This window comes from Mus caroli, unplaced genomic scaffold (genome assembly GCF_978045245.1).
Source record: "Mus caroli unplaced genomic scaffold, Mus_caroli_1 scaffold_5, whole genome shotgun sequence".
NCBI lineage: Eukaryota > Metazoa > Chordata > Mammalia > Rodentia > Muridae > Mus > Mus caroli.
In genome coordinates this window covers 130,193,087-130,481,444 of record NW_028227260.1, presented here as the reverse complement: position 1 = coordinate 130,481,444, position 288,358 = coordinate 130,193,087, and the positions used below count along the sequence as shown (strand labels likewise).

Below are 288,358 nucleotides of genomic sequence, written 5' to 3'. Positions count from 1 at the left end.
TTTCATCTCTCTTTATAGTGGTCAAACGATTCTGTTTCTCTTTCTCTCTCATCTCTCCATCATGTATTGCTCATCATAGTGGGTCCTGCTGTGGGCAGGCCACATGGTGGGCAGGCCTCTGGATGCCAATGCCATGTGGTGGTGGGCAGGCCTCTCCTGCTGTGAGTTTAAATTCATTTTCCATCACCATTTATATTTATGAGAGTGTCTTTTGATAGTGTGTTCTTGGCACCTTTGTGAAAAATTAATTGACTATAAATGTGTGATTAGATTCTAGGCTCCGTTTTTCTCTTCTATTAAACTATGTGTCTATATTTGTGTATGTACCATGCTACCATGTCTTCTATAATTTTGAAGTATATATGGATTCAGGTATATGGTGACTTCAGTTTTGTTCTTTTTGCTCAGAACTGGTTTGGGTATTCAAGGTCTTTTATAGCTTCTTTCAAATTTTAGGCATTCCTTTTAAATTTCTGTCAAAATTATAGTTGGAATTTTGATAGGATTTGCATTGCATATGTAGATCACTGTGGGCAATATGGGCATTGAAACACTATAACTGTAGTCCATGAACATGGAATATTCCCATTTATTTGTCTTAGATTTTTTTCAACAGTGATTATACTTTTTATGTACGGTGACTGTTCATGAGAATTCTTCTATTCACTCCAGAAAGAGAAGGTGATGACACACCAAAGACAATACTTAACCTGCTTGGTGAGCCAATGAGAATAATTTAGATTACACACAGAAGAATAAGTGAGGAGTTACTTCCAGAAGCATGGGCAACCACACCACCATAGAAGATTCTCAATACCCCCAGGAAGTGTTAACTGTTTACAATATCCAAAAGCAGCTTAAAGGGAAAGGGATGTATTCTACCTAACAGTTTGTAGCCCATCATCCAGGGAAGTCAAGACAGTAACATAGGGCAAAGCCTGGAGGCAGGAACTGTTGCAGCATCCATGAAAGAGTGCCGATTGCTGCCTTGCTCCTCATGCGTTGCTCAGCTTGCTTTCTTATAGGACTCAAGATTACCTGCCTAGGGGTGGCCCAACTAACAAGTGAGCTGGACTCTCCCAAATCAAACATCAGTCAAGACCCTGTACCAAAGACTTACCGACTGGCCAGTGTGGTGGGGAAATTTTCTCAGTTGAGGTCCCCTATTCTAAAATGACTCTAGCTTGTGTCAGGTTGACACAAAACTAGCTAGCATAATTGATCCCTTGACATCTTGATGCACTGTTCAAGCACAACATTTCCTTTTTGTTATCCCCAACACGTCACATTAATATCAATATCACAATATAAAACATTATAAACCTTAGAAGTCCAGTGATCTTTAAAAATTCAAAAACTTTAAAAGTTCCATCTCTTAAACATCCAATGTCCAGTCAGGGGCAGAGCAGATGGCAGTCCTCTGTTCATCCTAGTGTGATTCCTGGCTTGGTGGCCAAAGTTGTCTTATGCCTAGAATGCATAAAAATAAAATCCAGGCAGTGGAGCATGAAGAAAGGAAGACAGAGACCTGTGGCTGCAACACTCAGGAGAGCGTGCCCTGTACCGCATCTGAACAGCAGAGTAAAGCTAGCCCTGTTAGAGGGGATACAGGTTAGCTGGTTCTGAGGACCAGAGCACAAGAGAGCTGGCCCTGCCACTAGTCTGTCATGAGGCAGTGGAGGTGGGGTTGGCAGAGGTGTGGGGGTGATGCCACTTCACCCCACCACCACCCTATAGCAATCAGGAGAACTGGTCCTAGGGTCATGAGAGTGGAAGAGCTACCCCTGCCTGCTCCCTGGCACTAAGGAGAGGGGGCCATGTACTTCACCTGGGCATGACAGTGGAGCGGGCCCTGATAGCAAAGACATGTGTGAGCCAGCCCTGAGGGTGTGAGAGTGGGAAAGCTGACCCAGCCCCTTAAAGCCCCTTAAAGTACTTGGGAGAGTGGGCCTCAAACCTTGACTGGGCAGCCCAGTAGAATCAGCTCCGGAGGTGTGGGTGCGCATGAGCTGCCTTAAGGGCAGGAAAGAATGAGAACTGACCTTGCCTCCTGCTGATGGCAGTGTTGGATGGTCTAGCTGGAGCAGTACTAGAGAGCTTGCCCTGGTGGTGTGGATAAAGGAGAGCTGCTTGGCTGGACAACTCAACTACCACCCAAGCTCAGACCTAGGTCTCTGAATTGGCCCATCCCAGAATCTATTTTGTCTGCGAACGGTTAGGATGCATGAAAGCCAGTCCTACTGTTCCAAAGCTGCAGGATCTCCACAACACAGAGCAACAACCAGATAACCTGGGGTGTGGGGGGGAGTAGTCCTGTTGAGGATCCATTATTGATGGTGTCACAGAAGCCAAAGATCTCAAACCAGACCAATGACTCATTGCAGTGAATATATACAGGTGAAGATGTGTGGAAGAGGGACTGTGGGACACACTGACATACTACAGCTTCCATGATGTTTTCTATGCTTTGTTTCCCTTTATGTTGTTGTTGGTGGTGGTGGTGGTGGTAGTGGTGGTGGTGGTGGAGTGTGTGTGTGTGTGTTATTTGGTTGGGGGAGGTTTCAAGGATGAAGTGGGGATATGAGTGGGAAGGGTAATCAGCAGAACTGGGGCACGTGATATAAAACTAACAACGAATTAATAAAAAGTTATAGAAAAACTTTCCTATGTCTCTTTCACAGTTCAAAGTTTCTCAGTTGTGGGCTGCTGTAAAATCAAAGGTACATTAAATACTTAACTAAACACTTACTTAAATACTTGATCTTCAACAAGGAAGAGCCAGGTCAATGTCACAATCTGAACAAAGATCCAACTAGGACTATAAATAAGTCAGGAGCTAATATCAAGAATTCACTCATGATCTTATGGACACCTCCGAAGGGCCTGCACCACTTCTTCAGCACTTTGTAGCACACAGCTTCTTGCATAGCCTCATGCTAGCTCCATTGATACTGCTGTCCTCAGCTGTTATCCCATGGTATTGGTATTTACAAACTGCTGACGTCTTCTGCTGCAATTGGGCTGCATTTTTTACTATTAGTCTTTCCTGAGCTTTGTGTAAGGACTCTGACTCTGACACATGGTGCCATGCCTCAAATTTTAACCATAACCCTTTCAATCCTGGGGATTCAATTGTAACAGATCCTGAACCCTCACCAACAGAATCTGCCAGCCTCTCTTTAGGGAATGCAGTCCTGCCATACTGTGCCAAGCCTCAGCTGTTCTCCATGACATCTTTGTGCCTTCAAACCCTGTACCATGTGGGAAACTCTTACATATTAGCAAGCTCTTCTGCTAGCTTGAGGTACAAACTTGGGCTCCTGTGGACCAGAGCTACTGTATAATGAATTCCAAGAAAAACCTCCCAGAAGATTTCACCTCAATGATGCTGGTCTCTTCTTAATCACCACTGATTTTTCAGCTCAAGCTAAGCAGCAACAACTGTTTCAGAAAAACCAAAGGTTTTGCCTTATTAGTTCTTAATTCAAAACATCAAATGATCCTGATAGTCTGTAAGGGGCTCAGACTTTCCATGAGACCTCACAAGCCAGGCCTCCATTATCTGCACTGATCTCAGCGTTATCATCTAAGTTCTCACAAAACCAGATCATTTATCTTGGAGCACTCCATGGCTTTTCCAGTCCAAATTTCCAAAATCCTTCCACAATCCTCCCCTAAACACATGTTCTTGTCTGCTTCAGCAATATCCCATGAACCTGGTACCAATTTCTGTCTTATTCCTGTGATAAAGACCATTACTGAAACCACTTAGGGAGGGAAGGATTTAATGTATTTTCCACTTTCGGGTCCATGACTAAAGAAAGTCAAGGCAGAAACTCAAGGCGGGAGGGAACCTGAAGGCCCCTGCCTGAAGCAGAGGCCATGGAAGAGTGTTGCTTACTGGCTTGCACCTCATGGTTTGTTCAGCCTGCTTTCTTATAGCACCCAGGACCACCTGGTCAGGGATGGCTCCACCCACAGTGATCAGGACCCTCTTACACCAATCATAAAATGCACCACAGGTTTACCCATAGTCCAATGAGACAATCAGCACAGTGTGAATATTCTTTCCCTTCTTTTCATGAGCCTTTCCTTAATTGTGTATCTACTAGTATATGAACAACTATCTTCTGAGTTCCTTAGCTCTTTTGAAAGAGCTCACATTTATAGATCTTATTCGATGTTCTTTGAGGAAATTATCAGTGGAAATGTCTGTCCTATCTTAGGATGATGTTAAGTCTTCTACTGTTCACTAACTTAGGTATTTCAAAAGATCTAGATGGCAGGTTTAATATGTGGTCTTAACCTTGCTGCAACATTTTGCATGCTTCCACCAAACTCATCTTAAATAGAATAATCATTGACAGGTATTAAGAGGTAGTACCAAGTGGAGAAGATAAATACTTGGATGATATTCCTCCCAACCGTTGTGCTCTCTTATACTCTTGAATCTCCCATAAGCCCCTTCCTTTTCCAAGTAAGACTTTTCAGAGGTACTAGGTAGGTCATGAATGTCCTGTCCTCATCAAATGGACTACTCTATTAATGACTTAAGGGCTTAATAAGTTGTCTTCAGAGTGCACCTATCATTAAACCAAATTTAGCTCTGCATCTTCTGTCTACTGTGCCTTGCCATCTGATGCCCTGTGCTACCTTGAGACTCTTAGATATATATATGAGTAAGCAGACATTCACCAAATGCAGCCCCTACATCTTGGAGTTTGCAGCCTCCAGAGCTATAATTCATAGATTTTATTTTATTTGTAATTTACTCAGAATCAGGTGTTCCATTATGTCAACAGAAAATAGACTAAAAGACACATGAGTTTTAAAATCTTTGGGATACTTAATCTATTGTCCTTAGTTGGCCACCAAGGTGTTTTCTGTGCTCTTATCATGAGTTCACTAGAAGATTATCTGCCCTTTTTAATATGAACTGCTTTAGGCTCTGTATTTGGAAATTCATTTTTAATCCATACTTCTAGAATTTTTGCAAGTTGAATTGCATAGTAAATCTGTTTTGTTTCTGTTCTATCTGTACCAGATTCAAGTTTAGCGTTGATTACATGTAGGAAAGTAAAGTATGGGATGTTTTTTGTAAGAAGACAGGCAACTCTCAGACACAGTCTGTTAAAATCTCCAGGGGATAAGATCAGGGGAAATGGCTAGCAGCTATCAGAAGAGCTGGATGATGTCACAAAGTCTCTACTCTGAATAACAAGGAAAATAGAGAACTTTGCAAAGCAGAACAGGAGAGAAAGTCCAGAGTCCATCCTGGGGGGATTGACGTCTTTGAGGAGTGAAACAGCAGATGTTCAGACAGGACTCACAGTTTAAGACAAGCGTCTCAGGGACTTTTCACAGTACTTTCAATAACAGACATTTTAAGGAGCAGAAAAGGAGAAAGAAGGTAGTAGTAGGGAAAAACCTCTTTTTCAGGTTTGTCTGGAGTTGGGTTGAGAACTGTTTTTTTTTTCTTTAAGACCCTTGTTGAGTAGGCACATGGCCAGCCTAGATCCTCCCTAGATCACATATTGTAGGACCAGTGAGAAAGTTTAACAGAACTGTTACATTGAGACCTAGCCAGCAAAGTATGTCTAGACAGTGGGGAAGAAACTTTGAGTCAGTACCAGGCAATAGTCAGGGAGGTGGAAACCGGGTCAGAGCCAGAGTCTGCAATGGAACACAGGCATGGATTCCAAGGAGGCCGGACACGAGAGGGGACTATGCAGGCGCCTGACCAGCATGTGCAAACACAAACTGTGAAGGATCTCCCACTGAGAGGACAAACATCTGGGATTCCAATTTGGACACAACCTCCCAGAAGCATGGCCAGCATTCTCAGCCTTATAGGTATGAACAGTATCTGCCCACAACCTGCAGAAAGCTGGGCCTGAGACCGAGCAGGAATCCTTTGTGCATTCAGACCCTGCATTCCCACACAGAACTCTCCCTTCGCCTTAATTCCCCCTTGACTTAACCATGGTCAAGTTAGCAGGACTCCCATGTCCTACTCTGTTACTCCCTCCCTTCATTTCCCTATTTGTTCCTCTCCCTATCCCTGCCTTTAAATTTCCTTCCTGATCTGCTTTCCCAAGAAACATAGACGTGCATGGTTTGTGGCGTCCCTGCTTCAACTCTTGGGAGCTGCTACTGATTCCTGTAATCTGACCACTTTTATTCTACCTTTAGAAAGAACTGCCTTGTTTTTCTCCCTAAGCCCCCATGGTTCCCTCTTCTGTTTGGTTTTGCTCCCTCTATGTCTTTTTTTCCTTATTTTTGAGCTTTATTATTGATATGTGAATGTATGTGTAGTATGTGCCTGTGCGTGCAAGTGTGATATGTTGGCTATGTGGAAGTCAGAAGACAACTTGGTCAAGTCAGCTCTCTCCTTCCACCTTTACATGAGTTCCAGGAATCAAAGTCAGGTCAATGGACTTTGGGGCAAGTGCTCTTACCCACTCTTTGCCCAGCTATCTTGTTGGCTGCTTCTCCATTTTTGTCCTATCACCCAAATGCTAATCATATCTTACTCTGCTATTTTCTCTTCCTGGCATGTTCTCCAGTAACAAATATCATGGTGCCCTTTATTCTTTTTACTTCCTAAATGTAATGGGATTGAAGGTCAGTTGTTTTTCATTAGCTTTTATTGTATTTTCATAGTGAGCCTACACATTAGTAGTGATTGTGTTTTATATTCAACTCTTAAAGTCATAGGACATGGTGTCCCAAGCATGTGGTCTACTGAGATAGACCATAGTCCAGCAGACAAAAAACATGGCACCTCAGCAATATAACAAGCCAGTCCCGTTTTAACACTGCAAACATACCCACTGAAGAAATAAGGATGAACCCAAATGCATGAATCTCAATGCAAAACCACAAGGAACCTGAAAAACAAAGGCAACTTGGCTCTCATAGACCTTAACATCAAACCTGTAACTCCAGGAACTGTTAGAGGAAAACCTAGAGAAAACATTTCAACTAATAGCCAGAGGCACAGGCTTTCAGGAAAGTTCCACAGTCATTCAAAAAAATAACCTTAATCACTGAACAGTGAGGTCACAGAAAATTAAAAAGCATCTACACAACAAATGGGAGAATTTATTAGATGAAGAAGGGATCTACGGACTGGTAGAACAATACTTGATAGCTACTAATTCAACAAAAGAATAGTATCAGTATACTACTCAAAAATAAATAAGAAATCAAAGGACCAGTCAATAAATTAGCTAATGAAATGTGTAGGTGACTACAAATATCCATTAAATATATGGAATAAAAAAGTTCATTAAATCTCATTAGACATCAGAGAAATGTAACTTAAAAATTCTGGTGAAATTCCATCTGCTACCAGTCAACACAACAGTCGTTCAAAATAATAATAGTAATAACAACACATGTAAAAAAGATGTCAATAGATAAATGCAAATAGTCCTTCTGGTCAGCGCCAGCACCGACGTACCTTGGGGGCAGAGACTGCTGACACTCCCAAGGTCCCCACAGGTCTCTCCACGGGATCTTAGGACCTCTGGTGAGTGGAACACAACTTCTGCCAGGAGGCAGATTCGAACACAAGATATCTGGCACCTTTCCTGCAAGAGGAGAGCTTGCCTGCAGAGAGTACTCTGACCACTGAAACTCAGGAGAGAGCTAGTCTCCCATGTCTGCTGATAGAGGCTAACAGAGTCATGAGAGGAACAAGCTCTAACCAGAGACAACTATAACAACTAACTCCAGAGATTAACTCGAGGACACAGATATAGCTGTCTCTCGTGAGAATAGGCCGAGACCTAGCAAACACAGAAGTGGATGCTCAAAGTCAGCTATTGGATGGATCACAGGGCCCCCAATGGAGGAGCTAGAGAAGTACCCAAGGAGCTAAAGGGATCTGCAGCTCTATAGGTGGGACAACATTATGAACTAACCAGTACCCCGGAGCTCTTGACTCTAGCTGCATATGTATCAAAAGATGGCCTAGTTGGCCATCACTGGAAAGAGAGGCCCATTGGACTTGCAAACTTTATATGCCCCAGTACAGGGGAATGCCAGGGTCAAAAAGTGGGGGTGAGTGGGTGGGAGGGTATGGGGGACTTTTGGGCTAGCATTGGAAATGTAAATGAGGAAAATACCTAATTAAGAAAAATCTTAAAAAAAAAAATTCAAATACCATGGCTCTGTGGTAGCATATGAAAATGTTTTATAATAAGACACTCCAGGAAGAAAGAATGCATGGTTTTACCAACAATATGATTACTAATTATGTAAAAAAATTAAGTATAATTATGAATTAGAATTGAACAAAAACCTAGAAAATAAAAGCAATAGATGTGCATGAAGTCAACAACAACAACAACAAAAAAAAAAGAATGAATTTATGAAATTCCTAGGCAAATGGTTGGACCTGGAGGGCATTATCTTGAGTGAGGTAACCCAATCACAAAAGAACTCAAATGATATGTATTCACTGATAAGTGGATATTAGCCCAGAAACTTAGAATACCCAAGATATAAGATACAATTTGCAAAACACATGAAACTCAAGAAGATCAAAGACCAAAGTGTGGACACTTTGCCCCTTCTTAGAATTGGGAACAAAACACCCATGGAAGGAGTTACAGAGACAAAGTTTGGAGCTGAGACAAAAGGATGGACCATCTAGAGACTGCCATATCCAGGGATCCATCCCATAATCAGCCTCCAAACGATGACACCATTGCATACACTAGCAAGATTTTGCTGAAAGGACCCTGATATAGCTGTCTCTCGTGAGACTATGCCAGGGCCTAGCAAACACAGAAGTGAATGCTCACAGTCACCTATTGGATGGATCACAGGGCCCCCAATGGAGGAGCTAGAGAAAGTACCCAAGGAGCTAAAGGGATCTGCAACCCTATAGGTGGGACAACATTATGAACTAACCAGTACCCGGGAGCTCTTAACTCTAGCTGCATAGGTATCAAAAGATGGCCTAGTCGGCCATCTCTGGAAAGAGAGGCCCATTGGAATTGCAAACTTTATATGCCCCAGTACAGGGGAATGCCAGGGCCAAAAAGTGGGAGTGGGTGGGTAAGGGGGGGAGGGTATGGAGGACTTTTGCGATAGCATTGGAAATGTAAATGAGGAAAATACCTAAAAATATTAAAAAGAAAAAAATGAAGATTGACTATCCAGTACCCTTGTCATTTCTCAACCATGTCTTGGGTTATGAGTCTTATATAAAAAAAATTAAAAAAAAAAGATAAATGCAAATCTACAAAAACTCTGCTAGCAAGAATGTAAATGGCCCAGTCCTCAGGTGATCTTTTCCCTTTCCTTCAGTTCAATTGGGTGTATTTTTGGGGTTATTTCTGGATTATGCAGTTCTGTCCTCTCCTGTCCTTTCCTGTTCTGTTCAGTTCAGTTCAGTTCAGTTTGATTTGGTTCTGCTGATCTCTGTGTCTTTCATTTAACCTCTATTCAACAATCTTATTTATTGTAGTTACAAGATAAATCTTGAAACAGCCAAACTTCTGTTTTCCCTTCTTTTAAAATGGATTAAACTAGCTACCTTCATATGCATTTCCATTTATTTTATAGTAATCTTTATTACATCTAGAAAAAAAATGTCTTACTGGGAATTTTTATAGTAATTGTGTTAAACCAGTGTATAAATTTCAGAAAATGTGACATCTTTTCCATGTTGATTATTTCAATCTATAAATACATGTATCTTGCCATTTATTTATTACTTTGGATTATATCAGGAACATTCTACAAAGTCCTTCCTGTATTTTGTTACATTTATGTCTAACTATATATTTTGGTTAATTTTTATATTTATTTATAGAATGTACTCAGTTGAGGACAAAGAGCAAATTATGAGTGTCCCTTTTATCCTTTTACCTAATAGGTCCTGTAATCAAACTGAGATACTTAAGTTTGACAACAGGCCCATTTCCATGCAAAGCCATATCACTGGATTATGTTAGACTTGGGGCTTAGTTTGTTTGAGCGACTGAAACAGCCTGTGTTTTATTTTGACACCCATGTTTTGATTGTTGAACTCGTTTATTACGGCTAAAAATTGCTGGTTTATTATTTTAATTCTATTTATTTTTATTTTTGTGTATGAGTGCTTGGCTTGTATGTATGTAAGTTTAGCATCTGGACAAAAAAGGGCATCAGAATCCCTGGAACCAGAGTTAGAGGCAGTTGTGACCCACTATATGGGTATTGGAAAACAAACCCAGGTCCTGTGTAAAAGCATCAAGTGTACTAACCACTGATTATTATATTCTATCCACTATTATTTTATTCATTTCTTGTGATTGCCTACATAATTAACTCAGTTATCTTCAAGAACAGTTTCCTTTCATTCTGTCTAATCTATGTGCCTTATATCACACTGGCTAAAGTATTTCCAGAACTGTGCTGAATAAGAATAATGAGGGTGGGTGTTGTTAACTTCTTCTCAATATTAGAAAAAGTACTTAACCTTAAGCATATTAGCTATTCTTTACTTAATTAAGGAAGTTGTCTTCTACTCCTACCTTCTGAGAGATTTCATAATGAATGGATGTTTAATTTTGTCGAATATTTTCTACATTGATTAATTCAATGTTATCATTTTTTTCTTTATCTGTTTAATGTGTTAGGTTATAGGGATTGATTCTCAAATATAAACCAGCTTTGCACCTCTAAAACAAACTATGTTTGGTTGCTGTATATATATTGTACTGTATTCTGTTTGTTAATATTTTGCTAAGGAATTTTATATACATTTATATATATTTAATTGGGTCTTGATCTATTTGATTTGTCATTGGTAATATAAAAATGGAGAGTGTTCCCTCCTCTTTTGTTTTCTGGGGAAGAACTTGAAAATGAAATATAAATATTTTGTTAAGTACTTGTCAGATTTCTTCATTGAAGCCATCAGGCCTATGAAAATTATCTGGGAAGGCTAAATAATAAATTTGACCACGTTAACAATTATAGGGCTATTTAAGTTTGCCTCCAGGGCTAGCGAGATGGCTCAGTGGTTAAGAGCACTAACTGCTCTTCCAGAGGTCCTGGGTTCAATTTCCAGCAGACACATGGTGGCTCATAACCATCTATAATGGGATCTGATACCCTCTTCTGGTGTGTCTGAAGAGAGCAATGGTGTACTTATACACATAAAATAAATAAATAAATCTTTAAAAAGCCAGGCAGTGGTGGTGCACAACTTTAATCTCAGCCCTTGAGAGGTAGAGGCAGGCAGATTTCTGAGTTCAAGGTCAGCCTGGTCTACAGAATGAGTTCCAGGCCAGCCAGCGCTACACCGAGAAACCCTGTCTTGAAAAACCAAAAAGTAAATACAGTCTTGAAAAACCAAAAAGTTATGACAGCTTGCATTTTTACCTAACTTATTAAATGTATGAGAATAGAGCCACTCATTATGTTTCCTATGTTCATTTTGCATATGTGTGTGCAAGAATACATCTATGTGTGTTTTTTCATGTATGTGGGCACACTTGTATGCACATATATGTGGAGGTTTCATGTTGTATCAAGTTTTACATTGAGTCATCTATCACCCTAGCCCTTATCACTTAGATTGATGTTTGAGGATTTATTGAGATAGCAACTGTTTCTTCTTGATATTAGCAATACATCATGTCTCCTTCTGTTTGTCGTCAATGGTAAAAGTCTGTCAATATTTTTGATGCTTTCAAAGAACCTGCTTTTTATCAAATTGATTTTTCTATTGTTTTCAGATTCCAAATCCATTGATCTCTAGTCTCCCTGCTGCTACCACAGGGTTCATTTAGCTTTTGTCTCTTTATACTTCCTTGTTAGAAAAATGCAGAGAACATGTTGTACACTGTTTGTATTCAAAGGTGTGAATTTAGTTCTATTAATTTCCCTATCAATGGTGCTTTTATTTCCTTCACAGATTTTGACCTACTATATTTAGATAGCTATTCAGAAAATTATTTTTAATTTCCTCCTAATATTTCTCTTTGTGTCGAGGATTATTTAGCACTATTTTGGTTAATTTCAAAATATGTGATGGTTGTTCTCTTGTAGTTCTATGATTACATACTAATTTGATTCCAATTTGCCAGAGGAATACTGAATATGATCTCAAATTGTAGAAGTTGTATATGCTTATTCTTTAACTTTAGATGTGGTCACTCTTGGTATAGATTCTGCAGGCACCTGTAAAAATATATATTCACTTGGAATTTGATAGTGACTCTACCAATTTTTATAAAAATGTACTTTATATGTATGAGTGTTTTACCTGCATTTAAGTATGAGTACCACATGCATGAGTGCTTTTCAAGACATGAACTCCTCTGGAAGTAGTTTCACCCTGTGGGTACTGGGAATCTAACCTGGGTCCTCTACAAAAGCAGCAAGTGAGGATAAAAAGTTTCTTAAGAGTTAGTGGTGTTACCCAGGAACTCCACCCAACCAGTGGCACTGGTTCCTTCCTGTCTGTTCCAGTGCCCTGAGCAGAATTTGGACACGAACTCTTACAGAACTCCCACTACAGTCAAAGGCAGCTCCACTCCTAGTTGCTCTAACATGCCCAGGATCATAGGATCAGAGGTGAGGAGGACATAACATCTGTCACAACACCGTAAGTAACTGGGACCAGTGGGACATAGACACCCAGGAACTCTGCCTGACAAGTAGCATGAGTTCCTTCCTGTCTGGTCCTGCGCTGTGAGCAGACCTTGGGCACAAACTCCACAGCCAGTTCCACAATACCAAGAGGAATCTCAGTTCCAAACAGCTCTAACACACCCAAGATCACAGGATCAGAGGTGCCGTGAGCAGACCTTGGGCACTAACTCTGCACCCTGTTCCACAACACCCAGAAAAAGCTCCATTCCCAGGTGCTCTAACATGCCCAGGATCACAGGATCACAGGATCCCCAGGAGCTTGGTCAAACCAGGAACTCAGGGTCTCAGAGGCAGCTTCCCTCCCAGGAGCTTTGACACATCCAGGATCTCAGGATCACAGGATTCCAGAATCACAGGATCATAGAGACAGCTGAACTCTGAGGAGTTCTGACACAACCAGGATCACAGAAAGGACAGACTCCAGTCATACATAGCAAGGTCAGGTAGCACCAGATGTTGAGGTGAAGCATAAGAACATAAACTACAGAAACCAAGGTTACTTGGCATCATCAGAACCCAATTGTCCCACCATAGCAAGTCCTGGATACACCATCACACTAGAAAAACAAGATTCAGGTCTGAAATCACTTCTCATGATGATGATAAAGGACTTTAAGAAGGACATTTAAAAATCTGCCATAAAGAAACACAGGAGAACACAGGTAAACAGCTAGAAGCCCTTAAAGAAGAAACACAAAAATCCCTTAAAGAATTACGGGAAAACAAATCACATGGGTGAAGAAAATGAACAAAATCATCCAGGATCTAAAAATGGAAATAGAAACAATAAAAAAATCACAAAGGGAGACAACTCTAGAGTTAGAAAACCTAGGAAAGAGATCAGGAATCATGGATGCAAGCATCACCAACAAAATAAAAAAGATAGAAGAGAGAATCTCAGGGGCAGAAGATACCATAGAAAATATTGACACAGTGGTCAAAGAAAGTGCAAAATGCAAAACCCCCTAACCCAAAACATCCAGGAAATCCAGGACACAATAAAAAGACAAAACCTAAAGATAATAGGTATAGAAGAGAGAGAAAATTCCTGACTTAAAGGGCCAGTAAGTATCTTCACAAAATTATAGAAGGAAACTTCCCTAACCTAAAGAAATAGATGCCCATGAACATACAAGAAGCCTACAGAACTCAAAATGGACTGGACCAGAAAAGAAATTCTTCCTGTCACATAACAATCAAAACCCCAAATGCACTAAACAAAGAAAGAATTTTAAAAGCAGTAAGGGAAAAGGGTCAAGTAACATATAAAGGCAGACCTATCAGAATTATACCAGACTTCTCAAAAGAGACTATGAAAGCTATAAGATCCTGGGCAGATGGCATACAGACCCTAAGAGAACACAAACGCCAGCCCAGGCTACTATTCCCAGCAAAACTCTCAATTACCATAGACATAAAAACCAAGATACTCCATGACAAAACCAAATTTACACAAATTCTTTCCATAGATCCAGCCCTACAAAGGATAATAGATGGAAAACACCAACACAAGGAAAGAAACTACACCCTAGAAAAAGCAAGAAGTAATCTTACAACAAACCCAAAAGAAGACAGCCACATAAACATAATTATGCCTCTAACCACAAAAATAACAGGAAGTAACAATCACTTTTCCTTAATATCTCTTAACATCAATGGGCTCAATTCCCCCAAAGAGACATAGACTAACTGACTGGCTATGTAAAAAGTACCCAGCATTTTGCTGCATACAGGGAATGCATCTCAGTGATGAAGCCAGACATTACCTCACAGTAAAATGTTGGAGAATATTGCAAGCAAATGATCCTAAGAAACAAGCTGGAGTAGCCATTCTAATACCAGATAAAATTGACTTTCAATCAAAAAAAATAAGGAATGACACTTCATAATCATCAAAAGTAAAATTTATCAAGATGCACTCTCAATTCTTCACATCTATGCTCCAAATGCAAGGGCAGCCACATTCATAAAAGAAACTTTACTAAAGTTCAAAGCACACATTAAACCTCACATAGTAATAGTGGGAGACTTCAACACCCTACTCTCAGCAATTGACACATTATGGAAACCAAAACTAAAAAAAGACACATTGAAACTAACAGAAGTTATGAACTAAATGGATCTAACAGATATTTATAGAACATTTCATCCCAAAGCAAAAGAATATACCTTCTTCTCAGCACCTCAAGGTACCTTCTCCAAAGCTTACCATATAATTGGTCACAAAACAGGCCTCAACAGATAAAAAAATATTGAAATAATCTCATGCATCCTATCAGATCACCAAGGACTAAGGCTGATCTTTTAAAACAACATAAATAATAGAAAGCCCACATACACGTGGAAGCTGAACAACACTCTTTTCAACGATAAATTGATCAAGGAAGAAATGAAGAAAGAAATTAAAGACATTAAAGACTTTTAGGGTTTAATGAAAACGAAGCCACAACATACCCAAACTTATGGTACACAATGAAAGTAATCCTAAAAGGAAAACTCATACCTCTAAGTGCCTCCAAAAAGAAACTGAAGAGAGCATACACTAGCAGCTTGACAGCACACCTGAAAGCTCTAGAGCAAAAAGAAGCAAAGAGGAGTAGACTGCAGGAAAGAATCAAACCAAATAGAAAAATAAAAAAACTATACAAAGAATCCACCAAACCAGGAGCTGTTTCTTTGAGAAAATCAAGATAGATAAACCCTTAGCCAGACTAACCAGACGTCACAGAGATAGTATCTTAATTAATAAAATCAGAAATGAAAATGGGGACATAACAATGAAATATATCTTAAATAATTATTATTATTGTTTTTTGAATATTAACAGTTGAAAATTTAAAATCATGTTCTACAAACATCACGCAAACATTATTGATAATTTTTCTCACTTTGCTTGAAACTAGCATTTTCTTGATGTTTAACTTCACAGAGTTTTTGCTATTTTGAAAAAAATTAAAATATAGTTACTGATAAAAGAAAAAAGAAATAAAAGTGTTAGTGGTGTGTGTGTGTGTGTGTGTGTGTGTGTGTCTGTGTATGTGTGTGTCTATGTATGTGTATGTATATGTGTGCGTGTATATGTGTGTATGAGTGTATTTGTGTATGTGTGTGTATATGTGTGTGTTTTTGTATGTGTGTGTGTGTTTGGGTGTGTGTGTTTGGGTGTGTGTGTTTGTGTATGTGTGTATATGTGAGAGAGCTGGCATGCTCTCCACTGAGACAATCAAGGTCTCACCCTCTGAAACTGTCCCCAATTAAATGTTTTCTTTTATTAGTTACCTTGATCATAGTGTCTCTTCACAGCAATAGAAAAGTAACTAAGACATTAACTAAGAGCAATACCAAGCAGAGAATGCATCCTAGGATTTGAAATAAAAATATCTGGACAGGCATCGAAGAAGCAGACAAATATATTCCAACCGCCTGGTATACAGTGATTATTGTCAGACAGAAAATAACTTCACTTGGAGAAGCAGCCTCACAAAGAAATGGCTGTATTCTTAGTCCTCCTCACTAATTCTAGAGTCATATTCAAAATTAGATCTCTGTAAACCACAAGGAAATGCACACTTAATGTCTTCAAGGAGAAGACAGTGTATATATTAGAAGGAGTTGTAAGGTTCACCAATAAAAATCAGCAAGAATTTTTTCCATATTTTTTATTGGGTATTTATTTCAATTACATTTCCAATGCTATCCCAAAAGTCGCCCACACGCTCCCCCACCCACTCCCCTACCAACCAATCCCACTTCTTGGCCCTAGCCTTCCCCTGTACTAAGGCATATAAAGTTTGCAAGACCAACGGGCCTCTCTTTCCACTGATGGCCGACTGGGCCATCTTCTGATTCATATGCAGCTAGACACACGAGCTCCGGGGGCAGGGGAGTATTGGTTAGTTCATATTGTTGTTCCACCTATAGGACTGCAGATCCCTTCAGCTCCTTGAGTACTTTCCCAAGCTCCTCCATTGGGGGCCCTGTGATCCATCCAATAGGTGACTGTGAGCATCCACTTCTGTGTTTGCCAGGCCCCTGCATAGTCTCATAAGAGACAGCCATATCTGGGTCCTTTTAGCAAAATCTTGCTAGTGTATGCAATGGTGTCAGCGTTTAGAAGATGATTATGGGATGGATCCCTGGATATGGCAGTCTCTAGATGGTCCATCCTTTCGTCACAGCTCCAAACTTTGTCTCTGTAACTCCTTCCATGGGTGTTTTGTTCCCAATTTTAAGAAGGGGCAAAGTGTCCACACTTTGGTCTTCGTTCTTCTTTAGTTTCATGAGTTTCACAAACTGTATCTTATATCTTGGGTATTCTAAGTTTCTGGGCTAATATCCACTTATCAGTGAGTATACATCATGTGAGTTCCTTTGTGATTGGGTTACCTCACTCAGGATGATGCCCTCCAGGTCCAACCATTTGCCTAGGAATTTCATAAATTCATTCTTTTTAATAGCTGAGTAGTACTCCATTGTGTAAATGTACCACATTTTCTGTATACATTCCTCTGTTGAGGGCATCTGGGTTCTTTCCAGCTTCTGACTATTATAAATAAGGCTGCTATAAACATAGTGGAGCATGTGTCCTTCTTACCGGTTGGAACATCTTCTGGATATATGCCCAGGAGAGGTATTGCGGGATCCTCCGGTAGTACTGTGTCCAGTTTTAAGAACAGGAATGTGTATTCAAAGAATATTATATCAAGAAGGAAGACAATAAATTTATATTTGGGATGAAGATCCTGACTAGGATAAATTGAGAACTGAGACTGATCTTTGATGTCAGGATTATCTCACTGCACTAGCAAGAGAGAAAGAGACATTGCTCCATAGTTATGGTGATTAATCTAACTACTAAGTAAGAGAGTGGGGTAGATAGTCACTAATAATTAGAGCCAAAAATATTATGTCTCACCCTTTCAGAATTTATCAATATGCCTCTTCCTCTTCCAATTTCCTGAATATATGTTTGCTGAGTAACTACAACAGGTCAGTAAAGATGTGAACACTAAGTTCTAAGATCCAGGAAGAATTAAAATTGAGATATTTCTGAAACATAAAGGTAGAAATCAATGAATCAAGGTTTTGGCAGACTATAAAAGGAACATCAGATGGGACATGAAAGAGGAAAATTAAAACAAATGGATACATTTTGGCCATCAACAAATTCTGTGATTATTGTAGGTATGCATTCTACTAAATTGCTTTTCCTTTAAGTAGCATGTTTATTGAGACAGAATTGTATGTATTTAAAATGGACAAGTGAATAATATATATACATGCATAATCATGAAATTATATCCACAACTGAAAAAATGTATCTTTAATATCTCTAAAATTTCTGTGGGTCCTCTAGGAATTTTTCCTTCTAACTTATTTTTATTAGAATGTGAAATGTCAGTCAGAAGCTCCTATGTTTAGACAGTGTGGACTCAGCTGGTTGTGTTGTAGCCCTTTAAAGTGGAGGTATCTACCTGCAAGAAGTGGGCTCCTGTAAAGAATTGACAAATGGGAGCTCATGAAACTGCAAAGCTTCTGCAAGGCAAAAGACACCGTCAATAAGACAAAAAGGCCACCAACAGATTGGGGAAGGATCTTTACTTATCTTAAATCAGATAGGGGACTAATATCCAATATATATAAAGAACTCAAGAGGGTGGACTCCAGAAAATCAAATAACTCCATTAAAAAATGGGGCTCAGAACTGAACAAAGAATTCTCACCTGAGGAATACCGAATGGCTGAGAAGCACCTGAAAAAATGTTCAACATCCTTAATCATCAGAGAAATGCAAATCAAAACAACCCTGAGATTCCATCTCACACCAGTCAGAATGGCTAAGATCAAAATTTCAGGTGACAGCAGATGCTGGTGAGGATGTGGAGAAAGAGGAACACTCCTCCATTGTTGGTGGGATTGCAAGCTTGTACAACCACTCTGGAAATCAGTCTGGTGGTTCCTTAGAAAATTGGACATAGTACTACTGGAGGATCCTGCAATACCTCTCCTAGGCATATATCCAGAAGATGTCCCAACCCGTAAGAAGGACACATGCTCCACTATGTTCATAGCAGCCTTATTTATAATAGCCAGAAGCTGGAAATAACCCAGATGCCCCTCAACAGAGGAATGGATACCAAAAATGTGGTACATTTACACAATGGAGTACTACTTACCTATTAAAAAGAATGAATTTATGAAATTCCTAGGCAAATGGTTGGACCTGGAGGGCATCATCCCGAGTGAGGTAACACAATCACAAAAGAACTCAAACGATATGTACTCTCTGATAAGTGGATATTAGCCCAGAAACTTAGTATACCAAGATATAAGATACAATTTGCAAAACACATGAAACTGAAGAAGAACGAAGACCAAAGTGTGGACACTTTGCCCCTTCTTAGAATTGGAAACAATCACCCATGCAAGGAGTTACAGACACTAAATTTGGAGCTGAGACAAAAGGATGGACCATCTAGAGACTGCCATATCCAGGGATCCATTCCATAATTAGCCTCCAAATGCTGACACCATTGCATACACTAGCAAGATTTTGCTGAAAGGACCCTGATATAGCTGTCTCTTGTGAGACTAGGCCAGGGCCTAGCAAACACAGAAGTGGATGCTCACAGTCACCTATTGGATGGATCACAGGTTCCCCCAATGGAAGAGCTAGAGAAAGTATCCAAGGAGGTAAAGAGATCTGCAACCCTGTAGGTACAACACCATTATGAACTAATCAGTACCCGGGAGATCTTGACTCTAGCTGCATATGTATCAAAAGATGGCCTAGTCGGCCATTACTGGAAAGAGAGGCCCATTCGACAAGCAAACTGTACATGCCCCAGTACAGGGGAACGCCAGGGCCAAAAAAAAAAAAATGGGAATGGGTGGGTAGGGAAGTGGGGGGGAGGGTATGGGGACTTTTGGGATAGCATTGGAAATGTAATTGAGGAAAATACGTAAAAAAAAAAAAAAAAGAAGTGGGCTCCTGAGAGAGTGGGCATTGAGGTTTAGAGCTTAGCCTTCTTCTTTCTCTCAGCTTTTTGGCTTAGTAAGATCTGAATGAACCAAATCACTTTCATGCCCTCCTCACCATGATGGGCACTATATTCTCAAACCTGACACAAAATACAGTTCTGTGCTTTTAAGTTGCAGAGGAAGGGGGAAGTAGAGTTCACAGAGATGAGAGAATTAACCAATACACCATTCTTTCCCCCATTCTTCATCAACTTAAGAAACCTCTGGTCTTCATCTATTGAGATATATATATCCCGGATCTTACATAAATGGAATGGCAGACGATTATTTCTTCCTGACTTCTTAAAGTTAGGAGTATATAAACATTTGGGAGTTCATTTATGTTTCAGCAGACATTGATACTTTATTCCTTTTGCATAGTATTCCACTGTATTGAATAAACCATTTATCTGCTAACATTATGATAAGCATTTGAATTATTTACAGATTTGGGCTATTGCAAGGAAAGTTGCTCGAAGGTAGCAAAAGCAGTTCCTCTCACTGTGCACTATCTTTGAGATCAACGGACTGCTCCATTCCCTGCCTTACCTGATAGCCTGAGAAGACTCTGGGTGCAAAGGCCTCACCACCCCAGCTCTAGTGCCGTCAATAAGAACAGGATCTGTGAGCTATGCAGTTTGTAGCCCTGCCAGACCTTATTGCTGTAGGGGGAGCACCTATTCCACTTCATTGCTTGTGGCACTAGAATAGTTTTATTTCTTGCAGTAAGACCAAGGACAGTAAGTTGGTACAGAGCAGTGCCAACCTGTGCACAGAAAGATGTTTTTCCCCTATGAAGCAATAGCATCATACTTGCCTTGCTTACAGCTTCCCTTAACCCATTAAATGTGTTAAGATTTAGGTTCAGAGGTTGGAGTTTCCTGTGCAGAGTGATGAGAATCTTTTTCACTGTATAGTCTAGTGCATGATTTAATAAGATGTCATACAAGTCTCAAAAGTGTTCCTATCGGGCTTAGCCATTAGCGTCTCCAGTTCAAAGCTGTCCCGACTTTCAAGAGACAGTTATCAATTCACAAATAACAACCAAGAAACTTTGCTGTAGGCTTTTCTGACCTTGTAGATTCTGCTGAGAGACTCCATAATGAGTTCTATTACCTGAATATGAAGATAGTTTCAAGAAGGGTGGAGTTCTCTGCTGCTACGGTGTATGCTAGTGACTGTACCTGAATGATAAGGGGGTGCAATTTGCCAGTTGCATCATCCAGAGCCCATAGAGTTACATGTGCTGCAGCAACAACCAATGCAATGGGCACTGTTGTTCTTACAGCAGCTTACAGACAAAGACATTCACCAAATCCACTACAACTCAACTCAGCAATACATCCCTCATGTTTGTGCTGTCCAGTTTTACCTGCAAGACCCCAAATGGTGTGAGCTGTGCCCAGATGCACGGCAAATACAATCAAGGACCTTACACCATGAAAACTCTAGGGCTTGAGAGACAACTAAATGTCTAAATAAGGTCCATCTCAAGTTCTCGTTCACCAAATAAGTGGGAAATGCTCCTGCTGGTCACTCTCTTTTGTTTACTACTCTCTGTGTGAGGTGTTCTGCTTCCAAGCCTATGTAGATTGTGTACAATGTCATCTTTGAGCCTTCTGTTGTGCACTAGCATGCAGATGCATTTATAACATAACAAGGGACAGAAAGAATCAGGTCCTGGGGCCTAGCGAGTGGAGAGACTGAAGTAGATGGATTCACTTGAGTTCAGGAGCTCAAAACTAGCCTGAGAAAATGTAATGAAGAGGGGCAAAAAAGGGAGGAGATTGAAAGTGGGGGAAAGACAGACGGGGAAGCTGATACAAATATTTATGTACAAATCATTGCAAGAATATACACTTTTGCTTTTCTTGGAAGAAAATAAAAGTATAAAATGTCTGGATTATATGGCAAACAGATACTTAAATTTTAAGAAACTCCTGGTGTTCCAAAGCTTTGACATTTCACATTTCCACAGACACTACATGAGGATTCCAGTTGAACCATATTCTTGCCAACCTTTGACATAGTTAGTTTTGTCAGTTTTAGCAGATGGAACGGGTGTGTGATGGAACACATATTCAATGTTTGTAATTTTCATTTCCCCAATAGAGAATGATTCTGAGCATATTTTTATGTGTACTGCCTGCAGTCCAATGCTTTCATGGGTGACATACCTATGCAAATATTTTATCCAATTTGAAAAATCAGAGTAATTAAATCCAATTTATATATTCTGGATATTCATATATCTGTGTATGAAAGCCTTATATAAAACTTGTAATATCAAAATATCTTTCTTCCAGTCTCTTGGTTGCATGTCCTGAAAACAACAGTTTATAGCTTTGACGTAATCCAGTTCTTCAGTTTATTTTTATGGATTATGATTTTTGTTACACCTAAAAATGTTTTACTCGAACTAAGATCACAGAGGTTTGTCCAATATTGTCTTCTAGAATATTAAGAATGATAGGTAATAATTTTAGTCTACAACAGTAATTAATTTTACACAAGGCAAGAGGTAAACTGAAGCTCTTTTTTACTGCATATGATTATGAATTTTTGACACAATTAGTCACTAAAGGTATTCTTGTACTACTGAATGGAATTTGACCTTTTCAAAAATCGGAGGTCACTATAAATACATAAGAATAATTCCAGAGTCATTTATATTTCACTAATTTCTCTGGTTTATGTGATATTAACATTATCTTTTTTAAAATAATTACCTAAAAATTACCTCTTCTTTTGTCAAGGATCATTTGTGTACTTCAAATTTCCATTTGAGCATTATAATCAATTAGTCATTTCTTTCTCTCTGGGTTATTTTCTTTCAAAATTTATTTTTCATAATTTCACAAATGTTTATTTACACAATATACTTTAGTTGTACATCCTCCATAACACTGTTTGTTAGCACTCAGTAAATCCCTCCTCCTCCTCCTCCTCCTTCTCCTCCTCCTCTTTCGTCATTTTTTCCTGAACTTTGATGCTTGATGTGCATTTTATTTACTCATTAAGTTTAATTAGGATGATTTATCTGAGCCTGGATAGTAGTTTTTGTCTACTAGAGCAAAGAAAACTTGACAGTGGCTACACCACTGAGTTGTATGGCTCCTCCCTCTCCCCCAAACCAAAATCTCCTTATAGGTCCTCAGAGACATGTGGGGCCTTTATGAGCCCCTCCCCAGTCAGTGATGGAATGTTGATAGGCCTGACCTTGTTCAGGTAGACAATGTTTCTGTGAGTTAATGGGTTCATTGTGTTTATTGTGTGCGGAAAACAGCATCCCAACAGCACTCTTCCACATCTTTGGTCTCTTAACATTTTTTTCCATCCCTTATGTCATGATGTTCCATGAGCTTTGATGTTCTATTTAAGGGTGAGCACACAAAAGTCCCTTATTCTAGGCACTTTGACCTGTAACTGTCGGCTTTTCCACCAATGTCCCAGTTCCCAAAATAAATGACTCTGAGACGGAATTGTTTATAAATAATTAACTAGGCCAAAAGATTTGACTTGTTACTGCTAGATTTTAACTCAATTACCTCGTTTATTCTATTCTAAGTCCTGCCACATGGTTACTTACATCTCCTCAGGTTCATGCTACCACCTTCCTCAGAGTTTCAGTGAATCTTCTCCCTTGCCTGACTCTATCCCAGAATCCTTTCTTCCTGCTGGAACTCCCACCTCCTATTTCCTGCCTACACTAATAGGCCAACAGCTTTTGATTGACAGGTGATGTTTCCACACAGTGCATAAGAGATTCTCTCTGCATTAAACTGTTTTTGAGTCTTTGCATTAACATTACCACAGCAAGTAGAAACTTCATTGACAAAGGCTGAGAGAAGCACTAATCTAGAGGTATAAACATAAGTATTTTGGAAACAGTTTCACATCATTTCCATACAGCAAAATAATAGTATCAGGTTTCTCCCTGGCAACTATGGCTTCCCAGTCATAATTTGACCAGGTTTAAATTACACAGCATGTATTTCTTCAGTTAAGCTGGTTTCAGAATTCAATCATAGTTGTCAGCTACTCCAATGGAAGTCATGCCACTATGGCATCAGAGGACATATCTTGCTGTATGTGTGTTATTGTAGCTCACAGAGTTCCTCAGAACATTAGCTTACAGCGGAGTAAGGTTGTTTTCTTCTCCTGCTGCCTGCATAGAACTTTTTGACATTAGGAATGTTGGCTATTAAGAAGATGTTTTCAATTTAGTTTTAGATTAATTTTTCCATGTCCCGCAACCAAGATGTGGGGTTCATCAGCAACAGAGATGTATCTAGTTATAGTTCAACTTTAACTTATGTTTCAGTTTTAACAATTTATTTTTAGTTGGCATACAAAGTCAGAAGATTCATTTTGTTTTTATACACATAAATAACTACATTTTGTTCTTATTTATACCACTGCTTTCCCCATCCTCCATCACTTTTTTGTCCCTCCAAATAGTGCATTCTTCTGCTTTTGTGTCATTAAGTATGTCACTATTATGTGGCCCCTGCCACTCTCCTTTTAGATAACATCCTCCCATCTTGCAGTACCTATTATAATTTTATATCCTATACACAGAGAAAGAGAGACAGATAGAGATAGAGAGATTCTAAATGTGATATTTTACTGTAGTTTATTTCATATAGCATAATGACCTGCAGTTTTGTCCACTTTACTATAGATGTCATAACTTTATTTTTCTTTATATCTGAAAGTTATGTTTTTTATCTTAGTTGGGGTATTCATTGCTATGATAAAACACTGTGACCAAAAGTAATATGAAGAGTAAAGGATTTATTTTCTCTCATTAGTATATAGCCCATCATTGAGGGAAATGAAGGCAACTCAGGGAAGCAACCTAGAGTCAGGAGCTGATGCAGAGGTCATAGAGGAGTGTGGATGATTGCTCAGCCTGCTTTCTTATAGAAGACATTCCCTCCTTCATCAATCACTAATAAAGAAACTGCTCCACAGGCCATCTTTTGTTATTTTAAAAAAAATTTTTTTATGTTTTTACTTGTCCACTTTCCATCCCACTCACTGCCCACCTTCTGGTCACTCCCTTCCATAATCCTTCTCCCATCCTCTTCCCCTTTTCCTCTAATCAGATGGGTCTCCCCTGGTATTGCTCCACCCTGGCACTTCAAGTCTCTGTGAGGTTAGGTGCATCCTCTCCCACTGAGACCAGTCAAGGCAGCCCAGCTAGAAGAAGTTATTCCAGGTATAGGCAACAGCTTTTGGGATAGGGTCTGCTAAATGTCATGGACCCACATGAAGACCAAGCGGCACATCTTCTACATATGTGCAGAGAGGCCTAGGTCTATCACTATATGTTTTTGGTTGGTGTTTCATTCTCTGTGAGCCCTAAGCATCCAGGTTAGTTGACTCTGTTGGTCTTCCCCACAGGCCACTCTTACAGAAAGAATTTTCTCATTTGAGAATCCCCATTCACAAATGACACTAGTTTGTGTTGAGTTGATTTAAACTAGCTAGTACACTGCATGTATAGCACATTTTCTTTATCCTCTAGGCTAGAGCTACATGTTGACTATTGTGAATCATACAGCAAAAATTAAAATTTCTTAAAAGCGGATGGACACGTTTCTTTGGTATGCTGGCTTAAAATCCTCTTTGTGTTATACTAGTAATTTCTATTAATTGTACAATAAAGTAACTTACAGAGAACAACTTAAAGGGAAAAGGGTTCATTTCAGCCCATAGTTTTGGGAGCACAGTCTAGTCTGGTTGGGAAGAAGTGGCAGCAGGAGCATGAAGTATTTGGTTGCATTTTGTTCACAACCAGGATGCAAAAAAATCATGAAAGGTGATATTCAGCTCATTTCTTTGGCTATTTTATTCAGTCTGAAACACCAAAAAATGGGAAGATTTTACCGACACCCAGGGCAAATCCTCACATCTCAATTAAATCTCTCTAAACTTCCCATCAAAGACATCGAGGTTATTCGAATTCCTGCCAAGCAGACAATACCAACCATCTGTAGTATAAATTCATGTTTTATGTAACTGAATAATGTGGCAGTCTTATTTTTAGGGTTTTGAGGTTTGTTTACTTATTTTTATCTTATTTTATAAGTAGAAGTGTTTTGTCTCTGTGTATGTATGCAGAGCACATGTGCTCAGTGACCATAGAAACCATAAGAAGGTGTCAGATACCCTAGAACTGTATTTAAAGGTGATTATGGGCAACGTGTATGTGGGTTCTGGAGATCAAACTTAGTTCCTCTGCAAGGTAGTAAGTGTTATGAACCATTGAGCCACCTCTCCAAACCTGGTTTTCAATTTTTGAGGAGCTTCCCTAATGATTTCCACAGCAGATATCCTCAAGAGCAGCTCCACATCCTCACCAAGCCATCCATAGGTATGTAGATTTATGTCTAGGTCTTCAGTTCTATGCCATTGATGAACATGTCTGTGTTTATGCCAATAATATGCAATTTCACATGGAAAAAATCAAGGATAACTTAAACAATCCAGTACAATAAAAGAACATCTGGGCATTAGTTAGGGAAGCAGAAAACCCGGCCTGAGTAGAGGCACAAGCCCCTTCCAGTCCGACCAGCATCTGGGTAGCTAGGGTGCAGAGTCGGCTGACACCCGCCAGCTACCCACAACACCCGCCACGGGATCTTAAGACTTCTGGTGAGTGGAACACAGCGTCTGCTCCAATCCAATCGTGCGGGACCTGAGACTGCATTAGTTAGGGAAGCAGAAAACCTGGCCTGATCATTGCAGCTTTATTCATAATATGCTAGAAACTGGAAACAATCTAGATGTCCCTCAAGTGAAGAATGGATAAAGAAAATGTGGTCCATCTACACAACGGAATAGTACTCAGTGGTTGAAAACAATGACATCATTAAATTTGCAGGAAAATGAATGAAAGTAGAAAAGTTTGTACTGATTGACGTAACCCAGACCCAGAAAGACAAGCATGGCATCTACTTGCTTATAAGTGTATATTAGCTGATAAATAAAGGATGTTCATATTACAGTTCACAGACCCAAATTGTCTAAATAACAAGCAGGGAGCAAGAGGGGACTCATGAATCTCCGTAGAAAGGGAAATAGATTAGATTTTGTGGATCAGGATGGGATCAGGAGGGATCAGAAGGAGGTAGAAGAGACAGAGGGTGAGAGTACTGGAAGGGATGACTGGAATTGAGGGGCACTTTGGGGATGATATAGAACCCTAGTGTAGTAGAAACTTCCTTTAATATATGAGAGTGACCCTAGTGAAGTCTCATAGTAATGGAGGATATGGAACCTGAACAGGCTATCTTCTGCAACTAGACAAGGCTCCTAGCTGTGCCACAAAACCTTGGACATACAATCTGTCTGGCCTACCTGCAAGAATTGCTAGGGCAATTGTGGCCCAGAACTTGTGGGAGAAGCCAACTCATGACTGGTCCAAGATGTGGTCCATGCCACGAGAGCAATCCCATGACTGACACTGTCTGGGTGAGCAGGAACCAGAGGCAAGACAACCACAGAGACCCAGCATATAACCAAACAAGTCTGGCAAAAAGATTCCTAATGATATTCTGCTATAGTTAGATTGGTACCAAGCTCGGTTTTCATAGGGGTCTATGAATTGTAACATGATTGTCCTTTATTTAACACCTAGCCCAGGTGTCATCTGGCAACCAATGCAGATGCAGAGACCCACAAAAGAACAATAGGCAGAATCAGGGGAACCCCAATGAAGAGGAGAAGAAAAGATTGTAGGAGCCAGAGGGATTGAGGGCACCATGAGAACATGGCCACAGAATCAACTAAACAGAACTCATGGGGGATCAGAGAGACTACAATGACAAACACGGACCCTCTATGGGTCTGAGCTAGGTGCTCTGCATATACTTTATGCTTTTGTAGGCAGGTGTTCTTGTGGCACTCCTAACAGTGAGTGGGAGTGTGGAGTGCAATGTGTCTGACTCTTGCCTGCTTCATGGACAGTTTTCCTCTTACTGGGTTGCCACATCCATCCTGGGTATATCCTAATATCTAACAAAATAGACTTCAAACTAAAACTAATCAGGTAAAGAGGGACACTTCATTCCAACCAAGGGAATAGTTAACCAAGGAGACATTATTATCCTAAAAAAAAACCATGCGCCAAACTCTGAGGCACCCAATTTCATAAATAAAAAATTCTACTACCAAATTATGAGACACAGATTAACATCAATCCATCAACAGTAGGTGATTTCCGCACTCCACATTCTCCAACAGACAAGTCATCTGGACAAAAGATAAACAGCAAAACATCAGAAGTAATTCACATAATATATCAAGTAGACATAACAGGTATCTACAGACTGTTCTATCCAAACACCAAAGATTCACATTCTACTCAGCAACACATGGAAGCTTTTCCAAAATACACTGCATCTAGGGACACAAAAAAATCAATACAAACTCAAAAAGATTGAGATTACTCTGTTTCCAATCTGACCTCAATGCAATAAAACTTAAAGTCTCTAGGAAATACAAAAATTCCTGGACAGTAAACAACTCATCACTGAATGATGAATGGGTCAAAGAAGAAATCAAGAATGAAATGAAAAAGTTTTAATTGAAGTAGATTAACATCACTTTTCCCTCTACCCTTTCCTCCCTTCAGAATGCTCTATGCTACCCTTCCTGGAATTCCTCTCATATCCCACCCCACCACTCAAAAGTTGATAACCTCCTTTTCTTTATTATTGCTACATATATGTATATATGTGTGTATATATATATGTATTATTGTTATATATATGTACTACTGTCTTGTCGTTTGTGTGTATATGTTTTCGAGGATGCCCACTCTGCACTGAACCACCAATAAGGGAGAGGCTAATTCTTCTTCTCCTAGCTGCCATTAGTTGCCTGCATTCCGTTGTCTAGGGGTGTAACCTTATAAAAATTTCCCCCTTCCATGTTAACATGTCCACTGATGCCACCATTGTCCCAGTCTTATTTATATAGTCATTTTTAGCAGACCCTACTTCACAGCAGACTTCCTGGTATTCTGCCTCTGACAATCTTCCTGGCCCCTGTTCATTAAGAAATTCCCTGAATCATATATGCAGAAGCTGTAGTATAGATGTATCCGTTGAGGCTGGGCTACCCACAATCTGTTGATGTCTATGTTGTGTTTAATTGTGGGTTTCTATGACACTCCAGTTACTATAAAGAGAGCCTTCTTTGATAAGTGGTGATAGCTAATGCCTACCTCACTAGTCCTCAGAAGCTGGCTCCATTTCCAGCAGTTGAAATGATTTGCCTCCTATTGCGTGAGCCTTAAGCCCAATTAGACAGATGTTGTATGCCACCAACACATGAGTGCCATGCATATCTTATGTTAGTAATTGTTGTGGTTCATGGGTGCTACATCTGGCTAGAACTGTTTAATTCCTTTCCTTCCTTGGCATCTTTCATAGTATTTTCGGGAACCATGGACACTAAACTACAAGAGAGCAGCTTTCAGGTCAGATGCAGCGAGAGTCATCTGAGTCCTGGGTCCTAAGGTTGCACTGTCTTCAGCAGTAGAGATTTGCTCTCAACCCATGAGAGGCAACATAGACAATCTGTATTATTTTTGAGAGTCACTTGGACTGCCCCGAGCATCCAATAGAAAGGGGTTTTCTAACTACAGCCATATTTTAAAGATAGAAGAACTGTGATGGGTAAGGGAGAAGGGTCATCTGTGTAGAAGGACCCAGCTTCTAAGAACTGGCCAGTTCAAGTGGCCATTTCGAGGCTCAGTCCTGCATCAACACTTGCTATAAAGAGACCCTCCACCCAGCTCACGCCAAACTTCCCCCAAGGAAACACAGTCCTGCAAAACACACACTGCAATTTTCCTGGTGAAATGAATGAAAGAAGCTTTGGGGGAATACAGTGCTTTCTTGTTAGCTCCCCTTGTTTACTTTTCCATAAACTCCCAAGATGGCTTACATGTTAGCTGTTAATCACACCATCTGTTCAAACAGTGCTTCAGTAAATGACTCGATTCATACTTTTCCTCTAAAAGAATCTTTCTAAGGACAATGTTTACGTCTCTGTTATCCTTCATTTGGCAATGTAGTGTGAGATGAGCTATTTTAACTTTGCTGTCATTGTAAACACGTATTGAATTTCCCATTTCTTCACTGCGCAGAAAACAGGACAACTTCTCTGCATTCATTCCACTTGATTCTTGGCTTGGGTGGGGGTGGGGTCGCAGTGTAACCAGGCAGAGATTCTATTTTTAAAATGAATTTTAAAAAAAATGAAGGTGAGGAGTTCCAGACAATATTTCCTCTGAAATCTTTAATTTTGTGATGAGTAGCTTCCAGCTGCTTGGGACTGCTCAGGTCAGGCAAAGAGAACAGTGTGTCCTCAGTATTTGGAAAGGGGAAGCTATATTGAGGGGCCTGGCTACCCTAATCCATCTTGTTACTTTGGATACAATGTTGCCGCTGTAAAACCATATGTGGGAATGAAAGCCTAGGTCTCTCAGCGAATTACGTCCAGGGCTTGGATCATTACATGCCTAGGCTGGAAGCAAAGGGGGCTTTTAGGATACTGGGAATAGAAAGGTATGGCTAAACGTATGGTGACAAGCTGCTCTGAAGATGTGTGAAGGGCCTGCCTTCATGGAAGAATCTAGGTAAGTTCAGCCTGTAGGCCAGGTATATCCAAACATTGGTCCACACTGATGGCCATTGCCCCTCACCTGCTTGCCAAGTCTTCTAGCTTTTGTATGGATCACAGGGCCCCCAATGGAGGAGCTAGAGAAAGTATCCAAGGAGTTAAAGGGATCTGCAACCCTGTAGGTGCAACAACATTATGAACTAACCAGTACCCCGGAGCTCTTGACTCTAGCTGCATATGTATCAAAAGATGGCATAGTCGGCCATCACTGGAAAGAGAGACCCATTGGACATGCAAACTTTATATGCCCCAGTACAGGGGAACCCCAGGGCCAAAAAGTGGGAGTGGGTGGGTAGGGGAGTGGGGGGGAGTGTATTGGGGACTTTTTGGATAGCATTGGAAATGTAAATGAGGAAAATACCTAATAAAAATATAAAAAAAAAAACAGAAAAAGAAAACAGATTGTACAAACCTCAGCATCCTTCAATGGCCAAAGCTCCTCAAGTAGGGGTGGGGCTCAGTGAGCTCCTCCCCATCTGTACTGGAATTTTAACCATGCCAGAGCTTCTGTGCGTTCCTGAGGGCGATGGCCCTGACATGACCAGAAGACACTGTCTTGTAGCCATGGTCTACAACTTCTGCCCCTTAGGATCTTTCTGCCCCTTCTTCCATGATGGTTCCTGAGCCATATGTGAAGGGGTGTGTAATATAGATGCTCATTTTACGGCTGAACATTTCCAAATTGCCCATTCTCTGGACTCTGACCAGCTGTGATTCTCTATATATCTTCTTGCAGTAGATGACAATTAACATAGAGTACCACAATATATCAGTGTGTCTCATTATAAGAGACTATGGAATGCCCATTCATAAATGGGCATGTATATCACACCCTCCTACCAAGATTCATGGAGCATCATGGAATGGGGGAGAATGATCCCTGTAAGAGCCAAAAGAAGTAGGTGGCTACAACAAAACAGTGTTTTCCAGACACAACAGGGAAGTTGTACGTATGAAATCAAGGCAGACAAAATCTCAGCATGTGGATGGGGCATGAAGTCCTACCCCTAACCAGGAAGGTATGGGCAATAGTTTCTAGGAGAGAGTTAGCTTCCATTAAGGAAATGACTCCTAGTAGTTCAGCCATACTTTAGTTGGAAGGCCACACACCTAAGAACACTTGGCCAACACAAATTGGACTCTAGGAGCTTTAAAAGAAAGGACAAGAAGTTGGGTGGATTGATTAGGAGGTCCAGTGAATCTGGGAGGAGTTGTGAGAGGGGTTTGTGAACATAATCAAAATAAATTGTACTAAACTCTCAAAGTATAAATATTAATATTTAAAACTAGAGCTCCTCTGATGGAGAGCTACAGTAGTCTGGGTTTAGAAGGCAATTTGATACCATGTCCATTTAGCAAATTAATAGCAGTAGATTCTTTCTTGGGCTTATGACCTCCCCTCTGCATGATTATTTTAATTTTTTCTGGTTTTATTTTTATTGGTATATATGTTTTGCCCATATGTATGTCTGTGCACTATAAGTATGCTTAGTGTCTGAAAAAAAAAATCATAAGAGGGCAATGGATCCCCTGGAACAGAACTTATGGATAGTTGTGGGGCACCATGTTAGTGCTTGGAACTAAACCCAGGACTTCTGCAATAGCAGCCAGTACTTTTACCCTCTGTGCCACCTCTCCATCATTCCCATATGGTGTTGGGGGGAGGACAAGGTCTCACTATGACACTACATAGCTCAGGCTGACCTAAAACTTGGATTATCAGCCAGGGTGGTCTCCAGCTTAAAACCTTTATGCTTCCTCCCCATGAGCAGGATCTTGAGTATGCAACCATCATGCCTGACTTCTTCATACATCTCAAGATATGGACTCAACCTATGTGCCTACCCTAATTCTTACTGGTCCATCCATACAAGGTCAGTGTTTTCCCCCAACATCTTATTCTTATCAACTCTGTGTGTAGGATTAATACCTTGCATGTATGTTGCCATTGACTAGCAGTGGATCTCCAATGCTGAAAACCTAGGAAGAATGAACTTCATGTAAGTATGAGCCGCCTTCTTCCTTTCTTTACCTCTAATCCTAGAGACAGGGTTTCCTTTCATCAGTGTGTAGACACTGACTTCACAAATGCACTTCCTCCCTCTTCACCAACTCTTTCCATTGCTGAAAAACCTACAGAAGTGCCTCACATTTTTCTCATTTTATATCAGGGGAAACTCTGCTCTCTCTGTTACAAAATAACCTACAAGTGTCCCAGACACTCTAGAGGGGCCATAATCTTGCTGATAACAAAGATCATTGTACAGTAGCCTTACTGTGGTGATGACAAATGGAAATCATGAGCAGAAAATAGAGGGTACTTTGGTCATCATCTTAAGCAAAAGCATGCATTTCATAGCACAAGAAATGAACCCCAGCAAGTCACGTGACCTGCCTCATTTGTGTACTTTCCAGTGCTTCCGAATCGCCAAGTTGCACCTAAGTTCACAATTTAAAAAAATCACATGGCATTTGGTAGGCTCCTTTAGATTTTAGAAGGAGCAAAACCCACCTTCCAGTATTTTTTTTTTTTTGAGACAGGGTTTCTCTGTATAGCCCGGGCTGTCCTGGAACTCACTTTGTAGACCAGGCTGGCCTCAAACTCAGAAATCCGCCTGTCTCTGCCTCCCAAGTGCTGGGATTAAAGGTGTGCGCCACCACACCCGGCTACCTTCCAGTATCTTTGAAACCCATTTACCAAGTAATGAATATATACTACTTCCTTTTGAGTAGGGACAAGCATGAAAACTGTTTTCTAATGGTGATATATGTGTGTATATAGCCATATTAGAAAATAGCATTTTCTTTCTTCTACTATTACCTTATTGTATAAATAAGTTATTTTGACTTTGTATCCATTTTTAAGTATCATGGATTTTTTAAAAGATCATAACAGTCAACTTAGGTAACACTAGAAGGAAAATAAACATCACTTGTGTCTTTGTCTTCTCTTCTAGGGAAGGGCCTAGTGCATTTTCTTTTATTCCTGGGATAGTGGTACCTTTTAGGTCAAGTCATATGTAACTTCAATTTTTTTCAAAACCTATTTTTAATGATGGTTCTTAAAAAAAACTTTAACCTTCCTTCTAGACCATCACTCACCAGAGAGTGGAAAAAAAAAAAGAAATGGGGGAAGTGGATCTGCTTAGAAATTGTTCTTTGGAACCAGTCCCATGTACGTTGTCAGGATATAGTTCACAGATCAGCAGTGGCAGCTAGATCCATTCATAACACTTCATGGATGTACCAGCAATCCAGTCCACTAGTGTTGGGATAGCAGTATCAGTGGTATGAGCTAGCAGGAACAGCCAGGCCTTAGCACGAGTTAGCAGGAGGGACCAGAGCAAACAGGAATGCCAGCAGATGTTCTCAGCTGTGCCTCTCTCAGGGAAGCAAAGATCAGCGAAGACCTGAGGCCAATAAGGGTTGCATAGCCAGCTCTACCAGTGAGCAAGCCCCCGTCACAGTCTGATGAATCCCGTTTATATTTCCTCCAAACATCACATGTCCTTCACGGGCCTTGCCTCACCACTTGTCTCGTCTTAGCATGTGAGTCTGTCTTGACAAAATTCCATGTCTCAGCTGATATCACTCTGCTAATCAGCCCGAGTCCTTGGAATTGACAAGAAACTGCAGCACACAACCAGAAGTTCTTTGGTGTGTTTCTCTCTGTGGAATTCCTACAATGGAGCTCAACTATGCATGTGTGTCATTAGCAAAAAAAAAAAAAAAAAAAAAAAAAAAAAAAAAAAAAAAAAAAAAAATCCTTCATCCTGTGTTTATTTTAGCAGAACATCCTTTTACCTGTGTCTGCTTCAGCAAAATGTTACTTCCCATGTGTTTGCCCCAGCAAAACTATCTGACACAACTGACTTTGCAAAGAACCCAGAAGTTTCCATTTCAATCATGTGTGGCCTTGCCTTTATTTGGATATTTTAAGTTCAGTAAGACTTTTGCTTTGTTTGGGATAAAATACCTGACAGAAAACACTTAAGGAGGGTATAGGGGACTTTTGGGATAGCATTTGAAATGTAAATGAAGAAAATATCTAATAAAAAATTAAAAAACTAATAGTGATATATTATTTTAGAATATACTCCATACCTATTCAACATTGTACTTGAAGTCCTAGCCAGAGGAATTCGACAACAAAAGGAGATCAAAGGGATACAAATTGGAAAAGATGAAGTCAAAATATCACTCTTTGCAGATGATATGATAGTATATATAAGTGACCCTAAAAATTCCACCAGAGAACTCCTAAGCCTGATAAACAGCTTCGGTGAAGTAGCTAGATATAAAATTAACTCAAACAAATCAATGGCCTTTCTCTACACAAAGAATAAACAGGCTGAGAAAGAAATTAGGGAAACAACAGCCTTCTCAATAGCCACAAATAATATAAAATACCTAGGCGTGACTCTAACTAAGGAAGTGAAAGATCTGTATAATAAAAACTTCAAGTCTCTGAAGAAAGAAATTATAGAAGATCTCAGAAGATGGAAAGATCTCCCATGCTCATGGATTGCCAGGATCAACATTGTAAAAATGGCTATCTTGCCAAAAGCAATCTACAGATTCAATGCAATCCCCATCAAAAATCCAACTCAATTCTTCAACGAATTAGAAAGTGCAATCTGCAAATTCATCTGGAATAACAAAAAACCTAGGATAGCAAAAACTCTTCTCAAGGATAAAAGAACCTCTGGTGGAATCACCATGCCGGACCTAAAGCTCTACTACAGAGCAATTGTGATAAAAACTGCATGGTACTGGTATAGTGACAGACCAATAGACCAATGGAATAGAATTGAAGACCCAGAAATGAACCCACACACCTACGGTCACTTGATCTTCGACAAGGGAGCTAAAAACATCCAGTGGAAGAAAGACAGCATTTTCAACAAATGGTGCTGGCACAACTGGTTGTTAACATGTAGAAGAATGCGAATCGATCCATTCCTATCTCCTTGTACTAAGGTCAAGTCTAAGTGGATCAAGGAACTTCACATAAAACCAGAGACACTGAAACTTATAGAGGAGAAAGTGGGGAAAAGCCTTGAAGATATGGGCACAGGGGAAAAATTCCTGAATAGAACAGTAATGGCTTGTGCTGTAAGATCGAGAATTGACAAGTGGGACCTCATGAAACTACAAAGCTTCTGCACGGCTAAAGACACCATCAATAAGACAAAAAAAACACCAACAGATTGGGAAAGGATCTTCACCTATCTTAAATCAGATAAGGGACGAATATCCAATATATATAAAGAACTCAAGAAGGTGGACTCCAGAAAGTCAAATAACCCCATTAAAAAATGGGGCTCAGAACTGAACAAAGAATTCTCACCTGAGGAATACCGAATGGCAGAGAAGCACCTGAAAAAATGTTCAACATCCTTAATCATCAGGGAAATGCAAATCAAAACAACCCTGAGATTCCACCTCACACCAGTCAGAATGGCTAAGATCAAAAATTCAGGTGACAGCAGATGCTGGCGAGGATGTGGAGAAAGACGAACACTCCTCCATTGTTGGTGGGATTGCAAGCTTGTACAACCACTCTGGAAATCAGTCTGGCGGTTCCTCAGAAAATTGGACATAGTACTACCGGAGGATCCAGCAATACCTCTCCTGGGCATATATCCAGAAGATGTCCCAACCGGTAAAAAGGACACATGCTCCACTATGTTCATAGCAGCCCTATTTATAATAGCCAGAAGCTGGAAAGAACCCAGATGTCCCTCAACAGAGGAATGGATACAGAAATTATGGTACATTTACACAATGGAGTACTACTCAGCTATTAAAAAGAATGAATTTATGAAATTCCTAGCCAAATGGATCGACCTGGAGGGCATCATCTTGAGTGAAGTAACACAATCACAAAAGAACTCACACAATATGTATTCATTGATAAGTGGATATTAGCCCAAAACTTAGGATACCCAAGATATAAGATACAATTTGCTAAACGCATGAAACTCAAGAAGAATGAAGACCAAAGTGTGGACACTGTGCACCTTCTTAGAATTGGGAACAAAACACCCAGGGAAGGAGTTACAGAGACAAAGTTCGTAGCTGTGATGAAAGGATGGACCATTTAGAGACTGCTGTATCCAGGGATCTGTCCCATAATCAGCTTCTAAACGCTGACAACCATTGCATACACTAGCAAGATTTTGCTGAAAGGACCCAAATATAGCTGTCTCTTGTGAGACGATGCCGGGGCCTAGCAAACACAGGAGTGGATGTTCACAGTCACCTATTGGATGTATCACAGGGCTCCCAATGGAGAAGCTAGAGAAAGTACCCAAGGAGCTAAAGGGATCTGCAACCCTATTGTTGGAACAACATGATGTACTAACCAGAACCCCGGAGCTCTTGTCTCTAGCTGCATATGTATCGAAAGATGGTCTAGTCGGCCATCAATGGAAAGAGAGGCCCATTGGACTTGCAAACTTTATATGCCCCAATATAGGGGAATGCCAGGGCCAAAAGAATGGGAATGGGTGGGTAGGGAAGTGGAGGGCGCTATGGGGGACTTTTGGGATAGCATTGGAAATGTAATTGAGGAAAATATGTAATAAAAATATTAAAAATTAAAAAAAATGGCTAACTCTTAAAAAAAATAAAAAAAAGAATATAATACAGTTAATATATTTGGAGATATTTGAAATTTATATTGAGAAAAACATATGTATTTTCGGTATTGCTGTAGACAAACATCTACCTAAGACTGTTCAATTGATTGTTGTTTTATATCAAACAGCTTTTATAATAGTCATTTTTATTGTTACAATATTTTATAAATTTTAAAGAATATGATAAAAACAAAAGGTATTGCAGGTTTTGAAAGGGGGAGGGCTGTCTGGGAGGAGTTGGGGTACAAAAGGGAAAGAAGAATGTGATGTAAGTCTATTTACTCAAAATATGTTTTTAAATGTTAACAAATTCAGATAAATTGAAATTATGTATCTTTTCTCATCATGATGCAATAAAACTTAAATTAAAAAATTATTGAAAACAAACACTTAAGGGGATAATCCTTGTTCTGTTTTGTGGCATCTGATGTTTTGATGCATCACAGGCTGGCCCTGTGTTTCTGAGCCTGTGAGGCAGTACAGCATGGCAGAACCTGGTGACTAGGAAGCACAGAGGAACACTAACAAGAAGGAACCTAAACATCTAAACAATGGAGACTTCAAAAGCATATCCCTAGTGACATACTTTCTCTAATTTGACCATGCTGCTTAATTTTAATACCCTCTCAATAATGCCATCATATCATAAATCCATTTATTAGGATGCAGCCCTCATGCTACGATTATATCTGGAGACAGCATCACAGACACCACTACTTAAGGACTCATAGGATGTCCCTATGTCCCATGAGGTTGTTGATTAAGATTAACCATCACATGAAGTACGATTTAAGGGGCTATCTATGCTTTCTTGACTGACATGAGATGCCTTTATGGTTGTCAATTGTTTGTGTCATCTCTACTGAAGGAAGTCTACTCATCATTTGGGGACATGTCTGTGAGGGTGTTTCCAGGTTAAGTCTGCTAACATAGGCAGGTATGGTCAAATCATCTCAGGTTCTAAAGGATTAAAAAAATACAAAGAAAGTGTCATTTTTCTCTTGCTCTTGACCTATGACATCCACTTCCCTCTTCCTGCAAACACTGAAACTCCTGGATCTTGGGCCTTGTACTCTCAAACCTTGGACTAGGAGTTAGTTACACCATAGGTTGTCCTAGACATCAAGCTTTTGAACTTGGACTGAAATGAAGCACCATCTCATGCTTGTTAACTTGCAAATACCACATCATGGGATTTATCAGCCATAATCACATAATCCATTGCTTCGGACATATCTATAAATATAGGTGTGTGTATATAAATATATAAGTACATCTCTACCTCAGTCTTCCCATATAAACCTGCATGTTCTCTATTAGTTCTGCCTCTCTGAAGAGCCCTAAGAACAGCCAGAAAGAATAAAAGCCCTCCAGTTGCTCTGAGATGTAATGAGTCCTTTATGCCTTCTGACTCTTACAAAGCAGGAAACTCAGGTGTTAGATGAGTCAGAGTGCTTACAGAGAACCAAAATGCTCTGTGTGGTGGCTGGAAAACCCTAAGACCAATTACTGCACAAACTACAAGAGTTTTTAATTAAGGCATGCCCTTCTTCATCAATAACTGTCAATTAGCAAAGGAACTTCTCCTGTACTCTATTCAAGACTGAATATAAGAATGTAAAACTACTGAGATGGACATGGTGGTACTCCTCTGTAATCCCAACACTTGGGCACATAAAAAAAAATCATTATTTCAAAGTCATCCCCAACTCTATAGCAAGTTCAAGGCCAGTCTGGGCTACATAAAATCCCGTCTCAGGAAACAAAAGAAATACTAACTAGCTAACTAACTAACTAACTAATTATCCCAAATTTCTCATCGAGAAATGGTTAATCCAAAAGTCCTCCAATTGGATCCATGTAGCAGCATTCTATCACAAAATGAAAACTGTACACAAAAACAGAACTGGATACGTATAGAAGATATTAATAAATTATATAAGATGACTCAAAGTTCCACTATGCAAAACCTTTATCAGATATTATTCTTATAATAGCTTGAGTTTTTATTAGCATATATCATATTTATATAGAAATATGTTTTATTACATTCTCATACATGTATATAATGTATTTTGACAAAACACGCACACATTACCCTCTCTTGTCCCTCTATAGGAAGTTTCCCCCTTTAGATACTGTGTAAGACACTTTATCACAGAGTCAGGTGACAGAAAAGACTCGTCACAGAGGAACACTCTAACTAGGGGCACTTCCACTCCCTTTGGCTTCAGACTATGGAAACAATAGATGCTCAAAATTACTTTTTTTCAGAAGTCTCATGCTGGGCAAAGGGAAAGGCTAAAGCACTGGTGTCAGACAGAGAAGGAACTTCCCTTCCAAAAAGACAATACAAATAGTTTCAATAACTTAAATTAACATAATCATAGTTTCTGGTCTTTGTTTCTTCTTTACTTTATATTTTATGTGTAGAAGTGTTTTACCTGTAAGTACATCTATATACCACATGTACACAGTACCCACAGAGACCAGAAGAGAGTATCAGATTCTCTGGGACAGTTGTGAACTGCCATGTATATTCTGGGAACCAAACACAAGTCTTCTGGAAGAGCAACAAGTGTTCTTCTTAATCACTGAGCCATGTCTTAAGCCCTGTTTCATCCTTTCTATAACATTGTGGCACTGCCACAGAAAAGCCAGGGTGAAGGTAGGAGTCTTTCTCTCCCAAGTTTGATCAAACTGTACATGAAATCCACATTCTTTTACCAATTTGTCTTTCTTTTAGGGAATAGTCGATTTATGAGTTTAAGTACTCTCAGCCACAATAGAACTTATCCTACTGCTTCGCCCTTGATCCTCAAGAAGAGTTTCTTATATGGCTAGTTAGCAAAGTAATCAAAGAACAGAACTGGTTTACACTTAAATATTACAACATGCTAGTTTAGACAGATGTGAAATGATGATGCATTGTATCCTTACTTAGCAGAATTATTCCAGAGAGTAAGTAACCATCTCCTATGTGGCCAGCATTCCAAGTATCTCTTTGATGGAGGATAGATGTAAAATATCTGCTACCTTTAAAATCCATCAGTTCCTGGACATTAGCTAGTAATTTGGTGAACTGGTTAGGAAATCAAAACTGCCAGTCATTGGGAAAGTCATGGTTAGTATGGATAAGAACTGTAGATATACCTCTAATATAAACACAGATTCTATTTCATTGGCCATGTTAGTGTCTTAAACTAATAGTGCCTGAAGAAACACAGTTCACTTCAAATATTTCGGCACTGCTTATTTCCTTTCTTGCTGTGTTTGAAATCCTGAGACCATTTTCATGTGGTGACATTGAAATAGCCTCTAGAGAGAGGCCATCCAGAAGAGAGATGAATGTTTCCCTACCAGGCCCGCCTGATGGGCATTAGAGTCCAAACATAGCAGAATCACTCAGACAGTCAAGAACTTTTTGAAAAAAGTAATAAATATGTATTTGTATTAAGACAAAACAGGAAACTATTTTGTACAACTCTATGCACAGAAGTGGTGAAATTTTAAAATTAATTTCAGGCCAATTAAACTTGCCCTGTGCACCATTTAGAGACAGAATTTGAGTAGGTCAACTGCAAAGGACACTTTGAAAATTCAGATAAAGATATCCCTCTATGAAAAGGCACCAAGGTGAGTCTGGTGGAGCTTGCCTATAAACCGAGCTATATGGATAGCTGAGGCAGGAGGATTTTTGTTTTTAGTTTTTAAATACTGATTTTTCTTCTTTTTTTATTAGCTATTTTCTTCATTTACATTTCAAATGTTATCCCCTTTCCTAGTTTCTTCTCCGAAAATCCCCTATACCCTCCCCCCTGCCCCTACCCGTGCTTCCCAACCCACCCACTCCCACTTCCTGGCCCTGGCATTCCCCTATACTGGGTCCTAGAATCTTCTCAAGACCAAGGGCCTCTGCAGGATTTCTTATATCCTGGAATTTGATACCACTCTGGGCAGCCTGATAAGACCAGACTTGTAAAAAGAAAGCAAATGACGCCTGACTAAGAATATTGCACCAACACCTCAACACTACTGTTTCAATGCAACTTAAACAACTGCATAGCATGAGAAAGACGGGAAGCTTGCAAATTCGCATTTTAAATGAATCCAAAGATTGTTTTGGAGGAATTGAAGAAGAGCTCACCCATTTCATTTAGTTCTGAGGTCTTTCGCTTTCATCTTGTTTAATTTGAAACACTTCCTCGGTCTTCATTTTTCAAGGCCCTCCGTTACTGCTAGGATGGCCTCTCTCCAGTGGACTTCATATATTCTTACCTCATGATTGCATCTATCTCCCCCCCCCTTTGGACATTTTTGTCTCTTTCTCATTGCACAATATTAGGAAATACATGGCTCGATTTTGCCCCAGTAATAGCAATGTCAATACTGAACATTTGATTAAGGTAGCATGGGCCCAGCTAGCCTCCATTACTTTCTCCCTGATAAAATTTTTCCTTTGTGTGCTATGTATTAATATTTTATTAAGAGGCATGTTGGGACTACATACATATTTTATATTTTATTTCTTTGAGAAATCTCTACCAAATAATCCAAGCATAATAATTTCACTTTACTAAGCATGATGAATGGACTTGTAAGGCCCTTTCTGAACCTAAGTTCAAGCCTACAGGAAAAAAAAAAAACCCTACGTTCACAGAAACAGGATTTTCCAGAGCCAGCAGGACTGATGGACATGTGACCTCACAGACTATGACAACAGGCACAGGAACCACACAAGCTCAAGCCAGACAAAAATTCAAGCATGAAGGAGGAGGGGTGGACACTAAGTCCCACCACTAGCCAAGTAGCTATTTGTGATTGATAGCTACAGGGAGAGGGAAGTCAGTTTTTTTCAATCGAGTGACACTGGGTATATCAGCGACTTCAGGGAAGGAGAAATGAACCAACATGAACTAGATTCCTTTTTGTTTTTAATCTTTTTTTTACAGTCCAGGCTTTATCCCCCTCCAGGTCCACCCTCCAACTGTATCGTATCCCTTACCTCCTGCCATATCTCCACAAGGATGTCCCTACCCCCTACCTCCACCCCACCAGTCCTCCCCACTCCCTGGGGACTCAAGTCTCTTGAGGGTTAGGTGCATCTTCTCTGACTGAACACAGACACAGCAGTTCTCTGCTGTATGTGTGTTGGGGGGGGGGGCTCATATCAGCTGATGTATGCTGTCTGTTTGGTGGTATAGTATCTGAGAGATCTCTGGGGTCCAGGTTAATTGAGAATGCTGGTCCTCCTACAGGATCGCCTTCTTCCTCAGCTTCTTCCAGCTTTTCCCTAATTAAACTACAGGGGTTAGCAGCTTCTGTCTATTGGTTGGGTGCAAATATCTGCATCTGACACTTTCAGCTGCTTATTGGGTCTTTCGGAGGGCAGTCATGCTAGGTCCTGTTTTGTGAGCAATCCATAGACTCAGTAATAGTGTCAGCCCTTGGGACCACCCCTTGAGCTGGATCCCAATTTGGGCCTGTCACTGGACTTTCTTTTCCTCAGGCCCCTCTCCATTTCCATCCCTGTAATTCTTTCAGACAGGAACAATTATGGGTCAGAGATGTGACTGTGTGATGGCAACCCCATCCCTCACCTGATGTACTGTCTTTCTACTAAATATGGGCTTTACAAGTTCCCTCTCCTTACTGTAGGGCATTACATCCAAGGTCCCCCTCCCTTTGAGTCCTGAGAGCCTCTCACCTCCCAGGTCTCTTGTACATTCTGGAGGGTTCCCCAACCTCCTACCTCCCAAGGTTACCTGTTTCCATTCTTTCTGCTGACCCTCAGGGCTTCAGTCCTGCCCACCCCCAATACCTGATCATGTTTCCCTCTTCCTCTCCCTGTCCCCTTTCCCATCTAGGTCCCTCCCCACCACTTGTGATTGCTTTCTTCTCCCTCCCAAGTGTGATTGAGGTGTTCTCACTTGGGCCCCTCAGATTGTTAACCTTTATGAGTTCTGTGGACTGTATCCTGGGTATTCTGTACTTTTTTGGCTAATATGCACTTATTAGTGAGTACATACCATGCATGTTCTTTTGAGTCTGAGTTACCTCACTCAGGATGATATTTTCTAGTTCCATCCATTTGCCTGCAAAACTCAGGATGTTCTTGTTCTTAATAGCTGAGTAGTATTCCATTGTGTAAATGAACCACATTTTCTCTATCCATTCTTCCGTCGTAGGACATCTGGGTTGTTTCCAGCTTCTGACTATTTTAAATAAGGCCACTATGAACACAGTGGAACATGTGCCCCTGTGGCATGGTGAGGCATCTTTTGGGTATATTCCCAAGAGTGGTATTGCTGCGTCTTCAAGTAGATCTATTTCCAATTTTCTGAGGAACCTCCAGATTGATTTCCAGAGTGGTTGCACCAGTTTGCACTCTCACCAGCAATGGTTGCTTGTAGATTCCTTTTTAAAATTTGTTTGTTTCTTTATTGTTCTGCTTTGTTGTTCTTGGTGAGTGTGTGTGTGTGTGTGTGTGTGTGTGTGTGTGTGTGTGTACATGGAAGTGTATGTACAAACATGCAAACATCTCTTTTTGTTTCAGATTCTGTTTTTCTTTTTTAAAAGATACAGAAAACAAGTAGTTGGGTGGATAGAGAAGTGAGGGGGCATCTGGGGAGAGTTAGAGAAAGGAAAAGAATATGATTAAAATATATTGCATTAAATTTAAAAATAATAATAATAACAGTGTTTTTAAAAAGAAGACAAAAACTGAAAGTGTAGTACAAAGGTTTTTTTTTTCACCCTTTCCAAAGACTACTGAAGGGTTGTTTTATTATATTTGTGTTACTATTCTTTTGTATGTACTTATATATCAATATGCATGTGTATATTTTTGTTATACCTTTCTGACTCATTGACAGTAAGTTGCAGACACAATACTTCAGTTTCTATTTTGAAAAGTTAAATTAATTCCCTCTCATAACCAAAACATACTTATAAAATCCAACAAAAGAACATTAACACAGCATAGCTTATATACAGAGCTTATTCAAATAGTAAAATTATCTCAACACTGTCTGTTACTGAAAATTTGAGAATCTGGACTGTATTTGTCATACTGCTTTCATTTGGTCTCCTTTAATTCAGAGCAGCTCATTAATTTCTCCTTAATCCATGATTTCCTTTGGTTGGTTGGTTGGTTGGTTGGTTGGTTGGTTGGTTGGTTGGTTGGTTGCTTGCTTGCTTGCTTGCTTGCTTGCTTGCTTGCTTGCTTGCTTGCTTGGTTTTTCAAAAAAATAGGTTTGCATTGGTTGATCTTGAAGTCATTATGTAGACCAGGCTAGCTCATGAGTACTGGGATTAAGATGGTTCTTTTATGATGTTGATAATTCTGAGTGCATAGCAGCTATTTTGCAGAATGTTCCAAAGTTTGGATTTTTCTGACATTTCTTCATGATTTTCAGCTATTGCTTTCTTTTTCAGGAATATCACCAAAATGAGTAGTTCCCAGGGCATTGTATCAAGAGGCAAAACGTGACACTTTGCTATTAATTTTGTGATTATTTTTGTTATGACTGGACTACTTGTTGTTTCTACTTTAAAGCAAATGTTTTCTGTTTTGTATAGAGAGGGTATCCTATGGTAGATAACTCTGAAAGTGTGTAATTAATTGCCTAATTTTGAAAGTTATTCTGAGTGTTAGCATCCAGGGTTCATTTTCATTTTTGCTTAATTTGGTTGTTGCTGTGATGCTTATCAAATAGTTGTTGTTGCCTCCATTACTCTTTCTACATCCTCTGTTCATAAGCCATGGAAAGGGACAGGGTTTTCTCCTGTATAATAATTTATTTCAACATAATGGACCCTTGCTTTTGAATGTGCTATGGTCTGTTATTACCATAATTTATACTAATACTCCAAATGTACCTGATTTGGACAACTGTACATACTCCAAGCTGCACCCTCTGTCCTTTACCTTGGTCCTTGCCCAGTTCATATTTTCCACAGAACATGATGTTCAAAGTTCATCATGTACTTTCCCAGCCATTTCTCTGAAGAATTAATCCTTTTTTCATGGAAAATGGCCTTTTCAAGCTAAGAGCTGAATGTTGAATGTATTCACCATGACAGCACTGAAAATGTTTCCAGTTGCTCTGAAGGATCAGCAAATGGGACTAGGAAATACATGTTTGTGCAGCAGTGCATACATTGTAATGTACACACACAGACACACACACCTGAATCTCTTTCCACATCTATATGTCTATCATTCAGTCTGTCCATCTGTGATCATGCTTATTACTCGTTCTTAGTAATACTTCTAATTCTAGTGTGCCAAACACAGTTCCGTACAGTAACTTACCCTTTCTACATTTGATTACCCTTTCAAGACTTAGAAGAGGAGAGCATGGTGCTTTTAACTGCTACAATAAGAAAACAAGTAAAGAGTAGATTTTTAACTAATGCCTCCAAAAGTGATCATCTCTTTGACTTTCCCCATTTCAGACTGTTCACCTCTATAACTCTTTCATAACCCATTTGTGTTATTCTCTTTGTATGTACTTTATATCAACATGCATGGATATATTTGTGTGATGCTTTTCCGTCTCTCATTTATGTTGCTGGGAAATGGTAGCTCATGTCTGTCACTCCAGAACTTGAAATGCAGAGGCAAGAGTATTGCTGGGAGTTCAAGTCCACTGTGAGTGCTACATAATAACTTTGAGACCAACTTGGGCTATAGAGTGAGTCTCTATCTTGAAAACACAAAATCAGACTGGCAAGATGGCTCAGCGGTTAAGAGCACTGACTGTTCTTCGAAAGGTCCTGAGTTCAAATCCTAGCAACCACATGGTGGCTCACAACCATCTGTAGTGAGATCTGTTGCCCTCTTCTGCTATGTCTGAAGACAGCTACAGTGTGCTTATGTATAAATAAATTTATAAATAAATCTTTGGACAGGAACGAGCAGGGACTGAGCGAGTGGGGCCGACCGGAACGAGCAGTGCCAACCGGAGCAAGCAGGGGTCCTAAATTCAATACCCAACAACTACATGATGGGTCACAACCATCTGTACAGCTACAGTGTACTCAAACACACACACACACACACACACATATATCATGTGTTCTTGCTATGTTAGACAGGGTGTTCTATAAATGTCTGTTATATATATATATATATATATATATATATATATATATATATATATAATCTTTTTTTAAAAAAAAGGAAAACACAAAATCACTTTGTGTTGTTTCCAGCAAGTTGGCCGTTGGCCGGTGGTCCTTTGTTACCACAACAAAAGCAAACATACACAGGAATGTTCTTTTGTTACTTGACTGTCATAGCTTTTTCTTCAGGGGCAAGAATTTCATCAACAAAAGAGCTTACTTTCTTTTTCCATCATCCAATGGACTTGAGCTCATTTGGGGCATCTGCAGATCAAGGGCGCCCTCTTCTGTTTATTTAGTAGCATAATTCTACTTAACTGAAATTTTATTGGGGGGCAGTGGTCGTAATACAGTTTATATATCTTTTCTGCTTTATTTTGCTTTGCTTTGCTCTTCTTTTTTTTTTTAAAGATTTATTTATTTTTATTATATGTAAGTACACTGTAGCTGTCTTCAGACACCCCAGAAGAGGGCGTCAGATCTCATTACAGATGGTTGTGAGCCACCATGTGGTTGCTGGGATTTGAACTCTGGACCTTCGGAAGAGCAGTTGGGTGCTCTTACCTACTGAGCCATCTCACCAGCCCTGCTTTGCTCTTCTAATCCCTGAATTTTTCTCTTTTACCATATATCTTCTTGACTACCCAGTCTTTAAGAGAAAATGATTATCTTTTTTTTTCTTTACCAGAAGTCATGACCTTTGAAGTGTTACCCCAAATCAGGGGTTTCATTACAGTTTCTTCCTTATAGTAACTGTTTGCTATTCTAGGATATTTCAGTATTTTTTCACTTCATATGGTGTAGTATTTCTGTTTTGTTCATAATTTCTCAAGCATTTATTTTTTAATTACATACTCAGAATATATTGTTATTTTATTCATTACATTCTCTTATTCCTCTCCCATTTCTGTGTGATCCTTTTTTACCAAAAATTATCCCTCTCACCTTCATGTCGTGTATATGTGTGCAGTCCTATGCAGTCCTGCGCAAGTCCTGTGCAGGTCTTCTTACTCTGCCCAACAATTGCGTCTGGCTGAAAATATTTCAAATTCATTTTAAGTCATCTGCTAAGCCTCCTCTTTCCATTGTTTTCTCAGACTGCCCTTGTTTTCTGTGAAGAGGTTAGAGTCCTAGAGATAGCTCATTGGGATTTTACCAATTTTTTTACCTCCAGGTAAGTTAGGTAATATGATGTTTGGACATTGACTAACCTTCCAGATCAGCTATGGCTGTGGATTTTTATCATTTTGGTTCCTCAAGCCAGTTCCTGGTAGCAAAAGCTGCACCAACTGGGACTTTTCTACTCTATATGCACCCAAGATGAGATGTTCTAGCTGCTGGGGTTTTAAGCTCAACTTTCTTCTGCTTGCTACTCCAGTCTCTCTTCCAACCAGTCTCTTGGTGTTCTATAGTGAAGAAATATTCTTGTCTCAAAGTACATGTTTGCTTGTCTGCTTGTTTGTTTCGTTTTCCTATTGCTGGATGCTGAAGATGTCTCACTAATGGAATTTTATTGTGTTCAACGAATACTATTTGTATAACAAGGATACTCAAACTACTTGAGAGCTATCTGGAGTCCCCAGATATGGACTATCTTACTTGCTGTCTGGGCACTTGAGAAGAATAAGTGTTCTTGCTATGTTAGACAGGGTGTTCTATAAATGTCTTTTACTTCAAGTGCACTGTGCTGTACAAGTCTCAAAAGTTTTTAGTAATTTAAAGCCTTCTTGAGACAGCATGGTACTGAGAGTGCTAACAATAGTTATAGATTTTTTTTCTCTTTGTGGGCTTTAAAAAACTTTTTAGTAAATGAAGTTTGAAAATCTACTGAAAAAGCATTTTGGTTTCTATGTTCTTAACAGATTATTTAAATACCACAAACTGATTTTGAAGCCAAGATAAATCTAATTTGAGATTAATAAAACTTCTCAAATTTTCTTTTGATTAGCATTTAAATGGTATGTCATTTTTAAATCCTTTTATTCTTAAGCAGTTTTTGCTTTTAATACTTGAAATTGAATTTGCTCCAACCTGACAATCCTATATTTTCTATAGGGTATCTATGCCTTTAATTTTGAATAATACATTTTATTTTATTTTTTATTTTTTTTGGTTTTTTTCGAGACAGGGTTTCTCTGTGTAGCCCTGGCTGTCCTGGCACTCACTTTGTAGACCAGGCTGGCCTCGAACTCAGAAATCCGCCTGCCTCTGCCTCCAGAGTGCTGGGATTAAAGGCGTGCGCCACCACGCCCGGCTCTTATTTTTTTTAATGTATACAGTTGTGCCTGGTTTTATACAATCGTGCCCAGAATATACACTGGAAATCCCAGATGTCCCAGATGTGCATAAAAGTTGGGTCCCTACCTCTTACCTTGCACAAAATTCAACTCTAAGTGAATCATTAGCTCTCCAACTACTAAAGAATTAAGAATTAAGTATGGGATGTGCTTCAACTTATAGGCATGGGTGGGGGCTTTCCCTATATAGGGAAGGGAACTGTCAATGGAGTGAAGGGGCAGCCCACAAGAATGAGAGAAAAATCTTTGCTAGCTAACCTCTCTGATTGAGTGATAATGTCTAGAATATGCACACACACACACACACACACATACACACACACACACACAGAGAGAGAGAGAGAGAGAGAGAGAGAGAGAGAGAGAGAGAGAGAGAGAGAGAGAGAGACCTTATAAAACTAGCAAGTGAGCTAATAACCCAATCAAAAATGGGCTCTTGAACTGAACAAAAAGTTCTCAAAAAGTGTTCAACATCCTTAGCGGTGAGGCAATCTGAGATTTAAAGCTTTAAAATTCTATGTAAGGGTTGTACAGATGGCTCAGTGGTTAAGAGTACTGGCTGATCTTTCAGAGGGCCTGGGTTCTATTCCCAGCAAACAGGAGGTGACTCACAATCATCTTTAACTCTACCTGCAGAGGATTAGACACCCACCACAGGAATGAATGTAGCACATAAATATACAGGCAAAACCATTTATATCCATTTTAAAAATCATAAAATTTTAATTAATTTTTTATTTATTTACAATATGTTGTCTCCCACTGGGATCAAACAAGGCAGTCAGTCCTCTGTGCTGGCGACCAGCCTGTATATGTTCTTTGGTTGGTGGCTTTGTCTCTAGGAGCTCCCAGGGGTCCAGGTTAGTTGGCAATGTTGATTTTCCTATGGAGTTGCCATCCCCTTTAGTTCTTTCAATCCTTCCTCTAACTCTTCCATAAGGTTCCCCAATCTCAATCCAATGCTTGGCTGTATCTACATCTGTCACAGTCAGCTACTGGTAGAGCCTCTCAGGGGACATCCATGCTATGCTCCTGTCATAGCATAGCATCAGTAATAGTGTCAGGAATTGCTGTCTGTCCATGAGATGGATCCCAAGCTGGGCCTGGTCACTGGTCGGCAGTTCCTTCAGTTGCTGCTCCATTTTTGTCCCTGCATTTCTTTAGACAGGAACAATTCTGAGTCAAAAATATTGAAGATGGGTTAGTGTCTCCATTCCTGGGGGCCCTGTCTAACTAACTACTGGAGGTAGCTGTTTAGGTTCTGTCTCCCCACTGTTGGGCATTTTGGTTAGGGTCACCCAGTGAGTCCTGAGTACCTCTCACATCCCAGGTCTCTTTTTCTACCCTGTAAAAACCAGGTTCACACACACACACACACACACACACACACACACACACAGCTGGGAGCTGCATGTTGCCATTCATTCTCTTGGTCCTCTGAGCTTCTCTCCTGTCTCTTCCATATATGATCCTGTCCCAAGGTGCAGACCAGAAGAATGATGGGATCATAATCATAAATTTTTAGAAAATTTCTATCTCATTCCAGTCAAGAATGTCATCATTAAGAATGCTAAAAGGCTGGCATGGCAGAGAGGATGATTCCTTTACACTGTGGGTGTGAGTATAAATTAAAACAGCCATTCTACGAATCTGTCTGGACAGTGCTCCAAAAACTAGAACTAGATCTACCATAGGGCCCATATTTGATGCTACCATCTTTCGGGTTAGGTCTAAGCCACTGACTTTCCTTTTAGTCTCTATGCATCTCATCGCTTTTTCTTATTTTTTTTTCAAATTAGGTATTTTCTTCATTTACATTTCTAATGCTATCCCAAAAGTCCCCCATGCCCTCCACTCCACTCCCCTACCCACACATGGCCACGTCTTAGCCCTGGCGTTCCCCTGTACTGAGGTATATAAAGTTTGCAAGACCAATGGACCTCTCTTTCCACTGATGGCTAACTAGGCCATCTTCTGATACATATGCAGATAGAGACATGAGCTCCTGGGAGTAGTGGTTAGTTCATATTGTTGTACCACCTATAGGATGAGATCACTTTCAGCTCCTTGGATACTTCCTCTAGCTCCTCCATTGGGGGCCCTGTGATCCATCCACTAGCTGACTGTGACCATCCACTTCTATGTTTGCCAGGCTCTGGCATATCCTCACAAGAGAGAGCTATATCAGGGTCCTTTCAGCAAAATCTTGCTAATGTATGCAATGGTGTCAGCGATTGGAGGCTGATTATGGGATGGATACCCCGGTATGGCAGTGCCTACATGGTCCATCCTTTCCTCTCAGCTCCAAACTTCCTCTCTGTAACTCCTTCCATGGGTGTTTTGTTCCCATTTCTAAGAAGGGGCAAAGTGTCCACATTTTGTTCTTCGTTCTTCTTGACTTTCAAGTGTTTCACAAATTGTATCTTATATCTTGGGTATCCTAAGTTTCTGAGCTAATATCCACTTATCAGTGAGTACATATTGTGTGAGTTCTTTCGTGATTGGGTTACCTCATTCGGGATGATGCCCTCCAGGTCCATTCATTTGCCTAGGAATTTCATAAATTCATTCTTTTTAATAGCTGAGTAGTACTCCATTTGTAAATGTACCATATTTTCTGTATCCATTCCTCTGTTGAGGGGCATCTGGGTTCTTTCCAGCTTCTGGCTATTATGAATAAGGCTGCTATGAACATAGTGGAGCATGTGTCCTTCTTGCCGGTTGGGACATCTTCTGGATATATGCCCAGGAGAGGTATTACTGGATCCTCCGGTAGTACTATGTCCAATTTTCTGAGGAACCGCCAGACTGATTTCCAGAGTGGTTGTACAAGCTTGCAATCCCACCAGCAATGTAGGAGTGTTCCTCTTTCTCCACATCCTCGCCAGCATCTGTTGTCACCTGAGTTTTTGATCTTAGCCATTCTGACTGGTGTGAGGTGTAATCTCAGGGTTGTTTTGATTTGCATTTCCCTGATGATTAAGGATGTTGAACATTTTTTCAGGTGTTTCTCTGCCATTCGGTATTCCTCAGGTGAGAATTCTTTGTTCAGTTCTGAGCCCCATTTTTAATGGGGTTATTTGATTTTCTGGAGTCCACCTTCTTGAGTTCTTTATATATATTGGATATTAGTCCTCTATCTGATTTAGGATAGGTAAAGATCCTTTCCCAATCTGTTGGTGGCCTTTTTGTCTTATTGACTTTGTCTTTTGCCTTGCAGAAGCTTTGCAACTTTATGAGGTCCCATTTATCAATTCTCCATCTTACAGCACAAGCCATTGCTGTTCTATTCAGGAATTTTTCCCCTGTACCCATATCTTCGAGGTCTTTCCCTACTTTCTCCTCTATAATTTTCAGTGTCTCTGGATTTATGTGGAGTTCCTTAATCCACTTAGATTTGACCTTAGTACAAGGAGATAGGAATGGATCAATTCCCATTCTTCTACATGATAACCGCCAGTTGTGCCAGCACCATTTGTTAAAAATGCTGTCTTTTTTCCACTGGATGGTTTTAGCTCCCTTGTCAAAGATCAAGTGACCATAGGTGTGTGGGTTCATCTCTGGGTCTTCAATTCTGATCCAATGATCTACTTGTCTGTCGCTATACCAGTACCATGCAGTTCTTATCACAATTGCTCTGTAGTACAGCTTTAGGTCAGGCATGGTGATTCCACAAGAAGTTCATTTATCCTTGAGGAGAGTTTTTGCTATCCTAGGTTTTTTGTTAGTCCATATGAATCTGCAGATTGCCCTTTCTAATTCATTGAAGAATTGAATTGGAATTTTGATGGGGATTGCATTGAATCTGTAGATTGCTTTTGGCAAGATAGCCATTTTTACTATATTGATCCTGCCCATCCATGAGCATGGGGAATCTTTCTATTTTCTGAGATATTCTTTAATTTCTTTCTTCAGAGACGTGAAGTTTTTATCATACAGATCTTTCCCTTCCTTAGTTAGAATCATGACAAGGTATTTTATATTATTTGTGACTATTGAGAAAGGTATTATTTCCCTAATTTCTTTCCAAACCTGTTTATCCTTTGTGTAGAGAAAGGCCATTGACTTGTTTGAATTAATTTTATGTCCAGCTACTTTATTGAAGCTGTTTATCAGGTTTAGGAGTTCTCTGGTGGAATTTTTAGGGTCACTTATATATACTATCATACCATCTGCAAAGAGTGATATTTTGACTTCTTCCTTTCCAATTTGTATCCCCTTGATCTTTTTTTGTTGTCGAATTGCTCTAGATAGGACTTCAAGTACTATGTTGAATAGGTAGGGAGAAAGTGGACAGCCTTGTCTAGTCCCTGATTTTAGTGTGATTGCTTTCAGCTTCTCAACATTTACTTTGATGTTGGCTACTGGTTTGCTATAGATTGCTTTTGTCATGTTTAGGTATGGGCCTTGAATTGCTGATCTTTCCAAGACTTTTATCATGAATGGGTATTGGATCTTGTCAAATGCTTTCTCTGAATCTAATGAGATGATCATGTCTTTGAGTTTGTTTCTATAATGGATTAAATTGATGGATTTCCATATATTAAACCATCCCTGCATCCCTGAAATGACACCTACTTGGTCAGGATGCATGATTGTTTTGATGTGTTCTGGGATTCGGTTAGCAAGACTTTTATTGAGAATTTTTACATCAATATTCATAAGGAAAATTGGTCTAAAGTTCTTTATTTTTGTTGGGTCTTTCTGTGGTTAAGGTATCAGAGTAATTGAGGCTTCACAGAATGAATTGGGTAGGGTACCATCTGCTTCTATTTTGTGGAATAGTTTGTGAAGAACTGGAATAAGATCTTCTTTGAAGGTCTGATAGAACTCTGCACTAAACCCACCTGGTCCTGGGTTTTTTTTGGTTGAGGGGATATAGGACTGTTTATATAATTAACCTGATCCTGATTTAACTTTGGTACTGGGTATCTGTCTAGAAATTTGTCCATTTCATCCAGGATTTCCAGTTTTGTTGGGTATAACCTTTTGTAGAAGGATCTGATGGTGTTTTGGATGTCTTCAGGATCTGTTGTTTTGTCTCCCTTTTCATTTCTGATTTAGTTAATTAGGATGCTGTCCCTGTGCCCTCTAGGGAGTCTGGCTAAGTGTTTATCTATCTTGTTGGTTTGCTCAAAGAACCAGCTCCACATTTGATTGATTCCTTGAATAGTTCTTCTTGTTTCTACTTGGTTGATTTCGCCCCTGAGTTTGATTATTTCCTGCCATCGACTCCTCTTGGGTGAATTTGCTTCCTTTTGTTCCAGAGCTTTTAGGTGTGTTGTCAAGCTGCTAGTGTGTGCTCTCTCTAGTTTCTTTTTGGAGGAACTCAGAGCTATGAGTTTTCCTCTTAGAACTTCTTTCATTGTGTCCCATAAGTTTGGGTATGTTGTGGCTTCATTTTCATTAAACTCTAAAACGTCTTTAATTTCTTTCTTTATAACTTCCTTAACCAAGGTATCATTGAGAAGAGTGTTGTTCAGTTTCCACGTGAAGGTTGGCTTTCTATTATTTATGTTGTTATTGAATATCAGCCTTAGTCCATGGTGATCTGATAGGATGCATGGGACAATTTCAGTATTTTTGTATCTGTTGAGGCCTGTTTTGTGACCAATTATATGGTCAATTTTGGAGAAGGTACCATGAGGTGCTGAGAAGAAGGTATATCCTTTTGTTTTAGGAAAAGATGTTCTGTAGATATCTGTTAAGTCCATTTGTTTCATAACTTCTTTTAGTTTCACTGTGTCCCTGTTTAGTTTCTGTTTCCATGATTTGTCCATTGATGAAAGTGGTGTGTTGAAGTCTCCCACTATTATTGTGTGAGGGGCAATGTGTGCTTTGAGATTTACTAAAGTTTCTTTAATGAATGTGTCTGCCCTTGCATTTGAAGCCTGGATATTCAGAATGGAGAGTTCCTCTTGCAAGATTTTACCTTCGATGAGTATGAAGTGCCCCTCCTTGTCTCTTTAGATAACTTTGGGTTGGAAGTCGATTTTATTCGATATTAGAATGGCTACTCCAACTTGTTTCTTCAGACCATTTGCTTGGAAAATTGTTTTGCAGCCTTTCATTCTGCGGTAGTGTCTGTCTTTTTCCCTGAGGTAGATTTCTGTAAGCAGCAAAATGTTGGGTCCTGTTTGTGTAGCCAGTCTGTTAGTCTATGTCTTTTTATTGGGGAATTGAGTTCATTGATATTAAGAGATATTAAGGGAAAGTAATTGTTGCTTCCTTTTATTTTTGTTGTTAGAGTTGGCATTCTGTTCTTGTGGCTGTCTTCTTTTTGGTTTGTTGAGGGATTACTTTCTTGCTTTTTCTATGGCGTGATTTCCGTCCTTGTATTGCTTTTTTTCTGTTATTATCCTTTGAGGGGCTGGATTCGTGGAAAGATAATGTGTGAATTTGGTTTTGTCATGGAATACTTTGGTTCTCCATCTATTTTAATTGAAAGATTGGCTGGGTATAGTAGCCTGGGCTGGCATTTGTGTTCTCTTTGTGTCTGTATAACATCTGTCCAGGATATTCTGGCTTTCATAGTCTCTGGTGAAAAGTCTGGTGTAATTCTGATAGGTCTGCCTTTATATGTTACTTGACCTTTTTCCCTTACTGCTTTTACTATTCTATCTTTATTTAGTGCATTTGTTGTTCTGATTATTGTGTGTTGGGAGGAATTTCTTTTCTGCTCCAGTCTATTTGGGGTTCTGTAGGCTTCTTGTATGTTCATGGTCATCTCTTTCTTTAGGTTTGGGAAGTTTTCTTCTATAATTTTGTTGAAGATATTTGCTGGCCCTTTGAGTTGAAAATCTTCATTCTCATCGACTCCTATTATCCATAGGTTTGGTCTTCTCATTGTTTCCTGGATTTCTTGGATGTTTTGAGTTAGGATCTTTTTGCGTTTTCCATTTTCTTTGATTGTTGTTCCAATGTTCTCTATGGAATCTTCTGCACCTGAGATTCTCTCTTCCATGTCTTGTATTCTTTTGCTGATGCTTTCATCTATGGTTCTAGATTTCTTTCCTAGTGTTTCTATCTCCAGCGTTGCCTCACTTTGGGTTTTCTTTATTGTGTATACTTCCCTTTTTAGGCCTTGTATGGTTTTGTTCATTTCCATCACCTATTTGGATGTGTTTTCCTGTTTTTCTTTAAGGACATCTACCTGTTTGGTTGTGTTTTCCTGTTTTTCTTTAAGGACTTGTAATTCTTTAGCGGTGTTCTTCTATATTTCTTTAAGTGAGTTATCAAAGTCCTTCTTGATGTCCTCTACCATCATCATGAGATATGCTTTTAAATCTGGGTCTAGCTTTTCGGGTGTGTTGGGGTGCCCAGGACTGGCTGAGGTGGGAGTGCTGGGTTCTGATGATGGTGAGTGGTCTTGGTTTCTGTTAGTAAGGTTCTTACGTTTGCCTTTAGTCATCTGGTAATCTCTGGAGTTAGTTGTTATTGTTGTCTCTGGTTAGAGCTTGTTCCTTAGGTGATTATGTTAGTCTCTATCAGGAGACCTGGGAGACTAGCTCTCTCCTGAGTTTCAGTGGTTAGAGCACTCTCTGCAGTCAAGCTCTCCTCTTGCTGGGAAGGTGTACAGATATCTGGCATTCGAACCTGCCTCCTGGCAGAAGATTAAGGCCTGAAACAGGGCCTGTCCCAGAAGCTGTTAGCTTCTCTTTTTAAAATATTTTTATTAGGTATTTTCCTCATTTACATTTCCAATGCTATCCCAAAACTCCACACTCTCACCTGCACAGACTAGTCTCGGCAGGATCCGGGAACCAAGATGTCTCCCCCAGGTGCTCTGGCAAAGCCCTCCTGGGCAGGCAGACACCTCTCCTCTGGCAGGGAAGGTGCCCAGATGTCTGGAGCCCGAAACGGGGTCTGCCTCAGAAGCTCTGTGGCTTCTGCCTGTCCCTGAAGTTGTTAGCTTCTGTAGTCCACACTCTCACCTGCACAGAATAGTCTTGGCAGGGTCCGGGAACCAAGATGGCTCACCCAGGTGCTCCAGCCACTTTTTCTTTTTCTACTTTCTTATGCTGCTTTCTCTTGGGTTGTGGAATCTATTATTGATTGTGTTGTAACTTTTTGTCGACTAATTAATTCTTAGCTATTTTATGCCATTTTGTTACTTTTCAATTGCTTTAAGGATAATCACACATAACTTAATTATAACCGAAGCTACTTTTGAAATTGAACATGTCTGAGCATGGTGGTGCACACCTTTAATCCCAACACTCAGAAGGCAGAGGCATAAGGATCTCTGTAAATTCAAGACCACCCTGGTCTTCACAGGTAATTCTATAATAGCCAGTACTACATAGAGAGAACATGTCTTAAAAAAAAAATGAACACGTGAAAATTCTGGAGTTAAGAGCCTTCCACATTTGTACATCTTGTCCCAGCTTTTGTAATGTTATTGCCAGATATATTATTGTTTCTTTTCTCAGCTCCTCCTTCCCCTTCCCCAGATCCACTTCCCCTACATTCCTCTTCAGAAAATAGCAGTTCTCCAAATGATAGCCAAGCAGGAGAAAACAAGATACAATAAGACAAGATGAAAGCCCTCATATAGAGGCTGGACAAGGCAGCCCAATAGTCTCAACAGCATCCAAAAGAGTCAGAGATATGTTAGGAATCCCACAAGCTATCAAGCTAAACAGCCATAACGTATATGCAGAGGGCCTGGAGTAGACCCATGCAGTCTTCGTGCTGGCTGCTTTAGTCTTGGTGAGCACATATGAGCCCAGTTAGTTGATTGGGGGGGGGGGGGCATGTTCTCCTGGTTCCTCTGACTCTTACTATCTTTCCTCCTCTTCCATAGGGTTCTCCAGTGTCTGAGGCAAGGGACCCTATAGAGACCTCTGATTTAGAGACCCTCCTCATAGTCTGGCTGTGGGCCTCTGCCCCTGCTCCCATCCGCCGCCACAGGAAACCTCTCCAATATGGTCTGTACAAGGCTCCGATCTATGAGTATAGAAGTATGTTATTGGGAATCATTTCATTGATTCTGTTCCTTTATTTAGACCAGTTTTGTTTGGTTCTACCTCTGTCTCCGGGCTAGTCAGTCTCAAGTTCCTGGCCATCCAGGCAGTGTAGGGCATGGTGTCCCTCTTGTGGCATAGGCCTCAGGTTAAAGCAAACGTTGGTTGGCTACTCCCACTAGTTTTGTGCCAACCGTATAGGCTGCACATCTTGCAGGCAGGACAGACTGTAGGTGGAGGGTTTCTGCCTGGATTGGTGTTCAGGTTTCTCTTTGCATAGCCTGCAGAGTACCTTCTCATTTGAAAGAGACTAAGAACATCAAGGTGAAGGATTCATGCAGGCACCAGCTCAACCTCTCTGTGTTCAGTGACCTGGGTGGATGTTGTCCTCAGAAGTAGGGTTCTACCTGTCAGCTTTCAGAGGTGGACCTTCTGTTCTAGCATCAACCTGTATTGTTTAGGGACAATCTCCATGAGGCCCCTTTGGCCAGTAACTCAAGGGACTATAACCCAGTTCCATCACTGGAAGCCTTGCCTGACTACAAAGGATGGCCAATTCAGACTCCATATCCTCCATTACTAGGAGTCCTCATTAGATCATACTTAGAGGCTTCAGGAAGTTTCCACTGCACTAGATTTTCTGAGTATGCTCACCCATTCCAGCTGTCTTTCTCACCACTACTGTTTCCTCCTGCCTGCACCCATCCCCACACATCCCCAGTCCACCTATAGAATTTATTCTATTTTCCCTTCTCAGGGATGTCTATGCCCCCCAGCCCTCCTCTTTACTTAACCTCTCTGCATCTGTGGATTGCACCTTGATTATCACTCACTAAACAGCTAATATCCACTTGTAAGTGAATACACAGTGCCTTATTTGTATTTCTGAGTCTGGGTTACCTCACTCAGGATGATTTTTCTAGTTGCATCCATTTGCCTGCCAATTTCGTGTAATTTATTTTTAACAGCTCAGTGATACTCCATCGTGTAAATGTAAATTGTTAATCCATTCTTCAGTTGAGGGGCATCTGGATTGCTTCCAGTTTCTGGCTATTACGAGTAAAGCTGCAGTGAACATGGTTGAACAAATAGCTTTGTGGTAGGATGGAGCATCCTTTGGGTATATGACCAAGAGTGGCATCCATAGGTCTTGAGGTTGACTGATTCTCAACATTCTGAGGAACTGTCATAATGATTTCCATAGTGGTTGTACAAGTTTTCCTTCCCATCAGTGTTCCCCTTGCTCCACATCCTCACTAGTATGGGCTGTCACTTGTGTCACTAATCTTAACCTTTCTGATTGATGTAAGATGGAACCTCAAAGTAGTTTTGATTTGCATCTCCCTGATTGCTAAGGATATTGTACATTTCTTTTTTATTTTTATTTTATTTTATTTTTATTTTCATTTTCTGTACAGACATTACATACAAACTGCAGTTTCCCCTATCTCCACTCCTTCTAGTCTCTCCTCCATTTCTTCTTTCCCTAGATCCTTTCCTTCTCTGTTTGTTGAATATTTCATTGTCTCTCAGCCATTTCCAGTTCTACAATTGAGCATACTCTGATTAGATCTGTACACCATTTTTAATTGGATTATTTGGGGGTTTGATATCTAATTTCATTAAATATATATATATATATATATATATATGTGTGTGTGTATATATATATATATATATATATATATATATATATATATATATGATATCAGACATCTATCAGAGGTGGAGTTTGTGCAAATCTTTTGCCATTTTGTCCTATTGATATGCCCTTTTCCTTACAGAGGCTTTGAGGTTTCATGAGATCCCACTTATTGATTGTTGTTCTTAGTGCCTGTGTTATCGATGTTGTGTTCAGAAAGTTGTCTCCTATTATAATGTTTTCAAGGCTATCTCCCATTTTTCTTTCTATTAAGTTCAATGTATCCAGCTTTATGGAGAGGTCTTTGATCCACTTGGACCTGAGTTTTGTGCAGGGTGATAGATATGGATCAATTTGCATTCTTCTACATTCTGTCATCTAGTTAAACCAACACAATTTGCTTAAGATGCTTTCTTTTTTCTATTGTGCATTTATGGCTTCTTTATCAAAAATTAGGTGTCCGTGGGTCTGTGGATTCGTATCTGGGTCTTCAATTCAATTTCATTGAGCAACTTGTTTTTATGCTAATACTATGAAATTTTTATTACTATAGCTGTGTAGTACAACTTGAAATCAGGAACCCCAGAAGGGTTTGTTTTTTTTTTCAGATGTCTTTCAGCTATCCTGGTTTTCTGTTGTTGTTGTTGTTGTTGTTGTTGTTGTTTTCCATATAAAGTTTTAGAATTGCCCTCTCAAGATCAACAAAGAAAGAGAATTACAGATCACCTTCCTTTATGAACATTGATTCAAAATCTCAATAAAATACATGCAAACCAAATGCAAGAGCATGTCAAAAAGATCATCCACCATGATCAAATGGGGTTCACATTGTTTGCAGTGGTGTGGGGGTAGTTTAACATACAAAAATCAGTCAGCATAGTCCTCCATATGAATAAGCTGAGAGAACAATCCACACGATCAAATCATTAGATGCCAAAAAGAAGCCTTCAACAAAATCTAATACCACTTCACGTTAAAAGTCTTAGCAATTCCCTGACCCTCTATACATCTCTTCTGTCCCCTCCAGTACCTGATACTGACTCCCTTACTTCCTCTCCCTCCTCTCTCCCTCCCAGATGAGGCCACACAGCCATCTCAGTTTTTAACCCAGAAATGTTCCTGTCTGAAGAAAAGACAAAAGACTGAAGGAAGGACCTTCCGGGGACTGCCCCACCTGGGGATTCATCCTATCTGCAGACACCAAACCCAACACTGGTGCTATTGTCAAGAAGCACTTGCTGACAGGAACCTGGTATGACTGCTCCTTGGGAGGTCCGGCCAGCAACTGACCAATGCAGATGTGGATGCTAGCAGTCAATCATCAAACTGAGCTCAGGGACCCTGGTCGGGGAGCTGGCAGAAGGACTGGAGGATTGGAGACGGATTGCAACCCCATAGGAAGAACAATATCAGCTGGCTGGACCACCAAGTTCTCCCAGGGAGTAGACCACCAACCAAGGAGTGTACAGGGAGGGATGGCTCCAGATACATAGGTAGCAGAGGATGACCTTGTCTGACATCAATGGGAGGGGAGGCCCTTGGTCCTGTGGAGGTTTGATGCTCCAGTGTAGGGGGATGATGGAGGGGGAGAAATGGGGTGAGAGAGGGTGGGTGGGTGGAGGAGCACCCTCATAGAGACAAAGGGAAAGTAGGAGAGGGAGGTTGTGGGATGGGGGCTTGTGGAGAGGTAACCAGGAAGTGGGATGATTAAATAAATACATAAATAAATAAATAATAAAATAAAAGTCTTAGAGAGATCAGAGATACAGGGCACATACCTAAACATAATCAAAGCAATATACAGCAAGCCAATAGCCAACATCAAAATAAATGGAGAGAAACTCAAAACAATTCCACTAAAATCAGTAACAAGACAAGGCTGTCTGCCTCTCCATATCCAATATAGTACTTGAAGTCTTAGCTAGAGCAGTAAGACAAATGAAGGAAACCAAGGGGATACACATTGGAAAGGAAGAAATCAAAGCATTATTATGTGCAGATGATATTGTGTGCATGTGTGTGTGTCCCTAAAAATTCTACCAGAGAACTCCTACAGCTGATAAACACCTACAGCAAAGTGGCTGGATACAAGATTAGCTTACAATAATCAGTAGACCTTCCTTATACAAATGACAAAGAGACTGAGAAAGAAATCAGGGAAACAACACCCCTCACGATGGCCTCAAATAATATAAAGTATCTTGGGGTAACTCTAACCAAGCAAGTAAAAGACTTATAGGACACAAACTTCAAGTCTCCAAAGAAATAAATTGAAGAAGATACCAGAAGTTGGAAAGATCTCCCATATTGATGAATCGGTATGATTAACATAGTAAAAAAAAAAAAACCATCTTACCAAAAGCAATCTACAGATTCAATGCAATTCCCATCAAAGTTTATAGACATTGAAAGAGCAATTCTTAGCTTCACACAGACATGTTTCTGCATATGATATACACTCAATAATATATACATTTCTTTAAGCAACTATCCTAAAGAGTAAATAAGCATTGTGGAAAGCTTAAACCACCAGTGAGCTGTGAGACATGGGCGATTAGCATCCCTTTTGAGGGGAAATACTAAACATTAAAACAGTTCTGAGAGATAAAGACAACTTACGGTTTATTTTTACATCTGGTTACTATGTGCTTCAGTCAGGCTTCCTTCATGCTCCTTCTGCTTTACAGTTCAGGGAACGTCAATCTGCAGGTCAGTCATTGTCACCAAATATGGATTTTAAAAGACATTTTTGTTCAAGTATTTCCCCTTGAAAGGGGTGCTAATCGCCCAGGTCTCGCAGCACGCTGGTATTTATATTGTTGTTCCCTGTATGTCTCATTTCTATAGTTTCTACTGCTGGGTCTTCAGGTTCATGATTCTTTCGTTAGGTCCAAGCGTACACAATATCTTTTTTTTTTTTTTGGACACACAATTTTCATCACTCCACTAAGAAGTTTATTTGGGCTGGATTTATCTCTTCCATGTCTCGACCCCTTTGAAAATGCACTTATAGTTAGTATTTTTAATCTCCCTGCTCTTCTAAAATGCCCATTTCTGCTTTCTTTCTTTCTTTATATATATATATATATATATATATATATATATATATATTATTACGTATTTTCCTCAATTACATTTCCAATGCTATCCCAAGAGTACCCCATACCCCCCCCCACTTCCCTATCCACCCATTCCCATTCTTTTGGCCCTGGCATTCCCCTGTATTGGGGCATATAAAGTTTGCAAGTCCAATGGGCCTCTCTTTCCAGTAATGGCAGACTAAGCCATCTTTCGATACATATGCAGCTAGAGTCAAGAGTTCAGGGGTACTGGTTAGTTCATCATGTTGTTCCCCCTATAGGGTTGCAGATCCCTTTAACTCCTTGGGTACTTTCTCTAGCTTCTCCATTGGGAGCCCTGTGATCCATCCAATAGCTGACTGTGAGCATCCACTTCTGTGTTTGCTAGGCCCCGGCATAGTCTCACAAGAGACAGCTATATCTGGATCCTTTCAGCAAAATCTTGCTAGTGTATGCAATGGTGTCAGCGTTTGGAAGCTGATTATGGGATGGATCCCTGGATATGGCAGTCTCTAGATGGTCCATCCTTTCATCACAGCTCCAAACTTTGTCTCTGTAACTCCTTCCATGGGTGTTTTGTTCCCAATTCTAAGAAGGGGCACAGTGTCCACACTTTGGTCTTCATTCTTCTTGAGTTTCATGCGTTTAGCAAATTGTATCTTATATCTTGGGTATCCTAAGTTTTGGGCTAATATCCACTTATCAGTGAATACATATTGTGTGAGTTACTTTGTGATTGTGTTACCTCACTCAAGATGATGCCCTCCAGGTCCATCCATTTGGCTAGGAATTTCATAAATTCATTCTTTTTAATAGCTGAGTAGTACTCCATTGTGTAAATGTACCATATTTTCTGTATCCATTCCTCTGTTGAGGGGCATCTGGGTTCTTTCCAGCTTCTGGCTATTATGAATAAGGCTGCTATGAACATAGTGGAGCATGTGTCCTTCTTGCCGGTTGGGACATCTTCTGGATATATGCCCAGGAGAGGTATTACTGGATCCTCCGGTAGTACTATGTCCAATTTTCTGAGGAACCGCCAGACTGATTTCCAGAGTGGTTGTACAAGCTTGCAATCCCACCAACAATGGAGGAGTGTTCCTCTTTCTCCACATCCTCGCCAGCATCTGCTGTCACCTGAGTTTTTGATCTTAGCCATTCTGACTGGTGTGAGGTGGAATCTCAGGGTTGTTTTGATTTGCATTTCCCTGATGATTCTAAAGCCACTGTGCTAGATTCACATGAGTGTCCTCCTTTAATGTTGCATCTTTGTGTGTCTCTCCACAGACTCTTATGTTTGCCAGCAGGCGGCACTATTGTGGGAGGCTGTGGAGCAGGCAGGCAGATCACAAGAACATAGGCCTTTGAAGATTATACTTAACCTCTAATTCAGATCTGTATGCTTTGCATCCTGTCCATTGCCACATGAAGAGTCTCTATCATATGCTGTGGCCACCATTAACAGCACTGTGCCTTTCCATCGATGTGGTATTGTGTGACACTTTTCCCGGGGAGACACAATGGACCAAAGTGTGGGTATGAGTTGTTTACACATACAGGGATGATTCAAACGCAGCTGCATCACTGAAAAGCCCACTCCATCGTGGTGATGACCTGTGAAACCTGGGTCTCTGAAGGTGGTGGATGATGCTAAAGAAACATCGTTTTCCAGACCCAAAAAGGCTGATGCACATATAAACTCAGAGAACAAGACAGCAGGCACAAGATCTGCATAAGCTCAAGCCAGATAAAATCTCAGTGAGAAGGAGAGGTTGACACAAAGTCTAACATCTAGCCAAGTAGCTATTTGTGATTGTTGAGTTCCTTGGAGAGGGGAAGCTAGTTTTCTCAATGGAGTGACACTGGGCATATTAAACACACCCCAGAACAGGCCCCATACCCAGTAGTTGGACAACTTACATAGGACTCCATGACTTTGTTTTTTACTTGTAAATGTACTACTTGTTTGAAAGAAGAGAAGGGTTGTGGAGTTGAGTTTAGGGAGGATCTGAGAGTAGTTGGGGGAGGAGAAAAATATGATCAAAATGTAGGAAAATATTAAAAATAAAAATAAAAAGTAAAATATACATGTTGAGGCCGGCTGGAGTGATAGCTCTTGCAGAGTACCTCAGTTCAGTATCCAGAAACAAGATGGTAGCTCACAACGGCCTGTTCTTCCAGTTCTAAGGGATCCAACACCTTCTTATGACCTCCATGGACATGTGCTCAGACATACATGCAGCTAAAATACCCATACATGTTAAATTAAAATAATATCCATCTGTGGTGCTGGATAGAGTCAGCCATTCCCAGTGTGTGATGCTCTTGCAGATGACCTAAACTCAAGTGACAATGCCCACTAACAGCCATCTGTAAGACTAAGCCAGCCTGGGCTATTTAGCATTTGTTACATAGAAACACACACATACATTCTTCATATAGATAGTCTGTACATTTACTTACTTCCTTCACTATTTCAGTGACTCCATGGCGTAAGTATTGATGCCGTCCACACTGTATGCAAGAAGAGACCAAGGCCCAGAGAGGCTGAGTAAGTAGCTCCCAAGTCACACAGTGACTAAGATGTTTCATGACTTCAGACATACCTCTAGTAATCCCGGTCATTGTGAGGTTAAGAGCCAACCTGGACCCCCCCCGCCCCGCCCCCCGCCGTCTGTTACTATATGGAGGAAGGGGTAGATACAGGAAACTGGCACATTCGTAGCTCTTTTCCTAGGGGATAGCAACTATTCCCTCCACTCTGATTTGGAAGAGGAGCAGAAAGTCAAGGCAAGAGACCCCAGGGTCCGGACCCCAGGCAGATACTGGTTTCCAGACTTTATTAACTGAAAGGAGTGTACGAAAGAGAGGTGAGGGGAAAGTATGGGGCACAGTTTGTCTGCAACCCTAATTTCATGCAGTGGGCGGAGACAAAGGAAAGGTTGAGCACAGCTTGGAAAGAACAGAGAGACGTCCTGCCAGGATCTCTGTCGTCATCTAGCGGTCGAAAGTGTGTATGACACCCAACAAGGAATGTGTACATGTGGCCCAGCAGTGGGGACAAAGAGAGCCCTAGATTCTTCTTATCTGCAAGTTTATCTGTGGCCAGAAAGAGAGGAGGACCAGATCTGTGATAACAAGACCCTGAGTAGCAGCAATGAGATGCTTTGATGTGTTTCTTGGCAACTATTTTCAGGTTATCCATCATGGGTTCTGTGATGCATACAATGTGATATCACAAAACTCCTGAAAATCAGAGCTGGAGAATCATAATTTTTTTTTGTCCCAAGTATACACTGATCATCCACCGGTACCTTCACCAGCCATGGCCATGTGGAGATAGAAACCACAGACAGGGCCTTAGCCCTGTACTCTCTCCTACTGTGGACAACTTTCTGATACTGGATGGACACCCCTAGGAGTCAGAGGACCTGACAGAACCTATATTGGGACCATCTCCTTTCCTTGGCCAGAAGGGACTTGCTGCACACCACGATGGTCTTTCCCGTGTTCAGCAGCCCCTAGGCTCCTTGTCAGGCCCAACTGGAGCCTCATTCTCACCTTTCAGGTTTAAGGTCTGAGGACTCTGTCTCCTCCCCTACTGCAGTCCCTCCATTCAGTGTCCTTCCCCGCCAGCCCCAATGTATAGACATGGCTACAGAGTGTGCCATAGCCAGACCAAGTCATTCTGTCTCAGCCACCCAGGGAAACTGTGCTGACCCTTCCTGCTTTAAGGGCTTCACTGTATGTTAGGCCTGAAAACACTAAGGGCACATACAACACACGCTAGGGACATGTCTTAGTTAGAGTTTTGCTGCTGTGAACAGATACCATAACCAAGGAAAGTCTTTAAAAGGACATTTAATTGGAGCTGGCTTACAGGTTCAGAGGTTCAGTCCATAATCATCAAGGCAGGAGCATGGCAGCATCCAGGCAGGCATGGCACAGGCAAAGCTGAGAGTTCAACATCTTCATCTGAAGGCTGCTAGCAGAATACTGGCTTCCAGGCAGCTAGGATGAGGGTCTCAAAGCCCACACCCACAGTGACACACCTAGTCAAACAGGATCACACCTTCTGTTAGTGCCACTCCCTGGGCCAAGCATATACAAACCATCACAGGACATGAACAGGAGAAAAAAAAACTTGCCAATGCCTAGAGCCACAGTGGCTAATATGTCATTGTATCATCTTCTCTTTGGAGTCAGCCTGATGCCAAGAAGTCTTGTGTAGTGTTTCTGTGTGCTTTCTTCTCTGAGCATTGATTCACTATCCCCAGAGGAACTGAGGGATAACCATGATCTGAAACAGATATTGAGATGCAATATGAACTAGACATCACCCCATCTCCATTGTGCTATAGTTTGGAAGGACAAAACCTCAATAAGACCTAGCATTTGGAATGTGTTGGTAACTGCCAGCAAAACTGTTACGCATAAGGTGAGCTCTGGGAGAGAACAACAGACCCCAAAGATAGGCCATAAAATAATTGGTAGGCAGTTTAAGGTCCTTTCATGGCAAAAAAATAATGATGGTCAAGATATAAAGATAATGGCAGTGGTAGACTCTAGATTAGCCAGCTTGGGACCTTCAGAACAGGAAGTGACTTGAGGTTGTCCATATTAACCAGATTAGATTAAATCAATCTCAAGTTAAGACTTCTTCTGTAGAGTAGCATCCCCAGACTGTTCTTTCCCTTTCCCTAGTAAGATTTTAACTTCAGCTTTGTCTTGTCTTGTCTTGTCTTGTCTACCAGGTTTCTCTGTGTAGCCCTGGCTGTCCCGGAATTCTTTCTATATCCAAGGCTGGTCTCAAATTCAGAAAGCCATGTGCCTATTCCTCCAGAGTGCTGCTATCAAAGGCATGCACCCCCATGCCTGGCATACTTCAGCTTTTTCTTAAACCCCCATACATATTCTTTAATCTTATACATCTACTTATGGCAGACTAAATTCTGGGTAAGCTGGACTTCTGAGAAAAGTACACTCCTTTCTTAGAAGTGCCCATCCTGGGGGAAGCTCAAGGAAGGGGTGGCCAAAGAAAAGAAATTTGGGCCCCATATCTGCCAGAATCTAAGCAGTTGCTTCTTGGCTTGGCCAGATTTCTTCTTTGCTTCCTCTCTTGCTATGATAATACCTTCGACTAGTTCATCTACTATTGTGTCCTTTCTGAATTTTTCCCATTTGAGAGCAAAAGCAAAAGAAAGGAAGGAAAGAAAAGAAGGAAGAAGGAAGAAGGAAGGAAGGAAGGAAGGAAGGAAGGAAGGAAGGAAAGAAAGAAAGAAAGAAAGAAAGAAAGAAAGAAAGAAAGAAAGAAAGAAAGAAAGAAAGAAAGAGCTGCTAATATCAAGATCAGGGAGAGAGATCCTCTCCTCTGCATAACAAAATCAGTGGGGTAACTGGAAGTAGGAGTCAGAAAGCAGGAATTTGATTCTGAGGTCTCACCTGATTTCTTAACACTGATACCTGGACCTCCTCCCAGGCTAATAAAATTAACTTTTGGATATAAGGACCAGGAGAGAGAGAGAGAGAGAGAGAGAGAGAGAGAGAGAGAGAGAGAGAGAGAGAGAATGTGTGTGTATTTGAATGTGTGCATGTACATGTGTGTGCGCATGTGCTGTACGTGCGTGTGTGTGTGTGTGTGTGTGTGTGTGTGTGTGTGTGTGTGTGTGTGTGTAATTTCCTCATATAATTTCAAGGGGTATCCAGGGATGAGAAACCGGACACCAGGTGATCAGATGCATGTAGCATACATGTGTCCAAGGACAATTTTGGGTGTATTTTCTCAAGTGCTATCCAATTTTCTTCCTGAGGAAGAGTCTCTCACTGGCCTGAAACCCAAAATATTACAGTAAGCTGTCTAGCCAGTGAACCCATGTTTCCATCTCCTTTGTGCTGGGATTCCAAGAGCAGGGTTCACAAATAGCCTTTTTTTAAAAATGTAGGTTCTGGGGCTTGAATTCAGGTAATCATGCTAGTCAGCACCCTGCTGACTGAGCCAGTTGCTCAGATGAACTTTATTTTTTTCTTCTTTTTATTTTTTATTAGATATTTTCTTCATTTACATTTCAAATGCTATCCCAAAAGTCTCCTATACCCTCCCCCTGCCCTGCTCACCAACCAACCCACTCCCGCTGCCTGGCCCTGGCATTCACCTGTATATGATCTTTGCAAGAACAAGGGCCTCTCCTCCCATTGATGGCCGACTAGGCCATCCTCTGCTATATATGCAGCTAGAGACACGAGCTCTGGGGGTACTGGTTAGTTCATATTGTTGTTCCTCCTACATTGCTGCAGACCCCTTTAGCTCCTTGGGTACTTTCTCTAGCTTCTTCACTGGGGGCCCTGTGTTCCATCCTATAGATAAGAATCCACTTGTGTATTTGCCAGGTACTGACAAAACCTCACAAGAGATAGTTATATCACGGTTCTGTCAGCAAAATCTTGCTGGCATATGCAATACTGTCTGGGTTTGGTGGTTGTATAAGGGATGGGTCCCCAGGTGGGAAAGTCTCTGGATGGTCCTTTCTTCCATCTCAGCTCCGAACTTTGTCTCTGTAACTCCTTCCATGGGTAGTTTGTTCCACATTCTAAGAAGAATCAAAGTATCCACTCCTTGGTCTTCCTTATTCTTGGGTTTCATGTGTTTTGCAAATTGTATTTTGAGTAGTCTCAAGTTTCTGAGCTAATATGCACTTATCAGTGAGTGCATATCATTTGAGTTTTTTCGTGATTGGGTTACCTCATTCAGGATGATATACTCCAGATCCATCCATTTGCCTACGAATTAAATAAATTCATTGTTTTTAATTGCGAGTAGTACTCCGTTGTGTAAATGGACCACATTTTCTGTATCCATTCCTCTCTTGAGGGACATATGGGTTCTTTCCAGTTTCTGGCAATTATAAATAGGGCTGCTATGAACATAGTGGAGCACGTGTCCTTATTACAAGTTATGACAACTTCTGGGTATATGCCCAGGAGAGGTATTGCTGGATCTTCAGGTAGTACTGTGTCCAATTTTCTGAGGAACCGCCAGACTGATTTCCAGAGTGGTTGTACCAGTTTGCAATCCCACCAACAATGGAGGGGTGTTCATCTTTCTCCACATCCTCACCCACATCTACTGTCACCTCAATTTTTGATCTTAGTCATTCTAACTGGTGTGAGGTGGAATCTCAGGGTTGTTTTGATTTGCATTTTCCTGATGATTAGGGATGTTGAACATTTTTTCAAGTACTTCTTAGCCATATGGAATTCCTCAGTTGAAAATTCTTGTTTGACTCATGTACCCCATTTTTAATAGGGTTATTTGATTTTCTAGAGTCCATCTTCTTGAGTTCTTTATATATATTGGATATTAGTCCCCTATCTGATTTAGGATTGGTAAAGATCCTTTCCCAATCTGTTGGTGGCCTTTTTGTCTTATTGAGAGTGTCTTTTGCCTTACAGAAGCTTTGCAATTTTATGAGGTCCCATTTGTCGATTCTCAATTTTACAGCAAAAGCCATTGCTGATCTGCACAGGAATTTTTCCCCTATGCCCATATCTTCGGTGCTTTTCCCCACTTTCTCCTCTATAAATTTCAGGAGTTCCTTGATCTACTTAAGCTTGAGCATTGTACAAAGAGATAAGAATGGATCAATTCGGGGGTAGCTGGAGCACAGGGTTGCCTGACACCCGCCAGCTACCCACGACCCCCGCTGCAGGATTTTGGGACTGCTGGTGAGTGGAACACAGCTTCTGCTCCAGTCCAATCACGCGGGACCTGAGACTGCTCTGGTTGGGGAGAGAGAAATCCGGCCTCCATAGGGCCACAAGCCTCATCCGGTCAGAAAAGCACCAGGGCAGCTGGGGCGCAGGGTCGGCTGACACTCGCCAGCTACCCACAACACCCACCACAGGATCTTAAGACTTCTGGTGAGTGGAACACAGCTTCTGCTCCAATCCAATTGCGCGCGGGACCTGAGACTGCTTTAGTTAGGGAAGCAGAAACCGGCCTGAGTAGGGCCACAGGCCTCATCCGGCCGGATCAGCGCTGGGGTAGCTGGAGCGCAGAGTTGCCTGACACCCGCCAGCTACCCACGACCCCCGCTGCAGGATTTTGGGACTGCTGGTGAGTGGAACACAGCTTCTGCTCCAGTCCAATCACGCAGGACCTGAGACTGCTCTGGTTGGGGAGAGAGAAATCCGGCCTCCATAGGGCCACAAGCCTCTTCTGGTCAGAAAAGCACCAGGGCAGCTGGGGCGCAGGGTCAGCTGACACTCGCCAGCTACCCACAACACCCGCCACAGGATCTTAAGACTTCTGGTGAGTGGAACACAGCTTCTGCTCCAATCCAATTGCACGCGGGACCAGAGACTGCATTAGTTAGGGAAGCAGAAAACCGGCCTGAGTAGGACCACAGGCCTCTTCCGGCTGGACCAGCACCGGGGTACTGCCAGCTACCCACGACCCCCGCCACAGGATTTTGAGACTGCTGATGAGTGGAACACAGCTTCTGCTCCAATCTTTAAACAGTGACAACGACAACAACTAACCCCAGAGATTACCAGATGGCGAAAGGTAAACGTAATAATCTTACTAACAGAAACCAAGACCACTCACCTTCATCAGAACCCAGCACTCCCACTTCGCCCAGTACAGGGCACCCCAACACACCGGAAAAGCTAGACACGGATATAAAAGCATATCTCCTGATGATGGTAGAGGACTTCAAGAAGGACTTTAAAAACACACTTAAAGAAATACAAAGGAACACTGGTAAACAGGTAGAAGACAATAAAGAGGAAGCACAAAAATCCCTTAAAGAATTGCAGGAGAACACTGCTAAAGAGTTACAAATCCTTAAAGAAAAACAGGATAACCTAATCAAACAGGTAGAAGTCCTTAATGAAAAACAGGAAAACACATCCAAACAGATGATGGAAATGAACAAAACCATACTAGACCTAAAAAGGGAAGTAGACACAATAAAGAAAACCCAAAATGAGGCAACACTGGAGATAGAAACCCTAGGAAAGAAATCTGGAACCATAGATACCAGCATCAGCAACAGAATACAAGAGATGGAAGAGAGAATCTCAGGTGCAGAAGATTCCATAGAGAACATCGGCACAACAATCAAGGAAAATGTAAAATGCAAAAAGATCCTAACTCAAAACATCCAAGAAATACAGGACACAATGAGAAGACCAAACCTACGGATGATAGGAGTGGATGAGAATGAAGATTTTCAACTCAAAGGACCAGCAAACATCTTCAACAAAATTATAGAAGAAAACTTCCCAAATCTAAAGAAAGAGATGCCCATGAACATACAAGAAGCCTACAGAACTCCAAATAGACTGGACCAGAAAAGAAATACCTCCCGACACATAATAATCAGAACAACAAATGCTCTAAATAAAGATAGAATACTAAAAGCAGTAAGAGAAAAAGGCCAAGTAACATATAAAGGCAAGCCTATCAGAATTACACCAGATTTTTCACCAGAGACTATGAAAGCCAGAAGATCCTGGACGGATGTTATACAGACACTAAAAGAACACAAATTGCAGCCCAGGCTACTATACCCAGCCAAACTCTCAATTAACATAGATGGAGAAACCAAAGTATTCCACGACAAAACCAAATTCACACATTATCTCTCCACGAATCCAGCCCTTCAAAGGATAATAACAGAAAAAAACCAATACAAGGACAGGAACCACGCCCTAGAAACAACAAGAAGGTAATCCCTCAACAAACCTAAAAGAAGACAGCCACAAGAACACAATGCCAACTTTTACAACAAAAATAACAGGAAACAACAATTACTTTTCCTTAATATCTCTTAATATCAATGGACTCAACTCCCCGATAAAAAGACATAGACTAACAAACTGGCTACACAAACAAGACCCAACATTTTGCTGCTTACAGGAAACTCATCTCAGAGAAAAGGATAGACACTACCTCAGAATGAAAGGCTGGAAAACAATTTTCCAAGCAAATGGCATGAAGAAACAAGCTGGAGTAGCCATTCTAATATCTGATAAGATTGACTTCCAACCCAAAGTCATTAAAAAAGACAGGGAGGGACACTTCATACTCATCAAAGGTATAATCCTCCAAGAGGAACTATCAATCCTGAATATCTATGCTCCAAATACAAAGGCAGCCACATTCATTAAAGAAACTTTAGTAAATCTCAAAGCACACATTGCACCTCATACAATAATAGTGGGAGACTTCAACACACCACTTTCACCAATGGACAGATCATGGAAACAGAAACTAAACAGGGACACAGAGAAACTAAGAGAAATTATGAATCAAATGGATCTGGCAGATATCTACAGAACATTCTATCCTAAAACAAAAGGATATACCTTCTTCTCAGCACCTCATGGTACCTTCTCCAAAATTGACCACATAATTGGTCAAAAAAAGGCCTCAACAGATACAAAAATATTGAAATTGTCCCATGCATCCTATCAGATCACCATGGACTAAGGCTGATCTTCAATAACAAAATAGATAATAGAAAGCCAACCTTCACGTGGAAACTGAACAACACTCTTCTCAATGATACCTTGGTCAAGGAAGGAATAAAGAAAGAAATTAAGGACTTTTTAGAGTTCAATGAAAATGAAGCCACAACATACCCAAACTTATGGGACGCAATGAAAGCATTTCTAAGAGGAAAACTCATAGCTCTGAGTGCCTCCAAAAGGAAACTAGAGAAAGCACACATTAGCAGCTTGACAACACACCTAAAAGCACTAGAACAAAAGGAAGCAAATTCACCCAAGAGGAGTAGACGGCAGGAAATAATCAAACTCAGGGGGTGAAATCAACCAAGTGGAAACAAGAAAAACTATTCAAAGAATCAACCAATCAAGGAGCTGGTTCTTTGAGAAAATCAGCAAGATAGATAAACCCTTAGCCAGACTCACTAGAGGGCACAGGGAAAGCATCCTAATTAACAAAATCAGAAATGAAAAAGGAGACATAACAACAGATCCTGAAGACATCCAAAACACCATCAGATCCTTCTACCAAAGGCTATACTCGACAAAACTGGAGAACCTGGAGGAAATGGAGAAGTTCCTAGACAGATACCAGGTACCAAAGTTGAATCAAGATCAGGTTAATGATCTAAACAGCCCTATATCCCCCAAAGAAATAGAAGCAGTCATTAATAGTCTCCCAACTAAAAAAAGCCCAGGACCAGATGGGTTTAGTGCAGAGTTCTATCAGACCTTCAAAGAAGATCTAATCCCAGTTCTTCACAAACTATTCCACAAAATAGAAACAGAAGGTACTCTACCCAACTCATTCTATGAAGCCACAATTACTCTGATACCTAAACCACAAAAAGACCCAACAAAGATAGAAAACTTCAGACCAATATCCCTTATGAATATTGATGCAAAAATCCTCAATAAAGTTCTTCTAACCGAATCCAAGAACACATCAAAACAATCATCCATCCTAACCAAGTAGGTTTCATCCCAGGGATGCAGGGATGGTTCAATATACGGAAATCCATCAACGTAATCCAGTATATAAACAAACTCAAAGACAAAAACCACATGGTCATCTCCTTAGATGCGGAAAAAGCATTTGACAAGATCCAACACCCATTCAAGATAAAAGTCTTGGAAAGATCAGGAATTCAAGACCCATACCTAAACATGATAAAAGCAATCTACAGCAAACCAGTAGCCAACATCAAAGTAAATGGTGAGAAGCTTGAAGCAATCCCTCTAAAATCAGGGACTAGACAAGGCTGTCCACTTTCTCCATACCTATTCAACATTGTACTTGAAGTCCTAGCCAGAGCAATTCGACAACAAAAGGAGATCAAAGGGATACAAATTGGAAAAGATGAAGTCAAAATATCACTTTTTGCAGATGATATGATAGTATATATAAGTGACCCTAAAAATTCCACCAGAGAACTCCTAAGCCTGATAAACAGCTTCGGTGAAGTAGCTGGATATAAAATTAACTCAAACAAATCAATGGCCTTTCTCTACACAAAGAATAAACAGGCTGAGAAAGAAATTAGGGAAACAACACCCTTCTCAATAGTCACAAATAATATAAAATATCTTGGCATGACTCTAACTAAGGAAGTGAAAGATCTGTATAATAAAAACTTCAAGTCTCTGAAGAAAGAAATTATAGAAGATCTCAGAAAATGGAAAGATCTCCCATGCTCATGGATTGGCAGGATCAACATTGTAAAAATGGCTATCTTGCCAAAAGCAATCTACAGATTCAATGCAATCCCCATCAAAATTCCAAATCAATTCTTCAATGAATTAGAAAGTGCAATCTGCAAATTCATCTGGAATAACAAAAAACCTAGGATAGCAAAAACTCTTCTCAAGGATAAAAGAACCTCTGGTGGAATCACCATGCCGGACCTAAAGCTCTACTACAGAGCAATTGTGATAAAAACTGCATGGTACTGGTATAGTGACAGACAAATAGACCAATGGAATAGAATTGAAGACCCAGAAATGAACCCACACACCTATGGTCACTTGATCTTCGACAAGGGAGCTAAAAACATCCAGTGGAAGAAAGACAGCATTTTCAACAAATGGTGCTGGCACAACTGGTTGTTAACATGTAGAAGAATGCGAATCGATCCATTCCTATCTCCTTGTACTAAGGTCAAGTCTAAGTGGATCAAGGAACTTCACATAAAACCAGAGACACTGAAACTTATAGAGGAGAAAGTGGGGAAAAGCCTTGAAGATATGGGCACAGGGGAAAAATTCCTGAATAGAACAGTAATGGCTTGTGCTGTAAGATCGAGAATTGACAAGTGGGACCTCATGAAACTACAAAGCTTCTGCAAGGCTAAAGACACCATCAATAAGACAAAAAAACCACCAACAAATTGGGAAAGAATCTTCACGTACCCTAAATCAGATAAGGGACTAATATCCAATATATATCAAGAACTCAAGAAGGTGGACTCCAGAAAGTCAAATAACCCCATTAAAAAATGGGGCTCAGAACTGAACAAAGAATTCTCACCTGAGGAATACCGAATGGCAGAGAAACACCTGAAAAAATGTTCAACATCCTTAATCATCAGGGAAATGCAAATCAAAACAACCCTGAGATTCCACCTCACACCAGTCAGAATGACTAAGATCAAAAATTCAGGTGACAGCAGATGCTGGCGAGGATGTGGAGAAAGAGGAACACTCCTCCATTGTTGGTGGGATTGCAAGCTTGTACAACCACTCTGGAAATCAGTCTGGCGGTTCCTCAGAAAATTGGACATAGTACTACCGGAGGATCCAGCAATACCTCTCCTGGGCATATATCCAGAAGATGTCCCAACCGGTAAAAAGGACACATGCTCCACTATGTTCATAGCAGCCCTATTTATAATAGCTAGAAGCTGGAAAGAACCCAGATGTCCCTCAACAGAGGAATGGATACAGAAATTATGGTACATTTACACAATGGAGTACTACTCAGCTATTAAAAAGAATGAATTTATGAAATTCCTAGCCAAATGGATGGACCTGGAGGGCATCATCTTGAGTGAAGTAACACAATCACAAAAGAACTCACACAATATGTATTCACTGATAAGTGGATATTAGCCCAAAACTTAGGATACCCAAGATATAAGATACAATTTGCTAAACGCATGAAACTCAAGAAGAATGAAGACCAAAGTGTGGACACTGTGCCCCTTCTTAGAATTGGGAACAAAACACCCAGGGAAGGAGTTACAGAGACAAAGTTCGTAGCTGTGATGAAAGGATGGACCATTTAGAGACTGCCGTATCCAGGGATCCATCCCATAAGCAGCTTCTAAACGCTGACACCATTGCATACACTAGCAAGATTTTGCTGAAAGGACCCAAATATAGCTGTCTCTTGTGAGATGATGCCGGGGCCTAGCAAACACAGGAGTGGATGTTCACAGTCAGCTATTGGATGTATCACAGGGCTCCCAATGGAGAAGCTAGAGAAAGTACCCAAGGAGCTAAAGGGATCTGCAACCCTATTGTTGGAACAACATGATGTACTAACCAGAACCCCGGAGCTCTTGTCTCTAGCTGCATATGTATCGAAAGATGGCCTAGTCGGCCATCAATGGAAAGAGAGGCCCATTGGACTTGCAAACTTTACATGCCCCAATATAGGGGAATGCCAGGGCCAAAAGAATGGGAATGGGTGGGTAGGGAAGTGGGGGGCGCTATGGGGGACTTTTGGGATAGCAATGGAAATGTAATTGAGGAAAATATATAATAAAAATATTAAAAATAAAAAAAATAATAGCCAGAAGCTGGAAAGAACCCAGATGCCCCTCAACAGAGGAATGGATACAGAAAATGTGGTACATTTACACAATGGAGTACTACTCAGCTATTAAAAGGAATGAATTTATGAAATTCCTAGGCAAATGGATAGACCTGGAGGGCATCATCCTGAGTGAGGTAACACTCACAAAGGAACTCACACAAGGATGGACCATCTAACGTCAGCCATATCCAGGGATCCTTCCCATAATCAGCTTCCAAACGCTGACAACATTGCATACACTAGCAAGATTTTGCTGAAAGGACCCAGATATAGCTGTCTCTTGTGAGACAAGGCCTGGGCCTGGCAAACACAGAAGTGGATGCTCACAGTCAGCTATTGGATGTATCACAGGGCTCCCTATGGAGAAGCTAGAGAAAGTACCCAAGGAGCTAAAGGGATCTGCAACCCTATTGTTGGAACAACATGATGTACTAACCAGAACCCCGGAGCTCTTGTCTCTAGCTGCATATGTATCGAAAGATGGCCTAGTCGGCCATCAATGGAAAGAGAGGCCCATTGGACTTGCAAACTTTATATGCCCCAATATAGGGGAATGCCAGGGCCAAAAGAATGGGAATGGGTGGGTAGGGAAGTGGGGGGCGCTATGGGGGACTTTTGGGATAGCATTGGAAATGTAATTGAGGAAAATAAGTAATAAAAATATTAAAAATCAAAAAAAAAGAAGGCAAAAAAAAAAAATGAACTAACCAGTACCCCGAAGCTCTTGACTCTAGCTGCATATGTATCAAAAGATGGCCCAGTCGGCCAACACTGGAAAGAGAGACCCATTGGACATGCAAACTTTATATGCCCCAGTACAGGGGAACGCCAGGGTCAAAAAGTGGGAGTGGGTGGTTAGGGGAGTGGTGGGGAGTGTATTGGGGACTTTTTGGATAGTATTAGAAATGTAAATGAGGAAAATACCTAAAAAAAAATAAAAACTTCCAGACTCTGAAGAAAGAAATTAAAGAAGATCTCAGAAGATGGAAAGATCTCCCATGCTCATGGATTGGCAGGATCAACATTGTAAAAATGGCTATCTTGCCAAAAGCAATCTACAGATTCAATGCAATCCCCATCAATATTCCAACTCAATTCTCCAACGAATTAGAAAGGGCAATCTGCAAATTCATCTGGAATAACAAAAAACCTAGGATAGCAAAAACTCTTCTCAAGGACTAATATCCAATATATATAAAGAATTCAAGAAGGTAGACTCCAGAAAATCAAATAACCCCATTTAAAAATAGGGCTCAGTGCTAAACAAAGAATTCTCACCTGAGGAATACTGAATGGCTGAGAAGCAACTAAAAAAATGTTCAGTGTCCCTAATCATCAGGGAATGCAAATCAAAACAACCTTGAGAGTCCACCTCACACCAGCCAGAATGGCTAAGATCAAAAATTGAGGTGACAGCAGATGTTGGTGAGGATGTGGAAAAAGAGGAACGCTCCTCCATTGTTGGAGGAATTGCAAGCTTGTACATCCACTCTGGAAATCAGTCTGGAGGTTTCTCAGAAAACTGGATATAGTACTACTGGAGGATCCTGCAATACCTCTCCTGGGCATATATCCAGAAGATGTTCCAACCGGTAAGGAGGTCACATGCTCCACTATGTTCATAGCGGCCTTATTTGTAATAATCAGATGCTGGAAAGAACCCAGATGCCCCTCAATAGAGGAGTGGATACAGAAAATGTGGTACATTTACACAATGGAGTACTACTCAGCTATTAAAAAGAATGAATTTATGAAATTCCTAGGCAAATGGATGGACCTGGAGGGCATCATCTTGAGTGAAGTAACACAATCACAAAAGAACTCAAATGATATGTACTCACTGATAAGTGGATATTAGCCCAGAAACTTAGAATACCCAAGATATAAGTTACAATTTGCAAAACACATGAAACTCAAGAAAAACGAAGACCAAAGTGTGGACACTTTGCCCCTTCTTAGAATTGGTAACAAAACACCCATGGAAGGAGTTACAGAGACAAAGTTTGGTGCTGTGACGAAAGGAGGGACCATCTAGAGACTGCCATATCCAGAGATCCATCCCATGATCAGCATCCAAAAGCTGACACCATTGCATTCACTAGCAAGATTTTGCTGAAAGGACCCAGATATAGCTGTCTCTTGTGAGACTATGCCGGGGCCTGGCAAACACAGAAGTGGATGCTCACAGTCAGCTAGTGAATGGATCACAAGGCCCCCAATGGAGAAGCTAGAGAAAGTACCCAAGGAGCTAAAGGGGTCTGCAACAACAATATGAACTAACCAGTACTCCCTGGAGCTCGTGTCTCTAGCTGCATATGTATCAGAATATGGCTTAGTTGGCCATCTGTAGATAGAGAGGCCCATTGGTCTTGCAAACTTTATATGCCTCAGTACAGGGGAACGCTAGGGCCAAGAAGTGGGAGTAGGGGGTAGGGGAGTGTGGAGGAGGGTTTGGGGGACTTTTGTGGTAGCATTTGAAATGTAAAACAAGAAAATACCTAATTTAAAAAATAATGAAGAAAATAAAATAAATTACATCAAAGCATACCTAAAAAAAAATGGATTAATTCACATTCTTCTACATGATAACTGCCAGTTGTGCCAGCACTATTTGTTAAAAATGCTGGTTTTTTTTCCCACTGGATGGTTTTAGCTCCCGTGTCAACGACCAAGTGACCATAAGTGTGTGGGTTCATTTCTGGGTCTTCAATTCTATTCCATTATTCTACTTGTCTGTCGCTATACCAGTACCATGCAGTTTTTTATCACAATTGCTCTGTAGTACAGCTTTAGGTCAGGCATGGTGATTCCACCAAACGTTCTTTTATTGTTGAGAAAAGTTTTTGCTATGCTAGGTTTTTTTTTTCCAGATGAATTTACAAATTGCCCTTTGTATTGTGGTGAAGAATTACGTTGGAATTTTGATGGGGATTGCATTGTATCTGTAGATTGCTTTTGGCAAGATAGCCATTTTTACTATATCAATCCTGCCCATCCATGAGCGGGAGAGATGTTTCCATCTTCTGATATCTTTCGTTTCTTTCTTCAGAGATTTGAAGTTCTTATCATATAGGTCTTTCACTTCCTTAGTTTTAGTCACACCAAGGTATTTTATATTATTTGTGACTATTGTGAAGGGTGTTGTTTCCCTAATTTCTTTCTCAGCCCGTTTATCCTGTGTGTATAGAAAGGCCACTGATTTGTTTGTGTTAATTTTATATACAGCTACTTCACTGAAGCTGTTTATCAGGTTTAGGAGTTCTCTGGTGGAATTTTTAGGGTCACTTATATATACTATCATATCACCTGCAAATAGTGATATTTTGTCTTCTTCCTTTCCAATTTGTATCCCCTTGATCTCCTTTTGCTGACTAATTGTTCATGCTAGGATTTCGAGTACTATATTGAATAGGTAGGGAGAAAGTGGGCAGCTTGTCTAGTCACTGGTTTTAGTGAAATTGCTTCAAATTTCTCTACATTTAGTTTGATATTGGCTACTGGTTTGCTGTAGATTGCTTTTATCATGTTTAGGTATGGGCCTTGAATTCCTGATCTTTCCAAGACTTTTATCATGAATGGGTGTTGGATCTTGTCAAATGCTTTCTCAGCATCTAACAAAATGATCATCTGGTTTTTGTGTTTGAGTTTGTTTATATAGTGGATTTCCGTTGATGGATGTCCATATATTAAACCATCCCTGCATCCCTGGGATGAAACGTACTTGATCAGGATGGATGATCCTTTTGATGTGTTCTTGCATTCGGATAGTGAGAATTTTATTGAGTATTTTTTTGCATCAATATTTATAAGGGAAATTGGTCTGAAGTTCTCCTGTGTTGGGTCTTTCTGTGGTTTAGGTATGAGAGTAATTTTTACCTCATAGAATAAAATGGGTAGAGTACTTTCTGATTCTATTTTGTGGAATAGTTTGAGAAGAACTGGAATTAGATCTTCTTTGAATGTCTGATAGAACTCTGCACTAAACCCATCTGGTCCTGGGCTCTTTTTGGTTTGGAGACTATTAATGACTACTTCTATTTCTTTAGGGGATAATGGGACTGTTTAGATCATTAATCTGATCCTGATGTGATTTTAGTACCTGGTATCTGTATAGGAATTTGTCCATTTCGTCCAGGTTTTCCAGTTGTGTTGAGTATAGCCTTTTGTAGTAGGATGTGATGATGTTTTGGGTTTCCTTGTGTCCTGTTGTTATGTCTCCCTTTTCATTTCTGATTTTGTTAATTAGGATACTGTCCCTGTGCCCTCTAGTTAGTCTGGCTAAGGGTTTATCTCTCTTGTTGATTTTCTCAAAGAACCAACTCCTGCTTTGGTTGATTCTTTGAATAGTTCTTTTTATTTCCACTTGGTTGATTTCAGCCTTGAGTTTATTTCCTGCCATCTACTCCTCTTGGGTGAATTTGTTCTAGATCTTTTAGGTGTGCTATCAAGCTGCCTTTTGTTCTAGATCTTTTAGGTGTGCTGTCAAGCTGCTAGTGTATGCTCTCTCTAGTTTCTTTTTGAAGGCACTCAGAGCTATGAGTTTTCCTCATAAGACTGCGTTCATTGTGTCCCATAAGTTTGGGTATGTTGTGGCTTCATTTTCATTAAACTCTAAAAAGGTATAGAGCAGTGGTTATCAGCTGCCCTAATGCTGAGATCCTTTAACATAGCTCTTCATGTTGTAGTGACCCTCAACCATAACATTATTTTTGTTGAAACTTCATAACTGTAATTTTCTATAATTATGAATTATGATGCAAACATCTAATATACAGGATATCTGACATGGGACCCCTGTAAAAGGGTCATTTGAGCCATCTCACAGGTGTTGTGATCCCCAGGTTTAAAACCACTGGTATATAGAAAGGAGCTAGAGAGGCACCAGAGGTCCCACCAAACAACCCAAGCTGTTGCCAAGACTATAGATTTCTCTCCATAAACTGAAAGCAATGTCCCATTGCTGAAGACAACACTCACAGAACTCATTGAAGGTGGAGAAGTCAAGCTGGTGCCTATATAGTGCCTTCATCCCAGTGTTCCAGTGTCTTTGGCATAGGAAGGTATTCTGCACACTATCAAAAGGGAAACATGAAGAGCAAGCCAGCTATGCTAGGGCAATGGTTGTGGGAGTAAACACACACAAAGCTTGTGGGAATAGCCAAACAATAACTGATTTGACTTAAGACACATTTCATGAGATGTAACCCATACTGGGCACTGCTTGGGTGACCAGAAACCTGAGACTACATAGCCAAGGGACCTAGGGTGAAACCAAATACTAGTCTAAAAAAGAAAGAAAATGTAGTGATAAAATGACTCCCAATGATATTCTGCTGTACTCAGAGATCAGTACCTTGTTCAACCATCATCAAAAAGGCTTCCTCTTACAGCTGATGGGAATGGATACAGAGACCCACAACCAGACATTACCGAGAGAGTGAGAGACCTTGGGACACCAGGCCCTAAATGGGCTGTCTCCATCAATTCTCTACATTCAGAGCTCAGGAAACCTCCCCAAAAGAGGAGGCTTAAGGAGGGTAAGAGCCAGAAAGGATGGAGGACATAAAGAGAACAAGACCTTCTGAATCAACATGAGAAAGGCTCAGAGACTGAAGCAGCATGTACCAGGCCTACACAGGTCTGCACCAGGTCCTGTGTGTATGTATTATATCTTTTATCTTACTATTTTTATGTTACTTCTTACTATGAGAACAAGTGGGTCTCTGATTCTCATGCTTTTTCTTGGACTCTTTTCCTTCTGTTGGTTTGTCTTGACCAACTTTGATGTGATAGTGTTCGTTTTATCATATTATATTTTGTTTTGTACATTTTAAAAACAAATGAAAACCTAGCCACTAGCTGGGTAGGGCAGTGCACCACCTTTAATGCCAGCACTGGGGGAAAGAGGCAGGCAAATTTGTGTGAATTCCAAGCCAACCTTCTGTCCAAAGTTAGTTCCAGGGCAGCTAAGGCCACAGAGAGAAACCCTGTCTGAAATTAAACAAAACAAAACAAACAAACAAACAAACAAGCCACTAGGTTACTAGGTTAAAGGTTAATAATTGCACTGTCATTTATACGTGCTGGGAGAGGGACAATCAGTTTTCTCTCATGGAGTGACAGCAGGTATATCAACCACTCAAAGGCAGGCCTCATGTTAAGGAATAGTTGAACAACATATAATGGACTCTGCAGTTTGTGTGGGGTGTGTGTGTGTGTGTGTGTGTGTGTGTGCTCACACACAGATTTGGTTTTTTAAAATTTCTATGAGGTTTTTAAATTTTGGGGGGGTTGGGGGATTTGTTATTGTATTCGAGTTTTGTTTGTTTGTTTGTTTGTTTGTTTGTTTTTGAGAAAGAGCTTAAATATGGGCAGGTAATGGAGAGAAGACCTAGAAAGAATTGGAGAAAAGGAAGAGTATGATCCAAGTATATTTAAATTTAAAGTTTGTTTTAAATAATAAAAAACTACAGAAAAATGTGCAGTTGACCTAAGTTAACATACACAGTAATAAGTTTTATTATAGTATTTTAAATATGCAGGTGTAATGTTACTGTTTTTATTCATTCCATTTTTCTTCTTCATTTAAAAACAATATCACTTTAACACGGTATATTTTATTTTACATCTGTATTTATTTATTTTGTGTGTGGAGGCCCATGTGTTTCACAGCCCAAATGTGGAGTTCAGAGAAAAGTCAGTTCTCTCTTTCTATCATATGGTTCCCAAGGGTGGAACTTGGGTTGTCAGCCCTGGCATCAGGCATCTTTATCTGTTGAGCCATCTCTCCAGGTCCTTCTCTGTTGTGGCCGGCCAGTGGCTCACAAGTCTGGGTTCTAGTCTGGAAAGGCATCTTGGAAACCTGGAAGAGAAGAGGGGGGACTAGGCGGCGAGAGAGAGAGAGAGAGAGAGAGAGAGAGAGAGAGAGAGAGAGAGAGAGAGAGAGAGAGAGAGAGAGAGAGAGAGAGAGACGGAACCAAGACAAGGCTCTGTTCAAGGTTTGATTTTACTATTTCTGACACTCAGTTATGAAGCAGGGGAAGTGGCCCGATTCCCACCAAATCATCTTGGAGTAAAGTTGCAGGTGAACACGTGATAGCTCCGGAACAGCTAGGTGTCAGGCAGCGGCAGTGGGAATGGCAGGACGATAGGGCAGCAAGCTCCGCCCCGATGCTCTCTAACACTGAAACCTGAGCAAACAGGTTTCAGGCTGGGGAGGGGAGGTTACACTTCTCCTCCTTCTTTCTTGTTCCTTACATCTACTCACAAATACCATCACCTTCTGCTTTCAGGACACACGTGACCATTATGCTCTCTTCTTCCTCCCTACCCCTTAAGATCTCTTCCTATTCTATAAAGGTCCCTTTCTATTTTCATGCCCTATATATGTGTGTGAACACACACACACACACAAATTTAAATCTAGAATGTAAATATGAGAAGAATCATGAGGATTTTTAGCCATTAAAAACTTGTATTTATATATTTGTTGATATATCAATGTATGTGTGTAAGAATACCCTAGGAAGCCAGAAAAGAATTTTAGATTTACTGGAGCTTAACTTACAGACACTTGTGAGGTGCCTAAATTGTGTGTCAGAAATTGAACTTCAGTCCTCTGAAAGAACAGTCAGTAAATGTTCTTAACTGCTAGTCCATATCTCTAGAACTTTTTGCTCGTTAAAACATTTATTATTAGTAGTAGTAGTACTAGTATTAGTATTATTAGTGGTGGTGGTGGTGTGTGTGTGTGTGTATTATGCCATACCATGTGTGTAAAAGTCAGAAAACAGAGAGCTTTTCAGGAGCTGTTTCTTTCCTTCCACTTTATATGAAAGCAAGATCTCTCTTGCAGTTTCTGTCATGCTGAGTTTTTCAAACTAGTTGAGCCACTGCGTTTAGCCTGTCCTAAAAGAGCCAGAAAGACAAACATTGCATGTTCTCTCTCATGTTCCTAGTTCAAAATTTTCAGATGCGAGTATATAACCTAAAGTAACTGCAGCAACCAAAAAAGGTAAAGAGGAGCTACAGAGGGGGTTAATAAAGAGGTGACTAGCAAGGCACATGTGATTTGAAGAAGAAAATGGGAAAGTGGGGGATTTTAACTAAGGAACAGGGGAAGGAGATAAATATAAAAGGAGAGAGGAGCGTAAATAACAAATAGCTACATCGGGAAAAGGCATAAAGAATCATACTATTACCTATCTACCTAAAAGTACATCTAATACACATAAGTATCTGTATAATACATATATATGTATAATTTAAATGAAAATTTCCATCTGGGCTAGCAAATTTCTCCATAAGAGTCATATATTGTTGAATAAAACTACAATACCATGTATGAGAAGACCCTTTTTGAGTTATATGTCATGGTTATACAAGAGACTCCCAAAGCATTAGAGCCTATTGCTGTTGCCCTTAGTTACCAGCCCCCCAGAGGTGGAAAGCAAGTCTCTATGGCACCAGAAAGGAGGAAAGCAACCAATAATCCTTGTTATGAAGCCTCTGAATACATCAATGACCAGAATGGCACAATAACCCTAGGGGTGCAGTAGTGATAGAAATACCATGATGATAACCAACAGCTCTCTAATTGGACTCAAGACCTGGTAAACAAGACAGAAGTCATGCCTGGTACTAGAAGCCTAGCCAACAGCCCAGGGCTAATGAAGTCATGGATCTTGGAGGAGAACAGACAACTGTGGCTTCACTAAACCAGATGTCATTTTATATACATGCTGACATAATTAAGTGTCTTACTTTTAATGGCTACAAGACAAAAAACAGCTTTTGGAAAATAATGACATAATATAAAGTCCAAGCTTCTTAGGCACATGTGATGACATTTAAAGTGACTTTTAAAAATAAAAGACCCCAAGAAGCAAGCTGGAGTAGCCATTCTAATATCTAATAAAATAGCTTTCAACTAAAATTAATCAAAAGTGATGGGGAAGGACACTTCATACTCATAAAAGGGAAAGTCCACCAAGATGACATCTCAATTCTGAACATCTATGCCCCAAATGCAAGGGCACCCATGTATGTAAAAGAAACATCACTATAGCTTAAATAAAACATCAAACCCCACACATTAATAGTGGGATACTTCAACACCTCACTTTCACCAATACACAGGTCATCCAGACAGAAATGAAACTAAGAGATATGAATCAAATAGACCTAACAGATATCTACCGAATATTTCACCAAAACACAAAAGAATGTACCTGCTTCTCAGCACCTCAGGGATCCTTCTCCAAAAATGATCATATAATGAGTCACAAAGCAAGCATCAACAGATAGATAGAAGAAAATTGAAATAACACTTTGTTTTGTTTTTTCGAGACAGGGTTTCTCTGTGTATCCCTGGCTGTCCTGGAACTCACTCTGTAGACCAGGCTGGCCTCAAACTCAGAAATCCGCCTGCCTCTGCTTCCTAAATGCTGGGATTAAAGGCGTGAGCCACCACTGCCCCCTAACACTTTGTATCTTACCAAACCAACATAGACTAAAGCTGGACTTCAACAACAGAAACAACAGAAAGCCTGCAAACTCAAGGAAACTGAAAAACTTTCTACTCAATGACCACTGGGTCAAGGAATAAATAAAGAAATTAAAGACATTCTAGAATTCAATGAAAATGAAGGCACAACATACCCAAACTTATGGGGCACTATGAAAGCGGTGCTAAGAGGAAAGTTCACAGAATTAAGCACCTTCATAAAGAAATTGGAGAAATTTCATCCTAGCAACTTAAAAGCACACCCAAGAGGGCCCTGTACATATGTAGCAGATGTGCAGCTTGTTCTTCATGTGGGTCTCTAACAACTGGAGTCGGGGCTATCCCAAAAGCTGTTGCCTGTATGCGGAATATGTTCTATTAACTGGGCTACCTTGTCTGGCCTCAGTGGGAGAGGATGTACCTAGCCTCACAGAGACTTGATGTGCCAGGGTGGAGGGATACCCAGGGATGCTTCCACCTGCTCAGAGGAGAAGAGGATATGGATAGAAGGATTGTGGGAGGGTATGACCTGGAGTTGGGCAGGATGTAAAGTGAATAAGTTTTAAAAACAGGAGGGCACACTCAGCAGAGGAAGTAAAATAGTCATCAAAGATGGATGGAGAGAGAGAACTGGGTGGGAGAGGGGAAGTGTAGGTGAAGTGGGGGATGGTCAGGTGTAGGGAGAACCAGGAAGAGAGGGCCTGGAGAGTAAATGGAAACTGGTGCCAGTGGGGGTGGGGTGGGGTGGCATCTCTAGGACATACCAGAGACATGGGATGGGGGTTACTCCAGGGAAATCTATGGGGGTGAGTGTAGTTGAAACTTCTAGCAATGGGAGTTATGGATCCTGAAGTGGCCACTTCCTGTAACTAGGCAGGACTCCCAGTGGAGGGATAAGGACACCAATCCACCCACAAAACCTTTAACCCAAACTTTGCCCTGTCTACAAGAAGTACAGGGACAAAGACAGAGCAGAGAGTGAGGACATGGCTAACCAATGACTGGCTCAACTTGAGACCCATCCCATGGGCAAGCACCAACCCATGACACAATTACTGATACTCTGTTATGTTTGCAGACAGGAGCCTAACATAACTTGTCGTTCACCTAGCAGCCTACTGAAACAGATGCAGCGACCTACAACCAAACATTAGATGGAACTCAGGGAGTCTTGTGGAAGAGTGGGGGCGGGGGACAATTGAGGGAACCAGAGGGGTCAAAAGCACTACAAGTAAACCTACAGAGCCAACTAACCTGGGCCCATGGGGACTCACAGAGACTGAACCACCAACCAAAGAGCGAGCACGGGCTGAACCTACCCTCCTCACACACATTTGTAGCACATTGTGCAGCTTGCTTTTCATGTGGGTCCTCTAACAATTGGAGTAGGGTCTATCTGTGACTCAAACTTTGTTGCCTGCCTTTGGATTCCTTTTCCCTATCTTGGGTCCTTTATCTGGCCTCAATGGTAGAGAATGCTTTTAGTCCTGCTTTGACTTGATGTGCCAGGACAGGTTGGTAACCACGGGGGGGGGGGGTGCTTTCCCTTCTCTGAGAGGAAGTGGGTAATAAGGGGATGGGTTTGTGACGGTGGGACTGGGATGAGAGGAGGGAGGAGGGCTGCAATTGGGATGTAAAGTGAACAAAGAAATAAACTAGTTTAAAAATAAAAGATCAAAGAAAAGCATCTCCATATGCAAACATGACATATATGCTCTCAAGTTCCCTCAACAGAAGCAAGACACACACACACAAACACACATGGCAAAACACAACTGAAGTATTGGTTGAGTTAATATGATAAGGCACATCTTCTATCTTATAATTACTCAGCCAGTCATTTGATTTTTAATTACTTATTTTATGTATATGAGTACACTGTAGCTGTCTTCACACACACCACAAGAGGGCATCGGATTCCATTACAGATGGTTGTGAGCCACCATGTGGTTGCTCGGAACTGAACTCAGGACCTCTGGAAGAGTAGTCACTGCTCTTAACCACTGAGCCATCTCTCCAGCCCTGTTATTTGATTTTTGTACGTGGAATTGGTCAACAAGTGCATGTAAAAGAATAAGCCAAAGGCTGGGCATGGAAATCTTGGGACTAGGGAGCCTGAGCAACAGGATCTGAGTTGAAGGACAGCCTGGGTTACAAAGAGAGAACTTGAATTTAAAAAAAAGTTATAAAATAAAATGAAAACAAAGTGATGAATATTTGTGCTGTTAGAGCATATCCATTTTTCCATTGCTAGAGAAATAAACAATGGCAGAAAACACTAACATTTGAACTGGGATGTAACTGAAGAAAATAAATAATGATGTGTTCATGTATGAGCAAAGGTGCTTCAGGCGTCTTGTGAGCAAACAGAGTTTATTGACTTGCAGGTGGTGAAATTCATTTGGTTAAACAATGTCAGTTCTCATGAGCAGCTGTACATCTTGTTTATAGCATTTGAACACATGTACCCATTAAGCTGCCAATAGTAGCTCCCCTGGGATAGACTGATTTTAGATAAAGTTCTTCCATATGGCTTTTTCAGACTTGTGTATTCTACAAGTTTTCATAATGGTTGTATGTGTGATTCCATAACAAATCCAGAACAAATATGTGCAGAAGTAATTATTGTGCTCCCCACATGCAATTGGCCTGAATATCTATATATTTGAGCATACAAAACATGAAGTAGGAAGATACAATGGTATCTTACATTCTGTGAATTTCTGATAGCATTCTCTGTAATTTCATGGTCCTTCTTTAATAAATGGATGTTGTAAAGGCTCAAGAGGATTCGTGGGGGGAGGAATTCTTATTTACTGTTGGTGATTTTGTAAACTGTTGGGGTTACTATAGAAATCAGAGAAGAGATTTTTCACAAACTAAAGATAGTACTTTACAAACCAGTTATACTATTCCTTGACATACACTCAAAGGAATAAATACTACCACTGAAATACTCTACCACCACACTCAAGTGTACTGTTTCTCTATTTAAAATAGCAAGGAAATGAAATCCATCTAGATAATCATTAACAGATGACTGGATAATAGAATTATTTTTAAAATTATTACATATGTATAAATAAGGAATGAGAATGACCTTTTAAAAATTCTGTTTTCCACATCATTAATTTTTGGCTTTATGCTTTCCTCAAATTTGAAGTTTGCAGTAGGTGCTGTTTTAAATTTCTTAGACCATGAAAGCCTTTCTAGATTAGAATAAAGAGATTTCAGGTAGTGGGATATATCACTATCACTCCCTCCCTAAATCTCAGGGCCCATGATGAGAGGAAAAGGTGGAAAGACTTAGAGTCAGAGGTTCAGGAGAACCAGAATGATACAGTCTTCTGGACATGACAGAACCGCTGTACTCATGAACTCACAGATGAAACAAGTTTACATTCCAACATAGGGCAAACTCATGGCTCATGAGTCCCCATCCCTAACTAAATAGCTATTGGCAGTTGATGGTTTCTGGAGGAGGGAGGGTAAGTTTTCATTAATGGTGTGGCTTCTGGAACTGTGGAAGGTCCAGTGGATGGCTGCACACCCGAGAGTATATGGACAGAGAAAATTGGAATCAACTGATTGGGTGTCAGATGGATCTGGGCCAAATTAGGGGTGAAGTAGGGGATGAATTTGATCAAAACACCATGTATTAAGTTCTCAAAGAATTAATCCAGGAGTGGTGGCACACAACTTTAATCCCAGGACTAGGGAGGCAGAGGCAGGCAGATCTCTGTGAGTTTGAAGCCAGTCTGGTCTACAGAGCAAGTTCCAGCATAGCTATGGCTACATAGAGAAATTCTGTCTTGAACAATATGACAAAACGAACAAACAAAAACAACAACAAATAAATTCTAGAAGAATTAATAACTTCTATGTAAGAAGAACAAAATTCAGTTTCCTTAATAAATATATATATATGTGTGTGTGTGAGCAAATAGAAATTTATAATGATTTTTATTCAAAATTCTATTGAACATTAATTCAATTATATTTTAAGAGAAGCAAACTTATACATTGACATAATCTATAGAAATGCAAATATGCTCAAAACTACATATAATTTTTCAGTACTGAAAATTGAATCCAGGGAGTCCCACATGCCAGGCAAGCACTTTCACACCCAAACTGTGCAATTTTTAACAACAACAAATATTTTTTTATAATTGAAAAATTAAGTTTTAACTTCTTTTCTCACATAGACATGTGTTACAAATATGCAAACCTTGATATTTAGCTTGATACACAACAAATTAAAATCAGACTGATTCATATATGAGAGTATGGATGATATTTTCAATTCTGCTTCACGGGCAGTTTGTTGTCATCATGAAAAATGTGCAAGACTTGATATGTTGGAAGTAGACTATATAAAGGAAAGCACTGATGAAGCACTGTAGGTGATGCTGTATTTTGATGCTCCAATAGACTGTGCACCTTGCCTGATTTACTGTTACACAGACGCACACAGGGCACAAGGTTCATGTATACAGGAATGCAGTCTGTTGTTTTATTCCAAATAATGAAATGGCGAGATTAAGTTACAGACTAAAACATCATCTACAATCTTTTTGAGAACGGTATGGTGGTATAAGACTAAAATTCCACCACTCAGGGGTTGAACCTTATGTTTGAGTCCAGTTTGGATTAAATCGTGAGGCCCTGGATCAAAAATAGTTTTTGAGCATGCAACGTTTTATCTTATTCTTTAGTTTCATCGGCGCAATTAACTGTATCAAATAGTGGGCCTCATTGTGATGTTTTGGTGCATAAATACAGTATAGTTTGATTGTATTCACACTCTATTTAAAATATAGGTTACATATAGGCTGCGTGATTTCTCTCAAGAGTGGATCTTGGGTTTTGTTTTGTTTTTTAGGATTTATTTATTTATTTTATATGAGTACACTGCAGCTGTCTTCAGTTTTCATCACAGATAGTTGTGAGCCACCATGTTGTTGCTGGGGATAGAACTCAGGACCTCTGAAAGAGCAGTCAGTACTCTTAACCCCTGAGCCATCTCTCCAGTCCTGGGTCCTGGATTTTAATTCTTATATATCTGTATACATTGTGTGTTTTCCAGAAGAAATAGATCAAAAAACTTTATAGGGGATCATGAGAAATAAAAAAGAAGTCTTAAGGTGTGGGGGCAAATAGCAAGGGGAAATAAAAGAAGGGAGGGAAGGAAAGTGACAGGGTATCTGTGACTGGAATGGAGAGAGGGTCTAGTGGGGGAGAAAGGGAGGCAGCAGGAAGGAAGAACAGGGTTTGGGGGAAGGCACATGCAGGAAGATCAACGAAACAAACTATGTTTGAAGTTGTTTTTATACTAAGAAAAATAAATACATGGAAAGCACAGAATAAATGTTGGAGGTTGATACACCTGCAATTCCCCAGCATGAAGGACGCGCTGGCCTCTTGCTAGAAGCAAGACAATCCAAAGCTTGAGGCCAGTCTTGGCTGCATACAGAATGAATTTCCATGTTAGCCTCAGCTACATAGTGAGTCTTTAGTTAAATAATTTTTAAATTCATAAACAAGTAATTTTGAAAAGGAGAGAAAAGATCCTACATATCTTGTGAGGCATATATGTACAGTTTTAATTCGGTATTTGCTTTAGATTAACACATACTGTACATGTTAGCATGAGAAAACCCAAGTCTTCGAATTGTATTTGTGAGTGGCATCCAAAGAATTAAATTTCTTTTTTTTTAAAAAAAGATTTATTTATTTTATCTATATGAGTACACTGTAGCTGTCTTCAGGCACACCATAAGAGGGCATCAGATCTTATTACAGATGGTTGTAAGCCATCGCGTGGTTGCTGAGAATTGAATTCAGGACCTCCGGAAGAGCAGTCAGTGCTCTTAACTACTGAGCCATCTATCCAATCCAAGAATTAAATTTCTAATTGCTATTTGAGGTTTTGTTTTATTAAGACATGGTGTTATTATGTTGCTCCTTGTCTTACAGTTTTATTGCTGTAAAGAGACATCATGAGGGCTGGGGAGATGGCTCAGCGGTTAAGAGCACTGACTGCTCTCCTGAGTTCAAATCATACAGTGGCTCACAACCATCCATAATGAGATCTGATGCCCTCTTCTGGTGTGTCTGAAGACAGCTACAGTGAACTTGCATACAATAATAAATAAATCTTAAAAAAAAAAAAAAAGACATCATGACCCTGACAACTCTTATCAAGGACAACATTTAACTGGGGCTGGCTTACAGTTTTAGAGGTCTATTATCATTATGGCAGGAAGCATGGCAGCATCCAGGCAGATACGGAGCTGGAGGAGTCTCTAGTTATACACCTTGAACTGTAGGCAGCAGAAGATTGTGTCCACAGTGGACATACCCTGAGTATATAAAAGACCTCAAAGTCCACTTCCACAGTGACACATTTTCTCCAACAAGGTCATAACTATTCCAATAAGGCCACACATCCTAATAGTGCCACTCCCTGTGGGCCAAACATTCAAACACATGAGTCTATGGGGGCCATGCATAGTCAAACCAAAACACTCCGCTCCTGCTGGCCTCAAAGTCACCCCTTGCTTCTGCTTCCCCAGTGCTGACACTGAGGGTATGTTGCACCATTCTCAATCTAAATAAGTTATACATATTTCTTAAATTTTGTTTATTTTATGTACATGATGTTTTGCGCGCGCGCACGCACACACACACACACACACACACACATATATATATATATATGCTACATGCATTTCTGGTCAGACTAGGGCATCTGAACCTCTGTAACTGGCATTACAGAGATTTGTGAACTACCATGTGGATACTTGAACTCTAACCTGGGTCCTCTATAAAAGCAACAAGAGCTCTTAACTACTGAGTCATCTTTCTGGCTTCAATTTAAATGAGTGGTTTTTTTTTAAATAAATTTTATATTTGTCCCAAGAGACCCTAATCCTTTTAGCCAGTATGCCAATCAAGTATGGAGAGGTGGTGAAGTGATTAACTGTGCATCCTGCTCTTGCAAAGGATCCGGGATCAGTTCTTAGCACCTACATATTGCCTATAAGTATAACAACAGCCTATAACTCCAGCTGCCAAGGAGCCAATGCCTCTGGCCTCATCTTACACCTAAACATATGTGTCCATACCAGGCACAGACACACACTCATATCCACATAAAAGTAAAACTAAGATAAATGTTTTCATAAAAAAGAAAGCTGTGACTCTAGGTGTAGTGGCAGCCGTGTGGAACTCCAGCACTCAGGAAGCTGAGGCAGGCTCAATGTCCAGTTTGAGCGCAGCCTGAGCTATATAATGAGTTCCAAGCCAACCTGGGCAACAGCATGATGCATGTCTCAAACCACAGCAATAACAACAAAAGCTTTTGGCCAGTGTTTTCATTTATGAAAAATTAAGCTTATGTAAACTTTTCATGAGAATGACCAACTGTCCTGGAAACAAGTCAAAATATAAAACATAAAAATATATCCCTTTAAAACATAAACACATAGGAAACTTGATATAAATGTCTGTGTTTGCAGTGATGAAGTCAATACCCAATGCATTGAAACTCAATTTGTACGTGTGTGTTGAAATATCATATAAATGCTTCTCTGTGGTTTCCACCATGAGCTGTTTCTGACAGTGCTTTACATTTGATCAGCAACACATGATTATTTTCTGAATTTTTAGCAAATGCCATGCCTTATTATTAAGTATAAGAAAACACTGTAAGACTGTCTCCCCAGTGGTGTGTCCACACACAGTGGAGTCATTAACAGCCGTAATAAAGCCATGAGAAAAGAATGTCTCTGCTAATGAAACCGCAAAGCTAAGATTTTCACATCTGGAATGTGTCCATAGTCAAGTATGTGTATCATTCTAAAATGACACTGCAAGTGGACTTTGTTTTCTAATTTTAATGAATAAAATAATTATCAAAACCCTTTCTCCTTATATGTCTTTTTTTTTTTGATTTTTCGAGACAGGGTTTCTCTGTGTAGCCCTGGCTGTCCTGGCACTCACGTCGTAGACCAGGCTGGCCTCGAACTCAGAAATCCCCCTGCCTCTGCCTCCCAAGTGCTGGGATTAAAGGCGTGCACCACCACGTCCGGCTGCTTATATGTCTTCTTAAGTGTATCTACTAGACACATAGCTTGGAGTTCTGAACAAATAGTAGTTTCTTCCCCAACATACAGGTTTGATACTCTGGCCAGAATATGTGCAGAATCCCTAGGGAAGATGGGAAGGGAGCCAGTGAACAAGGCTCTGGTAATAATGCCTATAGCGGCTGTTCTCTAGCCCCTTAGCTGGAAACATTTTTTTTTCTTCCTCCTAGACTACTGAGTCCTTGGGTTCCCCCCTCCCCGCGATACTCTAAGACAATATGCTTCCATGAGTAAATAGTGTGCAAAGTGGGGGGAGGGGGAAAGAATTATGAAGACAGGCCGGGTTGAAACTGATTTCTTGAATTAGGTAGACCTCTGATTTTAGATGAAAACAAAAAGGGAAATCATGGTGCAAGCAAGTTTTTCTCCAACAAGGCCAAAGTAGCCTTAGTTTCTGGTGTCTGTGTTTTGGTCACTTGCTCCCCTCCCAGCGCCCCCCAAACAAGCAAACAAACAAAAACTAGGTGGGCAGAGAGAAGCCAGAGGAAGAGATCAGCCCTGTTACAGTTCTAAGCGCCACCGTGAGGGCGTCTCTGGGAAATTCCTGTTCCTGGAGTCCGGGTGGCGCGAGTGATCCGGGCTTCTGTTCCCAGGGCCTCCCTCCAGGGCCCACGTGAGGGGACCTGGCCTATGGGAGAAGGCCAAGCAGAGGTGCTCCTGGGAAGCGGCCGAGGGTCTCGGGACAGTGGGCGGGACTAAGGGGACCACCTGCAGACACGCCCTGGCTTCTGCCGAAGGTCTTCCTTCTCTTCCCCCTCGGGGCCTAAGAGGCCACGCGCGGGGTCTGGGAGCTCTAGGGTCCGGAGCTCTAGGGTCCTTTTATGTAGCAAAGTCAGGCCTGGGAACAGAACTTCATGTGCTTGTAAAAAGTCTCAGGTGCGTCCTCGTTGTTTTAGAGACTTGGAGAGGAATGGGGGAAAAAAAAAACCGAGGACAGTAGAGCCAAGAAAATTCGGGGGGCTTCTAGGATGCCTACCACGCCAAACAGATCAAAACCAGGACTGGAGGACTGAAGATGAAGCCGGCAAAACGCCATCAGCCACGGCTGTTGTAAGGTAGGTAGTAAACCGGAGAAGACATGGTTGTTTCTAGAAGATTGAAAAACGGGCAGAATTTTTAAAGCAGTAATTCTAAACATTTACTATATTTTAAAAGTGTTAAAGCCACATTGAGGAAAACTAATGATTTCATGCCCAAAGTACAAGGGAATTTGCCCCTTAAAAAAAAACCCTATATATTACACATGCAAAGTGAAGTTAGGAGAACGTGTGGCAAGGGCGGTTTTGGTTTGGTTTATCTTGCTTCTCTGATTAGTTTGTTTTTACTTTGTAATTTCTCAAAATTGGAATACTTTGCCAGAAGTGGGAAAACTTTTACAATTTCTTGGGATAGAAAGGGCTTCTGAATGCAAATATAATAATAATGCCAAGCACTTAGAAATCTGCAGTGATTGCCAGGGAGCAAATGGTCTGTCTGTTGGTGCCGAGCACTTTCTTGCATTGCCATACCCTGCGTGCATCGGGCTATATTTAAGAAGAAGCAAGCTGAGTGCATGCTTATATACGATCCTTCCCTTGTAGACAGTGCTAAAGGTTTATACTCTGAATCCTGGTCAGTATTAAAGCCGGCTTGACTGTACTATTCAACGTGAACATCTCAGCCAAGGTTGTGAATTCATAGCTATATTGTATTTATATTTTTATACAAACATCACTGCAGTACAAAGGGTGTGACTGCACCTGCTGGTCCCTTTAATTTGAATATCCATCTGTGTGACTGAATTTTGGAAATACCTATTCTTTTTTTTTAAAAACTGCCTTAGAGATCAAAACTTGAGCAAGTACGGTGATTACTTACAGCTTTTTTTCTTCCTTTATTGAAATATGCTTAAAAAAAGAAATATGGGGCTGATGAGATGGCTCAGCGGTTAAGAGCGCCGACTGCTCTTCCAAAGGTCCCGAGTTCAAATCCCAGCAACCACATGGTGGCTCACAACCATCCGTAATGATATCTGATGCCCTCTTCTGGAGTGTCTGAAGACAGCTACAGTGTACTTACCTACATATAATAAATAAATAAATGAATAAATATTTAAAAAAAAAGAAATATTCTTAACACATGAAAAATCGGGTGTATTTGGTGCATACAACACATTTATTTTTCCTGAAACGATAAGCACAATCAAGTACCACAAGTTACATGTTTGAAATTTACTGTGCTGACAGTTTTCAAGAGAAATGCTAATGGCAAACTTCAGTTATTAAATTCTGTATGTTGTACAGGTTATTTTTCAAAGATTTGTTTGTCTTATGTAAGTACACTGTGGCTGTCTTCAGACACACCAGAAGAGGACTTGGATTCCATTACAGATGGTTGTGAGTCACCATGTGGTTGCTGGGAATTGAACTCAGGACCTCTGGAAGAGCAGTCGTGCTTTTAACTACTGAGCCATCTTTCTCTCCTGCCTGTCTTACAATTTTTAAAGACATTTTTCGAGATGGAAATTAGTAGCAAATATGCAAAGTGTACAGCTAGAGTTCCTAAGTCCACCCCCCCCCCTTAAGACAGGGTTTCTCTGTGTATCCCTCTAGCTGTCCTGGAACTAGCTCTGTAGATCAGGCTGGCCTCAAACTCAGAGATTCCCTTGCCTCTGGGATCAAAGGCATGCACCCCCACCACCTGGCTGAGTTCCTAAGTTTCTTAAGCTTTATTGTGTGTACCTGTTTCGTTATTATGTGGCAATTTCGGTAAGGAAGGCCTTGATAATAAATTCCTTGAATGATAATATTATAGATACTGCTGTATTGCTGTATAGAGTTTTAAATATTAAGGGAGAAGCTAATGTTCTTTAATGAACAGGGTCAATGTAGAAACTTTGGAAATTTCTTATTTATCTAAAATCCAGTCCTTTGAAATATTTCAGGATATTTTAATCTACCCAGAAATCAGAAGTACAGGCTTGGAATTTAAAATGGTGTGTGTGTGTGTAAATCTGATTTTATTATTGATTTGTTGCAATTTACTGGCCATAAGTATGAAACTATATGTGTACACTCAAAAGAAAATTGGAATAAATTTGCAAAGAATTATCAGTGCTTGATCCAAGACTTTATGACATTGCTTTTGTTTCTGATCAAGATAGGGCGGCTTTCTAAATCCTTTGCAAGCACTGTATTTTAGGGAAGAACACTGTAAGACTTACTATAATAAAAACATAGGAAGCACTCGTTAATGATTCATGTGTGAAGGAAATGTGGTTGTGCTCTGTCAAATGAACCTATGAGACAAATTCAAGTCCCTTTTGACTGGAATTTTAAGAGTCATTCTAGGAGAGACTTAATAATACGGAGTTGGGATGTGGCGTTTCCTGGGTCCTCCATTTAGAGTCCCAGCCACGTTGCCTCCTACTGAACACAGAAGGCCAAATACCTCGGTGAGAAAATGGAGGATTCCCTAGGAATCTGATCCTGAGACCTAAGTCACCTGATAAGGAGCCTAAATTTGCATTTCCCTGGGAGCTAAATTCCAGAGTCCTCTTTGTTTAAGAGGGACTGCTCACCAAAGTAAATGATTAGGGTAAGAGTAGGGAAATCTTGGCTGAATGGAGGGCAGGTTTGTTACGCCTTGATAGAGTACAGATGGAATTCTTGAAGACCATTCATAGCTAAATAAACTGGGTGCTACATGCCTGTATGATGTCCCCCACCAGAACAAACGGGGTGGTACCTTTCTTTCTGCAATCTTTCTCACAAGTTTTTTTTTTTTTTTTCTCTTTCAGCCAAAGAGTAGGAAGTAGAAGGGGCTGATTAATCAGGTTTCCCAGAATAATACTATCACCCAGAGGGAGGTGTTTTCCAGTACCCTGTGGTGAGAGTGTGTCTAACAGTTAAGAGAGGTTGGCTCTTTGGTTAAGTGGGCCTAGGCACTGAAACAGACCACCTTCAACTTCAAAGAAGGAGCTTGAGACAAAGATGGGATCCAAGGAAAGAAACTAAAGAGGAATTGACAGGGTGGTTTTGTGACTGAGGACAGCTGCTAGATAGGCCAGTTATTGCAGGTCCTGTAGCTCAGAGTCAGTGAAATCAGGCAAAAACAAAGCACTCGAGGAGCTTTGTGGGGAGGAGTTGGGCATTTGTTTTCTGGCTCTGCTTCTTGACCAAGGTGCAGGAGCTGAACAAACCTGCCCTTCATTCAGCCAAGAGTCCCTACTCTTACCCTAGTCATTTGCTTCTGTGGGCCATCTCCGCCTAAGAAAACAAAGAGGACTCTGGAATTTAGCTCCGGGGAAATGCCAATTTAGGCACCATATCAGGTGACTTAGGTCTCAGGATCAGATTCCCAGGGAATCCTCCATTTTCTCACCAGGGAATTTGGAGTCTCAGAAGACACTCAGAATTGATGCTCCATTGCCAAGATCGAGGAGAGCCTAAAGAGAAGAGATAACCTTTTCCAGGCCTAAGAGATAACAGCTACAGTGGCAGTGAAGGTTTTCCCCCACGGTCTAGTGGAAGGCCTGCTCTAGACTAGTGTAGTTTTCAACCTTCCTAATGCTGTGAACCTTTAATATAGTTCTCATGCTGTGCTGGCCCCCAACATAATAACATCTTCATTTCTACTTCATAACTCTAATCCTACTACTGTTATGAGTTGTAATGTAACTATCTGCTTTCTGATGGTCTTAGGTGACCCCTGTGAAAGGATTGTTTGACCCCCTCACCCAAGGGGTTCTCGACATACTGGCTGAGAACCACTGCTCTAGAAGGACATGTTCTTACCTCAGTTTTCATGAGGTGAGACTTTGCCTGTTTAAACTGGAAGTCATTCTAGTAATAAAAGTGAAACTTATGTTACTTGGGACCCAACCCTTGATTCATGTTACTTAGCAGGTGTTATTCAACTGCCTGCTTCTTAGTTTTCAAATGGAGATTCCCTATAGGCCTTCTAGGATATCCTCTTAAGAGAATTTTAAGCACACCAGGAATCCTAGGACTCTTGGTGTCAGCATAGTAAGAAATATTGATTATTTCATAGTCACTGTACATGAACATTTCCCTCTCGTAATGGTGGTGTTGGTAGCTGAGCACTCACAAGAGAGGAAGGAACGCTAGTCTGCTGTATTGTCGTAATGCTTGCTCACTACTTGAACTCCTTTACCCAGGTATGCTTCACCTCTCCTGCTAAGTCTTCATCCCTGTCTATGAGGACAAAGAAGTTACGGGTTAAATTGGCGATGGGCCAGGCTGTCCTTGAGGATGCTCTTAAGGTAAGCCATGGAATGAATGGAGACATTTGAAACAGCTTGTTTCCAAGGTCTTGAGTAGTATGTGACAGTAACCCATGCCTTCTTCAGCTGACTGTAGGTAAGCAGGTGGTGAGAAATGCTACACCAGCTAGGTTAAGCTGTGTACACTGAAGGCATGTTTTCCCTTGTGCTAGACTAAGGGGGTTACATGTGTGAAGATGGTGCGTTGTTCTTCAAGTTAGAATTGTGGGCCACAGATAAGGTAGCACAAAGCCCTAAACATCTTAAGGTACAAGAATTTTGTAGTCACATACATTAAGAGATTACATCTAGCCAGAAGGTGAGTGGAAACCTAAAGCAGTAGTACCTTCCTGGGTCCCGGGAATTCAAAAATGACAGATTGCAGTGATGGCTAACAGATAGTCTTCAAACTATTTGTGTCAGTTCAAATGGTATCTGAGAATGAAAGGGTCAGAGGAAAGAAACAATTCAGTGAAGGCATAGTGGACCTCTGTCTTTTCCTTAGTGGAGAGTCTTAAATTCACTGAAGTTAAGCTATAGTCCCCTAAGTACTTCCATAATGCCCCCCATGCTTTAAATGAGCAAGAACATGAAAGCAAAGTCACTGCTACAACTCAGTTTGTGTGGAGATTTACAGAAGTGTACAAACTCTAGCCAGAAAAACAGTGCTGTTCATTGATTCACCGCTTCCAATGTCAATGGTTACGACAGTTAACCTTTCTCATAGACATCTCTTTGTCCAAAGACTGCCTTGTGAAATTGGTCACACAGTCAAGCTCTACAGGAAAGGTAGGCACAAAGAGGAAGGGTGAATTCCTTTTGTAAGAGTCCTAGTGGGGTAGGGAAAGGGGGGCATTTCCTCTATGCAAAATAGCCTTCAACTTTTAGAACATTGAAAGCCATTTCCAAGTCCTCTTTAGGGGAGAGATAGATGCCTTTGTTTTAGGAATGAAAAAACAGATTTTTGTTTCTTTCAGATGAAGCTATTTTGGTTAGAGAATAGGTCAGGAGCCATCTAGGACAGGTTAGAAGGTGGCCTTCCTGGAGGTGACCCACAGTTTTGCATGGATGAAGATGAGTGAACTCTATGAGGCAAGGTCCCAAAGAGACTTCATCTCAGGACTGCTTCTTGCAGCTGATATGCCTTTCCTATCATTATTAATATTATATAATACTTAGACATTAGCTTACCCTATTGCAGATTTCTTGCAGATCAACATAAAGATGAACTTTCATGAATTCATGCTATTTAGATGAATTAGTGATTTTATAGAGTACCTTATTTGATTCAAATAGTCTTAGGAAGAAAGTTTTAAGAGACAGTTCTAGTTGTTTGCTAGGAAGATGTAATAAAGTTAAAATCAAGAATAGAATGCGCCTAATCTTAAGAATAGTAAGTAAAAGTTACATAATAAGAAATACAGTGAGCTTTCATGATTACTCCAAAAAGAGATACAGGCTTGACAAGTTTGTGTTCAAGGTAAAACATTCAGGGCCCAGGATGAAGCCACAGGTGTGCACTATTATAAGACAAGGCCATGAGAAACTGTTGCTTTGGACACAATGAGTATAGAGAATGGAACACTGCTTTGAACTTCATATCAACAGCCTTGTGTAACTTCCATTTGTGGAGTCTTTTACCTATGAGGTAATTTTCTAAGAACGTTTGTCTACTAAAAGGCCAGAGAAAAGAAATAAAGGTGCTGTGCTGTGCTGTGCTGTGCTGTGGTGGCTTGGGGAGCTCTGCCTCATCCATCCATCCATGCATCCATCCAAATGTGTATGTCTGTTTGTTTATATGTATGTATGTAGGTATATGTGAGTGTATGTAAGCATGCACAAATTCTTGTGGAGTTAATTGAGAGAGGTGCTCAGGCCTGACCAGAGGGTGGGTGTATGAATGAAAATGTGTCGGTGCAACGTTTCCTGTGTAAAGAATCTTAATTTTTTTCCTTTCCTTCCTCTCTGGTTCGCAAAAACTTAACTAGCCAGGCTAGTGATGTGGATGCCTGGCCAGAAAAAAAGAGTATGAGCATTAATCCTTTACCTAACCTCCCCTACCCCTAGGTGTTAAGCAAAAGGTGATTAAATTCACCTGACGCCATTGGCTTCTGGCTCTAGTATAACTAAGAATCAAAGAGAGTGAATATTATTAATACTAAGCAACCTTTACAGTCGTGAAACCAAATTTTGTCCCCTGCCGACTTACTGCCCAATCAGCCACAGTGGACACAAGCTCCTGGCAGGAATATGAGACTTTCTCTACTTACTTATTATATACATGTTTAAATATGTTGTTCACAGAAACATGGTGAGCAAAATAGTGACTAGGTCCAAAAGGACTAATTGTGTAACTGCCAGTTGTTTATTTGCCTTCAAGTTGTTCAAAATCTGTTATTAGCATTATTATTCTCACTTACTAATTTTCTGTGAATGGGCATTTGGTCGGCATACATGTCTGTGTGCCCCACACATGAATGGTGCCCACAGAGGCCAGAGGAGGGCATCAGATCCTCTGGAACTGGAGGCATCATATGTCATTACACATAGAAATTAATGATGGCATTCCACATGCATAAAAATTAAGAGTGAGATCTTTTAAGAGGAAGGCTTTTGGGGGCTACTGGGAATATGGGGATATGGAAGAGGGAAAGACAGTATGTAAGAAGGTACAAGGTAACAGAAAAGATGTTTGTTATCAAAATATCATAAACAGCTATATGAAAATGCCCTAACTAGCAGGTGTGACGGCTCATGCTTGCTGGCAAAAGGATGGCCATCAACTTGAGGACAATATGGGCTACATCATGAGTCTCAAACGTTGGTCCCCTCCCCACAAAAGAAAAGAAATACAATTGTGAAACTTGCCTTTTTGCAGTTAATACATTGCCAATAAAAAGTGATGTCTTTAAATTTTGCATAGAAATATGTTTTTTTTTAATAGAAAAAGACGTGGCTATTTTCCAGTTATGTTTTTAAATGGTACCGGGTTTTTTCAACATTTTAATTCTAAACATAAGAATAAATCAAAGCTTCAAGGCTGAGTAGACAGCTCAGTGGTTAAGAGCACTTGTTCTTCCAGGGGACCTGAATTCTTTTACCAACAATGATATGAGACCTGAGAATACAGGTGATAGAAGCAACTGAAGAGGCAAGGATATATTCCTTATATATTATACAAGTCAGAGTCAATACCAACAAATCCCGTCAGCCTGTATATAAACATGTGCTATATGTTGTCAATGTACAGCAGCAGAATGCAATTGATCACAGATGAGCTAGCTATACAGCATCTAAGAGTATTTGTTTCAGTTGCTGTTTTTGTTTGTTTGCTTGCATGCTTGTTTGTTGTTTGACAATATGCTTGCTAGTCTTTGTATTTGTTCAGCTACAAGGTAATACTAGGAGGGGCCTGGAGAGATGGCTCAGCAGTTAATAGTACTTACTGGCTGTTCTTGCAGAGGACCTGGGCTTGATTCCTAGCACTGACATTGTGACTCACCGCCTCCTGTAATTTCAGTTCCAGGGAATCTGATGCCTTCTTCTAACCACCACGAAGACAAGGTACACATGTGGGGAACATGCAAGCAAAACATATTATAATTAAAGTAAATAAAAATGTTTTATTTACACCCCCCCATACACACACATACCAAAAAGTCATGTTTCCTGTGAATAGTTTATTCCTGTTTGTTGAGTGATGGACTAATGGCACCAAACCATTTATAGTGTAATAAGAAAAGAAAAAAATGAAAATGTATGGTATTTTTTTTTAGGATTATGCAAGCATACCACAATTTCAGCATATCAGGAGTTCAGGGCCAGCATTAAGCTACATAGCAGGTTTGAAGACAGTCTAGGCCGAGACCCTTTCTCTTACACAAAAGAATGCAGGTTGTTTAATAATGAGACTAAATCGATTTAATTAAATAACACCAGTCCTTTTAAAGAGTTGTCCATTGCTTTTACAATATGCCGGAGCTAGGGGTACAGCTCAGTGGTAGACGTCTTACGTATATGTACAGGATCCTGTGGTCCATCCGCAGTGATGAACCTAAACAGGCAGACCTCTTAGTACACTCTTTCAGGGAAATTTAATTTGGAGTGAATTGAGTCCACTTGTATTAGATAAGTTGTATAGTCTAGAGATTCTCTAGGAATTGAGAATAAACTCAGAATAAATATGTGTAGAAAAAAAAATCACACAAGAAATGGGATCCGTTGGCCACTTGTGATTTAATATATTTGTTTTTCCAGTTGGTGATAGAAAATGGGAGAACTGAAGACAACCACTTTATAAAACCCCTTGTCTGCTTGAATTTGTGGTGATGGTGAGTTCTGTATTTTTTAATCCCTGACTAGTCTGCAATTTTAAGAATTGTTACTTCCAAACCCACAGAAGTTAAAGAGGAAACATTAAAACTATTACATATTCCAGGGCTAGGTGTGGTGGCTTTGAATTGAATTCCAGCACTTAAGAGTCAGAGGCAGGTAGATGGATCTCTGAGTTCAAGGCAACCCTGGGCTACATAGTGAGACCTTGTCTAAAGGGGGGAAATTACATATTCCAAAGAATAGGACCTCATGCTTGTAGGAGCTCAGACTATAATAAGAGAATGGGGAAAGTAAGAGAATGTATCATGACCTTCTAATTTTGATTAAAGTGCCTACCATTTTTTTTGGCTTTATAATTCTCAAAATGAAAACAAATTGCCAGCAACAGTGCACATGCATACATATACACGCACACACACACACACATGCATATATAAGTGAGTTAGAAGAGGATCTACTTCTAAGAATAAATATAAAATGTTTTCCATTTAGGGAAAATAAATTAATATGGAAGTATTCTGAGTGTATAGTTGGTATAGAAGGCTGTAGAGAAAGCTGTACTCAGCTTTGATGAGTCAAATCACCATTAAGGTGGCAGGACTATGTGCTTATAGACATATGTCCATAACATGTAGCAGTATATGTAAGTATATCAAACAAAATAAGCATCATTTATAGTAATTCACTTACTAAAAATGAGAACTTGAAAAATGAATATGTAATTTTGTCAGACTGCTTGGGAATGAGGAGTGAAATCTATTTGTTGTTTGATTTCTTTATTTTTCCTCCTTTTTAATTTTTTTATTTTTCATGCAAGGTCACACATTAGCTTAGCTTTGCCTGGTAACACCTGTGGCCTTGGCTGGCCTCAGGCTTGTGCTATTCGTCTTGCCTCAGCCTCCCAAGCAGTAGGATGACCAAGCTTACTCACCACACCTGGCTCAAACAAAGCCTGGACATTTCTGTGAGAACCATAATGTAAAAACATATCATTTTAATACAAATTTATCATTATATATGAAAGTAGATTTTGGACACTGTTGAAAGGGCCTAAAGGAAATACTCTGAAAGTTTATCAGTGATCTGAAAGACTGTGGGAGGAGTTGGTCTACTGCATGGTTGCTTTTGGAATCTTTGACTTGTACTGTGTGGTGGAGCCTAATGAGAAAATAGTTTTTATACTTTTCTCTACAATACAGATGATTGCCCCAAAACACTGAACAATGTCAGATCATAGAAAGCATTTGAAGTCTATTTAATGACATGGCAAACTGTCCATGCAGAAACACAGGTCTCACTTCAAAGGGGATAAGAGATGATGGTCATTTCTTTTTTTTTTAATTTCTTTTATTTTTATTATATGTAAATACACTGTAGCTGTCTTCAGACAGTCCAGAAGAGGGCATCAGATCTCATTACGGATGGTTGTGAGCCACCATGTGGTTGCTGGGACTTGAACTCAGGACCTTTGGAAGAGCAGTCGGGTGCTCTTACCCACTGAGCCATCTCACCAGCCCGGTCATTTCTTCTGGAGGCAAAATGTGACCATGACCCAGGAACACAAGTACTCTATGTTCCATAGTTGAAATACTTACCTGATATTTTATTATTAAACAAACTCATAAAGTATTTGCCAAATGTATTGGGAGAGGTCACAGGTATGTGAGTTATAACCAAGGGAAGAATTCTGATGTAGGTTTCAAAATAGATACCCTTTAGATTGGTGAAAGCTAGTGGTCTGCTAAGAATATATTTTAAGGTGTTGATAGTCACAAAGATGTCACAGACACCAGATGGCAGTGGATGGCTTTGAGAGGGATTGAAAATAGCACGAGGTAGTTCGGCCTTGGCTTGCAATACCTGTATAACCTTAAAGTTTAGTCTAGTGAGCCTAAAGTTGACTCTGTGAGCATGGTGCTCATGCCTTTAATCCCAGCACTTGGGAGAGAGAAACAGGAAGATTTCTGTGAGTTAAAGGCCAGCCTGGTCTACAAATTGAGTCCAGGACAGCCAGGGCTGGTAACAGTAAGAAACCTTGTCTCAAGAAGATAAAAATAAATAAACAAAGTTCAGTCTCTTGGCTTTGTAAGTCTTTAGCACAGGGTCAGCTTCTGTCTTCCTTCTGGTAGCTTTATTTGTTCATAAAAGCCTAAAAAAACAGTTGAGTAATCTGACTGGCATAGAACACACACACACATATAGGAATCCTACCATGTATTGCCTAAAATGATGAGAACTCTTTTGGCATCTTAAGGTCTTGGCCAAAAGGCTGCCAACAATTCAGCCTAGAGAGGTACTCCTAAGCTCAAGTTACCACATCTTCCCTTCCTCCCCTCCCCTCTCCGCCCTTCCTGTCCCCTTCCTTCCTGTCCCTTTTCTTTCCTTTCCTCTTCTGTTTTCTTTTATTCCCTTTTCCTCCCTCCCTCCCTCCCTCCCTCCCTCCCTCCCTCCCTCCCTCCCTCCCTCCCTCCTCATCCTTCTCCTTTTTCAATTTTAATTTTTCTTAGGCTTAGATCCTTTATTTGTCTTGGAGCTAACAACTTGATGACTTGGGAGCGTACTAGGGGTGTGTGGAGCTCAGTGAACAAGAGCATAGCTCGGAGGGCAAGGGCTAGCCCTGAGCCTTTATTGTATTGTTTTGCTTGTTTCTCCCATAGAAAATCTTAGGTTAAGCCTGGTCTCCTGCATCAGATGAGACTGTTAGGGTCTCTCAACAGAGCTCTGCCTGGACTGGGACTCACTCTGTAGACTAGGCTGGCCTGGAACTCACAAAGACCAGCCTTCCTCTGCCTCCTGGGATCAAAGGAGTACCCAATCTAAAATTTAGAATATTTTAATCTTTTTAAAAAATTTTTTTTCAATTTTTTTTTTTTTTTTTAATGCTTGATGAGCACAATGATTTTCTGCCACTGTTTGGTTTTAGGTTTAGAAAAACAGACAAGAAGTTTTGTTTTTAAATGATCCTGTTAGTTGTGCTTGCTGGTACCTTTTTTTTTTTTTTTTTTTTTTTTTTTTTTGCAAGTGCGATGGGCGGTAGAAGAAAGGCGTGCAGCCTGAACTGTTTATCTAGCTGGAGCACTACTGCCATCGTGAGGATGTAGGTTCAAATCCCAGAGCGCAGTTATTAGCGAATTCTCGAGAGCACTTCCGGTTTTTCCAACTCCATTCCGTAAAGAAGACTACCCAGCCCTGACATCAAAATGGTCCACCGTTTCCCTTCTAAGTAAGTCTAGGCGTTCTGAGCTGAAGTTTGATGCTGACGGGAAAACATTTCATCCAGTGTTGAAGGCAGGAGCTGCTCGCCACTTTCCGGAAACTGGGAGGCGGGACTTTGGCTGTGCAAGCCTTGAGCCCAGAGTCAGCTAGCTGCCTCTCACCCTCTGATTGGTTCACCTTTTACTGAAGCAACATTACAGCTTAAGAAACTGAAACTGAAAGTCTTCCCCGCCACCACTAACTCTCTGTTGAATTAATTGTTTTGAGACAGTCCTTCACCGAGTCAAGGCTTTCAAGGAAACCATTAGATATCTTCTTTATATAATGAATGCAAAAGAATGCAAATCCCTATAAGAAAAAAAAAAATCCGGTCAGACTAAAGTACAAGAGAAAAAAAAAACTTAAAAATTTTTCCAAAATAACTTGAGTGAAGGAACATTTCTTTTCTGTAGTAAACCCTCATCTACCTTTGTAGCCCCTTGTATCCCCTTTAGATTACATATGAGAGAAAATAAGCGATACTTTTCTCTCTCAATATTATATCTTGTTTTCAGTCGTGACAGATGGAGACTTAAGTTTTAGAGCCAACCAGAAGCACCACCAAAAATCTGAAATAGATCTTGATTTTTTTTTCCTAATGCAGATATGACGAGCCAGTTAAAGACCGTTATTCACTTCAGTATATATGACTTGTGTTAAGAGATGAGTCAGTGACACGAAGTCTGAGCAGCTTCGGTTTGTGATGTATATATGTTTGAGAAATTTACTGCTCAAAATGAGATACTGACATGGCTCCAAAGAAAGATATCTGAGCACATCTTCTAGGAATCCAGAGCAAATAGCTACCTTCCATTTCATTTACTCTAGCCCAGTAAATAGAGAAGGACTATCTATAGCCTCCAATGGTGGCAGTCTCCTTGGCTAGACTTTATCTTAAAAGAAATAAGCTTTTGTGGGTTTCTCCTCCTCTCCCCCCCCCCCCAGTTTATTCATTTATTCAATCATTTATACCCCAGTGCGTCTGAGCCACTAATTAATAATTAATTAATTTAAATAATTGAGACTCATCTTTGGACGGTAGAGCTAGTCAGTTGGCTGTAAGAAGCCTGTTGATACTGCCCCATTGGCAAAACATTTCCCATACACTCATTTTCCCCACTTATAACTCCTTGGCTGTAAGTTCCTGTTAGCCTTTGCTGTCTTCAGGACTGAGCCTGCCTTATTTCTCCCCTGTTGAGAGTTTTTTTTTTTTTTTTTTTGGTTTTTCGAGACAGGGTTTCTCTGTGTAGTCCTGGCTGTCCTGGAACTTGCTTTGTAGACTAGGCTGGCCTCGAACTTTTATCAACAATAGTAATAAGTCAAGTGAGGTTGCTTAGAGATGCCTACCTCTGTCATTGATTTTTCTGAATTTCTTTATTTCCCTTAGGCCAGGCTTCTGAAGATTTGCTTACAAAGCAGCAAACAATAATTTGGGTTGCCAAATATACGAAACAAAGCAAAGAGCAGTAGTATAGCACTAAGAAATCAAGGGCTGTGCTGAGAATGGTGGCGATTACCATAGTCCCCAGTTTGGCTTCAGACAGAAATAACAAGTTTACTGTGTGGCTTGTTAAGCAGGGCAAATATAAAGCAGCTGCCATGTTTCCTGATGCTCTTGCTTCTGGTTAGCATTTTCGTTTTCTTTTTTTTTTTTTTTTCTTAGCTTGGAAAGGTGGGGAAGGAGTAGGGCGTTTGTATGCATACCTGGAGCGTTACTGCCATCTTGCGGAAGTAGCTTCATTTTGAAAAAGACAAGCCGATTGTTTCAGTGGTGCTAATAGCTGTATTAATCTAGGCCCTTGAGAAGCTGAAGCTGGCATATTTTGGTGAGTTCTAGACTGGTCAGGTCTGCAATAGGGTCATGAAGACGTCATTCCCATGAGCTCAACTGTTCTAGCAGCTAATCCTGCTTCTGGGGAGGTCCTCAGAGGCTTGCACTCAGGCTTGGGTTGCTTTTTTTTCTGCAGATGGCTCTGGACCCTGATGTATTCTATTCTCTCTGTGGACCAACAGCTGTCAGAAGACACTGGCACAGGAAGTGAAGGGGCAGGATCGTCACTACTCCCAGTTTCCTCTGAACTGTGAGCACCACTGAAAGGGTCGGCTTTCTTTGGTGCTCTGGCTCAGACAGCACTGTCATGGTGAGCACTCCCTACACCTTTGGCTGGCTGTTCAAGACATTCATTCACAGATCAAATACATAACTCATGCTTGTAAGCTTCCCTTTACTGTCCTGTCCACGATACTCTGAAAGAAACTAAAAGAACTCCAAAGCCTAGTATTACTGCAGGAAAGCCAATTCTTGGTCCACAGGACGAGACTCAGAGGAAAATATCCCACAAAACCTGGATTTATCTCCAAAGTCCTGCAAGTCTCAGAACAGAGGTAATTACTTCATCACTTCCTGAGTCTGTGTGCCCTGGAAGCTGCAGATCCCTGTCCACAAGGCCTCTCCAGCTCCAGGATCTACACAACGGAAGTTTTAGGGTTCAGAGCATAACCCGGGCCCTAGTAATAATGCTTATGCCTAAGGAAGTCTAGCTAAGAGCAGAAGCCAGGTCTTTTCCAACCCCTTGAGCCTCATCTTTGCTTGCTGCTAAGAATCATGGGAGGGAAGCTGCTGGGACATGTGCTGCTTTCTTCAAAACTCTGGCCGCGTGGTGGCAGTAGGCCTCCAGATACCACAGAACCGCCATCTTTGCATCCTCTTCTCCCGCCCTTCTGTGTTTGAAAAAAAACCAAACTGTTCTCTGACAGGAAAAAGTGCTGAGAAAGACTGCCCTCCATTTTGTGAAAATCAGTGGAGCTGGTTAACAGCAGCCATTTTAAATTTACTTTCTTTTGCAAACCAGCTTAAGGGCTAAAACCACCTGCTCCATCCAGACTTTTGTGGTTTCCCTAGGTAAATTGTCACTGGATTTTTGTTCACTAAAGTGTGATTTCTTTCCCAGAGTGGTACCTGTCCAATACATTGGCCGTTGCCTTTTTAATGCTGTAAATGATGTGGACAAAGGCAGAAAAGGGAAGACATTTCGTAAAGTCAGTGCACAAGTTAAGTTCCCCTTTAGTTCTTTGTGTTGAACCCAGATCCATGAGTATACTAGGCAGGCTCATTTGCTATAACTTTAGATCAAGTGTGTATATATGCATATATGTATATATTACTTATATATTATATTTGTAGTTATATAATTTTATATAGATAACATATAACACTTATATTCTATATACATATATAACTATATGATTATATAATTCCTGTATTTATATAACCATATGATTTTACATACATATTTGAACTGCAGATTGAACTTGGCGCCTCAGGCCTTGGGGCCTTCCCTGAGGTGGGGAAGTGAGTCCTCTACCACAGAGACATCCATGAAGGGCATTTTCCTTTTGAAGGAGGGCCTCCCAGTGTTGCTTCGCTTGCCCAGGAATTTACTCTGTTGATCCGGCTGCTCTGAAAAGTAAGATCCAGAGCCTCCAGAGTAAGTGGAATTAAATCTTTCCCTCTTTGGACATCCTGCTTTCCTTTTTTCCCTTTAGGCAAGGTTTTACATTGTGAGACCAACACCCAAGTCTCCTGCTCCTGGCCTGTCTAGGCTCTGTCTGAGATTAGAAGTTAGTTCTATCTTGCCTCGCCCAAGTAGTCTATAGACAGCTTACTCTCCTAGGCAGGAGGAAGTGCTTTGTGCTTTTGCATTGGCCTGAGGCACCAGAGAAGGAGGATTGCAGCAGGCACTCCCACACCTCAGTCACTTTCTATACTGCTCTACTGAGCACTTAACAGTGTCTATCAGAAGTCACTCTGAGTTCTGTCATTTTCTCCCATGAGAATTCAGTACATTCCAATGTCATGAGTTATGTTCCATCACTTACTGTGATGTTTATGGGGGGAGTGGTGCATGGGAGGCATTGTTTCCTAATCTTTGGTAGAGTAAGTTGAGATGGAGTTTCTCTGTGGAGCCCTGGCTGTCCTAGAACTCACTCTGTAGACCAGGCTGGCCTTGATCTCAGAAATCCACCTGCCTCTGCCTCCCAAGTGCTGGGATTAAACGTGTGTGAAACCACTACCCGGCTGGTGCTGTATCTTGTATGATATCTCATTACTAAGTTAAGAATGATGCTTTCATAGCACTCCGAAAGACAGTATGCTGGCTGTAAAGTAGTGCCAAAATTTGTTTCAAAGCAAGTGATAATTTTGTTGAGTATGTATGTGCACATCATTTCACATATACATGTATGCATATATATTTTATACTAAAATTCGATGGGATAGGTACATTATAGTTTGGATTAGATCAGTTTATATTTCACAAAGACGAGGAAAATGAGATTACAGGAATGTTGTCAATTTTGCTTATCACCTTGATGTTATAAAAGCAATGTTTAAAAAAACGCTCTAAAATTACTTTAGAACTATATATCGAGTGAGATGCTTTTGTCTGAGCTAGGATCTCTAGTTGGCCTGAAAATTTGCAGTGAACTTCCTTCTTGGGGTGGTTATCGATGTGGGCAACCATAGCAGGCCTGTGAGATATTTTGTTTATTTAACCAACCTGTGGCTTAATTGCTGGTATTGCATAATTCCTTTGTAGGAGAGAATGACACAAAGTATGCGTTTAATACTGATTTGAGAACAGGTGTTCAGATCCAGTGGACTCTGGCTACATGAATGGGTTAATCACTGTTGGAACTATAAGAGGTTGAGAGAATTGAAGTTGACAGTGAGGTTTTGTGTGTGTGTGTGTTTGTGTGTTTGAAGTGTATCTATGAAGCCATAGTTGCATTGAACTACATGAACCAGGCTGCTTAGGTCCTGAGTTCACTCAGACATCAGGAGAAAGCACTGGAGGCTGGGGGCTGCTGGATCCATATGGGAGCCATGCAGGATTTGACCATTGACTTCTTCACAGACTTCTTCACAAGAGTAGAGGAGTGAGGAAGGTGGGGGCCTCAACACTTCCTTTCCATTCTGTTTGTCTTGCTATGTTTTTATATTCCTTTTTATCTGTTTAATTACTTATTTCGTACAAAATTTGGTCCAGCCTCCTTAGATATGGCATTGATATAAAATGCAAAATAGAAGCTAAATTCTAGGAGTACTGCATTTCTTTCTTGCTTCTGACTCAGACAAGGAAGGCTAGAACAGCTCAGTTAGTGGACACTGCCTCTTTATTGACATTTTTTTCAGTTAGTGAAGGCTGGGACAGAGCTGCAGTCAGGACACCTTTTGTGCTGCGGGACAATACTGCCATCATGCGGAACAGGTTTCTAGTAGACCAGCGCAGGCACACATACCTCCTCCTCCATCCTGCTTCTCCTCAGTCATTTTGAAGCAGGGAAGATCAGGGGGGTTCATGAATGGCGAAATTTCCCCGTTTTACTGTATTTCACTCCTTCTGTAGGCAGACTAGCATAACAGGACCTTTCAGAGTATTAACGCAGACCCGGGTGACTGAGGTCCAGTACCAAGTGCGCAGCTGTGCTGAGGTCCAGGGACAGGAAGCAGAGGGGCAGGTTCCACCCCGCTCAGCTGGACATGGTAAGATATGAGCTGTTGTCCTAGGGCAGCAAGGCGCCTCCCTCTCCAGGTTCTGATGAGAAAACACTGCAGTCCCAGGTTCTTTTGGGGCCTGAGGAGAAGTCAAGGAAGCCCTGCTAGGCACCCACAGCTGCGCCTGCTGTCTGTAATCGGCCGCCATCTTCTGCCATTGCTAGGAATCATGGGCAGGAGGACAGTGGTACCATGACTTCTGAAACCGCAACCTCATGGTGGCAGTAGAGCTCTACACAAGAGCTTGTGAGTGCTTCTCCCCCGCCCTTTGTGTCTAAAAAACCGCCAAAGATGACTGTGCTAATTTTACCCAACTGTGAGGCCAATCTAAGGCCCTAGGTGCTGGGACTCTTTTCCTTCAGTTATGCAGGTTATTTCCTTTTTCTGTCTTTGTAACTGAATTTTTACCCTTTCTAGATAGTTAATGGTCTTCAAATTTGGTATGATTAATTTTGTGTAGGTTTTACAAGACAATGTTATGCTAGGAGATTTAAGCAAAGGACAATGCTGAGCCCTGGCTCTAGTTAAGCACATGAGACAGGCTGGACTGGGCCTTACCAGGAGACATCTGGTCCATGTTATCATGCCCAGCTGACAGGAGTAGGTTTAACCTTGTCTTAAGTACCATCAGCAAAGAAACACTTGGCAGTCGATAATTATATCCCAAAGGCGATGTCCATGCTTTCCAGTTTTCTCCTCCATTTGCCTACATCCATCATGTTTACCCTTTGAAGGACAAGTCACTCCAAGGAAAGTATACAAGGTCTGCATGGACAGGGTGCAGTAGAGAATTACTCGTGAAAAACAGTAACAAACTCCTAGATATAGATGATCCTGGACCTTTGGCTCTAGATATTCGTTATGATAATTTTTTTTTTTAGGCTTGAGGGTGAGAGAGGAGTATCCAGGATGGCCTATGTGGACATATGTGGTGTCCTTCTGCCATTCTGTGGGCAGAGCTACAGTGCTGAGCCATTACATCTTCATTCCCATGAGTCCCAGCAGTGGGGAAACAATGCCAGGTAGGATACTTTGGGTTCCACACTGGGACCCAGTGCCTTTCCTGTAGATCAGGAGAAGTGTGGGCACCAGGAATGTCTTGGAGCTGAAAAGGAAAACTAAAGTCCAACAGCAGAGCTGCAGAGAGAAGATGACACAGGAAGTCGTGAGCCAGGCCTTTGGTTCTTCCTATCTGGGGCATGATAAGAAGAAACCCCAGGGAAGAAAATGCAGGCTCTTGCTGGGCACTTCTGTCTCCACATCTTTGTAGCATATTACACATGCTACACATTTTAAGCTATGCCTTCTTGCTAAGACCAGAGATTCTGAAGTAGTCCTGGCATACATTATGCAGTCCTAGCTCCTCTCCGAGATGCATGTCTTAGATGCCAAGGGAAAGTAGAAGACTGAAAGTATAATAAAAGTATAAATACAATAACATGTATATGTAGTTAGGCCACGGGAAACGGAAATCAGACTGTAATGTAGGAAATTCTTGTGTCCCTGCTCCTGTGTGAAGTAATGAAAGCCCCATTGAGAATCAGGGACAGATCCATTTGGAAATCAGTCATTGGAGAGACCTGTGTTTCTCCAAGTAGGCATGTATATAGCATTCAGTGTTGATAGGTGTCTGCATGCTCTTTACAGAGCCACTAAAGTGGGCCTGCCACAGGACACACAAGGCCTTTTGTCTGGGCCTCTTGTGTGGATCTCACACAGAGCATGATATCCAGCGAAGTCTAAGTGTGATCTGGGTAAACAGGGAATGACCTGACACCGAGGTTTGCTTCTGTTGAGGCACTGAGGTGGCAGTGTGTTCTTTTTCTCCCTAGAACTGGCCCCTGGGATTTGCTGCTCAGGACCCGAATTCACTCAGACATCAGGAGCAAGCACTGGAGGCCCGGTGCTGCTGGATCCATATGGGAGCCATGCAGGATTTGACCATTGCCCACACAGACTTCTTCCCAGGAGAAGGGGAGTGAGGAAGGTGGGGCCTCAAAGCTTCCTGTCCATTTTGTTTGTCTGACTATGTTTTTGTATTCCTTTTTATCTGTTTAATTACTTATTTTGTACAAAATTTGGTCCAGCCTCCTTAGATATGGCATTGATATAAAATGCAAAATAAAAGGTAAATTCTAGGAGTACAGCATTGCATACTTCTGACTCAGACAAGGAAGGCTAGAACAGCACCATTTGTGGACACTGCCTCTGTATTGACAGTTTTTTCAAACTGTGAAGGCAGGGACAGAGAGCTGCAGTCAGGACACCTTCTGTGCTGCGGGACAATACTGCCATCATGCGGAATAGGTTTCTTGTAGACCAGCACAGGCACACATGCCTCCTCCTCCAGCCTGCTTCTCCTCAGCCATTTTGAAACAGGGAAGATCGGGGGGGGGGGGGGTCATGAATGGCGAAATTTCCCCATTTTACTGTATTTCACTCCTTCTGTAGGCAGACTAGCATCACAGGACCTTTCAGAGTATTAATGCAGATACCAGTGACTGAGGTCCAGAACCAAGTGCGCAGCTGTGCTGAGGTCCAGGGACAGGAAGCAGAGGGGCAGGTTCCACCCCGCTCAGCTGGCCATGGTAAGATATGAGCTGGTGTCCTAGGGCAGCAAGGCGCCTCCCTCTCCAGGTTTGATGAGAAAACACTGCAGTCCCAGGTTCTTTTGGGGCCTGAGGAGAAGTCAAGGAATCCCTGCTAGGCACCTACAGCTGCGCCTGCTGTCTGTAATCAGCCGCCATCTTCCGCCATTGCTAGGAATTATGGGAAGGAGGACAGTGGCGCTGTGAGTTCTGAAACCGTGTCCTCATGGTGGCAGTAGAGCTCCATACTAGAGCTTGTGCGTGCTTCTCCCCCGCCCTTTGTGTGTGAAAAAACGCCAAAGATGGCTATGCTAACTTTCATCTAGCTTTGAGTAGTTTAAAAGTTATTTTTTTGTCATCCATTCCATGTGAGGCCAATCTAAGGCCCTAGGTGGTGGGACCCTTTTCCTTCAGTTATGCAGGTTATTTCATTTTTCTGTCTTTGTAACTGAATTTTTACCCTTTCTAGATAGTTAATGGTCTTCAAATTTGGTATGATTAATTTTGTGTAGGTTTTATAAGACAATGTTATGCTAGGAGATTCAGAAGCAAAGGACAATGCTGAGCCCTGGCTCTAGTTAAGCACATGAGGCAGGCTGGACTGGGCCTTTCCAGGAGACATCTGGTCCATGTTATCATGCCCAGCTGACCGGAGTAGGTTTAACCTTGTCTTAAGTACCATCAGCAAAGAAACACTTGGCAGTGGATAATTATATCCCAAAGGCGATGTCCATGCTTCCCAGTTTTCTCCTCCATTTGCCTACATCCATTATGTTTACCCTTTGAAGGACAAGTCACTCCAAGGGAAGTATACCAGGTCTGCATGGACAGGGTGCAGTAGAGAATTACTCGTGAAAAACAGTAACAAGCTCCTAGATATCGACGATCCTGGACCTTTGTCTCTAGATATTGGTTATAATAATTTTTTTTTTAGGCTTGAGGGTGAGAGAGGAGTATCCAGGATGGCCTTTGTGGACATATGTGGTGTTCTTCTGCCATCCTGTAGGCAAAGCTACAGTATAGAGCCATTACAGCTTCATTCCCATGAGTCCCAGCAGTGGGGAAACAATGCCAGGTAGGATACTTTGGGTTCCACACTGGGACCCAGTGCCTTTCCTGTAGAGCAGGAGAAGTGTGGGCACCAGTAATGTCTTGGAGCTGAAACGAAGCCTAAAGTCCAACAGCAGAGCTGTAGGGACAAGCTGACACAGGAAGTCGTGGGCCAGGCCTTTGGTTCTTCCTATCTGGGGCATGACAAGAAGAAACCCCAGGGAAGAAAATGCAGGCTTTGCTGGGCACTTCTGTCTCCACATCTTTGTAGCATATTACACATGCCACACATTTTAAGCTATGCCTTCTTGCTAAGACCAGAGACTCCCAAGTAGTCCTGGCATACATTATGCAGTCCTAGCTCCTCTCCGAGATGCATGTCTTAGATGCCAAGGGAAAGTAGAAGACTGAAAGTATAATAAAAGTATAAAGACAATAACATGTATATGTAGTTAGGCCACGGGAAACAGAGATCAGATTGTAATGTAGGAAATTCTTGTGTCCCTGCTCCTGTGTGAAGTAATGAAAGCCCCATTGAGAATCAGGGACAGATCCATTTGGAAATCAGAGTCATTGGAGAGACCTGTGTTTCTCCAAGTAGCCATGTATATAGCATTCAGTGTTGACAGGTATGTGCAAACTCTTTACAGAGCCACTAAAGTAGGCCTGCCACAGGACACACAAGGCCATTTGTCTTGGCCTCTTATGTGGATCTCACACAGAGCATGTTGTCCAGGGTAGTCGAAGTGTGATCTGGGTAACCAGGGAATGACCTGACATGAGGTTTGCTTCTGTTGAGGCACTGAGGTGACAGTGTGTTCTTTTTCTCCCTAGAACTGGCCCCTGGGATTTGCTGTTCAGGACCCGAGTTCACTCAGACATCAGGAGCAAGCACTGGAGGCCCGGTGCTGCTGGATCCATATGGGAGCCATGCAGGATTTGACCATTGCCCACACAGACTTCTTCCCAGGAGAAGGGGAGTGAGGAAGGTGGGGCCTCAAAGCTTCCTGTCCATTTTGTTTGTCTGGCTATGTTTTTGTATTCCTTTTTATCTGTTTAATTACTGATTTTGTACAAAATTTGGTCCAGCCTCCTTAGATATGGCATTGATATAAAATGCAAAATAAAAGGTAAATTCTAGGAGTACAGCATTGCATACTTCTGACTCAGACAAGGAAGGCTAGAACAGCACCATTTGTGGACACTGCCTCTGTATTGACAGTTTTTTCAAACTGTGAAGGCAGGGACAGAGAGCTGCAGTCAGGACACCTTCTGTGCTGCGGGACAATACTGCCATCATGCGGAATAGGTTTCTTGTAGACCAGCACAGGCACACATGCCTCCTCCTCCAGCCTGCTTCTCCTCAGCCATTTTGAAACAGGGAAGATCGGGGGGGGGGGGGGGTCATGAATGGCGAAATTTCCCCATTTTACTGTATTTCACTCCTTCTGTAGGCAGACTAGCATCACAGGACCTTTCAGAGTATTAATGCAGATACCAGTGACTGAGGTCCAGTACCAAAGGCGCAGCTGTGCTGAGGTCCAGGGACAGGAAGCAGACGGGCAGGTTCCAAGCCGCTCAGCTGGCCATGGTAAGATATGAGCTGGTGTCCTAGGGCAGCAAGGCGCCTCCCTCTTCAGGTTCTGATGAGAAAACACTGCAGTCCCAGGTTCTTTTGGGGCCTGAGGAGAAGTCAAGAAAGCCCGGCTAGGCACCCGTAGCTGTGCCTGCTGTCTGTAATCGGCCGCCATCTTCGGCCATTGGAGGAATCATGGGCAGGAGGACAGTGGCACCATGACTTCTGAAACCGCAACCTCATGGTGGCAGCAGAGCTCTACACAAGAGCTTGTGACTGCTTCTCCCCCTCCCTTTGTGTCTAAAAAACCGCCAAAGATGGCTGTGCTAATTTTACCCAACTGTGAGACCAATCTAAGGCCCTAGGTGCTGGGACCCTTTTCCTTCAGTTATGCAGGTTATTTCCTTTTTCTGTCTTTGTAACTGAATTTTTACCCTTTCTAGATAGTTAATGGTCTTCAAATTTGGTATGATTAATTTTGTGTAGGTTTTACAAGACAATGTTATGCTAGGAGATTCAGAAGCAAAGGACAATGCTGAGCCCTGGCTCTAGTTAAGCACATGAGGCAGGCTGGCCTGGGCCTTTCCAGGAGGCTTCTGGGCCATGTTATCATGCCCAGCTGACAGGAGTAGGTTTAACCTTGTCTTAAGTACCATCAGCAAAGAAACACTTGGCAGTCGATAATTATTATTTTTTTTCATGGTTCCTAATTCATTTAATTTTTTCAATTTTTAATATTTTTTATTACATATTTTCCTCAATTACATTTCCAATGCTATCCCAAAAGTCCCCCATAGTGCCCCCCACTTCCCTACCCACCCATTCCCATTCTTTTGGCCCTGGCATTCCCCTATATTGGGGCATATAAAGTTTGCAAGTCCAATGGGCCTCTCTTTCCATTGATGGCCGACTAGGCCATCTTTCGATACATATGCAGCTAGAGACAAGAGCTCCAGGGTTCTGGTTAGTACATCATGTTGTTCCAACAATAGGGTTGCAGATCCCTTTAGCTCCTTGGGTACTTTCTCTAGCTTCTCCATTGGGAGCCCTGTGATACATCCAATAGCTGACTGTGAACATCCACTCCTGTGTTTGCTAGGCCCCGGCATCGTCTCACAAGAGACAGCTATATTTGGGTCCTTTCAGCAAAATCTTGCTAGTGTATGCAATGGTGTCAGCGTTTAGAAGCTGATTATGGGACGGATCCCTGGATACAGCAGTCTCTAAATGGTCCATCCTTTCATCACAGCTACGAACTTTGTCTCTGTAACTCCTTCCCTGGGTGTTTTGTTCCCAATTCTAAGAAGGTGCACAGTGTCCACACTTTGGTCTTCATTCTTCTTGAGTTTCATGCGTTTATCAAATTGTATCTTATATCTTGGGTATCCTAAGTTTTGGGCTAATATCCACTTATCAATGAATACATATTGTGTGAGTTCTTTTGTGATTGTGTTACTTCACTCAAGATGATGCCCTCCAGGTCCATCCATTTGGCTAGGAATTTCATAAATTCATTCTTTTTAATAGCTGAGTAGTACTCCATTGTGTAAATGTACCATAATTTCTGTATCCATTCCTCTGTTGAGGGACATCTGGGTTCTTTCCAGCTTCTGGCTATTATAAATAGGGCTGCTATGAACATAGTGGAGCATGTGTCCTTTTTACCGGTTGGGACATCTTCTGGATATATGCCCAGGAGAGGTATTGCTGGATCCTCCGGTAGTACTATGTCCAATTTTCTGAGGAACCGCGAGACTGATTTCCAGAGTGGTTGTACAAGCTTGCAATCCCACCAACAATGGAGGAGTGTTCCTCTTTCTCCACATCCTCGCCAGCATCTGCTGTCACCTGAATTTTTGATCTTAGCCATTCTGACTGGTGTGAGGTGGAATCTCAGGGTTGTTTTGATTTGCATTTCCCTGATGATTAAGGATGTTGAACATTTTTTCAGGTGCTTCTCTGCCATTCGGTATTCCTCAGGTGAGAATTCTTTGTTCAGTTCTGAGCCCCATTTTTTAATGGGGTTATTTGACTTTCTGGAGTCCACCTTCTTGAGTTCTTTATATATATTGGATATTAGTCCCTTATCTGATTTAGGATAGGTGAAGATCCTTTCCCAATCTGTTGGTGGTTTTTTTGTCTTATTGATGGTGTCTTTAGTCTTGCAGAAGCTTTGTAGTTTCATGAGGTCCCACTTGTCAATTCTCGATCTTACAGCACAAGCCATTACTGTTCTATTCAGGAATTTTTCCCCTGTGCCCATATCTTCAAGGCTTTTCCCCACTTTCTCCTCTATAAGTTTCAGTGTCTCTGGTTTTATGTGAAGTTCCTTGATCCACTTAGACTTGACCTTAGTACAAGGAGATAGGAATGGATCGATTCGCATTCTTCTACATGTTAACAACCAGTTGTGCCAGCACCATTTGTTGAAAATGCTGTCTTTCTTCCACTGGATGTTTTTAGCTCCCTTGTCGAAGATCAAGTGACCATAGGTGTGTGGGTTCATTTCTGTGTCTTCAATTCTATTCCATTGGTCTATTTGTCTGTCACTATACCAGTACCATGCAGTTTTTATCACAATTGCTCTGTAGTAGAGCTTTAGGTCCGGCATGGTGATTCCACCAGAGGTTCTTTTATCCTTGAGAAGAGTTTTTGCTATCCTAGGTTTTTTGTTATTCCAGATGAATTTGCAGATTGCACTTTCTAATTCGTTGAAGAATTGATTTGGAATTTTGATGGGGATTGCATTGAATCTGTAGATTGCTTTTGGCAAGATAGCCATTTTTACAATGTTGATCCTGCCAATCCATGAGCATGGGAGATCTTTCCATCTTCTGAGATCTTCTATAATTTCTTTCTTCAGAGACTTGAAGTTTTTATTATACAGATCTTTCACTTCCTTAGTTAGAGTCACGCCAAGATATTTAATATTATTTGTGAATATTGAGAAGGGTGTTGTTTCCCTAATTTCTTTCTCAGCCTGTTTATTCTTTGTGTAGAGAAAGGCCATTGATTTGTTTGAGTTAATTTTATATCCAGCTACTTCACTGAAGCTGTTTATCAGGTTTAGGAGTTCTGGTGGAATTTTTAGGGTCACTTATATATACTATCATATCATCTGCAAAAAGTGATATTTTGACTTCATCTTTTCCAATTTGTATCCCTTTGATCTCCTTTTGTTGTCGAATTGCTCTGGCTAGGACTTCAAGTAAAATGTTGAATAGGTATGGAGAAAGTGGACAGCCTTGTCTAGTCCCTGATTTTAGAGGGATTGCTTCAAGCTTCTCACCATTTACTTTGATGTTGGCTACTGGTTTGCTGTAGATTGCTTTTATCATGTTTAGGTATGGGCCTTGAATTCCTGATCTTTCCAAGACTTTTATCATGAATGGGTGTTGGATCTTGTCAAATGCTTTTTCCGCATCTAACGAGATGACCATGTGGTTTTTGTCTTTGAGTTTGTTTATATACTGGATTACGTTGATGGATTTCCGTATATTGAACCATCCCTGCATCCCTGGAATGAAACCTTCTTGGTCAGGATGGATGATTGTTTTGATGTGTTCTTGGATTCGGTTAGCAAGAACTTTATTGAGGATTTTTGCATCAATATTCATAAGGGATATTGGTCTGAAGTTTTCTATCTTTGTGGGGTCTTTTTGTGGTTTAGGTATCAGAGTAATTGTGGCTTCATAGAATGAGTTGGGTAGAGTACCTTCTGTTTCTATTTTGTGGAATAGTTTGTGAAGAACTGGGATTAGATCTTCTTTGAAGGTCTGATAGAACTCTGCACTAAACCCATCTGGTCCTGGGCTTTTTTTAGTTGGGAGACTATTAATGACTGCTTCTATTTCTTTGGGGGATATAGGGCTGTTTAGATCATTAACCTGATCTTGATTCAACTTTGGTACCTGGTGTCTGTCTAGGAACTTCTCCATTTCATCCAGGTTCTCCAGTTTTGTTGAGTATAGCCTTTGGTAGAAGGATCTGATGGTGTTTTGGATGTCTTCAGGATCTGTTGTTATGTCTCCTTTTTCATTTCTGATTTTGTTAATTAGGATGCTTTCCCTGTGCCCTCTAGTGAGTCTGGCTAAGGGTTTATCTATCTTGTTGATTTTCTCAAAGAACCAGCTCCTTGATTGGTTGATTCTTTGAATAGTTCTTCTTGTTTCCACTTGGTTGATTTCGCCCCTGAGTTTGATTATTTCCTGCCATCTACTCCTCTTGAGTGAATTTGCTTCCTTTTGTTCTAGTGCTTTTAGGTGTGTTGTCAAGCTGCTAATGTGTGCTCTCTCTAGTTTCTTTTTGGAGGCACTCAGAGCTATGAGTTTTCCTCTTAGATATGCTTTCATTGCGTCCCATAAGTTTGGGTATGTTGTGGCTTCATTTTCATTGAACTCTAAAAAGTCCTTAATTTCTTTCTTTATTCCTTCCTTGAACAAGGTATCATTGAGAAGAGTGTTGTTCAGTTTCCACGTGAATGTTGGCTTTCTATTATTTATTTTGTTATTGAAGATCAGCCTTAGTCCATGGTGATCTGATAGGATGCATGGGACAATTTCAATATTTTTGTATCTGTTGAGGCCTGTTTTGTGACCAATTATGTGGTCAATTTTGGAGAAGGTACCATGAGGTGCTGAGAAGAAGGTATATCCTTTTGTTTTAGGATAGAATGTTCTGTAGATATCTGCCAGATCCATTTGATTCATAACTTCTGTTAGTTTCACTGTGTCCCTGTTTAGTTTCTGTTTCCATGATCTGTCCATTGGTGAAAGTGGTGTGTTGAAGTCTCCCACTATTATTGTATGAGGTGCAATGTGTGCTTTGAGATTTACTAAAGTTTCTTTAATGAATGTGGCTGCCTTTGTATTTGGAGCATAGATATTCAGGATTGATAGTTCCTCTTGGAAGATTTTACCTTTGATGAGTATGAAGTGTCCCTCCCTGTCTTTTTTAATGACTTTGGGTTGGAAGTCAATCTTATCAGATATTAGAATGGCTACTCCAGCTTGTTTCTTCATGCCATTTGCTTGGAAAATTGTTTTCCAGCCTTTCATTCTGAGGTAGTGTCTATCCTTTTCTCTGAGATGAGTTTCCTGTAAGCAGCAAAATGTTGGGTCTTGTTTGTGTAGCCAGTTTGTTAGTCTATGTCTTTTTATCGGGGAGTTGAGTCCATTGATATTAAGAGATATTAAGGAAAAGTAATTGTTGTTTCCTGTTATTTTTGTTGTTAAAGTTGGCATTTTGTTCTTGTGGCTGTCTTTTAGGTTTGTTGAGGGATTACCTTCTTGTTGTTTCTAGGGCGTGGTTCCTGTCCTTGTATTGGTTTTTTTCTGTTATTATCCTTTGAAGGGCTGGATTCGTGGAGAGATAATGTGTGAATTTGGTTTTGTCGTGGAATACTTCGGTTTCTCCATCTATGTTAATTGAGAGTTTGGCTGGGTATAGTAGCCTGGGCTGGAATTTGTGTTCTTTTAGTGTCTGTATAACATCCGTCCAGGATCTTCTGGCTTTAATAGTCTCTGGTGAAAAATCTGGTGTAATTCTGATAGGCTTGCCTTTATATGTTACTTGGCCTTTTTCTCTTACTGCTTTTAGTATTCTATCTTTATTTAGAGCATTTGTTGCTCTGATTATTATGTGTCGGGAGGTATTTCTTTTCTGGTCCAGTCTATTTGGAGTTCTGTAGGCTTCTTGTATGTTCATGGGCATCTCTTTCTTTAGATTTGGGAAGTTTTCTTCTATAATTTTGTTGAAGATGTTTGCTGGTCCTTTGAGTTGAAAATCTTCATTCTCATCCACTCCTATTATCCGTAGGTTTGGTCTTCTCATTGCGTCCTGTATTTCTTGGATGTTTTGAGTTAGGATCTTTTTGCATTTTACATTTTCCTTGATTGTTGTGACGATGTTCTCTATGGAATCTTCTGCACCTGAGATTCTCTCTTCCATCTCTTGTATTCTGTTGCTGATGCTGGTATCTATGGTTCCAGATTTCTTTCCTAGGGTTTCTATCTCCAGTGTTGCCTCATTTTGGGTTTTCTTTATTGTGTCTACTTCCCTTTTTAGGTCTAGTATGGTTTTGTTCATTTCCATCATCTGTTTGGATGTGTTTTCCTGTTTTTCTGTAAGGACTTCTACCTGTTTGATTATGTTATCATGTTTTTCTTTAAGGATTTGTAACTCTTTAGCAGTGTTCTCCTGCAATTCTTTAAGGGATTTTTGTGCTTTCTCTTTATTGTCTTCTGCCTGTTTAGCAGTGTTCTCCTGCATTTCTTTAAGTGTGTTATTAAAGTCCTTCTTGAAGTTCTCTATCATCATCAGGAGATATGCTTTTAAATCCGTGTCTAGCTTTTCCGGTGTGTTGGGGTGCCCTGGACTGGGCGAAGTGGGGGTGCTGGGTTCTGATGATGGTGAGTGGTCTTGGTTTCTGTTAGTAAGATTATTACGTTTACCTTTCGCCATCTGGTAATCTCTGGGGTTAGTTGTTATCGTTGTCACTGTTTAAAGATTGGAGCAGAAGCTGTGTTCCACTCACCAGCAGTCTCTAAATCCTGCGGCAGGGGTCGTGGGTAGCTGGCAGTACCCCGGTGCTGGTCCAGCCGGAAGAGGCCTGTGGTCCTACACAGGCCATTTTTCTGCTTCCCTAACTAATGCAGTCTCTGGTCCCGCGTGCAATTGGATTGGAGCAGAAGCTGTGTTCCACTCTCCAGAAGTCTTAAGATCCTGTGGTGGGTGTTGTGGGTAGCTGGTGAGTGTCAGCCGACCCTGCGCCCCAGCTGCCCAGGTGCTTTTCTGACTGGAAGAGGGTTGTGGCCCTATGTAGGCCGGATTTCTCTCTCCCCAACCAGAGCAGTCTCAGGTCCCGCGTGATTGGACTGGAACAGAAGCTGTGTTCCACTCACCAGCAGTCCCAAAATCCTGCGGCGGGGGTCGTGGGTAGCTGGTGGGTGTCAGGCAACCCTGCGCTCCTGCTACCCAGGCGCTGATCCGGCCGGATGAGGCCTGTGGCCCTACTCAGGCCGGTTTCTGCTTCCCTAACTAATGCAGTCTCAGGTCCCGCGCAATTGGATTGGAGCAGAAGCTGTGTTCCACTCACCAGCAGTCCCAAAATCCTGCGGCGGGGGTCGTGGGTAGCTGGCGGGTGTCAGGCAACCCTGCGCTCCCGCTACTCCGGTGCTGATCTGGCCGGATGAGGTCTGTGGCCCTACTCAGGCCGGTTTCTGCTTCCCTAACTAATGCAGTCTCAGGTCCTGCGGGCAATTGGATTGGAGCAGAAGCTGTGTTCCACTCACCAGCAGTCCCAAAATCCTGCGGCGGGGGTCGTGGGTAGCTGGCGGGTGTCAGGCAACCCTGCGCTCCTGCTACCCTGGCGCTGATCCGGCCGGATGAGGCCTGTGCCCCTACTCAGGCCGGTTTCTGCCTCCCTAACTAATGCAGTCTCAGGTCCCGCGCAATTGGATTGGAGCAGAAGCTGTGTTCCACTCACCAGCAGTCCCAAAATCCTGCGGCGGGGATCGTGGGTAGCTGGCGGGTGTCAGGCAACCCTGTGCTCCCGCTACCTTGGCGCTGATCCGGCCGGATGTGCTGTAGCCTGTTTTTAATTGGATTTTTTATCAATGACTTTTTTTTTTTTTTAGAAAAAACTTTCATTCTTTTCTAATGTATTACACCTGTACCAGTTTCAACCTCCTTTCACTTCAACCGTATCCCCATGTCCCCTCTCCGCCAGATCAACTGTTACTCTGTACTCATCAAAATAGGAGGAGGAGGAGGAAGAGGAGAAAAGAAAAGGGAAGAGGGATGGAAGGAGGGAGGGGGAGAGAGAGAGAGAGAGAAGCAGCAATGGCTCCTCCCACAGGGTATCTCCTGGACATGGCCAAACAAAATATAATACGACTGGCCACAAACCATCATATCATGGCTAGAGGTGGAAATCTAGTAGGAAAAGGGTTCCAAGCACAGGGAAAGATTCAGAGACACATGTCCTCCGTTCCCACTATTAGGAGTCTCATAAGAACACCCAGCTGCACAACCATAAGGTATATGCTAACGACCTAGCTCAGACCCACACAGGGTCTATGTTTGTTGTTTCAGTCTCTGTGAGGCCTGATGAGCCCTATTTAGTGGATTTTGTACCCTATGTTTTCAAGGTTCCCAAACAATCTGGCTCCTACAATCCTCCCTTCTCCTCTTTAATGGGTTTCCTGGCTCTACTTAGTTTTTGCCTGTGGGTCTCTGCATCTGCTCACATCAGTTGCTGGATAACACCACTCTGATGACTCTTGGGTGGCATGGATCTGTGAGTATAGCAGAATATCATTTAGGAATCACTTCCTTGACTTTTTTTTTGATACTTTTTGGCAGTCATGATTGGTTCTATCCTGGGTCTCAGGCTGTCCTTCCTCTGATCCTGGCCATCCAGGCAGTGTCAGCCATGGGCCCCCTCTCCTGGCAGTGTGGGCCAAAAGTTAGACCAGTCATGGGTTGGCTACTTTTACAACTTCTTGGCCACCATTGTTCTAGCAAGTCTTACAGATAGGACATGATAAGTCAGGTGTTTTGTGGCTGGGTAGGTGTCCCAGTCCAAAGGCTAGGAGCCTTGCCTGGTTATAAATGATGGTTGGTTCAGGCTCTGTGTCCTCCATTACCAGGAGATTTTAATAGGATCTATGAGAGCATAGATTCCAAGGAGTTTGTACTGTATTAGATTTCTACAAGTATCTCCCCCAAAAGGACCCCCAATTCCAGTTGTTCCCCCCCCCACATTCCAGTTCCTTCAAAATAAAGGTATGAGGAATTATTCATAATAGATTACAATTTAAACACAGATTTATTGAATGTTCACTTTTGTTTACAGGTCAAACATACTCCATGATCTATGTGATTGGGAGCTATAGTGATTTCCATAGCTTTGTCACCCCAAATGCTATAGAGCATTAACTCTTGAGACCTACCTAGATCATCATTACAGGCAGGTAGTCAGATTTGCTGGACGTCCACCCAAGGCCAGTTGCCTAAGACAGGATGGGGTAAGATGGCCAGCGAGTCTGTGAAGGAAATCAGGCAGAGACCCAGGTTTCCTGGTTCCTAGGTTTGATCTTCTCCAGACCCTGACTTGGCAACATTTTCTTTCCTACCTAGAACTGGACGATGACATTTAACCTCCACACCACAAGCACTGGGATAGAAGACTGCTGCTGGGTGAAGAAGAGACTAGACTTGATCATTGATGAGCCACCAATTTCTTCAAAAACCATGCAGCATGAGGAAGGTGGGTGCCTCAAATCTTCTCCTTTCTTCTCTTTCCTTCCTGCTTAGATCATAAATTCCTTGCAATTTCCTTCTTTTAGTAGAGTTTGTTCTTTTGGTTTTGATAGTGTAGATACAGATGGATGCTCTGGCTGAGTCAGTACCATGAAATGAAAATGGAAGGTAAACTCTCCCATAGATGACTCTTCCTTATTTTGAAGGTAAAGGGTAAGGAAAGCTACCATACTCATTGGACTCTGTCCATTATTGGAGTTTTTTTCAGACTGTGAAGGCGGGGATGGAGTGCTGCACTCAGGACACCTTCCCTGGTCTAGGGCAACACTGCCATCAAGCGGAAAATGTTTCCTGTAGCCCAGAGCAGGCACACACACCTCCTCCATCCTGCTTCTCAGCCATTTTGAAGAGGGGAGAATCAGGAGGATTCATGGATGGCGAAATTTGCCGGTTTTACTGTATATTTTCTCCTTAAGTACCCAGACTGGAATCACCGGACCCTTCAGAGTATTAACTCAGACCCTAGTGACTGACTTCCAGAACCTTGCTGAAGTCCAGGGAAAGGAAACAGAAGGGTGGGTTCCACCCCGCTCAGCTGGCAAGGGTAATCTACTAGCTGGTGTCTTGGGCATGAAGGCGCCTCCCTCTCCAGGTTCTGAAGAGAAAACATTTAAGTCCCAGTTTCTGTTGGAGCCTGAGGAAAAGTCAAGGAAGCCCGACTAGGCACCCACAGCTGCTCCTGCTGTCTGTAATCGGCCGCCATCATCCGCTATTGCTAGGAATCATGGGAAGGAGGAGACTGGCACTGTGAGTTTTGAAACCGTGTCCTCATGGTGGCAGTAGAGGTCCACACAAGAACTTGTGAGTGCCTCTCCCCTGCCCTTCCTGTCTGAAAAAAAACACAAAAGATGGCTGTCCTGAGTTTAAAAGGAATTTTATGTTATTTATTTTTTCATGTGTACCATGTGAAGCCAATCTGAGGCTCTAGGAGGTGGGACTCTTTTCCTTCAGTTATGTAGGTTATTTTCTTTTTCTGTCTTTATAGCTGGATTTTTCCCATTTCCAGATAGTTAATGTTCTTAAAGTTTGGTATGATTAACTTTGTGCAGGTTTTCCATGATGAAGGTATGCTGGAAGATTTAGAAGCAAAGAGCTATGCTGAGCCTTGGTTCTTATTAAGTACATGAGACAGGCTGGTCTGGGCTTATCCAGGAGGCTTCTGTCTTTTACCCTGGGAGTTCCAAAATATCTCCGTCCATGTTATCATGCCCAGCTGACAGGAGTAGGTTTAACCTTGTCTTAAATATCATCAGGAAAGAAACACTTGGCAGTTGATAATTATATCCCAAAGGCGATGTCCATGCTTCCCACTTTTCTCCTCTCTCTGCCTTTATCCACCAAGTTTACCCTTTGAAGAACAAATCACTCTAAGCGAAGTATAACAGGTCTGAATGCAGAGGGGGCAGTGGACAATTACTTCTGAAAAACAGTAACAAAGTCCTAGACATCCACAATCCTGGGCCTTTGTCTCTGGATATTGGATATGGTATTTATTTTCAGGCTTGAGGGTGGGAGAGCAGTAGTCAACTCTGGCATTTGTGGCCACATGTGGTGTCCTCCTGCCATCCTGTAGGCAGAGCTACGGTGCAGAGCCATTACATCTTCATTCCCATGAGTCCTAATAGTGGGGAAACAATGCCAGGTAGGATACTTTGGGATCCACACTGGGACCCAGTGCCTTTCCTCTAGAATAGGAGAAGTGTGGGCACCAGTAATGGCTTCGAGCTGAAAAGGAAAAATAAGGGCCAACAGCAGATGTGTAGGGACAAGGTCACATAGGAAGTTGTGGGCCAGGCCTTTGGTTCTTCCTATCTGGGGCTTGACAAGAAGAAACCACAGGGAAGAAAATGCAGGGTCTTGCTGGAGACTTTTGTCTCCACCTCTTTGTAGCATGTGTAACATCTACACATTTTAAGCCTTCTTGCTAAGACACAGCGTCTCCCAATGTAGGCAAGCTGCACTAGTACACATTATTTAGTCCAAGCTCCTCTCAGAGGTGCATGTCTTAGATGCCAAGGGAAATTATAATACTGAAAGTATATTAAAGTTTAAAGGACATGTGTATATAGCTAAGCTATGGGAAACCGTAATCAGCCTGTAAAATAGGAATTTCTTGTGTCGCTGCTCCAATGTGAGTTAATGAAACCCCCATTGAGAATGAGTGACAGGAGACTGCATTAGTTAGGGAAGCAGAAACCGGCCTGAGTAGGGCCACAGGCCTCATCCGGCCGGATCAGCACCGGGGTAGCTAGAGCGCAGGGTCGGCTGACACCCTCCAGCTACCCAGGACCCCCGCCACAGGATTTTGAGACTGCTGGTGAGTGGAACACAGCTTCTGCTCCAGTCCAATCACGCGGGACCTGAGACTGCTTTGGTTGGGGAGGGAGAAATCCGGCCTACATAGGGCCACAAGCCTCTTCCGGTCAGAAAAGCACGGGGGTAGCGAGGGCGCAGGGTCGGCTGACACTCGCCAGGTACCCACAACACCCGCCACAGGATTTTAAGACTTCTGGAGAGTGGAACACAGCTTCTGCTCCAATCCAATTGCGCGTGGGACCTGAGACTGCATTAGTTAGGGAAGCAGAAAACCGGCCTGAGTAGGACCACAGGCCTCTTCCGGCTGGACCAGCACCGGGGTACTGCCAGCTACCCACGGCCCCCGCCACAGGATTTTGAGACTGCTGGTGAGTGGAACACAGCTTCTGCTCCAGTTCAATCACGCGGGACCTGAGACTGCTTTGGTTGGGGAGGGAGAAATTTGGCCTACATAGGGCCACAAGCCTCTTCCGGGCAGAAAAGCACCAGGGTAGCTAGGGCGCAGGGTCGGCTGACACCCGCCAGCTACCCACAACACCTGCCACAGGATCTTAAGACTTCTGGTGAGTGGAACACAGCTTCTGCTCCAATCCAATTGCGCGCGGGACCTGAGACTGCATTAGTTAGGGAAGCAGAAACCAGCCAGAGTAGGGCCACAGGACTCATCTGGCCGGATCAGCACCAGGGTAGCCAGAGCGCAGGGTCTGCTGACACCCGCCAGCTACCCACGAACCCCGCCACAGGATTTTGAGACTTCTGGTGAGTGGAACACAGCTTCTACTCCAGTCCAATCACATGGGACCTGAGACTGCTCTGGTTGGGGAGAGAGAAATCCGGCCTACATAGGGCCACAAGCCTCTTCGGGTCAGAAAAGCAGCGGGGTAGCGAGGGCGCAGGGTTGGCTGACACTCGCCAGCTACCCACAACACCCGCCACAGGATCTTAAGATTTCTGGAGAGTGGAACACAGCTTCTGCTCCAATCCAATTGCACGCGGGACCTGAGACTACATTAGTTAGGGAAGCAGAAAACCGGCCTGAGTAGGACCACAGGCCTCTTCCGGCTGGACCAGCACCGGGGTACTGCCAGCTACCCACGACCCCCGCCACAGGATTTTGAGACTGCTGGTGAGTGGAACACAGCTTCTGCTCCAATCTTTAAACAGTGACAACGACAACAACTAACCCCAGAGATTACCAGATGGCGAAAGGTAAACGTAATAATCTTACTAACAGAAACCAAGACCACTCACCTTCATCAGAACCCAGCATCCCCACTTCGCCCAGTCCAGGGCACCCCAACACACTGGAAAAGCTAGACACGGATCTAAAAGCATATCTCATGATGATGGTAGAGGACTTCAAGAAGGACTTTAATAACATACTTAAAGAAATACAAAGGAACACTGGTAAACAGGTAGAAGACAATAAAGAGGAAGCACAAAAATCCCTTAAAGAATTGCAGGAGAACACTGCTAAAGAGTTACAAATCCTTAAAGAAAAACAGGATAACCTAATCAAACAGGTAGAAGTCCTTAATGAAAAACAGGAAAACACATCCAAATAGATGATGGAAATGAACAAAACCATACTAGACCTAAAAAGGGAAGTAGACACAATAAAGAAAACCCAAAATGAGGCAACACTGGAGATAGAAACCCTAGGAAAGAAATCTGGAACCATAGATACCAGCATCAGCAACAGAATACAAGAGATGGAAGAGAGAATCTCAGGTGCAGAAGATTCCATAGAGAACATTGGCACAACAATCAAGGAAAATGTAAAATGCAAAAAGATCCTAACTCAAAACATCCAAGAAATACAGGACACAATGAGAAGACCAAACCTACGGATAATAGGAGTGGATGAGAATGAAGATTTTCAACTCAAAGGACCAGCAAACATCTTCAACAAAATTATAGAAGAAAACTTCCCAAATCTAAAGAAAGAGATGCCCATGAACATACAAGAAGCCTACAGAACTCCAAATAGACTGGACCAGAAAAGAAATACCTCCCGACACATAATAATCAAAACAACAAATGCTCTAAATAAAGATAGAATACTAAAAGCAGTAAGAGAAAAAGGCCAAGTAACATATAAAGGCAAGCCTATCAGAATTACACCAGATTTTTCACCAGAGACTATGAAAGCCAGAAGATCCTGGACGGATGTTATACAGACACTAAAAGAACACAAATTCCAGCCCAGGCTACTATACCCAGCCAAACTCTCAATTAACATAGATGGAGAAACCAAAGTATTCCACAACAAAACCAAATTCACACATTATCTCTCCACGAATCCAGCCCTTCAAAGGATAATAACAGAAAAAAACCAATACAAGGACAGGAACCATACCCTAGAAACAAGAAGAAGGTAATCCCTCAACAAACCTAAAAGAAGACAGCCACAAGAACAAAATGCCAACTTTAACAACAAAAATAACAGGAAACAACAATTACTTTTCCTTAATATCTCTTAATATCAATGGACTCAACTCCCCGATAAAAAGACATAGACTAACAAACTGGCTACACAAACAAGACCCAACATTTTGCTGCTTACAGGAAACTCATCTCAGAGAAAAAGATAGACACTACCTCAGAATGAAAGGCTGGAAAACAATTTTCCAAGCAAATGGTATGAAGAAACAAGCTGGAGTAGCCATTCTAATATCTGATAAGATTGACTTCCAACCCAAAGTCATTAAAAAAGACAGGGAGGGACACTTCATACTCATCAAAGGTAAAATCCTCCAAGAGGAATTATCAATCCTGAATATCTATGCTCCAAATACAAAGGCAGCCACATTCATTAAAGAAACTTTAGTAAATCTCAAAGCACACATTGCACCTCAAACAATAATAGTGGGAGACTTCAACACACCACTTTCACCAATGGACAGATCATGGAAACAGAAACTAAACAGGGACACAGAGAAACTAACAGAAGTTATGAATCAAATGGATCTGGCAGATATCTACAGAACATTCTATCCTAAAACAAAAGGATATACCTTCTTCTCAGCACCTCATGGTACCTTCTCCAAAATTGACCACATAATTGGTCACAAAACAGGCCTCAACAGATACAAAAATATTGAAATTGTCCCATGCATCCTATCAGATCACCATGGACTAAGGGTGATCTTCAATAACAAAATAAATAATAGAAAGCCAACCTTCACGTGGAAACTAAACAACACTCTTCTCAATGATACCTTGGTCAAGGAAGGAATAAAGAAAGAAATTAAGGACTTTTTAGAGTTCAATGAAAATGAAGCCACAACATACCCAAACTTATGGGACGCAATGATAGCATTTCTAAGAGGAAAACTCATAGCTCTGAGTGCCTCCAAAAGGAAACTAGAGAGAGCACACATTAGCAGCTTGACAACATACCTAAAAGCACTAGAACAAAAGGAAGCAAATTCACCCAAGAGGAGTAGACAGCAGGAAATAATCAAACTCAGGGGCGATATCAACCAAGTAGAAACAAAAAAAACTATTCAAAGAATCAACCAATCAAGGAGCTGGTTCTTTGAGAAAATCAACAAGATAGATAAACCCTTAGCCAGACTAAACTAGAGGGCACAGGGAAAGCATCCTAATTAACAAAATCAGAAATGAAAAAGGAGACATAACAACAGATCCTGAAGACATCCAAAACACCATCAGATCCTTCTACCAAAGGGTATACTCAACAAAACTGGAGAACCTGGATGAAATGGAGAAGTTCCTAGACAGATACCAGGTACCAAAGTTGAATCAAGATCAGGTTAATGATCTAAACAGCCCTATATCCCCCAAAGAAATAGAAGCAGTCATTAATAGTCTCCCAACTAAAAAAAGCCCAGGACCAGATGGGTTTAGTGCAGAGTTCTATCAGACCTTCAAAGAAGATCTAATCCCATTTCTTCACAAACTATTCCACAAAATAGAAACAGAAGGTACTCTACCCAACTCATTCTATGAAGCCACAATTACTCTGATACCTAAACCACAAAAAGACCCAACGAAGATAGAAAACTTCAGACCAATATCCCTTATGAATATTGATGCAAAAATCCTCAATAAAGCTCTTGCTAACCGAATCCAAGAACACATCAAAACAATCATCCATCCTGACCAAGTAGGTTTCATCCCAGGGATGCAGGGATGGTTCAATATATGGAAATCCATCAACGTAATCCAGTATATAAACAAACTCAAAGACAAAAACCACATGGTCATCTCGTTAGATGCGGAAAAGCATTTGACAAGATCCAACACCCATTCATGATAAAAGTCTTGGAAAGATCAGGAATTCAAGGCCCATACCTAAACATGATAAAAGCAATCTACAGCAAACAAGTAGCCAACATCAAAGTAAATGGTGAGAAGCTTGAAGCAATCCCTCTAAAATCAGGGACTAGACAAGGCTGTCCACTTTCTCCATACCTATTATTCAACATTGTACTTGAAGTCCTAGCCAGAGCAATTCGACAACAAAAGGAGATCAAAGGGATACAAATTGGAAAAGATGAAGTCAAAATATCACTTTTTGCAGATGATATGATAGTATATATAAGTGACCCTAAAAATTCCACCAGAGAACTCCTAAGCCTGATAAACAGCTTCGGTGAAGTAGCTGGATATAAAATTAACTCAAACAAATCAATGGCCTTTCTCTACACAAAGAATAAACAGGCTGAGAAAGAAATCAGGGAAACAACACCCTTCTCAATAGTCACAAATAATATAAAATATCTTGGCGTGACTCTAGAACTAAGGAAGTGAAAGATCTGTATAATAAAAACTTCAAGTCTCTGAAGAAAGAAATTATAGAAGATCTCAGAAGATGGAAAGATCTCCCATGCTCATGGATTGGCAGGATCAACATTGTAAAAATGGCTATCTTGCCAAAAGCAATCTACAGATTCAATGCAATCCCCATCAAAATTCCAACTCAATTCTTCAACGAATTAGAAAGTGCAATCTGCAAATTCATCTGGAATAACAAAAAACCTAGGATAGCAAAAACTCTTCTCAAGAATAAAAGAACCTCTGGTGGAATCACCATGCCGGACCTAAAGCTCTACTACAGAGCAATTGTGATAAAAACTGCATGGTACTGGTATAGTGACAGACAAATAGACCAATGGAATAGAATTGAAGACCCAGAATTGAACCCACACACCTATGGTCACTTGATCTTCGACAAGGGAGCTAAAAACATCCAGTGGAAGAAAGACAGCATTTTCAACAAATGGTGCTGGCACAACTGGTTGTTAACATGTAGAAGAATGCGAATCGATCCATTCCTATCTCCTTGTACTAAGGTCAAGTCTAAGTGGATCAAGGAACTTCACATAAAACCAGAGATACTGAGAATGAGTGAGAGATCCATATAGAAATCACAGCTATTGGAGAGACTCGTGTGTCTCCAAGTAGCCATGTATATAGCATTCAGTGTTGATAGGTATCTGCATGCTCTTTACAGAGCTACTAAATTGAGCCTGTGACAGGACACACAAGGCCTTTTGTCTGGGCCTCTTGTGTGGATCTCACACAGAGCATGATGCCCAGGAAAGTCTTAAGTGTGATCTGGGTAACCAGGGTGTGACCTGACACCTAGGTTTGCTTCTGTTGAGGCACTAAGGTGGTAGTGTGTTCTTTTTCTCCCTAGAACTGGCCCCTGGGATTTGCTGCTCAGGACCGGAGTTCACTCAGGCATCAGGAGCAAGAACTGGAGGCCCGGTGCTGCTGGATCCAGATGGGAGCCATGCGGGATTGGACCATTGCCTGCACAGATTTCTTCCCAGGAGAAGGGGAGTGAGGAAGGTGGGGGCCTCAAAGCTTCCTTTCCATTCTGTTTGTCTTGCTATGTTTTTATATTCCTTTTTATCTGTTTAATTACTTATTTAGTACAAAATCAGGTCTAGCCTCCTTAGATATGGCATTGATATAAAATGCAAAATAGAAGCTAAATTCTAGGAGTACGGCATTGCATACTTCTGACTCAGACAAGGAAGGCTAGAACAGTTCAGTTAGTGGACACTGCCTCTGTATTGACATTTTTTTCGGTCAGTGAAGGCAGGGACAGAGAGCTGCAGTCAGGACACCTTCTGTGCCAATACTGCCATCATGCGGAAAAGGTTTCTTGTAGACCAGCGCAGGCACACATACCTTCTCCTCCATCCTGCTTCTCCTCAGCCATGTTGAAGCAGGGAAGATCAGGGGGGTTCATGAATGGCGAAATTTCCCCGTATTTCACTCCTTCTGTAGGCAGACTGGCATCACAGGACCTTTCAGAGTATTAACGCAGACCCTGGTGCTTTAGGTCCAGTACCAAGTGCACAGCTGTTCTGAGGTCCAGGGACAGGAAGCAGAGGGGCAGATTCCACCCCGCTCAGCTGGCCATGGTAAGATATGAGCTGGTGTCCTAGGGCAGCAAGGCGCCTCCCTCTCCAGGTTTTGATGAGAAAGCACTGCAGTTCCAGTTTCTGTTGGTGGGTGAGGAGAATCTAGGAACCCCAACTAGAAACCCACATTATTCTTAATGTCTATAATCGCCCGCAATCTTCTGCCATTGCTAAGAATCATGGGAAGGAAGCTCAGTGGAGTGTCTTTCTTTTTATAAAACACAATGGTGGTTTGAAACTCCATCCCCATGACAGCATTATAGCTCCAGGAATGAATTTGTAAGAACTTCTTATTTCTCGTGCTCTCCTTTTCCAAAAACACCAATCACCTACAAAAGGTACCATGGAATATGATTATCTTGATTTTCCCTGACTTTGGAATAGTTTCATTAGTATTTTAATTTTTGTCTCTCCTGTTTGACAATTTGCCTCCCAAAAGTCAAAGCAGGAATGAAGATGTTTCTCTGAGTACTTTGAAAGGTTTTTGTGTGTGTGTGTGTGAATCTACTTTTTCACATCCATTTATCTGTTGTGTAATGGGCACACACATGCAGTCGCACAACCATAACATTCAAAGACGTTGAAATGCTCCAGGACCTTCCTCTTCTCTAGATGGGATGTAACACAGTGACCCAAAACTGGACAATGTGTAGCGAGTGAGGAGAGGCGTTGGAACACTCAGTTCCTCGTGAGATGTCTTCACCACGTCCCTCCCCGCTGTACCTAGGGAGCTATGCAGAAGAGGGAGCAGTAAGATTAGAAGCCCAGAGGGAATGCTTGCGACCATAAAAGCAGTATCTTCCAGACACAACAAGACTGACACATTAAAACCCACTGAGACCATGCACCAACATGCTTAGGGCCTACATAGGCGGTAGCTAGATGTCACTCTGATATTGACAGTGGAAAGTGGACACAGATCCACCCCTAAGCAAGATGCTTGCTTCAGTTGACACCCACTGGCCAGGGAAGTTTTTGTTTTCTTGAGTTGTTTGTCCTCATATAAACATACTCAAGGATAGGCCTCATACCTTCCAGGTAGTGCCCATCTCAAAGCAAACGCAGTGGTCATTTTGTTGATTTTTTTTTTTTTTTTTTTTGTCTCATATTGTTTTCTCTGGGCATATTCTTAAACTGTCTGCTGTTTTGCTAGTATCTTACACTTTATGAATTTGTCTTGTTAGGACTCTCTCTCTCTCTCTCTCTCTCTCTGCGTGTGTGTGTGTGTTATGTACTTTTGCTTCTGGTTTGTTTGTCCTTAGGATCTATGAGGAAATAAAGGGGAAAGCAAGAACACATTATAGTGTATGAAAAATTGTTTCCAATTAGAAAAGAAAAATATACCTCATACAAAGAAATGTCTTCCTCCCATTTTTAACTGAGATCTGAAGAATGGAGAGGTGTCTTAGTGGAAAGTCATACCATCTGCAGGGAGCACAGGTTATAGTGGTGACAGATGCAAGCTGTCCCTGCTTTTTTTTAGGTGTGTAGGCAAAGGGCTGTAAACAATTCAACAGAGAGTAGGACTGATGGAGGTGAGCTACAGGGCAATATGTGGGGATTTGTAGTCTGTGGGTACCTTCGCCTGTTTCCTTATGGCCCAAAGTTCACTCTTCATTCACACAGGGGTCGCCTAATAGCTGAGACAGATAATTTGATGAGATGTGAAATCCTTGGTGATAGATAGGAAACACACTCACTTATTACATGCAGGGAACAGTTTGACCTATGCCAAAAGGTTCTTTGTGGGGGAAATGTAGGTTGAGGCCAAAGTTTGGTTTCACAGGGAATACCTGACCAAGAGCACAACAGTGTGAGCTTGTCCTCTCAGATTGGGCCAAGTACAAGGCTGCCATTTTTCTTGCAGTTGGTGTGGGTTTTTTTTGTTTGTTTGTTTGTTTGTTTTTAAAAAAAACAAGAGGGGAGGGAGAAAAATGATTTAAAAAATGGTGTTTTTATAAGTATGTAGAACCATACTGTCCCCCATGAGGAATTAGCTTCAATGTAGATAGCACCATTCCAGCTTCCTGCATTCTTCTTAGAGTTGGGGTTGGTCTGTAGAGGCCTGGAGAAGCTGGCCTGCCTTGACTTTCAATATGGCCCTAGGAGAAAGAACTCTTGGTGTGATAATGAACGGAATGGTTATGTTTATTTATTTTGTTTGAATATTTTTATGCTGTTTTCAATAAGAATGTTTTAATTGTTCCTGAATGCATCAAAATAAATAGTAGTAGATGCTTTGAGATTGCTCATTTAATATGATCCTTTAATTTCCATATTTTCTCCTTAAAAAAGAACTTCCTTATCTTCTGAATCCATGCAGAAAAATACTTAAAATGATGAATTCAACAGTTAATGAAGACATAATCTTGAAATCAGGCAGTGAATGTGATTGCTAGGGCACGTGCTCTCAGCTACTGCTCCAGCCGGGTGCCTGCCTGCTTCTGTGCTCCTGCCATGCTGGACACTGATTTCCTACTGGAAACTGTTAAGCAGCCTCCAGTTAGATGCTTCCTAGTGACTCTTCACAGGAATAGAAAAGTAATAATATATTGTTACCTATCCATTTGGAATTTATAGGCAGTGCAATCTATTTGTCCCCCTTGGATTATGAGCATTCAGCATTATTACTTATATGATGGTAGTCAGCCGCCCATAGCACACACAAGGCCTGTTATTGTCTGTCAGGATATGGTGCCCAAGGAATGAGTGAATGTGGCTGAGAATCAGGGTTCTGGTACCCAGATGTGCTCTAATGCAGACACTGATGTTCCATATAGCATTTTCCTTATTCTTTCTAGAACTAGATCCTAAGAGCAGAAGATAACCATATGTCCTCCATTGGAGGTTGAACATTGTGGGGTGGAGAAAGGCAGAAATGCAGAATTTCGTCATTGCCTGGATGCTGACTTTATTCAAAGAGAAGATGCATGAAGAGTGTGGGTGCCTCAGGTTTCACTTGGCTTTCTCTTTCCTTCTTGCTTTGTTCTGGTTTGGTCTTTTGTCCTTTGGAGTCCAAGTCAGGAGGAGATGTAGTTGGTCTGGCATACATGTAAAATGAAAGCGGAAGGGGGCTGCAGGAGTGGATCTCTCTCACTTGGAAGGAGGAAGGCAAGGCTGCCACCATTACTGGACTCCAATTGTAGTCGCTTTTTTTTCTTTTAAATCGGAAAGCTGGGAGCAGAATGCTCTGAGCTGGTTATTGTTTCTTCTCTAGAGCAACACTGCCCTCGTGCAGAACATATTGCATACATACCTGAATGCAGGTCTCTTGCTCCATGGTGGGCTAACAAATAGTAAGGAAGGTATGGTCTGAGAGTTATTAGATTTACTCATTTATTTTATGTATGCCATCACACGATAGCTTTCTTCAAACAAAATCAGAAGACATCTGATCCCCATTACAGATGGTTGTGAGCCACCATGTGGTTGCTGGGAATTGAACTCAGGACCTCTGGAAGAACAGTCAAGTGCTCTTAGCCACTGAACCACTGAGCTTGGTCTGAGAGGTATTAATTATCCATGTTTGGACTCTTTCCCCCTCTTCTTTTCCCTGTAGAAAATATTTCATATGTACACAGGCACAGAGCACTGTGTTAATGCTTCTAGACATTTTGAAGAAGGTAGAATGTCCAGGGAATTCGTAAATGACCAAGCTTGTCCTATCCCAGCCCCCTCTCTTGATAGGCAGTTCAGAGGTATGGGCTATTGCAGAGTCTATTGTGTTAGTCCTATTGTCTGAGAGAAGAGTGCCCATTAGGTGTCCTGTGGTCCAGGAACAGGAAGCAGGGGGGTGGGATTTCACGCTGCTCAGCTTGTAGAATTAATCTATTAGCTGCTGTCCTATGGCAGGAAGGCATTTTCTAGGTTCCGTTGAGAAAGAACTACAGTCTGAGTTTCTGTTGGGGTCTGAGGTGAAGTCAAGGAAGCCCAGCTAGGCACCCACAGCTGCTCCTGCTGTCTGTAATCGGCCGCCATCTTCCGCCATTGCTAGGAATCATGGGAACGAGGACAGTGGCGCTGTGAATTTTGAAACTGTATCCTCATGGTGGCAGTAGAGCTCCACAAAAGAGCTTATGCACCGTTGCCTCCCGCCCTTTGTACCTGAAAAAAATGCCACTGAGACAGAAAGTTACCCAGGAAGATGGGTGCCATGGGTTTTTCTCAGTTCTGGGTACTTTGAAAAGTATTTTATTTGTGTCTTGTTTTTCAGGTGAAGCCCAACTAAAGCCCAAATTTAGAAGGGGTCATAGGATGCTTTTCCTTCTGTTATGTAGTGTGTTTCCCATTTCCTTTGTTTCTACTTTGTCCAGGTGCCTAGTTTTATTTAAAATTTTGGTACCCTTCTTTCTTTTACTGTTTATTCAATAAAGATGCACTATGAGATTTAGAAGCCAAGTACTGTGCGGTGAACACACGTAATTCAGCGGCTATACATGACGGGAACAATGTTTGGGTTACAGGTCCTACCTCCTGGTTTTGATCCTCCCTACTGGAGGTGAGGAACTAATTCATTTCTAAGTTGTGTGCCTTGGAATTTCCCACTTCCTAGTATTGTGAGAACTATCTGTGGCATTAAATCTGATTCATAATATGATTGGGATGGAAATGTAGAAAATAATTGAAATTAATAATGAGAACCCATTATTCTGATGAAACCATTTTATTAGTATATTTTGTTTTATTTTCTTTTTCTCTTTTCTTATTTTTAACAAAACAGGGTTTTTCTGTAGCCTTGACTGTTCTAGAACTCACTCTAGACCAGGCCAGCCTGAAACTAACAGAGATCCACCTGTGTTTTTCTCTGTTTCCAGAGTGCTGGGATTCAAGGCATGAGCCACCCACCACGGCCTGTCTTATAAGTTATTTTTACAGACTATTTTTTCCATGTCTGTCTTTATTCTGTAAGCTGAGAAAATTCATCTAATTATAAATATTTTCAGTAATGTTTAAGAGGAAAAATTGGCCAGCCTGAAGCCCACATTTATTCATTTGTATTAGTAACTCCATATTGCATTCAGGTATTCCCTTCCTGACTGTATATATTTCTGTAAGTCCAGTTAGTGCACACATACACAGAAACACACACAAGAACATATGCACCATCAGAAAGGCAAAGGGGATGAAAAGTGTTTCGTCAGCTTTGTCTTGCAGTAGTTGGGAAGTAACACAGAGACCCACAGCTGCACAGTGTGGAGAGAGTGAGAGTCTTGTGGAATACTTGCTGAGGAATGGCCTCTCCTCAGGACCCAGGGAGCTAAGCAGATGAGTAGCCCTTAAGATTGGGAGAGCCAGAGGGCATGGGTAACACCAAGGCAGCTGTCTTCTAGACACAACAGGACTGACACACATCGGAGCTCTCAGGCTCCCTCCTAGCATTTGCTGGGCCTGCATACACAGCTTGAAGCTAGATAGGACCCCAGCCCTGATGGTGGCAAATGGACACGGACTTCCACTCGTAACTGAGATGATCTTTAATTGACACCCACTTGCAAAGGAAATTCTATCTTTCTCTAATGGAGTTTCATTAGGTATTAAACCACACTTATGGGTAAACGTTTCTTTCGGGTATTTTTATTTTATAGGTCGTTTGTATGTTTATGTTATAGTTTCTGGTTTATAGTTCTATGGATTTTGTGTTTGGATGTGAAACTGTGTACCTGTGTGTAATACTTGTGCTTTGTGAAAGGTAACTTTTATTCTTCTGTATAATTGTTGTCTTGGAGCCTTATTGCCTTCAGTCTGCTAACCTAGGCCTAGTCCTGGAAGCTTTTAGCCTCTCTACAGTCGTATCTAGGCCTAGACTGTTTCCTGCCTCTGCGACTTGCTGCTGAATAAGCTCATTCCTTCCTATCTCTTTGTTATCTCTGACTGGTTGGTTATCCCTGCTTTTCTGGTCCACACTCCTCTCCCAGCTGACTGATTCAATCTGGCTTTTCTCTAGGTTTCTTACTGAGTTTCTGTGCTTGCCTCATACGAACACAAATGATCTGTTCTAAACTCTGGGCTCCTTCTCCTTCTCTGGCTCCTTCTGTCTTCATCTGTGTCTAGTTTGTTCTCACTCTGTCAGGTGTGTGCTAGGGCGGAGCCCTACCACGACAAGGGTTTGCCAGGTCACAGTCTTGGGGTTCACAATGCGATTAAGTATCCTGCAACAGTGCTTTTGCTTCTTTTTTAAAAATTTCTGGCCAGGCAGTGGTGGTGAACGCCTTTAAATCCAGCACTCGGGAGGCAGAGGCAGGCAGATTTCTGAGTTCGAGGCCAGCCTGGTCTACAGAGTGAGTTCTAGGACAGCCAGAGCTATACAGAGAAACCCTGTCTTGAAAAACTGAAAAGAAAAAAAAAAATTCTGGTTTGTTTGTATTTTACACCACCACCCCCCTTTAAAAAATAAATATAAAAATAAAAATAAAAATAATAAAAAAAGATGGGATCTCTGTAGTCCTGGCTGGCCTAGAACTCAAAGATCTGCCTTCTCTATCTCCTGAATGTTAGGATTGAATGAGTGGGCCACCATATAGTCTCCTGTTTGTTTTTTATGTCTTTTGGTTTTGTTTGTTTGTTTGTTTGTTTGTTTGTTTTTTCAAGCCCTGGCTGTCCTGGAACTCACTCTGTAGACCAGGCTGGCCTCGAACTCAGAAATCCCCCTGCCTCTGCCTCCCAAGTGCTGGGATTAAAGGTGTGCGCCACCACTGCCAGGCTTCTTGTTTGTTTTTTAAAGGGAAGTAAGAAAGGAGACCTCGAGTTGGGGGGCAGGGTGCAGGGTGGTTTAGAGGACATGGGTGGGGAAGGGGAAACCATGATCAGAACATACTGTGTGAAAAGTTATTTCAATTAGAAAGAAAGGAAAAACACTTCATAGCAAAGGAATGAATTTTCATTCCACTTTAAGCAGAGAACTGAAGGATCAACAAGGTGTCTATGTCCAAGTGGCAATTCATGCTGTATGCAGGGAACATAGGTTAGAAAGTGGAGTCCGCTGTGAACTGTCTCTGCCTCTTCTTAGGTCTTTAAGCAAAGAGCTGCCAACTGTTCACCAGAGTATGAAAAATGGAGGTGAACTATAGTGTCGGATCTGAGTACAACATTTCAGACAAGATCTGCCAGAAGAGTAGATCAGAGAATTTAATGTGAAGGTGATTTAACTCATGAGAAAATATGAACAATGAGGTGGTTGGTGAGACTAAAGTTTGGTTTTATGGAGAACACTAGACCAAGAGCACAATAGTTTGATCTTGTCCCTTCCAATTGGACAATGGACAAGGCAGCCATATTTCTTGTGGGTGTTTTTTTGTTTTTTCCAACAAGAAGGGTGGGAGAGGACATTACAAAGTGGTGCTTGTATAAGTGTGTAATCCAATCCTGCCACCATGAGGGAACAGTTTCAAAACAGCGCCACTCCAGCTTCCTGGCCTCTCCTTAGAGCAGTGATTCTCAACCTGTGGTTTGCAGACCAGATGTCCTACATATCAGATATTTATTTTTATTTTTTGGTTTTTCGAGACAGGGTTTCTCTGTGTAGCCCTGGCTTTCCTGGAACTCACTTTGCAGACCAGACTGGCCTTGAACTCAGAAATCCACCTGCTTCTGCCTCCCAAATGCTGGGTTTAAAGGTGTGCACCACCACCGCCCGGCATCAGATATTTATATTATGATTCATAACAATATCAAAATTACAGTTATGATGTTGCAATGACAGTAATGTTATGGTTGGGGGTCAGCACAGCATGCGGACCTGTAGTCATGAGGAACTGTGGTAAGGGTCACATTAGGAAGGTGGAGAAGCACTGACTGGGATTAAGGTTGGTCTGTAGAGGTGTGGAGAAGCCAGTGCTAGAAGTTGGACTTCCTTAGCTTCCTCTGAGGCCCTAAGAGAGCCTACATGCTCTTAAGTTATCAGAGAAGTTCTGCTTACTGTCTGGAATAGTCTATGCTGTTTTCCATCAGAATCTTTGAGTTGCTCCTGAGTACATAAAAGTAAGTAGTAGTAGTAGCTGCCTTAAGAGTGGCTGCTTGACTGCTTATTCACTATGGCCCCTCAATCTCCAGTTTCTCTTTTAAAAAGTACTTTCTTATATTTTCAATCCATGCACAAAAATATATGAAATGATCAGTTCAGCAACTAATGAGAGCATAATCTTGAGGGTGTGCTGTGAAAGTATTCCTGGGCTTGTACCATGCCTGAGGCCTTCTGTTTGCACCAATCTGAACATTTTATCAACAATAGAGGCAGCTGCAGCCCCGGAAGTAGAAGGTGGAGGCAGGGCGATGAGAAGTTTAAAGTCATAATGGGCTACCATGGGTCTTTTAGACCCTATCTCATGAGATGAAGGAAAACCTAACCTGCTAAAGAAGCAGGAGAATACAGTTAAAAGCTGTTGAAGTGGGTTTTATTATTATTTTATATTGTATATAAAAATCCATCAGTCTCTGAGGATTATTGAGTGAATAGAAGAATCTTTTGTAGAGTCTCTGCGCTAAGATCTGTTATTAGAGATGCCTTCCTCTAAGCACCAATATTAAATTCCAAACCAGTCTTCTCCCTTTTTATTGGAACGTTCCTTATGTTTGATAAGAGATTTGATACAGTGGAATAGTATAGGACTTAGAATGCTGGGCAAATAAAGGCCCGGATGCGTGAGCAACACTGCTTAGAGGATGCAAGGGCACATTTGATTTCTAAGAAATTAATTCTTTTGCTGAATCTTTGGTTCAGGTAGAAAATCAAAACAAAAATGAGACCCTTCAGAAGATCCTATCAAAAGTGAAAACCCTTGTGTTCCATGGCACCTTTTTCTCTGGGTGATGTTTCTCAGGTAGGAAGGGCACTAAGATGGTGTTTTGATGACAGCCTGTGCATGAGTAACACCACAGGGATGTAGAGTTGCCAAGAAAGCCCAATCTCCCATGAAGCTTCGCAGTGGTGGGGAGCATGCGGGCTGGAGAAGGCTAGGGTCTTGAGCTTCCTATGTCGACCCAGCTAGTCACAACCCTCGATCCTTTTGCCTGAACATCTCTAGGGTGGGAATCACACATAACCCAAGCACGCACAGGTCCAAGATAAAATTGTAAAGTTAGAATTTAGGACAGAAACAGGAAGAAGCCTGGCTCCAGAGGTGACTCATCAGTTAAGAGCACTTCCTGCTCTCTGAGAGGGTCTGGGTTAGCTTCCTAGTACCTAACTAAATGGGCTCACAATTTCCTGTTAACTGTAGTTCCAGGGGAACCAACACCCCTTTTGGCCTTTGTGGCTACTTGCACACACATACATTCATACACATGAACATATACATATACACACACACATAAAATAAATCTTCAAAGAAATCATGAGGCTATCAACTTGTATTCCGACTTTAAAAGTTTGTATTATATATGAATATAAAATTACTAATGTATTACATAATACATTGGGTTTTTTTTTTTTTTTGGTGTTTTTCCTCTTAGTTTCCAGGCTAACATATATTCATTAGACTATGCTAGCCTCAAACTAAGCTATAACAGTTCCTTAGCCTTGGCCATATTATATATAATAACCTCCAACCTTTAAAAAGAAAGACATGAAAATCATTGTGCAGCATAATTAATTTCAATGCTCAGTTAATGAGTGCTTCATTATCTATAATGAGCTGTGAGTCTAATCATTGGGTGAGTTGGAGTCAATGTGGAGAATTCATCACTGTTACTATTAAGTCTAATGGAAGCGTTTTCTGGATCCTGCCTATGGTGAATATCTTATATCTCAATGAGGAAAGATAACACTGATGCTCGACTGAAATGATGGAGAATAAGATCCCCAGTGAAACCAGGGGAACTTGCTGGACTGTTGAATGCGCTCGAACACTGAAAATGCTCGGGCTCTTGCAGCATTAATCGTCAGCAGTCACAGATCCCTCCTTACAGGCCACGGCCTGCTGTCCATACCGGGACCTATTACATCCATCACTATTGGGAGTATGAAACCTAGGGAGCAAGGAATCTGGCTGACATCCTGGCTTCCTGGCCCACTTTGCTCTAATCCAGGTACTGACTTAGCTGTATTTTTTGTTTCCTACCTAGAACTGGATGCTGAGACGTGCCCCCTAGATCCCAAGACCACCAGGTACCATGAGCAATCACTGGAGCTGGAACACTGCTGCCTGAAGAAGAGAAGAAGTGCAGGCTTGTCATTGTCTATGCTGTTACTTGTGGTTCCCAGGTCTTCAGAGAGGATGCACAAGGATGGGAGGTGGGTGCTTCAGACACATTTGGAGTCCCCCCCACCCCACCCCGTCTCTCTGTCTTTTGCTGCTTGACTTCTGATACAGGACCTTATCCGATAGATGTGGTGTCGATATAAAATTAAAATGGAAGCTGACTGTGCAGATCAGTTTTCCTCACACAAAAGAAAAACAGCCATCAGAGCTGCCATTTATTCCAGTTTGAACAGGCAGGGGCAGAGAGCTGTTCTAAGAACAACTTTAATTCTCTGGGGCAACACTGCCCACCTGAAGAAAATGTTTCCTACAGAACCACACACACACACACACACACACACACACACACACACACATTACACACACACACACACACAGAGACCTTGGCCTCAGCCTTCCATCTCCTCAGCCATTTTGAAGCAGGGAAGATACCAGGAGGATTCATGAATGGTGAAGCTTGCCCATTTTACTGTATTTCACTCCGTCTGTAGGCAGACTAGCATCACAGGACCTTTCAGAGTATTAATACAGACCCTGGTGACTGAGGTCCAGTACCAAATGTGCAGCTGTGCTGAGGTCCAGGGACAGGAAGCAGAGGAGGTCCAGTACCAAATGTGCAGCTGTGCTGAGGTCCAGGGACAGGAAGCAGAGGGGCAGGTTCCACCCCGTTCAGCTGGACATGGTAAGATATGAGCTGGTGTCCTAGGGCAGCATCGCGCCTCCCTCTCCAGGTTTGATGACAAAACACTGCAGTCCCAGGTTCTGTTGGGGCCTGAGGAGAAGTCAAGGAAGCCCAGCTAGGCACCCACAGCTGCTCTGTAATCGGCTCCACAGGCTCCTGCTGTCTGTAATCAGCCGCCATCTTCCGCCATTGCTAGGAATCATGGGAAGGAGGACAGTGGCACTGTGAGTTTTGAAACTGTGTCCTCATGGTGGCAGTAGAGCTCCATACTAGAGCTTGTGAGTGCTTCACCCCCGCCCTTTGTGTGTGAAAAAACGCCAAAGATGGCTGCCCTAACTTTTTTTTAATTTTAATTTTTATTTTTATTTTTCATTTTTTGAGACAGGGTTTTGCTGTATAGCCCTGGCTGTCCTCAAACTCGCTTTGTAGACCAGGCTGGCCTTGAACTCAGAAATTCGCCTGCCTCTGCCTCCCAAGTGCTGGATTTAAAGGCGTGCACCACCTAGCCCCATTGTCTGTCCTAACTTTTACCCAGCTTTGGGTAGTTTCAAATGTATTTTATTTTTTGGTCACCCGTTCCATGTGAAGCCAATCTGAGGCCCTAGTTGGTGGGACTCTTTTCCTTCTGTTATGTAGGGGTTTCCCCTTTTCTCTCTTTAAAACTGTTGATTTTTTTTCCTTTTCCAGATACTTAATGGTTTTCATAAAATTTTGATATGATTAATTTTGTGTAGGTTTTACATGATAAACATATGGTAGCAGATTAACAAGCCAAGGACTATGCTGAGCCCTGGTGCTAGTGAACTACAAGAGGCAGGATGGCCTGGGCCTTTCCAGTAGGCTTCTGTCTTTTACTCTGGGAGTTCCAGAATATCTAAGTCCATGCTACCATGCCCAGAGGACAGGAGTAGGTTTCACTTTGTCTTAAAGTAAAACATCAATAAACAAACACTTGCCAGTTGATAATTATATCACAAAGAGGATGTCCGTGCTTCCCAGTTGTATTAGTCAGGGTACACTAGAGTTACAGAACTGATGGATAGCCTCTATATAGTGAAGGAATTTATTGATGACTTACAGTCTGCAGCCCAATTCCCAACAATGGCTCAGTAGTATCTGTGAATGGAAGTCCAAGGATCTAGCAGCTACGAAGTCTCACACAGCCAGCAAGCAGGCAAAGGAGCAAGAGCAAGACTTCCTTCTTTCAATATCCTTATATTGTCTCCAGCAGAAGGTGTAGCCTAGATTCAAGGTGTGTTCCACCACACCTCTAACCCCGGATGACCTTGAATTCTGAGATTTAATCTTAGGCACTGTGCCTCAAGATCTCCATACCAAGATCCAGATCAGAAACTTCTATCTCCAAGCCTCCAGATAAGGTTCCCTGGTGAGCCTTCCAATTCTGGATTGTAGTTCATTCCAAATGTAGTCAAGTTGACAACCAGGAATAGTCACTACACCAGTTTTCGCCTCTTTCTGCCTTCATCCACCATGTTTACCCTTTGAGGACAAGTCAGTCCAAGGGAAGTATAACAACAGGTCTGAATGGAGAGGGTGCAGTGGAGAATTACTTCTGAAAAACAGTAAGAAGCCCCAGACATCCACGATCCTGGGCCTTTATCTCTAGATATTTGTTATGGTATTTATTTACAGGCTTGAGGATGGGAGAGGGGTACTGATGGATTGCCTTTGTGGCCATATGTGGTCTCCTCCTGCTATCCTGCAGACAGAGCTACAGTGTACATTCATTATAGCCTCATTCCCATGAGTCCCAGCAGTGGGGAAACAATGCCAGGTAGGATACTTTGGGTTCCACACTGGGACCCAGTGCCTTTCCTCTAGAGCAGAAGAAGTGTGGGCACCAGTAATGTCTTGGAGCTGAAAAGGAAGACTAAAGCGCCAACAGCAGTGCTGTAGGGACAAGCTGACACAGGAAGTTGTGGGCCCAGGCCTTTGGGTCTTCCTATGTGGGGCATGACAAGAAGAAACTCCAGGGAAGAAAATGCAGGCTCTTGCTGGAAACTTCTCTCTCCACCTCTTTGTAGTAACATGCTACACATTTTAACCTATGTCTTCATGCTAAGATATAGAGACTCCCATGTAGCCAAGCTGCTCTAGCACACATTATATAGCCCAGGCTCCTCTCAGAGGTTCTTGTCTTGGTTGCAAAGGGACAGTATAAGACTGAAAGTATATAAAGTGTAAGGACAATAACATGTGTATATAGTTAAACTATGGAATCCGGTAATTGGCCTGTAATGTTGGACATTCTTGTGTCTCTGCTCCAGTGTGAAGTAATGGAACTCCCATTGAGAATCAGGGACAGATCCATTTGGAAATCAGTCATTGGAGAGACCTGTGTTTTTCCAAGTAGCCATGTATATAGCATTCAGTGTTGATAGGTGTCTGCATGCTCTTTACAGAGCCACTAAATTGAGGCTGCACAAGGCCTTTTGTCTGGGGCTCTTGTGTGAATCTCACACAGATCATGATACCCAGGAAGTTTAAGTGTGATATGGATAAGAAGGGCGTGACCTGATGCCTAGGTTTGCTTTTGTTGAGGCACTGAGGTGGCAGTGTGTTCTTTTTCTCCCTAGAACTGGCCCCTGGGATTTGCTGCTCAGGACCCGAGTTCACTCAGACATCAGGAGCAAGCACTGGAGGCCGGGTGCTGCTGGATCCAGATGGGAGCCATGCAGGATTTGACCATTGCCTGCACAGACTTCTTCCCAGGGGAAGGGGAATGAGGAAGGTGCAGGCTTCAAGGCTTCCTTTTCTCTCTTTTTGGCTTGCTCTGCTTTTATACTTCTTTTTATCCATTTGATTATTTAGTACAAAAGCTCATCCATCCTCCTTACATATGGCATTGATATGAAATGTAAATCAGAAGGTAAATTCTAGGAGTACAGCATTGCATGCTTCTGACTCAGGCAAGGAAGGCTAGAACAGCACCATTTGTGGACACTGCCTCTGTATTGACAGTTTTTTCAAACTGTGAAGGCAGGGAGAGAGAGCTGTAGTCAGGACACCTTCTGTGCTGCGGGACAATACTGCCATCATGTGGAAAAGGTTTCTTGTACACCAGTGCAAGCACACATACCTCCTCCTCCATTCTGCTTCTCCTCAGCCATTTTGAAGCAGGGAAGATATCAGGGGGATTCATGAATGGCGAAGCTTGCCCATTTTACTGTATTTCTCTCCTTCTGTAGGCAGACTAGCACCACAGGACCTTTCAGAGTATTAACACAGACCCCGGTGACTGAGGTCCAGTACCAAGTGCTCAGCAGTGCTGAGGTCCAGGGACAGGAAGCAGAGGGGCAGGTTCCACCCCGCTCAGCTGGCCATGGTAAGATATGAGCTGGTGTCCTAGGGCAGCAAGGCGCCTCCCTCTCCAGGTTCTGATGAGAAAGCACTGCAGTCCCAGGTTCTGTTGGGGCCTGAAGAGAAGTCAAGGAAGCCCTGCTAGGCACCCACAGCTGCTCCTGCTGTCTGTAATTGGCCGCAATCTTCCGCCATTGCTAGGAATCATGGGAAGGAGGACAGTGGCACTGTGAGTTCTGAAACCGTGTCCTCATGGTGGCAGTAGAGCTCTACACAAGAGCTTGTGAGTGCTTCTCCCCCGCCCTTTGTGTTTGAAAAAATGCCACAGATGGCTGTGCTAACTTTCATCTAGCTTTGAGTAGTTTCAGGTGTATTCTATTTTATTTTTTTTTTTTGTCATATGTTTCATGTGAATCCAATCCGAGGCCCTAGGTGGTGGGAGTCTTTTCCTTGTGTCAAATAGGATATTTCCTCTCAGTAAAGATGCCATTCAGAGACAAATGTACCCAAGAGGATGGTTGCACAGAGTTTTTGGATCTTGGAATAGTTTTGTCAGTATTTTAGGTTTTTTTCCCTTCCTGTTTGAAAATATGCTACATCTTTATAAAGGCATCTCAAAAGATTTTTTTGCCTAGGTCTAAGGGTGTGGAAAAGTATTTTTGTGTGTGTACTGATTCCCACATTTCAGCCAAACTGAAACCTGGATTAGCAGAAATCGTAGGGTCCTCCTTGTGTTGTAGAGTGTATTCCCAGTTTCGTTCATTTTCACTTGTCTGAGAGACTGGCCTCATTTAAACTTTTGGTGCTATTTCTTTCTTGTTATTTGTATGCAATATGAGTATGCTATGAGTTTAGGAGAAGGTAAATTTGAAGTAGACACATCATATAGCCGAGGGGTAGAATGTTAAGGTTATTATATGCCCCAGGTCCTTGGTTTGATTCCTAGTAACTTGTGTGTGGAGCTAATTCATGGGTAGATATACAACTGTCAAGTTTTCAATTTCGAAAGCTTTGAGAAATATCTATGATAGTAAATCTTATTTGTAATATTATTTGGGTGGAGTTGTAGGGAAGAATTAATGAGATTAACATGAGAGCTAATTACTTTGTTGTGATATTTTCTTTAATTTTAATTTATTTTTTATTAGGTATTTTCCTCGTTTACATTTTCAATGCTATCCCAAAAGTCCCCCATACCCACCCCCCCAATCCCCTACCCACCCACTCCCCCTTTTTGGCCCTGGGGTTCCCCTGTACTGGGGCATATAAAGTTTGCAAGTCCAATGGGCCTCTCTTTGCAGTGATGGCCGACTAGGCCATCTTTTGATACATATGCATCTAGAGTCAAGAGCTCCTGGGTACTGGTTAGTTCATATTGTTCCACCTATAGGGTTGCAGTTCCCTTTAGCTCCTTGGGTACTTTCTCTAGCTCCTCCATTGGGGGCCCTGTGATCCATCCAATAGCTGACTGTGAGCATCCACTTCTATGTTTGCTAGGCCCCCGGCATAGTCTCACAAGAGACAGCTATATCAGGGTCCTTTCAGCAAAATCTTGCTAGTGTATGCAATGGTGTCAGCATTTGGAAGCTGATTATGGGATGGATCCCTGCATATGGCAATCACTAGATGGTCCATCCTTTCGTCACAGCTCCAAATTTTGTCTGTGTAACTCCTTCCATGGGTGTTTTGTTCCCATTTCTAGGAAGGGGCAAAGTGTCCACACTTTGGTCTTCGTTCTTCTTGAATTTCATGCGTTTAGCAAATTGTATCTTATATCTTGGGTATCCTAAGTTTCTGGGCTAATATCCACTTATCAGTGAGTACATATTGTGCGAGTTCCTTTGTGATTGGGTTAATTACTTTGTTGTGATATTTTCTTAATCATTTTTAGGGAATGTTTTCTGTCTGGGTGAATCTATTCTCCAGGCTTAGAACATTCACTGAAAATTAACATATTTTCAGTGATTTCATGTTCCCCTTGAGCATCAGATTTCACAGTATCTCAGATAAATGGGCCCTTCAATATTCCACATCTTATGTAAAACAAACTCATGTATTACATTACAATATCATATGTTAATAACCCACATATGCTTCCGCAAGTTTTCATTGCTTTATAATATGTATAACTAGGAATTTTTTTAAAGTAGTGTTTATTCAAAGACTTTCCTGTCGTACTGGTGTGTGATTTTGATTTTTAATATTTCATTAATTCCTGACATAACTCATGCAGGACCTTATTTTAGTATTTTTTCAAGTAGAATACAAAATCCCAGGTTTCAGTAAGGTACTTTTTGAATCCACTTTTTTCTTATTTTTCTCCCTCTGAGCCTGTGTCTCTCACCCCCTGCTTCCATTCCTTTTACCCCTCTCCCTGGTTTTGCTCCTTTCTCTTTCATGTCATGGTATTCCATTGCTCACTGTCAGCCTCCCCTCTACAGCTTTTCTGCTGCTCTCATGATCCCCTTTCTAATTCCATGATCCAGTTACACCTCCTTACACATAGACCAATGTGTGTGCATGCTCACCTAAATGCAACTTTAATTCTGTATATGAAGGAGAACAATTTGTATCTGTCTTGCTGAGTCTGACATTTTCTTTACATTGTGATTTCTTGTTCTATACATATTCCATGTGTTTCTATTTCCAAGTTTCACTTTCCAAATGTATTTTCATTTTCTATATGTTTATTCTCGTGCGTACTGCAGCATTAAGCATGCAAACATGTTTGTAGTAGAACCTAGAAACCTTGGAAGATAAAAGATATGGTTCCATTTTACTTTTGTCCCTTAGGTTTGCCATTAATTTTCATCTAATGGTATTATTATTATACCCAGATATGTAGTGTAAAAAGCAGGAAATATTTGACAGATATCAAAAGGTAGAAGAATATATTTTAAAATCAGTCTTCAGTGCCTGAAGAGATCTCTCAGTGGTTAAATGGACATTTTTCTCTTTCAGTGCACTCACGTTTTAGTCCCAGCACTCACATGGTGTCTCACACCCACGTGTAACTCCAATTCCAGGGATAAAATTCGTATTAACTTCCTGGCAGAACAACACTCAGTGGGGTACCTCCATTCCTGGTGGAAAACACTGTTACACATAAATTGTGAAACTAAGTTAGCATTCATTGACGCTGTTTTTGTAGCTCAGGGTGCTTTCCTGGCATACAGGAAGACCTAGATTTTTTACCAATGTATAAGAAAATCATTGTAAAGAACCAAAATCCAGCCCCTAATACTATGTCAGAGAATATCCAGGAAAACCATTAAGAATGCCTAAGTACTGTATGAGGGACTTGAGCTATAATAGATGAAAAGAAAATTGAAACATGGGTGTACAGATCAATGGAAAGTCCAAGTAAGACATCCTTCTCTTTTAATTTTTCTTTTTCTTTTTCTTTTTCTTTTTCTTTTTCTTTTTCTTTTTCTTTTTTCCAAGACAGGCTTTCTCTGTGTAACACTGGCTGTCCTGGAACTCACTTTGTAGACCAGGCTGGCTCAGAAATCCGCCTGTCTGTGCCTCCCAAGTGCTTGGATTAAAGGCACACTCCACCACTACCCGGCCAAGCAAGGCATCTTAGTGGGGAAATTGTTAAAACAGTCTCAATTTTACCCTTTGCATTCACTGTGTACTGAATTGCCCTGAAATAGAGCCTTCATACTCAAATATATCTACATGTATATGGTCTTGTTTCAATGCTAATCATGGTATAATATTTTATATTGTACAATCAGTGCCATATATTTGTGTATTTATTTAAAGGAAAACACTGAATCCGGTGAGAGGATAAAGGTCCTTGCTTCCCAGCATATGAATTCATGAATTTCATACCCATAAATCTAATTGTAGCAGTAAGCAGATTTTTGTAGGTTGTCTTCTGACATACACACATGCATTCAAACAAATAAAAGACACACACACACATATATACATATACATATTCATATACATACATATCAGTTTTACAAAGCCAAGCAGATATTAATGAGATTTACAGATTAATGTATTGACTGTTTAAATATATTCAGTGGGAAATGTTGGGACCATGTGCACTTGGTATTATTTAAACTACAGCATATATGCATACATTGTATGCTGAAGGATAATTTTAGAGACCCTAAATATAAAAATATGTATATACACTTAAAAGATCCAAAAGTTATCAGTTGTCTAACAAGCTCTATGGAATGCTGATATTAAATTAATACTTTGTTTTCTGAACACACACACAGTCAAAGAAATTGAAAGGACTCCCAATTCAAGTTTTCTGTCCTTCCTTCTCCTATAATTCCCCTCCCTCTTGCCTCAATCTTCCTCTTCCAGTTCCTTGAAAATAAAGGTATGAGGAATTATTCATAATAGATTACAATTTAAACACAGATTTATTGAATGTTCACTTTTGTTTATAGGTCAAACATACTCCATGATCTATGTGATTGGGAGCTATAGTGATTTCCATAGCTTTGTCACCCCAAATGCTATAGAGCATTAACTCTTGAGACCTACCTAGATCATCATTACAGGCAGGTAGTCAGATTTGCTGGACGTCCACCCAAGGCCAGTTGCCTAAGACAGGATGGGGTAAGGTGACCAGGGAGTCTGTGAAGGAAATCAGGCAGAGACCCAGGTTTCCTGGTTCCTAGGTTTGATCTTCTCCAGACCCTGACTTGGCAACATTTTCTTTCCTACCTAGAACTGGACGATGACATTTAACCTCCACACCACAAGCACTGGGATAGAAGACTGCTGCTGGGTGAAGAAGAGACTAGACTTGATCATTGATGAGCCACCAATTTCTTCAAAAACCATGCAGCATGAGGAAGGTGGGTGCCTCAAATCTTCTCCTTTCTTCTCTTTCCTTCCTGCTTAGATCATAAATTCCTTGCAATTTCCTTCTTTTAGTAGAGTTTGTTCTTTTGGTTTTTGTGGTGGATTCTGGTGAAGATACAGATGGATATGCTAGCATTGTCAGTGCCATGAAATGAAAATGGAAGGTAAACTCTCCCATAGATGACTCTTCCTCATTTTGAAGGTAAAGGGTAAGGAAAGCTGCCATACTTGTTGGACTCTGTCCATTATTGGAGTTTTTTTCAGACTATAAAGGCGGGGATGGAATGCTGCACTTAGGACACTGTCCCTGCTCTTGCGCAACACTGCCATCATGCGGAAAATGTTTCCTGTAGCCCAGAGCAGGCACACACACCTCCTCTATCCTGATTCTCCTCAGCCATTTTGAAGCAGGGAGGATCAGGAGAATTCATGAATGGTGAAATTTAACCGTTTTACTGTATATTGTCTCCTTAAGTACCCATAGTAGAATCACCTGACCTTTCAGAGTATTAACGCAGACCCCGGTGAGTGAGGTCCAGTACCAAGTGCACAGCTGTGCTGAGGTCCAGGGACAGGAAGCAGAAGGGCGGGTTCCACCCCGCTCAGCTGGCCATGGTAAGATATGAGCTGGTGTCCTAGGGCAGCAAAGCACCTCCCTCTCCAGTTTCTGAAGAGAAAACTCTGAAGTCCCAATTTCTGTTGGGGCCTGAGAAGTCAAGGAAGCCCAACTAGGCCCCCCCAGCAGCTCCTGCTGTCTGTAATCGGCCGCCATTTTTTGCCATTTCTTGGAATCATGGGAAGAGGGATAGTGGTACTATGAGTTTTGAAACCTTGTCCTCCTGGTGGCAGTAGAGCTGCACCCAAGAGCTTGTGAGTGCTTCTCCCCTGCCCTTCTTGTCTGAAAAAACGCCAAAGATGGCTGTCCCAACTTGTACCCAACATTCAGTAGTTTAAAAGGTATTTTATTTTATTTTTTGTCATCTGATCCATGTGAGGCCAATCTTAGGCCCTGTGTGGTGGGACTCTTTTCCTTCAGTTATGTAGGGTTTTTGCCATTTCTGTCTTTATAACTGTGAATTTTTACCCTTTCCAGATAGTTAATGGTCTTCAAATTTAGCATGATTAATTTTGTGTAGGTTTTACACGATTAAGTTTTGCTAGGAGATTTAGAAGCAAAGCACTGTGCTGAACCCTGGTTCTAGTTAAGTACATGAGGCAGGTTGGCATGGACCTTTCCTGGAGTCTTCTGTTTTTCCCCTAGGAGTTCCAGAATATCTAGGTCAATTTTACCATGCCCAGCAGACAGGAGCAGGTTTTACCTTGTTTTAAATAATGTCAGCCAACAAACCCTGGGCAGTTGATGATTATATCCCAAAGGCGATGTCCATGTTTCCCAGTTTTCTCCTCTCTCTGCCTTTATCCACCATGTTTAACCTTTGAAGAACAAGTCACTCCAAAGGAAGTATACCAGGTCTGAATGGAGAGGGTACAGTGGAGAATTACTGCTGATAAACAATAACAAAGTCTAGACATCCACAATCCTGTGCCTTTGTCTCTAGATATTGGTTATAGTATTTATTTTCAGGCTTGAGGGTGGGAGAGCTTTGGTCAAGGCTAGCCTTTGTGGGCATAAGTGGTGTCTTCCTACCATCCTGCAGGCAGAGCTACAGTGGAGAGCTATTAAAGTTTCATTCCCATGAATCCTAGTAGTAGGGAAACAATGTCAGTTGGAATACTTTGGGTTCCACACTGGGACCTAGGGCCTTTCCTCTAGAACAGGAGAAGTATGGGCACCAGGAATGGCTTTGAGCTGAAAAGGAGGACTAAAGGGCCAAAAAGAGAGCTGTAGGGACAAGCTGACACAGGAAGTTGTGGGCCAGGCTATTGGTTCTTCCTAACTGGGGCATGATAAGAAGAAACCCCAGGGAAGAAAATGCAGGCTCTTGCTGGACACTTCTGTCTCCACCTCTTTGTAGCATGTGTAACATGCTACACATTTTAAGCTATGCCTTCTTGCTAAGACCAGAGACTCCCAAGTAGTCCTGGCATACATTATGCAGTCCAAGCTCCTCTCCAAGATGCATGCCTTAGATGCCAAGGGAAAGTAGAAGACTGAAAGTATAATAAAAGTATAAAGACAATAACATGTATATGTAGTTAGGCCATAGGAAACGGAAATCAGACTGTAATGTAGGAAATTCTTGTGTCCCTGCTCCTGTGTGAAGTAATGAAAGCCCCATTGAGAATCAGGGACAGATCCATTTGGAAATCATAGTCATTGGAGAGACCTGTGTTTCTCCAAGTAGGCATGTATATAGCATTCAGTGTTGATAGGTATCTGCATGCTCTTTACAGAGCCTCTAAAGTGGGCCTGCCACAGGACACACAAGGCCTTTTGTCTGGGCCTTTTCTGTGGATCTCAAGGAGAGCATGATGTCCAGGGAAGTCTACGTGTGATCTGGGTAACCAGGGAATGACCTGACACCGAGGTTTGCTTCTGTTGAGGCACTGAGGTGGCAGTGTGTTCTTTTTCTCCCTAGAACTGGCCCCTGGGATTTGCTGCTCAGGACCCGAGTTCACTCAGACATCAGGAGCAAGAACTGGAGGCCCGGTGCTGCTGGATCCAGATGGGAGCCATGCCGGATTTGACCATTGCCTGCACAGACTTCTTCCCAGGAGAAGGGGAGTAAGGAAGGTGGGGCCTCAAAGCTTCCTGTCCATTCTGCTTGTCTGGCTATGTTTTTATATTTCTTTTTATCTGTTTAATTACTTATTTTGTACAAAATTTGGTCCAGCCTCCTTAGATATGGCATTGATATAAAATGCAAAATAGAAGCTAAATTCCAGGATTACAGCATTGCATACTTCTGACTCAGACAAGGAAGGCTAGAACAGCTCAGTTAGTGGATATTGCCTCTGTATTGACATTTTTTTCAGTCAGTGAGGGCAGGGACAGAGAGCTGCAGTCAGGACACCTTCTGTGCTGCGGGACAATACTGCCATCATGCGGAACAGGTTTCTTGTAGACCAGTGCAGGCACACATACCTTCTCCTCCATCCTGCTTCTCCTCAGCCATGTTGAAGCAGGGAAGATCAGGGGGGTTCGTGAATGGCGAAATTTGCCGTTTTTACTGTATTTCTCTCCTTCTGTAGGCAGATTAGCATCAGAGGACCTTTCAGAGTATTAACACAGACACCCGGTGACTGAGGTCCAGAACCAAGTGCACAGCTGTGCTGAGGTCCAGGGACAGGAAGCAGAGGGGCAGTTTCCACCCCGCTCAGCTGGCCATGGTAAGATATGAGCTGGTGTCCTAGGGCAGCAAGGCGCCTTCCTCTCCAGGTTTGATGAGAAAACACTGCAGTCCCAGGTTCTGTTGGGGCCTGAGGAGAAGTCAAGGAAGCCCAGCTAGGCACCCACAGCTGCGCCTGCTGTCTGTAATCAGCCGCCATCTTCCGCCATTGCTAGGAATTATGGGAAGGAGGACAGTGGCGCTGTGAGTTCTGAAACCGTGTCCTCATGGTGGCAGTAGAGCTCCATACTAGAGCTTGTGCGTGCTTCTCCCCCGCCCTTTGTGTGTGAAAAAACGCCAAAGATGGCTATGCTAACTTTCATCTAGCTTTGAGTAGTTTAAAAGTTATTTTTTTGTCATCCATTCCATGTGAGGCCAATCTAAGGCCCTAGGTGGTGGGACCCTTTTCCTTCAGTTATGCAGGTTATTTCCTTTTTCTGTCTTTGTAACTGAATTTTTACCCTTTCTAGATAGTTAATGGTCTTCAAATTTGGTATGATTAATTTTGTGTAGGTTTTATAAGACAATGTTATGCTAGGAGATTCAGAAGCAAAGGACAATGCTGAGCCCTGGCTCTAGTTAAGCACATGAGGCAGGCTGGACTGGGCCTTACCAGGAGACATCTGGGCCATGTTATCATGCCCAGCTGACAGGAGTAGGTTTAACCTTGTCTTAAGTACCATCAGCAAAGAAACACTTGGCAGTGGATAATTATATCCCAAAGGCGATGTTCATGCTTCCCAGTTTTCTCCTCCATTTGCCTACATCCATCATGTTTACCCTTTGAAGGACAAGTCACTCCAAGGGAAGTATACCAGGTCTGCATGGACAGGGTGCAGTAGAGAATTACTCGTGAAAAACAGTAACAAGCTCCTAGATATCGACGATCCTGGACCTTTGTCTCTAGATATTGGTTATAATAATTTTTTTTTTAGGCTTGAGGGTGAGAGAGGAGTATCCAGGATGGCCTTTGTGGACATATGTGGTGTTCTTCTGCCATCCTGTAGGCAAAGCTACAGTATTGAGCCATTACAGCTTCATTCCCATGAGTCCCAGCAGTGGGGAAACAATGCCAGGTAGGATACTTTGGGTTCCACACTGGGACCCAGTGCCTTTCCTGTAGAGCAGGAGAAGTGTGGGCACCAGTAATGTCTTGGAGCTGAAACGAAGCCTAAAGTCCAACAGCAGAGCTGTAGGGACAAGCTGACACAGGAAGTCGTGGGCCAGGCCTTTGGTTCTTCCTATCTGGGGCATGACAAGAAGAAACCCCAGGGAAGAAAATGCAGGCTTTGCTGAACACTTCTGTCTCCACATCTTTGTAGCATGTGTAACATGCAACACATTTTAAGCTATGCCTTCTTGCTAAGACCAGAGATTCCGAAGTAGTCCTGGCATACATTATGCAGTCCTAGCTCCTCTCCGAGATGCATGTCTTAGATGCCAAGGGAAAGTAGAAGACTGAAAGTATAATAAAAGTATAAAGACAATAACATGTATATGTAGTTAGGCCACGGGAAACAGAGATCAGATTGTAATGTAGGAAATTCTTGTGTCCCTGCTCCTGTGTGAAGTAATGAAAGCCCCATTGAGAATCAGGGACAGATCCATTTGGAAATCAGAGTCATTGGAGAGACCTGTGTTTCTCCAAGTAGCCATGTATATAGCATTCAGTGTTGACAGGTATGTGCAAACTCTTTACAGAGCCACTAAAGTAGGCCTGCCACAGGACACACAAGGCCATTTGTCTTGGCCTCTTATGTGGATCTCACACAGAGCATGTTGTCCAGGGTAGTCGAAGTGTGATCTGGGTAACCAGGGAATGACCTGACATGAGGTTTGCTTCTGTTGAGGCACTGAGGTGACAGTGTGTTCTTTTTCTCCCTAGAACTGGCCCCTGGGATTTGCTGTTCAGGACCCGAGTTCACTCAGACATCAGGAGCAAGCACTGGAGGCCCGGTGCTGCTGGATCCATATGGGAGCCATGCAGGATTTGACCATTGCCCACACAGACTTCTTCCCAGGAGAAGGGGAGTGAGGAAGGTGGGGCCTCAAAGCTTCCTGTCCATTTTGTTTGTCTGGCTATGTTTTTGTATTCCTTTTTATCTGTTTAATTACTTATTTTGTACAAAATTTGGTCCAGCCTCCTTAGATATGGCATTGATATAAAATGCAAAATAAAAGGTAAATTCTAGGAGTACAGCATTGCATACTTCTGACTCAGACAAGGAAGGCTAGAACAGCACCATTTGTGGACACTGCCTCTGTATTGACAGTTTTTTCAAACTGTGAAGGCAGGGACAGAGAGCTGCTGTCAGGACATCTTCTGTGCTGCGGGACAATACTGCCATCATGCGGAAAAGGTTTCTTGTAGACCTGCGCAGGCACACATACCTCCTCCTCCATCCTGCTTCTCCTCAGCCATTTTGAAGCAGGGAAGATCAGGGGGGTTCATGAATGGCGAAATTTCCCCGTTTTTACTGTATTTCTCTCCTTCTGTAGGCAGACTAGCATCACAGGACCTTTCAGAGTATTAACTCAGACCCTGGTGACTGAGGTCCAGTACCAAGTGCTCAGCAGTGCTGAGGTCCAGGGACAGGAAGCAGAGGGGCAGGTTCCACCCCGCTCAGCTGGCCATGGTAAGATATGAGCTGGTATCCTAGGGCAGCAAGGCGTCTCCCTCTCCAGGTTTGATGACAAAACACTGCAGTCCCACTTTCTGTTGGGGCCTGAGGAGAAGTCAAGGAAGCCCAGCTAGGCACCCACAGCTGCGCCTGCTGTCTGTAATCAGCCGCCATCTTCTGCCATTGCTAGGAATCATGGGCAGGACAGTAGCACTGTGAGTTCTGAAACCGTGTCCTCATGGTGGCAGTAGAGCTGTACACAAGACCTTGTGAGTGCTTGTCCCCCCTCCCTTCGTGTCTGAAAAAAACCGCCAAAGATGGCTAACCTAAGTTTTACCCAACTTTGGGTAGTTTTTAAGGTATTTTATTATTTTGTCTTGTTTTCCATGTGAAGCCAACCTGAGGCACTAAGTGGTGGGACTCTTTTCCTTCCATATGTAGGGTTTTTGTCATTTCTCTCTTTATAACTGTTGATTTTCACCCTTTCCAGATAGTTAATGGTCTTCAAATTTGGCATGGTTAATTTTGTGTAGGTTTTACAAGACAATGTTATGCTAGGAGATTCAGAAGCAAAGGACAATGCTGAGCCCTGGCTCTAGTTAAGCACATGAGGCAGGCTGGCCTGGGCCTTACCAGGAGGCTTCTGGTCCATGTTATCATGCCCAGCTGACAGGAGTAGGTTTAACCTCTTCTTAAGTACCATCAGCAAAGAAACACTTGGCAGTTGATAATTATATCCCAAAGGCGATGTCCATGCTTCCCAGTTTTCTCCTTTCTCTGCCTTCATCCTCCCTGTTTACCCTTTGAGGAAGAGTCAGTCCAAGGGAAGTATACCAGATCTGAATGTATAAGGTGCAGTGGAGAATTACTTCTGAAAAACAGTAACAAAGTCTTAGATATCCACAATCCTGGGCCTTTGTCTCTGGATATTGGGTATGATAATTTTGTTTTTAATGTTGAGGGTGGGAGAGGAGTATCCAGGATGGCTTTTGTGGATATCTGTGGTGTCCTACCATTTTGCAGGCAGAGCAACAGTGCTGAGACATTACAGCTTCATTCCCATGAGTCCTCACAATCATGAAATAATGCCAGGTAGGGTAGTTTGGGTTCCACACTGGGACCCAGTGCCTTTTTCCTCTAGAGCAGGAGAAAGTGTGGGCACCAGTAATGGCCTTGAGGTGAAAAGGAAAAATAAGGGTCAAATGCAGAGCTGTAGGGACAAGCTGACACAGGAAGTTGAGGGCCAGGCCTTTAGTTTATCCTATCTGGAACATGACATGAAGAAACTCCAGGGAAGAAAATGCAGGCTCTTGCTGGAGACTTCTGTCTTTTCCTCTTTGTGGCATGTGTAACATGCTACATATTTTAAGGTATGTCTCCTTGCTAAGACCAGAGAGTCCCAAGTAGCCCTGGCACACATTATGTAGTCCAAGCTCCTCTCAGCAATGCACGTCTTAGTTCCCAAGGGAAAGTAGAAGACTGAAAGTATAATAAAAGTATAAGGACAATAACACAAGTATGTAGTTAAGCCATAGGAAACCGTTATCGGCTTGTAATGTAGGAAATTCTTGTGTCCCTGCTCCTGTGTGAAGTAATGAAAGCCCCATTGAGAATCAGGGACAGATCCATTTGGAAATCAGTCATTGGAGAGACCTGTGTTTCTCCAAGTAGGCATGTATATAGCATTCAGTGTTGATAGGTATCTGCATGCTCTTTACAGAGCCACTAAAGTAGGCCCGCCACAGGACACACAAGGCCTTTTGTCTGTGCCTCTTGTGTGGATCTCACACAGAGTATGATATCCAGTGAAGTCTAACTGTGATCTGGGTAACCAGGGCATGACCTGACACTGAGGTTTGCTTCTGTTGAGGCACTGAGGTGGCAGTGTGTTCTTTTTCTCCCTAGAACTGGCCCCTGGGATTTTTCTGCTCAGGACCCGAGTTCACTCAAACATCAGGAGCAAGTACTGGAGGCCCAGTGCTGCTGGATCCAGATGGGAGCCATGCAGGATTTGACCATTGCCTGCACAGATTTCTTCCCAGGAGAAGGGGAGTGAGGAAGGTGGGGGTCTCAAAGCTTCCTTTCCATTCTGTTTGTCTTGCTATGTGTTTATATTCCTTTTTATCTGTTTAATAACTTATTTAGGACAAAATTTGGTCCAGCCTCCTTAGATATGGCATTGATATAAAATGCATATAGAAGCTAAATTCTAGGAGTACAGCATTGCATACTTCTGACTCAGAAGAGGAAGGCTAGAACAGCTCAGTTAGTGGACACTGCCTCTGTATTGACATTTTTTTCAGTCACTGATGGCAGGGACAGAGAGCTGCAGTCAGGACACCTTCTGTGCTGCGGGACAATACTGCCATCATGCGGAAAAGGTTTCTTGTAGACCTGCGCAGGCACACATACCTCCTCCTCCATCCTGCTTCTCCTCAGCCATTTTGAAGCAGGGAGGATCAGGGGGTTCATGAATGGCGAAATTTCCCCGTTTTACTGTATTTCTCTCCTTCTGTAGGTAGACTAGCATCACAGGACCTTTCAGAGTATTAACGCAGACCCTGGTGACTGAGGTCCAGTACCAAGTGCGCAGCTGTGCTGAGGTCCAGGGACAGGAAGCAGAGGGGCAGGTTCCACCCCGCTCAGCTGGCCATGGTAAGATATGAGCTGGTGTCCTAGGGCAGCAAGGCGCCTCCCTCTTCAGGTTCTGATGAGAAAACACTGCAGTCCCAGGTTCATTTGGGTCCTGAGGAGAAGTCAACGAAGCCCTGCTAGGCACCCGCAGCTGCTCCTGCTGTCTGTAATAGGCCGCCATCTTCTGCCATTGCTAGGAATCATGGGCAGGAGGACAGTGGCACCATGACTTCTGAAACCGTGTCCTCATGGTGGCAGTAGAGGTCTACACAAGAGCTTGTGAGTGCTTCTCCCCCGCCCTTTGTGTCTAAAGAACCTCCAAAGATGACTGTGCTAATTTTACCCAACTTTGTGTGGTTTAAAAGATATTTTTTCTTTTTGTCATCCATTCCATGTGAGGCCAATCTAAGGCCCTCGGTGGTGGGACCCTTTACCTTCAGTTATGCAGGTTATTTCCTTTTTCTGTCTTTGTAACTGAATTTTTACCCTTTCTAGATAGTTAATGGTCTTCAAATTTGGCATGGTTAATTTTGTGTAGGTTTTACAAGACAATGTTATGCTAGGAGATTCAGAAGCAAAGGACAATGCTGAGCCCTGGCTCTAGTTAAGCACATGAGGCAGGCTGGACTGGGCCTTACCAGGAGGCTTCTGGTCCATGTTATCATGCCCAGCTGACAGGAGTAGGTTTAACCTTGTCTTAAGTACCATCAGCAAAGAAACACTTGGCAGTTGATAATTATTTCCCAAAGGCGATGTCCATGCTTTCCAGTTTTCTCCTCCATTTGCCTACATCCATCATGTTTACCCTTTGAAGGACAAGTCACTCCAAGGAATGTATACCAGGTGTGCATGGACAGGGTGCAGTAGAGAATTACTCGTGAAAAACAGTAACAAACTCCTAGATATCGACGATCCTGGACCTTTGGCTCTAGATATTTGTTATGATAATTTTTTTTTTTTAGGCTTGAGGGTGAGAGAGGAGTATCCAAGATGGCCTTTGTGGACATATGTGGTGTCCTTCTGCCATTCTGCGGGCAGAGCTACAGTGCTGAGGACTACATCTTCATTCCCATGAGTCCCAGCAGTGGGGAAACAATGCCAGGTAGGATACTTTGGGTTCCACACTGGGACCCAGTGCCTTTCCTGTAGATCAGGAGAAGTGTGGGCACCAGGAATGTCTTGGAGCTGAAAAGGAAGACTAAAGTCCAACAGCAGAGCTCTAGGGACAAGCTGATACAGGAAGTCGTGGGCCAGGCCTTTGGTTCTTCCTATCTGGGGCATGACAAGAAGAAACCCCAGGGAAGAAAATGCAGGCTTTGCTGGACACTTCTGTCTCCACATCTTTGTAGCATATTACACATGCCACACATTTTAAGCTATGCCTTCTTGCTAAGACCAGAGACTCCCAAGTAGCCCTGGCATACATTATGCAGTCCTAGCTCCTCTCCGAGATGCATGTCTTAGATGCCAAGGGAAAGTAGAAGACTGAAAGTATAATAAAAGTATAAAGACAAGAACATGTATATGTAGTTAGGCCACGGGAAACAGAAATCAGACTGTAATGTAGGAAATTCTTGTGTCCCTGCTCCTGTGTGAAGTAATGAAAGCCCCATTGAGAATCAGGGACAGATCCATTTGGAAATCACAGTCATTGGAGAGACCTGTGTTTCTCCAAGTAGGCATGTATATAGCATTCAGTGTTGACAGGTATCTGCATGCTCTTTACAGAGCCACTAAAGTAGGCCTGCCACAGGACACACAAGGCCTTTTGTCTGGGCCTCTTGTGTGGATCTCACACAGAGCATGTTGTCCAGGGTAGTCTAAGTGTGATCTGGGTAACCAGGGAATGACCTGACATGAGGTTTGCTTCTGTTGAGGCACTGAGGTGGCAGTGTGTTCTTTTTCTCCCTAGAATTGGCCCCTGGGATTTGCTGCTCAGGACCGGTGTTCACTCAGACATCAGGAGCAAGCACTGGAGGCCCGGTGCTGCTGGATCCAGATGGGAGCCATGCGGGATTGGACCATTGCCTGCACAGACTTCTTCCCAGGGGAAGGGGAGTGAGGAAGGTGGGGGCCTCAAAGCTTCCTTTCCATTCTGTTTGTCTTGCTATGTTTTTATATTCCTTTTTATCTGTTTAATTACTTATTTAGTACAAATTTGGTCCAGCCTCCTTAGATATGGCATTGATATAAAATGCAAAATAGAAGCTAAATTCTAGGAGTACAGCATTGCATACTTCTGACTCAGACAAGGAAGGCTAGAACAGCTCAGTTAGTGGACACTGCCTCTGTATTGACATTTTTTTCAGTTAGTGAAGGCTGGGACAGAGCTGCAGTCAGGACACCTTCTGTGCTGCGGGACAATACTGCCATCATGCGGAACAGGTTTCTAGTAGACCATCGCAGGCACACATACCTCCTCCTCCATCCTGCTTCTCCTCAGTCATTTTGAAGCAGGGAAGATCAGGGGGGTTCATGAATGGCGAAATTTCCCCGTTTTACTGTATTTCACTCCTTCTGCAGGCAGACTAGCATCACAGGACCTTTCAGAGTATTAACTCAGACCCTGGTGACTGAGGTCCAGTACCAAGTGCTCAGCAGTGCTGAGGTCCAGGGACAGGAAGCAGAGGGGCAGGTTCCACCCCGCTCAGCTGGCCATGGTAAGATATAAGCTGGTGTCCTAGGGCAGCAAGGCGCCTCCCTCTTCAGGTTCTGATGAGAAAACACTGAAGTCCCAGTGGGGCCTGAGGAGAAGTCAAGGAAGCCCTGCTAGGCACCCACAGCTGCGCCTGCTGTCTGTAATTGGCCACCATCTTCTGCCATTGCTAGGAATCATGGGCAGGAGGACAGTGGCGCCATGACTTCTGAAACCGCCACCTCATGATGGCAGTAGAGCTCTACACAAGAGCTTGTGAGTGTTTCTCCCCCGCCCTTTGTGTCTAAAAAACCGCCAAAGATGGCTGTGCTAATTTTACCCAACTGTGAGGCCAATCTAAGGCCCTAGGTGCTGGGACTCTTTTCCTTCAGTTATGCAGGTTATTTCCTTTTTCTGTCTTTGTAACTGAATTTTTCCCCTTTCTAGATAGTTAATGGTCTTCAAATTTGGTATGATTAATTTTGTGTAGGTTTTACAAGACAATGTTATGCTAGGAGATTCAGAAGCAAAGGACAATGCTGAGCCCTGGCTCTAGTTAAGCACATGAGGCAGGCTGGCCTGGGCCTTTCCAGGAGACATCTGGTCCATGTTATCATGCCCAGCTGACAGGAGTAGGTTTAACCTTGTCTTAAGTACCATCAGCAAAGAAACACTTGGCAGTTGATAATTATTTCCCAAAGGCGATGTCCATGCTTTCCAGTTTTCTCCTCCATTTGCCTACATCCATCATGTTTACACAAGAGCTTGTGAGTGCTTCTCCCTGACCTTCCTGTCTGAAAAAAACGCCAAAGATTGCTGTCCCAAATTTTACCCTACTTTGAGTAGTTTAAAAGGTACTGTGTTTGTTTTGTTTTGTGTTCCATGTAAAGCCAATCTGAGGCCTGTGTGGTGGGACTCTCTTTCTTCACTTATGTAGGGTTTTTGCCATTTCTTTCTTTATAACTGTTGATTTTTACCCTTTCCATATAGTTAGTGGTCTTCAAATTTGGAATGATTAAATTTGTGTCGGTTTAACATGATAAAGATATGGTAGCAGATTTAGAAGCAAGGAGTGTGGTGAACCCTGGTTCTAGTTAAGTACATGAGGCAGGGTGGCCTGGGCCTTTTCCAGAGGCTTCTGTTTTTTCCTCTGGGACTTCCAGAATATTTAGGTCCATTTTACCATGCCCAGCAGACAGGAGCAGGTTTTACCTTGTCTTATATAATGTCAGCAAAAAAACACTTGTCAGTTTATAATTAGATTCGAAAGACAATGTCCATGCTTTCCAGTTTTCTTCTCTTTTGGTCTACATCCACCATGTTTACCCTTTGAAGAACAAGTCACTCCAAGGGAAGTATACCAGGTCTGAATGGAGAGGGGACAGTGGAGAATTACTTCTGAAAAACAGTAACAAAGTTCTAGACATCCATGATCTTGTGCCTTTGTCTCTGGATATTGGTTATGGTATTTATTTTCAGGCTTGAGGGTGAGATGGAGTATCCAGGATGGCCTTTGTGGACATATGTGCTGTCCTCCTGCTATCCTGCAGGCAGTGATAAAGTGCTGAGCCATTACAGCCTCATTTCCTTGAGGCCTAGTAGTGCGGAAAAATGCCAGGTAGGATACTTTGGGTTCCATACTGGGACCCAGTGCTTTTCCTCTAGAGCAGGAGAAGTATGGGCACCAGTAATGGCTTTGAGCTGAAAAGGCAAAATAAGGGCCAACAGCAGAGCTGTAGGGACAAAGTCACACTAGAAGTTGTGGGCCAGGCCTTTGGTTCTTCCTATCTGGGACATGACAGGAAGAAACCCCAGGGAAGAAAATGCAGGCTCTTGCTGGAGACTTCTGACTCTTCGTCTTTGTAGCATGTGTACCATGCTCCACAATTTAAACTATGCCTTCTTGCTAAGACCAGAGAGTTCCAATTTACTCCAAGTTGCTGTGGCACCCATTATGTAGTCCAAGCTCCTCTCAGTGATGCATATCTTAGTTGCCAAGGGAAAGTATAAGACTTAAAGGATAAAAGTATAAAGACAATAAAATGTGTATGTAGTTAAGCCACGGGAAATGGTAATGAGACTGTAATGTAGGAAATTCTTGTGTCCCTGCTCCTGTGTGAACTAATGAAAGCCCCATTGGAGAGCCCTGTGTTTCTCCAAGTAGGCTTGTATATAGCATTCAGTATTGACAGGTATCTGCATGCTCTTTACAGAGCCACTAAAGTAGGCCTGCCACAGGACACACAAGGCCTTTTGTCTGGGCCTCTTGTGTGGATCTCACACAGAGCATGATATCCAGTGAAGTCTAACTGTGATCTGGGTAACCAGGGAATGACCTGATACCGAGGTTTGCTTCTGTTGAGGCACTGAGGTGGCAGTGTGTTCTTTTTCTCCCTAGAACTGGCCCCTGGGATTTGCTGCTCAGGACCCTAGTTGACTCAGACATCAGGCTCCAGCACTGGAGGCCCAGTGCTGCTGGATCCAGATGGGAACCATGCCGGATTGGACCATTGCCTGCACACACTTCTTCCCAGAAAAGGGGAATGATGAAGGTGGGGCCTCAAGGCTTCCTTTCCTTTCTGTTTGTCTTGCTATGTTTTTATATTCTTTTTATCTGTTTAATTATTTATTTAGTACAAAATTTGGTCCAGCCTCCTTAGATATGGCATTGATATAAAATGCAAAACAGAAGCTAAATTCTAGGAGTACAGCATTGCATAGTTCTGACTCAGACAAGGAAAGCTAGAACTGCACAGTTAGTGGACACTGCCTCTGTATTGACATTTTTTTCAGTCACTGATGGCAGGGACAGAGAGCTGCAGTCAGGACACCTTCTGTGCTGCGGGACAATACTGCCATCATGCGGAACAGGTTTCTTGTAGACCAGGGCAGGTACACATGCCTCCTCCTCCATCCTGCTTTTCCTCAGCCATTTTGAAGCAGGGAAGATCAGGGGGGTTCATGAATGGCGAAATTTGCCGTTTTGACTGTATTTCTCTCGTTCTGTAGGCAGACTGGCATCAGAGGACCTTTCAGAGTATTAACACAGACCCCGGTGACTGGGGTCCAGTACCAAGTGTGCAGCTGTGCTGAAGTCCAGGGACAGGAAGCAGAGGGGCAGGTTCCACCCCGCTCAGCTGGCCATGGTAGGACAGGAGCTGCTGTCCTAGGGCAGCAAGGCACCTTCCTCTCCAGGTTCTGATGAGAAATCACTGCAGTCCCAGGTTCTTTTGGGGCCTGAGGAGAAGTCAAGGAATCCCTGCTAGGCACCTACAGCTGCGCCTGCTGTCTGTAATCAGCCGCCATCTTCTGCCATTGCTAGGAATCATGTGCAGGACAGTGGCACTGTGAGTTCTGAAACCGTGTCCTCATGGTGGCAGTAGAGCTCCATACTAGAGCTTGTGAGTGCTTCTCCCCCGCCCTTTGTGTCTAAAAAACCTCCAATGATGGCTGTGCTAATTTTACCCAACTTTGTGTAGTTTAAAAGATATTTTATTTTATTGTCATCCATTCCATGTGAGGCCAATGTAAGGCCCTTGGTGGTGGACTGTTTTCCTTCAGTTATGCAGGTTATTTCCCTTTTCCATCTTTGTAACTTAATTTTTACCCTTTCTAGCTAGTTAATGGTATTCAAATTTGGTATGATTAATTTTGTGTAAGTTTTACAAGACAATGTTTTGCTAGGAGATTCAGAAGCAAAGGACAATGCTGAGCCCTGGCTCTAGTTAAGCACATGAGGCAGGCTGGACTGGGCCTTACCAGGAGACATCTGGGCCATGTTATCATGCCCAGCTGACAGGAGTAGGTTTAACCTCTTCTTAAGTAACATCAGCAAAGAAACACTTTGCAGTTGATAATTATATCCCAAAGGCGATGTCCATGCTTCCCAGTTTTCTCCTTTCTCTGCCTTCATCCTCCCTGTTTACCCTTTGAGGAAGAGTCAGTGCAAGGGAAGTATACCAGATCTGAATGTATAAGGTGCAGTGGAGAATTACTTCTGAAAAACAGCAACAAAGTCTTAAATATCCACGATCCTGGGCCTTTGTCTCTGATATTGGGTATGATAATTTTCTTTTTAATGTTGAGGGTGGGAGAGGAGTATCCAGGATGGCTTTTGTGGATATCTGTGGTGTCCTACCATTTTGCAGGCAGAGCAACAGTGCTGAGACATTACAGCTTCATTCCCATGAGTCCTCACAATCATGAAACAATGCCAGGTAGGATAGTTTGGGTTCCACACTGGGACCCAGTGCCTTTTTCCTCTAGAGCAGGAGAAAGTGTGGGCACCAGTAATGGCCTTGAGGTGAAAAGGAAAAATAAGGGTCAAATGCAGAGCTGTAGGGACAAGCTGACACAGGAAGTTGTGGGCCAGGCCTTTGGTTTGTCCTATCTGGAACATGACATGAAGAAACTCCAGGGAAGAAAATGCAGGCTCTTGCTGGAGACTTCTGTCTTTTCCTCTTTGTAGCATGTGTAACATGCAACATATTTTAAGGTATGTCTCCTTGCTAAGACCAGAGAGTCCCAAGTTCCCTGGCATACATTATGTACTCCAAGCTCCTCTCAGCGATGCATGTCTTAGTTGCCAAGGGAACTTATAAGACTGAAAGTATAAAAAAGTATAAAGACAATAACACAAGTATGTAGTTAAGCCATAGGAAACCGTTATCGGCTTGTAATGTAGGAAATTCTTGTGTCCCTGTGAAGAAGTATAGCAAAATTCGAGGCTTTTGGGCCCAGGCTTGGGAGTGTGGCTTTTGTGGCTTAGTGCTCCAGGTGCTGGTTATAAAACAGATAGCGACATTCCTTCCTCCACCCACCCGCTTCCTGGGTTCAAAAAGTGTTCATTCAAAGAAAGGCACCCTGACCATTACTGGAACCTGCAATGCAAATGTGCTATCTTTAGGGGCTCTTAGAAACTGTCTTGACAGATAACCTGACACTTGTGACTTTATACTTCCTTGTGACTCTTAACTGGTATTTTTGGTATTTTCCAACAACGCCCTCCCCACCTCCTTGAGTTGTGGTTTCTTCCTTTAAATACCCCCTTACTTAGCTACTGGGCGCCATGGTCCTCTACCCCTGCGTGGTGTATGGCCATGTATGGCCCGAGAGCGCTCTTGAATAAAAATCCTCTTGCAGTTGCAGCAAGACCATTTCTTGTGTGATTTGGGGTGTCACCTCTCCTGAGTCAGAATGTGGGGGAGTCCTCACGTTGTGGGTCTTTCACCTGCTCCTGTGTGAACTAATGCAAGCCCCATTGAGAATCAGGGACAGATCCATTTGGAAATCAGTCATTGGAGAGACCTGTGTTTCTCCAAGTAGGCATGTATATAGCATTCAGTGTTGATAGGTATCTGCATGCTCTTTACAGAGCCACTAAAGTGGGCCTGCCACAGGACACACAAGGCCTTTTGTCTGGGCCTCTTTGTGGATCTCACACAGAGCATGATGTCCAGGGAAGTCTAAATGTGATCTGGGTAACCAGGGCATAATCTGACACTGAGGTTTGCTTCTGTTGAGGCACTGCGGTGGCAGTGTGTTCTTTTTCTCCCTAGAACTTGCACCTGGGATTTGCTGCTCAGAACCCGAGTTCACTCAAACATCAGGAGCAAGCACTGGAGGCCCGGTGTTGTTGTATGCAGATGGGAGCCATGCTGGATTGGACCATTGCCTGCACACACTTCTTCCCAGGAGAAGGGGAGTGAGGAAGGTGGGGCCTCAAAGCTTCCTTTCCTTTCTATTTGGCTTGCTATGTTTTTATATTCCTTTTTATCTGTTTAATTACTTATTTAGTACAAAATTTGGTCCAGCCTCCTTAGATATGGCATTGATATAAAATGCAGAACAGAAGCTAAATTCTAGGAGTACAGCATTGCATGCTTCTGACACAGACAAGGAAGGCTAGAACAGTTCAGTTAGTAGACACTGTGACTATATTGACATTTTTTCACACTGTGAAGGTGGGGGTGGACTGCTACAGTCAGGACACCTTCCGTGCTCTGGGGCAACACTGCCATCATATGGAAAATGTTTTCTACAGACCCACACAACCACACACCCCTCCTGTTCCATCCTGCTTCTCAGCCATTTTGAAGCAGGGAAGATCAGGGGGATTCATGAATGGCGAAATTTGGCCTTTTTTATTCTATTTCTCTCCTTCTGTAGGCAGACTGGCACCACAGGATCCTTCAGAGTTTTAACTCAGACCCTGGTGACTGAGGTTCAGTACCAAGTGAGCAGCTGTGGTGAGGTCCAGGGACAGGAAGTAGAAGGGCGGGTTCCATCCCGCTCAGCTGGCTATGCTAATCTACTAGCTGGTGTCCTAGGACAGCAATGCGCCTCCCCCTCCTGGTTCTGATGAGAAAACACTGAAGTCCCAGTTTCTTTTGGGTCCTGAGGAGAAGTCAAGGAAGCCCAAATAGGCACCAACAGCCGCTCCAGCTGTCTGTAATTGGCCGCCATCTTCTGTCATTGCTAGGAATCATGGGAAGGAGGATAGTGGAGCTGTGAGTTTTGAAACTGTGTCCTTCTGGCGGCAGTAGAGGTCCATAGAAGAGTTTGTGAATGCTACTCACCCTCTGCATCTAAAAAAACACCAAAGATGGCTGTCCTAATTTTTATGCAGCTTTGAGTATTTTAAATGGTATTTTTTTTTTTTTTTGTCATCTATTCCATGTGAAGCCAATCTGAGGCCCTACATGGTTGGACTCTTTTCCTTCAGTTATGTAGGTTATTTCCTTTTGTGTCTTTATAACTGGCGATTTTTACCCTTTCCAGATAGTTAATTGTCTTCAAATTTGGTATTATTAATTTTGTGTAGGTTTTACTCAATAATGTTATGCTAGGAGATTTATAAGCAAAGGACTATGCTGAGCCCTGGCTTTAGTTAAGTACATCGGGCAGGCTGGCCTGGGCCTTTCCAGGAGGCTAGTGGTCCATGGTAGCAAAAATCACTTGAGATTTGATAATTATATCACAAAGAGGACATCCATAGTTCCCAGTTTTCTCTCTCTGCCTCCATCCTCCCTGTTTACCCTTTGAGGACAAGTCAGTCCACGGGAAGTATACCAGGTCTGAATGGAGAGTGTGCAGTGGAGAATTACAGTAACAAAGTCCTAGACATCCAAGATCCTGGGCCTTTGTCTCTTGATATTGGTTATGTTATTTTTTTCAGGTTTGAGTGTGGGAGAGTGTTAGTGAAGGCTGGCACTATTGGCCACGTGTGGTGTCCTCCTGCCATCCTGGAGGCAGAGCTACAGTGCAGAGCCATTACAGCCTCATTCCCATGAATCCTAGTAGTGGGGAAACAATGCCAGTTGGAATACTTTGGGTTCCACACTGGGAACCAGTACCTTTCCTGTAGAGCAGGAGAAGTGTGGGCACCAGGAATGGCTTCGAGCTGAAAAGGATGACTAAAGGGCCAATAGCAGAGGTGTAGGGACAAGCCGACACAGGAAGTTGTGGGCCAAGCCTTTGGTTCTTCCTATCTGGGGCATGATAAGAAGAAACCCCAGGGAAGAAAATGCAGGCTCTTGCTGGACACTTCTGTCTCCACCTCTTTGCAGCATGTGTAACTTGTACACATTTTTAGCTATGCCTTCTCACTAAGACCTAGAGACTCCCAATGTAACTAAGCAGCCCTGCCACACATTCTGTCGCCTAGGCTCCTCTCCAGGGTCCTTGTCTTGGTTGCCTAGGGATAGTATAAGACTGAAAGTATATAAAGTATAAAGACAATAACGTGTATATAATTCAGCTATGGGAAACTGTAATCAGCCTGTAATGTAGGAAATTCTTATGTTGCTGCTCCAGTATGAACTAAAGAAACCCTGATTTAAAATTAGTGAGACATCCTTTTGGAAGGGGAATGAGGAAAGTGGGGGCCTCAAAGCATCCCTTCCTTTCTGTTTGTCTTGCTATGTTTTATATTTCTTTTTATCCATTTAATTATTTATTTAGTACAAAATCAAGTCCAGCCTCCTTACATATGGCATTGATATAAAATGCAAAACAAGCTAAATTCTAGGAGTACAGCATTGCATGCTTCTGACACAGATAAGGAAAGCTAGAACAGCTCAGTTAGTGGACACTGCCCCTGTATTAACATATTTTTCAGACTGTGAAGGAGGGGACAGAGAGCTACAATCAGGACATCTTCTCTACTCTGGGGCCATGCTGCCATTTTGTGGAAAATGTTTCCTGTAGACCAGCACAGGCACACACCCCTCCTCCTTCATCCTGCTTCTCAGCCATTTTGAAGTAGGGAAGATACCAGGGGGATTCATGAGTGGCGAAGCTTGACCATTTTATTGTATTTCTCTCCTTCTGTAGGTAGACTAGCATCACAGGACCTTTCAGAGTATTAACGCAGACCCTGGTGACTGAGGTCTGATACCAAGTGTGCAGCTGTGCTGAGGTCCAGGGACAGGAAGCAGAAGGGCGGGTTCCACCCCGCTCAGCTGGCCATGGTAAGATATGAGCTGGTGTCTTAGGGCAGCAATGCGCCACCCGCTCCAGGTTCTGAAAGAAAGCCCTGCAGTCTGAGTTCCTGTTGGGGTCTGAGGAGAAGTCAAGGAAGCCCAAATAGGCACCCACAACTGCTGCTGCTGTCTGTAATTGGCCGCCATCTTCCGCCATTGCTAGGAATCATGGGATGGAGGACAGTGGCGCTGTGAGTTTTGAAACCGTGTCCTCATGGTGGCAGTAGAGCTCCATACTAGAGCTTGTGAGTGCTTCTCCCCCGCCCTTTGTGTGTGAAAAAACGCCAAAGATGGCTGTTCTTACTTAAGTTTTTTTTGTTGTTGTTGTTTTTTTTTTTTCCATGTGTTCCATGTGAAGCCAATCTGAGGCCCTAGGTGGTGGGACTCTTTTCCTTCAGTTATGTATGTTATTTCCTTTTTCTGTCTTTACCCTTTCCAGATAGTTAATGGTCTTCAAATTTAGAATGATTAATTTTGTGTAGGTTTTACGCGATAAAGTTATGCTAGGAGATTTAGAAGCAAAGGACAATGCTCAGCTCACCTCCTAATGAACTACATGAGGCAGGCTGGCCTGGGCCTTTCTTGGAGGCTTCTGTTTTTCCCCTAGGAGTTCCAGAATATCTAGGTCAATTTTACCATGCCCAGCAGACAGGAGCAGGTTTTACCTTGTCTTAAATAATGTCAGCCAACAAACCCTGGGCCGTGGATAATTATATCCCAAAGGCGATGTCCATGCTTCCCAGTTTTCTCCTCCATTTGCCTACATCCATCATGTTTACCCTTTGAAGGACAAGTCACTCCAAGGGAAGTATACCAGGTCTGCATGGACAGGGTGCAGTAGAGAATTACTCGTGAAAAACAGTAACAAGCTCCTAGATATCGACGATCCTGGACCTTTGGCTCTAGATATTCGTTATGATAATTTTTTTTTTTTTTTTTTTTTAGGCTTGAGGGTGAGAGAGGAGTATCCAGGATGGCCTTTGTGGACATATGCGGTGTCCTTCTGCCATTCTTCGGGCAGAGCTACAGTGCTGAGCCATTACATCTTCATTCCCATGAGTCCCAGCAGTGGGGAAACAATGCCAGGTAGGATACTTTGGGTTCCACACTGGGACCCAGTGCCTTTCCTGTAGAGCAGGAGAAGTGTGGGCACCAGTAATGTCTTGGAGCTGAAAAGGAAGACTAAAGTCCAACAGCAGCGCTTTAGGGACAAGCTGACACAGGAAGTTGTGGGCCAGGCCTTTGGTTCTTCTTATGTGGGTAATGACAAGAAGAAACCCAAGGGAAGAAAATGTAGGCTCGAGAAAAGCACCTGAGCAGCTGGGGCGCAGGGTCTGCTGACACTCCCAACTGCCCACAACACCCGCCACAGGATCTTAAGACTTCTGGTGAGGGGAGCACAGCTTCTGCTCCAATCCAATTGCGCGGGACCTGAGACTGCATTAGTTAGGGAAGCAGAAACCGGCCTGAGTAGGACCACAGGCCTCATCCGGCTGGATCAGCGCCGGGGTAGCGGGAGCGCAGGGTTACCTGACACCCGCCAGCTACCCACGACCCCCGCCGCAGGATTTTGGGACTGCTGGTGAGTGGAACACAGCTTCTGCTCCAACCCAATTGCGCGGGACCTGAGACTGCATTAGTTAGGGAAGCAGAAACCGGCCTGAATAGGGCCACAGGCCTCACCCGGCCGGATCAGCGCCAGGGTAGCGGGAGCGCAGGGTTGCCTGACACCCGCCAGCTACCCACGACCCCCGCTGCAGGATTTTGGGACTGCTGGTGAGTGGAACACAGCTTCTGCTCCAGTCCAATCACGCGGGACCTGAGACTGCTCTGGTTGGGGAGAGAGAAATCCGGCCCACACAGGGCCACAACCCTCTTCCGGTCAGAAAAGCACCTGAGCAGCTGGGGCGCAGGGTCTGCTGACACTCGCCAACTGCCCACAACACCCGCCACAGGATCTTAAGACTTCTGGTGAGGGGAGCACAGCTTCTGCTCCAATCCAATTGCGCGGGACCTGAGACTGCATTAGTTAGGGAAGCAGAAACCAGCCTGAGTAGGGCCACAGGCCTCACCCGGCCGGATCAGCGCCAGGGTAGCGGGAGCGCAGGGTTGCCTGACACCCGCCAGCTACCCACGACCCCCGCCGCAGGATTTTGGGACTGCTGGTGAGTGGAACACAGCTTCTGCTCCAGTCCAATCACGCGGGACCTGAGACTGCTCTGGTTGGGGAGAGAGAAATCCGGCCTACATAGGGCCACAACCCTCTTCCGGTCAGAAAAGCACCGGGGCAGCTGGGGCGCAGGGTCTGCTGACACTCGCCAACTGCCCACAACACCCGCCACAGGATCTTAAGACTTCTGGTGAGGGGAGCACAGCTTCTGCTCCAATCCAATTGCGCGGGACCTGAGACTGCATTAGTTAGGGAAGCAGAAACCAGCCTGAGTAGGGCCACAGGCCTCACCCGGCCAGATCAGCGCCAGGGTAGCGGGAGCGCAGGGTTGCCTGACACCCGCCAGCTACCCACGACCCCCGCCGCAGGATTTTGGGACTGCTGGTGAGTGGAACACAGCTTCTGCTCCAATCTTTAAATAGTGACAACTATAACAACTAACCCCAGAGATTACCAGATGGCGAAAGGTAAACGTAATAATCTTACTAACAGAAACCAAGACCACTCACCATCATCAGAACCCAGCACCCCCACTTCATCCAGTCCAGGGCACCCCAACACACCGGAAAAGCTAGACACGGATTTAAAAGCATATCTCCTGATGATGATAGAGGACTTCAAGAAGGACGTTAATAACACACTTAAAGAAATGCAGGAGAACACTGCTAAAAAGGAAGAAGACAATAAAGAGGAAGCACAAAAATCCCTTAAAGAATTGCAGGAGAACACTGCTAAAGAGTTACAAATCCTTAAAGAAAAACATGATAACATAATCAAACAGGTAGAAGTCCTTACAGAAAAACAGGAAAACACATCCAAACAGATGATGGAAATGAACAAAACCATACTAGACCTAAAAAGGGAAGTAGACACAATAAAGAAAACCCAAAATGAGGCAACACTGGAGATAGAAACCCTAGGAAAGAAATCTGGAACCATAGATGCAAGCATCAGCAACAGAATACAAGAGATGGAAGAGAGAATCTCAGGTGCAGAAGATTCCATAGAGAACATCGGCACAACAATCAAGGAAAATGGAAAATGCAAAAAGATCCTAACTCAAAACATCCAAGAAATACAGGACATAATGAGAAGACCAAACCTACGGATAATAGGAGTGGATGAGAATGAAGATTTTCAACTCAAAGGACCAGCAAACATCTTCAACAAAATTATAGAAGAAAACTTCCCAAATCTAAAGAAAGAGATGCCCATGAACATACAAGAAGCCTACAGAACTCCAAATAGACTGGATCAGAAAAGAAATACCTCCCGACACATAATAATCAGAGCAACAAATGCTCTAAATAAAGATAGAATACTAAAAGCAGTAAGAGAAAAAGGCCAAGTAACATATAAAGGCAAGCCTATCAGAATTACACCAGATTTTTCACCAGAGACTATGAAAGCCAGAAGATCCTGGACAGATGTTATACAGACACTAAAAGAACACAAATTCCAGCCCAGGCTACTATACCCAGCCAAACTCTCAATTAACATAGATGGAGAAACCAAAGTATTCCATGACAAAACCAAATTCACACATTATCTCTCCACGAATCCAGCCCTTCAAAGGATAATAACAGAAAAAAACCAAAACAAGGACAGGAACCACGCCCTAGAAACAACAAGAAGGTAATCCCTCAACAAACCTAAAAGAAGACAGCCACAAGAACAAAATGCCAACTTTAAGAACAAAAATAACAGGAAACACCAATTTCTTTTCCTTAATATCTCTTAATATCAATGGACTCAACTCCCCGATAAAAAGACATAGACTAACAAACTGGCTACACAAACAAGACCCAACATTTTGCTGCTTACAGGAAACTCATCTCAGAGAAAAGGATAGACACTACCTCAGAATGAAAGGCTGGAAAACAATTCTCCAAGCAAATGGCATGAAGAAACAAGCTGGAGTAGCCATTCTAATATCTGATAAGATTGACTTCCAACCCAAAGTCATTAAAAAAGACAGGGAGGGACACTTCATACTCATCAAAGGTAAAATCCTCCAAGAGGAACTATCAATCCTGAATATCTATGCTCCAAATACAAAGGCAGCCACATTCATTAAAGAAACTTTAGTAAATCTCAAAGCACACATTGCACCTCATACAATAATAGTGGGAGACTTCAACACACCACTTTCACCAATGGACAGATCATGGAAACAGAAACTAAACAGAGACACAGTGAAACTAAGAGAAATTATGAATCAAATGGATCTGGCAGATATCTACAGAACATTCTATCCTAAAACAAAAGGATATACCTTCTTCTCAGCACCTCATGGTACCTTCTCCAAAATTGACCACATAATTGGTCACAAAACAGGCCTCAACAGATATAAAAATATTGAAATTGTCCCATGCATCCTATCAGATCACCATGGACTAAGGCTGATCTTCAATAACAAAATAAACAATAGAAAGCCAACCTTCACGTGGAAACTGAACAACACTCTTCTCAATGATACCTTGGTCAAGGAAGGAATAAAGAAAGAAATTAAGGACTTTTTAGAGTTCAATGAAAATGAAGCCACAACATACCCAAACTTATGGGACGCAATGAAAGCATTTTTAAGAGGAAAACTCATAGCTCTGAGTGCCTCCAAAAGGAAACTAGAGAGAGCACACATTAGCAGCTTGACAACACACCTAAAAGCATTAGAACAAAAGGAAGCAAATTCACCCAAGAGGAGTAGACGGCAGGAAATAATCAAACTCAGGGGTGAAATCAACCAAGTGGAAACAAGAAAAACTATTCAAAGAATCAACCAATCAAGGAGCTGGTTCTTTGAGAAAATCAACAAGATAGATAAACCCTTAGCCAGACTCACTAGAGGGCACAGGGAAAGCATCCTAATTAACAAAATCAGAAATGAAAAAGGAGACATAACAACAGATCCTGAAGACATCCAAAACACCATCAGATCCTTCTACCAAAGGCTATACTCAACAAAACTGGAGAACCTGGATGAAATGGACAAGTTCCTAGACAGATACCAGGTACCAAAGTTGAATCAAGATCAGGTTAATGATCTAAACAGCCCTATATCCCCCAAAGAAATAGAAGCAGTCATTAATAGTCTCCCAACTAAAAAAAGCCCAGGACCAGATGGGTTTAGTGCAGAGTTCTATCAGACCTTCAAAGAAGATCTAATCCCAGTTCTTCACAAACTATTCCACAAAATAGAAACAGAAGGTACTCTACCCAACTCATTCTATGAAGCCACAATTACTCTGATACCTAAACCACAAAAAGACCCAACAAAGATAGAAAACTTCAGACCAATATCCCTTATGAATATTGATGCAAAAATCCTCAATAAAGTTCTTGCTAACCGAATCCAAGAACACATCAAAACAATCATCCATCCCGACCAAGTAGGTTTCATCCCAGGGATGCAGGGATGGTTCAATATACGGAAATCCATCAACGTAATCCAGTATATAAACAAACTCAAAGATAAAAACCACATGGTCATCTCCTTAGATGCGGAAAAAGCATTTGACAAGATCCAACACCCATTCATGATAAAAGTCTTGGAAAGATCAGGAATTCAAGGCCCATACCTAAACATGATAAAAGCAATCTACAGCAAACCAGTAGCCAACATCAAAGTAAATGGTCAGAAGCTTGAAGCAATCCCTCTAAAATCAGGGACTAGACAAGGCTGTCCACTTTCTCCATACCTATTCAACATTGTACTTGAAGTCCTAGCCAGAGCAATTCGACAACAAAAGGAGATCAAAGGGATACAAATTGGAAAAGAGGAAGTCAAAATATCACTTTTTGCAGATGATATGATAGTATATATAAGTGACCCTAAAAATTCCACCAGAGAACTCCTAAGCCTGATAAACAGCTTCGGTGAAGTAGCTGGATATAAAATTAACTCAAACAAATCAATGGCCTTTCTCTACACAAAGAATAAACAGGCTGAGAAAGAAATTAGGGAAACAACACCCTTCTCAATAGTCACAAATAATATAAAATATCTTGGCGTGACTCTAACTAAGGAAGTGAAAGATCTGTATAATAAAAACTTCAAGTCTCTGAAGAAAGAAATCATAGAAGATCTCAGAAGATGGAAAGATCTCCCATGCTCATGGATTGGCAGGATCAACATTGTAAAAATGGCTATCTTGCCAAAAGCAATCTACAGATTCAATGCAATCCCCATCAAAATTCCAAATCAATTCTTCAACGAATTAGAAAGTGCAATCTGCAAATTCATCTGGAATAACAAAAAACCTAGGATAGCAAAAACTCTTCTCAAGGATAAAAGAACCTCTGGTGGAATCACCATGCCGGACCTAAAGCTCTACTACAGAGCAATTGTGATAAAAACTGCATGGTACTGGTATAGTGACAGACAAATAGACCAATGGAATAGAATTGAAGACCCAGAAATGAACCCACACACCTATGGTCACTTGATCTTCGACAAGGGAGCTAAAAACATCCAGTGGAAGAAAGACAGCATTTTCAACAAATGGTGCTGGCACAACTGGTTGTTAACATGTAGAAGAATGCGAATCGATCCATTCCTATCTCCTTGTACTAAGGTCAAGTCTAAGTGGATCAAGGAACTTCACATAAAACCAGAGACACTGAAACTTATAGAGGAGAAAGTGGGGAAAAGCCTTGAAGATATGGGCACAGGGGAAAAATTCCTGAATAGAACAGTAATGGCTTGTGCTGTAAGATCGAGAATTGACAAGTGGGACCTCATGAAACTACAAAGCTTCTGCAAGGCTAAAGACACCATCAATAAGACAAAAAAACCACCAACAGATTGGGAAAGGATCTTCACCTATCCTAAATCAGATAAGGGACTAATATCCAATATATATAAAGAACTCAAGAAGGTGGACTCCAGAAAGTCAAATAACCCCATTAAAAAATGGGGCTCAGAACTGAACAAAGAATTCTCACCTGAGGAATACCGAATGGCAGAGAAGCACCTGAAAAAATGTTCAACATCCTTAATCATCAGGGAAATGCAAATCAAAACAACCCTGAGATTCCACCTCACACCAGTCAGAATGGCTAAGATCAAAAATTCAGGTGACAGCAGATGCTGGCGAGGATGTGGAGAAAGAGGAACACTCCTCCATTGTTGGTGGGATTGCAAGCTTGTACAACCACTCTGGAAATCAGTCTGGCGGTTCCTCAGAAAATTGGACATAGTACTACCGGAGGATCCAGCAATACCTCTCCTGGGCATATATCCAGAAGATGTCCCAACCGGTAAAAAGGACACATGCTCCACTATGTTCATAGCAGCCCTATTTATAATAGCCAGAAGCTGGAAAGAACCCAGATGTCCCTCAACAGAGGAATGGATACAGAAATTATGGTACATTTACACAATGGAGTACTACTCAGCTATTAAAAAGAATGAATTTATGAAATTCCTAGCCAAATGGATGGACCTGGAGGGCATCATCTTGAGTGAAGTAACACAATCACAAAAGAACTCACACAATATGTATTCATTGATAAGTGGATATTAGCCCAAAACTTAGGATACCCAAGATATAAGATACAATTTGCTAAACGCATGAAACTCAAGAAGAATGAAGACCAAAGTGTGGACACTGTGCACCTTCTTAGAATTGGGAACAAAACACCCAGGGAAGGAGCTACAGAGACAAAGTTCGTAGCTGTGATGAAAGGATGGACCATTTAGAGACTGCTGTATCCAGGGATCCGTCCCATAATCAGCTTCTAAACGCTGACACCATTGCATACACTAGCAAGATCTTGCTGAAAGGACCCAAATATAGCTGTCTCTTGTGAGACGATGCCGGGGCCTAGCAAACACAGGAGTGGATGTTCACAGTCAGCTATTGGATGTATCACAGGGCTCCCAATGGAGAAGCTAGAGAAAGTACCCAAGGAGCTAAAGGGATCTGCAACCCTATTGTTGGAACAACATGATGTACTAACCGGAACCCTGGAGCTCTTGTCTCTAGCTGCATATGTATCGAAAGATGGCCTATTCGGCCATCAATGGAAAGAGAGGCCCATTGGACTTGCAAACTTTATATGCCCCAATATAGGGGAATGCCAGGGCCAAAAGAATGGGAATGGGTGGGTAGGGAAGTGGGGGGCGCTATGGGGGACTTTTGGGATAGTATTTGAAATGTAATTGAGGAAATTATGTAATAAAAATATTAAAAAAAAAAAAAAAAAAAAAAAGAAATTAGGGAAACAACACCCTTCTCAATAGTCACAAATAATATAAAATATCTTGGCGTGACTCTAACTAAGGAAGTGAAAGATCTGTATAATAAAAACTTCAAGTCTCTGAAGAAAGAATTTATAGAAGATCTCAGAAGATGGAAAGATCTCCCATGCTCATGGATTGGCAGGATCAACATTGTAAAAATGGCTATCTTGCCAAAAGCAATCTACAGATTCAATGCAATCCCCATCAAAATTCCAAATCAATTCTTCAACGAATTAGAAAGTGCAATCTGCAAATTCATCTGGAACAACAAAAAACCTAGGATAGCAAAAACTCTTCTCAAGGATAAAAGAACCTCTGGTGGAATCACCATGCCGGACCTAAAGCTCTACTACAGAGCAATTGTGATAAAAACTGCATGGTACTGGTATAGTGACAGACAAATAGACCAATGGAATAGAATTGAAGACCCAGAAATGAACCCTCACACCTATGGTCACTTGATCTTCGACAAGGGAGCTAAAAACATCCAGTGGAAGAAAGACAGCATTTTCAACAAATGGTGCTGGCACAACTGGTTGTTAACATGTAGAAGAATGCGAATCGATCCATTCCTATCTCCTTGTACTAAGGTCAAGTCTAAGTGGATCAAGGATCTTCACATAAAACCAGAGACACTGAAACTTATAGAGGAGAAAGTGGGGAAAAGCCTTGAAGATATGGGCACAGGGGAAAAATTCCTGAATAGAACAGTAATGGCTTGTGCTGTAAGATCGAGAATTGACAAGTGGGACCTCATGAAACTACAAAGCTTCTGCAAGGCTAAAGACACCATCAATAAGACAAAAAAACCACCAACAGATTGGGAAAGGATCTTCACCTATCCTAAATCAGATAAGGGACTAATATCCAATATATATAAAGAACTCAAGAAGGTGGACTCCAGAAAGTCAAATAACCCCATTAAAAAATGGGGCTCAGAACTGAACAAAGAATTCTCACCTGAGGAATACCGAATGGCAGAGAAGCACCTGAAAAAATGTTCAACATCCTTAATCATCAGGGAAATGCAAATCAAAACAACCCTGAGATTCCACCTCACACCAGTCAGAATGGCTAAGATCAAAAATTCAGGTGACAGCAGATGCTGGCGAGGATGTGGAGAAAGAGGAACACTCCTCCATTGTTGGTGGGATTGCAAGCTTGTACAACCACTCTGGAAATCAGTCTGGCGGTTCCTCAGAAAATTGGACATAGTACTACCGGAGGATCCAGCAATACCTCTCCTGGGCATATATCCAGAAGATGTCCCAACCGGTAAAAAGGACACATGCTCCACTATGTTCATAGCAGCCCTATTTATAATAGCCAGAAGCTGGAAAGAACCCAGATGTCCCTCAACAGAGGAATGGATACAGAAATTATGGTACATTTACACAATGGAGTACTACTCAGCTATTAAAAAGAATGAATTTATGAAATTCCTAGCCAAATGGATGGACCTGGAGGGCATCATCTTGAGTGAAGTAACACAATCACAAAAGAACTCACACAATATGTATTCATTGATAAGTGGATATTAGCCCAAAACTTAGGATACCCAAGATATAAGATACAATTTGCTAAACGCATGAAACTCAAGAAGAATGAAGACCAAAGTGTGGACACTGTGCACCTTCTTAGAATTGGGAACAAAACACCCAGGGAAGGAGCTACAGAGACAAAGTTCGTAGCTGTGATGAAAGGATGGACCATTTAGAGACTGCTGTATCCAGGGATCCGTCCCATAATCAGCTTCTAAACGCTGACACCATTGCATACACTAGCAAGATCTTGCTGAAAGGACCCAAATATAGCTGTCTCTTGTGAGACGATGCCGGGGCCTAGCAAACACAGGAGTGGATGTTCACAGTCAGCTATTGGATGTATCACAGGGCTCCCAATGGAGAAGCTAGAGAAAGTACCCAAGGAGCTAAAGGGATCTGCAACCCTATTGTTGGAACAACATGATGTACTAACCGGAACCCTGGAGCTCTTGTCTCTAGCTGCATATGTATCGAAAGATGGCCTAGTCGGCCATCAATGGAAAGAGAGGCCCATTGGACTTGCAAACTTTATATGCCCCAATATAGGGGAATGCCAGGGCCAAAAGAATGGGAATGGGTGGGTAGGGAAGTGGGGGGCGCTATGGGGGACTTTTGGGATAGTATTTGAAATGTAATTGAGGAAATTATGTAATAAAAATATTAAAAAAAAAAAAAAAAAAAAAAAAAAGAAAATGTAGGCTCTGGATGGAGACTTATGTCTCTACCTCTTTGTAGCATGTGCAATATGCTACACATTTTTTTAAAAATATTTTTTATTACATATTTTCCTCAATTACATTTCCAATGCTATCCCAAAAGTTCCCCATACCCTCCCCCCCCACTTCCCTACCCACCCATTCCCATTTTTTTGGCCCTGGCATTCCCCTGTACTGGGGCATATAAAGTTTGCATGTCCAATGGGTCTCTCTTTCCAGTGTTGGCCGACTGGGCCATCTTTTGATACATATGCAGCTAGAGTCAAGAGCTTCGGGGTACTGGTTAGTTCATAATGTTGTTCCACCCATAGGGTTGCAGATCCCTTTAGCTCCTTGGGTACTTTCTCTAGCTCCTCCATTGGGAGCCCTGTGATCCATCCACAAGCTGACTGTGAGCATCCACTTCTGTGTTTGCTAGGCCCCGGCATAGTCTCACAAGAGACAGCTATATCTGGGTCCTTTCAGCAAAATCTTGCTAGTGTATGCAATGGTGTCAGCGTTTGGAAGCTAATTATGGGGTGGATCCCTGGATATGGCAGTCTTTAGATGGTCCATTCTTTCACCACAGCTCCAAACTTTTTCTCTGTAACTCCTTCCATGGGTGTTTTTATCCCAATTCTAAGAAGGGGGACAGTGTCCACACTTTGGTCTTCTTTCTTCTTGAGTTTCATGCGTTTAGCAAATTGTATCTTATATCTTGGGTATCCTAAGTTTTGGGCTAATATCCACTTATCAATGAATACATATTGTGTGAGTTCTTTTGTGATTGTGTTACTTCACTCAAGATGATGCCCTCCAGGTCCATCCATTTGGCTAGGAATTTCATAAATTCATTTTTTTTAATAGCTGAGTAGTACTCCATTGTGTAAATGTACCACATTTTTTGTATCCATTCCTCCGTTGAGGGGCATCTGAGTTCTTTCCAGCTTCTGGCTATTATAAATTAGGCTGCTATGAACATAATGGAGCATGTGTCCTTCTTACGTGTTGGGACATCTTCTGGATATATGCCCAGGAGAGGTATTGCTGGATCCTCCGGTAGTACTATGCTACACATTTGAAGATATGTCTTCTTACTAAGTCCTAGAGACTCCCAATATAGCCAAGCTGTCCTGCCACACATTATATAGCCCAGGCTCCTATTAAGGGTCCTTGTCTTGGTTGCCAAGGCACAGTATAAGACTGAAAGTATATAAAGTATAAGGACAATAACATGTTTATATATTTAAGCTATGGGAAACGGTAATCGGCCTGTAATGTAGGAAATTTTTGTGTCCCTGCTCCACTGTGAACTAATGAAAACCCCATTGAAAATCAGTGACAGATCCATTTGTAAATCATAGCCATTGGAGAGCCCTGTGTTTCTCCAAGTAGGCATGTATATAGCATTCAGCGTTGACAGGTATCTGCATGCTCTTTACAGAGCCACTATAGTTGCCTGCCACAGGACACACAAGGCCTTTTGTCTGGGGCTCTTGTGTGGATCTCACAGAGAGCATGATATCCTGGGAAGTCTAAGTGTGATCTGGGTAACCAGGGCATGACCTGACACTGAGGTTTGCTTCTGTTGAGGCACTGAGGTGGCAGTGTGTTCTTTTTTCCCCTAGAACTAGTCCCTGGAATTTGCTGCTCAGGACCAGAGTTCAGTGAGATATCAGGCTCCAGCACTGGAGGCTGGTTGCTGCTGGATCCAGATGGGAGCCATGCAGGTCTTGACCATTGCCTGCACACACTTCTTCCCAGGAGTAGGGGAATGAGGAAGGTCTGAAACTCCAAGCTCCCTTTCCTTTCTGTTTGGCTTCCTATGTTTTTATATTTCTTTTTGTCCATTTGATTATTTATTTAGTACAGAATCAAGTTCAGCCTCCTTAGATATGGCATTGATATAAAATGCAAAACAGAAGCTAAATTCTAGGTGTACAGCATTGCATGCTTCTGACACAGACAAGGAAAGCTAGAACAGCTCAGTTAGTGGACACTGCCTCTGTATTGACATTTTTTTCAGTCTGTGAAGGCGGGGACAGAGAGCTGCAGTCAGGACACCTTCTGTGCTGCGGGACAATACTGCCATCATGTGGAAAAGGTTTCTTGTAAACCAGCGCAGGCACACATACCTCCTCCTCCATCCTGCTTCTCCTCAGCCATTTTGAAGCAGGGAAGATCAGGGGGGTTCATGAATGGCGAAGCTTGCCCATTTTTGTATTTCTCTCCTACTGTAGGCAAACTGGCATCACAGGACCTTTCAGACTATTAACGCAGACCCCGGTGAATGAGGTCCAGGGACAGGAAGCAGAGGGGCAGGTTCCACCCCGCTCAGCTGGCCATTGTAAGATACAAGCTGGTGTCCTAGGGCAGCAAGGCGCCTCCCTTTCGAGGTTCTGATGAGAAAACACTGCAGTCCCAGTTTCTGTTGGGTCCTGAGGAGAAGTCAAGGAAGCCTCAATAGCCACCCACAGCTGCTTCTGCTGTCTGTAATTGGCTGCCATCTTCTGCCATTGCTAGGAATCATGGGAAGGAGGACAGTGGCATTGTGACTTCTGAAACTATTTTCCTCATTATGGCAGTTGTGCTCCACAAAAGATCTTGTGATTGTTTCTCCCCGCCCTTCATGTGTGAAAAATTACCAAGGAGAATATAGATACCAAGGAAGATTGGTTCCGTGAACTTTGCTTATCTTTGAATCGGTTTAAGGATTTTTTTTTTCTTGTTTTCCTTCTGAAGTTATTCTGAGTCCTCATTCTACCCTAGGTCATTTTCTTTCTGGTATGAAGGATATTGCCCATTTCCTTTTCTACATGTGTTCATATTCACCCTTTTTAGCTACTTAATTTTGTCCTTGAATGTCTAGTCTTATTCATTGGTTACAATTTTCACACAGGAAAGGTACTCTAGGAGGTTCAAAAGGAAAACTTTTTCATGCAGGGTAATTGGTATTGCTGAGGGCTAACAACCCTTGCCTATAGTATTCTAAAGCCTGGATTTGCTTCCCAAGACTGAAATGGGCACTGTTTCTCATACATAATTACGCTGCAGGAAAATTCTCAGTGGTGATATTATAAAACAAAACAAACAAACAAACAACCAAAAAACAGTCATGGCAGTAAGCCAGATGTATACTGTGATCAGGATGGAATTGTAGAAAAGCATTAATGGACTTCTCTCCTTCCTTTTAGTGTTGCCCCCTCCCTCCTCTCTGTCACTAAACCCCACTCCATGTTCCTAGTGTCCCTCTTTTCTCCTCTCCTCTCTATGTACACCCAAAGGCAGAAATACAGTTCTACATTGACTAGCCTATATGTACTTTAAAAGTGTTCTCTCTCATGAACAATCTCTGCTTTATTTCAATTCCAATTAAATGCACACATATACTAAGCTGTTAATGGTGCTTGCTTTGGGTAATGATATTTACAATAAAGTTTTTATTTGTTCATCCTTGATGTGAAGATTGGAAAGATAATTGAAGAAGCTGAACTTTGTGGTTTTCGTGATCCATCCCTGTAATCCCAGCACTCATGGTAGGATCACGGTAGCCCTGAGGTCTCGAACAACCTGGCCACCCTACACATTGGCCTCTGATGGTTTTGTATTTTATTCATTCTGGGAACATAGACGCTCATGGCGTCTATGTCGTAAATGAGGTGTGGATTTGCTATGTCCCTTCTGTTCAGCAACCCTTATTTCTCTTGCCTGACCATCTCTACTGTGGGAATCACGGGGAAGCTGCTGCAGCACAACTTGCAATAGAAAGCTTGATGGTATGAATTTAGGACAAGAACATGAGAAGAAGGGCTCCAGAGAGGATTCATTAAGAGCATTTTCTGCTCTTCCAGAAGCATCTGAGTTTGGTGTGGGCACCCAAGTCATTAGGCTCAGAGCTGCTTGGTAACTTTAGCACCAGGGGATCAGACACAGCCTTTTGTCCTCTGTGGGTAACATTAGAAGAAACATCAGGGCCACAAAACACCCACTTTTCCACTTGAAAAGTACATGTAGTATCGGAATATACAGTGTACATTTTTTCTGTAATACAGATGCTTCCCTTTTTTCCTCTTCAGCCAACAGGTCCCAATGTAACATTCCAGGCTTGAACTCTTGGCTATCCTGTGCCCCTTATTTTTGCCTCTTGATCAAAGGAGTAGCAGTAAGATACCCCGTTGGGCCTAGATGATAAAAAAACACTGGAGAAGTTATAATAATTTGTTAAGATTAGACTCATGTTAATGATATTTTAGTCTAGATTTTTCCTTCCTTTTTTTCACCATATAGTCTTTTTGGTGCCCAGACAGTGTTGAATTTGAGGTGAAGCCCAAGTTAGTCTCAGAAGTGCTTAGATAAGATGTCCTGATCCTCCAGACTTGGTTTTACAGTACAGACCTTTGACGTGGATTGTGACTTTTACTTCTGTTACCATAAACAGTTCATTACAGTACTACCTTATTGGAGCATAGAAGTTGGGGTAACGTAGATATACATTCCTAAGTGAATGTCACTCATGTTTGGCTTCAGTATCTCTAATCCCTTTGGAGGCAAGGGTTGTATTTTTTGTGTGAACAGTGCATCTTGAGATCATAATACAGAAACAAAATGGCTGCCTTAAGAGCTGGCTCTGAGTTTAAATGGCTCTTAGTTGCTGGCATTTTTAGTCATGGAAAATGATTTCTTTCAGATGAGATGGGTGGGAGAGGAGGGGTACACAATGGCTCCACTACTGCACTGTTGTCCCCATGAGGACATAGTTTCAACAGACTTGGTACCTCCAGTTTCCTTCCCATCAGGGCCTTTAGGCTTCTGGAAAAGGATTGGGTATTACTTTTGTTCTACAACCTGAAGAAAGAACTGAACCCTACCTCGACAGTGGTGCAGAACTAGAGGGTGACATGGACCAGCAGTAGTGAGGCTATTGAATACTTGTAGGTGCTTGTGTATCCCGGCAGTGTGCCTGCCAAGGTCCAAGGACAATCTATAGGTGGTGTTTATCTCCTTCAAAGAGGGCGCTGGAGATGGAGCAGAGGTACCCAGGCTTACATGCAATCCCAGTATCACAAAGGGTGGTTGTCAACCAGAGGACACAATGTGTAAATTCATACGTAAGGAAACGAGTAAAAAGCACTTGGATTTGTGATTCACGGGCTTTCTTTCTACTTTTTCCTTCACCTACTGGGCAAATATCACTGAGTACATCAAGTCTGAACACACACACTTCAGAGGGAATTTATCCAGGCAAAAGAGAGGCATCCTGATGATGATGGATAGTGATTTGAGGTCTTTGCTTTGAATTGCGAATATAAAAGTAAAATGGCCTCCTAGTAAAACTAGTTGCCTGAGTCTGCAGAGGAGGGAAGGCAGGCATTTTTCTTGTCCTTTTTTTTTTTCAAACCAAATGGGCAGGGGAATAGGTTGTAAGAAGGCAGTGCAGAACTTGTCTAGAGCTCTAATGCCCCCAAGAGGAATTAGTTTCCACAGGACACCAGCAGTTTCTTTCCCAAAGGCCCTTGCTAGGAGGAGGGCTGGACCTTGAACTGAAGCTCATTGTCTTCCCATGCACCAAGAGATGCCAGGAAGCTGGTATAAATCCTCATGGAACTTGAAGGCTGAGTGGCCTGAAGTGGGCCACAAGTGATCAGGGATTTTAAAACTGCTGTTCCCAGCTTGCGTTTGAAAATGGGAAATAACTCAAAAGACAATTGCAAACTCTGCAGTCAAGATGGCTCCTGCTTGTAATCTCAGTGTTCAGAAGGTAGGAAAGGACTACTGTGAGCACCAGGTCAGCCTAGACTAGAGAGAAGACTTTGTGTCAAAGAACAAAGTTTTATAAAGGGCAGTCTTGTGGGGTAGAGAGGCATGGCAGTATACGAAGGATGTGTGCATGTTTGTGTGCGTTTCTTGCTCTTGTCCATGCTGGAAGCAGAACTTTATTGTACCATCACTGCTCCCACAGTACTATACCTGCTGGATCCAGAACTGCAGCAGGGTAAGACCAGCCAGGACAAGCCAATGCCAGTTGGCACAGGTGTTTGGAAAGGGCCTGACGTGTACCCAACTGTGTGAAGGAATGGGGGACCCAAAACACAGGGCAAAGACTTATGCTTCCATCCAGGAGAGCAAACTTTGGGGGGGGGATAGATTCCATATGAACATTTTGAAGATGAGTATTTGACACAAAATTGAATTTCATATAAGACACAGTAGCAAGCTCCATACAATTTACTTTGTCATCTCTTAAATGTCTTCTCAAGTAAAATACAGAAGTCCATATATTCAAAATATATACTAATATGAATATATGCCACAGTTTAAGGTGATGACAGACTTTGTGTAAAGCTATGTCTGTTAATGTTGAAGACTGTTAGAATGTTTTTATGGGCAACATGCATATCTCTTTTATAATTTAATAACTAAAGGGGTGTTCCTGAAAATCTTGAGTGTATAAGAATGCTGTGGCTACGTACCGAAAGCTCTCAGTGTGCACTGCTGGGTGAGACTATATTTGAGAAGCCAGGTTTAAACATCTTTTTTTTTTTAATAGAAATACAACTGTTTAATTATCTACTGTCATTCCTATCTTAGTCAGGGTTTCTATTCTTGTACAAACATCATGATCAAGAAGCAAGTTGGGGAGGAAAGGGTTTATTCAGCTTACACTTTCATGTTGCTCTTCATCACCAAAGGAAGTCAGGACTGAATCTCACACAAGGCAGGAAGCAGGAGCTGATGCTGAGGCCATGGAGGGATGTTCCTTACTGGCTTGCTTCCCCTGGCTTGCTCAGCTTGCTTTCTTATAGAACCCAAGACTACCAGCCCAGAGATGGCACCACCCACAATGGGCCCTACTCCCCTTGATCACTAACTGAGAAAATGCCTTACAGCTGGATCTCATGGAGGCATTAAACATCTTTTGTTGAGGTTTTCTTTTTCCCAATGGATTTTGAAGATGTGGTTTGCTTTTTCTACTTAGAATAGTCACACTTATAAAGTCTACCTAGGCTGGCCTATAACTGGCAATTCTCTCTCAGTCTGTTATTATAGATATGCAAAGTTAAGCATTAAACAACAAAAACTATGTAGAGATCCTCTCTCAAAAACACTAACAAAATCATAACTTCTGAGTAGTGAAATAATCTTGAGATTCCTCCCTATACATTTTGATATGTGATTCCTCTATTAATTTTATATGTATTATACACAAAATACATTTATTTAAGTACTTTTATCTATAGATGAATAAATATGAATAAAAACCTTAATAATTTGTCATAAATAAACTACAAGAAAACTTTTATTGGGTCCTGAAGAGATATAGGAGTTAAGAGCACTGGCTGCTCTCACAGAGAACCCTCATTCAATTTCCAGTGCCCTCTTCTAACCATTGTAAGCACCAAGCATGGGAGTGCTATACATACATACATACATACATACGTACAGGGAAAACACAAAGGTAAAAATGAGTAAATCTAATAAAAAGAGACTTCTGTGTATGAACAACAACAACAAAAAATTCCTAAGAAGCAGCTGTATGTGACTGTGAGTAAAAACCTGGAAGAGCCGGGCAGTGGTGGTGCACGCCTTTAATCCCAGTGCTTGGGAGGCAGAGGCAGAGGCAGGAGGATTTCTGAGTTCAGGGCTGGCCTGGTCTCCAGGATAGCCAGGGCTACACAGGGAAACCCTCTTGAAAAACAAAACAAAGGCAATGAACAAAAGGAAGATGAACAAACGAATCCTGGAAGGCTTCTGTGTCTTCAGAGGCTGATGAAATCATAGTCCTGTGGAGAGATTGGGATTTTGTGGATTCAGAAGAAAATTCCTTTATTTTGGGCTAGTTTTAGGACAGCCATTCATTCTTTGTCCCACTCACTCTGTATGTGAACTAATGCCTCATGATAATACTAAAATCCCCTTAAAAGCTATTAACTTAGCAGACCACTAGCTTCCACCTACTCAAGAGCTAAGAATGTCACCAGGTGGCATCTTGGAGCTTTCCCCATCAAGTTGCACCCACCTCTCCCATGTGTCCACCAATGTCTTTTAAACTTGCCTTGATTTATGATTTTGTTTGATGTATAAAAGTATAAAAATCCTGTGAAACTGCTTGCACGTTGGAACATGGAATTTGGGGTAATCTAAACCGGTGTTTCCGGGCCATGGTGACTCAAAATGGATCCAGAATAAACAATCCTTATTGCCTTTAAGTTGAGAACGTGGTCTTTATGTCAACATATGAATGTTTTATTTTCTACATTCTAGAACCTTGCTATTATTTAAAAGTGCCAAGAAATGTCCAGAAAGTAGCGCTTGTTAGAAGTAAAATACAATGTAATTAAGTTTATTTAAAAAGTTAAGTCAGCTTGATCCCTAGGCACAAAAGGCCCAGGTCAGAATGTGGAGAATGCTGGAAGTCAATGTGAATGAGAACCACGATTTGCGCTTCTCAAATCTTGATGTTTCTGCATTTTCTTTTCTTTCCTAGGTCTGGATCCCCTAGGTTTGCCACCAGGATCACCAGAAAGTTTGTTAAATAGAGAAGCACTTGATAGAAGGCACCCGGATAAGGATGGGCAGAAATCAGGCCTTGGCTATCTGGATTCTGACTTCTTCAAAAAGATGAGATACACGATAGATGAGAGTGGGTGCCTTCGATCTGACTTCTTTTTCTTTAACAGATTTTTGTTGCTGGGATGAGATTCTAGCCATTCCTAATATAAATACTATTGAAAGCAAAGGGAAACCGAAAATTTAGTTCTTATATCTGCTCACTCTTAAGTCAGAGTAAAAAAAAAGGCTGAAGACTGGGTCTCTTGCAGATGTTTTGTTGTTGTTTCCTCAGGTTGGAATGGTAGGAGCAGAGCAAGATCCTTGATGGGCCAATACTATTATGGCACAAGTTCCAGTATATAGATAATTTCTGCCACACAAAGTCCTAGAAGCCCCTAAAACTGAGTCTATGGGTGCTCAAGTGGTTGCAGACTCTGCTAAACATTACATTGTTTCTGTGGGTACCCTGGAGCCATTCATTAGTGTAGTCTTGGTATATAACCTAGTAAACAGGACCCGAACCAAGTGTATAGTTGTCCTGAGGTACATGAAGAATAAGTGGAGGGGCAGAACTTCACAGTTTGCTTTTTAAAAGATTTTAAAAAGCTACTTATTGGGGTTGGAGAAATGGCTTATTGGTTAAGAGCTCTTCCAGAGGTCCTGAGTTCAAACCCCAACAACCATATGGTGGCTCAAAACCATCTGTAATAGTAATAGTGTGTCTGAAGACAGCTACAGCATACTCATATACATAAAATAAATATTTTTTAAAAAACAGTTACTTATTTTGTACTTGTTATTGTTTTTATCATTTTCTAATCATATGTATATATCTGTGCAAGCTTAAGTACCTACCAACCCCTAATGGATGATAGGAACTATCTCTGGCCTCAGGAGCAGTGCATAAAGCTGACTCATTCCTCCAAGCACGGTCTCATAACAATTATTTCCTGTGTAGAGTCTTTTAGCAAGCTCATCCATGACCACTGAATTTCCATTGGAAATGACTGATTTACTATGACTGAAGAAGCTATGAGGAACTCCAAACTCCCAAAGCATAGTAATTCCATCAGAGAGCTTACAAATGACTTCCAGGGGACTAAGTAGTAGACAAAGGCCCCCAAGAGCACGAATTTATCTCTAGGAGGGGCTCTGGCCTTTTCATACTTGAGGATTTCAGGTTGTGGTCCTAATGCCTTTCTGTAGCATTATCTTTGACAGAGGCTAATTTGGGCTACTTCAGGGTCTAGAAGGTTCTAAACATTTTAAATGCTCCTGTAACCCTTTAATTCAGTTCATCATGTGGCGAGCCCCAACCATTAAATTCTTTTCCTTGCTCCTTCATAAGGGCAATTTTGCTATTGTTATAAATCATGACCTAAATATTTTTGGTGGTTTGCTGTCTGTTACCTTTCTCTATATGGTACCTATACTCATATAAAACCAAAGGCATAGGTATATTACATCATTCTCTGGACCATATGGAATATAAAAAATCCTTTGTGTTTCCTATGAGATTTGCCTGGGAGTTTACAAGGCCTCATTGTTAGCAATATGCATACAGTAATCTTAATTTATTATATTATGCTATTCATATAGCTCAGATTCAACTATTTAATACGATGTTAGTTACTATGATAGTAAGGCGGAAAATAAAGGAACTTATAAGTAGAGGGAACTCATAAATATTAAAAGGATATAGAAACCATCCTATGTTAAGATCATTGGATGTTTCGAAAACGGGAGAAAAGATACTAAAGAGAAAAGAGTCAAAGGGTGCTTCCAAGCCCCAACGACCCCTGAGGACAAAAACTCAACTGGCCTTGACAATAAAAAGAAAAAAATTAAAAAGGAAAAAAGAAATTTTGGCCAGCTGCATGCACTTAAGCCAGCAAAAAGTATAATCAAAGGTTAAAATAGATGCAACTTAACAATTGTAAATATATAAATTTTACCTTTGATTCTATAAACATAAATTGTGTATGTATATACATATATGTGTATATATATATATAAATAAATATATAAATCTTACTTGCCAGACATTAGGCTTAAGTCTATGTGAAATGTGTTTTAGAAAGCTATTATTATTATTATTATTGATAAGGAAAATGCTGGGTAGATACAGTGTTCCAAACCTTAGTTCATTCAAGTCTTCAAGCAATTGCATGGGAACCTACAGACACAGTCCCACTATTCTAACATAAATATCACGTGCTAGTTAATTATATTCTCTTCCTCTAGACACCCACTGAGGGGGGCCTCACATTAGTATTTGAGCCCCTCCAACATCTGTCAAAGTACCCTTTACTGAGATAGTGTGCTTTTCCTTCCTAGAAAGCCCGTCCATGGTGTTAAGAGACTTTGGCCCCACACCCATGCCGTGCAGCTCTGCCAGGGCCTACCTGCTTGACTCAACCCTCTTTGTTCCCTCACCCTCTCTGGGTAACTGAGAGATTTATACCTTGGATATCCTGGGAATGTCTTTCTAAACTAATAAAATTGTTCTTGAGTTTCCTTCTGAGTCATTTCGTAAATTATTGTATTAATGAGACTAAGAACCTTTAGAAGGGCTCCCAGTTTCCCTGGCAGCATGTGATGTTCAAGGTGGGCTCCCCAAATTTCTCAGAAGAGAAAGACATGTACAAGAACAGTCCAAAAAGTGAGCAGTTTCTTCTTTTTTAGACATTTCAGTTTATGTGTGTGTATGTGTCCACAGCAGACAGAAGAAAAGTTTATTGGCTTCCCTTGAGCTGGAGTTAACTGGGCTCTGTGAACCACCTGAAATGGCTACTGAGCTATATCAAGTCCCCATTATGAGTTGTGTTATAAGTGGTTTTGGTGCTGCTTTTCTGATTAGCACACGGGATGGTCCTGGGTAGTTTTCTCTCAACTTGGCATAAGCTGGAGTCATCTGAGAGGAAGAAGCCTCAATGAAGAAAATGTCTCTTTAAGATCCAGTGGTAAGCAAGCCTGAGGAAAATTTCCTTAGTGATTGATGGGGAGAATACCCAGCCCATTGGCCATCCCTGGGCTGGTGGTCCTGGGTTGTGTAAGAAAGTCCAGTAAGCAGCACTCCTCCTGACCTATGCATGGGCTCCTGCTTCCTGCCCTGTTTGAGTTACTGTCTGGTGTGGCAGACCCTCTGGGCCCCTGTGCCTGTGTAGAAAAGAGTCTCTAGAGTAGATGGGCAAAGAGTCGGATGTGTGACATACAGATACACACACACAAGAGAGGTGTTGAATCTGAATGTAATTTTCTGGTCGAGCTTAGACTAATTATATTACAGCGAATATCATAAATTGTAAAACATAACAGATATGGTACATTGAAGTTTTTCAGGTGCAAGAGGAGTGACTACAAAAAGAATTATGTTTACCTTAGAGATTAGTACTTACTTTGAATCAGCCCTGTGCCAGGCAAGAGCTTTACACCCCAACGTTAATTGGGCTAGGGGGGTATAAACTCTTGCCTGGCTTCAGGAATAATGTAGTGTCATGAACCTTGGAATTCTTAGGCCTTGTTAATTCTTATCTATGTCTTATGGAGAATTCCCATTTATCAGTATAGTATATTAATTTGCTCTTGGCATGGAATGTAGTCTGTAATAAGAATTTCTATCTCAGTGAGAATTCCAGACTCTTTCTGCAGACTCTGAATTAATGGCTAGTGTTTTATTGTTTTATGGTAGAGCTAAATTAGTTACTGAATAGGTTAAACTCCTTGCTGCTATCTGGAATCTAAGAACACTGGGAAAAGGCTTTAGCTATGTTAGAATACAATCTTAAAAGGCATTTACTATAAGGTAATGCTTAATAGAGTGCACGTGAATCTATACATTACACTAATGCATTGGAAATTTGATTATTATGGGTTAGGAGAAAACGCCAAACCTCTGAACAAACCTCAAGAACAGCTTCCAGGCTTTACGCCTGTCAAACTGACCCAAACTGGAGAACTGACTTTTGTCAGACTTCCAGGAGAAGAGTCCTAGAAATTCATTTCTCATGAGCAGCTTTTTGGCATTACTGCCTCACAAGCTGGCTCCACTGGAGTCCCTTGACAGTCTGAAATTCCTTCCAGTATGAACAGTAATGTGGAAGCATAAATAAACCCTTTCCTCCCCAATTTGGTTTTGGTCATGGTGTTTTATCACAGCAATAGAAGCTCCAAGACACTGACATTTCCTAAATCCTTAGGCAAACGTTCTTTAATGTGTTACTGGAGATGTGTTAAGTAATACAACAAAGAGAGAAAACACAAGTACACATAGAGCCTATGGTATTGCAGGAAATAGTGAAGAGTATTTCCTGCCATTTGAAAATGTTCTCATGTGCCACAGACCACCCCAGCCAGGTATAGAAAAATAGGAAAAGAGGTATAGAAGAGAGAGAAGATTCCCAAGTCAAAGGGAGAGCAAATATCTTCAACAAAATTATAGAAGAAAACTTCCCAAACCTAAAGAAAGAGATGCCCATGAACATACAAGAAGCCTACAGAATTCCAAATAAACTGGACCAAAAAAGAAATTCTTCCTGACACAAAATAATTAGAATAACAAATGCACTATATAAAGATAGAATATTAAAAGCAGTAAGGGGAAAAGGTCAAATAACATATAAGGCAGACCTATTAGAATTACACCAGATTTCTCACCAGAGACTATGGAAAGCCAGAAGATCCAAGTCAGATGTCATACAGACCCTAAGGGAACACAAATGCCAGGCCAGGCTACTATACCCAGCAAAACTCTCAATTACCATAGATGGAGAAACCAAAGAATTCCATGATACAACCAAATTCACACAAGATCTTTCCACAAATCCAGACCTTTGAAGGATAATAAAGGGAAGACACCAACACAAGGACAGAAATTGCACCCTAGAAAAATCAAGAAAGTAATCCTTCAACAAACCTAAAAGAAGACAGCCACAAGAACAGAATCCCAACTTTAACAACAAAAATAACAAGAAGCAACAATTACTTTAATTTCTCTTAATATCAATGGACTCAATTACCCCAATAAAAAGACATAGACTAATAGACTGGCTACACAAACAGGACCCAACATTTTGCTGCTTACAGAAATCCACCTCAGGGAAAGAGACAGACACTACCTCAGATTGAAAGGCTGGAAAACAATTTTCCAAGCAAATGGTCCGAAGAAAAAAGCTGGAGTAGCCATCCTAATATCTAATAATATCGACTTCCAAACCAAAGATATCAAAAGAGACAAGGAGGGGCACTTCATACTCATCAAAGTTAAAATCTTCCAATAGGAACTCTCAATTCTGAATATCTATGCTCCAAATGCAAGGGCAACCACATTTGTTAAACTTTGGTAAAGCTCAAAGCACACATTGTACCTCACACAATAATAGTGGGAGACTTCAACACCCCACTCTCACCAATGGACAGATCCTGGAAACAGAAACTAAACAGAGACACATGGACACTAACAGAAGTTTTGAAACAAATGGATTTAATAGATATCTACAAAACATTTTATCCTAAAACAAAAGGATATACCTTCTTCTCAGCACCACATGGTACCTCCTCCAAAATTGACCATATAATCGGTCAACAAACAGGCCTCAACAGATACAAAAATAGTGAAATTATCCCATGCATCCTATCAGATCAACATGGAATAAGGCTAATCTTCAGTAATAGCATAAGCAATAGAAAGCCAACATTCACGTAGAAACTGAACAAAACTCTACTCAATGATACCTTCGTGAAGGAAGAAATATAGAATGAAATCAAAGACCGTTTAGAGTTTAATGAAAATGAAGCCACAACATACCCAAAGTTAAGGGACACAATGAAGGCAGTCCTAAGAGCAAAACTTATAACTTTGATTGCCTCCAAAAAGAAACTAGAGATAGCATACACTAACAGCCTGACAGCACACCTAGAAGCTCTAGAACTAAAGGAAGCAAATTCACCCAAGAGGAGTAGACGTCAGGAAATAATAAAACGTAGGGCTGAAATCAACCAAGTGGAAACCAAAAGAACTATTCGAAGAATCAACCAAACATGGTTCTTTGAGAAAATCAACAAGATAGATAAACCCTTAGCCAGACTAACTAGAGGGCACAGGGACAGTATTCTAATTAACAAAATTAGAAATAAAAAAGGAGACATAACAAACAGAACCTGAGGAAATCCAAAACATCATCAGATTCTACTACAAAAGGTTATAACTCAACAAGCTGGAAAACCTGGATGAAATAGACAACTTCCTAGACAGATATCAGGTACCAAAGTTAAATCAGCATCAGATTATCGATCTAAATAGTCCCATTTCCCCTAAAGAAATAGAAGCAGTCATCAATAGTCTCCCAACTAAAAAAAAGCCGAGGACCAGATGGGTTTAGTGCAGAGTTCTATCAGACCTTCAAAGAAGATCTAATTCCAGTTCTTCACAAATTATTCCACAAAATAGAAGCAGAAGGTACTCTACCCAATTCATTCTATGAAGCCACAATTACTTCTGATATCTGAACCATACAGAGATCCAACAAACAAAGAGAACATCAGACCAATTTCCTTTATGAATATCAATGCAAAAATACTCAATAAAATCCTTGCAAATGGAATCCCAGAACACATCAAAAGGATCATCCATCATGACCAAATAGGCTTCATCCCAGGGATGCAGGGATGGTTTAATATAAAGAAATCCATCAACGTAATCCATTATAGAAACAAAATCAAAGACAAAAACCACATGACCGCCTTAGACGCGGAGAAAGCATTTGACAAAATCTAACACCCATTCATGATAAAAGTCTTGGAAAGATCAGGAATTCAATGCCCAAATCTAAGCATAATAATAGCAATATACAGCAAACCAGTAGCCAACAGCAAACTAAATGGAGAGAAACTCGAAGCAACCCCACTAAAATCAAGGACTAGAAAAGGCTGCCCACTTTTTCCCTACCTATTCAATATAGTACTTGAAATCCTAGCCAAAGCAATTCGACAAGAAAAAGAGATCAAGGGGATACAAATTGGAAAAGAAGAAGTAAAAATATCACTATTTGTAGATGATATGATAGTATAAATAAGTGACTCTAAAAATGCCACCAGAGAACTTCTAAACCTGATAAACAGCTTCAGTGCAGTAGCTGGATATAAAATTAACTCAATCAAATCAATGGCCTTTTTCTACACAAAGGATAAACAGGCTGAGAAAGAAATTAGGGAAACAACACACTTCACATAGTCACAAATAATATAAAATACCATGGTGTGACTCTAACTAAGGAAGTGAAAGATCTGTATGATAAGAACTTCAAGTCTCTGAAGAAAGAAATTGAAGAAGATCTGAGAAGATGGAAAGATCTCCCATGCTCATGGATTGGCAGGATAAATATAGTCAAAATGGCTATCCTGCCGAAAGCAATCTACAGATTCAATGCAATCCCCATCAAAATTCCAACTCAATTATTCACTGAGTTAGAAAGGGTAATTTGCAAATTAATCTGGAATAATAAAGTACCTAGGATAGCAAAAACTCTTCTCAAGGATAAAATAACCTCTGGTGGAATCACCATCCCTGACCTCAAGATGTGCTACAGAGCAATTGTGATAAAAACTACATGGTACTTGTACAGCGAAGGACAGGTAGTTCATTGGAATAGAATTGAAGACCCAGAAATAAACCCACACACCTATGATTACTTGATTTTTGAGAAGGAAGCTAAAACTATCCAGTGGAAAAATAACAGCATTTTCAACAAATGGTGCTGGCACAACTGGCGGATATAATGTAGAAGAATGAGAATTGATCCGTTCATATCTCCTTGTACAAAGCTCAAGTCTAAGTGGATCAAAGAACTCCACATAAAACCAGAGACACTGAAATCTGTATAAGAGAAAGTGGATAAAAGCCTTGAAGATATCGGCACTGGAGAAAAATTCCTAAACAGAACAGCAATGGCTTGTGCTGTAAGATCAATAATTGACAAATGGGACCTCATGAAATTGCAAAGCTTCTGTAAGGCAAAACACAATAAAGGCCACCAACAGATTGGGAAAGGATTTTAAATCTGATAGGTGACTAATATCCAATATATACAAAGAGCTTAAGAAGCTAGACTCCAGAAATTCAAATAACCCCTTTAAAAATGGGGTACAGAGCTAATCAAAGAATTCTCAAGTGAGGAATACTGAAGGGCTGAGAAGCACCGGAAAAAAATGTTCAACATCCTTAATCATCAGGGAAATGCAAATTCAAACAACCCTGAGATTCCACCTCACTCCAGTCAGAATGGGTAAGATCAAAAATTCAGGTGACCAGCAATACCTCTCTGGACATATACCCAGAAGATGTTCCAACTGGTAATAAGGACACATGCTCCACTATGTTCATAGCAGCCTTATTTATAATAGCCTGAAGCTGAAAAGAACACAGATGTCCCTCAACAGAGGAATGGATACAGAAAATGTGGTACATTTACATAATGGAGTACTACTCAGGTATTAAAAACAATGAAATTATGAAATTCTTGGGCAAATGGATGTATCTCGAGGATATCATTTTTAGTGAGGTAACCCAATTACAAAAGAAGTCACTTGATATGTACTCACTGATAAGTGGATATTAGCCCTGAAACTTAGAATACCCAAGATACAATTTACAAAACACAAGGAAATCAACAAGAAAGAAGAGCAAAGTGTGGATACTTCATTCCTCCTTAGAATTGGGAACAAAATACCCATGGAAGGAGTTACAGAGAAAAAGTTTGGATCTGAGATGAAAGGATGGACCATCCAGAGACTACCCCACCCAGGGATCCATCCCATAATCAGCCACCAATCCCAGACACTATTGCATATGCCAGAAAGATTTTGCTGAAAGGACCCTGATATAGCTGTCTTGTGTGAGGCTATGCCAGTTCCTGGCAAATACAGAAGTGGATGCTCATAGTCATCTATAAGATGGAACGAACACAGGGCCCCCAATGGAGGAGTTAGAGAAAGCATCCAAGGAGCTAAAGGGGTCAGCAACCCTATAGTTGGAACAACAATATGAAGTAAACAGTACCCCGGAGCTCGTGTCTCTAGCTGCATATGTAGCAGAAGATGGCCTATTTGGCCATCATTGGGAAGAGAGGCCCCTTGGTCTTGCAAACTTTATATGCCCCAGTACAGGGGAATGCCAGGGCCAAGATATAGGAGTGGGTAGGTAGGGGAGCAGGGCGGGAGGTTGTAGAAGTAGGTAGGTAGGGGAGCAGGGCGGGAGGAGGGTATAGGGAACTTTCAGGATAGCATTTGAAATATAAGTAAAGAAAATATCTAATTAAAAAGTAAAGCATGTATCAATGAATAAAATGCAGAATCCAGAAATAGACTTAGCTAAATAAACTCAATATGTATGACAAAAACCAAACCAAACCAAACCAAAACAAAAACCACAGATTTTATTAGAAAATTCCATAGCAATTCCTAATAGTGGATACTAATTGTTAAACTTTACAGTGGACCAGGCAAGATGGCATTGCACTTAAAGCACTGACCATGCAAGCCTGAGCCCTAAACCCACACAAGCATAGGAGAATTATGTCCTGAAAAGTTTCCTCTGACCTCGCCATAAATGCCATGCCATGTGCACAAACACACCTCACAGCATCCTCAGACAACCCTAAGAAGTATACTTTAGAATTTCAAGCATAAAATGTGAATTAAAAAGAGGGAAGGACGTTTGGATTACATGCTACCCTCCAGGCTTCAAGCAACTGCTTTGTACTCCTTTATTTACCAAACATGTCAGATAAACAAAAATGAATACTACAGAAAATAAATGGACAGGCTACAGGTGAAAGATCCTACTTGAATGCAAAGTCCCTATAAATTCGCTTCTGGAAAGCAGAGAAGTGACTTAATGCTGGCTTTAGGCTTCACTTCTTTCCAGGGGTGGCAATTAAAAGTAAACTACAGTTGAACTCGTAATTACTGGACTAAAGTCACAAGAGCCATACTTCCTGGTACCCTTTTCTTTAGGGCATGTGTTTTTGTTGGTTGTCCAGATATGAAAGGCTGGAGACAAGTGTTTGCGATGCTCATGTTTCTGGAACACTACTGCCATCCTGTGGAAAGAACTTCAAAACTGGCATAGGTAAGCGTCTTTCCCATGATTCCTAGCAAGAAATGCCTGAGCTTACTAGGGCTTTCGTGGTTTCTCATAAAGTCCAAGGAGAGACATGTTCTGGTGTGCTTTCTCGTTTTAGACCTAGAAAGTGAGGTCCCCAGAGTGGACAGGCCCTTGCCAGGACAGAGTGGCTTAGGAAGTTATGTAGTGGGACCTGCAGACTTCCTACTGTGAACAAGTCTCGAAGAATCCCATTAAACACTAGCACGGACGCTCTCGGGCTCTGGTTCACCGTTCAAGTCTCATGGAACAAGAATTAGAGAGGGCTTTGGATTGATTACCACCATGTTAAGCACTTTGGTCTGCTCATGTCTTCTGTGTCCAATTCACTGGGCTGCTGCAAACGAAATTTAGTACGTTTGCGAGAATTGAAAGTAGCAACCCTCGGAGGAAGCTGTTTGTTGGTAACACAGATCCAGAGCAAACAGCCCCAAGACGAGAAGACATAGAGGATGCTCCTCAGCTCCTACCCGAAGATCCACTTCTCTGTTTCCCTTCAGATAAGAGCAGACCTCCTAGGGATATCAACCAAACATGGCAGAACAAGATACAAACTAGGCACAAGGAATTTATGAAACTATCTCCGCATGATGGCAGTGTTGCCTTAGAAAAGCCAAGGCGTTCTGTAGCCATGCTTTGTGGCCCCGCCCTTCCAACTGGAAAAAAAAAAAAGCCATCAATAGCTACCCAGACTCTAGGGTCTTTTTGCTTAATATGAGGAAGCAAATACCATTCTTTAAAAAAAAAAAAAGAGTTTAGCTTTTGGTTTGTATTTGATGTTAATAGCAAATGTCTTGGAAAAGAGCCAGCATGGAATTCTGGTACCATAGAAAAGAAAAAGAAAAGCACAAGCGAGTGGGTTCTAAGGCACTCACCTCCATCAGGTGCCTTCTCTTTTAAAGCCCGCCTTATGGCCAGGGCTTCCATTTGCCTCCTTCAGCTAGCAGCAATCTCTCTCTAAGGCTTCCTCAGGATGTCGCATTGTCTTCTGAATGTAGGCCTAGAAAAGAATAGTGACACCTCAGAGCCTGGAGAACAGTGAATCATACCAGGGACTTGATCCGCATCCAGATTCACTTTGCAAGTTCCCTGGGCATCATATTCTATATCTGACCTTCTCACTAGGCAGAGCCTTGTATGACTGGTGGGAGGCTGACTTTCAAGGTAGTGCTGAATGTTGAATGCTACACAATGCCTTAACATGAGAGGCATATGTATTGGGGGAAATCACATGATATTAACTTACGCTTTTATGACAACATTGGAGCAAAAGTATTTTCTTCCATTATTCAATAATGTTTCCTATGGCTTTTGTTTATGACTTTATCATTTGTTTCTTTTTGGTACTTAAGAAATAAACCTACACCTCATATGGACACTTGATTTGTGATTAAGAAGCCAAAACCATACAATGGAAAAAAGAAAGTGTCTTCAACAAATGGTGCTGCTCTAACTGGATGTCTGCATGTAGAAGAGTGCAAATAGATTTATATTTATCACCCTGCACTTTTCTAAGGCTTCAGATCATACTCAAATTGCCTGGATTTACTTTCTTTCTTTCTTTCTTTCTTTCTTTCTTTCTTTCTTTCTTTCTTTCTTTTTTTAAAAAAAGATTTATTTATTTTTATTATATGTAAGCACACTGCAGCTGTCTTCAGACACTCCAGAAGAGGGCGCCAGATCTCATTACGGATGGTTGTGAGCCACCATGTGGTTGCTGGGATTTGAACCTCGGACCTTTGGAAGAGTAGTCGGGTGCTCTTACCCACTGAGCCATCTCACCAGCCCTGCCTGTACTTTCAATTAGGGTTCAGTCCTTCTTTCTAAGAAAAACATGTTTTTTATTAATTATTTTATTTGCTTACATTTCAAATGTCCTCCTTCTTGGTACCCCTTCTATGAGCCCCACATCCTTCCTCCCCGTTGCCTCTAAGAGGGTGCTCACCCACCCACTCCCACTTCACCTTTCTAGCATCCCCCTTCTCTGGGGAATCAAGCCTCCACAGGACCAAGATCATATTTTCCCACTGAGGCCAGACAAGTCAGTCCTCTGCTACCTAGGTAGCAGGGGTAGAGTGGGGTGGGGGTGGGCCAGGGCCCAGCCCACATATCCTCTTTAGTTGGTGGTTTAGTCCTGGAGAGCTCTGAGGGATCCAGATTAGTTGCTATTGCTGTTCTTCCTATGGGGTTGCCATCCCTTTCAGCTCCTTTAGTCCTTTCCTAACAATTCCAGTGGATGGAACTAGAATATATCCTTCTGAGTGAGATAACACAGACTCAAGAGAAATACACATGTGATGTGTACTAATAAGGTAGTGTTAGCCAAAAAGTTCAGAATACCCATGATACAACTCACAAACCATGTGAAGCGTAACAAGAAGGAAGGCCCAAGTGTGGATGGTTCAATCCCACTTAGAAGGGGAACAATATAATCATGGAAGGCAGAGACCCCTGGTGGGAGAGGGGAGGGGAAAAGGAGGACAGCATCAGATATGGGGCAAGACAGGAGAGAAACCCAGAGGGCCAGGAGAATGAATAGAAATATGCAGCAGTGTGGGGTGGGAGAACAGGCAGAACAACTAGAAAGTCCCAGATACCAGGGATGTGGAAGGCTCCCAGAATCCAATGGGGATGACATTATTCGAAATGTTCAACAGTGGAGAAGACAGAACCTGAAGAGACCAACTTCAGTAGATAGACACGGTCCCTAGTTGCGGGATGGGGGGTCACCGACCCATCTCAAACATTTTAACCCAGAATTCTTCACGCTTAAAGGAAATGCAGGGATGAAAAATGGAGCAGAGAATGAAGGAAAGTCAATCTAGAGACTGCCCTGTTGGGAGCCATAATGGGACAAGCTAGTAACTAGCAGGTGATCTCCCCGAGATGGCCCGCTTCAGATTATTATTATATATAGACTGCAACAGGGTCACCCTTCTTAAACAAGGCTGTAAGGGAATTCATATTAGGAAAGATTTCTGCTATTAATATGCTTTTCCTGGCATTCCACCCCATCCTTTCTGCTGAGGAGACTCCTAGCTGGTCTGCTCCCATGAAGACACCATATCCTGACCCATCCTAGAGGACCTGCTGCACTCAGAGCAGCTGAGCATACCCTATACTCAGTTGCATAGAGGGCAACTGACCCAACACACTGAAAGCCTCCCTAAAGTTCTGCTGTATACAGGGAAACAGAAACCATAGTCGGTAGGTCCCCCTGGAGAACATCTTCACACAGGACAACAGCTTGACTGCTCCAGTGAAGATGCAACACATTGAAGGCCTCCCACAAGATCTACTGCAGCCAGGGCAACAGATCAGCACCTTCTCTGCCCCTGTGAAGATCCCCCAGTTGGAAGGTCCCACAGGTGGTCTGCTACAGCCAGGTATGCAGGCCTACCAGGAGACCTGAAGCAACCCTGGGACAAAAGAGATAGACTCCAAACAGAATCACCCAGATAAATAAACACCAGGGACAACCAGATGGCGAGAGGCAAGCACAAGACCATAAGCAACAGAAACCAACATACATGGGCATCATCAGAACCCTGTTCTCCCATCACAACAAGCCCTGAATACACCAATACACCCAAAAATCAGGAAACTGACCTAAATCCTATCTCATGAATAATAGAGTCCTTTAAGGAGGATATTAATAACTCACTGAAAGCAATACAGGAAAACACAGGTAAACAGGTGAAGGAATTGAATAAAGCAATCCAAGACCTAAAAGTGGAAGTAGAAACAATAAAGAAAACACAAATGGAGGCAAACCTGTAAATTGAAAATCTAGGAAAGAAGTCAGGAAATACAGATTTAAGCATCACCAAAAGAATATAAAAGACAGAATAGAGAATCTTGGGTATAGAAGATACTGTAGAAGAGATTGACACGAATGTCAAAGAAAAATTCTAAAAACTCCTAACCCAAAGCATCCAGGAAATTCAGGACACAAAGAAAAGACCAAATCTAAGAATACTCAGAATAGAGAAGAAAGATTCCCAGTTCAAAGGACCTGAAAATGTTTTAACAAAATCATAGAAGAAAACTTCCTTAACCCAAAGAAAGACATGGGTATAAAGGTACAAGAAACCTATAGAACACCAAATAAATGGGACCAGAAAAAATGTTCTTCTCACATAATTATCAAAACACTAAACATACAGAGCAAAGAAAGAATATTAAAAGCTGCAAGGAAAAAGGACCAAATAACATACAAAGGTAGACCTATCAGAAATGCACCAGACTTCTCAACAGAGACTATGAAAGCCAGAAGAGACTTCTGGTGAGTGGAGCGCAGCTTCTGCTCCAATCCAATTGCGCGGGACCTGAGACTGCATTAGTTAGGGAAGCAGAAACCGGCCTGAGTAGGACCACAGGCCTCATCCGGCTGGATCAGCGCCAGGGTAGCGGGAGCGCAGGGTTGCCTGACACCCGCCAGCTACCCACGACCCCCGCCGCAAGATTTTGGGACTGCTGGTGAGTGGAACACAGCTTCTGCTCCAATCCAATTGCGCGGGACCTGAGACTGCATTAGTTAGGGAAGCAGAAACTGGCCTGAGTAGGGCCACAGGCCTCACCGGGCCGGATCAACGCCAGGGTAGCGGGAGCGCAGGGTTGCCTGACACCCGCCAGCTACCCACGACCCCCGCCGCAGGATTTTGGGACTGCTGGTGAGTGGAACACAGCTTCTGCTCCAGTCCAATCACGCGGGACCTGAGACTGCTCTGGTTGGGGAGAGAGAAATCCGGCCTACATAGGGCCACAACCCTCTTCCGGTCAGAAAAGCACCTGAGCAGCTGGGGCGCAGGGTCTGCTGACACTCGCCAACTGCCCACAACACCCGCCACAGGATCTTAAGACTTCTGGTGAGTGGAGCACAGCTTCTGCTCCAATACAATTGCGCGGGACCTGAGACTGCATTAGTTAGGGAAGCAGAAAAACGGCCTGAGTAGGACCACAGGCCTCTTCCGGCTGGACCAGCACCGGGGTACCGTCAGCTACCCACGACCCCCGCCGCAGGATTTAGAGACTGCTGGTGAGTGGAACACAGCTTCTGCTCCAATCTTTAAATAGTGACAACTATAACAACTAACCCCAGAGATTACCAGATGGCGAAAGGTAAACGTAATAATCTTACTAACAGAAACCAAGACCACTCACCATCATCAGAACCCAGCACCCCCACTTCACCCAGTCCAGGGCACCCCAACACACCGGAAAAGCTAGACACGGATTTAAAAGCATATCTCCTGATGATGATAGAGGACTTCAAGAAGGACGTTAATAACACACTTAAAGAAATGCAGGAGAACACTGCTAAAAAGGAAGAAGACAATAAAGAGGAAGCACAAAAATCCCTTAAAGAATTGCAGGAGAACACTGCTAAAGAGTTACAAATCCTTAAAGAAAAACATGATAACATAATCAAACAGGTAGAAGTCCTTACAGAAAAACAGGAAAACACATCCAAACAGATGATGGAAATGAACAAAACCATACTAGACCTAAAAAGGGAAGTAGACACAATAAAGAAAACCCAAAATGAGGCAACACTGGAGATAGAAACCCTAGGAAAGAAATCTGGAACCATAGATACGAGCATCAGCAACAGAATACAAGAGATGGAAGAGAGAATCTCAGGTGCAGAAGATTCCATAGAGAACATCGGCACAACAATCAAGGAAAATGGAAAATGCAAAAAGATCCTAACTCAAAACATCCAAGAAATACAGGACATAATGAGAAGACCAAACCTACGGATAATAGGAGTGGATGAGAATGAAGATTTTCAACTCAAAGGACCAGCAAACATCTTCAACAAAATTATAGAAGAAAACTTCCCAAATCTAAAGAAAGAGATGCCCATGAACATACAAGAAGCCTACAGAACTCCAAATAGACTGGATCAGAAAAGAAATACCTCCCGACACATAATAATCAGAGCAACAAATGCTCTAAATAAAGATAGAATACTAAAAGCAGTAAGAGAAAAAGGCCAAGTAACATATAAAGGCAAGCCTATCAGAATTACACCAGATTTTTCACCAGAGACTATGAAAGCCAGAAGATCCTGGACAGATGTTATACAGACACTAAAAGAACACAAATTCCAGCCCAGGCTACTATACCCAGCCAAACTCTCAATTAACATAGATGGAGAAACCAAAGTATTCCATGACAAAACCAAATTCACACATTATCTCTCCACGAATCCAGCCCTTCAAAGGATAATAACAGAAAAAAACCAATACAAGGACAGGAACCACGCCCTAGAAACAACAAGAAGGTAATCCCTCAACAAACCTAAAAGAAGACAGCCACAAGAACAAAATGCCAACTTTAACATCAAAAATAACAGGAAACACCAATTTCTTTTCCTTAATATCTCTTAATATCAATGGACTCAACTCCCCGATAAAAAGACATAGACTAACAAACTGGCTACACAAACAAGACCCAACATTTTGCTGCTTACAGGAAACTCATCTCAGAGAAAAGGATAGACACTACCTCAGAATGAAAGGCTGGAAAACAATTCTCCAAGCAAATGGCATGAAGAAACAAGCTGGAGTAGCCATTCTAATATCTGATAAGATTGACTTCCAACCCAAAGTCATTAAAAAAGACAGGGAGGGACACTTCATACTCATCAAAGGTAAAATCCTCCAAGAGGAACTATCAATCCTGAATATCTATGCTCCAAATACAAAGGCAGCCACATTCATTAAAGAAACTTTAGTAAAGCTCAAAGCACACATTGCACCTCATACAATAATAGTGGGAGACTTCAACACACCACTTTCACCAATGGACAGATCATGGAAACAGAAACTAAACAGGGACACAGTGAAACTAACAGAAATTATGAATCAAATGGATCTGGCAGATATCTACAGAACATTCTATCCTAAAACAAAAGGATATACCTTCTTCTCAGCACCTCATGGTACCTTCTCCAAAATTGACCACATAATTGGTCACAAAACAGGCCTCAACAGATATAAAAATATTGAAATTGTCCCATGCATCCTATCAGATCACCATGGACTAAGGCTGATCTTCAATAACAAAATAAATAATAGAAAGCCAACCTTCACGTGGAAACTGAACAACACTCTTCTCAATGATACCTTGGTCAAGGAAGGAATAAAGAAAGAAATTAAGGACTTTTTAGAGTTCAATGAAAATGAAGCCACAACATACCCAAACTTATGGGACGCAATGAAAGCATTTTTAAGAGGAAAACTCATAGCTCTGAGTGCCTCCAAAAGGAAACTAGAGAGAGCACACATTAGCAGCTTGACAACACACCTAAAAGCACTAGAACAAAAGGAAGCAAATTCACCCAAGAGGAGTAGACGGCAGGAAATAATCAAACTCAGGGGTGAAATCAACCAAGTGGAAACAAGAAGAACTATTCAAAGAATCAACCAATCAAGGAGCTGGTTCTTTGAGAAAATCAACAAGATAGATAAACCCTTAGCCAGACTCACTAGAGGGCACAGGGAAAGCATCCTAATTAACAAAATCAGAAATGAAAAGGGAGACATAACAACAGATCCTGAAGACATCCAAAACACCATCAGATCCTTCTATCAAAGGCTATACTCAACAAAACTGGAGAACCTGGATGAAATGGACAAGTTCCTAGACAGATACCAGGTACCAAAGTTGAATCAAGATCAGGTTAATGATCTAAACAGCCCTATATCCCCCAAAGAAATAGAAGCAGTCATTAATAGTCTCCCAACTAAAAAAAGCCCAGGACCAGATGGGTTTAGTGCAGAGTTCTATCAGACCTTCAAAGAAGATCTAATCCCAGTTCTTCACAAACTATTCCACAAAATAGAAACAGAAGGTACTCTACCCAACTCATTCTATGAAGCCACAATTACTCTGATACCTAAACCACAAAAAGACCCAACAAAGATAGAAAACTTCAGACCAATATCCCTTATGAATATTGATGCAAAAATCCTCAATAAAGTTCTTGCTAACCGAATCCAAGAACACATCAAAACAATCATCCATCCTGACCAAGTAGGTTTCATCCCAGGGATGCAGGGATGGTTCAATATACGGAAATCCATCAACGTAATCCAGTATATAAACAAACTCAAAGACAAAAACCACATGGTCATCTCCTTAGATGCGGAAAAAGCATTTGACAAGATCCAACACCCATTCATGATAAAAGTCTTGGAAAGATCAGGAATTCAAGGCCCATACCTAAACATGATAAAAGCAATCTACAGCAAACCAGTAGCCAACATCAAAGTAAATGGTGAGAAGCTTGAAGCAATCCCTCTAAAATCAGGGACTAGACAAGGCTGTCCACTTTCTCCATACCTATTCAACATTGTACTTGAAGTCCTAGCCAGAGCAATTCGACAACAAAAGGAGATCAAAGGGATACAAATTGGAAAAGATGAAGTCAAAATATCACTTTTTGCAGATGATATGATAGTATATATAAGTGACCCTAAAAATTCCACCAGAGAACTCCTAAGCCTGATAAACAGCTTCGGTGAAGTAGCTGGATATAAAATTAACTCAAACAAATCAATGGCCTTTCTCTACACAAAGAATAAACAGGCTGAGAAAGAAATTAGGGAAACAACACCCTTCTCAATAGTCACAAATAATATAAAATATCTTGGCGTGACTCTAACTAAGGAAGTGAAAGATCTGTATAATAAAAACTTCAAGTCTCTGAAGAAAGAAATTATAGAAGATCTCAGAAGATGGAAAGATCTCCCATGCTCATGGATTGGCAGGATCAACATTGTAAAAATGGCTATCTTGCCAAAAGCAATCTACAGATTCAATGCAATCCCCATCAAAATTCCAAATCAATTCTTCAACGAATTAGAAAGTGCAATCTGCAAATTCATCTGGAATAACAAAAAACCTAGGATAGCAAAAACTCTTCTCAAGGATAAAAGAACCTCTGGTGGAATCACCATGCCGGACCTAAAGCTCTACTACAGAGCAATTGTGATAAAAACTGCATGGTACTGGTATAGTGACAGACAAATAGACCAATGGAATAGAATTGAAGACCCAGAAATGAACCCACACACCTATGGTCACTTGATCTTCGACAAGGGAGCTAAAAACATCCAGTGGAAGAAAGACAGCATTTTCAACAAATGGTGCTGGCACAACTGGTTGTTAACATGTAGAAGAATGCGAATCGATCCATTCCTATCTCCTTGTACTAAGGTCAAGTCTAAGTGGATCAAGGAACTTCACATAAAACCAGAGACACTGAAACTTATAGAGGAGAAAGTGGGGAAAAGCCTTGAAGATATGGGCACAGGGGAAAAATTCCTGAATAGAACAGTAATGGCTTGTGCTGTAAGATCGAGAATTGACAAGTGGGACCTCATGAAACTACAAAGCTTCTGCAAGGCTAAAGACACCATCAATAAGACAAAAAAACCACCAACAGATTGGGAAAGGATCTTCACCTATCCTAAATCAGATAAGGGACTAATATCCAATATATATAAAGAACTCAAGAAGGTGGACTCCAGAAAGTCAAATAACCCCATTAAAAAATGGGGCTCAGAACTGAACAAAGAATTCTCACCTGAGGAATACCGAATGGCAGAGAAGCACCTGAAAAAATGTTCAACATCCTTAATCATCAGGGAAATGCAAATCAAAACAACCCTGAGATTCCACCTCACACCAGTCAGAATGGCTAAGATCAAAAATTCAGGTGACAGCAGATGCTGGCGAGGATGTGGAGAAAGAGGAACACTCCTCCATTGTTGGTGGGATTGCAAGCTTGTACAACCACTCTGGAAATCAGTCTGGCGGTTCCTCAGAAAACTGGACATAGTACTACCGGAGGATCCAGCAATACCTCTCCTGGGCATATATCCAGAAGATGTCCCAACCGGTAAAAAGGACACATGCTCCACTATGTTCATAGCAGCCCTATTTATAATAGCCAGAAGCTGGAAAGAACCCAGATGTCCCTCAACAGAGGAATGGATACAGAAATTATGGTACATTTACACAATGGAGTACTACTCAGCTATTAAAAAGAATGAATTTATGAAATTCCTAGCCAAATGGATGGACCTGGAGGGCATCATCTTGAGTGAAGTAACACAATCACAAAAGAACTCACACAATATGTATTCATTGATAAGTGGATATTAGCCCAAAACTTAGGATACCCAAGATATAAGATACAATTTGATAAACGCATGAAACTCAAGAAGAATGAAGACCAAAGTGTGGACACTGTGCACCTTCTTAGAATTGGGAACAAAACACCCAGGGAAGGAGCTACAGAGACAAAGTTCGTAGCTGTGATGAAAGGATGGACCATTTAGAGACTGCTGTATCCAGGGATCCGTCCCATAATCAGCTTCTAAACGCTGACACCATTGCATACACTAGCAAGATCTTGCTGAAAGGACCCAAATATAGCTGTCTCTTGTGAGACGATGCCGGGGCCTAGCAAACACAGGAGTGGATGTTCACAGTCAGCTATTGGATGTATCACAGGGCTCCCAATGGAGAAGCTAGAGAAAGTACCCAAGGAGCTAAAGGGATCTGCAACCCTATTGTTGGAACAACATGATGTACTAACCGGAACCCTGGAGCTCTTGTCTCTAGCTGCATATGTATCGAAAGATGGCCTAGTCGGCCATCAATGGAAAGAGAGGCCCATTGGACTTGCAAACTTTATATGCCCCAATATAGGGGAATGCCAGGGCCAAAAGAATGGGAATGGGTGGGTAGGGAAGTGGGGGGCGCTATGGGGGACTTTTGGGATAGTATTGGAAATGTAATTGAGGAAATTATGTAATAAAAGTATTAAAAAAAAAAAAAAAAAAAAAAAAAAAAAAAAAAAAAAAAGAAAGCCAGAAGAGCCTGGTCATAGGTCATGCAGATACTAAGAGAACACAAATGCCAGCCCAGGCTACTATACCCAGCAAAACTCTCAAACAACATAGATGGAAAAACCAAAATATTCCAGGCCAAATCCAAATTCAAACAGTATCTATCTACCAATCCAGCCTTATAGAAGATCCTGGAAGGAAAAGTCCAACACAAGGAAGATACCTGCACCAAAGAAAGGACAAGATATTAAGCATCTCACAACAAAGTTAAAAGCAGAGAGCCACAAACACATAAAGCCACGTACGAAAACGAGCATATCAGGAACCAACAGTCATCTGTCTTTAATATCTCTCAATATTAATAGACTCAACTCACCTATAAAAAGACATAAGGTAACAGACTGGATATGCAAACAAAATCCAGCATTATGCTGCCTACAGGAAACACAATTCAATAGCAAAGACAGACACAATCTCAGAGTAAAAGGATGGAAAAGGTCTTCCAAGCAAATGGTCTCAGTAAACAAGCTGGAGTTGCCATCCTAATATCCAATAAAATAGACTTTCTACATAAAGTTATCAAGTATGATGAGGAAGGACACTTCATACTGATCAAGGGAAAAATCCATCAAGAGAAATTCTCAATTCTCAACATCTATGCCCCAAATTCAAGAGCACCCACATTTAAAAAAGAAATTTTTCTTAAGCTCAAAGCACACATCATACCCCACACAATAATAGTGGGAGATCTCAACACCCAACTCTTTGCAATGGACAGATCATGGAAACAGAAACTAAATAGAGACACAGTGAAATTAACAGAAGTTATGGACCAAATGGATTTAACAGATATCTATATAACATTTCATCCTGAAGCAAAGAATATACCTTCTTCTCAGTACCCCATGGTACCTTCTCCAAAATTGACCATATAATGGGTCATAAACAGGCCTCAACAGAAGCAAGAAGATTAAAATAATCGCATGCACACTATCAGATCACTATGGACTAAGGCTGGTCTTAAATACCAACAAAAAACAAGGAAAACACACATACACATGGAAGGTGAACAATGCTCTACTCAATGATAACTTGGGAAAGGAAGAAATAAAGAACAGAATTAAAGGCTTTTTAGAATTTAATAAAAAATGAAGATAAATCATACCAAAACTAATGGGACACAATGAAAGCAGTCCTAAGAGGAAAACTCATAGCTCTAAGTGCCTCCAAAAAGAAACTGAAGAGAGCTTATGCTAACAGCTTGGCAGCACACCTGAAAGCTCTACATATACACCTGAAAGAAGCAAATACACCTAAGAGGAGTAGACTGCAGGAAAGAATCAAACCAAATAGAAACAAAAATAACTATATACAAAGTATTAATAAATCCAGGAGCTGGTTCTTTGAGAAAATCAACAAGATAGATAAACCCTTAGTCGGACTAACCAAAGGGCACAGGGACAGTATCAAAATTAATAAAATCAGAAATGAAAAATGAGCCATAACAGCAAAATATATCTTAAAATACTTATTCTGTTTGTTGAACATCAACAGTTGAAATATTAAAATCATGTTCTACAAAGATCATCAACAACAAAAAAGTTTTGGAAAGATCAGGAATTCAAGGCCCTTACCTTAAAAAATAAATAAATAAAGGCAATATACCGGAAATCAACAGCCAATATTAAATTAAATCGAGAGATACTTGAAGCAATCCCACTAAAATTGGGTATAAGACAAGGATGCCCACTCTCCCAATATCTATTCAATATAGTATTCAAAGTGCTAGCTAGAACAATAAGACAACAAAAAGAGGTCAAGGGGATCCAAATTGGCAAAGAAGATATAAAGGTATCACTACTTGTAGATGATATGATATGATATACATAAATAATCGACCCCAAAACTCTACCAGAGAACTTCTCCAGATGATACACAACTTCAGCAAAGTGACCAAATATAAAATTAACTCAAATAAATCAGTAGCCTTCCTTTATACAAATGAAAAACAGGTTGAGAAAGAAATTAGGGAAACAACTCCATTCACAATAGCCACAAATAATATAAAATATCTTGAGGTAACTCTAACCAAACAAGTGAAAGACTTGTATGACAACTTAAAGTCTCCCAAGAGAGAAATCAAGGAAGATCTCAGAAAATGGAGAGATCTCCCATGCTCATGGATTGGCAGAATTAATGCAGTAAAAATGGCCATCCTACCAAAGGCTATCTACAGATTCAATGCAATACCCATCAAAATCCCAAGACAATTCTTCAAAGACATGAACAGAGCAATTCTCAAATTCATAGGAAAGGTGAAAAACCCAGAACAGTCAAAATAATTCTCAACAATAAAAGAATGGCTGAGGGAATCACCATCCCTGACCTGAAGCTCTACTACAGAGCAATAGTGATAAAAAAAAAAAAAAAACAAAACACTACATGATATTGAAACAGAGACAGACATGTGGATCAATGGAATAGAACTGAAGACCCAGAAATGAACCCACACACCTATGATCACTTGATCTTTGACAAAGGAGCTAAAACCATCCACTGGAAAAAAAGATAGAAAATTAGACATAGTACTACCTGAGGACCCAGCTCTACCACTCCTGGGAATATACTCAAAAGATGCTCCAGCATGTAATAAGGACACATGCTCCACTATGTTTACAGCAGCCTTATTTATAATAGCCAGAAGCTGGAACCCTATCCTTCAACAGAAGAATGGATACAGAAAATGTGGTACATTTACACAATGGAGTACTACTCAGCTATTAAAAACAATGACTTCATGAAATTCTTAGCAAATGGATGGATGTGGAGGATATCATCCTGGGTGAGGTAACCCCGTCAGAACACACACAGTATGCAATCACTGATAAGTGGATATTAGGCCTAAAGCTCAGAATACCCAAGATACAATTCACAGAACACATAAAGCTCAAGAAGAAGGAAGACCAGAGTGTTGATGGTCCAGCCCTTCTTAGAAGGGGGAACAAAATACCCATTGAAGGAGATATAGAGACAAAGTGTGGATCAGAGACTGAAGGAAAGGCTATCCAGAGACTGCCCCACCTGGGGATCCATCCCATATACAGTCACCAAACCCAGACACTATTGTGGATGCCAACAAGTGCTTGCTGACAGGAGCCTGATATAGCTGTTTCCTGAGAGGCTTTGTCAGTGCCTGATAAATATAGAGGTGGTTGATCTCAGCCAACCATTGGAGTGAGCATGGGGTCCCCAATGGATGAGATTTAGAAAGGACCCGAGAAACGGAAGGAGTTTGCAGCTCCATAGGAGGAACAACAATATGAACCAACCAGGATCCCCAGAGCTCCCAGGGACTAAATCACCAACCAAAGAGTTTACATGGTGTCACTCAAGGCAGCATATGTAGCAGAGGATGGCCTTGCTGGACATCAATAGAAGGAGAGGCCCTTGGTCCTACTAAGACTTGATAGATATCCCAGTGTAGGGGAATGTCAGGACAAGAAAGGAGGAGTGGGTGGGTTGGTGAGCAGGAGGGGCGGGATGTGATAGGAGGTTTTCAGAGGGGAAACTAGAAAAGGGGATTATATTTGAAATGTAAATAACGAAAACACAGTCAGGAGCAAGTGAGGAAGCTAGAAACTGTTAGTCAGCTGGAGGAGAGCAATGCCTAAATCAAAGGAACTTGTTTCTTCAAGCTCTCCAGGCAGTGATTCTGACAGCGAAGCTGAATAAAAGTTAAAGAGGAAAAAGCAAGTGGTTCCAGAGAAACCTGTGAAGAAGCAAAAGCCTGGTGAGTCTTCTAGAGCTCCAGCATCCTCCAAGCTGAGCAGCAGCAGCTGAGATGATAACATGTTCCAGATTGGAAAGATGAGATATGTAAGTGTTCAGGACTTTAAAGGAAAAATTCTAATTGATATTAGAGAATATTGGATGGACTCAGAAGATGAAATGAAACCAGGGAGAAAAGTTATTTCTTTAAATATGGAACAATGGAGTCAGCTGAAGGACCAGATCTCTGACGTAGATGATGCAGTAAGAAAGCTGTAAAATCTGAGCCATATCAAACCTGTACCATTGTAGCTGTCTTTTTACATTGGCTTTTGTTTTCTAAATGTTGTTTTCCAAGCCGTTATATATTTGGACTGCAGAACAATTATTAAGACAAATACCAAACTAACAGAAGTTATGAAACAAATGGATTTAACAGATATCTAAAGAACATTTTATACCTTCTTCTCAGCACCTCATGGTACTTTCTCCAAAACTGACCATATAATCGGTCACAAAACAGGCTTCAACCAATACAAAATTATTTAAATAATCCTATGCATCCTATCAGATCAGCACCAACTCAGGCTGATCTTCAATAACAACACTCTACTCAATGACAACTTGGTCAAGGAAGAAATAAAAAAAAGAAATTAAAGACTTTTTAGAGTTTAATGAAAATGAAGCTACAACATACCCAAACTTATGGGACACAATGAAAGCAGTCCTAAAAGGAAAACTCATAGCTCTGAGTGCCTCCAAAATGAAACTGGAGAGAGCACACACTAGCAGCTTGACAGCACACCTGAAGGCTCTAGAACAAAAGGAAGCAAATTTACCCAAGAGGAGTAGACAGCAGGAAATAATCAAACTCAGGGCTGAAATCAACCAAGTGGAAACAAAAGAATCAACAAAACCAGATAGATAAACCCTTAGCCAGACTAACTAGAGGGCACAGGGACAGCATCCTAATTAACAAAACCAGAAATGAAAAGGGAGACATAACAACAGAACTTGAGGAAATCCAAAAAATCATCAGATCCTTCTACAAAAGGCTATACTCTACAAAACTAGAAAACCTGGATGATATGGACAATTTTCTAGACAGATAGCAGTTACATCAGGATAAGATTAATGATCTAAACAGTCCCATATCCTCTAAAGAAATAGAAGCAGTCATTAATAGTCTCCCAACTAAAAAAAGCCCAGGACCAGGTGTATTTAGTGCAGTGTTCTATAAGACTTTCAAAGAGGACTTAACTCCAATACTCCTTGAACGATTCCACACAATAGAAACAGAAGGTACTCTACCCAATTCATTCTATGAAGCCAAAATTACTTTGATACCTAAACCACATGAAGACCCAACAAAGAAAGAGAACTTCAGACAACTTTCCCTTATGAATATTGATGCAAAAATACTCAACAAAATTTGGCCAAACCAAATCCAAGAACACATCAAAACAATCATTCATCATGATCAAGTAGGCTTCAACACAGGGATGCAGGGATGTTTCAATATATGGAAATCCATCAAAGCAATCCACTATATAAACAAATCAAAGACAAAAGAGATATGACCATCTCAGATTCTGAGAAAGCATTTGACAAATTCAACACCCATTCATGATAAAAGACTTGGAAAGATTAGGAATTCAAGGCCCATGCCTAAACATAATAATAGCAATAGACAGAAAACCAGTAGCCAACATTAAGCTAAATGGAGACAAACTTGAAGCAATCCCACTAAAATCAGAGACTAGGCCAGGCTGTCCACTCTTTCCCTACCTATTCAATGTAGTACTTCAAGTTCTAGCCAGAGCAATTATACAACAAAAGGAGATCACGGGAAACAAATTGGAAAGGAAGAAGTCAAAATATCACTATTTGCAGATGATATGATGGTATATATAAGTGACCCTAAAATTCCACCAGAGGACTCCTAAACCTGATAAACAGCTTCAGTGAAGTAGCTGGATATAAAATTAAATCAAACAAATCAGCGGTCTTTCTCTACACAAAGGATAAACAGGATGAGAAAGAAATTAGGGAAACAACACCCTTCACAATAGTCACAAATAATATAAAATACCTTGGTGTGACTCTCACTAAGGAAGAGAAAGATCTGTATGATAAGAACTTCAAGTCTCTGAAGAAAGAAATTGAAGAAGATCTCAGAAGATGGAAAGATCTCCCATATAGTCAAAATGGTTATCTTGCTGAAAGCAATCTACACATTGAATGCAATCTCCATCAAAATTCCAACTCAACTCTTAACAGTGTTAGAAAGAGCAATTTGCAAATTCATCTGGAATAACAAAATACCTAGGATAGTAAAAAATATTCTCAACAATAAAAGAACCTCTGGTGGAATCACCATGCCTGACCTCAAGCTGTATTAAAAAGTAATTGTGATAAAAACTGCATGGTACTGGTACAGCAACAGACAGGTACACCAATGGAATAGAATTGAAGACCCAGAAATGAACCCACACACCTATGGTCACTTGATCTTTGACAAGGGAGCTAAAACCATCCAGTGGAAATAAGACAGCATTTTCAACAAATGGTGCTGGCTCAACTAGCAGCTAGCATGGAGAAGAATGCAAATTGATCTATTCTGTTCTCCTCATACAAAGCTCAAGTCTATGTGGATCAAGAAACTCCATATAAAATGAGAGACACTGAATCTTATTGAGGAGATAGTGAAAGAGCCTCAAAGATATGGTCACTGGGGAAAAATTCCTGAAAAGAACACCAAATCGCTTATGCTGTAAGATCAAGAATTGACAAATGGGACCTCATAAAATTGCAAAGATTCTGTAAGGCAAAGGATATTGTGAATAAGGCAAAAAGGCCACCAACAGATTGGGAAAAGATCTTGACCAATCCTAAACCCAAAACGGGGCTAATATCCAATGTATGTAAAGAAATCAAGAAGTTAGACGCCAGAAAAACAAATAATCCTACTAGAAAATGGAGTACAGAGGTAAACAGTGAATTCTCTAACTGAGGAATACCGAATGGCTGAAAAGCACCTAAAAAAAAAAAAAAAAAAAAAGCTCAATGTCCTTAGACGACAGGGAAATGCAAATCAAAACAACCCTGAGATTCCACCTCACACCAGTCAGAATGGCTAAGATCAAAAACTCAGGTGACAGCAGATGCTGGCGAGGATGAGCTTGCAATCCTACCTTTTTGGTAGATCAAATGACCTTTTTGGTAGGATTGCAAGCTGGTACAACCACTCTGGAAATCAGTCTGACAATGCTTAGCTGTTAGGATGAAAGAGTTGGTGAAGATAGGAAAGAGTTTGGCAGGTGTCAGGGGGTGAAGGTGGCAATGTATGTTGTAGTTTAAGAATATCTGGGGAGGATGAAACAAGTCTAGGCCCCTAAGGGCCGCAGCTATAGCTACCTCTTCAGCTCAGTTGTTTCCCTTGGAGACAATAGTATCATCTGTCTGGTGGAATCTGCAGTGGAGAATAACAATAGCTGTGGGGAGATGGGAGGCCTTTAGCATGGCCACAATTTGGTTTGCATCAGTTACAGGTCCCTCTGTTGTGGTAAGTAACCCACACTCCTTCCAGATAGCAGCAACAAGGGACAGGAGGATATGAAAAGCATATTTGGTGGTCCACCATCTGAACCCTTGAGCTGAGGCTGTTCCACAGCCTGCTGTGCATGGGGCCCACCAGGAGAGACCTGTTCTCTAAGGAGTGTTTTCATTCCTGGGCTCAGAGGTGAGACAGACACTTTCTCTCCAATAACTGGGTGGAGTGGGGGAAGCCAGGAGGAGATGGGGACAAAGATCAGTGGAGCAGCTGGGACAGGATCCTTCCAGTCTGCCATCTGCACTTGGAAGCTGAGGCTGTTCCATAGCCCACTGTGCAGGGGTCCCACAAGGAGAGAGATGTTCTACCAGGAGTGCTGATACAGGCACAGAACCCCAGGAGGAACAAGCTGCAGTGAGAGGCAGCAAGAGCATCTAACACCAGAGATAACCAGATGGCAAAAGGAAAACTCAAGAATCTTACCAACAGAAACCGAAATTACTTGGCAATGTCAAAACCCAGTTCTCCCACCACAGCAAGGCCTGGATTCCCCAACACACTGGAAAAGCAAGATGTGTATTTAAAATTATATCTTATGAAGCTGATAGAGGATTTTAAGAAGGACATAAATAACCCCTTTAAAGAAAACCAGGAGAACTCAGGTAAACTGCTAGAAGCCCTTAAAAAGAAAGCACAAAAATCACTTAAAGAATTACAAAAAAAACACAACCAAACAGGTGAAGGAATTGAACAAGGCCATCCAGGATCTAAAAATGGAAGTAGAAACAATAAACAAATCACAAAGGGAGACGACTCTGGAGATAGAAAACCTAGCAAAGACATCAATCCATGGATGCAAGCATCACCAAGAGAATACAAGAAGTGGAAGAAAGACTCTCAAGCACAGAAGATACTATAGAAAACATTTACACAACGATCAAAGAAAATGCAAAATGCAAAAAGTTCCTAACTCAAAACATAAAGGAAATCAAGGACACAATGAGAAGACCAAACCAAAGGATAATAGGTATAGAAGAGAGAAGATTCCCAGTGTAAAGGACCAGTAAATATCTTAAACAAAATTATAGAAGAAAATTTCCCTAACATCAAGAAAGAGATGCCCATGAGCATACAAGACGCATACAGAACACCAAATAGATTAGATAAGAAAAGAAATTCCTCCTGTCACATAATAATCTAAACACCAAATGCACAAAACAAAGAAATATTATTAAAACCAGTAAGGGAAAAAGGTCGAGTAACATAAAATGTCAAACCAATTAGAATTACACCAGATTTCTCTCGAGAAGAAAACTATGAAAGTCAGAAGATCCGGAACAGACATTATACAGACCCAAAGAGAACACAAATGCCAGCCCAGGCTACTATACCCAACAAAACTCTCAATAACCATAGATTGAGAAAACAAGATATTCCATGACAAAAATCAAATTTACACAATATCTCTCCACAAATCCAGCAATTCAAAGGATAATAAATGGAAAACTCCAACATAAGGAGAGAAACTACACTCTAGAAAATGCAAGAAAGTAACCTTTCAAAAAACCAAAACCAAAAAAAAAAAAAAAATAGCCACATGAACAGAATTACAAATCAAAAATAAATAAATAAAAAATAAATAACAGGAGGCAAAAATTACTTTTCCTTAACATCTCTTAATATCAATGACTTAAAATCATTCCCCCCACCCAAAAAAAAGACATAGGCTAACAGACTGGATAAGTTAATCAGGACCCAAAATATTGCTGAATACAGGAAACCCACCTGAGTAACAGAGACAGACACTACCTCAGAGTAAAAGGCTAGAAAACAATTCTGCAAGCAAATAGTCCCAAGAAAGAATCTGGAATAGCCATTCTAGCATCTAACAAAATGAACTTCCAACCTAAAGTTCTCAAAAAAGTTAATGAAGGACGCCTCATGCTCATCAAAGTAAAAATCTACCAAGAACTCTCTATTCTGAATATCTATGCTCCTAATGCAAGGGAACCAACATTCATAAAAGAAACTGTACTCAAGCTTAAAGCACACATTGCACCGCACACAATAATAAGGGGAGACTTCAATACCCCACTGTCACCAATAGACAGATCATGGAAACAGAAACTAAACAGAGACACATGGACACTAACAGAAGTTATGGAACAAATGGATTTAACAGATATCTATAGAACACTTTATCCTAAAACAAAAGGATATACCTTCTTCTCAGCACCTCACAGTATCTTCTCCAAAATTGACCATATAATCAGTCACAAAACAGGCCTCAAACTATACAAAAATATTGAAACAATCCAATGCATCCTATCAGATCACCACTGATTTAGACTGATCTTCAATAACAACGAAAAAACCAGAAAGCCCACATACACGGGGAAGCTGTACAACACTCTACTCAATGTTAATTTGGTCAAGGAAGAAAGAAAGAGAGAGGGGCTGGTGAGATGGCTCAGTGGGTAAGAGCACCCGACTGCTCTTCCGAAGGTCCAGAGTTCAAATCCCAGCAACCACATGGATGGTGGCTCACAACCATCTGTAACGAGATCTGGCGCCCTCTCCTGGAGTGTCTGAAGACAGCTACAGTGTACTTACATATAATAAATAAATAAATCTAAAAAAAAAAAAAAAAAAAGAAAGAAAGAGAGAAATTAAAGACTGTTTAGAGTTTAATGAAAATGAAGCCACAACATACTCAAACTTATGGGACACAATGAAAGCAGTCCTAAGAGGAAAATTCATAGCTCTGAGTGCCACCAAAAAGAAGCTGGAGCGAGCACACACTAGAAGAATGACAGTAAAACCAAAACCAATAGAACAAAAGGAAGCAAATTCACCCAAGAGGAGTAGACTGCATTCAGGGCTGAAATCAACTAAGTAGAAGCAAAAAGAACTATACAAAGAATCAACCAAACCAGGAGCTGGTTCATTGAAAAAAATCAACAATATACATAAAAACTTAGCCAGACTAACCAGAGGGCAAAGAAAACGTATCCTAAATAACAAAATCAGAACTGAAAAGTGAGATATAACAACAGAATCTGAGGAAATCCAAAAATTTCATCAGATCCTACTATAAAAGCCTATAGTCAACTCAACTGGACAACCTGGATATATGAACAATTTTCTAAACAGATAGCAGTTACCAAAGTTAAATCAGGATCAGATTAATGATATGAACAGCTCCATATGCCCTAAAGAAATAGAAACTGTCATTAATAGTCTGCCAACTAAAAAAAAAAAAAAAAAAAAAAGGCCAGGACCAGATGTCTTTTAGTGCAGTGTTCTATAAGACCTTTAAAGAGGACCAACTTCCAATACTCCTCAAATTATTCCACAAAATAGAAACAAAAGGTACTCTACCCCATTCATTCTATGAAGTCACAATTACTCTGATACATAAAACACAAAAAGACCCAACAAAGAAAGAGAACTTCAGTCTAAATTCCCTTATGAATAGCAATGCAAAACAGGTCAATAAAATCCTGGCAAACTGAATCCAAGGACACATCAAAACAATCATCCATCATGATGATGTAGGCTTCATCCCAGGGATGCATGGATGGTTTAATATCCATATGATAAGAACTTCAAGTCTCTGAAGAAAGAAATTGAAGATCTCAGAAGATGTAAAAATCTCCTATGCTCATGGATTAGCAGGAATAATGTAGTAAAAATGTCTATCTTGCCAAAAGCAATCTACAGAATCAATGCAATACCCATCAAAATTCCAACTCAATTCTTCACAGAGTTAGAAAGGGAAATTTGCAAATTCATCTGGAATAACAAAAAACCTAGGATAGCAAAACCTATTCTCAAAAATAAAAGAACCTCTGGTGGAATTCCTAAGTCTGACCTCAAGCTGTACTACAGAGCAATTTTCATAAAAACTGAATGGTACTTGTACAGCAACAGACAGATGGATCAATGGAATGGAATTGAAACCCTAAAAATGAACCCACACACCTATGGTCACTTCATCTTTGACAAGGGAGGTAAAACCATCCAATGGAAAAAAGACAGCATTTTCAAAAAATGGTTCTAACACAACTGGTGGTTATCATGTAGAAGAATGTGAATTGATCCATTCATATCTCCTTGTACAAAGTTCAAGCCTAAGTGGATCAAAGACCTCCACATAAAACCAGAGACACTGAATTTTTTGTTTGTTTGTTTGTTTTTAGAGACCGGGTTTCTCTGTATAGCCCTGGCTGTCCTGGAACTCACATTGTAGACCAGGCTGGCCTGGAACTCACAAATCCACCTGCCTCTGCCTCCAGAGTGCTGGGACTAAAGGAGATAATTTAGGAAAGGAGAAATTTATAGAGGAGAAAGTAGGGAAAAGTCTTGAAGATATGGAAACGGGGGAAAATTCCTGAACAAAACAGCAATGGCTTGTGCTGTAAGATCAAGAATTGACAAATGGGACCTCATAAAATTGCAAAGCTTCTGTAAGGCAAAAGATACTGTAAATAAGACAAAAAGGCCACCAACACTTTGGGGAAAGATTCTTTACTAATCCTAAATCTGAAAGAAGGCTAATATCATATATATATATATATATATATATATATATATATATATATATATATATATATATATATATATATGAAATCATGAAGCTAGACTCCAGAGAAACAAATAACCCTATTAAAAATGGAGTACTGTCAGGGAGTGGTGGCACATACCTTTAATGCCTGCACTTGAGAGGCAGAGGCAGGCAGATTTCTGAATTGGAGGCCAGCCTCTGTCTACAGAGTGAATTTCAGGACAGCCAGGGCTACTCAGAGAAACCCTGTCTTGAAAAACCAAAATAAGTAAATAAATAAATAATTAAAATTAAAAAAATTGTTTACCTCTGAGCCCCATTTTTTAATGGGATTATCTGATTTTCTGGAGTCCACCTTCTTCAGTTCTTAATATATAGTAGATATTCGTCCACTATCGGATTTAGGATAGGTAAAGATCCTTTCCCAGTCTGTAGGCAGCCTTTTTGTCTTATTGACGGTGTCCTTTGCCTTACAGAAGCTTTGCAATTTTATGAGGTCCCATTTCTCAATTCTCGATCTTAAAGCACAAGCCATTGCTATTCTATTCAGGAATTTTTCCCCTGTGCCCATATCTTCAAAGCTTTTCCCCACTTTCTCCTCTATAAGTTTTACTGTCTCTGGTTTTATGTGGAGTTCCTTGATCCACTTAAGATTTGACCTTAGTACAAGGAGATAGTACAATTTGCATTCTTCTACATGTTAACTGCCAGTTGTGCCAGCACCATTTGTTGAAAATGCTGTCTTTTTTTCCACTTGATGGTTTTAGCTCCCTTGTCAAAGATCAAGTGACCATAGGTGTGTGGGTTCATTTCTGGGTCTTCAATTCTATTCCATTGGTCTAGTTGTCTGTCTCTATACCAGTACCATGCAGTTTTTTTTTTTTTTTATCACAATTGCTCTGTAGTACAGCTTTAGGTCAGGCATGGTGATTCCACCAGAGGTTCCTTTATCCTTGAGAAGAGTTTTTACTATCCTAGGTTTTTTGTTATTCCAGATGAATTTGCAGACTGCTCTTTCTAATTCGTTGAAGAACTGAGTTGGAATTTTGATGGGGATTGCATTGAATCCATAGATTGCTTTTGGCAAGATAGTCTTTTTTACAATGTTGATCCTGCGAATGCATGAGCATGGGAGATCTTTCCATCTTCTGAGATCTTCTTTAATTTCTTTCTTCAGAGACTTGAGGAATAATGAATGGCTGAGAAGCACCTGAAAAAAATGTTCAGCATCCTTAATCATCAGGGAAATGCAAATCAAAACAGCCCTGAGATTCCATCTCACACCAGTCAGAATGGCTAAGATCAAAAATTCAGGTGACAGCAGATGCTGACGAGGATGTGGAGAGAGAGGAACAGTCCTCCATTGCTAGTGGTATTGCAAGCTTGTACAACCACTCTAGAAATCATTCTGGCGATTCCTCAGAAAAATTGGACATAGTAGTACCGGAGGATCCAGCAATACCTCTCCTGGGCATATATCCAGAAGATGTTCCAACTGGTAAGAAGGACACATGCTCCACTATGTTCATAGCAGCCTTATTTATAATAGCCAGAAGCTGGAAAGAACCCAGATGCCCCTCAACAGAGGAATGGATACAGAAAATGTGGTACATTTACACAATGGAGTACTACTCAACTATTAAAAAGAATGAATTTATGAAATTCCTAGGCAAATGGATTGACCTGGAGGGCATCATCCTGAGTGAGGTAACACAATCACAAAAGAACTCACATGTTATGTGCTCACTGATAAGTGGATATTAGCCCAGAAACTTAGAATACCCAAGACACAAGTTACAAGGCACATGAAACTCAAGAAGAATCAAGACCAAAGTGTGGACACTTTGCCCCTTCTTAGAATTGGGAACAAAACACCCATGGAAGGAGTTACAATATGAACTAACCAGTACCCACGGGAACTCGTGTCTCTAGTTGCGTATGTATCAGAAGATGGCCTAGCTGGCCATCAGTGGAAACAGAGGCCCATTGGTCATGTAAACTTTATATGCCTCAGTACAGGGGAACACCAGGGCCAAGAAGTAGGAGTGGGTCGGTAGGGGAGTTGGGGGGGAGGTTATGGGGGACTGTTGGGATAACATTGGAAATGTAAATGAGGAAAATACCTAATAAAATTTTTTTTAAAAAAATTTATAAAATTGAATACAGAGGTAAACAGAATTCTCTATTAAGGAATACTGAATGGCTGAGAAGCTCCTAAAAAAAATGTTCAACACCCTTAATCATCAGAGAAATGCAAATCAAAACAAATCTGAGATTCCATCTGAAAGCAGGCAGAATGGCTAAGGTCGAAAAATTCAGGTAGGAGAAGATGCTGGTGAGGATGTGGACAAAGAGGAACACTCTTCCATTGCTGGTAGGACTGCATGCTGGTACAACCACTATGGAAATTAGTTTGTCGATTACTCAGAAAATTGTCTCAAAAAATAAATAAATAAAAATAAAAAAGGATAAAAAAATAGAAATACATTTTTTTGTTATTTTACTTTATTATTATTTTTTAAATTAGGTAATTTCCTCAATTACATTTCCAATGCTATCCAAAAAGTCCCCAATACACTCCCCCCCCCCAGTCCCCCCCCCCCACCCCTTGGCCCTGGCATTCCCCTGTACTGGGGCATATAAAGTTGGCAAGTCCAATGGGCCTCTCTTTCCAGTGATGGCCTACTAGGCCATCTAAAAAAATAGAAATACATTTTTAAAAGAAAAGAACTCAAAATAAATAAACATATAAAACAAAAAATTCAAACTTAATTGTTCATAGAGTTAGAAAGAGCAATTTGAAAATTCATCGGGAACAAGAAAATACCCTAGATAGTGAAAACTATTCTGAACAATAAAAGAACATCTGGGAGAAATCACCATCCCGGACCTCAAGCAAAAACAGTGATAAAAACTGAAAGGACCCTGATATAGCTGTCTCTTGTGAGACTATACCGGGGCATAACAAACACAGAAGTGGATGCTCACACTCAGCCATTGAATGGATCACAGGGCCCCCAATGGAGGAGCTAGAGAAAGCACCCAAGGAACTAAAGGGAACTTAGTTCCTTGTTCCTATAGGTGGAACAACAATATGAACTAAGCAGTACCCTGGAGCTCTTGTCTCTAACTGCATATGTATCAAAAGATGGCCTAGTCGGCCATCACTGGAAAGAGAGGCCCATTGGACTTGCAAACTTTACATGCCCCAGTACAGGGGAACGCCAGGGCCAAAAAGGGGGAGTGGGTGGGTAGGGGAGTGGGGGGGGGGTGGGTATGGGGGACTTTTGGGATAGCATTGGAAATGTAAATGAGGAAAATACCTAATTAAAAAAATGAAAAAAAAAAAACTCTGTGGTATTTGTACAGAGATAGACACATTGATCAATGGAGTAGAATTGAAAACTCAGAAATAAAACCACACACTTGGGGACACCTGATCTTTGACAAAGTCGCCAAAAATATCCAGTGGAAAAAAGAAAGCATCTTCAATAATAGGTGCTGGTCTAACTGGCTGTCCCTATTAGAAAAATGAAAACGGGATAATCACTTTTCTACGTGTCCCCTCTTTCTTCCTGAGACTTCCAACTAGCAGGCTGAAAGTTAGAGCAGTGCAGTTCCTGATGAGATAGTACAAAGACTACTTAACCCTTTGCTGCTCAATTGAGGAAGAGGTGCTAAGTGCCAGAAACTGCAGTTTCTTGCCTCAGGATTACAAAAGGCAGGTCAGCTATAGTAGTATATTACTTTACTTACATAAGTAATTTATTATTATTATTATTATTCAGAAATACTAAATATCTCTTAAGAAAAAATTCTTCCCCCATATCTCGTAAGACAAAGGCTTACTTACCTTCCATGGACACTCTTCCCCCTCCGCTGCCTAAAGAAATACCAACAAGAAAGATCCCACGCCTGGGCTGGCCCTGGCACTGCCCCACTTTGGAACCCATCCCATGGGCAGACACCAAACCCCAACACTATTGCTGAGTCCAACATGTGCAGGACAGTAGCCTAGTATGACTGTCTTCTGAGAGGCTCTGCCAGCGCCGGACTGAGACAGATGCAGAAAATCAATAGTTTAGAACCAAAAGGTGGCTAAATGAAAATTTTAAAGCAAGCTAGTGGGCATTTAGATGTGAGAATGACCATAAAGGATAATATACAGACTCCCCAAAGCTGGGAAGGCCGTAGTAGCAATGTGTCGAGTCTGAGAATCGGCTTCGGTCGTGTGAAAATATCCCAAGATAACTAGGGGAGCCGTAGAGCACAAAGACTTGGCCGTAAGGCAAGCCAACTTGACGTAAAAGTACCGTATTGTAAGGTGCGCGAAGAGCAACTCCGAATCCTAAACTACACCAACTCAAGAAAGAGAATTTCCATTCATTTTCATAGCAATCTAGCTCTCCTGTCCTTTCCCACAATGGATCCTGAGGCCCCCTTTCCCATTGTTATGCCCAGATCGCAAGATCCCCAAAAGACCACCGGGGACTTTAGCGCCCGGGAAATATTAGTGGTCCGCTAAAAGTAGACAGCCACAAGAACAGAATCCCAACTCTAACACAAAAATAACAGGAAGCAACAATTACTTTTCCTTAATATCTCTTAATATCAATGGACTCAATTCCCCAATAAAAAGACATAGACTAATAGACTGGCTACATAAACAGGACCCAACTTTTTGCTGCATTCAGGAAACCCACCTCCGGGACAGAGAGGAACACTACCTCAGAGTAAAAGGCTGGAAAACAATTTTCCAAGCAAATGGTCTGAAGAAACAAGCTGGAGTAGCCATTCTAATATCGAATAAATTCTACTTCCAACCAAAAGTTATCAAAAAAGACAAAGAGGGGCACTTCATACCCATCAAACATAAAATCTTCCAAAATGAACTCTCAGTTCTGCATATCTATGCTCCAAAAGCAAGGGCAAACACATTCATTAAAGAAACTTTAGTAAAGCTCAAAGTACACATTGCACCTCACACAATAATAGTGGGAGAGTTCAACACCCCAGTCTCTCCAATGGACAGATCCTGGAAACAGAAACTAAACAGGGACACAGTGAAAGTAACCGAAGTTATGAAACAAATGGATTTAACAGATATCTACAAAACATTTTATCCTAAAACACAAGGGTATACCTTCTTCTCAGCACTTCAGAGTACCTTCTCCAAATATGATCATATAATTCGTCACAAAACAGGACTTAACAGATACACATATATTGAAATTATCCCATGCATCCTATCAGATCACCATGGTAAGGCTGGTCTCCAATAATAATAAAAATAATGGAAGCTGAACAACATTCTACTCAATGATAACTTGGTGAAGGAAGAAATATAGAAAAAAATTAAAGGCCTTTTAGAATTTAATGAAAATGAAGACAAATCATACCAAAACTTATGGGACACAATGGAAGCCGTGATAGGAAGAAAAGTCATAGCTCTAAGTGCCTCCAAAAAGAAACTGAAGAGAGCTTAAGCTAACAGCCTGACAGCACACCTGAAAGCTCTACAAATACACCTGAAAGAAGCAAATACACCTAAAAGGAGTAGATGGCAGGAAAAAATCAAATCAAACAGAAACAAAAGTAACTATATACAAAGTATCAACCAATCCAGGAGCTGGTTCTTTGAGAAAATCAGCAAGATAGATAAACCCTTAGCCAGACTAACCAGAGGGCACAGGGACAGTATCCTAATTAACAAAATCAGAAATGAAAAGGGAGACATAACAAGGAAGTATATTTTAAATTAACTCTTCTGTTTATTGAATATCAACATTTGAAAATATTAAAATCGTGTTCTACAAACATCATGGAATATTGTTGATAATTTTTCTCACTCAGGTTGAAATTAGCATTTTCTTAAGGTTAACTTCAAAGAGATTTTGCTATTTTGAAAAATTTTAAATATACTTACTGTACTGGCTAGTTTTGTGTCAACTTGACACAGCTGGAGTTATCACAGAGAAAGGAGCTTCAGTTGGGGAAATGCCTCCATGAGATGCAACTGTAAGGCATTTCCTCAATTAGTGATCAAGGGGGAAAGGCCCCTTGTGAGTGGGACCATCTCTGGGCTGGTAGTCTTGGGTTCTATAAGAGAACAGACTGAGCAATCCAGGGGAAGCAAGCCAGTAAGAAACACCCCTCCATGGCCTCTGCATCAGCTCCTGCTTTCTGACCTGCATGAGTTTCAGTCCTGACTTCCTTGGTGATGAACAGCAGTATGAAAGTGTAAGCCGAATAAACCCTTTCCTCCCCAACTTGCTTCTTGGTCAAGATGTTTATGCAGGAATAGAAACCCTGACTAAGGCGCTTACTAATAAAAAATTTCTCTCCTAAAAACGCTGATAAAGTTTTTAAAGTAAACTTATTGTTAGACAGTTTACACAGATATATAATGCATTTTACATACTTTCTCACTATATCAGGTGGTATCATATAAGGGCTTTTGAATATATTTATTAAGGATTCATTTTTAAAATTTTATGCCCCTTGCTTTGCTTAACTCTCAAAGAATATTTTCTATGTTTTGAAACAATTTAGTATTCAACATTAGATATATGATTCTCAGTTATGAATAGCATTAAATATTCATTAATTATATTTTAGGGTATGAAAGCATATGAATATAAAAGTTGAAAAACTTTTTATGTATTATTATTATGTTTAATGGATAAAATGCATTTAAAGAGAGATGACTGTTGTTTCCTGACATGTTTGTTTTTGTATGTGACTTTATGTGTTTGTGGCTCTCTGCTTTTTTTAAAATATTTTTTATTACGTATATTCCTCAATTACATTTCCAATGCTATCCCAAAAGTCCCCCATACCCTCCCCCACTTCCCTACCCACCCGCTCCCACTTTTTGGCCCTGGCTTTCCCCTGTAGTGCCTTATTCACAGTGTGCTTTACCTTACAGAATCTTTGAAATTTAATGAGGTCCCATTTGTTGATTCTTGATCTTATAGCATAAGCCATTGGTGTTCTTTTCAGGAATTGTCCCCCAGTGCCCATATCTTTGATGCTCTTTCGCTATCTCCTCTATAAGATTCAGTGTCTCTGGTCTCTGGTTTTATATGGGGTTTCATATATATATATATATATATATATATATATTACATCTTTTCCTCAATTACATTTCCAATGCTATCCCAAAAGACCCCCATACCCTCCGCCCCAACTTCCCTACCCACCCATTCCCATTTTTTTGGCCCTGGTGTTCCCCTGTACTGCATTTCGCTGATGATTAAGGATGCTGAACATTTTTTCAGGTGCTTTTCAGCCATTTGGTATTCCTCAGGTGAGACTTCATTGTTTAGCTCTGAGCCCCATTTTTTAATGGGGTTATTTGGTTTTCTGGAGTCCACCTTCTTGAGTTCTTTATATATATTGGATATTATGGCCTATCTGATTTAGGATTGGTAAGGATCCTTTCCCAATCTGTTGGTGGCCTTTTTTTTTTGATTTTTAATATTTTTATTACATATTTTCCTCAATTACATTTCCAATGCTATCCCAAACGTCCCCCATAGCGCCCCCCACTTCCCTACCCACCCATTCCCATTCTTTTGGCCCTGGCATTCCCCTATATTGGGGCATATAAAGTTTGCAAGTCCAATGGGCCTCTCTTTCCATTGATGGCCGACTAGGCCATCTTTCCATACATATGCAGCTAGAGACAAGAGCTCCGGGGTTCTGGTTAGTACATCATGTTGTTCCAACAATAGGGTTGCAGATCCCTTTAGCTCCTTGGGTACTTTCTCTAGCTTCTCCATTGGGAGCCCTGTGATACATCCAATAGCTGACTGTGAACATCCACTCCTGTGTTTGCTAGGCCCCGGCATCGTCTCACAAGAGACAGCTATATTTGGGTCCTTTCAGCAAAATCTTGCTAGTGTATGCAATGGTGTCAGCGTTTAGAAGCTGATTATGGGATGGATCCCTGGATATGGCAGTCTCTAAATGGTCCATCCTTTCATCACAGCTATGAACTTTGTCTCTGTAACTCCTTCCCTGGGTGTTTTGTTCCCAATTCTAAGAAGGTGCACAGTGTCCACACTTTGGTCTTCATTCTTCTTGAGTTTCATGCGTTTATCAAATTGTATCTTATATCTTGGGTATCCTAAGTTTTGGGCTAATATCCACTTATCAGTGAATACATATTGTGTGAGTTCTTTTGTGATTGTGTTACTTCACTCAAGATGATGCCCTCCAGGTCCATCCATTTGGTTAAGAATTTCATAAATTCATTCTTTCTAATAGCTGAGTAGTACTCCATTGTGTAAATGTACCATAATTTCTGTATCCATTCCTCTGTTGAGGGACATCTGGGTTCTTTCCAGCTTCTGGCTATTATAAATAGGGATGCTATGAACATAGTGGAGCATGTGTCCTTGTTAGCGGTTGGGACATCTTCTGGATATATGCCCAGGAGAGGTATTGCTGGATCCTCCGGTAGTACTATGTCCAATTTTCTGAGGAACCGCCAGACTGATTTCCAGAGTGGTTGTACAAGCTTGCAATCCCACCAACAATGGAGGAGTGTTCCTCTTTCTCCACATCCTCGCCAGCATCTGCTGTCACCTGAATTTTTGATCTTAGCCATTCTGACTGGTGTGAGGTGGAATCTCAGGGTTGTTTTGATTTGCATTTCCCTGATGATTAAGGATGTTGAACATTTTTTCAGGTGTTTCTCTGCCATTCGTTATTCCTCAGGTGAGAATTCTTTGTTCAGTTCTGAGCCCCATTTTTTAATGGGGTTATTTGACTTTCTGGAGTCCACCTTCTTGAGTTCTTTATATATATTGGATATTAGTCCCTTATCTGATTTAGGATAGGTGAAGATCCTTTCCCAATCTGTTGGTGGTTTTTTTGTCTTATTGATGGTGTCTTTAGCCTTGCAGAAGCTTTGTAGTTTCATGAGGTCCCACTTGTCAATTCTCGATCTTACAGCACAAGCCATTACTGTTCTATTCAGGAATTTTTCCCCTGTGCCCATATCTTCAAGGCTTTTCCCCACTTTCTCCTCTATAAGTTTCAGTGTCTCTGGTTTTATGTGAAGTTCCTTGATCCACTTAGACTTGACCTTAGTACAAGGAGATAGGAATGGATCGATTCGCATTCTTCTACATGTTAACAACCAGTTGTGCCAGCACCATTTGTTGAAAATGCTGTCTTTCTTCCACTGGATGTTTTTAGCTCCCTTGTCGAAGATCAAGTGACCATAGGTGTGTGGGTTCATTTCTGGGTCTTCAATTCTATTCCATTGGTCTATTTGTCTGTCACTATACCAGTACCATGCAGTTTTTATCACAATTGCTCTGTAGTAGAGCTTAAGTCCGGCATGGTGATTCCACCAGAGGTTCTTTTATCCTTGAGAAGAGTTTTTGCTATCCTAGGTTTTTTGTTATTCCAGATGAATTTGCAGATTGCACTTTCTAATTCGTTGAAGAATTGATTTGGAATTTTGATGGGGATTGCATTGAATCTGTAGATTGCTTTTGGCAAGATAGCCATTTTTACAATGTTGATCCTGCCAATCCATGAGCATGGGAGATCTTTCCATCTTCTGAGATCTTCTATAATTTCTTTCTTCAGAGACTTGAAGTTTTTATTATACAGATCTTTCACTTCCTTAGTTAGAGTCACGCCAAGATATTTTATATTATTTGTGACTATTGAGAAGGGTGTTGTTTCCCTAATTTCTTTCTCAGCCTGTTTATTCTTTGTGTAGAGAAAGGCCATTGATTTGTTTGAGTTAATTTTATATCCAGCTACTTCACCGAAGCTGTTTATCAGGTTTAGGAGTTCTCTGGTGGAATTTTTAGGGTCACTTATATATACTATCATATCATCTGCAAAGAGTGATATTTTGACTTCATCTTTTCCAATTTGTATCCCTTTGATCTCCTTTTGTTGTCGAATTGCTCTGGCTAGGACTTCAAGTACAATGTTGAATAGGTATGGAGAAAGTGGACAGCCTTGTCTAGTCCCTGATTTTAGAGGGATTGCTTCAAGCTTCTCACCATTTACTTTGATGTTGGCTACTGGTTTGCTGTAGATTGCTTTTATCATGTTTAGGTATGGGCCTTGAATTCCTGATCTTTCCAAGACTGTTATCACGAATGGGTGTTGGATCTTGTCAAATGCTTTTTCTGCATCTAACGAGATGACCATGTGGTTTTTGTCTTTGAGTTTGTTTATATACTGGATTACGTTGATGGATTTCCGTATATTGAACCATCCCTGCATCCCTGGGATGAAACCTACTTGGTCAGGATGGATGATTGTTTTGATGTGTTCTTGGATTCGGTTAGCAAGAACTTTATTGAGGATTTTTGCATCAATATTCATAAGGGATATTGGTCTGAAGTTTTCTATCTTTGTTGGGTCTTTTTGTGGTTTAGGTATCAGAGTAATTGTGGCTTCATAGAATGAGTTGGGTAGAGTACCTTCTGTTTCTATTTTGTGGAATAGTTTGTGAAGTACTGGGATTAGATCTTCTTTGAAGGTCTGATAGAACTCTGCACTAAACCCATCTGGTCCTGGGCTTTTTTTAGTTGGGAGACTATTAATGACTGCTTCTATTTCTTTGGGGGATATAGGGCTGTTTAGATCATTAACCTGATCTTGATTCAACTTTGGTACCTGGTATCTGTCTAGGAACTTCTCCATTTCATCCAGGTTCTCCAGTTTTGTTGAGTATAGCCTTTGGTAGAAGGATCTGATGGTGTTTTGGATGTCTTCAGGATCTGTTGTTATGTCTCCTTTTTCATTTCTGATTTTGTTAATTAGGATGCTTTCCCTGTGCCCTCTAGTGAGTCTGGCTAAGGGTTTATCTATTTTGTTGATTTTCTCAAAGAACCAGCTCCTTGATTGGTTGATTCTTTGAATAGTTTTTCTTGTTTCCACTTGGTTGATTTCACCCCTGAGTTTGATTATTTCCTGCCGTCTACTCCTCTTGGGTGAATTTGCTTCCTTTTGTTCTAGTACTTTTAGGTGTGTTGTCAAGCTGCTAATGTGTGCTCTCTCTAGTTTCCTTTTGGAGGCACTCAGAGCTATGAGTTTTCCTCTTAGAAATGCTTTCATTGCGTCCCATAAGTTTGGGTATGTTGTGGCTTCATTTTCATTGAACTCTAAAAAGTCCTTAATTTCTTTCTTTATTCCTTCCTTGACCAAGGTATCATTGAGAAGAGTGTTGTTCAGTTTCCACGTGAAGGTTGGCTTTCTATTATTTATTTTGTTATTGAAGATCAGCTTTAGTCCATGGTGATCTGATAGGATGCATGGGACAATTTCAATATTTTTGTATCTGTTGAGGCCTGTTTTGTGACCAATTATGTGGTCAATTTTGGAGAAGGTGCCATGAGGTGCTGAGAAGAAGGTATATCCTTTTGTTTTAGGATAGAATGTTCTGTAGATATCTGCCAGATCCATTTGATTCATAATTTCTCTTAGTTTCTCTGTGTCCCTGTTTAGTTTCTGTTTCCATGTTCTGTCCATTGGTGAAAGTGGTGTGTTGATGTCTCCCACTATTATTGTATGAGGTGCAATGTGTGCTTTGAGATTTACTAAAGTTTCTTTAATGAATGTGGCTGCCTTTGTATTTGGAGCATAGATATTCCGGATTGATATTTCCTTTTGGAGGATTTTACCTTTGATGAGTATGAAGTGTCCCTCCCTGTCTTTTTTAATGACTTTGGGTTGGAGTCAATCTTATCAGATATTAGAATGGCTACTCCAGCTTGTTTCTTCATACCATTTGCTTGGAAAATTGTTTTCCAGCCTTTCATTCTGAGGTAGTGTCTATCTTTTTCTCTGAGATGAGTTTCCTGTAAGCAGCAAAATGTTTGGTCTTGTTTCTGTAGCCAGTTTGTTAGTCTATGTCTTTTTATCGGGGAGTTGAGTCCATTGATATTAAGAGATATTAAGGAAAAGTAATTGTTGTTTCCTGTTATTTTTGTTGTTAAAGTTGGCATTCTGTTCTTGTGGCTGTCTTCTTTTAGGTTTGTTGAGGGATTACCTTCTTGTTGTTTATAGGGCTGGTGGCCTTTTTTCTTTTTTCTTTTTTTATTACATATTTTCCTCAACTACATTTCCAATGCTATCCCAAAAGTCCCCCATACCCCCCCCCTCACTCCCGTACCCACCCATTCCCACTTTTTGGCCCTGGCATTCTTCTGTACTGGGGCATATAAAGTTTGCGTGTCCAATGGGCCTCTCTTTCCAGTGATGGCCGACTAGGCCATCTTTTGATACATATGCAGCTAGAGTCAAGGGCTCCGGGGTACTGGTTAGTTCATAATGTTGTTGCACCTACAGGGTTGCAGATCTTTTTAGCTCCTTGGATACTTTCTCTAGCTCCTCCATTGGGGGCCCTGTGATCCATCCAATAGCTGACTGTGAGCATCCACTTATGTGTTTGCTAGTCTCCGGACTAGTCTCACTAGAGACAGCTATATCTGGGTCCTTTCAGCAAACGCTTACTAGTGTATGCAATGGTGTCATCATTTGGAGGCTAATTATGGGATGGATCCCTGGATATGGCAGTCTCTAGATGGTCCATCCTTTTGTCTCAGATCCGAACTTTGTCTCTGTAACTCCTTCCATGGGTGATTGTTTCCAATTCTAAAAGGGGCAAAGTGTCCACACTTTGGTCTTCGTTCTTCTTCAGTTTCATGTGTTTTACAAATTGTCTTTCATATCTTGGGTATACTAAGTTTCTGGGCTAATATCCACTTATCAGTGAGTACGTATCATTTGAGTTCTTTTGTGATTGTTTTACCTCACTCAGGATGATGTCCTCCAGGTCCAACCATTTGCCTAGGAATTTCATAAATTCATTCTTTTTAATAGCTGAGTAGTACTCTATTGTGTAAATTTACCACATTTTCTGTATCCATTCCTCTGTTGAGGGGCATCTGGGTTCTTTCCAGCTTCTGGCTATTACAAATAAGGCTGCTATGAACATAGTGGAGCATGTGTCCTGCTTACCGGTTGGGACATCTTCTGGATATATGCCCAGGAGAGGTATTGTGGGATCCTCCAGTAGTACTATGTCTAATTTTCTGAGGAACCGCCAGACTGATTTCCAGAGTGGTTGTACAAGCTTGCAATCCCACCAACAATGAAGGAGTGTTCCTCTTTCTCCACGTCTCGCCAGCATCTGCTGTCACCTGAATTTTTGATCTTAGCCATTCTGACTGGTGTGAGATGGAATCTCAGGGTTGTTTTGATTCGCATTTCTCTGATGATTAAGATGCTGAACATTTTTTTCAGGTGCTTCTCAGCCATTTCGTATTCCTCAGGTTAGAATTCTTTGTTTAGCTCTGAGCCCCATTTTAAATGGGGTTATTTGATTTTCTGGAGTCCACCTTCTTGAGTTCTTTATATATATTGGATATTATGGCCTATCTGATTTAGGATTGGTAAGGATCCTCTCCCAATCTGTTGGTGGCCTTTTTTCTTATTGACAGTGTCTTTTGCCTTCCAGAAGTTTTGTAATTTTATGAGTTGCCATTTGTTGATTCTTGATCTTACAGCACAAGCCATTGCTGTTCTATTCAGGAATTTTCCCCCTGTGCCTATATCTTAGAGGCTTTCACCCACTCTCTCGTCTATAACTTTCACTGTCTCTGGTTTTCTGTAGAGTTCCTTGATCCACTTAGATGTGACCTTAGTACAAGGAGATGAAAATGCATTAATTCGCATTCTTCTACATGATAACTGCCAGTTTTGCCAGCACCATTTGTTGAAAATGCGGTCTTCTTCCACTGGATGCTTTTAGTTCCCTTGTAAAAGATCAAGTGACCATAGGTGTGTGGGTTCATTCTTGGTCTTCTATTTTATTGTTCTACTTGTCTGTCACTATACCACTACCATGCAGTTTTTATCAAAATTGCTAGGTAGTACTGCTTTAGGTCAGGCATGATGATGCCATCAGATGTTCTTTTATTGTTGAGAAGAGTTTTTGTTATCATAGGTTTTTTTTTATTCCAGATGAATTTGCAAATTGTCCTTTCTATCTCAGTGAAGAATTGAGTTGGAATTTTGATGGGGATTGCATTGAATCTGTAGATTGCTTTTGACAAGACAGCCATTTTTACTATATTGATCCTGCCATTCCATAAGCATTGGAGATCTTTCCATATTCTGAGATCTTCTTTAATTTCTTTCTTCAGAGAATTGAAATTCTTATCATACAGATCTTTCACTTCCTTAGTTAGAGTCCCCGCAAGGTATTTTATATTATTTTTGACTATTGAGAATGGTGGTGTTTCCCTAATTTCTTTCTCATCCTGTTTATCCTTTTTTTTTAAGTATTTTTTATTATGTATTTTCCTCAATTACATTTCCAATGCTATCCCAAAAGTCCCCCATACCCTCTCCCCCACTCTCCTACCCACCCATCCAGTGGAAGAAAGACAGCATCATCCTGTTTATCCTTTGTGTATCTGGTCCTGGGCTTTTTTTGGTTGGGAGACTATTAATGACTGCTTCTATTTCTTTAGGGGATATTGGACTGTTTAGATCATTTACCTGATCTTGATTTAACTTTGGTACCTGGTATCTGTCTAGAAACTTGTCCATTTCATCCATGTTCTCCAGTTTTGTTGAGTATAGCCTTTGGTAGAAGGATCTGATGGTGTTTTGGATTTCTTCAGGATCTGTTGTTATGTCTCCCATTTCATTTCTGATATTGTTAATTAGAATACTTTCCCTGTGCCCTCTAGTGAGTCTGGCTAAGGGTTTATCTATCCTGTTGATTTTCTCAAAGAACCAGCTCCTCAATTGGTTGATTCATTGAATAGTTCTTCTTGTTTCCACTTGGTTGATTTCACCCCTGAGTTTGATCATTTCCTGCCATCTACTCCTCTTGGGTGAATTTGCTTCCTTTTGTTCTAGAGCTTTTAGGTGTGTTGTCAAGCTGCTAGTGTGTTCTCTCTCTAGTTTCTTTTTGGAGGCACTCAGAGCTATGAGTTTCCCTGTTAGAAATGCTTTCATTGTGTCCCATAAGTTTGGGTATGTTGTGGCTTCATTTTCCCAGTGGTCAGAGCACTCTCTGTAGGCAAGCTCTCCTCTTGCAGGGAATGTGCCCAGAAGTCTGGAGCTTAGACCCACCCCCTGAATCCTGGGGTCAGAGCCCTCCCTGGAGGCAGACTCCCCTTTGTCCCTGTTTCTGCTGGCACAAGACCTTCTGGGATTCTTTGGAACTGATGTTGCTTTCCACTCACCAGTGATCCCGAGGCCCTGGCTGTGCTAGGGGCCCTGTTGTGTGGAGAGTTCTCTGGGGACCTTTGGAGCCTCCAACGTTTTTGCCCAGAAGATGGCACATAGCTTGGATATTTTCTTTATTTACATTTCAAATGTTATCCTCTTTCCCAGTTTTCTCCTGGAACTCCCATACCCCCTTCCTCCTGCCTCTATGAGGGTGTTTCCCCACCTACACACTCATGCGTCCCTGCTCTCTCATTCTCTATACTGGGTCATCAAGCTTTCATAGGGCTTAGGGTCTCTCACACTGATGCCTGACAAGGCCATCCTCTGCTACATATGTGGCTGGAGCCATGGGTCCCTCCATGTGCACTCTTTGGTTGGTGGTTTATTCCCTGGGAGCTCTGGGGATTCTGCTTGGTTGATATTGTTGTTCTTCCTATGGGGTTGCAAACCCCTTCAGCTCCTTTAGTCCTTTCTCTAACTCCTCCATTGGGGTCCCCGTGCTCAGTCCAATGATAGGCTACAAGCACCCACCTCTGTATTTGTCAAGCACTTTCAGAGCCTCTCAGGAGACAGTCATATCAGGCTCCTCTCAGCATGCACTTCTTCACATTCACAATTGTGTCTGCATTTAATGACTATATGTGGGATGGATCCCCAGGTGGGGAAGTCTCTGGATGGCCTTCCTTCAGTCATTGCTCAGCATTTTTTCTCCATATTTGCTCCCATGAGTATTTTGTTTCCCCTTCTAAGAAGGGGAAGTATCCACATTTTGGTCTTACTGCTTATTGAGCTTCATCTGGTCTGTGAATTGTATCTTATGTATTTGGAGCTTTTGGGCTAATATCGACTTAACAGTGAGTGCATACCCTGTGTGTTATTTCTGATTGGGTTGCCTTACTTGGAATATTTTCTAGTTCCATCCATTTGCCTAAGAATTTCATAAGGCCATTGCTTTTAATAGCTGAGTAGTATTCCATTGTGTAAATGTACCATATTTTCTGTATCCATTCCTCTGTTGAAGGACATCTGGGTTCTTTCCAGCTTCTGGCTAATGTAAATAAAACTCCTATGAACATAGTGGAGCTTGTGTCATTGATATATGTTGGAACATTTTTAGGTATATGCCCAGGAGTGGTATAGCTGGATCCTTAGGTAATACTGTGTTCAAAATCTGAGGAACTGCCAGACTGGTTTCCAGAGTGAGAATCACTTCCAATGAATCAGTTCTCTGATTTCACTGTGACTTCTTGGATTGATCTCATGACATCAGGGTTAGGTAGAAAACATCTCTATTAATTCTACCATCTTGGCAGCCCTGTCAACATGTTTTATATAAAATGAATCACATTATGTATGCTTGCCATCTAGTTTCTTTCACCTTTATATTTTTGACATTTTTGGCAGTACTGCATTAAAATATAATGATATTCTTTCCTATGGATCTAGCATATCTTGTTTGTTCAGTTAGTTTATAGATGAGTATTCTCCCTCATTTTTTTTTTTTTTTTTTTTTTGGTTTTTCGAGACAGGGTTTCTCTGTGTAGCCCTGGCTGTCCTGGCACTCACTTTGTAGACCAGGCTGGCCTCGAACTCAGAAATCCGCCTGCCTCTGCCTCCCGAGTGCTGGGATTAAAGGCGTGCGCCACCACACCCGGCTCTCCCTCATTTTTAATAAGAGTAAAGCTTCCATAAATATTGCATATAATTTTATGTGTTTATCTACCATAATTCCATTTCCTTCAATATATCCTTTTTTTTTTTTTACACTTCTGTGAGTAAAGTTTACAAAGAGAATACTCATTCAGTTATTTTGCTTCTCTTTGAAAGTAAACTTGTCTTCTCCTTTCCTTTGCATGGAAACTGAACCAAGGACCAGGTCCCAGAAAACCAGTCATACATCATATACAGTTTTACAGTCCAAATTTAGAACTATAGTTAAGGATAACTTGTTAAGAAACATTAGTTTGAGTCACATGAAACTGCCAATACTTTATCATCGTATTTGTTTCAGAAAAAAATGTCTGTTTTATGAGGTTTGACCTAAGAGATTATTTGATAGAATATAAAAATGCACAGTATATTCCTTTTTTATTTTTTATTCAATATTTTCTTTATTTACATTTCTTTTTTTTGATTTTTAATATTTTTATTACATATTTTCTCAATTACATTTCCAATGCTATCCCAAAAGTCCCCCATAGCGCCCCCCACTTCCCTACCCACCCATTCCCATTCTTTTGGCCCTGGCATTCCCCTATATTGGGGCATATAAAGTTTGCAAGTCCAATGGGCCTCTCTTTCCATTGATGGCCGACTAGGCCATCTTTCGATACATATGCAGCTAGAGACAAGAGCTCCGGGGTTCTGGTTAGTACATCGTGTTGTTCCAACAATAGGGTTGCAGATCCCTTTATCTCCTTGGGTACTTTCTCTAGCTTCTCCATTGGGAGCCCTGTGATACATCCAATAGCTGACTGTGAACATCCACTCCTGTGTTTGCTAGGCCCCAGCATCGTCTCACAAGAGACAGCTATATTTGGGTCCTTTCAGCAAAATCTTGCTAGTGTATGCAATGGTGTCAGCGTTTAGAAGCTGATTGTGGGATGGATCCCTGGATACGGCAGTCTCTAAATGGTCCATCCTTTCATCACAGCTACGAACTTTGTCTCTGTAACTCCTTCCCTGGGTGTTTTGTTCCCAATTCTAAGAAGGTCCCACCAGTGTCCACACTTTGGTCTTCATTCTTCTTGAGTTTCATGCGTTTATCAAATTGTATCTTATATCTTGGGTATCCTAAGTTTTGGGCTAATATCCACTTATCAATGAATACATATTGTGTGAGTTCTTTTGTGATTGTGTTACTTCACTCAAGATGATGCCCTCCAGGTCCATCCATTTGGCTAGGAATTTCATAAATTCATTCTTTTTAATAGCTGAGTAGTACTCCATTGTGTAAATGTACCATAATTTCTGTATCCATTCCTCTGTTGAGGGACATCTGGGTTCTTTCCAGCTTCTGGCTATTATAAATAAGGCTGCTATGAACATAGTGGAGCATGTGTCCTTTTTACCGCTTGGGACATCTTCTGGATATATGCCCAGGAGAGGTATTGCTGGATCCTCCGGTAGTACTATGTCCAATTTTCTGAGGAACCGCCAGACTGATTTCCAGAGTGGTTGTACAAGCTTGCAATCCCACCAACAATGGAGGAGTGTTCCTCTTTCTCCACATCCTCGCCAGCATCTGCTGTCACCTGAATTTTTGATCTTAGCCATTCTGACTGGTGTGAGGTGGAATCTCAGGGTTGTTTTGATTTGCATTTCCCTGATGATTAAGGATGTTGAACATTTTTTCAGGTGTTTCTCTGCCATTCGTTATTCCTCAGGTGAGAATTCTTTGTTCAGTTCTGAGCCCCATTTTTTAATGGGGTTATTTGACTTTCTGGAGTCCACCTTCTTGAGTTCTTTATATATATTGGATATTAGTCCCTTATCTGATTTAGGATAGGTGAAGATCCTTTCCCAATCTGTTGGTGGTTTTTTTGTCTTATTGATGGTGTCTTTAGCCTTGCAGAAGCTTTGTAGTTTCATGAGGTCCCACTTGTCAATTCTCGATCTTACAGCACAAGCCATTACTGTTCTATTCAGGAATTTTTCCCCTGTGCCCATATCTTCAAGGCTTTTCCCCACTTTCTCCTCTATAAGTTTCAGTGTCTCTGGTTTTATGTGAAGTTCCTTGATCCACTTAGACTTGACCTTAGTACAAGGAGATAGGAATGGATCGATTCGCATTCTTCTACATGTTAACAACCAGTTGTGCCAGCACCATTTGTTGAAAATGCTGTCTTTCTTCCACTGGATGTTTTTAGCTCCCTTGTCGAAGATCAAGTGACCGTAGGTGTGTGGGTTCATTTCTGGGTCTTCAATTCTATTCCATTGGTCTATTTGTCTGTCACTATACCAGTACCATGCAGTTTTTATCACAATTGCTCTGTAGTAGAGCTTTAGGTCCGGCATGGTGATTCCACCAGAGGTTCTTTTATCCTTGAGAAGAGTTTTTGCTATCCTAGGTTTTTTGTTATTCCAGATGAATTTGCAGATTGCACTTTCTAATTCATTGAAGAATTGATTTGGAATTTTGATGGGGATTGCATTGAATCTGTAGATTGCTTTTGGCAAGATAGCCATTTTTACAATGTTGATCCTGCCAATCCATGAGCATGGGAGATCTTTCCATCTTCTGAGATCTTCTATAATTTCTTTCTTCAGAGACTTGAAGTTTTTATTATACAGATCTTTCACTTCCTTAGTTAGAGTCACGCCAAGATATTTTATATTATTTGTGACTATTGAGAAGAGTGTTGTTTCCCTAATTTCTTTCTCGGCCTGTTTATTCTTTGTGTAGAGAAAGGCCATTGATTTGTTTGAGTTAATTTTATATCCAGCTACTTCACCGAAGCTGTTTATCAGGTTTAGGAGTTCTCTGGTGGAATTTTTAGGGTCACTTATATATACACTATCATATCATCTGCAAAAAGTGATATTTTGACTTCATCTTTTCCAATTTGTATCCCTTTGATCTCCTTTTGTTGTCGAATTGCTCTGGCTAGGACTTCAAGTACAATGTTGAATAGGTATGGAGAAAGTGGACAGCCTTGTCTAGTCCCTGATTTTAGAGGGATTGCTTCAAACTTCTCACCATTTACTTTGATGTTGGCTACTGGTTTGCTGTAGATTGCTTTTTATCATGTTTAGGTATGGGCCTTGAATTCCTGATCTTTCCAAGACTTTTATCATGAATGGGTGTTGGATCTTGTCAAATGCTTTTTCCGCATCTAACGAGATGACCATGTGGTTTTTGTCTTTGAGTTTGTTTATATACTGGATTACGTTGATGGATTTCCGTATATTGAACCATCCCTGCATCCCTGGGATGAAACCTACTTGGTCAGGATGGATGATTGTTTTGATGTGTTCTTGGATTCGGTTAGCAAGAACTTTATTGAGGATTTTTGCATCAATATTCATAAGGGATATTGGTCTGAAGTTTTCTATCTTTGTTGGGTCTTTTTGTGGTTTAGGTATCAGAGTAATTGTGGCTTCATAGAATGAGTTGGGTAGAGTACCTTCTGTTTCTATTTTGTGGAATAGTTTGTGAAGAACTGGGATAAGATCTTCTTTGAAGGTCTGATAGAACTCTGCACTAAACCCATCTGGTCCTGGGCTTTTTTGGTTGGGAGACTATTAATGACTGCTTCTATTTCTTTGGGGGATATAGGGCTGTTTAGATCATTAACCTGATCTTGATTCAACTTTGGTACCTGGTATCTGTCTAGGAACTTCTCCATTTCATCCAGCTTCTCCAGTTTTGTTGAATATAGCCTTTGGTAGAAGGATCTGATGGTGTTTTGGATGTCTTCAGGATCTGTTGTTATGTCTCCTTTTTCATTTCTGATTTTGTTAATTAGGATGCTTTCCCTGTGCCCTCTAGTGAGTCTGGCTAAGGGTTTATCTATCTTGTTGATTTTCTCAAAGAACCAGCTCCTTGATTGGTTGATTCTTTGAATAGTTCTTCTTGTTTCCACTTGGTTGATTTCACCCCTGAGTTTGATTATTTCCTGCCGTCTACTCCTCTTGGGTGAGTTTGCTTCCTTTTGTTCTAGTGCTTTTATGTGTGTTGTCCAGTTGCTAATGTGTGCTCTCTCTAGTTTCTTTTTGGAGGCACTCAGAGCTATGAGTTTTCCTCTTAGAAATGCTTTCATTGCATCCCATAAGTTTGGGTATGTTGTGGCTTCATTTTCATTGAACTCTAAAAAGTCCTTAATTTCTTTCTTTTTTCCTTCCTTGATCAAGGTATCATTGAGAAGAGTGTTGTTCAGTTTCCACGTGAAGGTTGGATTTCTATTAATTATTTTGTTATTGAAGATCAGTCTTAGTCCATGGTGATCTGATAAGATGCATGGGACAATTTCAATATTATTGTATCTGTTGAGGCCTGTTTTGTGACCAATTATGTGGTCAATTTTGGAGAAGGTACCATGAGGTGCTGAGAAGAAGGTATATCCTTTTGTTTTAGGATAGAATGTTCTGTAGATATCTGCCAGATCCATTTGATTCATAACTTCTGTTAGTTTCTCTGTGTCCCTGTTTAGTTTCTGTTTCCATGATCTGTCCATTGGTGAAAGTGGTGTGTTGAAGTCTCCCACTATTATTGTATGAGGTGCAATGTGTGCTTTGAGATTTACTAAAGTTTCTTTAATGAATGTGGCTGCCTTTGTATTTGGAGCATAGATATTCAGGATTGATATTTCCTCTTGGAGGATTTTACCTTTGATGTGTATGAAGTGCCCCTCCCTGTCTTTTTTGATGACTTTGGGTTGGAAGTCAATCTTATCAGATATTAGAATGGCTACTCCAGCTTGTTTCTTCATACCATTTGCTTGGAAAATTGTTTTCCAGCCTTTCATTCTGAGGTAGTGTCTATCTTTTTCTCTGAGATGAGTTTCCTGTAAGCAGCAAAATGTTGCGTCTTGTTTGTGTAGCCAGTTTGTTAGTCTATGTCTTTTTATCGGGGAGTTGAGTCCATTGATATTAAGAGATATTAAGGAAAAGTAATTGTTGTTTCCTGTTATTTTTGTTGTTAAAGTTGGCATTCTGTTCTTGTGGCTGTCTTCTTTTAGGTTCGTTGAGGGATTACCTTCTTGTTGTTTCTAGGGCATGGTTCCTGTCCTTTTATTGTTTTTTTCCTGTTATTATCCTTTGAAGGGCTGGATTCGTGGAGAGATAATGTGTGAATTTGGTTTTGTCGTGGAATACTTTGGTTTCTCCATCTATGTTAATTGGGAGTTTGGCTGGGTATAGTAGCCTGGGCTGGAATTTGTGTTCTTTTAGTGTCTGTATAACATCTGTCCAGGATCTTCTGGCTTTCATAGTCTCTGGTGAAAAATCTGGTGTAATTCTGATATGCTTGCCTTTATATGTTACTTGGCCTTTTTCTCTTACTGCTTTTAGTATTCTATCTTTATTTAGTGCATTTGTTGTTCTGATTATTATGTGTCAGGAGGTATTTCTTTTCTGGTCCAGTCTATTTGGAGTTCTGTAGGCTTCTTGTATGTTCATGGGCATCTCTTTCTTTAGGTTTGGGGAGTTTTCTTCTGTAATTTTGTTGAAGATGTTTGCTGGTCTTTTGAGTTGAAAATCTTCATTCTCATCCACTCCTATTATCTGTAGGTTTGGTCTTCTCATTGTGTCCTGTATTTCTTGGATGTTTTGAGTTAGGATCTTTTTGCATTTTACATTTTCCTTGATTGTTGTGCCTATGTTCTCTATGGAATCTTCTGCACCTGAGATTCTCTCTTCCATCTCTTGTATTCTGTTGCTGATGCTCGTATTTATGGTTCCAGATTTCTTTCCTAGGGTTTCTATCGCCAGTGTTGCCTCATTTTGGGTTTTCTTTATTGTGTCTACTTCCCTTTTTAGGTCTAGTATGGTTTTGTTCATTTCCATCATCTGTTTGGATGTGTTTTCCTGTTTTTCTTTAAGGACTTCTACCTGTTTGATTGTGTTATCCTGTTTTTCTTTAAGGACTTCTACCTGTTTGATTGTGTTATCCTGTTTTTCTTTAAGGACTTCTACCTGTTTGATTGTGTCATCCTGTTTTTCTTTAAGGACTTGTAACTCTTTAGCCATGTTCTCCTGTAATTCTTTAAGTGAGTTATTAAAGTCCTTCTTGATTTCCTCTACCATCATCATGAGATATCCTTTTAGATCCGTGTCTAGCTTTTCTGGTGTGTTGGGGTGCCCTGGACTGGGCGAAGTGGGAGTGCTGGGTTCTGATGATGGTGAGTGGTCTTGGTTTCTGTTAGTAAGATTATTACGTTTACCTTTTGCCATCTGGTAATCTCTGGGGTTAGTTGTTATCGTTGTCACTGTTTAAAGATGGAGCAGACTCTGTGTTCCACTCACCCGAAGTCTCAAAATCCTGTGGCGGGTGTAGTGGGTAGCTGGCGGGTGTCAGCCGACCCTGCGCTCTAGCTACCCTGGTGCTGGTCCGGCCGGAAGAGGCCTGTGGCCCTACTCAGGCCGGTTTTCTGCTTCCCTAACTAATGCAGCCTCAGGTCCCACGCGCAATTGGATTGGAGCAGAAGTTGTGTTCCCCTCACCAGAAGTCTTAAGATCCTGTGGCGGGTGTTGTGGGTAGCTGGCGAGTGTCAGCCGACCCTGCGCCCTAGCTATCCCGGTGCTGTTCTGACCAGAAGAGGCTTGTGAGGTCAATTCTAATACTAAACCATCAATACATACATAGATGCTGTGTGTGGTATATTGTTTCTTTGAGTTATTAACGTTATTTCCTATTTTGTTGACTAGTTTCCTGAATGATACTATATTGGGAGATTGTACAGGACATCTAATGCTTTTCTGGTCCTGAAAACCTAGCTAATTACCCATGGCACTGAAGTCACTGATCTTGGAGGAGAACCTGCAATCAACCATCACTTTTTTTTTAACGTATTTTCCTCAATTACATTTCCAATGCTATCCCAAAAGTCCCCCATACCCTTCCCTACCCACCCATTCCCATTTTTTGGCCCTGGCATTCCCCCGTACTGGGGCATATAAAGTTTGCATGTCCAATGGGCCTCTCTTTCCAGTGATGGCCGACTAGGTCATCTTTTGATACATATGCAGCAAGAGTCAAGAACTCTGGGGTCCTGGTTAGTTCATAATGTTGTTGCACCTACAGGGTTGCAGATCTCTTTAGCTCCTTGGATACTTTCTCTAGCTCCTCCATTGGGGGCCCTGTGATCCATCCAATAGCTGACTGTGAGCATCCACTTATGTGTTTGCTAGGCACCGGCATAGTCTCACAAGAGACAGCTATATCTGGGTCCTTTCAGCAAACGCTTGCTAGTGTATGCAATGGTGTCATCGTTTGGAGGCTAATTATGGGATGGATCCCTGGATATGGCAGTCTCTAGAAGGTCCATCCTTTTGTCTCAGCTCCAAACTTTGTCTCTGTAATTCCTTCCATGGGTGATTGTTTCCAATTCTAAGAAGGGGCAAAGTGTCCACACTTTGGTCTTTGTTCTTCTTCAGTTTCATGTGTTTTGTAAATTGTATCTTATATCTCGGGTATACTAAGTTTCTGGGTTAATATCCACTTATCAGTGAGTACATATCATTTGCTTTCTTTTGTGATTGTGTTACCTCACTCAGGATCCTAACTACATTCTAAATATTTGTTCTCATACCCACAGATAAGTGTATTCCTCAATCCTCATCAAGAAAACTTCTCTTTGCAACAGATGAAGAAAGACTGTTATAAAAAAAAAAAAAAAACCAAACCACAGCCAATCAAAATGCAGAGTTGTGAAGCGCCACATCAATGGATACATATATGAAATGCTCCTCCATGTAAGGCCTAGGGAACTTTTTGTTTTTTTGGCATAGGAGATGGAAATGCTATAAAAGTCATAGGAATGGGAAGTCTACTATGAGATTGGGTCTCCCAGTAAAGTCAGAAGTCACTTCCATAAAATCTCGCTAACATGATTGCTTAAATGTGAGCTGAATAAGGACACATAAGTCACCAGGGGGAAGCTCAGGAGGCTTCAACTGTACCCATAGAAGTGCAGGTACCAAAGGACCGCTGGGAGTGGGAGACAATCTTTCTTAGGAAGAGCACACCAATTGGTTATTTAATCTAAATGATGAGCTCAGAAAACATACAAGTAGTAACATTATTCAAATAGAAATGGTTATATAGAGGAATGTATATATGTATATACATATACATATAATATGCCTATATCCATGTACAACAGTTAATGAAAATAGAGGAAAGCCATGTATTTGAAAGGGATTGCAGAGACGTATATCAGAGGGTTTGGTAGGATAAAATCATCTAATTATATTACCTCAGAAGTAAAAGAAATAAATGAGGAAAAAAATCTTAAAACTTTAGTCTGAAGTTTGAATAGTAACAGGGCATAAATGTGCCTTTGCATAGGTACATTTTTTAATGCAAAATGGTTTTCTTTGATAGTGTTTGCACTTCTGAGTGGATGACTCTGTTTCTCTCATTTTGCATACACACTACACTCATAGCTTAGGGTTTGTTATTCATAAAGTAATATGTATCTAAGCAGTTTATCTTGTCACTTCTCTATGAGGCTTCTTGAGATCCTAGACCACAGTGCTTTGCTTTTCCATTCACCAAATGGGTTCGGAGGCTACCACATAACTGTCTAGGCTATTAAAAGGTATATATGAACATGCACATATACAATTTATGCAATACATACAATTATTTTTTTAATTTTTAATATTTTTATTACATATTTTCCTCAATTACATTTCCAATGCTATCCCAAAAGTCCCCCATAGCGCCCCCCACTTCCCTACCCACCCATTCCCATTTTTTTGGCCCTGGCATTCCCCTATATTGGGGCATATAAAGTTTGCAAGTCCAATGGGCCTCTCTTTCCAGTGATGGCCGACTAGCTTTCAGAATTACTTTTATATAACAATTTTGTGGGATTTAAAATGATCTTTCGATACATATGTAGCTAGAGACAAGAGCTCTGGGGTTCTGGTTAGTACATCATGTTGTTCCAACCATAGGGTTGCAGATCCCTTTAGCTCCTTGGGTACTTTCTCTAGCTTCTCCATTGGGAGCCCTGTGATACATCCAATAGCTGACTGTGAACATCCACTCCTGTGTTTGCTAGGCCCCGGCATCGTCTCACAAGAGACAGCTATATTTGGGTCCTTTCAGCAAAATCTTGCTAGTGTATGCAATGGTGTCAGCGTTTAGAAGCTGATTATGGGATGGATCCCTGGATACGGCAGTCTCTAAATGGTCCATCCTTTCATCACAGCTACGAACTTTGTCTCTGTAACTCCTTCCCTTGGTGTTTTGTTCCCAATTCTAAGAAAGGGCACAGTCATACAATTATATGTAGGGGTTTTTACATATAAGGAGATATTCTTATCAGTGTAGGGATTATCTGGACATCTCCATAATGAACACCAGAGGGCACCCTTATACCGTTAGATGTTGATTTTTTTTTAATTTTATTGATTTATTTATTTTTATGAAACTATAAACCAAAGTAGTTATAAAAAACAGAGAAATTTGAGTAGTCTCTGGAGGGATTTATCAGGTATTGCTTCTGGAGTCTGGGCTGTGACAGGGAACATCTTGGAAGAAGACCACTTGCTATGAATTCAGTGTATAGTGGCCTAAGCTATAAAAATAACAATAGTTATTAAAGGAACAACCAACCTACAGGCATATCTCAAGTACCACCTGTATGCAGACTCCAGCATCTAAGTTTCTATATTTTCTTATGGTACTTATGTGTATATCCAACTGTCTATTAGTTGACTATCCAAATGAAACTAAAAGTTTTTAACATAGAATTAATATTTCTTTGAAAAGTCTTTTTCAAACCAGAGGGAGCATTCAGTGGGATGGAGAAGAGGTAAGAGAAAATAATGAGGATAAAGTGAACAAAGTAAATATATATATATATATATGTGTGTGTGTGTGTGTGTGTGCATATGAGTGTGTGTGCATATGAGTGTGTGTGTGTGCATATGAAATTGTAATAGAATAAATACAAATCCCAATATTTTTCTTTCATTCCTTTCCTTACAGATCCTTCCCAACCTCATCCCATGGCACAGCCCCTATGATCATATACTTTCTCCTCTGAACAGGATTGCTTGTTCATTTTAAAGCATTCCCCATACAGTAAAGAATTTCTTCTTGTTCAAATCTTCAAACTGGTGGTACCATCTTTGAAATGTCCTTCTTTTATTTTCTTTCTTGTCGAATTATTCTGCCCTATTAATTCTGTTTCCTAAATATTTCTGGAATTTACCCAATTAAAAACAATTTCTCACTCTTGACCATGGTCTTGTCTAGCCTAGATTTGTGTAATAGCCCTAATTGACATCCTTTCTATGTTCAGTATTGACTCTTCCCTTTTATTCCCCCAGTGGCATTCAGATTCCAGCTACATCTAAATGTGTCACTTCTTTGTGTGAAACTTTTTAAGGGATTTCTTAGCTTTCAGAATTACTTTTATATAACAATTTTGTGGGATTTAAAATACTCCTTTTAGGGTATATGCTTCTGTGCTATGTACCACTTTAGAGAAATTGGGGATGAGCCTATCCATGAAGCATATATATTCTATGCTCTCATGGAACTTATCTATTAGGGTTAGAGTGCATAGCATAGCATCACAAAGGGCCTTTCACAGTGTGATTCCTGTTTAGTGGGCTAGTCTATCTCAACACCCTTTCCTCCTGTCTGTTCTGCACCACTCCTTTAGACTACAATGCAGTCAAGCAGAGTTTCTTTGACTTTTCACTCAATTCTCTGTTTTTGTACCCCCACACCTTGGTCAGGGTATTTTTTGGTCCATATGCAATTCAGTTACAACTTTTCTATCAGGGAAAATTCCATCCACCTTTCCAAATTCATTTCAGATCTTGCCCCTTTTAGAAAGTGCTCCCTTCTCTTTATTCTCTAAGCTTAGACAATGTGTAGACACAGTGTCATATAGTCTTGTTTTCCTCTCTTGTAACATTTCCCACATAGCATTATGGTTGTTCCTGGCTTCATTTTTTCCTGTTTTGTGAGAAATTATCACACAGAGATCTTTACCCCACAGTATAAGGAGAAGGCCATGTTAAGCTGCTCATATTTTCTGTCTCTTAGTATCTTTGTTCCCCGCCAATACCTGGACCCATTTGACTCAAGGTCTTCATTGCAATTGTAACTTGTGACCCTTTGTTCAATGTCCTTCTCTTTAGCTATTTCCTCCAGGACTGTTCTTTAGAAAGCTACGGATAGACTAACAACAAATTACAGTGGAGGCTTGTGTGCTTTCTTCTCTCTATTCCATGTTGGTACACTTTGTCCAACTGCTAGAAATTGAACAATAATGACAAGTGGACTTTCCTCATAGTTCAGAGAGACCTTGTTATTCTCCAGTTTACTCAAGCGACTAGAGGCAAAAACAGACCTTGCCATTTCAACCACATACATAGGTTTATTAAGGCTTCAAGATAGATTTTAGTGATTCTCAAATGGTGCTTTTTTTGAGCTTGTGCAAATAGAACCAAGTTATGTTTGATGACATGCTTCCTCAATTTTTTCAATGTCACCCCTTCATACCTCCAACTATTCTAGTTCATTCCATTTAGTTTGATCATGATAGCAACCAATTTCATCACTGACGTTAGAAGGAACTTCTGGTTGTTCAAGGATTTCCACTTTACTATCTTATCTGTAACTCTAACTTCTTATCATGATTAAGCCTCCTGAAAATGCAGAAATGCAGTAATAGTTGGATATAGTCTTCATTATTCAGGAAAGCTTGTATAAAAAGTAGTTAAGGATTAAATGAAAGGTTTTTATTGAGGAGAAGAATTAAAAATAGCTGTTAGGTAAACTGAAAAAAAAAACAATGGGGAGTAACAAAATTCTAAGGGACACAAGAAACAGCTGGGGGTTAAGGTAGTGTTTACTAAAAGAAAAAAGAAAGTGCCTAACAACAGTAAAGCAAGAAGGGAGGGGATAAGAGATACATATGAAAGTCAGTACTAAAGTGCCCTGCAGATGGAGCCCTAGTTACAGAATGAGTAGGAAGAGAGCCGCAGGTAATGGAAATTTAGACTGAGGAAGAAGACTGCATCTATCTATCTATCCATCCATCTATTTCTCTCCTTTTCAAATGTAATTGTTTTCTGTATGTGGACCTCTGATTTCTTTTATTTCCAAGGAAGAAGTACCTCCTCCTTTCTTTTGTGCCAGAATTGACAGCAGCAAGAGCATGGCTAGATAATTCTACATCAACATGACCTGTCAGGAATTCATTGCAATGGAGCATTCCAGGCTTCCAATTTTGCCTGGTACCTTCAGGTCCTCTGCTATTCTTTTCTCCTTTCCTTTTCTCTCTCTTTTCTGTCCCACCACATCCTCCTTCTAATGGAAATGTACATTTCCTACTTGTACCAGTATCCTTTTCCTGTGTTTACAACCGTCCAGAAGAGCCTCTGATCTTAAAAGCTACTGTTCCACAATCCTGATGAATTAATTCATGAATCACCTCATTGCCTTCCTCTTTTTCATCATCAAACTTCACTAAAAAATAGTGTGTGCTATTGTCTTTTCCTCCTCATTTCCCACTCCAGCTGTTACACTACAATTTAGTGTAACATCTTGTTTGAAGGCTTCTACCCAGCAAACAACGTTTCTCAGAAATTACCTCTCCCATACAACTGACATATCCTTTAAATTATCTCTTTCTTTGGCTTCAATATTATTTTAGCTTTTGTATTCTTTTACTACTGTCCCTACAAATGCTTTTCTCTATAACCTATTCCCTTTTTTTTTCTGCCACCCAAGTATGTGTCTTCCATATGTATGTTCTTTCTGATTTTTTTTCTCAAGTTTTGGGCCTGGCTATCCCCTCAACCCTGTTATGATTTATTTCCAATATTTACCTGTATTCCCTCTAGATCAGACCCATATATCAGAGTGTTTGATAAATATTCTAGGTGGTTTTCAAACACTATATTCAGTTACATCTAAAAGTAAATCTATTGGCTTTTAACAAAAACCATTATGCTCTAATCCCTTATTCTTTCCCCCCTTCCCTTTCTTTTCTTCCATCCTTCCCTTCCATCTTCCTTTTCCTTCCTTGAGAGTAACACTTCTTTTCTTTATTGGTTTATCCTTGACCCACTCGTCCTGTCTTTCAGTGAAGATTTAGATAACTGCAGTGTTGTTCTTGCCTTTAAAACTTCCAATGGTCTAAAGCCCTCCAATTAGCCATGTACTTTACAATATGGTTTCACCATACGTATCTTAAAGAAATGTTTCACATATCCTTTACCCGTGTGGATTGCATATATTTATTCTATATCAGTATACAGTATTGCTTGCTTTTAATGCTTGTCAATTGTCCCCATTTAGTGTCTGGGCTTCGGGTTCTTATTATAAAGGAGGAGGCTGACACTGCAAAAGAGGAACAGATTCTGTGCACTAAAATGATCATGACAGTATATGGCAATCTGAAATGGAAGGTACACTCAAAGATGCCAGATATGGAAGAGAATAGTTTGGCTTTGTAAATTAAGAATGTGATGCCAGTTTTACATTCTTCATAAAATAAAGTAGGCTTGGAGGAAAGGGACATTTCAATTACATTTTAGAAAAGGGAGCGGAGCCAGAGATCATTGGAAACTCACCAGCAAAGCTGAATACTTAGAAAATTGTGTGCACAAATGTACAGTTGAAGGAAGATTATTTGTACACTTATGCTGACACTTTTGCAATATCCTTATGTAGAGAAGAAGTGATCCCGTAGAACTGACAGAATTTATATGCAAGAGACAGGAGAGGGCCAGCATATGAAATGAAAGCTACCACTTGTTCTGGCCATGAAATGGTAAATACCCAAAATTAATTTCTTAAAAGCTTGGAAATTTGGCAGAAGTAACGAGAGGATGAGCAAATTCCTATAAAAAAGGAGACTGAAAACAATGAGAAATGGCCAAGGGGGGAGAAGTCCAGCTTTCATTTTAAAATGTCAGAGATTATTGGTACAGATGAAAAAATAATTTAAAGAAAGCTCTCAAGGAAAGAAGTGAGGCAAAATGCTTTGACGAGAAAAATAGATATTTTCCATTTTAGAACCAACTAATGGGAAGCACGGAAAAAGAATAAAGAAATTAGAATCAAAATAGAGAAACAATCAAAGAGCAAATGACAAATGTCTCTAATAGCTTGAGTCAGGGTAATATAAGGAATCAGCGAAGGCAAATGACACTGTCTCCTACACAGGAAGAGAGGAGGGCTGCTGTGTGCTTGAGAGATTATAGGCACGTAGGCTGTCCTCACTTGAAGTCAGATAGGAGAGTTTTCCATGAACCCATAAGACAGAGAAGGATTCAGGCTAATACAGGGTACGTCAAAGCAGACAGAAAAAGAGAGGGTGACTCAGCAACAGACTTCACAGTTCAGAATGGTAGTGAATATCAAGAGCAAGGTGTTGATGAGAAAATCTGGATCTGTGTCCTTTGTGGCTACAGCATGGTGGTAAATCTCCCAGCTTTAGGGTACAGTTAGGACTTAGTCTTGCCTCTATTATTGAACCTGCGACGAAACTGTGGACTGACCATTTTAGTCCCCAGATCCTTGTAGTTCTCATCTGTAAAGTTACATTTACATTTCTGTGAAGCTCAGATGAGAATATATTCATGAAATGTCTTGAAGAAAACAGTTTCTATTATTCTAGAATGTTGTTGGGATGGGCCAAGTGAATGCTAATCTGCTCTTTATTTTTTCTAATATAGAAACTGATGTCACTGATATTTCTGAACAATTTTTTTTTAATCTTCCTGTTAGGTCTCATGATAGCATGATTCATGATGCATGAGACACATCTAAAGGCTGTTGGAAGGAGTGACAGGTGATCAGCAAACCTCTGAGATCATGCAAGAAGGAAGAAGATACTTAGCATCTTTAAATAAAAGCATTTTGTTTGAACAAAATGCAATTTCATGTACCACCGAATTCTATTCTGCTTAGAGAAGGGACTGTGGTATAGGAGTGGAAGACAATGATGCGCTGAATACATTCCCGTCTGTGTCTGCCTTTGTTTGTTGAATGTTAGAAAGAAATGAATGATGTTGAGAGCATGATCTTTTTATCCTTCGGACCCCCTATTTATATATGTGACAAAAACCCTGCTACATGTTGAATGTGAGTGAAATTGCATTGTTAAAGAAAGAAAGAAAGAAAGGGAAGGAAGGAAGGAAGGAAGGAAGGAAGGAAGGAAGGAAGGAAGGAAGGAAGGAAAATGCTGCAGTTCTGGTCTTTGCCAAATCCTTACTGCTATAGTGATTATAGTTCAGTTCAAGTCCATAGGAACTCTCAGATTATCGTAGGGGCCTCCTAATGGGGAAGGTGTCAAAGCTTAGACACTATCAACTAGTTCTTCACATTTGTTCAAAAACGGGATCTTTCTGAAAGAAATGATAAACATTTTACCTGCTTCTTCAAAACCCTTTAGTGATGACCTATAAGAGTTAGCTTTTTTTTTTTTAATCTTAACAAAGGCCAGATAGTAAATGGCATGAACATTTTATGACACATTACATTGTTATGGAATATTTCTTGGATCTTTTTATTTACTACTTAAAAATTTGAAAAGCATTTGTTACTTGTGGGCTGTTCAAGCTAAGGACTAGATTTAGTGTTTTCAGGTTATAGTTTGCTGACTTGTACAATAATGAATGAAAGTTTTTTACTACAGCATAACAGTGTCTAGACTCTGGTCTGCTGATTTTTTTTTTTAAGACATACATTACCAAAGGAACTTCCCATCCCTTTTACTAGAGTTATGCTGAATTGGTGTTAGTATCTAGAAGAACACCAAACAGGGTTTTATACTTTTACTTGTTTATAATATACCACTAAAACTGTCTTTATTCGACTGGAAAACTCTCAACGAGTTTACTAAAATTGTCACCTCTTCTTTTAAAGCTTTCCTAAATGCCTCAGTTAGAATTGGTCTCTGTATTACAATAAATATATCTAGACTATTTTCCAGGGTGCTCTCTCTCTCTCTCTCTCTCTCTCTCTCTCTCTCTCTCTCTCTCTCTCTCTCTCTCTCTCTCTCTCTCTCTCCCTCCCTCCCTCCTTCCTTCTCTCTCTCTCTCTCTCTCTCCCTCCCTCCCTCCCTCCCTCTCTCTCTCTCTTTCTTTCAAATGCAAACGTTTTCATTTATAATTAAAATGTTAACATACAGTAATTCTTTAGCAAAATTTTAAGACATAAATAATCTCAGATATAGAGTTACCAAATTTTGTCAGACATGGTTGCACATGCCTTGAATCCCAGCACTCAGGAGGCATAGGCAGATGGACCTCTGTGAGTTCAAGGCCATTGTGCTCTGCAAAGAGAGTTCCAGATAAAAACAACAACAACAACGAAATAGAATTACCACATCATCTAACATTAGCAATAGAGGAAAAAGAAATAAAAAATCCAACAGTCTGCAGAGTTGCCATTGCATATAACTAACTGGTGGTCAGATGGGAGATTTTGTCTCTCTTTGTTTTTATGACAAGAAGTGACTTGGTAACTCAGGCTGACCCTGAAACTTGTATGGAGCCTAGGCGTATCTCAACATTTCAGTTTCTCTGACGCCCTCTTCTAACTTCTGGAGTTACAGGTCTGTGCCCCACACCTGCCCACAAGTAACTTGTTATTTTAGTCTGCAGAATTTCTCTGACTGCCACACTGATATATTGTGATTTTTCTGTATATGCACACTAAGAGTGTATAGGGAGTGTAACACACCTTCAAGGCAGATTAACATACTATATGAGGATTATTTGAAGGATCTGTTCGATAGAAACAGGAAACATGGATACTCATTATAGCTCTATGTTTAGCTAGTCTTATGACATTGGATAATTTTTCTCACTTGCAAATGAGACATTTTATAGCAAGTAAAATACATTAGGCTCTGAAAGGTAAATATCATGTTTTCTGTAATTTTTAGGATATTAGATTTTATACAGGTTTATAAAAATCATATCTGTATGGAGGACATGTGGAGTAGAACCAGGCATATCTGGGAGGATTGATGGCTATAGTGGAAGGGGAAGGAAGGAAAGAAGGAATTAGGAGGCTAATGAGGCCAAAGTACATGATACATTTGTATGAAGTTGACCTTATGTAGCCCATTGCTGTGTATAGTGGACATTATTTTTTATACAGTATCTTGCTATGTTGTAGCCTGGAAATCACTATGCAGAACTGGCTGGCCTTGAATTTTGGATCTTGCCTCAGTCACCCAAGGAATAGGATTGTAGTCTTGAACCATCATGTTCAACAATGCTTATTATTATTATTATTATTATTATATTTTTATGGAGCAATTCCATATAAATTTGCTTATTAGTATCCTAAGTAGAAACATAAAAACCTATCTTTCAATACATATACTTAACAAATGGTTTTACAGTCTTAGTATTGTTAGTGTAAGGTTGATGACTTTAGTAAGTGTTGGTGAACTGCTCTTAAAATGTAACTGCCTCATCTCACTGGGAAAGCATGCTCTGAGTTCCAAGCTGATGACTTATGAGTTAGCTTTTGGACATAACTCATTCGTAAGATTGAGGCTGTCTCTACTTAAAATACATCAAGCATAGGTCAGAGGTACTGGAATAGGAATCAAACAGATTAAGAGTAAAGCCATAAAAATGAGAGCCAAAAGGCAATACGATATTACTGTGTTCTACAATTAAAGAAGAGGCCAGCGAGTCTTCTCATTGTACAGCCTGGAATGGAAGATGCATGAAGAAAATAGAATGTAAAATAAAGTATAGGAGTATTTGGAGGCTTTCAGAAAAACAGCAATAATACTTAATATTGATTAAATACTTACTATGTGTCAGTCTGTCAATTAAGAGTCCTGTCCTACCATGAGAAAAGTGCCCTTGTTGGCTTTCTTACACTAGTGGAGAAAGCACCACACAGAGTAACTAATTTGCCTAAGATACCATAGCAAATACATGTAGTGCATGAATTGGAGGCCAACTCTTCTGATTTCACTATCTTCCATCCAATAGCTTTTTAAAATATGTGGTGCTTCCAACAATGTACAATTTAAAAGTGTCAGGGACATTTTACTGACCATTAGTATCTGTAAAAACTGGTTCAAAGGAAAATTCATAATAAAAGAGGGTCTGCTTGGATCAAAGGATTACTTTCTAGTGATTTTGCCTCATCATTTTTAGGCAGCAAATACTCAGAAAGTAAATGTCCCACCTCCTTTGTTCAAGGTGGTAGCGAAAGTACCTCTGTAAGGTAAGCACTCTATAACCTAGCTATACCCACTGCCCCTTGGTTTCTTGAGACAGACTCTTGCTGAGTAGCAGAAGCTGAACTTAACAGAGTTAAATATCCCAGACTAGATTTCAACTCATAATCTCTCTGCTTATACTCCCAAGCATTCAGACTATAGGTGCTCATGTCTTTCCATGGCTTTGTTATCTTAATCTCAGGGGTGATCTTTTGTTTTTGGAAAGTAAATTAAAAAGTAAGATAGAAATCGTTAAGATCAAAGAGCCATCTACTCAAGAAAATGCTGAGACAGGGAGGGAAGTTTTAGAAACAACACCTATCTACCTTTTAGATGGGCTCTCACTGAAGAATTCTGGAGTTATTTTTTCAAAGTTAGAACAAGAAAAACTATGACTTATTATGATAGAAATTGTTTAATAAATGTTACTTGTGAACAATTGAATAAGCATATTGTATCTTATTAAATGTGGGAAAAAAGGAGAAAAATAATTGTAGTCTTGGCCATGAAGACTCTCGGGATGAGCAGAAATGCTAAAACTCATAAATGTGTATGAAAAATGGGAGTTGAAATGGCCAGAGGGTTACTTAGGCACATCATGGAAGAGAAGGCAGAGAAACAGAAGAAGGCAAATGAATAACATTTTCTGTTTAGAGTTTTAATAGGAAATTGATATGATGAAAATTTAATATTTGTTAAAACAACATTGGTTGTGAAACATTCATTAATATTTACAGTATGCAAAATACTTTAAGACAATAAATTCCAGTATATGCTACAGTAATTTGTTTTAAAACCACTTATCAAAAGAGAAATTGTCTTACTTTCAAGAGATATTTCTTGACGTCAGACATATCACTTAAAGGTGAGAGAATTCAGTGGCTATTTCTTTTTTAGGCTCAGATTGGAGGAGATGTCTATAAAATGTTATATAAAAAGGAACAAATGCCATTGTTCAAGCCACCATCTTGTATATATATTTTATCTACCTGGTATAGCAAGTTTAAAGATATCTGATTATAAAAACAGAATTCCTTAAGAATCATATGGCTTACACTTCAGGAGAAAAGTTCACCTTGGCAGCATTAAATAGACTCAGAGAGCTTAAGAAAGAATACATGAGAGGAGTGACCCTTGGTCCTGTGATGTTCTATGCCACAGTATAGGGGAATTCCAGGGTCAGGAAGGGGGTGTGGGTGGGTTGGGGAACAGAGGGAGGGTGGTGGGGTGGGGGAAAATATACATGAAGTTGTGAGTGAAAAGTAATGGTGGTATAGGATATAAAAGAGGAGGGAGTAGGGAAGGGGTTGGAACAAAACATATTATGTATGAAATTCTCAAACTCTAAATTAAAAAATTATCTGAAGGAGCATGTTAAAGCTCCTGAGAGACATTTAAAAATATCCAAATGTCAAGAATCAGAGTACTACAATATTTAAGGACAAAAGGGGGTCTGTCTCTCTGATGGGCTATTATGAATATGCATTTGGCATTCACTTTCATAAACATATTACTGTTATTCCCTTTGTGAACTGTTTTGGCCATATTATGGCTTTACATTATAATTTGGCTTAAAACAACATTAATCTCCACAATCTGCATGTTAATGGATGCCTAGTGTTGACCATAAAGTGAATGTTCCCTAACAGTGTTCATGGTATTTACTTGAAAACCATATTGAGGGGCTAGAGTGATGGCTCAGTGGATAAGAGTACTTGCTGTCTTTAGAAGGAGCTGAAACCCACCTGGGAGCTCTCATACAACTACCTGTACTTCCAGGTTTAAGGGACCTGACTTCCCACCCCACCCCCAGCCTCTGAGGTCATGACATGCATACGTCCCATACACATGCATGTAAGTAAAACCTTTATCTTCATAAAATAAAAGTATATCATTAAAGAATAAGTTGACATAATGGGTTAAGTTTCTGTATTTTTTTTCTTGGTCTCTGGAGGAGTTAGAAAAGAACAATTAGGAGTGTTTTTATTTCCGTTGCTAACTGCTTAAGTACACCGTTTACGTGCTCGTCCTTTGGGGGATTCAACATGTGAGTACTTAATCCATTACACTGAGAAATATTGTTCTTTTCCGAGATTCCTTTAACTGAGGTTTCTAGTCCACATGACTGGTTGACAAGATGTAGGTGGGTTTCATAGATGGAGAAAGCTTTGAGCATGACCTCCGCACAGCAGTTCCTCAGCATCTAGCAACCACAATGTGGCAGCAGAAAATGAGGGTGAAGGGGATGAGCAGAGACAAGGTGAACATGCTGAGAAGTAGATGCAGAATCACACAGACAGTAGGGTCTGAGATGAGAAGTGTGGCATGTGATTCACAGGTAGAAAGGAGGATGACTATGACATCACACCTGCAAAGCCAGGCAGAAATTCAGTGAGTGCTGTGATTACTACTAGGAAGCCATTGGCATATGAAAATGTGGTTATTCACAATGATTGTATAACACAGTGGATTGGAGATCTGCCATTAGCCAGAGCAGCAAGGAGAAGAAATGCATCCCTAGAAAGAGGTATGTGGTCATCTGGGCATAGCAGCTGGTAGAAGTAATGGTGGAAATGTTCCTGAAACATTGGGTCAGTACACAGTTGTACCAGCTGGTGGGTCCAAAAACTCAAGGAAAGATACATTACTGGGAAAACAAAAGGATGAGTCTATGAATAATCCCATCTGCTGTACTAACAATAAAGCTGTTACCTAACCATTGTGACTAGATAAAAACAAACAAACAAAACAAAACAAAATAAAAAAAAAAAAACAGAACCAACCAACCAAACAAACAAAACCAACACAGAGGTCACAAAAAACCGCAGCTTTAATTCAAGGTTGTTGGGGAGATAAATTCATTCACCTAAGAGGCATTGTCTCTTAAACTTCCCATTTACTCAAGTGCTGGGGAAAGGAGACAAAACAGAATGTGATCTACAGGGGGATAAAGAAGGGCGTCTCAGCTGTTGAAATTCATGCTCTGGAGCTCTAATTATTTTGTGTCATTTGTTTTCTTCCTTAGGCTCAGCTGTTCAAGTGTTCAGTGGTGAAAATATATCTTCCCTTTGCTTTTATGTCTTATAAAAACTTAAATGACTACGAATAACTGATTACCTTGTTTGCCCTGTTAGAGCCCAAATAGAGGCATTTATATATGAGCAAGTAAGCCAGTCATTAGTATTGATTCACACAATAATTTCCCTGATAAATGGGCATAGCTAGATGCTTGTCTTTACATTTACAAAGAGCCAGCTATACGATGCCTCTCTCCCCAAAATGCATTTGCTACTTTAATGTAGGTTGATTCACAAATTTTAAAAAATGTTAACACCGAAGATCCCTGTTAATCCTCAAAACATCTTTACTACATCACCCTTTGACTATTGTTGTTCTTATAGGTTGTGTTGAAATGACCTATAATTCTAAATTTGAAATTCATATGTAGGTAAGCAACCATTTAATTCAATAGCAAAGCAATACTATCCAAAAAGACATGAAAGAAACCAAACAATTGGTGGATTTATTGAAATCCCACTTTTGGTTCAATTACATTAGTATTTATTTTTAATTGAACACAGCATAATATGCTCACATCCTATTATCATCATATGGTTCAAAAAAAATCCTAAGAGGCAGTGGCTGCCAGACATTGTGATGAGGCCCAAGGTAAATTTTAAATGCCTATTTCCAAGGGTGTTAAAAAGATAAGAGAGCATCAGTTTTACATGGAAGAAATGACCAATGGAAGTCTATTTTGGTTTTATAATTTTCATATGTAGGCACAGTGTCAATTTTCTCCAAATGTGTAGTTCCATTAATGCTGTATATAAATGGGCAATACTTTAGAACCAAGACAGAATATTGAAAAACAGAGTAAGCCAGGGAGCTAGCTATATGTAAGCCTAAATGCTTTCAGTCACTAATAAACTGTGTAATTTTGAAAAAGTTGATACTTTCCCATGAGAAATGGAAATATGACTTAGTCCCAACTGTTCTGAGAATGATATAATTTCCATAAGATAGTCCATTAGAAAAAAGAAGCCATGCTGGCATCCTGTAACATTATTAGTTAATTATATTGAGTGTTCAATTTGGGAAAGGAATGCAGCATACCTGGTATATTCCTAGTCTGCCAAGCTGCTTTCACTCATTTTGTGCTTTCAACCCCCATGTACAGCTTTCCTTCAGCTTGTATGTCATTCTTGAGAACATGTGTCCAAATCTCATTTGGTCCTTCCTTTTTCGGTGAGTTTATCATGCTCCAGAAACAATACAACCTGAAGTTTTAGGTTTGAGTAACAGCTAAAGAAAGTTTGCCTGCGTAAGACATTAAAATTTGTTCCTGATGGTAGGCGGGAAAGACACAGGAAGAGATGAAAATTACTCACTGACTTGGGGCCGGAGGACAGCACCAGAGAAGTGCACCTCATTCATAACAGAAGCGTTTTGCAGTTGGCAACACCCCCACAAATGACTAATCTCCAGAAAGAAATTTGATTCCTTCAACTACAAGGCAAAGAAGTTGAACGCAGGCAGCTGTGGCGATAAATCTTCCTCTCAGCTGTGGTTATGAAGCTGGGAAATCTCGAGGTAACTGTGCTGCTGAATCGTGCACATTTATTTCGATGTGCTTGAATATCTTCCTTTCATTTACACAGAGGTGGCTTGTAATAAGGCTATCACAAAAGGTTGGTTTTCAAAACACAGTAAAATAATTTTCCAGTGTACATAATAATAGCATAAATGCCAGTTCATGACATGTAGTTTTTCTTTGCCTGAGTAACTATTAAGTGATATTTCTTGAAGTGTCCAAAAATTGTTACTTTGTTTACAGCCACAGGAAAGATGGAGATTTTTTTTCTGTATACATTAAGAATCTTTAAAAATATTGGTGTCTGCATAATATGGGACACCATAACTCAAATGTAAGAGTGAGCTTTGGAAATTTAGATACTCTTTCAGTAGTTTAAGAATTTATAAATCATGGTTCTGGAACAATGGCTCACTGGTTAAGAGCACTTGTTGCTCTGGCAGAAGACCCATGTTCGATTCTCAGCAGCCACATGGTGACTCTCAGCCACCCTTAACTCCAGTTCCAGAGCAGCTAATCCCTTTTAATGTCTTCTCTGAATACCAGGCATGCACAATGGCTCATGTATACATGCAGGCAAAACATTCATCCACATAAAAGAAATAATTCCAATATTTAAAAAAAATGGTTTCCCTAAAAAGAGAGTTGATAACCTCGATTTTGAACAAAAGTTTCTACTAATGGACTTAGGGAATCTCTGTGCTTGGCAGTTAACTGGGAGAAAGGAATTAAAGGAAGAAACACTGCTTTCTTTAGCTCATCAAATAAGGTTCACATTTGTTCTGACACAGCTAATGAGAACTTCCACAACCGATCTTTATAGTAGTGATTCTGGTCTGTATAATAGTTGTGTGGAATGAGGGATATAGTCTTTATCAAAAAGGTATTTTCTTCCATCTGCTTAGCTCTCTGTTGGTTCACTTTATTTTCTAACAAGGCAACCATTTAACTGGTTATATTGGGGCATTAAAAGAATTTTAGGGACCATGTTGTACATCGCATATGACTGCAAAAGCAACTCGTGTCAGCTAGGATATTCTGGGTGTTGTGTTGTGCTCATTAATTAGGTGGTCTCCCAAGTATGAATGTAAGTTCAACAGGGATTACAAGAAGTTTCACTGGCATTTACTTTGAAGTACTTTAGGCCTCCTGTAATAGAAAGGACACGAAGCACATGCTTCAGGAGCCAAAGCCCTTGAATGCTAGAGCAAATCTCAGTTATTCCTATTTTATCTGGCACTCTACCTTGAACCATGGAAACTTTTCAAATATGTATGAAGCTGTCATTTACCAAATTGAGGCTACTTGTCAGTGGCTATACCACCAAAGAAAAGGACATTCCCTCCCCCGTGATGAAATGCTGATGGCCTTAATTGTGGTCAGGTTTTGTGTGATGTGGTTGTTTTTTTTTTTTTTTTTTTTTTCAAAAAATTGAAAACTTTGGTTTCTATTGATACCAAGATTATGTACCAAGAATAGTATTTTCAGCTAGGTAGTAAGTAGTAGTCTCTTTACACTACAGCTGTGTGGCCACTTATACATGTCCTTGCAATAGGCCCCTGCAAGGTCCCAACCCTTTTCATCTGGTAGGTTCAAAATATCTTAAATTTCCTTGGAAATTGTCAAAATATGAAAGTGAATAAAGTGGGAGACATTGGTAGAGGCATACAAATTTGGAGAAATTGCAGTGCCATAAAAGAAATATTGCAGAGAGGACATGGTTGATGCTTCGCTAATGAAGATGGCAGAACTGGCAGAGAGGCCAGCTACTGTATAGATGGAAGGCTTCTGCTCTCCAGGCACCTAATGGAAGCCTCATTCTGCTAAAAGCCAGGCATCTGATAAACTGTGGATTTGCCTTGCTGATATTTCTCAGAAGTCTAAAGAAACATTGAGGGGAAATGATGCTCTGGAGTTAATTATGATGAAATGGATCAAGTCTTGGGAGAAAAGGAACTATATCATTTAGTAGTTCTAATAGAAGGAAACTCCGTGACCAATCTTTGTGAAAGGGAATTGGTTGTCATGTCATTTTCTGTTTTTCTGTTTCCTGATTTTTTTATTTCTTAAAGGCTCTGAAAAAAATGTATATCTCCAGAATTAGAGAATCTCCAGACCTTGGGTTTAAAAATAAAACAGACCTTTTTACTTTAGGAGCAAGGGTCAGGCATGCAAGCAGCCTGACTTCAACTATGCTGGGTGTAGATGGTAGTAATACAGCAGTTTCATAAATTCCAATAGGCAGCAGTTTTCCTATGTTGTAAAGAGAGTTTCCTAGATTTATCCACATGTTCACCTGTATATCCTTATATGAAAATCTACAGTATGTGGGCTTCTTTATCTCATAATGTTTTCTCAGAGTATTTTCATTTAATAGAGAATCCAACATATGTTTTGAGGTTTTGCAGTATCATTCATTCATCTATTTACCTACCCACTCAAAAGATACCAAGTGTTTGCTGCCTTTGCTCTAACACACTGTCATATGTAAACCTACAAGCCTAGTACTACACGGAAGCCTGATAAGCCTCTTTTTCCGTGTGCATTCCTGGGTAAGTGCATTTGCCACCTCTCACCAAAGAATCTTCTCTTAATCACAAATGGAGACCACTACAGAAAAACCCAACTGACAACAATGCTCAGTTTGTGTATGTTTGTAACAGTAAAAATAATCAATAAAAAGAGACTATCAACTTGAGTGGAGGATCTGGGAGGGGTTAGAGGTAAGGTACCTGGGAGGGCCTGGAGGAAGAAAAGAGCTGGGGAGGGGGAATTAATGTAATTATATTTGTTACAAACATACTTTAAAATAAAACAACACCAACAATCACAACAACGATAAATTTACTGAGTCCTTCCAGTGTATCCAGTTCTAGTGTAGTTGGTAAGGATGTGGCAGTGCATGAGGATGTGGCAGTGAGTGGATCCAGTTCTAGTGTAGTTGGTAAGGATGTGGCAATGAACAACAACGAAAATGGAAGAAGCTTGTGTTCTACTGGGGTTAGGTAAATAATAGCAAGTGTCCTGCTTGGGTTACATTCTATTAGAGTTAGGTGAACAGTAACAAGCAACATAATATTTTGATATTAACAGCTGATATAAAGAAAATACAGCAGGGTCATAAGAAAGAAAGCAATAGGACAAAATTGTGATCACTTGGCAGTGGTTTCCAGGAAGACACTTGAGGTGAGATTAAAGGAAGCAAAGAAAACACCCGTGCTAAATAAAGTGCAGGGAAAGAAGTTGCCTGACAGAGTAAGCAGCTAGTGCAGAGACCTGATGGCATAGCAAGTGCAAATGCTTCTTGATGAAATGAGAGATAATTGTGGCTGAAACATAAAGCCATGTGTCCAATCTCTGTGGTCTGTCTAGAAATGTTGCCATTTTAGCACTTGAAATTTGATGTTCTAGAAACCTCTAAGTCACTTTGTGGGATTCGGGATTACCACAGAAACTCATTAAAGCATAAACTTCATGTTCAGAATATCTTACTCTATGTTAAGCATGCTGTGGGCTTTCTTACTCATCTCAGATGATAGAATTGTGAGATATTGCAACCACAGACCAGATCAACTCCTGAGATGGACTATGACAGTGTTCTAGTGGTAAGTCATCTAGGATAGCAAGTTATTCATAGCAATGTGATTTTGCAGTGAAGTGAGACTACTAATACTACTTGTCTTACACGAATGCCATTCAAATCATTTATTATACTTCCTATGACTGTACAATTAATTTTCTTTTAACATCAAGGCTCAGTTTTACCCTTTGCCCAGCAATGGTTCCATTTTTGAAGCATGACTCAGAATTTTGTTCCACTGTGGTATTTTTGAATTCTAATTCAGATATCAAAATCTCAAGCTATCACTTCTTGTTTATTTGTGCTACCAAGAATTTGACAAATCAAACTTTTGGCTCCTTACTGAAGTCATTTGATACAAATGTTAATTAAGGCCACCTTTATTAGATCTGTGAATCCAGAAACATATAGGTTAGATTCACTTCCTGCACCCACTTTCCCTGCCCACTGAGTCCTATGGAGCACCTCAGCTGCCCTCAGCTGCCTGTTATCTCCACTGGATCTCAGTCTTCCCCTTACCTCTCCACCCATCTTCATTAGACCTGCAGACCCTGAATCATACAGGTTAGCTTCAATCACATACCTATCTTACCTGTTTGCTGAGTCCTTATGGGGCATCCCAGCTGCCCTGAACAGCTTGCCATCCCCATAAGATCCCCATTCTCCTATCACCTCTCAGATCACCTTTCTAAGACCTTCTGCTCCAAAACCACACAGCACAAGGATACATATTAGAGGCCTGCCAAATCAGGATTATCGAGATTAAGCCCCATCCCAATACCTACTACAACACTAATATCCAGAGACTAAAACCATCTAGATGGCTAAAGGCCCTCATAAGAACACAATCAACAAGACCAGTCTGCGCAGGAGAGCAAGCAGGCTGCAGAAGCAACATAGCTTCTGGAACAGGGTCCCTTTCAGGCCTTCATCTTCAGCCAGGAGGGAGAGCTGAGATCCAGACCTCTGTGCACCTTCCCTGCAAGAGGAGAGCTTGCCTGCAGAGAGTGCTCTGACCACTGGGACTCAGGAGAGTTGGACTCCCAGGAGTGCTGACAGAGGCTAACAGAATCACGGAGGAACAAGCTCCAGCAAGAGCCAAGTATAACATTTAACACCAGAGCTTACCAGATGGTGAAAGGCAAAAGTAAGAATCTTACTAACAGAAACCAAGACCACTCAGCAACATCAGAACCCAACACTCCCACCACAGTGAGTCCTGGATACCCCCACACACCTGAAAAGCAAGATTCAGATTTAAAATCATTTCACATGATGCTGGTAGAGGATATTAAGAAGGACATTAATAACTTACTTAAAGAAATAAAGGGGAACATGGCTGAACAGGTAGAATGCCTTAAAGAAGAAGCACAAAAAACACTTAAAGAATTACAGGAAAACACAACAAAACAGGCGATGGAATTGAACAAAACCATCCAAGATCTAAAAATGTAAGTAGAAACAATAAAGAAAACCCAAAGGGAGACAACTCTGGAGATAGAAACCCTAGGAAAGAAATCAGGAACCCTAGGTGTGACCATCAGTAAGAGAATACAAGAGATAGACGGAAGAGAGAATCTCAGGTGCAGAAGATTCCATAGAGAACATGGACACACAATCAAAGAAAATGCAAAAAGGTCCTAACTCAAAACATCCAGGAAATCCAGGACCCAATGAGAAGACCAAACCTACGGATAATAGGAGTAGATGAGAAGGAAGATTTTCAACTTAAAGGGCCAGTAAATATCTTCAACAAAATTATAGAAGAAAACTTCCCTAACCTAAAGAAAGAGATGCCCATGAAAATACAAAACGCTTACAGAACTGCAAATAGACTGGACCAAAAGAAAATCTTCCAGACACATAATAATCAGAACAACAAATGCACTAAATAAAGATAGAATATTAAAAGCAGTAAGGGAAAAAGGTCAAGTAACATATGAAGGCAGACCTATTAGAATTACACCAGATTTCTCATCATAGACTATGAAAGCCCGAAGAGCCTGGACAGATGTTATACAGACACTAAGAGAACACAACTGCCAGCCCAGGCGATTGTACCCAGCAAAACTCTCAATTACCATACATGGAGAAACCAAGGTATTCTATGACAAAACCGAATTCACATTAATATCTTTCCATGAATCCAGCCCTTCAAAGGATAATAAAGGGAAAACAGCAACACAAGGATGAAAATTACGCCCTAGAAAAAGCAAGAAAGTAATCCTTCAATGAACCTAAAAGAAGACAGCTGCAAGAACAGAATACCAATTCTCTCTTAACATCAATGGCTCAATTCCCCAATAAAAAGACATAGACTAACAGACTGGCTACACAAACAGGACCCTACATTTTTCTGCATAGAGGAAACCCACCTCAGGGACAAAGACAGATACTACCTCAGAGTAAAAGACTAGGAAACAATTTTCCAAGCAAACGGCCTAAAGAAACAAGCTGGAGTAGCCATTCTAAGATCCACTAAAACTGACTTCCAGCCCAAAGTTATCAAAAGAGACAAGAAGGGGAAATTCATACTGATCAAACATAAAATCTACCAAGGTGAACTCTCAATTCTGAATATCTATGCTCCAAATGCAGGGGCAGCCACATTCATTAAAGAAACTTTAGTAGCCATTCTAATATCTAATAATATAGACTTTCAACCAAAACTAATCAAAAGAGACAAAAGACACTTCACACTTGTCTTAGTCAGGATTCCTGCACAAACATCATGACCAAGAAGCAAGTTGGGGAGGAAAGGGTTTATTCAGCTTACACTTCCATACTGCTGTTCATCACCAAGGAAGTCAGGACTGGAACTCAAGCAGGTCAGAAAGCAGGAGCTGATGCAGAGGCCATGGAAGGATGTTCTTTATTGGCTTGCCTCCCCTGCCTTGCTTTGCCTGCTGTCTTATAGAACCCAAGACTACCAGCCCAGAGATGGTCCCACCCACAAGGGGCCTTTCCCCCTTGATCACTAATTGAGAAAATGGCTTTCAGTTGGATCTCATGGAGGCATCTCCTCAACTGAAGCTCCTTTCTCTGTGATAACTCCAGCTGTGTCAAGGGGACACAAAAATAGTACAACACTCATTAAAGGAAAAATCTACCAGGAAGATATTTTAATTCTGCACATCTTTGTTTTTAGTTGATTGATTTCAGCTCTGATTTTGTTCATGTCCTCCCTTCTACTCCACTGCTATATGTTTACTTCTTTTTTTTTTCTAGAGTGGTCAGATGTACTTTTAAATTTCTGGTGCGAGAACTTTCTTTTTTTGTTTTTTTTTTTTTATTATTACGTATTTTCCTCAATTACATTTCCAATGCTATCCCAAAAGTCCCCCATACCCTCCCCCCCACTTCCCTACCCACCCATTTCCATTTTTTGGCCCTGGCATTCTCCTGTACTGGGCCATATAAAATTTGCGTGTCCAATGGGCCTCTCTTTCCAGTGATGGCCAACTAGGCCATCTTTTGATACATATGCAGCTAGAGTCAAGAGCTCCGGGGTACTGGTTAGTTCATAATGTTGTTGCACCTACAGGGTTGCAGATCTCTTTAGCTCCTTGGATACTTTATCTAGCTCCTCCATTGGGGGCCCTGTGATCCATCCACTAGCTGACTGTGAGCATCCACTTATGTGTTTGCTAGGCCCAGGCCTAGTCTCACAAGAGACAGCTATATCAGGGTCCTTTCAGCAAACTCTTGCTAGTGTATGCAATGGTGTCATCGTTTGGAAGCTAATTATGGGATGGATCCCTGGATATGGCAGTCTCTAGATGGTCCATCCTTTTGTCTCAGCTCCAAACTTTGTCTCTGTAACTCCTTCCATAGGTGATTGTTGGAGGCACTTAGTAATATTAACTTTTCTCTTAGCACTGCTTATGTTGTTTTCCATAGTTTTGGGTATGTTGAGGAAGATGTCAGAAGATGGAATAATCTCCCATGTTCACAGATTCATAGGAGTAACAGTGAAAATGGCCATTTTTACCAAAAGCAATCTGCAGATTCAATGCAATTCCCATTAAAATTTCAAGACAATGCTTTTCAGACATTGACAGAGAAATTCTCAACCTTAAATTGTAAAAGAAAAGATCCAGGATAGCTAAAATAATCATGAACAATAAAATAACGTCTGAAGGTAACACACACACACACACACACTTCACATCTCATAGTCCTTTGTTGCAAGCACTGATCTCTGCCATTGTAATAAAACTGTCTACAAAATAAGCAGTGCACTTTCCTAAACCTGAATATTCTTGGAATCATATCTTATAGTCTGAATACTTCCTTATGTTTATAGTTTGTGTTCTTAATTGTAGGCTTCCAATGCTTTTAAGGCCATTTGCAAATCTCAGTTATTTCCTCATCCACAGGTCTTTTGGCCTATATTAAAGCATATCCTTTTATGATCCACTGTGATTTCTGAATTCACAGAACTATGGTGTAGAAACCGTATAATATCCTACAATCCCAAGTCTCAGAGTCTTTTGAGAATGCTGCCTTTAAAGAAGTCTGTCAGTTTTTGTATCTCATGACTCTGAGGTAAAACTTTGTAATCTAATTATGAGGTGTGAGCAATTAGTGGGAATTAGCACCCATCATGTCAAAAGTTCAGATTTCCTTCCCTGAATCCAATTCATACTTAGAAACAGTGTCAGCCATTTCCCCAAACAATTTAATCTCTTTCTTCTACAAAGACTATGCACATCTCTGGTTGGATAAAGCTGCTGATGCTCATGGGCACTTAGGAAGAATAGATAACAGGTGGTAGTCTCTAGGAAGTTTTGCAAGGGAGATGGAAAACAATGAAGCCTCATAGCTGATCCAGCTGAAACCAAGAAGCTGCCTAGTAAGACATATATTGCTCATATGAAGGTATGTTTTCCTCCTTCACTATGGATTGAGTTGAATTCTTACTTTACTCAAAATTTTAAGTTAATTGAAATTCAGAGTCTCCCCCAATATGAATTCAAACCACATCTTATTAGATGGGGGCACTATTGAAGGCAGGAAAGGAGGAAGAAGCAAGAAGTAAGGAAACGGAGGTGTGTGAATATTGAAAAAGTGCAATGATATGCACTAATCAGGAAGTCATGATGAAACCAACTGTTTGCATGGATGTTTATTTTCAAAATAATAGAAAAAACGTAAATGGAGAGAAAAAAAAAGCAATGAAAGATGACAAGGATAAGACCAAAGTACAATGCACTTTTACAGTCCTAAGGTAAGGGCCAGCATGGTGGCACACATCTGTAAACTCAGATGGCCGAGACAGAAATATCAGGTCCAACTAAGATTACATAGTAAGACCATGTAAGACAAAGACAACAATACAAACCACCTTGACTTCTGAGCTAAGATCTCTTTAGTAGGTTTTGCTGGGTTTTAATGTTATTATCTCTAAGAAAAGTAAATGAATCTCACTAGACCTCTACTTATCTCTCATTGATATTGTTCTCTATCAAAAGCAAAAACATGTTGGAAAATTCCAGACATAATGGTAATGCCATGAACATTAATTTGAAAGATTAAAGAACCCCAAACAATGTTAAAAATCCCCAAAACACCAAACTCACAGAAAACTATAGCATATAGAACAAGCCCACAAAATCCCAGTTTTTAGTCATGACCATAAACAGTATTTGTGCTTTTTTCCCTTAAAAATCCTGTGCCTATGTTCACAGTAATTATGCCACATTGCAAAATGTGTTGTTACTTGCTTTTCCCCTCAAGGGAGGTTTCCTAGCAGTACAAAATTATTAACAATTGTTCCAGCTCAATGATTTCATATATGTTTGTTTTTTTTCTTCCAAGGTTATCAGAACTCATGGTAAATTATATTTATTTCAACAACACAATTTAAAACTTTTAATGTGAATTAAATTTAATAGGCATACAATTAATTCAAGTTACTATAGACTTACAAGGAGTAAATACAATAATTTATTTACCTTTTGGGACTTTCTTTAATTATAGAATGAATCCAACTGTTCAGCAAGGCATGGAGTTATATGCTTGTAGAACCCGGACTTGGGGGAATATGTTCATAGCTGACCTTGTCTACATATTGAGTTCCATCCAGTTTATGCTACAGAATAAGATCATGCCTTAACACAAAAAGAAAGAAGGAAAACAGAAAGATCAATAAAAGGCCAAGATTCTCTGTTTTTTTTTCTCACCTAGAGAAGCATAAGATATATTAAGGCCAGACAGCAGTTTTCATGATAAATTACTGCAGATGAACAAATATAAAATCTTAAAGCCCCCACAGATCCTCTGATTAAGCAGTTCAGAGTGTACATTTTAACACTTGGTAAGTTAATGAAAAATATTGGTGCCATGTGGGCAAGAATGAAGATAATTGTCTTTGAGGATGTATTGTGGCAGGCTTTATATCCTAATAAAACAGTTTTGAGAGCTCAATAAAACAATACTGAAAGTTTGGGCATTGGTCAAGTACTGAATAAGCACCCAATATGTATAAAGCATTGGTTTGACAATAATGTCTGTCTTTTTTTTTTTTTTTTTTTTTTTTTTTTTTTTTTTTTTTGACTTGAGCAATGCCCCAGTGGGTCATTTCATTCCAGAAAGTAGTCTGTGCACTGAACAGTATCTCACATCAACACCAGACAGACAGGGTTTTCCATTCCAGTGAATTCCAAATGTAACTCTAAAGGAATTTCCCTCTACTGAATGAGGAGAGAAACATTCTCTTTTAAAACTTTTATTCTTCTCTCATATATTACATCATGCAGTTCCCCTCCTTTCCTCCTCCTAGTCCTTCCCTCACCTCTCCTCCCTCCCAGATCCACTATTCCTCTTCTGTTTCCCTTCAGAAAAGAGCAGACTTCCCAGGGATATCAACCATATGTGGTATATAAAGCTGCAATAAGACTAGGCACAAATCCTCATATCAAGTCTGCGTGAGGCAACCCAGTAGGAGGAAAAGGGGCCCAAGAGCAGGCAAAAGAGTCAAGGTCAGCTCCCACTCCCACTGTTAGGAGTCCCACAAGAAGACCAAGCTACAGAACTATAACATATGTGTAGAGGAATTATTCCGATCCCTGCAGGTTCCATGATAGTTTTCAGTCTCTGTGAGCCCCTCTGAGCCTTGCTTAGTTGGTTCTGAGTGCTGTGTTCTTATGGTGTGAAAGGAACATTCTTAAAATCTATCTTTTAATAATGCATACTTGAAAATACGTAGAAGAGATGGCATTTGGGTTTCCTATCCCAGGGAATGATACGTGTCTGAGGTGATTGATATAATAATCACCATTATTTGGTTTTTGTGCAGTGCAGTATATATGTTTATTAAAATATTATATCATACCTTATCAGTATATGTAGTTATTATATATCAATAAAATTTTACTTTAAAATTCTGAATAAAATAACAAAGAAAGGTAAAATAGCCCCAGTAGGGGATACAATGTCAAAAGGTTTTAAAAATGTAAACTGAAATTTCCTTAGAATTAAGTTAGAATGAATTAATAGAAAGCCCTTCAAGTGAAAAAGCTCAGAACTAGGTAAGAGGAGAGAGAGGGAGGAGAGAGGTGGGGATAAAAAGAGAGATTCTTATTTGTGGAATATTATAACAAAAGAAAATTTCTTCTCCTGTTAATTTCCTAGATCTTTTTGGAAACAAAGGTGATTTATGACCTGTCTGGCAACTTTTGAGCTAATGTCCTGGGAAACCTACAAGTACTTCGAAGTGATATCAAAAGCCAGGATAAAAAGCAAGACATTTATAATGGGTACCTCAATGATTCTTAATATGTGACTGGTTGATGACTATTAGTTTAGTGTGTTGCTAAGACCAGCACCTTGACACAGATGACCTAGACTCCTTAGGTATGGCTCTGGCGGTTGTTTACACTCACATTTTAATTATCTGTTCCCTTCTGTATCTCTCTACTGGGTCCAATTTTGAAATTGAGAAACACCATATCTCTCTTGGTGCCCATTGTTTCTATGGTGCCTAACACAGTGCCTGATGTTGCTGCAAATGGTACACATAAGTGGGCAAGAAAACCAGCAGCCACCTGTAGCTTTGCCAAGGGACAGTGAGTCCCTTAAAAGTTTGCCTAAATGCTGGTTTATCAACACCATTGTCAGAGGAATTTCAAATTATGTCAGCTGAGGATGATCAGAAATGGGGCTGGGAGATTATCCATTTTAGCACCCAAATGATCATGTTAGAGCCCAGTTTGTCTTGCAGTCATTTTTAAAAACTGAAAATAGGTATTTTTTGTCACATAATATATTCAGATGAACATCTCCTACATCCTACCCACCCACTCAAATCCATACCCTTTCTTGATCTCTCTCATTAGAAAGCAAACAGTCATTGAAAAATAAAAACAAACACACTAGGGCAGGGCCAAACAAACAAACAAACAAACACAAAAAGAACCAAAGAAAAACAAGAAATATGTAAAGATGTTGATATATACATTTGCACACAAAGGAATCTCACAAAAACACAAAATTGGAAACTGCAATATAAAAGCAAAAGATATGTAACACTATTTCCAATTTTCTGAGGAACCACCAGATTCATTTCCAGAGTGGTTGTTGTACAAGTTTCCCAGCTCACCAACAATGGAGGAGGGTTCCTCTTTTTCCACATTCTCTCCAGCTTGTACTGTTGCCTGAGTTTTTGATCTTAGCCATTCTGACTGGTGTAAAGTGGAATCTCAGGGTCATTTTGATTTGTCTTTCCCTGATGACTAAGAATGTTGAGCATTTCTTTAGGTGCTTCTTAGTCATTTGAGATTTCTCTGTGGAGAATTCTTTGTTTAGCTCTGTACCCACTTTTAATTGGGTTATTTGGCTCTTTGGAGTCCAACTTCTTAAGTTCTTTATATATTTTGTATATTAGCCCTCTATTGGATGTAAGGTTAGCGAAAATCTTTTTCCAATCTGGAGGCTGATGTTTCAGGACTCAATGTGGGTGACCTTAGCCAAAATGTGCAGCTGCTGGGGGTGGGGTGTGTAGGGCAGAGTAGGAGGGCAGAGTGAAAGCCTAGGACTCAATGGGGATGGCCTTAGCCAAATGGCCAACAGTGGGGAAAGGGAACCTGAGGAGACCACCTGCCAGACAGAGCCTCCAGTGTTGGGATGTGGTCACCAACATACCTTCAAAAATTTTGACCCAGTATTGTTCCTGTCAAACAAAACAAAACAAGACAAAACAAAAACAAAACAAAAAAACCCAAACAAACAAAAAAATGCAGGGACAAAAATAGAGTAGAGATTGAAGGAAAGACCATCCAGTGACTGGCTCAACTTGAGATCCAACACATGGGTGTGCACCAAACTCTGACACTATTAATGATGCCATGTTGTGCTTACAGACAGGAGCCTAGCATGGTTGTCCTCTGAGAGGTTCTACCAGCAGCTGACTGATACAGATGCAAATATAGCCAAGCATTGGACTGATGTCGGGCAGCAGCCCTATAGGAAGGCTTAATGGTGTCAAGTAACCTGGACCCCCAGGAGCTCTCAGAGACTGACCCACCAACCAAAGAGCATACATGGGCTTTTCCAAGGCCCCCTGACACTTATTCAACAGAGGGCTGCCTTGTCTGGTCTCAGTAGGAGAGAATGCACCTAATCCTTTAGAGACATGATGCCCCATTGTGGGGGTATACCCATGGGGCACCCTCTAAGAGGCAAAGGGGAGCGGGAATGGAGGAAGTCCTCTGCAAGTGGGGCATGAGGCAGTAGGGCACTATTTGGGATTAAATGAATAAAATAATAAAAAGAAAAAAGATTAATATACATGAATATGCACATGCACACACAAACGCACATAAGCCAAGACAAAACATTATGAGATAAAACCCCTCCAAAATATTATTTAGTTCTTTTTATGTTGTCTGTCTCTTGCAGGTCATGGGGTCTGCCACTAAGTGTGTTTTGTGTACCCAGTGAGTCTCTGTTGGAAAAATTAGGTTTTTTTTTTGAATGTGGTTATCAATAAGATATAGCGATGGGGGCTTGTGCCCACTCCTTCCTCAGTGCTGGGTCCCTATCTGGGTTAGACCTGTGCAGCAGCTGTGCATGCTTCTACAGCTGCTGTGAGTTTGTATGTGCACCAGTCCTGTTGGGTCTGGATGACACTGTTTTCTTGGTATCCTCCATCCTCTTTGGCTCTTACTAATCTTTATCCTTCCTTTTCTGGAGTTTGCTGAGCTGTAAGATGAGCTATCCATCCTATTGAGACATCCCATTGAGGCCTGAATGTGTCAAGTCTCTCAGACTCTGCGTTTTGTCCAGTTGTGGGTCTACTGCAGGAAGAAGCTTATCTGATGATGGCTGGGCAAGATCCTTATGTATGAATATAGCAGAATGTCATTAGGAGCCATCATTATTATTAAATTCTTTATCAGAACAGAATTATTTGGTTTCCCCTAGGTCCACAGCCTATTTAGTCTCAGGTTCTTAGCCACCTGAGAAGTGCCAGGCATGGGTTCTGTCTCATGGAGTGAGCATTAACCCCAATCAGATGGTGGTTGGTCCCCCTCATCCTCCAACTTTTCTGCCACTGTAACACTAGTGTATCTTGCAGGCAGGTCACCAATGTTGCTAGAAAAATCTATAACTAGGTTGGTGTTTACCTTTCTCCCCTGTAGCATGCTGAGTGCCTTCCAATACCATGATGACTAGTCTGTAATAATGAAAGTTCTAGGCAGGGACCAGATCAAACTCTCCATGTCCCATGGATTGTGGAGCTGTTGTCTTCAGCAATAGTGCCTTATCATCAGTTTGTAAAGAACAACTTGGCAATAGCCTGGGTTGTTTGGGGGGTGGTGGTGTCAATTGGGATCCTTTGGGCAATGACTCAACCTATTCTTGAAACTGGATGCTTTATGTGACCCCTAGAGATATCTAGATTTTAATGGCATCTCCATAGGAGAACTACCTGTGCATTCTGTGTGTCACTTCCTCTTTCTTCAACTCAGTTTCCTGACTGGGAAAATAGTCCTTGTGATGAATGGCTCTTAAATACATTTGACTGCTATAGAGAAATTATTGTACAAAAATTGCCCCATGGAGTTTCAGGAACATATTTGGGTCCCAAACCTAAATTTCTTTTCCCCTTTCCCAGGTACAGGTGGCCTTTCAGGACATCGCAGAGGAAAAGAGTCCTGGGCAAGTGACAAGGGTCATCTGTATAGAGGGACCCAGCTTCTAAGAACCATCTCATTCCTTGGGTGACCACTTTGAGGCTCAGTCCTACATCTGCATGGGCTTGCTGTAAAGAGACCCTCCGCTCAGCTCGCACCGAACTTCCCCCAAGGAAACACAGTCCTGCAAAACACACACTTTGCAATTTTCCTGGTGAAATGAATGAAAGAAGCTTTGGGGGAATACAGTGCTTTCTTGTTAGCTCCCCTTGTTTACTTTTCCATAAACTCCCAAGATGGCTTACATGTTAGCTGTTAATCACACCATCTGTTCAAACAGTGCTTCAGTAAATGACTCAATTCATACTTTTCCTCTAAAAGAATCTTTCTAAGGACTATGTTTACGTCTCTGTTATCCTTCATTTGGCAATGTAGCGTGAGATGAGCTATTTTAACTTTGCTGTCATTGTAAACACGTATTGAATTTCCCATTTCTTCACTGCGCAGAAAACAGATCAACTTCTCTGCATTCATTCCACTTGACTCTGGGCTTGGGTGGGGGTGGGGTCGCAGTGTAAGCAGGCAGAGATTCTATTTTAAAAATGAAAAAAGAAAAAAGATGAAGGCAAGGAGTTCCAGACAATATTTCCTCTGAAATCTTTAATTTTGTGATGAGTAGCTTCCAGCTGCATGAGACTGCTCAGGTCAGGCAAAGAGAACAGTGTGTCCTCAGTATTTGGAAAGGGGAAGCTATGTTGAGGAACCTGGCTACTCTAATCCATCTCATCTTGTAGGTATCAGATGGTGATATAGAGGCACTCTTGAGAAATAGAGGCCTTTGAATCTTCAAGCCAATCCAAAGCCAGATTTTGGAAGGGGGAGTTAAGAGGGGCTTCTATTTTATTTTAGGGAAAAACAGGACTAGGAGGGTAGTGGTAGGCTTTCATATGAGGGTTTATGAAAGTTCAGACAGCAGCATCCCTGTGTGAAAGTGATGGCTTAGATGTCACTCCCTGGCTTGCCAGGCTTCTTAGTATTATGGTGGGTATTGCATTCTAGAAATATGTACTAAGAAGTCCCATGTGAACTTGTGTGTGGGTACCCTAGTGAAAGGGGAAGGGGTTGGTTGTAATACAAGACACTGATAGTGCTTGGAGGAGAAAAGTATTCTGAGTCTTTTTTTGTTTTGTTTTGTTTTTGGTTAGATTTGAGGACAAGCATCTCTAGTGTACAACCACATGAATTTTGAACACTTTGATACAGTGGATAGGTTTGGAAATTAATGATTAAAACGTAGAAATATTATTACGTTTTATTTTGTTTAATCAGCAAGATTCACAGAAGCTGTTTAGGCCTGTATGTGAACTGGACACTCTCAAGGACTTCAAATAAAGTTGTGACATGTTGTGACATGTGTCAGAAGACCAAGGGACACCATAATATGGTGCTCATTTTGGAATATGTTTATACAGAGATCTCCAGTTACTGAAATAGACAACTTGATAGGTTAGGAGGCTCAGAGTTAAAGGGAATTATAGTAAGATGAGAGTCAGTTAGGGATGGGATGATAATTGACATAAGAGAGCCAAACCTTTGTGGATGACCAGAAATTGAAATGAGGGCACAGGAGGATTATAAGATGTCTCTCAGGTGGATAATATGTGACTGGATCTGGAAAACAGGGCATGCCTGAGATATACTTATATACTTTTTTTTTTTTTTTTTTTTGGCTCATTACTCTGCTTAAGAGTTTGACAGTGTTTAAGAGTTTGAAATTTCTGTGACCAACATCTGTTTAAGTTATCTTGGAATTCATCCATTGTGTGGCAAGCCCTCTCCTTTCACGGTTTAGTGTGGAGAATTAAATCAGTTGCAAAACAATAATAACCAAGTAAGCATTGAATAATAAAGTTATGTATAAGCAGAAAAAGAATGAACAGTAGTTGTTATATTTAAAATTTCTGTTAATATCCATATCCCTGACATATGTGGGCCTCATGATATAGTAGTAAAATTTTTTCATCCTTATTTGTTTTCTTATTTATTTGTGAGTACATGTGTGCATACACAAGGGTGCATGTATGGATGGTAGTGAACTGTTTGTAGGAGTTGGTTCTTTCTTCTACCACATGTATCCCAGAGAAGTACCAAATATTGAGATGCTGTGGGATTTAGTTCAATTCATTCAATGAGAATGGAAATCTGCTAGGAAAAATTTATCTGATTTGATCTCAGTTGTAACAGGTCAGACCCCTAGGATAACGGAGGAGGGATGATTTTCATATGTCATAGAATTGATAAACAAACATGAGAAGGTTAAAACAGATTGCTCTACAAATGCATGGACTCATACTCTTTCTAGCCAACCATTCTTATGTCATTTTTCACTTACAAAGAGGAGGTATTAGAGCTGGAGACACTACACTTATATTTGAGTCATCAGGATATAGGAGGGAGAAGTAAGAGGTGCCCATTTGCTCTGCTTTTGGTCATTTTTGTATTTCCAATGCATTCAGCCAGCAGTAACAGTGGGAGAATATGCAGAGAAATGTATCGTTAAGTGATGCCATAATTTCTGATACTATCACAGTGTGTAATTACACATGTCTAGAGGTCAATTACTCAAAGTTACTTCCTAATGCAATCAACAGGTGTAATAAGCATGGTGTTTATGAGATTGGTGTCAGTAGAACATGTTACAGTGTTCCACAAGAACCTTTTATGTAAGCAGGAAAACACTCTAAGACAATACAGTACAGTGTGTACAGAAATGCAGTAAACTTATCACCATCAATAATTACTTCTGTACATATTTATATTGCTGTACTTCTGTACAGGTGACAATGTGCTAGATTTGTTTACAACATTACAGACAAAAGAATAATGTATGGCACTGTGATGTTATAGTAACCAGTGTCACTAAGTAACGGAAAATTTCCAGCTTCATTACAATTTTACAGGACCATGGCTGAATACCTGGTCACAAATGTATCTCATTTATGCATTTAGTCACTGAACAGATATACTTTGAAGAGAGGCCAAAAACTGTACTATTTTAGATAGATATGCTAACATTTGTGTAAAATTCAGTGAACTTTTATCAAATAAGTTTGAGAACAATAATGGAGTAGATAACCAGAAAAATTTGCCACAGCACATTATCTAAGTAGAGATATTTGGCATAAACAAGAGGCAAGAAGAAAGACCACCTAAATAATTTGGTGTAAAGTCACTAGCATATCCAATATAACAAAATTTATATTTATTTATTATATATTTTTTCTCTGGGTGTATTCTTGGGCTTGAATTGAGGTCATCAGATTTAGTGGCAAGTGCCTTTATTTACTGAACAAACTTTTGGCTCCAGAAAATAACAATTAATATTTTAAATGACATTTATGTATGTGTGTACACATGTGTACCTACCTAGAGGTCAGAAACCATCATGCAGGAGTTGGTTCTTTCTTACTATTCTTTGGGTTGAAACAATAGAACCCAGGTTTGCCACAAGTGCCTTTACTTGCTGAGCCATCTTGCTACCCTACACTATGATATTTTAAGAGGGTATGTCCACAGCAAGCCTTTCAGACGAGAGCTATCCAATATGAATTGTTTGAGATTGCCTCCTAGGAACTCAACAAAGAGTAAAGTAAATCACAAGCCCAAGTAAAATTGAGAATAAAATAAAGTTTATAAAGTACTGAGATTACACATATGAGCCAAATTTAGAGTAGTGATTTTTCTATCTTCAATGTATTTGCTTTTTTTTAAAAAATTAGGTATTTTCCTCATTTACATTTCCAATGCTATCCAAAAAGTCCCCAATACACTCTGCTCCCCACTCCCCTACCCACCTACTCCCACGTTTTGGCCCTGGCGTTCCCCTGTACTGGGCCATATAAAGTTTGTGTGTCCAATGGGCCTCTCTTTCCAGTGATGTGCGACTAGGCCATCTTTTGATACATATGCAGCTAGAGACAAGAGCTCCAGGGTACTGGTTAGTTCATAATGTTGTTCCACCTATAGGGTTGCAGATCCCTTTAGCTCCTTGGGTACTTTCTCTAGCTCCTCCATTGGGAGCCCTGTGATCCATCCAATAGCTGACTGTGAGCATCCATTTCTGTGTTTACTAGGCCCTGGCATAGTCTCACAAGAGACAGCTATATCAGGGTCCTTTCAGCAAACTCTTGCTAGTGTATGCAATGGTGTCAGCATTTGGAGGCTGATTATGGGGTGGATCCCTGGATATGGCAGTCTCTAGATGGTCCATCCTTTTGTCACAGCTCCAAACTTTGTCTCTGTAACTCCTTCCATGGGTGTGTTGTTCCCAATTCTAAGGAGGGGCATAGTGTCCACACTTCAGTCTTCATTCTTTTTGAGTTTCATGTATTTAGCAAATTGTATCTTATATCTTGGGTATCCTAAGTTTTGGGCTAATATCCACTTATCAGTGAGTGCATATCATGTGAGTTCTTTTGTGATTGAGTTACCTCACTCAGGATGATGCACTCCAGGTCCATCCATTTGCCTAGGAATCTCATAAATTCATTCTTTTTAATAGCTGTGTAGTATTCCACTGTGTAAATGTACGACATTTTCTGTATCCATTCCTCTGTTGAGGGGCATCTGGGTTCTTTCCAGCTTCTGGCTATTATAAATAAGGCTGCTATGAACATAGTGGAGCATGTGTCCTTCTTACCGGTTGGGACATCTTCTGGATATATGCCCAGGAGAGGTATTCCAATGGAGGAGTGTTCCTCTTTCTCCACATCCTTGCCAGCATCTGCTGTCACCTGAATTTTTGATCTTAGCCATTCTGACTGGTGTGAGGTGGAATCTCAGGGTTGTTTTGATTTGCATTTCCCTGATGATTAAGAATGTTGAACATTTTTTCAGGTGCTTCTCAGCCATTCGGTATTCCTCAGGTGAGAATTCTTTGTTCAGTTCTGAGCCCCATTTTTTAATGGGGTTATTTGATTTTCTGGAGTCTACCTTCTTGAGTTCTTTGTATATATTGGGTATTAGTCCCCTATCTGATTTAGGATAGGTAAAGATCCTTTCTCAATCTGTTGGTAGCCTTTTTGTCTTATTGACAGTGTCTTTTGCCTTACAGAAGCTTCGCAATTTTATGAAGTCCCATTTGTCGATTCTGGATCTTTTTTTTTTTTTTAAAGATTTATTTATTTATTTATTATAAGTAAGTACACTGTAGCTGTCTTCAGACACACCAGAAGAGGGAGTCAGATCTTGTTAAGGATGGTTGTGAGCCACCATGTGGTTGCTGGGATTTGAACTCCTGACCTTCGGAAGAGCAGTCGGGTGCTCTTACCCACTGAGCCATCTCACCAGCCCCGATTCTGGATCTTACAGCACAAGCAATTGCTGTTCTATTCAGGAATTTTCCCCCTGTGCTCATATCTTCAAGGCTTTTCCCCACTTTCTCCTCTATAAGTTTCAGTGTCTCTGGTTTTATTTGAAGTTCCTTGATCCACTTATGAAAACTATTTTAGATTTACCGTCCTGACACATGATTTTACGCGGAATCTTTAAAGAGTTACTTCATTTCCCAGAGTCTTTTATTGCCATACCTATTTCATTTGCTTGGTGAGAGGAGGATAGGTGACTATAAATCTGTAAATTGTGAATCATTATAGAGATGCTAATTTTTATTATTTTAAGAAAGTGTATAGCTTTGTGGAGAATATGGCTTCTTATATTAGACAAAAGCCATAATTTGAGTTCAGGAGTAGATACATTTTTCTAAATTTATGCAGTTATATCCATTGTGTTGTTTATTCCAGGATAATTAAAAAATAGGAACTCCAATCTCTTTATTTGTAGCAAATGTCTTATTATGCTTTGAGAAAGTCCTAGGATAGATGTCATTTTGTAAACAACAGCATTAAAGATTAAGAAAAGAATCATGATTCATTGCCACATAAGCTATAGGTTCCTGAATGATGTCCAAGGCAGAATATTTCCTCTCTTGCAAACTTTATTCTTTATTTTATATGCCATAGAAAAAATCACAATGATAAATAAAATGTCTGAAAGTATGTGCAATTTTATGTGTGTAAACTTTTCTATCCCTTCTTCTCATTAATGTGTTAGTTGAATAAAAATATTTTTTCATTAAAAAAAAAAACCAACCCAGATGTTCCTCAACCAAAGAATGGATATAGAAAATGTAGTTCATTTACACAATGGAATACTATTCAGCTCTTAAAAACAAGGACATCATAAAATTTACAGGCAAATGGATGGAACTAGAATATATCATTCCAAGTGAGCTAACCTAGACACAAAAGGACATTTATGTTATGTACTCACTGATAAGTGGATTGTAATGGTTATTCCTAGTTGCCAACTTGACTACATCTGGAATGAACTTCAATACAGAAATGGAGGGCACACTTGTGATTCAGATCTTGACATGGGATGATACCTGCTTTTCATCCAGATCTTGAAGCATAGTGGCCATGACAATCTAAGGCTCAGGCAAGGCAGTATACACCTTTAATCCCAGGAGACAGTCAAACAGATTTGTGATTTGAAGGCAACCCTGGGACTAAGCAATTTCCAAATTTAGGTGTGGAGGTACACACCTTTAATCTGGGCCATACCTTTTGCTGGAGTTCTACATAAGAATGATAGAAGAAGGAATGCTCATTCTTCTTTAACTGCTTGCACTTACTTGCCAGCACACCTGTTGGAACCAAACCTACTTCTTCAGGATTCTAGCTTATACAGAAGTCCAGCTAAGACACCTAGCCTTGTGAGACTCTGCAACTACTAGACTCTTGGACTTCCCACTCATGGCTGCCCATCATTGGATCAGTTGGACTGCATTCCAATACTTTTCCTTAATATATAAAGATATTATGTAAATTCTGTAATTTTAGAAAACCCTGACTAATACAGAAGTACCTAGAGTGGTTCTAGAGGAACAAAAGTATAAAAGAAAAGTATAAGGATGAATCTTTTATGTATCTGGAATAGGCTTCATAATTTGCCAGCATCTTCTGATTCACCAGCATCTTCAGCTACTAAAACCTCTCCAGATACTCTTTCTCCTGGAAGCTAGGAGAATACTGAAGGGCCATGGTAGAAACTATACTCCAAACTTAATGAAGTGAATGCCTTTGATTATCTTGATACATTAGTTGCAACTGTCAACGAATTAGGTAACTTGGTATAGGGAACTTTCCACAGTTTGGAGGAAAATACGGAAAATGATTTTGAGGGCTCATTGCTCTTAGCATCTCTGGATAAACCGATAAAGGATAGGAATGAGCTACATGATAAAATTGGTC

At 41.0% G+C, this 288,358-nt stretch overlaps 1 protein-coding gene, 1 long non-coding RNA gene and 1 pseudogene across 16 annotated transcripts; 2 read left to right on the top strand and 1 right to left on the bottom strand.

Moving 5' to 3' along the window:
- The first annotated feature begins 94,797 nt into the window (after positions 1-94,797).
- On the top strand, positions 94,798-195,955 carry LOC115030086 (uncharacterized). 14 transcript variants are annotated; one of them, XM_085838209.1, is made up of 30 exons: positions 94,798-95,178; positions 98,806-98,913; positions 99,282-99,386; positions 102,848-102,950; positions 103,644-103,717; positions 108,944-109,117; positions 110,282-110,464; positions 113,415-113,555; positions 114,366-114,520; positions 114,985-115,121; positions 116,056-116,196; positions 117,006-117,160; positions 117,626-117,762; positions 126,889-127,018; positions 135,056-135,210; positions 145,851-146,019; positions 149,267-149,421; positions 154,690-154,819; positions 157,367-157,521; positions 160,002-160,156; positions 160,616-160,752; positions 162,643-162,798; positions 163,256-163,392; positions 164,334-164,473; positions 165,284-165,438; positions 168,405-168,558; positions 168,800-171,719; positions 174,341-174,477; positions 175,435-175,575; positions 193,628-195,955. In XM_085838209.1, exons 16-20 carry the CDS (start codon positions 146,013-146,015, stop codon positions 160,149-160,151), a joined length of 597 nt encoding a protein of 198 aa, XP_085694335.1. In that variant the 5' UTR covers positions 94,798-95,178; positions 98,806-98,913; positions 99,282-99,386; positions 102,848-102,950; positions 103,644-103,717; positions 108,944-109,117; positions 110,282-110,464; positions 113,415-113,555; positions 114,366-114,520; positions 114,985-115,121; positions 116,056-116,196; positions 117,006-117,160; positions 117,626-117,762; positions 126,889-127,018; positions 135,056-135,210; positions 145,851-146,012; the 3' UTR covers positions 160,152-160,156; positions 160,616-160,752; positions 162,643-162,798; positions 163,256-163,392; positions 164,334-164,473; positions 165,284-165,438; positions 168,405-168,558; positions 168,800-171,719; positions 174,341-174,477; positions 175,435-175,575; positions 193,628-195,955. The 14 variants fall into 14 exon arrangements, with proteins under 14 accessions (XP_085694335.1, XP_085694338.1, XP_085694345.1 ...); XM_085838212.1 differs by lacking the exons at positions 114,985-115,121; positions 116,056-116,196 and having other exon boundaries at positions 168,800-170,223; positions 171,565-171,719; XM_085838219.1 differs by lacking the exons at positions 114,985-115,121; positions 116,056-116,196 and adding an exon at positions 157,984-158,117.
- On the bottom strand, positions 192,450-230,823 carry LOC147004802 (uncharacterized). 2 transcript variants are annotated; one of them, XR_015047177.1, is made up of 4 exons: positions 230,461-230,823; positions 226,915-227,817; positions 204,727-204,851; positions 192,450-192,923 (listed from the first exon to the last, which is right to left on the bottom strand). It is a non-coding gene; the product is annotated as an uncharacterized LOC147004802 (long non-coding RNA). The 2 variants fall into 2 exon arrangements; XR_015047176.1 differs by lacking the exon at positions 192,450-192,923 and having other exon boundaries at positions 202,900-204,851.
- LOC110286181 (activated RNA polymerase II transcriptional coactivator p15 pseudogene) lies at positions 218,383-218,766 on the top strand (annotated as a pseudogene).
- Positions 230,824-288,358: the final 57,535 nt, after the last annotated feature.

What these genes read in the sequence shown, in the direction of transcription:
- LOC115030086 (XM_085838216.1), top strand. An exon ending in GGGGAAGGGGAATGAGGAAG is followed by an intron (nt 149,422 to 154,689) that starts GTGCAGGCTTCA and finishes TTTCCTACCTAG; the next exon opens with AACTGGACGATGACATTTAA. An exon ending in AACCATGCAGCATGAGGAAG is followed by an intron (nt 154,820 to 157,366) that starts GTGGGTGCCTCA and finishes TTTTCTCCCTAG; the next exon opens with AACTGGCCCCTGGGATTTGC.